Consider the following 288,358-nt stretch of genomic DNA (forward strand, 5'->3'; position numbering starts at 1 on the left):
GCAAACATGCCTAAATTGAGTGTAGCAATGTTTGCACATGGGACCGGTGTAGTTGTAGATATTGATATCTGGCATAAATGCATTGGTCATGTTAATGTACAGCGACTTAAATCAATGCAGGCCCAAAATATTATTGCAGGATTGCCTAAATTCAAGGTTGCAGAAATGCATAAGGTATGTGAAGCCTGCCAGTTTGGAAAACAGGCAAGGAAACCATTTCCTAGACATGTTCAAGAGAGTAAGAAGCCATTGTAATTAATCCACTTTGATGTGTGGACTACTAAAATTGCATCTCTTGGAGACTGTCATTATTTTGTCACTTTTATTGATGACTATAGCAGAAAAGTTTGGGTGTATTTTATGAAAAAGAAAAGTGAAGTTTTCGGGCATTTCAAAACTCTTAAAGCTATGGTTGAAAAAGGAAACATGCTTGCAAATAAAATGCCTAAGGTCAGATGGAGGGGGAGAGTACCTCTCAAATGAGTTTGCAAGGTTCCTGCAGGAGCATGGCATAAAGCAGCAATATTCATGCAGTCATACCCCACAGCAAAATGGAATTGCAGAAAGGAAAAATATGCATATTGGAGAGGTATCTCGTGCCATGCTCAATGAAAAAGACCTGCTAGATTTTTATTGGGCTGAGGCAGTTGCTACAGCAGTCTACATAATGAACAGGACTCCCACTACAACAATACATGGGATGACTCCAGAGGAGAGGTATACTGGTAGGAAACCAGATATTTCTCATTTGAAATTTTTTGATTGCATTGCCTATGTTCATGTGCCAGATGAGTTGAGATCCAAGTTGGATCCAAAAGCTGAGAAGTGAATCTTTATTGATTACTCTTTGCAGCAAAAAGGGTATAGATGCTATAACCCTTCTACTCGTAAGTTTACAGTGATCAGAGATGTTGTTTTTGATGAGATGAGTAGCTGGTATAAACCAGTAAATGTGATTGATAATGTAGATGCACAAAATGGTAATGCTGCACAGAATTCACAGCAGCAGTCACAAGATATTAGTGGGCCTAGAGCGTCCTCTAGCAGTGGTTCACATTCTTCGCCATGGACAGGCAGATTGAGATTAGGAGAATCTTCTCAAAACAATGCAGATAGTGGTATGCAGGTATCACGAAAAGGAAAAGAGAAGGTAGATCAGCCCATGTTTGATGTGAATGCAGGTCACTCTTATGTAGATGGTGAATCCAATGGCTAAGAACAGAGCATTGATGATGAGTTGGGTATTCCTTCTATTGTTACACCTGGAGTAAGGAAGACCGGGGATGTTTTGAGAGCACCTGGGAGTGAGCCTACTTTGCGTAGGTCTATCAGAGCTAGGTATCCTGTGGATAGGCTGAAATATGATGGATTTGCAGCCATTCACTATGCATATATGGTCAAAGTGATACAGAACCAGAACCCACTTCTTTTGAGCAAGCCATGGGAAAAGAAAAATGGAAGAAAGCCATGGATGAAGAAATGGATGCCTTGGAAGCAAATGCTACATGGGAGTTGGTACCTTTGCCTAAAGATAAGAATGCAATTGGCTGTAAGTGGGTTTATAAGGTGAAGCACAACGCAGATGGTTCTGTGAATAGATACAAGGCAAGATTAGTAGTCAAGGGATGTGCACAAACATATGGCATTGACTATGAAGAAACATTCAGTCCGGTTGCAAGGATGGCAACCGTAAGAGCAGTCATTGCTATGGCTGCATCAAAGGGATGGTCTTTACATCAGATGGATGTAAAGAATGCCTTCTTGCATGGTGATTTGCAAGAAGAGGTCTATATGGAGCAGCCACTGGGTTATGTGCATGCTGTTCATCCTGAGTTTGTTTGCAGGTTGAAGAAAGCCTTGTATGGCTTGAAGCAAGTACCTAGAGCATGGTCTGACAAGATAGGACAATATTTTGTCACTATTGGCTTTCAGATTTCCAAGGCAGATTTCTCACTTTATGTGAGAAAAACAGAGAAATGTATTATGCTGCTTGTCATTTATGTTGATGATTTGATTATCACAGGTGATAGTGATGAAGATATCCTTCATGTGAAAATGCTATTGAAGCAAAAGTTTGAGATGAAGGATTTGGGAGAGCTGCGTTATTTCTTGGGCATTGAGGTGATTAGATCACCTAGTGGGATATGGCTCTTGTAGAGGCAGTATGGATTGGACATGCTGTCAAAATATGGGATGACAGGCTGTAAGCCTATTTCAGTTCCTTTGGAGCAGAATGTGAAGTTGAGCGCAGATGCAGGTGAGCTTCTGGAAGACCCTACTATGTACAGACGCATAGTAGGAAGTTTGATTTATATGACTATTACCAGGCCAGATTTGAGCTATGCTGTTGGATTGGTAAGTCAGTTTATGCAGGCTCCAAGGAAACCGCATTTGGATGCGGCTAGACGCATACTCAGGTATGTGAAGTCCACATTGCAGTATGGACTATTTTATGAGACTGGTGTTCAAATACAGTTGCATGGATACACTGATGCTGATTGGGCTGGTAGTATTTGTTGAGATATCGAGCTCCACTCGTGATACGCCAGGGTGACCGTTGTGTATTTATGTCACCGACTTGTCAGTTGCAGACGCGGTTGATACACCGCCCATGAATAATAGCTACATGACAGCTATCCTTATCTACTCTAGTTCGTGGCTCAGTTAGTATGCCACCTTAGTTAGTTGAGTTTGGTTTGAGACCCATATATAGGGTTCTTCTATTTCTTTGTATGAAACTTCTTTTGGCTTACACAACTAAGAAGAGGAAAACTGTTTTCAGCCTCCATCTTTGTGTGTATTCCCCCATTGTGCAAGCAAGAAAGCTACAAGTGAGACTCCTTCCTTCTCTCCCACAATCTTGACATGGTATCAGAGCCTTGATCGTGGTAAGGAGCTCAAGAAAGCAAGCCAAGATCGCGGTGTTCTGGTAAGAGGAGCAGTGTTGCTTTCATTTTCTGTTTTGGGAGCAGATCTCTGCAGGTAGCACAGCCGGAAAGTGCAGGAGTGCATTGTCCCAGGTTGAGACGCCCTTCGCGATGAAGCAAGAGGGCAGTATATGTTGCGGGAAACGGCTTTAGCCCTTGGCGACCTTGTTTTTTTGATTTGAGGCCATTTCGGGGCCTGTTTTGGAGGCGAAAGTTTTCTACACGCACTCAGGAAAAGGCTCAGTTTTATGCTGTGCAGCCACTGTTCTACAGATCAGTGAAAAGTTACTGTAGAAATTGCATCATATGCTTGTGCGTAGAGACATTGGGAGGTTCAAAATCATCCTTGGTTCCTGTTTATGCAAAATCGTCAGTAGGAAGTGACTGTGTGGTCAAATACCACTTTCGCCAGTTTTGCAGATTTGCCCTTGTGAGGGTGAAGCTGTGTTCTTTGCAGTGACAGAACTTTTTGCAGTGTTCTGTAATGGCGTTTGATTCTCTCTCACAGATTGTCACTGAAAAGCTTGACAAGAACAACTTCCAAGCATGGAAGTTTAGAATGACGAATTTCTTTATGGGAAAAGGATATTGGGAATTTGTTGCAGGAAATGAAGAAGAACCAGTTCTTCCTGATGTTCCCAATCAACAGCAAATGCAGGCATTCAAAGCATGGCATGAGAGAGCCAGGAAAGTTATGTACTGGCTATCTATCAGTATTTCAGACTCTATGATTGTGCATATTCAGGATGCAAGTACGCCAAAGGAGGCATGGGATACTTTGTCAAAAATGTATAGCACAAATACGCAAGCCAGGAAAATGCAGCTCAAGCAAGAGTTGCATAATGTGCAAAGAGAAAGTATAGCATCAATGACTACCACATGAAGGTGAAGAAGATTGCAGATGCACTTGCTTCCATTGGGTCGCCAGTGGAAGATGATGATTTAGTTTTTGTGACCTTGAATGGTCTAGGAAAGGATTATGCGCAGTTTCGGACATCCATTTCAGTTCGTGAAAGATTTCCTGATTTCGAGGAGTTGATTGCTCTTCTAATTTCTGAGGAGTAGAGAAATGGTGGTGCATCTTCTTCAGGAGGAACTTCAAAAGAAACTGTCTTCTACTCAAATGCTGGAAGAGGTAGAGGCAGAGGTAGAGGAGGCCGATTTGGAGGCCGTGGTAGAAATCAGAATATGCAGCAAACTCAAGAAAACCAGTCCTATGGAGGAGGACGTGGTAACTCTAGAGGCAGGGGGAGCCAAAGAGGTCGTGGTGGATGGCAGAGAGGCCAAAATGCAAACAGTAATGTTGAATGCTACTATTGTGGTAAAATGGGTCATATGGCTAAAGACTGCTATAAAAAGCAGAATGACATCATGAATGGAAAACTGCAACAAGGGAATTATGCATCTTCTAGTAGACAGGGTGATGACAGAAATGAGCATTTGTTTATGGTGCAGCACATGAATAATTCTATGACAAGTGCAGAAGAAAGCAACGATGTATGGTATGTTGACTCAGGTGCATCAAACCACATGACAGGTCATGCAGAATGGATGGAGGATGCAAGGAAAATGAAAAAACCAGGATTTGTGGAGACTGGTGATGATACTGCACATCCTATTGTGCAGATTGAAAAAATTCCTTTGTCTATGCAGGATGGGAAAAAGAAATACCTGTCCGATGTATTTCATGTCCGAAATATCACTAAGAATCTGGTTTCTGTTGGTCAAATGGTTGAGCAGGGCTTGCAGGTCAGATTTAATCCTCATGGATGCTTGTTGAGGATATGAAAAATAAAGGTCGCTTGATAGCAAAAGGAAAGAAGAAGGGCAGAATGTTTACATTGGATGCAGACACGCCTAAATTGAGTGCAACAATGTTTGCACATGGGACCGGTATAGTTGTAGATATTGATATCTGGCATAAACGCATTGGTCATGTTAATGTACAACGACTTAAATCAATGCAGACCCAAAACATTGTTGCAGGATTGCCCAAATTCAAGGTTGCAGAAATGCATAAGGTATGTGAAGCCTGTCAGTTTGAAAAACAGGCAAGGAAACCATTTCCTAGACATGTTCAAGAGAGTGAGAAGCCATTGGAATTAATCCACTCTGATGTGTGGACTACTAAAGCTGCATCTCTTGGAGGCTGTCATTATTTTGTCACTTTTATTGATGACTATAGCAGAAAAGTTTGGGTGTATTTTATGAAAAAGAAAAGTGAAGTTTTTGGGCATTTCAAAACCCTTAAAGCTATGGTTGAAAAAGAAACAGGCCTGTAAATAAAATGCCTAAGGTCAGATGGAGGGGGAGAGTACCTCTCAAATGAGTTTGCAAGGTTCCTGCAGGAGCATGGCATAAAGCAGCAATATTCATGCAGTCATACCCCACAACAAAATGGAATTGCAGAAAGGAAAAATAGGCATATTGGAGAGGTATCTCGTGCCATGCTCAATGAAAAAGACTTACCAGATTTTTATTGGGTTGAAGCAGTTGCTACAGCAGTCTACATAATGAACAGGACTCCCACTGCAGCAATACATAGAATGACTCCAGAGGAGAGGTATACTGGTAGGAAACCAGATATTTCTCATTTGAAAATTTTTGGTTGCATTGCCTATGTACATGTGCCAGATGAGTTGAGATCCAAGTTGGATCCAAAAGCTGAGAAGTGCATCTTTATTGGTTACTTTCTGCAGCAAAAAGGGTATAGATGCTATAACCCTTCTACTCGTAAGTTTACAGTGAGCAGAGATGTTGTTTTTGATGAGATGAGTAGCTGGTATAAACTAGTAAATGTGATTGATGATGTAGATGCATAAAATGGTAATGCTGCACAGAATTCACAGCAGCAGTCACAAAATATTAGTGGACCTGGAGCGTCCTCTAGCAGCGGTTCACATTCTTTGCCATGGACAGGCAGATTGAGATCAGGAGGATCTTCTCAAAGTAATGCAGATAGTGGTATGCAGGTATCACGAAAAGGAAAAGAGAAGGTTGATCAGCCCATGTTTGATGTGAATGCAGGTCACTCTTATGTGGATGGTGAATCCAGTGGCTCAGAACAGAGCATTGATGATGAGTTGGGTATTCTTTCTATTGTTACACCTAGAGTAAGGAAGACCAGGGATGTTTTGAGAGCACCTGGGAGTGAACCTACGTTGCGCAGGTCTACGAGAGCTAGGTATCCTGTGGATAGGCTGAAATATGATGGATTTACAGCCATTCACTATGCATATATGGTCAAAGTGATACATGAACCAGAACCCACTTCTTTTGAGCAAGCCATGGGAAAAGAAAAATGGGAGAAAGCCATGGATGAAGAAATGGATGCCTTGGAAGCAAATGCTACATGGGAATTGGTACCTTTGTCTAAAGGTAAGAATGCAATTGGCTGTAAGTGGGTTTATAAGGTGAAGCACAATGCAAATGGTTCTGTGAACAGATACAAGGCAAGATTAGTAGTCAAGGGGTATGCACAAACATATGGCATTGACTATGAAGAAACATTCAGTCCGGTTGCAAGGATGGCAACCGTAAGAGCAGTCATTGCTATGGCTGCATCAAAGGGATGGTCTTTACATCAGATGGATGTAAAGAATGCCTTCTTGCATGGTGATTTGCAAGAAGAGGTCTATATGGAGCAGCCACTGGGTTATGTGCATGCTGTTCATCCTGAGTTTGTTTGCAGGTTGAAGAAAGCCTTGTATGGCTTGAAGCAAGCACCTAGAGCATGGTCTGACAAGATAGGACAGTATCTTGTCACTATTGGCTTTCAAATTTCCAAGGCAGATTTCTCACTTTATGTGAGAAAAACAGAGAAAGGTATTATGCTACTTGTCATTTATGTTGATGATTTGATTATGACAGGTGACAGTGATGAAGATATCCTTCATGTGAAAATGCTATTGAAGCAGAAGTTTGAGATGAAGGATTTGGGAGAGCTGCGTTATTTCTTGGGCATTGAGGTGATTAGATCACCAAGTGGGATACAGCTCTTGCAGAGGCAATATGGATTGGACATGCTGTCCAAATATGGGATGACAGGCTGTAAGCCTATTTCAGTTCCTTTGGAGCAGAATGTGAAGCTGAGCACAGATGCAGGTGGGCTTCTAGAAGACCCTACTATGTACAGACGCATAGTAGGAAGTTTGATTTATATGACTATTACCAGGCCAGATTTGAGCTATGCTGTTGGATTGGTAAGTCAGTTTATGCAGGCTCCAAGGAAACCGCATTTGGATGCGGCTAGACGCATACTCAGGTATGTGAAGTCCACATTGCAGTATGGACTATTTTATGAGACTGGGGTTCAGATACAGTTACATGGATACACTGATGCTGATTGGGCTGGTAGTATTTCTGATAGACGATCTACTAGTGGATATGTGTTCTCTTTCGGGAGTGCTGCAGTCACTTGGAGCAGCAAGAAACAACCTACAGTTGCCTTGTCGAGCACAGAGGCTGAGTACAGGGGTGCAGCAATGGCTGCATGTGAGGTAGCTTGGTTGCATAAGCTACTTTATGATATGCATCAGTCTACAGATGGGCCAGTTGTCATTTATTGTGACAACATGAGTAGTATACACTTGGCAAATAACCCAGTCTATCATGCTAGAACAAAGCACATTGAGGTGCACTATCACTATGTGCGAGAGAGGGTTTTACTAGGTCTTATTGATCTAGTTTATGTCAGCACAGAGGATCAGGTAGCTGACATATTCACGAAGGCATTGGGCGCAGAGAAGCTGCACAAGTTCAGAGACCTGCTTGGTGTGCAGGAATTGGGATTGAGCTCGAGGGGGAGTGTTGAGATATCGAGCTCCACTCGTGATATGCTAGGGTGACCGTTGTGTATTTATGTCACCGACTTGTCAGTTGCAGACGCGGTTGGTACACCGTCCATGAATAATAGCTACATGACAGCTATCCTTATCTACTCTAGTTCGTGGCTCAGTTAGTATGCCACCTTAGTTAGTTGAGTTTGGTTTGAGACCCATATATAGGGTTCTTCTATTTCTTTGTATGAGACTTCTTTTGGCTTACACAACTAAGAAGAGGAAAACTGTTTTCAGCCTCCACCTTTGTGTGTATTCCCCCATTGTGCAAGCAAGAAAGCTACAAGTGAGACTCCTTCCTTCTCTCCCACAATCTTGACAGTATTTCTGATAGACGATCTACCAATGGATATGTGTTCTCTTTTGGGAGTGCTGCAGTCACTTGGAGCAGCAAGAAACAGCCTACAGTTGCCTTCTCGAGCACAGAGGCTGAGTACAGGGGCGTAGCAATGGCTGCATGTGAGGTAGATTGGTTGCATAAGCTACTTTATGATATGCATCAGCCTATAGATGGACCAATTGTCATTTATTGTGACAACATGAGTAGTATACACTTGGCAAATAACCCAGTCTATCATGCTAGAACAAAGCACATTGAGGTGCATTATCACTATGTGCGGGAGAGGGTTTTACTAGGTCTTATTGATCTAGTTTATGTCAGCACAGAGGATCAGGTAGCTGACATATTTATGAAGGCATTGGGCACAGAGAAGCTACGCAAGTTCAGAGACCTGTTTGCTGTGCACGAATTGGGATTGAGCTCGAGGGGGAGTGTTGAGATATCGAGCTCCACTCGTGATATGCCAGGGTGACCGTTGTGCATTTATGTCACCGACTTGTTAGCTATAGATGCGGTTGGTACACCACCCATGAATAATAGCTAGATGACAGCTATCCTTATCTACTCTAGTTCGTGGCTCAGTTAGTATGCCACCTTAGTTAGTTGAGTTTGGTTTGAGACCCATATATAGGGTTCTTCTATTTCTTTGTATGAGAGTTCTTTTTGGCTTATACAACTAAGAAGAGGAAAATTGTTTTCAGCCTCCACTTGTGTGTGTATTCCCCCATTGTGCAAGTAAGAAAGCTACAAGTGAAACTCCTTCCTTCTCTCCCACAATCTTGACACCCATTATCATCACCGTTACTTTAATTTTTATTCTTTTAGTGAAAGATGAATAAAGGGAAGGCCGGTCACACATTGTGACTATTGGAGTTCCCACATTGTGAGTCTCTCTCTCTTTTGCTCTTGCTCTCCCATACAAGCTTTAATCCTTCTCGCATTTCATACGGATCCATTTATATACAAAGAAAAGATACTCTAGTGGCCCATGCCTTGCTTGTTGTGCAAAATTAGTCTACTTTGAGATGCTCTACTAGGCCGAGCACTTTACGCCCTTCATGGATTGTGTTATGGTGAGAGATGTAGGTGAGCCTCTCTCTTATGATGAGGCCATGCACAAAGATGAAAGGCACTCATGGAATAGGGCTATATAGTTGAAGTTTGAGTCCTTACAAACTAACCATACGTGAAATTTGCATTCACTGATTTTTGAGGCATTACACTAGCTTGTTCGCATTGGATTCTACACGATTTGACACATGATTCTTTGGAGCCCCGAGAGGAACACCAAAGAAAAGGGAATTCTCTTGCAAGAAAATCTATCTTGTAACATCAACAAGCTTGTTTATCATGTTTTATATGATCACAATGAAGAAAAGAACACCAGACACAACAAATCTTCATGCAGCATCATGTAGATCTCCCACGGTTTTAATAGAATCAACCATATTCTTCAACATCCTCATAAAATCCATCAATGGAACAAAGAAAGCAAAGAAGTACACCATCCTTGAATGGAAATACATCACATAGTATTCATCTTCAATATCTTCATAGTCTTCTCTCTCAATTTCTCATATACAATCACTCTGTTTGAGTAGAATTGGCTATCTCTGACTCTCTCTCTCTCACTCCATCAATAATACATCATATCCTCACTACAATCTCTCAAAATCACTCTCAATAATCACTCTTAGGTCGTGGATACCCCTCCCAAGAGGTATGTCTGATATGAAAGGTCACCAGAGCCACTACAGTGTCTCTTCACAGCTCACTATTGTCACTTCACTCTAGTCTTCACTTGAGTCTTCAGCAGCTACTTCTTCCACTTCTTTCAGCTCTTTTGCACTTGTATTCACCTCTTTCCAAGGCTAGAAAACTTTCCCCAAAGTCACACATACATTCCACAGAACACTTACAGAAGCATACAGAACAGTCTACAGAACAGTACCAGAACAGCTACAGTACAGAACAGAACAGAACAGAAGCAGAAGCTCTACAGAAGACCTACAGAAGGTTACAGAAGGTCATCAAAACTTCATAACTCACTCTCAACCCATTTCAAACTCTCACAAACCATTCACTAAGCTTTCACAATATCTCATTCTTCATCAATCAATACTCCATCCCTCCTTACAGAAGACAATCAGAACAAAACAGAGCAAAACAGAGCAAAACAGAAGGTATACAGAACCATTCAGAACCTATCAGAATATCACAGAACCACCAACAAACATCATGATCTTCCAAAAAACAATCATTATCATTCAAAACACTCTCAATCCACTTCCAAATCAACCAATCATCCCATAAAATCAACCATTCAGCTCTCAAAAACAACAAAAATCAGCCAAAAAACAAGTCATTTCAACACTCAACATTCTTCTTAAGGCTTTTAACATTTTGCAAATATTCATTATGGATTTTTTTTTTGTAAAAGATATGGAGAGGTTTGTTATTTACTACACAATTTGTAACTCCATTGCAAAAATAGGAGGCCAATAGAAAATCCAACTACAAACAACCCTTTAGGATTTTTGATAACAATAATGGATTCTCAAAGTGTGTAAACAAACCTCTCTTGCAACTTGGTCTAGTTCAAACAAGTTTGAGATAGATATAAAGTGAAAATGGGATAGCTTAAACTATTTTAGATACTATAATGTGGACAAAATGAGCACAAACTAGTTGAAAGTTGTGAATGGGGATTAATTAAAACATAATTCAAGTGTGAAATAGGAGTTTTGGGAGAGTTAAATCTAACCTTACAAAGAAGATTATAAGAAGTCAAGGAAAAGAGAGAAAGAATATGTGAGATCGAGGTGTCATTTTGAACTAGCAATGATCACATAACCCTTTTTATGTACATCAACTAATTGATCTTCTTGTGGATGTCTTGTGATAATAGATGCAACTCATTTGTGGGCTCTAATGGTAGCATAATATCTCTCTCTATCTACTCTTTTTCTTTACACCTCTCTCTCTCTCTCTCTCTCTCTCTCTCTCTCTCTTTGTGACTCAAAGTAGGCCCTTAGCTATAGAAAGCAGACTCTAAGCTTCTAACAAAAGCAAGCACTTAGCTTGTGTCCTGAAGCTATCCCCTTGTTTCTTCCAAAGCAGCCCCTTTAAGTAGAGGGTTTAAGAAACCCCTTTTCTTGGCAATGGCCACCAAGAAAACCCAACTGATTTGGGCTAGAAACTAGCCCTCAAATGACTATAACCTTCTAATTATTTCACAATGAATGCCTTCAAAATTATCACAATATGACAAGAAAATGAGGGAGGCATACCTCAATACCTTCTTGACTCCACATCCTTGCAAGCTTCAATCCTGAGGCTTGAACTTGTTGAGCAACATCTCCTAATCTTGAGCTCCTTCACCTCATGTGTAGCAATGGACACCTCTCTACCTCATAGCCTCAAGAAAAGAGGCTCTGATACCATGTTATAAAACATGATTTAAGCAAGAAGATGAGATGAGCTATGGGGAAAGAAAAAGAACACGTAGAGAAACATGATGACATAAAAGAGACTTGATTGATTTTGCTTAGCAAGTGGATTGCTTTATAGTCTTTTAATTATGCCACTCTTTCTCTCTTTGCTTATGGGATACAACCCTTGTTGTTGGGGGTAAAAGCACATGTGCCTAGCCGCTTGTGTATTACTACACTCACAATACCCACACCTGCACAATGTAGGCGATGGGTGCCCATCACTGTCACTTCATTGTTTATTCTTTTAGTGACATTTGAATAAAGGGAAGACTGGTCAAACATTGTGACTATTGGAGTTCCCACATCTTGAGCCTCTCTCTCTTGCTCTCTTGCTCAATCCGCCACCATAGCTCACACCTCTCTTACTTCTGCTTGCTCGTGCTTCCACTTGGACTTCTTCCTTCAACTGGTATCATAACCTTCTTCTCCATAAACTCGAGCTCAATTTGGCATTGCTTTAGCTTGTTAACCCTAGTGCAATAAAGGCAAAATATTAAAACGAAGGAAGAAAAAGAAAAATTTAAAATACAGAGCAAAGCGAAAAAAAGCAGCTCGAAACCAGAAAGGGCCAAAAGAGCAGACACATTAAAAGCCCAAGGCGAGTGTAAAAATAGAAGATGCACATTTTAAAATGCAAAGGCATCCCTAACTCTTTGTAAAAAAGCATCAGGCTCCCTCATGTGCAATTTGTACCAGAGTAGATAGGCATGGGTTAAGGGAATAGGAAAAGAGGGCCTAGGCTAAAATGGCCGGTCATGTAAAAAAAGGGGTGGGTGCCCAAAAGGGATTAGGGTATGTATAAAAGCCAAAGAATAAATGGAGAAGCTCATTCTTGTGTGTGCCAAAAGTAGTTCTCCTCTTCTATTCTTCTTCTTCTTCTTGCTTGCTTGAGCTTATGCTTGAGAGAGGGAGTGCGAGGGAGTGAGTGTGTAAGGGTGAGGGACCGTAGTGGAGAAGCTCTCCATCTTCTCCTATCTTCTTCTTCTTCTTCTTCTCTTCTCTTGTTTCGTGTGTATGGTAATGGATCTTGGAGCTTGGAGCTTGAGGATCGAGCTTGCTTGAAGCTTGCACTTGGATCGTAGAGCTACCAAAGTGCTTGAGGGAGGAGGCAACTCGATATTGGCATGGAGGTATGTTTACCACAGCACAGAGGAGTGGGAAATGGAAAAAAGAGAGAAAAAAGGAAAAGGCGCCTTAACTGGCAACTAGACCTCGGAAAAAATTAAATGCACGGGCACGATCCTCAAGAAGTCTTAGAGTCGCCCAAGGAGAGTAAAAGAATAAAAAGCGACCATTAAGTGCGAAAACACTTCCAAAACCTTGTAAGAGAGGGCCAGGCTCACTCCTGTGCAAATTGTATGCATTAGTTGGGGATAGGATAGACTAGAACGGTGGGAAATGAGAAAATGGGTCTAGGCTAATGGCCGGCCATGTAAAAAAGGGGGATGACCGCCCATGAAAAATAGGGCATGTATATAAAGTTGAAAAGTGAATGGGAAGCTCATTCTTGTGTGTGGCCAAAGCTTTTTCTTCTTCTTCTCTTGTTTCTTGCCTTCTTGCTTGTGCTTGAGAGAGGGATTGAGAGAGTGTGAGGGAGTGATTGTGTGAGAGTGAGGGATCTTGGAGAAGAAGCTCTCCATCTTCTCTCTTCATCTTCTCCTCCTCTCCTCTCTTCTCTTGTCTCGCGCGTGGCTATGGAGGATGAAGCTCATGGGAGAGGGATTGAGGTTGCTTGAGCTTGCCTCAAGGATTGTGGAGCTACCGGCATGCAAGAGAGAGGAGGGTACTCGATCGAGCATCAAGGTAAGCTCACTACACCCGTAAGGTAGGCATTGCGCGTCGGCTATGTGAGAGGTAGCCATGGCCGCTCGGTTCGAAACACTTGAGCAATAAGTGGTCCGTAGGTCTCGGGGTAGAGCTTGAAGCTCCCCTCCATTTTGGTTCCATTGCCGGGACCGACGGAATTGAGCCTTGAGCGCCGTACGCATCAGATCGAGCATGGAAGTAGGATTTGTAGCCTGAACCAGTGCTCGAGATAACTAGGAGATTTAGGAGGGTTTAATCCGTGAAATAAGTAAGTATTTGGGTTTGTTGGAAGCATTAGATTAGGACTACTGTTTTGCATATTGGCTGCACTAGATTAAGGTTAGATTAGGGTAAGAAAAGAGAAAACAGAGGTTTTGGCCTGTTGGAAACAGGAAAACAGGGGACCAAATTCAAGTTTCTGGGTGAAACAGGGATAGGGAACTGGCTGTAAGGTTTTGCAGTGCTGGGAAAGGACCTTAAGAGGCTTGGGAGGTCGGGACAAACCTCATTTCTTTAGTTAGCCTTATGAGAGAGAGAGAGAGAGAGAGAGAGAGAGAGAGAGAGAGAGAGAGAGAGAGAGAGAGAGAGAGAGAGAGAGAGAGAGCTTCTGGTTCACAGGACGAGGAAACGCTACCCCGATTCTAGGCGCCATCGATTCGTGTTGCTCCAGGTGAGTCCGGTGTTTTCCAATAGTGCTCTAATATCAGATATGGGAAGTTTGTGGTGATTGAGTGCAACAGGCATTAAGAAGGATTCAAACACGCCGGAATCGCGCCCGCTGCCGACGCAATTGGACTGACTCGCAGTGGTCCGATTCCCAAAATCGGACCACCCGAGTCTTGGAGCCGGACCTTCCGATTCCCAGAATTGGACCGTCTGACTGAGAGAGTCGGACCAGACCGGTCCGATTTCAAGAATCGGACCAACCCGATCGGACGTGCCACATGGCACTCGGATTGCCCATTATAATCGGACCATTGTAGTTGGACCATTAGAGCCGGACTTGGACCACGGACCACTTCGAAAGTAGGACCACCCTCCTGGTCTGATTCCTAGAATCGGACCACCAGGGTCGGACGAGTCCCAGAATTAGATCAACCCCGTCCGACTGTTAGAGTCGGACCAGATCGGTCCGATTGCAAGAATCGGACCGTGCGACTCCCAGAGTCGGACCAGCTCTGTCCGATTCCCAGAATCGGACCATCTTGCCAGAAGAAAAAGATAAGAATCTTTTGCTGGCCTTGCCATAGACCTGACCCCAGGACGCAAACCTGAACACCCCCAAGACCCAGTTTGACCATTAGAACCTCAGAGACTAATCGAACTTAGGGTGCGAAAAGACCGTAGAATAGCCGGGAACCGAGTTGAGAACTCAAATTAGGCTGGGAACGTGGGTAGAAACAAGGTGGAGTTTGCATTAAACGCTTTCTGCATCGGCACTTCACTCTTGTGCTCCACTAAATCTGCACAGCAAGAAAAGAGAAAAGCTTGTTTTCGCACCAAGTACCACGAAAGCACTAAGCACAACGTGTGAGTAAGGATCGTAGCTGCTTTTGAATAACAAGGAACACACCAGGATATCTAATAACATTAAGGAACCCACCAGTAGGAGAAGACCCCAGGACTTAGACAGGTGCCTCAGTGCCCTACTAGGAGTACCTGGAGAAGACACGAAGACATGGGAAGCAACAAGATAGAGGAGTGGAAGCTGCCGGAGCTGATTGGATTCATTGACAACCTCGTGGAGCTGGAAGCAGAAACAATGTCAGGATCAAGAGGTGAACAAGGGGAAGACCAATTAGACTTAGGAGAATTTCCAACCTCGGTCCAGGAAACGACTACGATCTACTCACCAGGACCGTGATCCAAGGTAGATCTGTAGAGAAAGTGGTAGCTAACCTGGAAGAAGAGAGAAGAGCTATCAAGAGAGTGCTGGAAGGCATAATTGCCTACAACCATGAGCAAAGGGCTAGAAGGCTGCAGCAAGACATGGATATGTACGAGGCTAGACGAGTACTAGACCTAGTTGGGGCAGCCAAGTCCGGACCGAACGTAGAGAGGGAACGGGCAGCAGAGGCTGGCATGACGTTGAGTGAACTGGTGGCAAAGAGACTCATGGACAATACATCCGTGGAACAGAGTGCTACTGCCCTAGCCACCACGCTACTGTCAGGATTGGGAGTCACGCAAGGGGCTAAAGGGCAGGCTAGAATCCCCATAGTAGCAAAACAACTAGCTCGATATGAACCTAGCAGTGACCCATACAGGTTCATGGAGCAGTTCGAGCAAGTATGTGAGGCGAACGGTCTTACTGACCCTGCACAATGAACTAGTTTGGATGACATAGAACGTACAAACTTCGCTCGCCTTAAGGGCCTCTTCATCAAGAGGTTTTCAGAGGCGGGGTATTCAGATACCCTCATTGTTAGGTTGATGAATATCAGTCAAAGGGAGAAGGAGGACTTTAGGGATTACGTCACTCAGGTGTGCAGCCTCTAAAGAGAATCCCTACCAATGAGCGACCTACCGAGAGAGCAGTGTCTACAGTGTTCATGAACGGGATTCGGAGTGAGGAGCTCTACAAGGCTTTGGCCAGTAACTCCACCTTACAACAAGACGTGCTAGCTCGAGTCTTCGAGGAGGCAATACGCGTAGATGATCAACTCAGGGAACGTAGCATGAGGATTACCAACCGAGATAGTGCAAGCCAGAGGGACCCTAAGAGATCAACCACCTTGGGGAAAAAAGCAACTGCTAGCGTGCAGGATAAGGGAAAGAGTGTAGACCACGACCAAGGGATGGCAGAGATGAGAATGGAGATTGCACGGTTGCAAGAGCTCGTTAGAAAGACTGTAAGATTGCACGTATAATGTGTGTACTGCGGCGACAATCACCTCCCAGTTGAGTGCCAAGATCCTAGATCTCGGCCGTGCTCAAATTGCGGTAGATTCGGGCATGATGCAGCGCATTGTAGAATGCCAAGGAGATTCCCATACACGCAGCAGTACAACCCTCCATACTTAGGTAATAGGCCACCTAATTTCTTTGGCAGGGGAGCCCAGTTAGCTCTTCCAGCACCAACTGACTCAAGACCTACCGTGCCTAGGCTGGAGATGAACCCAACTGGTATACCCAGGCCACCAGGGCCTTTTGTGACTCACCCACCTAGCGATGCTTCTGTTCACTTTGTGGAGGAGCCTAATGAGGAAGAGACATATGTCAATCCGTACATATCCTACAACGAGGAGGGAAACCCAGTCCTGATGGACTATCGGCCAGTGCCGATGATGGCTTTAGGAAGAGGACGAGGCAGAGGCTTTGGAGGGCCCAGCCAGGATCCAATCACATGCTGGACTTCCAGCCACCCAGGCCACATTTCATCACGCTGCCCAGAGTGAGAACAAGCTAACAAAGACAAAGCGGATCTCCGATGCACAGAGTGTGGAATCACACATCTGTTTCCTGACTGTCCTAGGCAGAAGCCATCAATGAGCACTGCCAATATGCCATCGGTGCCTTTGGGGATCTTTGGAGTGGAAACTTTTGGTAGTGAGGATATGCCCATCCCACTACATGCTATGATGCGAGCTCAAACGAAACAAGCAGGCATCTCCTTGCCAGGGCCAAGTAACCTTGATGCAACCTCAATGGGGAAGAAAAGCCAGAGGAGACAGAAAAAGAGAACCGATGCGAAGATAACCCTTAAAACCGAGGAAACGACTACGCTGGTAACGGGAAAGAAGGTCACAGACGCAGAGGCAGAGACCTCGGCTCCTAAGACAACAGAGCTAGGGAGTGCCAAGGTAGGGAAATATCCCCACCCCAAACGGCAACTCGAGGCTATAGCCAAGGTCAAGGAGTGGGTCAAGGATGCCCAAAAGCAACTCGAGGATGCTGAACCTATATTGAAAGACCCTATGGACGACTTCTCCAGTGTTAGCACACCAGTCTCACCCTCAAAACCACAGGCTGGGAGCATACTTGCACCACTAGGAGCAACTCAGCAGCAAGGCCGGGGGGAAACTTACTAGGACAGACATAACGCATGGCCTAGAACTGCTAGCCTCAGAGGAAGACAAGGGTCTAGTGGCCTCCTCACAACCTTGCTGTCCACTCTAGTAACTCTAAGCTTGGAGGATCTGCTTAGGCAAAATCACTCCTTGTGGCAGGAGTTAAAAGACTCAATCGAGGGACACGCAGGACTTGCGGGTGCTGATCCGCAAGATCATGATGCAGTTACATGGATCCCAAGTCTAACTCTACACTTAGATCCAAAGTCTTTGCACATCAATGCTTTTTGGGAAGGCACTGAAATGCACGCAGTTTTGCCCGTCCTAGCCTTAGGAGACATGACTCGAAAAGGACTTGTAGACACAGGCGCCAGTGTTAGTGTGCTAAACCATGCAGTCCTAGAGGCATGGGGAAACCCTCCTGTGGAGACCGCTAGGCTCAATATCACTCTAGCAAATGGAATGAGGGTAAGACCATTTCGAGTCTTAAAGAATTGGTCAGTAAAGATTGCCGGTGTGCAATTTTCGGTAAATTTAAATTGTCATGAAGGGAGTGGATTACGACATACTATTAGGCCGACCTTGGATGAGGAATGCACGAGTCATAGAGGACTGGGGCAATGGATTGATTTTCCTAGGGAACATAACTAGTGCAGTGAGGGTAGAGATGGACACCTGGACGATGACACCTGTTGACCTAGCTGCCATCTCGGCTATGCTAAAAGGCGATACTCAAACGACCAAGCCCTATGGATCGCTCACTATATATATTCCTTGCCTTGAGGATGAGAGGGATTGGATGCACGTTTTGGCAACCATTGACCTACCATTCTCGGATGAGGAAGGACCACATCAGCAGGCTGCTAAAGCTGCAACCATGCCAATTGAGGAGCCAATAGTGCCGCTTTGCATGATGGCAGGAAGCTCACTCAACCCGGGCAAACCGACCTCGTCCCGCATCCCCAACAACAAATTAGAGCTTCAGGAAATCGTAGAGTATCTAAACAATAAATTGGATGGCAATTTGGCTACTAACTTAAAACCTCTATGTGACCTTTTAGCTAAACCAGAATGGAAATGGACCAAGGTCCACGACCTGAACTTGCTATATAACTGGGCTTTAGTTACTGACGACAAGGAGATTGAAGAGGGAAGCTTAGGGGATGACGAGCAGTCAGAAGGACAGGACCCGGATGATGAGGAGTATGAGGACTGTCACTCTACGGGAGAAGAGAGTGAAGAAGAGATAGACACAATAGAGTATGACACGGAGGGAAAAGCGATAGAACAAATCAGGGTAGACTTGAGGCCTAGGAAAGAAGGGATCAGTCGGAATGAAAAAGGAGTCATGCTAATGGAGTGTGACAGATCCTGGCTAGAATGCATAGGAGCCGTGGATTACGAGCAAGCCGGAGTAGCACAACCATGGGTAATCCCAGTGCTCAAGACAGATGCACCTATGGAACTACGACCCCCTGGGGAAACACCTTCCTCAAGTGAGGAATGCGAGTTTAACTCAGAGTCGGAAGTTAGCAATGAAAGTGATCCTGAGATACCGCAACCCTCTAAGGTCAAACGCACCAAGGGAGACTTGCCAGTCCACCTGAGGCACAGGAGGCTAAAAGAGGAGGCCAAGAAGCAAGCGAGGGACTCAGAAGCGAAAAAGCAGAGGAAACCACAGGATCTGCCCAAACGATTTACAAAATTTAAAAAGGGTGACCGAGTGGTGATTCTGTTAGGTGCAAAAAGACAAGGTCAGACTAGTGAACCGATCGAGGGACCTGCCAAAGTCAAAGAGGTTAACTTGGCTGGGAAAGGTGAAAAACCAAGACCGGTGTTCATTGTAGATGACTTGGTGGAGGATGAAGAGACCAAACTCGTTGCGCTCCTGCAAGAGTACATTGACGTATTTGCCTCGAACTTAAGGGAGTCGACCCTAGGGTCTTGACTCATAACATCCCAATGGTCCCAGATGCAGTGCCAACGAAACAACGACCTTACCCCATGAATCCCAAGCACGCCCATGCAGTGAAAGAGGAGATCGATAAACTCATGAGGGCAGGTTTCATATATGAGATCGAGCACACGGACTGGGTATCACCTATCGTGATTGTCATGAAAAAAAATGGAAAAATCCGAGCGTGCGTGAACTACAAAAAAGTGAATGCTGCTACGAAAAGGGATAACTATCCTTTACCTTACACCGAGCACATGCTTGAGAGGGTAGCAAGAAAGGAAGCCTACAGTTTTTTGGATGGTTTCTCGGGCTACAATAAAGTGCAAGTGCATCCCGACGACAGGCACAAGACTGCCTTTGCCACGGAATGGGGCGTGTTCGCCTACATTGTCATGCCTTTTGGGCTAATGAATGCACTTGCAACTTTCCAATGCCTAATGTGCACTATCTTTAAGGATATGCTTAGGCGCGAACTGAAAGTGTTCATAGACGACCTATGTTTACACTCTAGTTGGGCCGAACACTTGGAGAAATTGAGAGCTGTCTTTGAAAGGTGTAGGCTATACCACCTCTTGTTGAACCCCTTAAAGTGCCAGTTGGTAAAACACAGATGCATCTTAGGGCACGTAGTGTCAAGGAACGACATTGCTACTAACTTTTCCAAAGTCAGAGTCATTGTTGACCTACTGCCACCCGATAACTACAAGGGAGTTCAGTGCTTCTTGGGACACACTGGATATTATCGACGATTTGTGCTAAATTACGCACTAATAGCTAGACCATTGTACAAGCTATTGATAGTGTTTGAGTGGACGGAGGAATGCCAATGCGCATATGAGGAGTTGAAAAAGGCTCTTACGACTGCACCAATCTTGCGAGCCCCAGACTGGAACGTAACGTTTCATGTGCACATAGATGCCTCTAAGTTCGCTATTGGAGCCGTGCTATGCCAGCCTGGTGAGCATAACTTGGATTACCTGGTGAGTTTTGCCAGCAGGCAGCTCACAGAGACCAAGATGAACTATTCCACGATAGAAAGGGAGGGGTTGGCCATGGTATTTGTGGTAAAGAAATTTAGGCATTACCTGTTGGCCACTCCCTTTGTCTTCTTTGTTGACTATCAAGCCTTGCTGTATCTCGTGAACAAGCCTTGCGCTACGGGGCGCATAGCTAGATGGTTACTCCTCTTACTGAAGTTTGACATCTCTGTGGTTGTACGCAAAGGAAAGCAGCACTACATGGCTGACCACATGTCCCGCATAACCACAGGAGAAGCCGCTGGGCAAGGCATGCCTGACGATTTGCCGGATGCCCATCTCTTTAACCTGTGTAGTGAACGAGAATTATTTAAAGCTGATCTGACACCGTATTGGGCCGATGACATAGTGCAAGTGCTAGAAAATGGACTACCAGAGTGACCCATTGAGAAGGCCAGGCTGAAAAGACTTATCTTGAAAATTCAGCCATACCAACTGTTGGCCAACTCTACAGGTTGGGACAAGACGGTTTATTGCGCAGATGCATATGTGAGCACGAGATGCACGACGCATTGAACGAAGCACATGGCGGAATCGCTGGAGGACACTTTAGCGGGGACACAACAACTCGAAAGGTGCTACAATCCCAGCTATGGTGGCCCACCCTCTTCCGCGATGCAGCTAAATTTGTAAAGCACTGCGATGAGTGCCAAAGGACCAAAGTGCCTATGCAAAAGGACAAGATGGAGTTGACCCCTGTCATAGCCCGACAACCCTTTGAAAAATGGGGCATCGATTTTATTGGACCTATCAGTCCTGCAGCACAATATTCCCAAGCTCGATACATCATAATGGTGACCGACTATCTAACGAAATGGGCAGAGGCACAAGCCACGAGGAAGAATGATGCTAGGACCACTGCAAAGTTCTTGTGGGAGCAGGTCATTTCACGGTTTGGCTGTCCAATCGAACTTGTAAGTGAACAGGGCACACACTTCATTAATGAAGTGATTGCCCACTTGCTCTCTACCTTCCTAATAATTCATCGGAAGTCCTCTCCCTATTACCCTCAGGCTAATGGCCAAGCCAAATCCACAAATAAAATCCTAGTCAACGTGCTTACAAAAGTCGTGTCTACTTCAAGAAGTGACTGGGACAATAAGCTAATGGCGGCCTTGTGGGCTTATCGCACAGCTTATAAAACGGCTATAGGACAGATGCCCTTTAGGCTGACGTACGGAACTGAAGCCATTTTACCCTTAGAATTCTTCATCCCTAGCTTGAGGCTAGCAGTCCAAGAGCGATGGGAGGGAAGAGAGGCTTGGACCAACTGTTTGGTGGAGCTAGAGCGCTTAACGGAGACCCGACTCCTCGCCACTCACTCTTTGATTTGTGAAAAGGCTCGACGAAAGATGTGATTTGACAAGCATGTCAAGCAGCGAGACTTCGAACAAGGGGACCTTGTTCTGCTATACTCGGTAAAAGGACATAAGCAGAAGATGAAGTTTCGGGGGCTAGGGCCTTTCAGAGTACGCATGATTGGTAGGACCGAGAATGTTGAGTTGGAGACACTTGACGGTGAAGGAATATGCTTTTTTAACAGCAACCGCATTAAGAAGTACTATCCTCCTTCCCATCCATTACATGAGCCACCCATGCCAGAACTCCCACTGAACGTCTGCATGGCTATTGTAACTGACCTTACGGATCAGGACGAAGAAGCAGTGGCACCGGCGTACCTACGAATCACAGTCGTAGCAGGAGCGGTGTATTCTTTCGAAGCCTTGATTGATGAAGGTGCCGACTACAATATCTTGACGCATGACCATTGGACATGCATTGGTCAATCGAAACTATAGCCCACTAACTCTAAACTCACCCCATTTGGGGGTACCGCTTATTCACTCCTAGGGAAGTGCAAGGTGGTAGTTTCCATCGAGTCTGAAAGTTTACCAGCCTTCTTCCATGTGTTATCTGACACTAAAGGAGCCGGTAATGTATCACTATTGGGTCGCACTTTCAAGAAGCAAACAAACTGTAATGTGGATTACAACCTAAACTGCATACATCTTGCTATCGGCAATGTGCATATCGTGACGACCTTCAGCAAGGGCTGTCTTAATTCCCCCACCTTTACAAAGCCACCGGTAGAAACCCCTACGACCATGCTTCAGCCCGAATCTGAACAGAAGGAAACTACGGCCTCGTGCCGGGCTCTCGACCCCAGGCCCAAACCCACCAAGAGCGCTCACAAGGCCAAAGAGTCCAAGTTTCTATGGGTGCAAAAATGGCAAAAACCACATCTGGGTAGACCACCCAAGTATGATCCTAAACGTCAAAATTATCAACCGTCCCGACCTAAGAAGCAGTCTAGGTGCTATCGCTGTAGACACACACCCACGCTGTGCTGGATTCCCAAAGATCTCTTGCGGGAACAAGGATACTACGAGGGCAATCCCTAGATTTGGGTGCCTAAAAATGGCCAGCTAAGAAGCTCATCTACAAGCAATCTCACCCTAATGAGAGAGGCTTGCACAAGTGGTGCCCAGAACATAGTCAGCAGGCCATGGCCAGCTGTGGCTAGCAAGTCTCAGCTCATCTATCGACCAAAGCAAATGCCACAGGTCTTAAACCTACCTAATCCAGAGAACTTAAAAATCACTATGACTGCCCACTCAGAACCTAGCACAACCCCCATGCCTCAGGAACTTCCTACAGCACCTCAACGTGCTTCAGAGTGCAAGGCCCAACCCGTGACACCGATGAGGGAGTCACCACTATCCAGTCCAGTTGCACCACCCCCAGTAGCGGGTCTTAAACCTTCATATGCGATACGACCTTTCCTCTCCTTGGCTAAGGAGCTTGCCGCAACTTCTGGGGATGACTTAATAACCTGCATTAAAATGTTAGACGAAACTTTCACTACATTTGCTAGAAGTTATGAGAGGCTAGATCTAGGCCTTCTTGACAAAACGCTTGCTTCAGATGTTCGTGCATTACTATGCATTGGGAGGAATACGAACTTATGACCACTAAATTCCCCAAAATAGCTGCCGAACTGATAGCAAACAACGAAATCTCAAAAGATCAAGCTGCCCTCAGAAGACTTATCACTTCGTATCGTAAGCCTTCTCGTTCTGCTCCTGAACAGGAGTTGCAAGAGCTCACGCAGATGGCAAGCTCACCTTCCACGTTCTTGCAGCAGTGGTTTACGCTAAGGATCCAATGGGAGAAAAAAGGTTGTCGAATAATGACCAATGTTGAGCAACGCAGGGCAGTTAAAACCATTGAATATGACCCCACTTATGTGGCAGGGTCTTGGCCATCACCCCTAATCAGCGGTTGGACAACCATGTGCTCGCCCAGCCCTACATTGACGAATTCCTCACCGTAGAGGAATTACATGTGGCCAGTCGCCTCAATACTGGAGATCTCTTCCACGATGTCTTGACCTACATTTCCCAAGTCTCCATCCAACCATCTACTCTTGATTGTCATGCCCAACTCGAATACAATCCAAGCTTCTATGATTGGTTATTGGCCAGGTAAATCAACCCACGTGAAACAACGCTTACCTCGTCCTCCCTGTGCTAATCCTAGGAAGGATTCCTTGAAAGATCCCCGACGGAAGGGGGAGAAATGTGAGCAAGAGCAGAGCAAAAATGAAAGTTATGTGATCTAGCTAGCAGATTGTTATAATTAAGTAAGTTTCTATGGAAGAATACTACAAAGGAAAATAATAGCAATGGTCAAGCCTCTAAGCAAGTATACCCATTTTGGGCACATACATTTTTTTTCTCAAACTGAGTTTTGATTAGAAATAAGCCGATTGTTAGGCATTAATGTTGGCATGGTGTGTTGACAGGTCACTACCATGGCAGGACAAGACAAAGGGAGCAAACTCCCATTCTCCGAAGAAGAGATGACCAAATTCGGCATCAGCATCGAGACGCGCGGATTCAGTTAGTTCACTTTCAAGCACACACTGAATCTGGACAAGGCCATCCTGGAGGAACCCGCGATCAAAGACTTGGTGGACAGATGCCACCTCCACAAGTATTTGGAACAGCTAGCAGAAAAAACGAAGGAAGCCCAAAACAATGAAAGCTGCCTTAGACAAAGGCTGGAGGACGAGGAGCAGAGCCTGGTGGTGGAACAAAGAAACCTAAAGCTACTGATGCAGCAATACAGTGATCTACAACAAAGGGTTGCCCAAGTGGAAATGCTCTACCAAGGGGTTTAGGAAGGCGAAGCCATTGTTCCACAAGAATATGCCACGGAGCCCCAGTCGTGGCGGGAGATAGAAGAACAGAACAGGTTAATAAGCAAAATCGAATTCCTGAAGAGTGAAGGGCCAGGAGTCTCAGCAGGCTGAAGCAAAACGGCTACAGGATGAAGTGCAAAAATTACAAGTTGCGCTGGAGACCTCCCAGGAAGATGTAGAAGCCCTCATGGCCATGGCCTTCAATCAAAAAAGGCTATTCCTCGGCTGAACTCCAAAGCCAAGAGCAGCTGGTGCAGGAAAAATCAAAAATCCTGGACGAGGTGCACCACAGGCTCAGCATTGTCGATCAAGCAGGAGGGATTGCTGAAGAACAGCTAGCTCAGAAATTAAGAGAAAGAAACCAGTTATGGTTTTTATCAAATGAGCAGCAATAGGTAGTAACCACCCTGGCGAGCCAACTGGAGGAACAAAGGAAAAGGATGGAGGAGAGAGACATGGAGTGGGAAAGGAAAAACTTTGACATGGTAAGGGACTTAACCGAACGCCTGGCGGTGGCAGAATGTGAAAGAATGCTTGCCGAAGCTAGGGTTGAGGCTGCAGAAATAACCACTAAGATCCAGCAGCAGGCCTTCCTCAACACTGTGCTCCACGTGACGCAAGCTGAGGGCGATGATCCAGTGGAAAAGGTAAAAAGAAAGTTGAAGCTAACCACCCGAGCTCTAAGATACGGTCTTCAAGAGTGGGAGCTTCCAACAAGTACAGGAATCACCAAAGAGCAACAATTCTACTACCTACGCTGTACGGGCCTTTCCACTGCTGAGCTCAAGGAGTTAGGTTTTTAGGAGCAGGAGCAGCCACCACCACCACCACCAGTCATTCCCCCTGTGGTTGAGCGAAATGTCGAAGAGGGTCTGGATTTCGAGCAAGATGATGACAAAGAGTGCAAAGGATGCCGAGTCCGCCTCAACCCGAGATCCCACAGGAGGAACCTCAGATGCCGATCTACCCGAACATATAGTTGCAGCAAGGAGAAGGAGACAAGAGTTAGCTGAGGAGGCCCAACGCCGAGCATGCACACTTCCACGACAACTCCCTAAGGAGCCAATGCCACTGAGGAATGATACACATCCTATAGACTGGCCCCAGGAGTTGGTCATCTGGCATCAGCGAGAGTTACATAAGAGGCCGTTCGAGCTTTCATTTTCTTTCCCACACTCTCTGGACCGGGCCCTGCCTCTAGGAGTCGTAGCCAAGATCAAAGATCTGGCTAACGAGCTTGCAAACAGATGGATGGAAGAAAGAAGCATGATAATGACTAGGTGGAGACAAGAGCCACAAGAGTACTGGGAAGACAAGGTCAATCTGGTTCCCAAAACCGTCCAAGGCTATGAAGCACAGCCAAAATGGCGAAGGAGGATTTGGGACACCAATTTTGATGCATGGATCGCATTTTGTAGTTCACTCCCCGAAGAGCGTAACGATCCCATATACATGCCCTACCCCCGTAGGCATGGAGTGGACTATGATAGAGATTTACATGGGGATTTTGACTTCCCGAAAATATATAATGTAAATGCTAGGAGTCCTGAGGAGTGCTTAGTGTTTAGGGTAGAAGACATACTTCCCTCGATAAATCGTTTTCTTGTAGACTTTTCTTCCTGCCCTGATCCAGCATTTTTGACCACTTGTAATTACCTCCGGCTTATCAAATTCCTGCTACTCCAAAAACCTGCAGTAGAGGAAGCCCATCTCCCCCCACTCTTTTTTGATATTAACCTAGGAATAGATAGTAGAGCCATGACTAGGTTGATGATGCACGCTACTCTCCTCCCTGCCTTTTGTCTAGAGCTCTTAGAAAATATGAGTGACATCCGCTTTGCAAGGTGTAATCACCCCTTCTTGTCCACCACTCCTCTGAGAGCTAAAGCCGGTATTAAAGAGTACCTACAAAGTCGCGCATTCTTATCACAATGCCTGCGACCGCCCCGTGACTAAATCAGTGCCATATACCTTGCCAAATGTACTCTCTCCCATTCTAAAAAAAAAAAGCTGAAAGACGAATTCACTACTAAACAGGTTGACAGGGAGGACACTTCACATGTGCTTGTAGTCTTCCTTCACTATTATTGTGCACCACACTCACTGCATCTAGAGTCCTCTCTAGCCCCTCCCCCACTTCACACTTAGGGCACATCAAGGGCAGGACTTTTAGACCTGTTACCCTAAGTTTTGCACCGCACCTCCAACACCGCATGAATTGGGTCCTCAAGTGTGGGACATTACCAAGGGCTTGCCCAAGGTTAGACCCATCTCCCAGTTCCACTGGCACGGGCACCATGCACTACATAGTGAGACAGACACACCCTCTAGGAAGTGCACAACTTTTCTGGCAGGTTATGTTCGTGCTTCAAGAACTGGCTGCTTGGTTGAAGAAGATCATCTACTACATCCCCCAATGACAAGGAATTTTTCCGTGAGTCGGATATGACTCCATTACTGCAACTTCAGGAGCTTCGCTGCGAAGGTTTAAATGGCTCAACAGATTTCATGTTGCCAATCATCTGCCTACTGATGGGGCTGCCATGACTGAACCAAATCAAGCAGAAGGAAAACCCAGTGATGGATCTGCCATTGGCATAGATCTTGGAACCTCATCGTCCAATGATCCATGCCCAACGCCTCAAGATCTACGGATCGCTTATTGATTCCACAAGCCTGAAGACCTTCAACTCAAACCTGAAGACCCTCTACTCAAAAACAAGGATTTTCAGCCAAGGCCACGGTTTTTCAAGGCAAACAACGTTCGGGGGGTTTCTCCAGAACAAATCCCTCCAATACCATCCTCCTAAGGGATTGCTTATTGCTTCAAGCGTTTCGGATACTCAAAAGACGATCGGCTACATAAAGGGCGCCATAACAGTGTGAAGGATGCCGAGTATCTTCATGGAGCCTAAAGCACGCCGGAATCTCTCCTGGTCATCGTCATCAAACTCCATTACCTCTCATTCACAAGCATTAGTGTCATCTACCCACTAATTCCACCTAGCAATAGCATCATCTATCCCACTACTTCCCACCACAGTGCCATGGGACTGCCACTTGGCTAGGAGGAGGGTAATGTTTACCGCAACACAGAGGAGTGGGAAATGGAAAAAAGAGAAAAAAAAGGAAAAGGCGCCTTAACTGGCAACTAGACCCTGGAAAAAATTAAATGCACGGGCACGATCCTCAAGAAGTCTTAGAGTCGCCCAAGGAGAGTAAAAGAATAAAAATCGACCATTAAGTGCGAAAACACTTCCAAAACCTTGTAAGAGAGCGCCAGGCTCACTCCTGTGCAAATTGTATGCATTAGTTGGGGATAGGATAGACTAGAACGGTGGGAAATGAGAAAATGGGTCTAGGCTAATGGCCGGCCATGTAAAAAAGGGGGATGACCGCCCATGAAAAATAGGGCATGTATATAAAGTTGAAAAGTGAATGGGAAGCTCATTCTTGTGTGTGGCCAAAGCTTCTTCTTCTTCTTCTCTTGTTTCTTGCCTTCTTGCTTGTGCTTGAGAGAGGGATTGAGAGAGTGTGAGGGAGTGATTGTGTGAGAGTGAGGGATCTTGGAGAAGAAGCTCTCCATCTTCTCTCTTCATCTTCTCCTCCTCTCCTCTTTTCTCTTGTCTCGCGCGTGGCTATGGAGGATGAAGCTCATGGGAGAGGGATTGAGGTTGCTTGAGCTTTCTTCAAGGATCATGGAGCTACCGGCATGCAAGAGAGAGGAGGGTACTCGATCGAGCATCAAGGTAAGCTCACTACACCCGTAAGGTAGGCATTGCACGTCGGCTATGTGAGAGGTAGCCATGGCGCCTCGGTTTGAAACACTTGAGCAATAAGTGGTCCGTAGGTCTCGGGGTAGAGTTTGAAGGTCCCCTCCAAGGTAAGCTCACTACACTCATAGATGTGAGAGCACACATGGCTATGTGAGAGGTAGCCATTGCACTTGTCTTGAAATGCTTGAAGCAATAAGCGGTCCATGGGTCTTGGCAGTTGAGTGAAAGCTCCCACATTTTAATTCCATTGTCAAGAATGATAGACTCAATCTTTGAGTGTTGGCATGCTTCAAATCGAGTGACAAACTAGGATTTCAAATCCAAAATGGCACTTGGTTTTAGGTAGAAAGCAAGGGATTTGGAGGCCATTCGATCTCTTTGCAGATTAGTTTAGGTGTAGGAATATTTTTGTATAGTGGTTAGAATTGGAGTTGTATTTGGTATCTGATTTGAGACACTAATGTTTGGGAAATCAGGGGAAGAAAGGAATTAGATTTTGTATAACTAGGAAGAAAAAAACAGAGTAAGCGGAGAAAGAGAGAATAGAAAAGGTGGAACAAGGAGGAGAGTAAGCTTATTTTCTTTCAAGGAGATTGAAGGCATTGTGCAAATTGTGGAAGATTCGGGCATGACGCCATGCATATTGGTTACCAAGACGGTTGCCCTACCAGCAACCTTATGCACAACCATACTATACAGGGGTAGACAACCATATTCTGGAAGGGGAGCCACTTTGTCCCTCCTTGCACCCAACGATTCAAAGCCAGTCACGTTGAGGACAGATATCAACCCTGTAGGGATCCCTAGACCTCCTACACCTATCGTCACCCACATCCATCGATGATGCATCTTGTGGAGGAACCCCTAGAGGAAGATTCTTATTTGAAACCTTATGTCTCTTACAACAACGAGGGATATCCACTATTAATGGACTATAGACCCATGTCGGTCATGGATTTAGGCAGAGGAAGAGGTAGAGGCCTAGGAGGAACTCAGAACAACCAGGGACTCATAGCATATTGGACGTGTGGTCGTCCAGGGAAGACCTCATCTCACTACCCTAAAAAGGAGCAAGCAAATAGAGAGAAGGATGATTTGAGGTGCCTAGAATGTGGAGTCACACATCTATTCGTTGCTGATTTCCCTTAAGCGGAAGCCCTCCACTCGCTTGACAATTGTACCATCTGTGCCTTTTGAGCTCGTTTGTGTTGAGTAGTGTAGAAACATAAATTCCACATATTCAGATAGTTCCTCAGCAGTGTGGCCAGGTTAGAGAGACTTCTGGAATAAACTAGAACTAGAAGTAGATGGATTTTACAAATCTGCTAGTATTGGACAATAGATGTGTTGCATTTCCTATAACAAATCATTTGCATATTCTTCTTTGGTAAAATCAAGATCTTCATAATAATAAAGAACTTTATTCGGAGCTAGAGGAGTTCTTGTAGATCCTAATGTTCCTTCTCCTGTGGATATAATCATTTTTAATTTGCCTTTAGAATAAGTAGAAATTTGGTGAACATTTAAAGTACTTGAAGAGGGAGATGCAAAGTGAGAGGTCCATCCTTTTTGCAACCTGTGGGAGCTTTCACTCAACCGCCAAGACCCACGGACCGCTTATTGTTTCAAGCGTTCCAAGCCAAGCACTAATGGCTACCTCTCACATAACCGACGTGCCATCCATATCTACGGGTGTAGTGAGCTTACCTCCGTGCCGTTCGAGTTACCTTCTCTCCCGTGCACTCCGGTAGCTCCATGATCTAAGTGCAAGCTTCAAGCAAGCTCCAACCTCAAGCTCCAAGCTCCAAGCTCCATTGCCGCAAGCAAGACAAGAGAAGAGAAGAGAAGAGAAGAAGAGAGGAGAAGATGGAGAGCTTCTCCTCCTCGGTCCCTCACCCTCACACACTCACTCCCTCACACTCTCACACTCCCTCTCTCAAGCACAAGCTCAAGCAAGCAAGAAGAAGAAGAAGAAGAAGAAGAAGAGAGCTACTTTTGGCTACACACAAGAATGAGCTTCTCATTCACTTTTCAACTTTATATACAAAACCCTAAATCCCTTTTGGGCGGTCATCCCCTTTTCCCCTTTTTACATGGTCGGCCGTAGCCTAGGCCCTTTTTCCCATTGTCATTCCATCTTCCTAGCTTCCTTTCCACCGCCCGTCTACATTTACAAATTGCACGGGTGAGAGCCCGACGCTCCTTGGATTAACCATGATGCGCTTGCGCTCTTTTACAAAATTTTTGACTTGCGCTTTTCCTTGTGCGCATTTCTCCCTTATTGAGGACTCTTCTCCTTGTGCGTCTTTGTCTTCGTTTCTTTTTGCCTTGGCCTTTGTCTTTGTCTTCTGCTTTAGCTTTTCCGGATTTTCCACCTTTGTTCATTTGAGGGTTAACATTACCCCCTCCTAGACGAGTGCCAGTCCCATGGCACTCACCGTCGTAGGTAGCAGGCTATAACATGCACCGAAGATGTGGGTGACAAGGACGCCTGTGGTTTCCATGGAGGAGTGTTGGTGGTGGTGTGGAAGAAGGTCCTGGGGGCCTGTTGGTGGCCAAGGTGGCTGGTGGAAGGTTGTTGGAGTTGGTGGTAGGGCTATTCTATGTGGGGATTTCATTGATGGCCAACACAAGTGTTGGTTTGTTGGGGATTCTGCACATGACGATTGTTTGCGGGCTTGTCGGATGGTAAGGGATAAGCATTCAGAGTTGGGTGTTGATGAAGAGCGAACGACACTTTCGTTGGAGTCTTCAACACCTGCAATTGAAAAACCTCTCATGTGGTCTCTTCCTAAGGGTAGTGCTAGTCTTCTCTATTGTGCACAAGACATAGTGCAATTAGTTTGGGAGACAGGTCGAACTCTAAGCAAGCTGAGAGTATTGTCCTGCACTTGAGGACCCAAACTATGTGTATACTTCGGTGCAGGTATTATGTGAGTGCTTGTGCATACTTAGATATTACTTAGTTAGAAGACTATCGGCCTGGTTCCTTATATAGCAATGGGCTAGTGAAGCAAGGGGCTAAGTTGATGGAAAATTTTGTCGATGAAGACGAGGAGTACACTTGAAGATTGCTTGAGACATCATTAAGGGCTTGTCAAGGCCATGTAGCATAATTGAGCTCCTTGATGTCTAGCTCTTGGTAGCTAGTGACTACTTATTGTGCTTGAAAAGTATGGTGTACTTTTCCATTGTCTTTCATGCTTTGCTTACCACTGTTGATTGTAATGGCATTGAGATGGAGTGCAAAAGAAATGGCAAGTGGTTCAGGGTGACAGGTCTAACCATAGGCGAGGCGAGCTCCCTAGGTATGTCCTGCCCTTGATGTGCCCTGAACAATCGTGGGGGATGTACAAAGGGCTAGGGAATTAGGGACGAAGCCAGCCGACCAAGGTCACTGGACGTACCTAATTTGAGGACCCCTAGGTGTGGTGCTGTGATCGTGTGCATTTTTTTTCCTTTTTCTTTTTCTTTTTCCTTTTCTTTCTTTCTTTCTTTCTTTTGTTTTTCTTTTTTTTCTTTTTTTTTGTGGGAAAAGTGAATACAATCAATGCCATACATTGAGGCTGTTAGCCTTTCATTTGGATTGAGAAATGTTGGGATTCAAAGGCTATGAAAAATTGATATTACAGAGATGATTGTGTCACCAACCTTGATGCTAGAGGAACTGTTGTTGAGATGAAGAGATACACTTGAGATTTTGCAAACCTCTTTTATAACATGTGAGACATCGAACAATTGAGGTAGCACTTGGAGTGAGCTATGCATGGACAAGGGCAGAGCATCTTGCGAATTGAATCCTGGATGATGAAGAGACGTTCGCCCTTGTTGAGAGCATGGCGCCTGCCCGAACATAGAGTTTGGCCAAGAAGGAGGAGGTAATCGATGATTATGCTTTGTCCATGCTTAGTTGCAATATATGCTTTTTCTGCAGAGGTGTCCTTGGGTTCTCATCGAGTGGCGTTTCCGTCATGGCTTTTGTTTCTTAGTATTCCTGTTACTTCCTCCATAATGGTTCTTTGTGGGGTTGGTGGTCTTGTGGTGACTTGGATATTAAACGCTTCTAGACATTGACCTGTGTCATTCTGCATCAACTTGTCACTTCGTGAGAGTACATGCTCACTTGCGTTAAGTACATCGGACCAATGCAATCATGTTAAGACATAATTTTTCAGAATGCTATGATGTCTATTGGGATGCCTATTTCATTGCTTGTTAAGGTCACATACATTAACGAGAGGTAACGTGAATGTGTACAAGTGGGGATCTTGCCCCTTTACTCATCAAAAAACAAAATGTTCTGGCATGCTGACTTGTCAAGCTACTTGTACATCATAGGGGTTTAGTCGATAGGTACGAGGCGGGGTGAGTTCGGTTGGCTAGGCGACCGGGGTGGTGCTAGTGCAGGGCTCCCGTGAGGCTGGGCAGGGAACATGTCGACCGGGACATGAATGGTGTAGTCCCGGGCCGCTACCGTTTCCAGAATGTCTTTAAACAATTCATTAAATTCTGCCCTATCCCTGGCCGCCTTGTCACTTCGTGAGCACCTGGTGCCCGAGCATGCGTTGGGGGTCTGTGCAACTGGCGTTGCCACATTTTGTGTGCCTCCCTGAGCGTCTGCTCCCCTGGCCCGTGGATTCTTTGGACTTCGTCCGGGGCGGTGTTGCTTGGGGCCGTGTTTCTTGGCGTACCTTTTAAGAGTGGGCAACGTAGCGCACCGGCGGAGAGGCGTGTGCTGCATGTTCCCGTCGGCTGCGAAGAGCGTCCTTGCAAGCTAGCTGCCCTTTGTTTTCCATGCTTTCCTCGCAGGGGGACCTGTAAGATGAGAATCAAGGATTAGGATTTGTTACATGATAAGACCATTCATATGTAAGGGATTATAATGCAGGTTATCAAGCGCATAGGACGAGAAGGGGTGAGGTGGGACATGCAGTGCTATTGTAGAGGGATGGCCCCCGTGATGTATATTTAGCCTCTTGCCATTAGCGGATCTTGGTTCATGCCGAGTTACGTCGGCTGGCGGTCATGGATTTAGGCAAGGCTTCTCCTCGGAAGGATAGACGAGAAAGGGAAGAAGGTGTATAGAGAAGGGACTACACCCTGTCTACACCATCAGAGTTGTTGGTCAAGTCTTCCTCTGGCGGTCATGTGGGTTGCATGCCCTTCACTTGGAGGTGGGGATGGTCACATGAATTTTAATGCGTGATGAGAGGAGGACTTGAGGAGCTTAGCCCATCAGACCCAACTCTTCTCCCTGTGCTTGACTATCATTACTTGTGTGTGTTGATATTGTTTATACACGGTGACACAAAAATTAGTGTTTATTTATATACATATTTATGAATCCATGTCACTTCACGAGGATAAGAACCAATTGTAGAACTCGGGGTTGTACCAGAGCGTGGCATACGCATCTAGTATTCGTGGCAGCTTACTTAATACCGATAAATATTTTGCCACATCGAGTAGCATGGAACCTTGTTCGAGTCTACTGGCTATATGTAACTCCTCCTTAGTGAGAACCTTATCAAACAGAGCGTTCTCTTGGCTAGTTCCAGCTAAGTCCATACCCCGAATGGCAGTCAGCACTCGAAGGGAAGTTGGTGCCACATAGGTTGGGTCTCTTTGAGACCGCCATTTGGCCAATCACTCCTCTGAGGATCTGAGCCCCTAGTTCGGCCATTACAACGCGGCTTTCGCACCAACGCTGCTCAAATTGACTCTGGCCTGCAGACAGTCGCTTTAGTTGCTCTATGTCTACGAGATTTGATTGGCAGAGCACTTCATTGAACGTGACGGTTAAGCGCAGTTCGTCAGCCTCCTCGTCAGAGATGAGTCGCCTGCGTTCATGTAAGAGCTTGTTATAGTGCTCATCAAGATGTTCTTGCTCTTCCCAGGATAGAGGAAAGGGCAAGTAATCTCCAAGCTGCTCCTTGGGAATTGTGCCCATGTCCGCAAGGATGTAGACACATGCAACCACTTTGAGCTTAGCATCCAACTCAGTTAAGCACTCTCTGACACTTGTATGTTCAACGAGGGCTTGCTCGGTTGCTATCTCATGCAAATTTCTAAGAGTTTCCTTAGGCTTTAGCATGGCTGGGGGCTCAGGCCTAGATGAGCAAGATTGGTCAATGCTAGGATTTCTTATGCTCTTGGGGTTCTCACGTTTCTCCTGAGGTTTTGCTGCTATTTTGTCATGGTTCTTCTCGGATGTGACTGGTATGACCTTGTCACCCTGTTGTGACAGCGTTGTATCCACTCTTAATTGATCAATGTAAGTTCTATTGTTAGTGGATAGAGTGTTGCAAGCAACTGTTGATGGCAACTGTTGCTTTGGTTTTTTAGAGCACACGGATGTGTCTGAGGGTTCACCGCCATTAGAAGAGACATCAATGGGTTCATTGGTGGATGGACTTGATGCTTTATTCCCCAGCTCTCCCTCACTCTTGGTCTCAATGCTCTTGGGGTCCACCACCACCTGTAGCTGCTATTGTTTTCGATGTTTTCTCCTCTTTTTCTTTGTCAATGAAGGTGCATCTCTCAACGACTCAGGACCCTGGACTAGGTCAACCGTTGATGTGCTTGGTTGGGCCTCATAATTCTCTTTCTCTAGTGTGTCCTTACGGGACATGGTCGTGGCCTGCTGAATAGCCTTGCTAGGTTGTGAGAGCACAACTACCTCCCTTTTTGGAGAGTCTAGTCCTTCAGCCAACTCCCTTGTGTGTAACTCCTCTAGCCTAGGGTTTAGGCACTTTGAAAGTGCTGGAGTTGTTGAGAAAGTTGGTTGTGACACCTCCTCCACAGGTAGACTACTAAGGACACGTTCTGCAAAGGGCATTGTCACGGCCAAGGGCTGTGATTGCTGTGATCCCTGAGTGGAAGTAGTAGCGGCTAGTCTAGTGGGCTGGCTACTCTTAGTGGATTGTGGTGTGAGGTCCCTGGGGCGATCGAAAGTGGTCGTGTCTTTTGTTGCCCTTTGAGCATTCATTTGTATAGATCCAGCATGAGTTGATTTAGTTGCATTAGGTTGCACAGGCATATCCTTGGGCCGAGAGCTACGGCTAGTGTCATGTCCTACCTCTTGGACATTTGGGAGCTTTGATGGAGATAGAGATTGGAATTGAGCAGTCGCCCTTGACAATAGCTGTAGTGCTTCTTGTGTCTGTTTGGGAAAAGAGGATGTAGGAGATCTAGGACTCTTAGGTGGACTTAGCACTGGATGAATGATTTGCTCGAGACTATTAGACGATTGTGCCATTTGCTTTGTTGAGCGATCAGCCTTGCCTTGAGCAATGTTGCGCCTATGATGCTTGTTCTCCCCTTGGGAAATCAAAGGCTCTTTAGGTACTAATGGCTTTTGTGCACGCTCAATGGCTACATATGACATCTGCTTATTAAGCATGCTAGGCTGTGGCTCTTTCTTTTGAACACTCATGTCTGGTTTCTTGCCTCGAGACCTAGAGTTTCTCTTAGATTTCCTCCTGTGCTTCATTGCTTTTGATGCACTCTGGCCTTCAGCTCTGATGGAGGCGGTTTAGCAAAGGATTTTGGTACCCAAATCCATCGGTTACCCATGTAGTACCCTTGAGCACGTAGCAACGCTTTGGATATCCATTGTAAGTCCAAAGCCCGTCCTTGGCATTGTCTCTTGACCTTCTTGGTTTAGGCATGGCCTCACTCACTGGCTCTTGTTGTTCGACCTGTGCTTGTATTAACTCTTCCAACAAGTCCTTGCTCTCGTCAGCAAGCTTGACTGTTATGTTAGCACCTTGCTTGCCTTTCCCTTGAGGTTTGATGAGGTCACCCTTGCTAAAGGTTGTGACTATCCTCACACTCGGTAGTGTCAGGTGTATCCTATGTGCTACATAGTCGGCCTCACACTTGGTCGCCCTTTTGAAGGGTCTTCCTAGGAGGGTTTCCTTCCCGCAGCTAGCACTATTTGGAGGAACATGAAATAGGATAGGCAAGCTTTCTGTTTCAATTGTTGCAAGGAATTTGCACTTCCCTATGAGTGCTTGTGGGTGTCCCCCATAAGGGCTAAGAGTTGCACTAGTCGGTGTGAGCTTTGGTTGGCCTAGGAGGGTCCATGATTCATAGGTCAAGATGTTAAAATCTGCTCCTTCATCAATCAGAGCATCGATAGTATGCTCTCTTTTCGCGGTGAGTTTGACCCTAAGATAGGCAGGTGGTACTATGTCTTCATCTTTCGGGTCCTCGCTTGTAAATTTAAGCCTTCTGACAGATGCCCTTGAGTCCCCAACTGTACGACCAGATGTGGGTTCTCCACTGGTGCCTTGGATCGTCAGTGTAGTGCTATTCAAGGAGCATCTATCGTCAGGACTGTCATATCTAGTCATTCTCGCTATTGTAGCTTGATGTTGTTGCTTTCCGCTTTGACTAGTTGCAGTCCGAATGCAACACATATGTGTTTCAACAACAGTTGTCAAGTACAGCTTCTCAATCCCAATCTCTATCTCCATTTGAGCTTCCAAATGTCCAAGATGCAAGACATGACACCACCCTTAGCTCTCGGTCTAAGGATATGCCTATGCAATCCACTGTGACTAGCTCCATCGATCTGCATAAGTGATGTATTTTAAGAGCATCGGACTCTCACCCTTGCAAATTGTAAAGGTAGATGGGCGGTAGGAAGGAAGCTAGGATGATAGGAGGACAATGGAAAAAAGGGCTTGGTCATGTAAAAAAGGGGATAAGGGCATAATCGACCAAAAGGGATTTGGGGTTTTATATATAAAGTTGAAAAGTGAATGAGAAGCTCATTCTTATGTGTGGCCAAAAGTAGCTCTCTCTCTTCTTATTCTTTTTCTTCTTCTTGTTGCTTGCTTGAGCTTGTGCTTGAGAGAGGGAGTGTGAGAGTGTGAGGGAGTGAGTGTGTGAGGGTGAGGGACCATGGTGGAGAAGCTCTCCATCTTCTCCTCTCTTCTTTTCTTTTCTTTTCTTTTCTTTTCTCTCAAGCCTACACTACCTTCTAAAACAAGAAAGGTAATTGGATTCCATGAATTTGTTGGCCAATTATTGGCCTCACCAAAAGACCATAAATAATTTCTTAAGAGAGCTCCTAACTTAGTCCAATGAAAGCAACAAAAGGCAATACCATAGCAACAAAACCAAGAAGAATGGTATTGAGAAAAACCACTCTCTACACGACAATCCATAAGTAAATCCCATCTTCTTTTTTATCATGGCTCTCATCTTTTGAAAAAACAAATTGAAACACTACTTCATAGAGATTTCAACTCGATAGAAAATCCCAAAATTAACATAAAACTTTCCCTTTCTCAATCTTTGTGAAATCCAGTTGAGATATTCAATCAAGACTATCATTCCAAGAGAGAATAAAATTCACATGGGATTAGAAAACTTGGGGCCTAAAAAAGCTATGTATTCACCATATGTCTGTAACTAATTTGTCGTCACGATTCGCATGGTGAGAGGACTTACTCAAGCTATTGCATTGCACATACAATACACATAAGGAAAAGCTCACTCACCAATATACAAAGAGAGATGGAGGCCATAACATTTTCTTGCTAGTTTCTTCTTCTTCTTTCACAAAATTTTTAATGTACACAAAGTATAGATAAGATACAACACAAAGGGAAGTGGTCAAACACTATATAACAAACTATACTAATCGACTAGTGCTATAATTATGCCACATGTAGATAGGTGTAATAGACCAAATAAAATCAGTGATAAGTTAATGAGTCATAATAATCATTAATGTGCTAAGTGTAGAGTGTGGACGCATCAGTGTGGATACATCTAACTAGGTGGTCCATCATTAATGTTTGCACATGTTGAGCTTCCGATATCAACACTTCCTCTTAAGCTCAACTATCTCTAGAACTTTAAGTAAGCTTCGAAACTTTCAAAGCTTCTCTCCACCCATATGCCTTCGTGAATATGTTAGCTATGTGATTCTCTGTATTGATATATACCAAGTTGATCTCACTTGCAAGTATCTTCTCTCTCACAAAGTGGTAATGCACTTCAATGTGTGTTTTCATCGCATGAAACATAAGATTCCTAGCCAATTGTATGCTACTCATGTTTTCACAACGAATGGCAATTGGACCATCTACCTGCACATCCAAATCACCCAATGACTTCTACAGTCATACCATATCACATGCTACTATGGAAACATATTTGTATCTAGCCTCTGTACTAAATATAGCATTTATAGGTTACTTTTTTTTGCTTCAAGTAACTACTGCGCTACCAAGGGAAAATATGAATCCATTGGTAGATCTTCTATTAGACATGCTACCAACCCAATCTACATCTATGTATTCAAACACCTAGAAATCTTTATCTACCTCATCAGAAAATCCATAATGTAAAGTGAACTTCATGTACCTTAATATGTGTCTAACTATATCCAAATGAGACTTTCTATGGATTTGTATAATTTGACTTACAAGACTAACAACATAGCTCAAGTTTGGCTTTGTCATAGTCACATAAATCAAACTCCCTACTATCCTCCTGAACATAGTAGGGTCTTTTATCTTAATCCCAACACCAACACTCAACTTCACATCCTCCTCCAATGGTATTGAAAGAGACTTACACGCTATCATACTATACATGGACAATATATCCAAGCCATACTACATTTGGGATAGCCATATACCATCATTACATTTGAATACCTCAATACCAAGAAAATACCTCAACTTACCTAAATCCTTCATCTTAAACTTCTTTTTTAAAGGTCATTGACTTCAGTAATTCCACTCTCACTGCCACTTGTAATAATTAAGTTATTCACATTTATCACTATAATGGCCAAACCTACATCTCCCTTTCTCATATAAAGTAAATAATCAACATCAGAAACATAAAAGCCAATGTTGACAAGATACTTTATGATCTTGTTAGACTTTACTTTAGGTGCTTACTTTCCATACAATACCTTTAATCTGCATACATATATGGAATGCTCTAAATACTTATAATCTGCTGGCTACTCCATATACACCTCTTCATGCAATTCACACTGTAAGAAGGCATTCTTTACATCCATTTTCTGCAAACTCCAACCTTTGGTTACTGCCAAAGCAATCGCACATGTAACAGTTGCTACCTTAGCAACTAGATTGAATTGTCTTTTTATAATCTATGCCATATGTTTAAGCATAGCTTTTTGCAACTAACCTAGCCTTATACCTACTAACAGAATCATCTGCATTATGCTTAATTTTGTAGACCCACTTATAGCCAATAGCTATGTTGCCCTTAGGCAATGATACTAGATCCCAAGTCTTATTGGAATGCAACCATCTCCTTGCTTATTGCTGCATCCCAATGAGCATGACCAACAAGATCCTTAAAATAATTAGGCTCAATAACCTCAACCACCTTTACCATATAAGCATAATGCTGAGTTGTGTAACCTTCAAAACCAAATCTTTTAATAAGATATCAAACCTTGCTAGACTTAGGTATCATTGGATCACTCATTTGAGTTTTTATATTACCATGTGCTCTTTGTATACCTGATGTCTTCACTGAAGAAATACCAAGCTTATCATCCAAACTCTTTGAACCACTAGAATTTGCATCAAACTCGAAATGACTACTAGAAGCATCATTACCCATCTACTGATACTTTTTTTTTTCTTTGCCTTTATCTACAACACTAGTAGATGCACTTGAAGATGTGGGATTGCTCCTTAGTCTTCAAGACCAAGGGCTAACTATAGATCTAGTATCAAATGATGTTTCTGGTCCACTAAGGCTTTGTGATTCTTTTTGTGGTGGGATATACTTGTTAGTAAATTGTCTCTTTACCTTATGAGACCTCAAGAAATTACTAGCCTTATTCGTATCTCTCTATCTCACCTTGAGCACTCAACTTTCAATTCTATTTCTATTTCAATAAATAGCCTTGAAAGTCTTGAAGTGCTCAAACATATCTTGCTTTTTTATCAAGAAATACTGTTGCAACTTTTTGAACAATCATCAATAAATATAACAAAACATTTACTTGTTGAGATGTTTGCAATCACACCTACTTCAGTCTCTTTGGATGGGGCAGTGAGACGGCTCAGGACAAGAATCCCATAAGCACAATAGGAGGATGTGCTGCCTAGAATTTCCTATAAAGCATTGTACTTGCTTCCTTTTTTCAAAGTAATGATAGTACTCTTTTCTTTCCAGTAAAGTGTCTGTATCATTGTCCACACACAAGATTGTGTTTGAGTCCAAGTGTCAATCTTGGAACCTAATTCACTTGTGTGTTAGAGTTGGTCTTGTCTTTGTTTGTTTATGTCTTCATGAGTTTGGTCTTCATCTTTCAACCTCCATAGCTTCCGCATTGCTATGTCTTAGATCCATGTTTCAACATGGTATCAGAGCCCAGTCGGACATAGCCTAACTTAGCTCAGCTCATCTTCACTTCTGGTCAGCTCATGACTTCACTTCCAGCTCCATTCTCACTCTACCTTCAATGAAGCTTCAATGGCTGCCATAGCCAGACATGACCCTGCTCGCTTGGAGTACTTGGATCTCTCTCTAGAAGCCATATCTTAACTTGCTTTCTTCTAGGGATTTGTTCCTTTGCTCAGGATACTTCATTGTATCACATTACAGTACGACATTACTGATCTATATATCGAGCATTTCGAAAATTTGACATCATTGTTAGGATATGTGCCTTGTCATGGTTATAGATTCGATGCAGCCAGCACACACCGAGATCTGCCCTGTGGTCTTAGGGAAATTGAAGCCTACCTTGTAAGCTTACTCCCCACCAAACCATTCACGCTATAGCTGCATATACGAGCTGCACTCGATAAAAAACCAGTCGAGTCAAAACCCTAATTATAGAGACTCCATAGCCTATTGAGCTAAAGCTCAAGTATTTCTTCATTTTCTCTCTCCTACCACTTAAACCAGGCCAAGCCCACTCTGATTAGAAGTCCCAACATCAAATCAAGGAGGGGAAGATTTGGATTTGGAAGATCTTGAAGGATTTTGCAAATTTGAAAGACTCAAGGAAGAAGATACAGACATATTGTCCATTGATACTCATCTAGTGCTCTTAGCACTTGTGTCTTGTGACACAACCAATTTTTTTGCTGCTCAAAATCTAAGATTTTTGGAGCTGATTTGCTACTGCTCTAGCCATCCAACATGGGAAAAGACTCTTTGACAGCTCGCTTTAAAGAGTCGGGTTTCATACGTGGCAAACCCGCATCAAGCTCATCCTAATGAAGAAGGGCTTTTGGGCCATCACCAATGGACAAGAGAAGAAGCCCCATGATGCTACCCTATTAGCTACCTGGCAGGAAGTTAATGACAAAACATCCATCATGTGGATGCTTGTTACACGTCCTATGATACTTGGGACAAATTGGATACTTTGTTTGGTGCACAAATCAAAGTTGTCTAAGTATGGTTTATTGATTGAAATTTTTCGACTTAATATGAAGTCTCATACATCCCTGGCATCCCATCTGAATTATATGAAAAGTCTCCTAACCGAGCTTGCAAGAATAAATTTGAAAATTGATAAATATATTTATATTGGTATCTTGCTAAAATGTTTGCATCTTGATTTTTACAATGTTTCAACCACTTTAATCAGCATGCCAAACCCTAAATTGCTTGGCATTAAAGCTTCTTTGCTAGAGGAGGAAAAGAAGATAAAGTCAAAGGAAGAATCAAGCATCTCTAAAGATGAACAAATGTTGTATGTTGGCAATAGGTACAAGGGCAAGAAAGAGCAGGTGATATGTGACTTCTGCAAAAGGATCGAGCACACGAAGAAATTCTATCATGCGAGGAAGAGGTCTCAAAAGGCCTATCTTGCTGCTATTAAAGAAGAAGACCATGGAACAAAGGAAGAAGAAGAAGAAGACCACCACAAGAAGGACAAGCCTCATCAGTCCTATTTCTACTCTGATAGACTTTTTTAGCCTTGTATTGCCTAGCTCTAAATGCTTCTGACATAAGCTTGTAAACGCCTTATGTAGCCTTGTATTGCAGCCTCTGTACACTTTGTGAGGCCCCTGTTACAGCCTCTGGATGTCCGTCATGTTTGTGGTACCCACACTTAGCCTTTTCTGCGACAGCCTCTGGTGTTTACCATGTGTGGTATGCCCACACTTTGTAGGTGGTGCTTACTAAAGCCTCTACACACTTTGTACTTCTAGTTGTGATTGAGGAGGGGTGTTAAGATGTTTGCAATCACACCTACTTCAGTCTCTTTGGATGGAGCAGTGGGGGCTCAGGACAAGAATCCCATAAGCACAATAGGAGGATGTACTGCCTAGAATTTCCTATAAAGCATTATACTTGCTTCCTTTTTTCAAAGTAATGATAGTACTCTTTTCTTTCCAGTAAAATATATGTGTCATTGTCCACACACAAGATTGTGTTTATGAGTCCAAGTGTCAATCTTGGAACCTAATTCACTTGTGTGATAGAGTTGGTCTTGGCTTTGTTTGTCTATATCTTTATGAGTTTAGTCTTCATCTTTCAACCTCCATAGCTTTCGCATTGCCATGTCCTAGATCCATGTTTCAACATTACTACCACCAACAAATTTATTTGTGTAGGCCCCCAAATATCTATGTATACAACAACAGGTATATTTGTACTCACATCTCTATCATATAAAAAAGGTTGTCTTATCTGCTTACCAAATTGACATGTCTCACATACTTTATGAAATTCTAAAACTATAAAAGCAAGTAATCTTGTCGCTAACCCTTTGGATTGCATTAAATTCAACCTTTGTACATTTACATATCTAATATATTTGTGTTATATTTCAATATCTACAATCACTCCTTTGACTTTAGTATACATAATATTTATAGCAAGAATTTCAATATCTAAAGTAAACATATCACAAACTTTACTTTTTTTTAATGAGAGTAAGATGTATCTATCATTGAAATATTTCACAAAATATAGCCTTTTGTATTAAATCAAGCCTCCATCTCTTACTCTACTATTTAATCAACATATATTATATTTTTTGTGATGGATGAAATATGTAATACATTTGACTAACTATATGATCATCGTGCAAGAATAAGAAAACTTTTTTAATCTGTGAAATTAAATGCTATCAATCATCACCCATCTACATACAATCTAGATTTTGTAAATCGTGTCTCTTGAAACTATTTAGTAGGGCTAGTCATATGATTAGATGCACTTGAATCAATATATTATATCTCATCATGCATCTCATTTCCTATAACAACATTGATTATATGCTATATAATAAGCATATGCTCATTTTTATCTTCATTTTGTCATAAAGACGATGTATAGTTTCCTTGTTGCAACTTATCGTTGTGGATATCATCCTTCTTAGTATAACATTGAATTGTAATATAACTTGTTTTGCCACAATAATAACAAATAATACTAGAATTTCTAAAACCTCTATTTTGTTATCCACCTCTTTGTCTAGAGCTTCTCTTGACTCTAAAGTTACCATGGTTTCCTAAAACATGCATATAACCAAACTGTTGATTTAATATATTTTACTAGTTATCACTAGCACGTTCCATATAACCTCTTGAAGAGGATATACCATATCTTCTTTCTGAATTGAAATATAATGCTTGGACTTGTTTATCACCTTTTTCTAATGATTCATCTTACATGTTGATCTCTTCAGTAATCATGAAAGAGACCAACTAATCAAAATATAAAAATGACTTATATATACATACAAAAGTAATAAATACTTTTTAAGCCTTCTCATTATTAGGGCCATCTAAAGTAAATAAAATAAAATCATCATCATCAAACATTGCATCAATAGCTACTAAGATATCTGTACTGCTTTTTATATTCAAAATATACTAATTTACAGACATCTTTCCTTTCTTTAAGGTATTCAACTCTTGCTTGAGTTGAATATTATATGCCTTTGAATTTATTGAGAACATATTCTCAAAGATTATCCGAGCTATATGTAAAGTTTTTACATTTCTAAAATACTCCAACGTAGTATTATCAATGACTATAGATAGCCAATAAATTATATTTTTATCTTTTGCATTTCATTCTTTTCACGCTTATACTTACACACTAGAAGAAGCTTACTCAACAATGCAAAGAAAGTTGGAGACCAAAACATTTTCTTGGTGGTTTTTTTTTTCTTTCACATACTTTTCCATGTACACAAAGTATAGATCAAATACAACATAAAGAAAAGTGGCCTACTAAATCAAACAATGAATAATGGACTATACTAATCGACTTGTATTATAACTATGCTAGCTATAAATAGATGTAACATATCAAATATAATAATGATAAGTTAGTGGCTATGCAAAAGTGATAATGACCACTGACGAACTGAGTAAAGACGTGCAGACCCATCTAACCAAGCGGTCAATCATCAATGTTTGTGTGTTGAGCTTGCCATCTTAATATAATTGTGAACCATTAGGAAGTATTGGAGGATTAATGCATCACCTTCTTATGGCATGCAACAATGGTGTGGAAGCAAGGGCAATAGTAAAGGTGCAATTGGATGCGCCAACCTTACTCTTCTTGCTATCAGATAACTAGCTATCAATAGAAATCATTTAAGATGCATTACCACAACGAGCTCTTACCCTTTGACAAAACACCAAGACTTTTGAAGCATTGCCAAGGTGAATTCCCAGCACACCCTATCACAAGCCTTTTCAAGATCCAAACTTAAAAGAAAAAGTCTTCTTTAGCAAAGAGAGAGTATAGTTGATCCCCAAAACCATGTTTAGAGTTGCATTATGTATATGTCTCCTATGAACAAATCAATAATGAATCAATCTAGTACTGACATACTTAATTCTCCTTGCCATACCCATTCTTCTGTTGGTGACAATCGGCATCGTCAATGGACACTCAATAGCCTCCTCACAATTGGCTTGGTATGAGCTTTTCTATACCTACCTTGATTAGCCACCTTAGTGAGAATACTACAGCTCCAAACTATTTGAGCATGTTACACAAATCATTGGCACAAGTATCCCATATAAGCTAAAAAGAAACCCACAGGAAAGCCATTAGTACCTAAGGTTCTTGTCTTCTTCATGGATTTAACAACACAATAAAGCTCATCAACTGTGAAAGGGGGGCTGAGGGATAGAGCAACATCTGGGCCAATTCGACCCTGCATGTTATCAAGAAAATTCCCCACTCTGGAGGACCGGTTATTATCACCATCAAAGGGGCTACTTACAGTAGCAGATAGATGTTTCTTGAAGATCGCAGAAATGTCTTCATCATCGAAGTACATCCTCAATCATCATAGGAGATTCCTTGAGTGAATATAAGGAGGAAGTTGGAACCTCCTCAAATCAGAGGGGCATCAACTTTCAGTTAGTATCTTAGTATCTGCAATTCTATCGAGTTCTTGATTCCTAGCACAACCGCAACATTTTGCAAGAGACAAATAACATCATTAGGTGTGCAAAGAAGAGCAGCAACAAGATTGTCTCTACACTGTTGAGCTGAATCAATCTGCCGTCGTCCCAAAGGTAGCTTGATTTCTCCCATAGTTTTTGCACTATTTCATGACTTGCTGCAAATTGTCACTCAAGACATTCCACGCATCTCTTTCACATTCAATCGTATTACCAGCCCCTGTGAGCGATCTCCGGGACCTGATGCAAAATGGCGGCTTCACTTGACGCTCGGGACTCAAGCCAGAGCCACCTATCTGCCTGCATACATATGACGTTCAGAGCATAGATGGCAAACCAATCGAGTCGCTCAGCACTCTCACAGTACTCCAGATTCCGGCAGCAGTGCCATCACCGTCCTTAGCAATGGGCACCAGTCTCTTTCCTTGACCAAAAGCACAACCCCATTTTTGCCCTTGGAACAGGAATCCCGAAAGCAGGTAAACTGATTTCAATGGTATGATTAACACCTAACTTTGTCTCTTGAATGCTTGCTATGTAAAGCTTATTCCTCTTGATCAGGGCACACAGCTCGGCTGGCCTCTCCTTGGAGCACAATGAGCATTCCAAGTACAGAAATTCTCCTGGAGACCACCTCCATTTTTCCCATTCTACTAGGAGTCTGCAATATCAACCAGAGAAGCATAAATGCTAGTGAGTGATAGCATGCCCCTTGCCATCTTCTTAATGGATACTTTGCTGTCCTTTGCTTTGCCATCCTGAGTGCGGCTCGTGCCTTGATTCTCCCTGCCAAACCTTCAGTTATCATCCTTACCACTTGTTTAATTGGAGCCAATAGTACTCTGCTATTATTGACAATGGATTCTGCTCCTTTGCCCTTCTCTGCACTGCTTTGACCAGTTTGACCTTTCTTATCATCAGCCACCTCCGTCTTGTGAGGTGCATCCTTAACATTCTTAGATTGCATGTCTCGGCAGTGTTTTGACTTCCTTTCTGAGTATTACCTCCGTCAGCCATCTTGCCTTTCTCAGCCTGGTTGGATCAATAACCTCGCTTTTCTGAACTCTTCTGACTGCACAATCTGGCAAAGTAGCCTGATTGGTGGAATAAATAACAAATGTCAGTGAAGTTGGAGAAGCGCACCTCACAAACAAGATCGAGCCCTCTCTAATCATGGACCTCCAGCACCTAGAGGGCTCAACCCTCCTATCTCGAAGCATTAGAAGAGGGGGGAGGAACATATAAAACTTTCCCAAGCGTAGCTATGATGGCAGGACTCAGCTCATGGTGTGCACACTCCGGAAACAGACCCAAACGGGGCATTTAGATGGCACAACATCTCCAGAGGAGAAGGTAGCAGACCATGGAAAACTATGTAATAGGTTCCCCCCTAAAACCAACAGCGCATGATCTAATCTGGTCCCTCTCAGCCTGGGAGCCGACCAGCACCCAGTAGAAACCTTTGCCTACAAGCCTAAAATAAACCAAGACACTGTGCGCTTGATTAAGTATCTGGAAACCACTTGGAATACTCATCATCTGTAGGGACCGGGCCCATAAAGTAGAGGTATAGGCCTGAAGGAGCGAAGACATGATACCTCTGACAGATAGCTTCCATTGGAAGCTGCATTCCCACCTTGTGAGCCTTCTTAGGGGCCAGTGGAGAATTTTCCATTTAGCACTGCTGATCTCGAACATATCAGATGTGAAAGCTTGGACAACAGACTGCAAGTCTGGGACTTTTGCCTCCACCTGCAAAGCGTACCAATCAACATCCATCTCTCCATCAGTTCCTACCTTCTGCACTTTGGGGCATGGAGGACCCTCCTATAGCCAGCATCCTCTACAGTCCACTTGGCCTGCATGCAGGCCGGAGAAGGTACAGATGTGACTTACTGTGAGTCTTTCCCGCTCAGCTGGACACCTAGCTCAGCTCAGTTTTCTCACCAGTAACTCTCCAAAAATCTAGCTGATATATCTTTGTTGGAGCTACTGAAATAGATGCGTAACAAAATTATCCCATTTCTTAGATATCTTCATCAAAATAACTACTCAAACCAGGGTGTTTTCGTACATTTAGTAGGATACGTTCATTGCACGAATGTGTATGGTATGGAACGTACACAAAAATTTTAAGAATAAAGTACGTTGTTTTGTGTGTTCATTAAAAAAATACATATAAAACTCCATATAAAATCAGCCTACACATATAAAATGTGCAACTTAAGACTTAAGGATAGATCATGAAGGGGCATAGGCATTGTGGAGAAGAATGAGGAGAAAGGAGGAGAGGGAGAGGAAGAGGGATTTGGGAAAAGGAGAGGATGTAATATGTATGAATGAAACTTAAAGGTGAAAGAGAGAGAGAGGGATAATAGAGAGGGAGAGGGAGAGGGAGAGGAGAGGAAGAGAAGGTGAGAAAGGGATAGGGAGAGGGAGAGAAAGAGGAAGAGGGGGAGAGGAAGAGGAAGAGGAAAAGGGACAGGGACAGGGATAGGAGGAAAAGAAGGTGAGGGAAAGGGAGAGGAAGAGGGTAAGGGTAAGGGAGAGGGAGAGTACGGTGATTGAAGAAGACAATGACTTGAAAGTTGAGCTGAAGAGAGGGAGATTGATGAAGATGCAGGCTGATTTGTGTGGTGAGATGGGGGAGGGGGACTGCCCTTTTATTAGGGCTGAGGTGAGGGAGAAGAGAAGGGAAAGGAGTATGAAAGAGGGAGGAGTGTGAAACAAGAGAAGTTTCAATGTGTAACAAGCCAAAAAAAAGGGCAATGTTTCAAAAAAATGTGCCAGTGGACATTTTAAATGGTCATTTTTCTTGGTACAGCAAACTGTACGGTACCGTATGAAACAAACATACGGTATGGTACCATACAAAACATAAAGTACGCGCATAGAATCCAACCCTGACTCAAACACTTCAGAGTATTTTCATCAAACAAAAAGAATCGTTCAGATGTTCTCTCAAAAATTGCCTAGCAAAAGCCAACGACGCATGACTAATTGGAACCGAGGATTTGATTCCTGAAAAATCACAGGTCCTTTGTTGTTAAATTTTTTTAGCATAATCAGAAAGGTGGTGGAAGATGCAAAGGTTAGAATTCTACATTCACTTTGGACACAAAACTGACCTTCTGTCTCTTAAGAACAGATTTGGCATTAACATTTTAACCAACCTACTGCTGCTTGGTGCTGTGTAGAGAATGAATACATGCCATTCCCAATTAAAAATTTCAGAAACCAAATGAGAGGATTTATGGACATTCAATAAAATCATTAAAAAATAACAATGAATTATGATTGGGAAGCAATTCCTTCCCAACAAAGACAATGATGAACATTAATACCAGTAATGACTGGTTTGAATAGAAGCCCGCAGCTTAACCAATGGTAATAACAGCCTTCAACACTGCCAAAAAGGATACTGCCATGCAATTGATACAAATGTGAGAGAACCTTGCCTGTCTTGCTCATCCGCAATCAATCTTTGACTGCCTCATATTGAGAGGTGAACGGGATGTATCTTGCTGGCCACGTGTCATTAGAGTAATTCGACTAGCCTTCCTTCTCTCTTCAAAGTCATCATAAGCTCAGGGTCCTCTTGCTCTAGCTAATGCCCTTTCATATAGCTCATAATACTGATCTGCAGAGGTATTCCAACTAAAATCCATCTGCATGACTTTTCTAACAAGTTCGATCCACCACTCTGATCTCTCCACATAGTATCTCAATGCACGATCAAGGGCAGAGTTCAAGCCCTGAAAATCAGCACCATCAATTAGGCTATTTCGGAGGCAAAAATTGAAATTGGGTGCTCACCCTTAAATTACTTGAAGGCTGCAACACCAGGCTAACAATAGACCCTAACAGGAACCTACTTTCTCATATACGCCTGCACAGATGCACCAGACTGTCTGCACACACCCACCCACACCACACATCTACACATCATATATGGGCAGTTTCAGAATTAGGCAGCTGCAGGTGCACATACACTAATTACAGAGGTAAAGAAGAGTAATAGTGGTACACAGTACCTGGATATGCCATGGCAACCATACATACAAGTAAGACACAAGCATAAAACTGCAGAAAGAGAGGACATTCACATATCGCTGACCTCCTCAGTAGGAACCAAAAACGTAAATCCATTTCTTCTCTGGAGTGGTATTGTTTCGTCATCCACATCGAACACACTATAATGCACATGCACATTGTTAGCAAGTTGTTCACATGATGTAGTGAACTCTTGACCATGAAAAGAAAAGTTAAAAGCACATCAGTGACAGGATTTCAAGGGTACCTATCATTTAATCCACCTGTCCTCCTTGCAACTGGAATAGCACCATATCTCATTGCAATCATCTAATTGCAATTTCCAGGTGCAGTCTTTAGTATTGGACGAAAATTGTAAAGCGCTAAGAGATAAGAAAACCTTGATTCTTGTTTAACTTGTGGTGCAAAAAATTGAAACCAAAGCAAAGATCAAAAAAGCCTTAGATAGTTACTATCCTACTACAGACCACCTTCTACTAAAGAATTCAGTTCAAATAGTAAGCGGTAACCTGGTGATGAGGCACTTACTTGTGTCAACCCACAAGGTTCAAAGATAGAAGGTATGATAAAAATGTCTGCACCAGCATAGATGGAATGCGAAAGTGACTCATCATATTTCAATATCAGTCGGATGTGTGGATGGTGATGAAACTGATTTGAGAGATTTTCAAACTCTCTCTGCCACACACAACACTCAGTGAGTGGATTACTTGGAAAAGCTTTCCTAAGCAAATTTTTCTAACGTAGTTTAAGATGTTTTGGTGCCAATGTTCTGAAACTGTGCAGATCTCTCTATGTTGGATTCAAACAGACCTGAGTTGCAGGAACTGCAGTTTAAGAGTAGTTTATTATATATCAAAGGGGGCCCATAACTGGTCGGACCTGTTGTTTATTTTGTTTGGATCTACAATGGTAGATTTTTGAAGTCTTTTCATGCAGGACCTATCTTATATAATCCATTGTACATTTTTAAATCCTTTCATCCATGACCTATCCTTACAAAACAAGCTAATGTGTCATATGTAAACAAGGCCTGAGAAAAGACAAGCATATCTACACCAAACTTAAACTATTGAAAGCAACATAGTGCCAACTCTAGAAAACCGACCATATTTTTTGGCAAAAAGGTTTACTAGCATCCCTTAACATGAGAATTGTGCAAAATAATGAGGTAACCAACTACTGATGCACTGCAGTTGGCAGCTCAGCAGGCTGTACAAAAGAAATCACGGCCTTAAGGCAAGACACCTTCGATCCATTAAACTAAAACTTTTCAAGTGTAAGCAGGAAAGTGTGTATGCACCGTAACATAAGCTTCATAGGGTAAGATAACACAGAGACCTCTCATTATATTTTTTCCCAATTCTTGAATTCATCTATATTACGCAAGGAACTTCAAACGTGTATAAATTACTCATGTATACATGCATGAAACTTCTGCTCTAAGTAACAGGGAATGCTTCAGAAGGAAATCAGGTTGGCTGATTGTTAAAAATGTCCGCTCAGCATGTAATCTGCCTGCCAGCAGTCAAAAAATCCAATGTCCATATTGAAAGAGTCAACAAAAATGAACATACCAGTAGAATAGGTAGCAACGACATAAAGCAATGCAGACGAAGGAAGGACAACCCTATCCGACTGATCCTCCTGATCCAAAGGACCAAAAAACTATTTCAAACAAGCTGCACCATCTTTGTAGAGTCAAAACATATTCCTGTCAGAGCCTATGCCACATCTATGTGGTGCAACAGTACATTTTATGTACTTTTGCCTACTCTATAGCCTCCTATGCATTAGTGTTATTGATGATCTGATGTATGCAACTAAAAGATATTTTGGTAGCGGCTACCTTGGTGCAACAAGAATTTGTATAAAAGGTTAATAAATGACAACAAATGCAACCAAAGTGCCTCCACTCTTGAACCTAGTGTCAGGTGCAATGTGTGTGTGTATGTGTGAAGGAGAGAGAGAAAGATATATTAACCTCTACAAAGGGCCAATGTTGCCTGGAAAAAAACCAAAATAAATCTTTGTTCCTCGGTCAATCTTGCAATGATAGCTCTGATCTCACTATGGTATGTCCCTCAGTCACTGTTGACCAGGTGGTCAAGGTTGCTGTGCTCAGCCAAGTGCAATGGCCTTGTCTCCTGTGATTCTGCAGCATGGGGTAGGTGCAGTCTAGTGGGGTGAATCTGTATATGCTGAATTAGTATTTCATGTGGGGCCCCTAGAACTCCAATTGGAAAAGCCCTAGACATCCATGGTCCTACACTAAACATCTGCATATGTAGTGCTCCTCGGTAGAGGTGAGCTCACACTCAACCGCCAAGGCCCACGGACCGCTTATTGTTTCAAGTGTTTCAAGCGAAAACCTATGGCTATCTCTTACCTAGCCGCCATGCCTTCGATCCTACCAAGGTGTAGTGAGCTTACCTTGATGCCCCAATGAGTAGCCTCCTCCCTCCAACACTCCGGTAGCTCCACGATTCGTGATGTAAGCTCAAGCATCCTCAAGCCTCTTCCTCCAAGCTCCATCATCCATAGCCACGCGTGAGACGAGAGAAGAGAAGAGATGATAGAGAGCTTCACCTCCAAGATCCCTCATCCTCACACACTCACTCCCTCACTCACACTCCCTCTCTCAAGTTCTCACAAATAAGCAAACAGAAGAGAATGAGAGAAGAAGAGTACACTTTGCCACACACCAAAGAATGAGCTATTCATTCACTTTTCAACTTTATATACAAAACCCTAAATCCCTTTTGGGCGGTCATCCCCTTATCCCCTTTTTGCATGGCCGGCCTTCTTTCCCATTGTCCTCCTATCTTCTTCCTAGCTTCCTTTCTACCACCCATCTACCTTTACAATTTGCACGGGAAGGAGTTTGGCACTCTTTTACAAAAAGTTTTAGGGGCACCTTACATTTAAGAATGAGCTTCTGCCTTTGACTTAGCTTGCGCTTTTCCACTTTTTCGCTTTCTTTTTGTGCTGAGGTTAACATTACCCCCTTCCTAGTTTAGTGCTAGTCCCATGGCATTGATGGGTAGTAGTTGGAAGGTGGGATGGGTGTATCCAGATGGCTTTTTTGAGTTTATATACAAGCTCTTGCGGGGGATGGTGTTGGAAGGACCGGCCTTGAAATCGAAGATATAGTTGGTACGCATCCTTCCCTAATGCTGAGCTGGAGTGAATCTGTCCCTTGAATATGGTGTTGGATGGATCTCCCTCTTGTTGGCTGAGGTTGCAACGACACGAGCGGAACCTGGCTTTTCCCCATTCCCTTTAAGTTGCCTTATCTCTTCACCTATGTTTGTTCAGAGTTCACCATTTGCACAGGAGGAAGCTTGTATTCCTTATAAAATAAATTACATTGCGCCTCGCGCTTTCCTTGTGAGGGCCTTTGGAGGTTCTCCTTCATTCTTGAGAGAGCCTTGCTAGAATATTCGGTGCTTACCGTCATCCTTGAGAGAGCATCCTTCATCCTTGACAGGGCCTCCCTCATCCTTGAGAGGACCTCGTCACAGTGGATGGAGCTCCCTCTTTTTCTGAGCTTGCTTTGTCCTACGTTGTTTCAAATGAGCTTCTTTATTCACTTTTTGACTGGGGCTGCCTTGGTCTGTATCTGCTATGCTTCGTTTGCATGGTGACATGTCGTGTAAGATTACCCCTCTCCTAGATGGGTGCTAGTTCTAGGACACTTGCGGTTTGGAGCTGATGAAGGTTCGTTGATTTAAAAGGGCGGTCATGTGAGTTGATGATGATGGAGTCTTGAGGCTATTGGTCTTGGGAAGAAGCTGATCAATTGGTTAAGGTGGAGGAGGCCAGGAGCACATTGCGTGGATGATGGGGTCTCCGACGTTAAGGGTTGGAGCCTTGTTTGTACCTGAAAAGAAAAGAAGGTGCACTACCTCGGGTTGTGTCTGGTTTGAACCACAAGCAAGCCTGGGTGTTGTTCCCCACTTGAGAACCCAATTTGTGCATAAGGGAGGTGCGGTGCGTGTAGCTTGGGGTGACAAGTCTAACCATAGGCGAGTGTTACCTCCCTAGATATGTCCTTCTCTTGATGTGCCCTAAGCATGAAGCGGGGAATCAAAATGAGGCTAGGGGGTTAGAGACGGAGCAGGCCGACTGAAGCCACTGGACGCACCTAACTTGAGAACCCCTAGGTACAGTGACTGTGGCCTATGTGGTGCAAATTGCTGTTTGTTGTGATTTCTTCGCTTCTTATCTTTACTTTTTTTTTTTCTTTCTTTCTTTCTCTTTTGCATTTATTTATTATTATTATTATTATTATTATTATTCTTGATTACATAGGCAGGACGAGAGCTAAGCTTTGTTGTCTGAGTGGGGTGGAGAAGGGGACCTAAGAGACTTATTTAGGAATTGCCAACTCTGCAAGTACCCTTTGAGGTTCAGGCGGACTTGCAGAGTGGTGGTAGAGAGAAATGGATGATTGCAATGCATAAAGTGGCTATCATTCATATCTTCTAGAAGCGATAAACAAAACGAAGGGAGAAAAGCAGCACGCATTATCAGTCTAGCCATGGCGCAACTGTCTATGGAGTTGGGATCAAAGTAAAGGGGTGGAAGGTTGTGTTCTTGTGGAGTGGGATTTTGCCTAAGTAGTATTTTAAGTAGCCTAAGGTAATTACAGGTAGTAATGAATGCAGGGTCGGGGCATGAGGAGAATTCATCTACAAAACGGACTATAGAGTCACTCAAATTTTCTTGGGTGAAGATAAGGGCCTCCTTCGGCGTAGTACAATTCGCATTGTAGATCATGGGAAAGTCGTACCGGCCGTGGACATTGTGGTCAAAATCCACTCCCATTCTTCGGGGGTATGGCATGAATGTAGGGTTGTTGTGTTCGAATGGGAGGGTGTTGCAGAAAGCCACCCAAGTGTCCATGTTTATATCACAGAGGCGCCTTATCCATGTAGACTGGCACTCATACCTCGGCACTAATCTCAGGATCTCAAAAAACCTTGTCTTGCCAAAATTCTGCATCCTCTGTGCCCCAGAGGGGGGGTTCTGTTCTCTCTTCGCCAGCCATTTTTCCCCGAGCCTGCTTTCGATATTGATTACTTCTTCCACCACCTTGATTGGTAAAACCCTAGCAAACTAGTGAGGAACTGAAAGTTCAAGTCGAAGGGGTTTTTAGAAGTCTCCTGTTGTTCCCAGATCACCAAATCAGCGTGGAAGCTCGCTGGGCAAGTATCCTAGCTCAGTGGAATAGGCGTGGGTGGCACTTGTATTGGTTTGGCATTCAACCTTCTCCTTGCTTCCTCCACCATCTGTTTTCTTTTTTCCTTAAGCGCGGCCCTTCTTTCTCCAGATTGTTGGCCGTGGTGGGAAAGGAGGCTGTGGGGCTATCTCTTCTTCATGGGGCCCCATCTCAAAGCTTGGGCCAATCTCATCTTCTTTGTAGGCTTCCTGTTGGACTCCTTCCGCAAACCCAATTGCATCTATTTCCTATGGGGTTAGACCTGCCAACAATAGGTTTCTCCGTTGCTCTTCCAAGGTTAGGTTGACTTCCACAAGTTGCGGCAGCATCTGCAGGCTGCTCTCAAGGCCTTGTGTGCAATCTGCAGCATTTTCTTTATGGTTTCAATGGCCTTCCTTTCCTCTGCCTAGGTGATGACGAGTAGTGCATTGAGGAAGGTACGTTGCTGGGTTTCGAAGCCCACTTGGGCAGCCTCTGCTTGGCTTTCAGCTAGTACCTTATCTTTTTCAGCCTGAGCCACACGGCGCGTCAAGGCTTTGACTCGTCTTTCATTATGCGCTGCCCATTCATCCGCCCTTTTTGTCATCTCCTTGAGGCTTTCCCCCTGCCTCTGGGCTAGTACTGTTAGCCTCTATTCTTGATCTTCCATTTCTCTTTTCATTCTTTGCTGCTCTTCCTGTTACCAGGACTACCTCTTGTGTCAATTTCTCCACTTTTTTTTCGTATCTACGTATTCTTTCCTCCCTCGATGTCTCTAGTTCCTCTGTGGCTTTAGTGATCTTTTTCATTTTGGCTTGCAAATCCTCATAGAGCTCTACGATCTCTTTGTTGTGTCTTCACAGGCGCTTTATGGCTTCAGTTTCTTGGTCCAATCTTGCCCACCATTTGGCTTCCACTTCGTCTTTAGCTTGGAGTTGTTCTTTGAGCTCACCGATCTCCCTTTGGGCCATGGCTATTTGACGGGCTTTCTCCAGCTGAAATGTAGCCATGGTCTCCTTTTCTGCTTCTAGCTGTGCCACTGCGATTTTTTTCTCTTCCTTGGCTTTCTCTAGTTGAGAGAGATGCTCCTTGACATATTCATCGTACTCCGCAAGCAGCCCCTCTGTTGCGGGGATGGAGGTTGTGAAGGTTGTCACCTTTTGCCTCATCAAGTCTTGTCCCTCTCCAGCGTCAATTCAATCTGCACCCAACGAGTTTCTTCTCCCTCTCGCACGGTTACGATGCCGTGGTTCCTATGAAATGTTCGTAAGAATTCTGCACAATGGATGTAATCCACCCTTTGGCTCGCTGCTTCCATGTATTTCTGCAGATCGCATTGCTCAATAATCTGCCTCACCGCCCGTTCTTCGATGGCTACATCCTCTAGGTTGAAGATATGTCGGAATTTAAATTAATTGAAAGCCCTCGCCTCCACCGAGAGACCGTATTTCACTTGTTCTTCTTCCGCGAGAAAGGCAAATTGCCAGTCTTTTCTTGGCCTACCATGATGGTTGCCTATCATGAAGCCATATTTGCCATTAGTACTTTTCAAAAGAATCACTCGCAAAAGGAAAGACTTCATGCTTACTGACTTGAGATGCTTAAGGACATTAGTAGACTTTTCCTTCAAGAAATCCCTTCATTCTAAGATTTCATGACATTTTTTCTCAATTTACAAATTTTTTTTCCATCTATTTTGGCCATTGACCGAGGCTTTTTAGTTTTCTTTGCGTTTTATTCACATTACCTGTTTGATTTTACCTTTTGATTTCACCTTACCCCCTCCCCCCTTGAGGATGAGAAGGATCCTTCCTAGGATTAGAGGTTAACGGGTTAAGGGCGTTCAGCACCTGTGCACGGTGCTTCACTTCTGCATGAGCCAAGCATAGAAGTTTGGATTATATTCCATTTTAGCGTAGTGGTCCATGTCGATAGGGCGAATGCCTACGTGAGTGATGTAGGTAAGGATGTCCGTTAGGAAGTCACCGGAGCCAATTCGGCTAGCAATGTGTAACTCCTCCTCAGTTAGAATATGATCTAAAGACAGATGGGTTAGGAGGTGCTATTCTAGGGGTCTATTACGCATTGTTGTCAAGACTCTATAGAAGGTTGGAGCTACATAAGTGGGGTTATACTACGAGGTTTTGATAGCTCATCTCTATTCAGCATTAGTCATGATTTGACAGCCCTCAAATTCCCATTGAAATCGGAGAGCGTACCGTTTCCTCAAGAAAGAAGAGTCGTTGTCAACGAGCCACTTCAATTCTTTGATTCCTTGGTCAATGGCGTATGCAATGCGCTTGCCATATGACGTGATGAGGCATCGTTTCCGTGCTTGGTCACAGGAAATCTCGGTGGTGATTAACTCCTCAGCTGCTTTGGTAGCCTTAACGAATACAAATTCAGATTCTTCCCATAAGCAAGGTAGCGTACGCACCTCCGTTGCAAAAGGCTCTTCCAAAAGGTCCAAGTCCAAGCGATCATAGCTTTTAGCAAGCAACCGGAAAGTGGCATCTAAGTGTCTAAGGCAAGAAACCAAGTCATTCCCTTGTTCTCAGCAAAGTCTGTGGTGGCCAAGGTTAGAATTGATCTCCGCTCATAAGAGGGTCTAAGGCTTGCAGGTGGCTGGGGCTTGATTGAACTAGAGAGTTCAGCAGTTGATTGTTGCAGCTCTGGTTGCTTCTACGGTTGTGGCTTGGCCTCTTGTTCAATAGGCTGAGCTGCAGCTGCTAAGGGTGCTTCTGAGGTTTGAAGGGCACTAGTAGGTCAAGCTGAGACAGTTTGTTAGTAGCAAGGGTTGCGGTTTAGGCCTATGGATTGTTTTAGATTCTGCGGGGCTGGGCTTTAGAGGTTCTATGGATTTAGCAGCTTGAGTCTCTTGTGGCTTGAGTGCCTGATCTATCCTGATGTTGTGTGGTCAAGCTTGAGGGCGGTGTTTGAGTAGTGCCTTTGGCCATTTTGGCTTTAGGTACCTAGATCTAGGTGTTACCCTCATAGTAGCCTTGCCCTTGCAATCAGGTCTTGGGAACCCATTGCGGCTTGACCATACGTCGATGTCTATGGTTTCGTCTTGGCCTCCTAGGTTTTGAGTGTGGGTTCTTAGCCTTGCAGGCCCAAGGATGTGTGCTCCTAGGGGGCAGGCTTTGATGTTTAGGTGTCCATTGAAGCCTTGGTTCCAGGGTTCTTAGTTTTGGCTTCAGGGGTTTGCAGGTCTTTAGGTTTGGCAGGTGGTGACGAGTCACGACCCCCCTCCTTAGACTTGACGGTGGGTTTCTCTACCGGTGGCTTTGCGGTCTTTGAAGGAGTCGTGCAAACCTTGCTGAAAGCGGTGACTATACGTATGTTGCCTATGGCGAGGTGAATACACTAGGACTCGTAGTTGACATTGCAATGAGCTTGCTTTTCAAATGTGCATCTTAACAGCAATTCCGTACCTGCATCTTTGGTGTTTGGCAACACATAAAATATTATTCCTATGCTTTCAAACTCGATAGAGACTGTAGCCTTGCACTTTCCCAAGAGTGCATATGATCGGCTCCCATATGGGCTGAGTTTGGTGTTGGTAGGCTGCAATTGCGGTCTGCCAATGTGGGTTCAATGATCACGAGTTAAGACATTAAAGTCAGCTCCCTCATCGATCAATACATTGAAAGTGTGTGTTTACTTGGCAGTGACCGTTATGCTTAGGTAGGCTGGTTCTACTCATCCTCATTATCAAACTCTGTGATATTGGCCACTCACACCTTGACAAGGGGTTCTAGCATTGGCGGCTCATGCAATGGGTGTGAGAGAGGGTAGTACTTCTTTATGCGGCTGCCATTGAAGAGACCTTTTTTTTTTGCAAGTAAAATGTGGCTAATTATATTACTCAAAAATATTGATTACAACGGGGTGCTCATGCTTGACAGACTAGCTGGAGTTAATGCGAAGTCGCAAGTAAATCATGTATACAAGCCTCTCTGTTGGAGAGCACGGGTAGCGGAAGCGTGAAGATTTGCAGCAGAGGAAGTGAACAGGTGAGTGAGAGTGAGAGTAAGAGTGTCGAGCAGATTTGGTGTACCAACAATGTGTTGGTACACAAAGAATAAAATGTATTTATACTTAGGGCCTGTAAGGGTGCATTCACATGTACAACATAACAATACATGTGTAAAATACACGAAGGTGAATAAAGGACCTTTACATCCCAACAACCTCCCACTTAAAGGTCCGGAGTGAACCTTTAACCAACTCCCACTAGTCGTATGCAATGCTCATGCTGAGCCTTGCCTAGAATTTTAGTGAGAACATCTGCAGGGTTGTCCTGTGTTTTGATCTTGGTCAATGTGATTAGACCATCCTCCAAAATCTGTCTAATAAAGTGATATCACACATCAATATGCTTTGTGCGTGAATGATACATGGCATTTTTAGCCAGATACACAGCACTCTGGCTATCACATCCCAACACTGGAGTACTCATAGACATGCCGAGATCCTCTGCGAGTCTGCTCAACCAAATAGCTTCCTTAGAATCTTCAGTAGAGCTGATATGTATTCAGCTTCAGTAGTACTCATTGCGACGATGTTCTGCAACCTGGAGCACCAAGAGACAGCCCCTCCAGTAACTGTAAAGACATACCCGCTAGTGGATCTGCGAGTGTCTAAGTCACCTGCCATATCTGCATCACAATAACCCTGCAGATTAAGTGCACCCTGCCCATAGCAAATACACTTTCTTTGTGTACCCTTCAGATATCTAAGAATACTCTTGATAGCCTCCCAATGTGGTTTGTTAGGATTTGACATAAACCTGCTGACAACTCCCACTGCATGAGCAATGTCTGGACGAGTAGCCACCATAGCATACATAAGAGAGCCACAAGCTGATGCATAAGGGACTCCCTTCATAGCATTGGCTTCCATGTCATCTTTTGGGCTGTTGGCTTTACTAAGCTTAAGGTATGGAGGTAAGGGTACTCCGAGAGGCTTAGCTTCAGCCATGTTAAATCTGTCCAGTACATTTTCAATGTACTTTTCTTGAGATAAGAACAGCAATTTCTGCGTTCTATCCCTACGAATTCTCATGCCCAATATATGCTCTGCATTCCTCAAATCTTTCATGGAAAAAGCTGATTTCAGCTGATCTTTGAGAGCATCCAAGCTCTTTCTCTTCCCAGCTAACAACATATCATCCACATATAAAACAAGTATGATAGGGCTGCCATCTGTATCCTTTTTCATATACAAACAATGATCTGCATGGCTGCGTGTAAACCCATGAGAGAGCATAAAAGTGTCAAACTTTTTGTACCACTGCCGTGGTGCTTGTTTCAGCCCATATAAGCTGCGTTTTAGTTTACACACCAACTGCTCTTTTCCAGGAACTACAAAACCCTCGGGCTGTTTCATGTAGATCTCCTCATCAATGTCACCATGCAGAAAAGCTGTTTTCACATCCATTTGGTACAGCTCTAAATCCAATACAGCAGTGAGAGCAAAAAGCACACGTAGTGTGGTCATCTTCGCGACAGGTGAGAAGACCTCCTGGAAGTCAATCCCTTCCTTCTGTGCATATCCTTTGGCAACCAATCTTGCCTTGTACTTGGGTTTCCCATCAACTGTCTTTACTTTGTAAACCCATTTGTTTGGAAGAGGCTTTCTTCCTTTGGGCAACGACACAAGATCCCAAGTATCATTAGCATACAGAGATTTAATCTCTTCCTGCATAGCTAGCTCCCACTTATTGCTGAATTTGCATGACTTAGCCTCTTTATATGTCAGAGGCTCACCCTCATCAGTAAGCATCACATAATGCAAAGAGGGGTCATACCTATGTGGCTGCCTTCTTGGGCGTGTAGACCTGTGTACCCAATGATCTACATTCTCAGGAATCGGATCTACATCTGGAGGCATGTTATTTTCAGCATTTATTGGCTGCTGTAAGCCATTTTCAGCATGCTGTTCATGCTGTACAACACCTTCATTTTCATTTCCAGCACCTGCAATTTCATAATCAGCAAGTCTATTTTGCTGTCCATGACCTCCCTGTGCTTCTATTTGTTGTCCATCATCATCTGGCTCAAAGATAACCGGCTGATCATCAGTTTCAGCCTGTGGTACAGCACCATGAGGCTCATCATTTGAAGTAATAGGTGGCTGCAAATTCTGAAATTTGACCTTTTTCATGTCTTCATCAGAGGCTAAAGTACCTTTCAGCAACTTTGCCTCATTAAACACAACATTACGGCTGCGAACAATTTTCTTGGACTGAGGTAGCCACACTCTATAGCCAAACTCACCCTCATCACCATAGCCCATGAAAATGCCTTTGGTGGATTTCGGGTCAAGTTTATTCCTCAGTTCATTTCTAACATGCACAAAAGCATCACAGCCAAATATTCGTAAATGGTCATATGAGGCCGGTTTGCCAGACCAAACCTCCTCAGGAATGCCATTATTTAGGGACCTGTTTGAAGAGCGGTTGCAAATGTGAACCACGGTTTTAAGTGCCTCTCCCCAAAATTCATGAGGGAGATTAGCAGTGGACAACATGCACCGCACTCTCTCACATAGAGTCCGATTATATCTTTCAGCCACACCATTTGAAGAAGGGCTGTAAGCTCCCTTTTGATCCCATGCAAGTCACAAAATGACTTAAATTCATTAGACGTGAACTCACCCCCATTATCAGTTCTCAAGCATTTCAACTTTCTACTTGTCTGAGTGGTCACGAATGCATGAAAAGTTTTAAAAACAGCAAACACTTCACTTTTCTTTTTCCACAAATAAACCCAAATCTTCCTGGAATAATCATCAATAAAAGAGGCACAGTATGCAACACCACCCAACGATTTCAAAGGCATGCTACATACATCAGAATGCACTAACGGGAGACACTAGAGTAAAAGGGATTTTTCATTTGCTTTCCAAACTGACAGTCATTACAAAAATCAAGTTTAGAGCATTTTCCATCAACCCTCTTCAAAGAGGTAAGAACATCAAGTCCTTTCTGGCTCATATGGCCTAATCTCTTATGCCATAACTCCAAATGACAGCCAATTTCAGCAACTGCAAGAAACTTGCCATTCAAGGCTTTACAGTGCAGACTATACAGAGTGCCCTTCTTCGTTCCTTTAGCAATCAGCATGGAACCCCTTTTTAATTTCCACAAACCACCACCAAACAGTGTGGTGTAACCATGCAAGTCAAGCTGTCCAACAGATAGTAAACTCTTCTTGATGCTAGGCACATATCTGACATCTTTCAACACAAGTTCCTGCCCATTATCCAAAGACAAGTGTATGGTGCCAATCCCATCAATGCTGCAAGCATGATTATTTCCAAGGTAAACCTTGCCATAACAGCCTGCATCAAAAGTAGCAAAACACTCCAAGCATGGAGTCACATGGAAAGAGGCACCAGAGTCTACAATCCAAGTCTGAGTGACACAATCATCAACTGACAAAAGTGCATCAATCACATCAGCCTTGGTGATCTGCATATCCTGCATGTGACATACAAGGGCATCATAATCCACAGCACATAATACATCAGCCTCTGCATCTGAGAGCTCCTCTATGACAACACTAGAGGCCACATTGGCCTTTTCCTTGCCTTTACCTGCCTCAGATGCATCTGCCTTTTCCTCTTTCTTCTTTTTGTCTCCTGCATTCTTCTTTCTCTCTTGTTCCTTCTTGTAATACCTGCAATCAGGCTTCTTGTGGCCCTTCCGACCACACCGATAGCATGTAACATCACTCTTTTCTTTTCCTTTGCTCTTGCTCCTGCTTCTCTATCCAGCATTTGCATTTTTCTTTTCAGCCCTGCCTCTAACATTATAAGCTGAGTTGCTGCCTTATCCACTAGACTTACGTCTAATTTCTTCATTCAAGATCGAACCTCTCACACCATCATATGTGAGATTGGGGTTATTACTGAGAGAAACAACCAAGGTCTCCCAATGTCATGATCAAAAAGATCGCCCTCAACTTATCATCAAAATCCAAACTTGCATCCTTGAGCTGATTTAAAATGCCAGTAAATGCACTCAAGTGCTCAGCTACAGGCTTCGACTCATCCAGCCGCATATTCACCAACTTACACATTAAATGCACCTGATTAATAGGTGTGGTGATCTCATAGGTAGTCTTCAACTTCTCCCATATTGCATGACCAGTGTCTAAACCCTTAATGTCTGTCAAAATGTCATCAGTGACACCCATCTTTATATAAGCCACAGCCCTTTTATTGACTTTGGCCCAATCCGCCTCAGACATTTGTGCGTCCATTTGCAAAGCATCCTCACAATCCTTTAGGAATAGTATGCCCTGCATACGATCTTTCCAAAGATCAAAGCCCTGACCATCAAATCGCTTGATTTCCATCAAACTTTTAATGTCAGAACTGGAAGAAGTTGCAGCCATTTTTCACAAGTACAAGTGTAAAAACACTGAACTGCAAGAGCACAAGCTAAATCAGCAAATACACTGCTGTTCTTGCATAACCAGCAATAATCCTTTGCTGTTTTGACATAAACCAGCCACTGCACAGGCAAATAATGCAGAAATTTATCAAATTCTGCACAGAATTCCAAATTTCCAGGTCCAAATGTGCAGAAATGTCAGCCAAACTGACTCAACTGAGCAAAATTACATCAATACATGAAAAGCCCCAATTTTCCTTGGTCCAATGCCAAGAAATTTTACTCGGATGAGCAAAATTCCAACAAATTTTGAAAAATCCCCAAATTAATTGAGGTCAATGCGCACAATGTCTGCAATTTCTGACACAGATGTCACTGTCAAGCATAAACAACATCAAATCTGGGAAAAGGCCCAAATTTCCAGGTTCAAATTTGACCAAATCCGAGAACTGTGCTTGCGCCCGCGAACTCCCGTCAGTGGCAAAAGGGTTGCTTGCAGTAAACCTTAGAAAAATGTAAAAAATTTCTGGAAGAAAAATGTGTCGAACTGCAGCCGTTGACTATCGCACTGCCCGTCAGATGCCACGCAGCCTTGCGTGAGTTGTCGCCTGCTCTAAAACGTGACGAAACTGCATCGCGTGACCTGTGCAGCCTGCGCCTGGTGCCACACAGCCTGTTCGTGACCTGCGTTGACCTGTGCAGCCTGCGCCTGGCTGCTCGTGACCTGTTCGACTGCCTGCCTGGTCAAAAATTGACCTGTCGCCTGTCTATCAGGCTGTCGCTGCACAAAACGTGACCCGCAACACTGTCGCCTGACTGTCCAGCACATACACGTGCTTGGAAACAGTGACGACCTGACCTGTATGAGTGACGACTTACTGATTTCTTGCGAGCGAAGAGCTGGTGATGTCACGCGGACTTCGAGGAGCGCGAGCACCTTAACCTCAGCTTTGATATCAGTTGTTGGAGAGCGCGGGTAGCAGAAGCGTGAAGATTTGCAGCAGAGAAAGTGAACAGGTGAGCGAGAGTGAGAGTAAGAGTGTTGAACAGATTTGGGTGTACCAACAATGTGTTGGTACACAAAGAATAAAATGTATTTATACTTAGGGCCCGTAAGGGTGCATTCACATGTACAACATAACAATACACGTGTAAAATACACGGAGGTGAATAAAGGACCTTTACATCCCAACACTCTCAAGGTGGTTTGGGGGGGATGGGGACAAGAAGCCATGGAAGGGGGATGTATCGCCATCTGGGGTTGCCTGCTTGCATCATGAAGAACAAGTCCTGGTCTCCCGACGTGTGTAGGACGAGGAAACGGAGCTCTTGACGAGCTCGAACTCGCCTTGCACCTAGTCCCACTGGTCTCGGAGGTAGTGGATGATGGAGGTCCAGAGCTCTGCCAAAGTTGCTTGTTCTGAAAGGCTCTACCTGCCAAAAACCTCCTGGCACCGCACCTTCCAAATGTGCCATCCAGTAAGACTCCCTACGATATCCCATACCTCTGAGTGGTCTGCTGTGGGCTCCAGTACCTAGCGGCTAGGCAAAGCCTCCAAACTGACCACTGCGCAAGACCCAGCTCAATGATGAAAATCGTGTCCTGTATCTCGGCCTAGTACAAAAGGTGACGGCCTTGGTTGATTGCCTACGAGCAGAAAGCTCCCCACGAGATACATCCAAGGCTGGGTGCCAGATGGCAGAGAATGCGGCCTGTTCCTCTTCACACAAGCTATGCCACCTCGCACGACCAAAGGCAGTGCTTTGGAATTTCTAGAAGTTGCTGTGTGCAGTGTTTATACCCTCCATCCTGCTGCATCTGGGCTAGCCAACTCCCCACCACTAGACCTCCATGTGCCAAAAGCCATAACAAATACAATATCCTCCTCGGCCTCCAACTGTCCCATAGGCGGCGCCAAAAAGTCCGACCGAAGGCATCCATGATGATGTGCTCTGTCCAATATCTGCTACGGGAAGACGCCCAACCTATGTCCTCCTGCATCGGTATATGTCTGCCAATCCCGCTATATACTCCAAGAACCTCGGTGGCTTCTTGGCGACCATAGTGGCCGGCCATAGCCATTTTCCAAGGTCCCACTCCAGCTCATCAAGTGGCCTACTCTCCCATATCCAGAGGCGCCACTCTCGGAACTCCTTCGAGAACACATAAGGGTCCAGACGCAAGGTCTTCCCCTGAAGACCAACCACATGAATCCTCCTCCACAGAAGGATAAAGATCTCCTCATCCTATTGCCCTTTGTCACAAGGACCAAACACCTCCCCTCTTATACGGTGAAGAAAGTCCCATGGGGGGTGCCGCCCACTTTACCTATCACCTGTAGGGGGATATCTGTTGGTGGAAATCTAGCGGCCCATACCTCGCCAGGCTCTACCAGCTCTCGTATCGGGGGGTCAAACCACTCTTGAGGTATCGCTGCGTCAATCTCCCTTCTCCTCAGCTCAATTCCTCTTTAATAACTTGATGCCTCTTGCAACACCTCCATCTTGTACACCTCCCACCATGTCCTAATGGTACGAGCATGGTCGGCAGCCCACTAGATGTGGGGACACTCACCAATTTGTATCCCGTCCTGGTCTCTCACCTGGGGGTTCCAGATCACTGGCTGGCCGTCTATCTCCTCCTCGTAACTTGGGGGGCTCTGAATTAGGGCCTTACGGAGGCCCTTCCACACACGAAGTAGGCTGCGGAGGAAGGAACATCTGGGGGAACGAGATCTGGGCCGTCATGAAGATCCATCTCAAGGACGGCCTCTAGTCACCACCAAGCCTCGGTTTGTACTCCTGGGGAGGTCCTCCTGCAGTAGGACCTTCCAAGTTTGTCATCCCGGTGTGAGCCCACGGACTGCACTCTTGGAGGCGCTCTTGCAGTAGAATCTTCCAAGTTTTCCCTCTTGGTGTGAGCCCACGGACTACTAGCTTGCCCAAAAGGGAAAGGCTCTGGAACTCTGAGTCTATGATCCCAAGTCCTCCCTCAGGCCAATGCCAGATGATGGTTGCCCATGCCACCTTGGTCGAGAATCCCTGGAACCGTCTGACCCGTCCCAAAGAAAATTCCACACTAGGCACCAAGGCTAAACTACACAAGACAAGGAAAAGCACCAATACAAGGCGATGTACCAAGCCGTCACTAGGAGGACCTAGCTGACCACCAAGGCTCTCGGCCCACTTAGGAAAGGTGGGCAGCACTCCAGTAGGTTAGCTTCTGCTTGATAGAGTCGAGGACTCGAAGAAACTGCAGGGTAGGAGTGATGTCGAGTCCCACCTGGAACCCTAGGTATCGGACGGTTTGCCCTCTGCTCACCCATCTGAATCCCAAGTGGACGCCCCACTACATACTAGAGTCCGGGTCCGTAAGGAAACCGGAAACCAACCGACTTTCGCCAGTTGATTTTCGCTCCCGCTGCAATGCAGAATACCTCTAGTGCTAGTCTCACTCTCTCCAGCATCAGCTCATCGTCCTCTATATAAAGTACGGTATCATCTACATACTTTGAATCTAACAGCTCAGTCTCCTCTCTCACCGGAAGTCAAAAGGCCACGTAGCCCGCTCACACGTGACCTGAGGAACTAAGACATCACCTCTCCAAAGAGTAGGAACAGATACGGGGCCAGAGAATAGCACTGCCGGACCAATCTCTCCAGCCGAAACTCCTCCCCCCTCTTACCACCTATGAGAACTCTGCTGGTAGCCGATCTGTAAAGTGCAGAGACCCCATGGATCCATGCCTAGGGGAAGCCCAACCTCACCATGGTGCCCTCCAAGAAGTCCTAGTCAACCCTGTCATAGGCTTTCTCAAAGTCCAGGAGAAGTACAGTCAATCCCTGACCACTGTGCTGGGTCCATTCAGTCGCCTCAAAGAAGGTGAAGACATTGTCTAGGATGCTCCTATCCTAGACAAAACCTGTCTATGTGTCATGAATGATGTCTGGAAGCACGGGACGGAGTCACCTACCGATCATCTTGGCTAGTGCCTTATAGGCCATTGGCAACAGAGTGATAGAAGCAAAACATTGGAGCACACAGTATGGTTTTCTGTTGCTGTATAACAGCCTGAAACATGAAAAAGAAGGACAAAAAGTGAAATTTTGGGTTAAATGTTTGTAAGGGGAGCAAGACTAAGGTGAATGCAGGCCTGGGCAGGATAATAAGAGGCCAGGAGTGGCAGGAGAGACCTCAGTTTGCATTTCAGGGATTCAGGGAGTTGGAGAGAGGGAGAGCTTCATTGCATGGACCTCCTTCCATCTTGCCATCAAGGAGTTTTTTGCCCACTATAGGTACTTCCACACCTTCTCCTACATGAGTAGCTAGGATATGGAGATATTCGACTAGTAGAAAGGCCTCGATCATCCAGCGTGACGAATTTTGTGTAAGTCTAGTGAAAAACGCATTGTGTTCGGTCCGTCCGAGTGACGGCGATTCTGGGCCGAGTCCCAAAATCGGCCCTCGGCCCACCTAACTCGGACCACTTGACCACTCGGTCCACTTGACTCGGCCCTCGGCTGTTTGGCGACTCGGGCCACTTGACTCGGATACTCATCGCTCGGCCCGTTCGAGTCGACCATTCGGACCAATTTTGCACTCGGTCCACCTGACTCGGCCCTTGGCCGTGCGGCCCAAACCCATTTGAATGAACCACTCGGCCCTCGGCCCCTGACGACTCAACCCACCTGATTCGGCCTTCGGACAGCTTCACTCGAACCGTCCGAGTTTGACACTCGGACCAATTGCATTCGGCCCTCCGCCATTCGAACGGGCTGAATCGAGACATTTGGCCCCTGCAATTCGGACCTGCTAGGCCGAATTTGGATTTTTTCAAATTTTTAACCTATAGACTCTGACCCAAAGACCATATAGAGTCTAAACCACATCATAGATCTACCACTGGCCTAAAATCTAGAGCAAGTAGTTCAAAACTTGGCTACGAATGGCCCTTCAAATCGTGCATGGTGTTTAGCATAATGGCCCTGCGGGCCGGGGGGGGACTGCCCCCCCCCCCCCCCCCCTGGTGGATCCCCGCAAAGGGGGCTCTACCCCCTCTGCATCTCCCCCTAGTAGGTTGGAGAGAGAACACGCACCGCGACAGGTCCCCTAAATTAGATCCTAGTGTAGTAATGGCTCTACATAAGCATAAATTCTCACTTGCAAAATAGCAACCAAAAGCCCATACCTGAACAAAGACAAGCAAAGATCCTAGAATCTCAATGGGCCAATCTAGCAAACAAGGGCAAAAAGGCCACACCACAAAAGCATGTATATGTTGCATTGAGAGTGCATCTAGTCAAAGCAGAACGGAACAACGTCAAGTTACAACTAGAAGGATGACTAGAAATGACAGTCCTAACGATAGATGCACCTTGAATGACACTGCACAGACGACCCAAGACATCAGTAGAGAATCCACATCTGGTGGTGCAGTTGAGGACTCAAGGGCATGTATTAGAAAGCTTAAATTTATAAGCCAAGACTCGGATGATGAAGACATAGTACCGCTTGCTTATCTTAGGGTCAAACTCATCGCAAAAAGAGAGCATGTATTGATGCTCTCATTGATGAAGGAGTTGATTTTAATATCTTGACCTATGAAGCATGGACCCTGTTAGGCCAACCAGAGCTCACACCGACTAATGCAACTCTTAATCCTTACGGGGGATACCCACAAGCACTTATAGGGAAGTGCAAAATCCTCGTAACTATTGAAACTTCATGTTCCTCCAAATAGTGCTAATTGTGGAAAGGAAACCCTTCTAGGACGACCCTTCAAAAGGGCGACAAAGTGTGAGGCCGACTATATAGCACAGAAGATACACTTGACACTACCAGGTGTGAGGATAATTACAACCTTTAGTAAGGGTGACCTCATCAAACCTCAAGGGAAGGACAAAGAACATTTTGACATACCAAGCAAGTCTAGTGATGAGAGCAAGGACTTGTTGAAAAAGTTGATACAAGCGCATGTTGAACAGAGAGAACTAGCGAGCAAGGCCATGCTTGAAACAAGAAGGTCAGGAGACAATGCCAAGGACAGGCTTTGGACTTACAAATATCGTAGAAGACCACAAAAGAAGCCCAAGCCTTATAGAGGAAGGTATCAATGGAGAGCCAACACAACGCCGCGATCGATATCCAAAGCATTGCTACGTGTTCAAGAGTATTACACAAGTAACCAATGGATTTGGTTACCAAAACCCCTTGCTAAGCCTCCTCTATCAGTTGAAGCTCAGATTATATTAAAAGCAAAGAAGCACAAGAGAAAAGCTAAATGAAAATCCAAGTCTCAAGGCAAGAAACCAAACATGACTATTCGAATCGTTGATCCTTAGCCTAGTGTGCTTAACAAGCGGACATCAGATGTAACAGTTGGGTGTGTACAAAAGCCACTAGTGCCCAAGGAGCCTTTGATTTCCCAAGAGGATAATGAGTATCATAGGCGCAACATTGCTCATGGTAAGGTTGATTGCTCAACAAAGCAAATGGCAAAATCATCTAACAACCACGAGCAAATCTTCCAGCCAGTGCCAAGTCCACCTAGGAGTCCCAAATCTTCTACATCCTCTTTCCCTAAATGGACACAGGAATCACAACAGCAGTCGTTAAGTGCAGTTGCTCAATCCCAATCTTTATCTCCATCTAAGTTTCCAAATGTCTAAGAGGTGGGGCATGACACCACCCTTAGCTCTCAGCCGAAGGATATGCTTGTGCAATCCACTGTGACTAGCTCAATTGATACTCGATCTGCACAAGTGAATGCTCAAAGGGCAACAAAAGACACGACCACTTCTGATCTGCCTAAGGACTTGGCACTACAATCCACCAACAATAGCCCATCAACTGAACTAGCGGCTACCAGTTCCAATCAAGAATCGGAGGAGGAGCTAAACAAAGGAGAATTGACTAAGGAGCTAGACTCTCCAAGAGGAGCAGCAGTCGTACCGTCACAAGCTCATGAGGCTGTTCAACAAGCCGCAGCTATGTCCCATGAGGACACACTAGAGAAAGAGGATGGTGATACCCAACCAAGCACATCAACGACTGACCTAGTTCAGGGTCAAGAGTCTTCAAGGGATACACCTTAATTTCTTAAGAAAATAAAAGAGGAGAAAACAACGAAAACAACAATGGCAGTTGCAAGTGGCAACAGACGCCAAGAAGATCGAGACCAAGAGCGCTGAAAAGCGGAGGAATAAAACATCAAGTCCATCCATCAATGAACCCATTGTCATCTCTCCTAGCAGCGGTGAAACCTCAGATGCATCCATGTGTTCTGAGAAGTCAAAGCAACCATTACTATCAATGGTTGCTTGCAACCCTCAATCCACCAACAACAGAACTCGCATTGACCAACCAAGAGTGAATGCAACACTATCACAATAGGCTGACAAAACTATACCAGTCACATCCTAGGAGAACCATGACACAATAGCAGCAAAGTCTCAGGAAAAACATGAAAACCCCAAGGATATAGGCAATCCTAGCATTGACCAATCTTGCTCACCTAGGCCCGACTCCCTAGCTATGCTAAAGCCTAGAGAAACTTCTAGAACCTTGCATGAGATAGCAACCGAGCAAGCCTTCATAGAACATAGAAGTGTCACAGAGTGCTTGACTGAGTTGGACGCTAAACTTAAATTATTCGCGCACGTCTACATCCTTGCAGACACGTGTATATTCCCTAGGGAGCAACTTGAAGAATACTTGCCAGGTCCTTTGCCCTGGGAAGAGCAAGAATATCTTAACGATCGCAATGACACGCTCCTACATAAGCGCATGCAATTCATCTCTGACGAGGAGGCCAACGAACTACGCCTAACTATAACATTCAACGAAGTGCTTTGCCAACCAAATCTCTTAGTGATAGAGCAACTAAAGCAACAACTAGAGGGTCGAAGTCAATTTGAAAAATGTTGGTTTGAAAACTGCGTTACAATGGCCAAACTAGGAGCCCAGATTATGACAGTCTCAGAGGAGTGATTGGCCAAAGGGCGGTCTCAAATAGACCCAACCTATGTGGCACCGACTTCCCTTCGAGTATTGACTGCCATTCGGGGTACAGACTTAGCCGAAAACTAGCCACGAAAACTCTCTGGTTGATAAGATTCTCACTAAGGAGGAGCTACATGTTGAGTAGGCTCAGACAAGGCACCATGCTACTCGATGTCGCAAAATAATTGTTGTTATTGAATAAGCTGCCACGAGTGCTAGATGCGTGTGCCACACTCCAAAACAATCCCGAGTTCTACAATTGGTTCTTATCCTCACGAAGTGACATGGGTTCATAAATATGTACATAAATAAACAATGAGTTTTGTAACACTGTACAGATAATACCAACATACACAAGCAATGGTAGTCAAGTCCAGGGAAAAAAGTTTGGGTTTGGTAGGCTGAGCCCCTAGGGTCCTCCCCTCACCACACGTCTAGAAGTTGTGTGACCATTCTCGCCTCCGGGTGGAGGGCATGCAACCCTCATGAATGCCATGGGAAGCCCTGACCAACACCTCTGAGGATGTACACGGGGCACCGTCCCTCTACAGCAAACACTGCATACCTCACCTCACCCCTTCTCGTCATATGCGCTTATTAATCCATTGTTTAATCCCTTTCATGCGAACGATTCTATCATGCCTCAGGGCCTAACCCTTGATTCACATTTTGCAAGTTCCCCCACAGTAGCCATCATGGAGCACATAATGCAGCTGGCCTGTAGGAAAGCTCTTCATTGTCGGAGAGAGCATACGGCACAAGCTCCTCCACCAGAACGCTACATGACTACCCTAAAGAGGTATGCACCAAGACAAGGCCCAAAATGACACTGCCGAGGACGCAGACCAAAAACTCCCTAGGCCAGGAAGAGAAAGACACAAGGGAACGCCTGGGGGATAGTGACCCCTGCCGTGCAGGCCCTCCCTAGACACTCGAGCACCAGGTGCTCGAAAGAAAAAAATACAACTAGAAACAAGAAGGAATTTGTCGAGTTATTCCAGAGCATTCTTGATTCCGTGGCGGCCAAGGACTCCACCATTTGGGTCCAAGCCGATGTCTTCCCTGTGCAGCTTGATAGGAGCCCACTGCTAGCACCGCCCCAATCACATGATCATCTGAACTCACCCTGCCTCATACAAATAGAATAGTCTCTATGTTGTATAAGCTACTTACCAAATGCCATCTTGCCATAACTTTTTGTCTTTAAGTGGTTAAAGGGGTAGGCTCCTTGACTGTACAAACTTTCCTTACCTACTACTAATACATGTCATGTCTTTAACAAGCACCGGTGATATGCATCGCAGTCAACACCATAGGATTTAGATAAAGTAATGTCTTTTTGCGTTGCATCTATTCATTAAAGTTGACGGATGTGACTTGCATATACTCTCACGAAGTGTCAAGTAGATGCAAAACGACACATGTCTTTGTACGAAGGTGTTCAATATCCAAGTTACCTCTAGACCACTAATCTCACAAAGAGCCATGACGGAAGTCTCACTGCCGGAAGAGAAAAGCACCCTTGCAGAACACCCACACTGCATTTGAGCACCGCCCAAAGCATAGTCATTGGCTACTCTCTCTTTCTGGGTCGGACTCTACCTAGCAACGAGACTAGTAACACAATCATCGTTGTAATATCCATTTTCACGGCCTTTGACTCTCTATATTTCCCAATCCAAATGAAAGGCTGATGGCCTCAACATATTGCAATGGTTTATTTTCAACAAAAAAAAAAGTAGAAAAAGAAAAAAGAAAAAGAGAAAACAAAAAGAAAGGACAATAAAAGAAAAGAAAGAAAGAAACAACGAAAGAAAAAGAAAAAAGCACTCACAATCACAGCACAACACCTAAGGGTCCTCAAATTAGGTGCGTCCAATGACCTTGGTCGGTTGGCTCCGTTCCTAGTCCCCTAGCCCTTTTCACATCTCCCACAATTGTTCAAGGCACATCAAGGGCACGACACACCTATGGTTAGACCTGTCACCCTGACCCACTTGTACGATTCCTTTTTTTGCACTCCACTTCAGTACCATTGCAATCGATCGTGGTAAGCAATGCACGAACAGCCATGGAAAGAACACCGTACTCGTCGGGCAAGACAAGTAGCTATCAGCTACCAAAAGTTAAGATGTCAATGAGTTCAATTATGCTACATTGTGTTGTCACAACGCAAATGATGTCTCATGGACCTTCATGTGTACTTCTCCTCAACATTGACAACTTTGCTTTATCCACACGTTGCTACGGGACACCAGACCAACAGTCTTCTACTACCTACGTAATATCTAAGTATCTACGTGCACTTACATAATATCTGCACCACAATCTCTATACAGTTTGGGTCCTCAAGTGCAGGACATTACTCTCGGCTCGCCTAGAGTTCATCGACCTATCTCCCAAACTAATCAAACTATGTCCTATGCACGATAAGAAGACTAGCACTAACCCCTAGAGAGCGACTATATGAGAGGTTTTCAATTGCAGGTATTGACTCCAACGAAAGTACCATCAGCTCTTCATCAACACTCAACTCTGAACTCTTGTCCGTTCTCATTATGCAAGCCTACCAATGAATTGTCATGTGCAAAATCCCCAGCACATCCACACCTGTGCCAACCCATAAGTGTAACTCCCAACAACAACCAACCCTATCAACTACATCAACAATCCTATCACCAACCAATCAGGCCTACAAAGTGCCACCAACCAACTTCATCCGTACCACCACTAAAATTCCTCCAAGGCCAACCACAACAATCTCCTCCACCCACGTCTTCAGTGCATGCCAAAGCCTGCTACCTACAACGGTGAGTGCCATGGGACTGGCACTCGTCTAGGAGAGGGGTAATGTTAGCCCTCAAATGAACAAGCTGGAAAATCCGGAAAATCTAAAGCAGAGGACAAGGCTAAGGCAAAAGTGGAACGGAAGACAAAGGCGCGCCAAGAAAAATATGGAAACACAAGAAGTGCAGAAAATTCCTAAATAAAGAAAAAATACACACAAGAAAAAGCGCAAGTCAATACTTTTGTAAAAGAGCGCAAGGCGCATCATAATTTAATTTAAGAGCGCCGGGCTCTCACCCGTGCAATTTGTAAAGGTAGATGGGCAGTAGGAAGGAAGCTAGGAAGACAATGGAAAAGGACCTAGGCCATGTAAAAAACGGGGATAAGGGGATGACCACCCAAAAGGGATTTAGGGTTTTTTATATAAAGTTGAAAAGTGGATGAGAAGGTCATTCTTGTGTGTGGCCAAAAGTAATTCTCTTCTTCTTCTTCTTCTCTTTGTTCTTGCTTGTTGGAGCTTGTGCTTGAGAGAGGGAGTGTGAGAGTGTGAGGGAGTGAGTGTATGTGAGAGTGAGGGAGCTTGGATGAGAAGCTCTCCATCTTCTCCTCTCTTCTTCTATTCTCTTCTCTTATCTTGTCTTGCTCGCGGCGATGGAGCTTGGAGCGTAGAGCCAGAGGATGGAGCTTAGTTGAAGCTTGCACTTGGATCGTGGAGCTACTGGAGTGCTCAGAAGAGGAGGTAACTCGATTGGGCATGGAGGTAAGCTCACTACACCCGCAGAGATGGATAGCGCGCCCGCTATATAAGAGGTAGCCATTAGTGCTCGGCTTGGAACGCTTGAAGCAATAAGTCGTCCGTGGGTCTTGGCGGTTGATCGCCACCACATAATCAATTACCAAAAGAAGCAAAAGAGCAATGTCCAAGCTAGACCAAATTGGAAATCTGAAATTTTCCAAAAATTACAGCAAATAATTTGCTACAATTAGGACACTTAGGTGCACTCTATCAAAACTGTCTCTAATGCACACAGTCTAAGGTGCATTCAGTGTTCAGCAACATTGTATTAGCAAAACCCCCAAAATTTCTTGGCCCAAATTTTTCTAAAGCAATATATCAGTGACCGAAACTGCAGTACATGTGCCAATGTCCTCAAAAAACACAAAAGCCCCAAAATTTCTGATAAATTTGCTAATAAATTTGCATCAACCGTGTTTGGGACACGTATTCACAGTTCTGTGTCTTCCTAGGCTGAAGCCCCTTTGTCCAAAAATGAATTTCGGAATAAAAATGGTTTTTTTTTTTTAAAAAACCTCTGAATGTGCCAAACAAGCTCGTGGCCCAGGCGTAGATTTAGTCGTAAGCGCAGGATCAAAATGGTAATAGGCTGCATGTCAAGGACCTGACGGGAGCTTCCTTAGATGCAGGCGTCTAGCATAGCACTAGTGAGCTGGCGGGTACAGGCTAATTGGGTGGCGCAGCCGTCGTCACAGGCGGGCGTGGCGGCTGCACGCGCTATAGAAGAGACTGGAGCACTGGACGCAGACAACGCAGGAGGCTGAAGACTGGCATGGCAAGCACTGCAACAGGTAGGCGGACGGCTTGTACCTGGCGGGCAGACGGGATACTGACGAGCTGCAGGGGTAGTGGCAGGCGACCCAGGGCACAGAGTACTGGATGTCGTAGGGTAGAGGCGGATTTGTTGCCAGGAGGCGAGCATGGCCAAAGGCGGCGTGGCCAAAAGCAACGTGGCCAGAGGCGGCACAACCACGACAGGGGCGACGCAAGTAGGGAGGCTGGGGCAGAGGCAGCCTGGTGGGCAATCTCCCAAGCAGACTGGCGAGATGCAGGGTAGTGGCGGTGCTGTGCTTCTTATTGCCACAGGTGATAGACCTGCTGGGCAGTGGCGGTTGCTTCCTGGTTGGCGGTTGTTGAGCAGAGCTGAACCTGAGCAAAGACTCCCGAAGGCTGAGCGGAGCTGAGCTGAACAGAGGCCTCAACTCTAATACCAAATGTGAGATAGAGACAGGATCGAAGCTCAACACAGAATGCAATAGAGAGTGTGAAAGTGAAGCACGACACCCAATGCAATAAACTGAAAGAGTGTAGACTGAAAGTACAAGGCACAACCCTTAACCTTAGGGTTGTAGGGGGTGTTCACACCCGAACTCGATAAGTGCTTGTAAGTGTGTGACATAAGCACATTGGAAATCAGACAATAAGTCTGGGGGAAAAAACCTCTCATACCGAGAGTAAAAAGTGCCCCAATGTTCTACTGATCACCGACACTCCTATGTGAGCGTAGGCGTAAGTGAGGCGTCAGTGAAATACCCAATAGGTGTTTGGCACGTGAGAAGGCGATCCACCCTACTATGGAGCAGGCTTTAGAAAAGTGGAGGAGAGTGGGAGTTTTGTGTTTTCTTCCCCTTAATTTTTCTTTTTTAGGTGGTGGGTTTTTGGGGGGTGGGGGATTTGGATTTGTATGTGAAGACACTTTCACTGGGGGGAAGGCTGCCACTGCAGAGAAACACATTGATGGGGGATACATTTGATGCGCCCACTCTGCACTGGGTTTGTTGGGGACTGGGCTGACCCCTATCTCAGTAACATTGAACACTAGTGAAGCCATCTTGTCCATCAATGAGTGTGCATGTGATTGATGAACATCCCCCTGCTGAGTGGCATTCACCCCAAAGTGTGCACTTTGAGGCCTAGTATCTAAAAGCATGGCAGTTGAGGCACTGTCCAAGCTATCCTGTTGCTCATTGTAAGTGATTTTTCCGTCCTCAATCTCTAGAACTTTAGGCAATGTAAAATAGGGGCAGCATCGGTAGTAGATAGGGAGGGAGGCAACAAGAAAGATAGTAGGCAAGCAGCAGTAAGCAGTAGTCGACAGCAGGGGAGCAAGGAGAGGCAATGGCAGTAAGCAAGATGGCAGCAAGTAGGGAGGTGGCAAGGCAAGAGCGCGGCAAGTGGGGCGGCGGCGAGAGGACATGCTAGTGGGTAGGCAGGATGATGGGCAGAGGACAAGGCTGGAGGGTGGCAAGGAAGCAGGTGGCAACAAACAGGGGAGGGGATCCTCTACAGCACCAACTGTAGGAGTGCAGTCAGTCTACGATGATAGAGGTGATGGGACACTCACTCATTACACCCTTTATTGAGCAGAAGAAATTTTGCACATTCCAAGCACAAGATGGGTAGAACTGCCCAAGGCAGGATGGCCTCTCTAAGGCATTCTTCCTTATCTTCTAGGAGGAGGTGAAGGATGCCCTGTTTCAGATTTCCAAGAGATCTTCAGCTCTGGACAAATGCCAAGTAGCTTGTTTGTTGGTCTTGTTTGTCTCCTCCCCAGAAGGGGGGAATAGAGCTCACCTAATGATCCCATCACCTTGTTGTTAGCGGCCTATAAGTTACTACAAAGATGACCGATGCTAGACTTCACCCCCTCCTTTAGGACATCATTCATGACCCCTGGACAGGTTTCGCCCATGATTGGAGCATCCTCGGTAACATCTTCACCTTCTTTCAGACTACAAAGTGGGCTCGTCGCTCAACACAGTGGGCCTTGTAATGGTGCTCTTGGATTTCAAGAAAGGATACAATAGGGTTGATTAGGACTTCCTCAAGGGAACCATAACATGGTTAGGCTTTCCTCAGCAATGGATCAATTGGGTCTCAGCAGTATATAAGTGGGCCAGCACAAGAGTGATCAGAGGTGAGGGAAAAGAGTTCAGTATGGAGTGCTCAGTCAGGCAGGGCTGCCCTCTAGCTCCTTACCCCTTCTTGCACTTCGTGGAGACTGCTGGCCTACTTCCTTTGCACGAGAGTCAGCAGGCTTAGAGGCCTAAGGCTATCACTGCAAACAAATGCAGAGTTGTTGAACTCAATGTATATAACTGATATGGCCTTGTATATTGAGGATGGTGAGTTTATGGTGGAGAGAGTGAGACTGGCACTGGAGGCATTTGCACAGCAACAGGTAAAAAAATCAATTGGAAACAGTCAATTGGTTTTCTAACAAGTCATACCTCCAACATTCATAGGGAAGCCCACTTGAGTTTCAGATGGGTAATGCAAAGGTAGACAGTCAAATATCTTGGATTGTAGGTGGGACTTAGGAAGAGACAATATGTATCGTCATTATATGACACTAAGCTTGTAGACATAGGTTTGAGAATTCCATAGACCTATCTAACAGGGTGTATCACTTAACACAAATTCAAATTATAGTATATGAGTTTGGCGTACTCTAGCATGATTACTGTTTTGCACAACAGTGGAGCTGTACAATAAGCATTGTAATCATTCAACTTAGCAATAAAGTGAGTGTATATCAAGAGTAGATTAAGCCACTAAGCTTGGAGACATAGAATAGTACTTCTCCCTTGTTATTTGGTCTTGATTCATTCTGTATGATTGGTTACACTTAACCGGATGTCAAGAATGCTCTGTTGAATGAGGACTTGACCAGAAGAGAAACACATCCAGCAATCTCTCGAACACGTGGATCCGTAGTATCCCAGGTCTGCACACTCAAAAGAGATCTCTTCATGGACTAGGACAAGGTCCTAGATCACGGTGCAAGAAGATCAAAAAATTCATCCAGGCTGAAGGATTCAAAAGCAACAAAGAACATTAAATTTCAGGCATCCACAACCTGTTGAATCAACAGTCCATGGAGGTGCTCAGAGCAATTCTAGTGGCTCATGAGATCCCCAGGACAAAAAAAGCTATGGGGCTTGAAGATATGTGAAGTATCAATAAGCAGCTTGTACATTCATATAGATATAGTATGGCTTAACTTCTTGTTTTCTTCTTTCCTGTCTGTCTCGCTGAAGTGGTCTCTCAACATTGAGACTCTTAAAACCTAACTATGACCTTTCGCCATAGAAAATCAGTCCCTTCATAGCTTTGAGTCTCATCAAGTAGGAAGCCAATAAAAGTGACTAGTATTTCCACGCTTGAAAGGATACTTAACAGTTAGCCCATAAAATCCCCCAACAGTTAAGGCATCACAATGAGATGGTTATACAAGAGAGAAGACTGAAGTTGTGAGGTACTTTGCTGAAAACATGTATCAAGAAAGATTATTGTACCAACCACAATGTGAAAGCAAGCAGTGATACACATTGGCCAGTGGTGTAGTGATTCACCTGAATATGAGGTATTGGACTAGAGCCAAGAAGTATAAACTGACCCCCTTGCTCTAGGGTATGGAATATGGCATGACGAATCAAGTGCACACCTTTCTGTGGAACCAATCGAGTAATGCAACCTACCTGGAACAATCCAGTGTTAGAGAAATGTCCAGACATAGCATAATGATGTTGTGTGAAGTGCAAAGATCTGTATGTTAACAATGAAATTTAGGTCTAAATGCATGAATCTAAAGAATTTAGCTGAGACTGATAAATAATAAGGGCATAGATAGCAATGTAGAAGAAACAATTTTAAGAATTCACAGCACCTCAGACTGAGGCTAGTAAAACTTATGAGCACCTCAAATAATAACACAAACCAAAGACACAAAAACTAGCATACACTCTCCCTTCTTGGATTACATGCATTTTACTTTATACAAAAACCAAAGAAACAATCCTGATAAGTTTATAAGAAGCTATCATTATGCAAGGACTCCAGAGGAAACATTTAGGTTGTTCTATCAAAAGAGACCCCAGTTGAGTAAAGTCAAATTTGGAGACAGCTACCTTTGGGATAGTTTGTAAGGCACTCCCCTCCCACTCTTAGGCAATTGGCTAATTCTTACTATCCTTGTTGACACCTCGAACATTGTAAAGGCCACACTCATGGGGAAAGGTATCATCAAGGTTAGGCTTACCTCCTATTGGAAGCTGTGAAAGAGTTAGATCCAAAACTCCCTTATAGTCTTTGGGACCAGGGTTGTCTACATGGTGCCCCAATATTGTGGTGTCACAATTTCAAGTTTCTGTCTTGCCATAGGTTTCCTTAGTACCCAAGCATCCTATAACAAGCCTTTTGTTTATCAATTGTTACGGAAGACATATTAGCTCAATGATTCCAAATTAATTTGATGTTCATGTACTTTGAACGTCAATTTGTATTATTTAAGAGTTTTTCAAAATATAATTAAATGTTCATTTTTTTATTTAAGGGTGGTCAATGGCTAGAACGCCTTCCTTTTCAATAGCCTCTACTTTTCACTTTTGAGCACCCAAGCCCCACACCTATATCTTGGAGGTCTCTCTCTTCATTTGGAATAAGCTCTCATGCTGAAATTTCAGCCACATGCTTTGTATTCTCCTATCTAACTCTCATCCAAGAAGTGCTTTCTACTTAGTTAGATCTAATCCAAGCACTAAAGAAGAAAATCAACTTGTTGCCCAAGCTTGCAACAATTAGGGTTTTTTATAATTGCAACAAATCAACCCTTTTGTATATGGTTTAGGCACTCCGTGTCCATGGTTTGTTTAAATAAATTAATGTAAAGGGAAAGGGACCAGTTTCCCTCTCAATGTGGTATCGACTCCTCTCTCTCTCTCGCTCTATGTATGTATGCGACCGATCGAGTGAGGGCCTCTACCACAATCGGTATAGCTGCTAGCTCGGCTCTGATGATCTCATGTGGCACTGAGGCCTTACATCTAAACATCCTTGATATCATGGACACTAGGGGTTTCTCCATCGACCTCCATCCGTAAGTGCGCCCTGATCTGCTATGGTGGTCAAGACTGGGCTCCCATATCTATACTTCATAAAGTAGTATGGATGTGACCAGTGTATCGAAGAGCCATAGCTTAGAGCGGGGTTCTTGGAATTGCACCTATGAGCACATCCTCTCCGAACCACCTAGTGCTGTGTATCCACGAGTTAGTCTAGTGTCTGCTGCCTCGCATAGAAAAGGTGGGCCCTGTGAATAAGACTCCCAAGCATAGTTGTCAGGTAAGAAAAGTACAGTACGGTACGGTACGATAAAATACGGTACTAAATGGTACCTTGAGATTTTATAAGGTACGGTACGATATTAGTACGAAAAAAAAATAACTTCATTATTTTCAATTATAGATGATAGAATAGATGTTTAAAGTCTAAATAGCAATGCTATTGGAGTATATAAGATGAATACTTGAGGGTAACACGCCAAAACCTCTCTCGCATATGCCGCACGCGCAACATGCACTACAACTTACAAGTACATACATAGGAGTGGATACATCATATATGAATGATCATACAAATAAAGGGCATGTATGCTTGAGAGAGAGAGAGAGAGAGAGAGAGAGAGAGAGAGAGAGAGAAATGAACGGAGGCGGGCGATGGCGACGATTGTGACCTGCGCCAACTATCCTTCGACCTGACAGCGATATCCCGTTCGCCCCCCCTGCGGATTGCCTCCACCCGTCACTTCAGTTCCGCCCTTGCAGCGTACAAGGGCCACGCGACTTCAGACGAAGCAAGAGAGAGGTAGCGCCTGAAACGATCCCTGCTTGTCTACATCAGCGACACAAAAAGACTGCCGTTCTGCTGCGAACCCAGACCTAACCTGCCTCGTTAGGGTTGCGCCCTGCCCTATACGTCATATACGCAGAGTCCTCTCTGCCCTGCCCGTCACATCGAATCCTGCCTTTGCTTACCTGTGAATACCCTCCTGACCTGCCAGGCTTACTGGCGTACAACCTTCCTTCCTGCATCGCCCTGCTCTGTGTGTTTGAGAGAGAGAGAGAGAGAGAGAGAGAGAGAGAGAGAGAGAGAGAGAGAGAGAGAGAGAGCGTTGCTCTTGGCTGTGCCCCCTGACAGAGAGAGAAGACAGCAGTATGGCTGGCATGGATATGGATTTTCTAGACCGGACGGTGGCAGCCCTTGGCCCTAATTCTGATACAGAGGAGCCGGAGGATATAATGCCGTGCACGGAGGAGATGCCTTCGGGTTCTGAACTGCCGCCTGCGGGCAAACGCTCCAAGCATACTTCTGACGAGCCAATGGGTCCTCAGGAACGTTCCTATGCGCAGGTTGCCTCTGATCCTAAGGATTCGCAGGAGATTGACTGGGAGCATTTGTTGGACTTTGCCAATACTCTGCTTGGCGATTATGTCCAGCATAATAATGAAACTTTTTCTGACGCGGGAACTGATGACGTGCTGGAAGCCACGGTGGACCCGAAATCAGTCTTGCGGTCTTTTTCGGTGTTTTATGACCGTGCCGTTATACTTTTCTTCACTGGCAAGATCCCAGTGCTTTCACATATTCGCCAGTGGATGCACCATTTATTGCAAGGGAAGTGTGTTGAGGAGATCTTCCTTGGACCTCGCGGCTTTTATGAGGTGCTGTTGAAATCGGAAACACATCGAGCTGAGCTCCTGTCCAAGTTGCCATTATTCTTTGATCGCCGCTTGGTCCATGTTGTACCATGGCGCCCTATGGGAGACTTCTAGCGTCTGCTTCAACGAGAATGCCCGGTGTGGGTGGAAGTGGAAAATTGTCCGGCGGTCTATTGGCCATTGTTGAAGGATGCGATGGCAGTTGTGGGAACAGTGCTGGTTCCCCCAAGCCTCAGGGCTATGAATCGAAACCGTTTATGCATGTTATGGGACACGGCCAGGAAAAGGCCTGCGTGGTTTCGCCTCAATTGTTCTGGCATGCATCCTTTGCATTTTCGCTTGAAATGGGGCAACTTTGCAGGACACTGCTTTTCATGTGGTAAATTGGGGCATTTTATGGCCGAATGCCCCGAAAGACAACCGTCTTCCGAGGATGCGCATGTTGTGCTGCCTAAGGATGACATGGTGCTTGATGCCCCGGCACAGGAGGCCCTTCAGCCACCTTATGTCGTGGATAAAGGCAAACAACAGGTCCTGGGTTTGGATTCCCGTAGCACTGATTGGATTGAGGCACGTCAAAAAAAAGGTAAAAAGTTGGATGCAGGCCTGGCGGATCCTGGGCCTAATGCTTGACAGGATTCCGTGCGCACGTATATGCGCAGGAAAGAAATGTTCACTTCACAGCATGCTGCGCGTACTATGGCCCCGTCTGCCCCCCGTAATCAGTCTACAAGGAAAGTCTATACAGACGGTCCCAAGGGCCCACCTGCTAAGCTAGCGTTTGATACCAAAGGTAATGTGATTACACCCTGGGATCGGCGTTATCCCTGCCCCACTCCCAAGGCAGTGGATTTTCCTTCTACCTCTAAAGCAGGTCGCCAGAATTCGTTTGCAGTATTGGCTGATTTTCTGGATGAGGGTGTCCTTGATGCTCTCGCGGAAAAGGTGAAATCGAGGCAACAAGCGCTCATTCCTGACTTCCTTTTTTTGAAGATATATGAAGATAGCCACGTGGAATGTGCGAGGCATTTGCTCTCGCCATAAGCAACATGCCATGTGGACTGTCTTGCATGAGAACCAATGGGATGTATTGTGTGCAGTTGAGCACAAAAGTCACGGTGAAGCAGGAAAAGTTGTGGATTGTCATGGATTCCGTCTGTTTTATGCAAGGACACATGCTACGCACTATTCGGGCGTGCTGATGATTGTCCATGAGAAATACCAGCCTGTTCTTGTTAAAAATGATGTATAGGGCCGTTTTCTGGTAATCGAAGTCTTATTTGAAGGAGAGATTTTATGGTTGCTGGGTCTCTATGCTCCGAATGATCCCGCATCCCGACAGGATCTTTGGTCGACTTTGCAGGGCTCGATGTCACTTGGCCGAAGGGGGTTTTTTATGGGAGATTTCAATATGTGTGTTGACTCTTCTCAGTCCACTTCAGGGCATTCGGTAATGGATGCGCCGGAAAGCCGAGTGTGGAATTCCTTTGCTTTGCGCGTACTTAAGCAAGATCTTTGGTCGTGGCTTCACCCTTCTTTTTCAGGGTTTACTTTTCATTCCGCACAATATGCAACTACTTGGTCGTGGTTGGACCGAATGTATATCATGCAGGGGGATGATTTTCTTCCCGAGATGCTGGAAATGAAGGTCTTGCAGCAATATGCATTGTCGGACCATTTCCCTCTCCATCTTGAGATGCGTGCACAACCTATTGCACCTTTTATGCAGTTGCTGGATAGGCTCCCTTTACGTTTCAACTCCTTTTATTTGAAGCATCCAATTTTTCAGGGCTATATGCAGCAATTGATTGAGAGGTTCTTATTGGTCTTCGCCTCTGAGGGCTTGGCTTCCTTTGCACGGCTGCTCTCTAATGTGCAGCAGGTTGCTCGGCAGTATGGGATCCATCATGCCTCTCTTTGTCGGCGACGTCAACATGCAGCAGAGGACTTACTGGCTTTGGTCCGTTCGTTGCTCGTGGATACCCCAGATGATGATTTTCTGTTGTCGTTTGGCCCATCTTATTCAAGTGTTTCAGTTGAAATCTTATCAGCAGGCCAAGCTGCATAACTTGACTGACACATTGCAAGATAGTGCCTGTCAGTCTCATAAGTTCTTTCGCGCCTTGCATGCTTCTCTTGCTCACGAAAATATGACTAGACTCCAGGATTTGGAAGGTCGCATGGTCACTGATCCGCAGACCATTATCAATATGTGCAGAAATTATTTTATGGAACTTCTTGGTTCTTCTCCCTCGCCTTCTAGCCAGGTTACGCATGCCCGCTCGGTCTTCTATCATCTGGTCCGCCAGCAGGTTCCACTTGATATGCAAGCCACTTTGGAGGCGGATATTTGCGAGGAGGAAGTTATGGATGTTTTGTTACACCTGCCTAAGGATAAAAGTCCTGGTTGGGATGGTCTCACTAATGAATTCTTTGAGAACTCGGCCACGTAGCTGGTGAAGCCATTGGCGGTTATGTTTCAGCAGGTTTGGGAAACAGGGGTCATGCCTTCCTCATCGAAAGAAGGCCTTATCAAACTGATTCCAAAGGTCCCTTCGCCGTCAATGCTGCAACACTGGAGACCAATTTCTTTGATGGGCTCGATGTATAAAATCTTCTCCAAAATGCTGGCGAATCGGCTTCACAAGCACCTTCCAGCTATTGTGCATCCTCTCCAATATGGTTTCATTAAGGGCCGCAACATTCTGCATAATATCTTAAATGTGCAAATGGCTATTGACTATGCGCGGCACTCCAGTCAGGAAGTGGTATTGATTCAATTGGACTTGGAAAAGGCTTTTGACTATGTGGACTGGTCTTTCATTGCAGATCTCATGTCTGCTATGGGTTTTGGTACTCGGATGTCCCGATTGATCTACACCATTAGTGCTGCGGCTTCTTCAAGAGTTATGCTCAATGGTGGGGTTACAGAGCCATTTGTCCTTGCACGCTCGGTCAAACAGGGTTGCCCTTTGAGTCCTCTCTTCTTTGCCCTGGCGACTCACCCGATCCTTTCAATGTTATCCTCAATGGCGGCTTCTGCTCAGCTGGCAGGATTGTCTCTTCCTTTGGGGCAGCACTTCATTAGCCAATCTTTGGCTGATGACACCTTTATGATTTTGCGGGCGGACAGGGACAACATTCGAAAGGCATTAGATGTTTGGATGCTCTTTGGTCAGGCCTCTGGTCTTCGCATCAATGCCTTTAAATCAGCCATACTCAGTTGCACGGAGCCTGATTTACAGTCATTAGGCTGGCAGGGCCAGGTGGTTTCCCGTGGCTCCATTGTCAGGCATCTTGGATACCCATTGGGGGTGGATGTACAGCCAAAGGAACTACTGGAGTGGATCTCACAAAAACTGGCGGTGAAGTTTATGTATTGGAAGTCGCAAGCGTGGCCATTCCATGTCCACCTCAAAGTGGCTCAGACAATTATGCTACCAATGCTAACGTATTTCTTGCCATTGCTGCCGTGGACGCCTACTACTTTGAAGGCTCTCACTCATCCCATTCGTTTCATGCTATGGAAGAAGGATTCACTGCAGGCAAGTATTTCGTGGATTTCATGGTCACATACATGTACCCCTAAACGCATGGGTGGTGGAGCTATTTTGGATGCAGAAACTCATATACTGGCTCTTCGTTGGTCTCTTTTTCGTGCCATGTGTGTGGATCATCACCCGTGGACCATTATAGCCCGTTATTTTCTTGAGGACAGCGGGCTACGCCATGGTAATACACGACTTTGGGCCTCCTGGTGGCATGTCCTTAATACTGACTCTCGATTTTCCAGTTCCTCTTCCTCTCTGTTACTGCACTTGGTCGGCTCTTGGAAAGTGGTGCTCCAAAAGGCCCGTTGGCATCCAGTGGGGGACCGCTTGGAGACTAACTCCTTTCAGCTGGAATTGTTGGCAGTATCGAGATTACTTTCATGGGAAGACAAACATTAGCTCAGACCGAGATTTAACCGCATGGCCCGTTTAGGTGTGACTTCGATTGCGGATGCTACTCTTGCCACTCGCAATGTCCTCGCATCGTTTCGGACTGCTAGGAGACTTTTCAGGATCCCGCGCGGATACCGTGGTTTATGGGAACAGCTTTTGTCGGAGCTTCAGGGTAGGCAACCCTTTCCTGCCCTGGCTGTGGATCGTCCTTGGCAGGACTGGGACCTTGCAGGCCGGTTGAGTCTGGAAAAGGCCTCTACTAATCAGGTGTATCATCTTCTCATTCAAGATCACCAATGGCTGGGTGTGGAAGCTAATACTGTTTGGGGACTGCCGAAATCGCAGTCATGGTGGCAGGCAACGGTGATGGAGGGCTGGCTGAATAGGGCACCTTTCAAAAGCAAGGTCTTTCTTTGGCGGGTAATGATTGGTGGTCTTCCTCTTGCCTCGGCCCTTTCCAAGCGTAGAATCTCGAATGGCAATTGTTTCTTCTGTACCACTACTGCGGAATCGGCCTGACATCGATTTCTTTCTTGCTCGCTGAATATCTAGTCACTCTTGTCGCAAATCTGGCGCGCAGTGGTGGGGTCCTCACTAACTCCTTTCGATTGGGTTTTTGTGCGCCCAAAGTACCCCACACCGCCACAGTTACATATGAAGATCTTATTTCACTTTTTCAGATACTGGGGATGCTGGCACATTTGGACCACTCGCAATGCTTTTCTCTTTGATTCGGCCTCTAATGTACCGAGACATATTGCCAGGCTTAAAGGGCTCTTGCATTGGCAGATAGATCTCATCCGGCACTCCGACTTGCTCCCTCGGGAGGATTTGCTTCCCTGGCATATGGCAATTGCCTCTGGGTCGTTGCCATGATTGGTGTAACCTTTTTCGTGCATTAGTACGGGGATTTCCCACACGTTGGCCTAGGGCCCTCGTGTCTCTTGTAATCATGTAATCATGTAATCTTGTACCTTTTTTTCGTAATTAATACAATTACCTTTTACGGAAAAAAAAAGAGAGAGATGAAATGACATGAGATGCTTTATTAACGTCTACAAGAGGCCAAAATGACCTGTGAGACCAACAATTACCAAACAAACCACCAAAGGTTTTGGTAAAAGATTTATGAATTTTGTTATGGTTTTGTTTGGCATTGCTAAGGCTAAAGTAGCTACCGATGGTACATTCACTAATTCGTGTACTCTCAGAAGGTACATTAGGCCAAGCTATCCTCTGGCCTAGTTTTATTAGCAATATGTACTAATGCTTTGGGTTGGGTGGTGCAAAATGAGCTGTGAACAAAGGTAAAATCAATAGGATTAAGCTACTTGATGCTTCTCAAATGGTGCTGAATTTATTTATTGATGACACTAACATATTGTGAAAAATGATAGGACATCAATTAGAAACGTTTGGAACTGCTTGAATACCTTATATATGGCCTTCGGCTCTAGGATAAATCATAGCAAAACATATATGAGGAGTCTAATCAAGCTTCCACCCCCTTTCTTGGTTGATCGATCAAGGCTACAAAATCACCACCACCACAACAACAACAACAGTTAATAACCCAAACCATCACCAACAACAACAACCACGCACACAAAAAAACCAAAAAAAAAACCTTGTTTTTTGGTACGAATTCGTACGGTACGGTACGGTACGAACCGTATAGTATGAACCAGTTCGTACTACGTATGAGTGCAACTATGCTCCCAAGTATGTATAAGAATCCACATACTCCAACTCCTTAGATCCATATGTGAATTTAGGTACTAATCTCCTGACCCATTGTGGTGTAGTATAAAATACCATCACCTTGGTTTTACCAAGGTTCACTGAAAGCCCATAGTCCAAAGTATAGGCACCATTGGCCCTTGAGTCCTCTAGGCAGCTTGCCAGAGAGGGTGATACTTCATGTTGGTATGCACAGATGTCGGCCTAGTTTGAGCTGCATGGCTTTAGCATGGACAAGTTACCCCCTTTCCAGTACTCCCTTGAAGATGCACCATCTCTTGATCTGAGCAGGTTAGAGATCTCCAAGATCATCAAGATGGATCTTACCCAGTTGGATATCAGGCGAACATGGTTGATGCCAGGGCAAGAGCTAGGGACAAAGATGGCTTTCTACCGCAAGCATTTTCTTCATACTACAGATGATGGATTTATTGTTCGCCCGAGATACATGGACACCCACCTTTCCCATGGGATCAGATGTACTATTGGCCAATTGCGCACCTCCTCACATCAGCTAGAGTTTGAGACTGGCAGATATAGATCCATCCCACCAGAGGAGCGCATATGCCACATATGCCAATTAGAGCCAAAGACAGAGGAGCATTATATCTGCCGCTGCCCAGCGTATTTTGAGGTCCATGGTCATTTCCACTGTCTCTTTAGAGACGGATTTGGATCACTATCCAGAGTCATGGATTTTACCGATCAGCGATGCCTTGACCTCTTTCTTCTATAGATACAACGGCTTAGTGACATGTGCCTCAAGAGTACAACTGCTCCAGGACATCGAGGCCCTTCACAGAGACAGCTCACAGACTTCTTTGCAAAGGAGACTCAAAAGACTTCAATACAGTTACAACCACAGTCCACACGAGAGCCTCTCTCACTGCCAAAGTCCACACACAGACAAGGAGTACTGATTGGTCGAGCCGTTCAGCTTAGCCGACCCAGACGTCCTAGGTCTCGACACAGACACCGACAACACCTTCATAGACGGATACATGGGATTAGAGCTAGGTCCTCCTACCCACGTGAGATTGTATCATTTGGAGCTCATTGTTACTAGATGGAGCTCTATGTTTTACACATAGCCATAGTTAGTTTCCTTTCTTATTTTGCTTTGTGCTACATACATATTTTGCCCAAACAGTTGTACCATCATACACATGATTGTAACTCATGGTCGCATAGGTCATTTTGGCGTTTTGTAGATGCTAATATATCATTTCATTTCATTTCATTCTCTCTCTCTCTTTTTTTTCGTAAATTCTATCTTTTTTTTTCGTAAATTCTCTCTTGCTTATGGCGAGAGCAAATGCCTCGCACATTCCACGTGGCTAGCTTCATATATCTTCAAAAAAGGAAGTCAGGAACGAGGCGCCTGTTGCCTCGATTTCACCTTTTCCGCAAGAGCATCCAAGATGCCCTCATCCAGAAAATCAGCCAGTACTGCAAACGAATTCGGGCGACCTGCTTTAGAGGTAGAAGGGAAATCCACTGGCTTGGGAGTGGGGCGGGGATAACGCCGATCCCAGGGCGTAATCACATTACCTTTGGTATCAAACGCCAGCTTAGCAGGAGCGCCTTTGGGGCCGTCGGTATAGGCTTTCCTTGGCGACTGATTACGGGGGGCAGACGGGGCCGTGGTACGCGCAGCCTGCTGCGCGGTGACCATTTCTTTTCTGCGCGTATACGTGCGCACGGAATCCTGGGCAGCAATAGGCCCAGGATCCGCCAGGCCTGCATCCAACTTTTTACCTTTTTTTGGACGTGCCTCAATCCAGTCAGTGCGACGGGAATCCAAACCCAGGACCTGTTGTTTGCCTTTATCCATGACATGAGGTGATTGAAGGGCTTCCTGGGGCGGGGCATCAAGCACCATGTCATCCTTGGGCAGCACCACCTGCGCATCCTCCGAAGACGGTTGCCTGTCAGGGCATTCAGCCATGAAATGCCCCAGTTTACCACATGAGAAGCAGTGTCCCGCAAAGTTGCCCCATTTCAAGCGAAAATGCAAAGGATGCATGCCTGAACAATTAAGGCGAAGCCACGCGGGCCTTTTCCTGGCCGTGTCCCATAACATGCATAAACGGTTGCGGTTCATTGCCCTGAGGCTTGGGGGAACCAGCACTGTTCCCACAACCGCCATCGCATCCTTCAACATTGGCCAATAGACCGCCGGACAATTTTCCACCTCCACCCACACCGGGCATTCTCGTTGAAGCAGACGCTGGAAGTCGGCCATGGGGCGCCATGGTACCACATGGACCAAGCGGCGATGAAAGAATAGTGGCAACTTGGACAGGAGCTCAGCTCGATGCGTTTCCGATTTCAACAACACCTCATAAAAGCCGCGAGGACCAAGGAAGATCTCCTCAACACACTCCCCTTGCAATAAATGGTGCATCCACTGGCGAATATGCGACAGCACTGGGATCCTGCCAGTGAAGAAAAGTATAACTGCACGATCATAAAATACCGAGAAGGATCGCAAGACTGATTTGGGGTCCACCGTGGCTTCCAGCACATCATCCGTTCCCGCTTCAGAAAAAGATTCATTATTATGCTGGACATAATCGCCAAGCAGAGTATTGGCGAAGTCTAGCAAATGCTCCCAGTCAATTTCCTGCGAATCCACAGGATCAGAGGCCACTTGCGCATAGGAACGTTCCTGAGGACCCATTGGCTCATCAGAAGTATGTTTGGAGCGTTTGCCAGCAGGCGGCAGTTCAGCACCCGGCAATTCAGAACCCGGAGGCAGCTCCTCCGTGCAGGGCACCATATCCTCTGGCTCTTCTGCATCGGAATCAGGGCCAAGGGCTGCCACCGTCCGGTCGAGAAAATCCATATCCAGGCCAGCCATACTGTTGTCTTCTCGCTCCCGCTCTCTCTCTCTCTCTCTCTCTCTCTCTCTCTCTCTCTCGTTCTTTTCTGTACAGCGGCGCTGTCCAAGGGCGGATTCCACAAGCACAGGCGATGAAACTTGAACTTTACCTGACAGCCTCAGTCGTGGCCTGTCCCAAGAACGCGTGTGGCAGGGCGGAACCCCAACAGAGCAGGGGCCTGAGGGTGGAACAGAGGGCTGGCAACTGACGGCAGAGTGGGATAGTCGAGGGCGCAGGGCAGGGGCCTCGCCCGCAGAAACCCTAACACGCAGGGCGAACGGACGAAACGCAGGGCAGGCGGGCGATAGCAGGGCGAAGGACGACCTACAGCCAGGTGAAGGGCTCAGCCGCAGGCGACGGGCCTGCAGGCGACGACGGCGTCAGAGGAGGCGACGGGCTTGGCGGGCACGGGCGTCGACGGCGGATTCTGCGCCTCCACAGGAGGACGCTCGCAGGCAGGCAGCGACGATGCAGGCGAGTTAGGGCTTCGTCTGAGGGCGCAGGGGCAGGACGCTAACGGCCGCCATCTCCACGCTCAGACCATCTCGCGACCTCTCTCCTGCTCCTTCCTCTCTCTCTCTCTCTCTCTCTCTCTCTCTCTCTCTCTCTCTCTCTCTCTCTCTCTCTCTCTCTCTCTACTTTGTACTCACTCTCTCTCAGTGTGTGAACCACAACATTGCGTGTCTCGATCCTCACGCACTCTGCTCACAATTACAAGGCCTAGATACTCTCTCTCTCTCTCTCTCTCTCTCTCTCTCTCTCTCTCTCTTTTTTCGTAAAAGGTAATTATATTAATTACGAAAAAAAATACAAGATTACAGGATTACAAGATACATGATGACACAAAGCCAACATGTGAAGAGGTTTTCTCTTTCTCTCTCTCTCTCTTTTTTCTGATTACAAGATACACGAGGGCCCTAGGCCAACGTGTGGGGAAGCCCCGTAGTAATGCACTGAAAAGGATACACCAATCATGGCAACGACCCAGAGGCAATTGCCATATGCCACGGATGCAAGTCCTCCCGAGGGAGCAAGTCGGAGTGTCGGATGATATCTAACTGCCAATGCAAGAGCCCTTTAAGCCTGGCAATATGTCGGGGTACATTAGAGGCCGAATCAAAGAGAAAAGCATTGCGTGTGGTCCAAATGTGCCAGCATCCCCAATATCTGAAAAAGTGAAATAAGATCTTCTCATGCAACTGTGGCGGTGCGGGATACTTCGGGCGCACAAAAACCCAGTCGAAAGGAGTTAGCAAGGGCCCCACCACCGCGCGCCAAATGTGCGACAAGAGCGACCAGATATTCTTGGCGAGCGGGCAAGAGAGAAAACGATGTCGGGCCGATTCCGGCGGTGTGGTACAAAAGAAACAATTGCCATTCGAGATGCGACGCTTGGCAAGGGCCGAGGTCAGAGGAAGTCCACCAATCATCACCCGCCAAAGAAAAACCTTGCATTTGAAAGGTGTCTTATTTAGCCAGCCCTCCATCAGCGTTTTCTGCCACCATGACCGCGATTTCCGCAGTCCCCAAACAGTATTAGCTTTCTCTCCCAGCCATTGGTGATCTTGAACAAGAAGATGATACACCTGATTAGTAGAGGCCTTTTCCAGACTCAGGCGGCCTGCAAGGTCCCAGTCCTGCCAAGGGCGATCCACAGTCAAGGCCGGAAAGGGTTGCCGACCCTGAAGCTCCGACGAAAGCTGCTCCCATAAAGCACGGTATCCACGCGGGATCTTGAAGAGTCGCCGAGCAGTCCGAAATGATAGGAGGACATTGCGAGTGGTAAGGGTGGCATCCGCAACCGACGTCACACCTAAACGGGCCATGCGATTAAATCTTGGTCTGAGTTGATGTTTATCTTCCCATGAAAGGAGTCTCGATACTGCCAACAATTCCAGCTGAAAGGAGTTAGTCTGCAAGCGGTCCCCTACTGGGTGCCAACGGGCCTTTTGGAGCACCGCTTTCCAAGAGCCGACCAAGTGCAGTAACAAAGAGGAAGAGGGACAGGAAATACGAGAGTCGGCATTAAGGACATGCCACCAGGAGGCCCGAAGCCGTGTGTTGCCATGGCGGAGCCCACTGTCCTCAAGAAAATAACGGGCTATGATGGTCCATGGGTGATGGTCCACACACATGGCACGGAAAAGGGACCAACGAAGAGCTAACATATCAGTGTGTGCATCCAAAATAGCTCCTCCACCCATGCGCTTAGGGGTACATGCGTGTGACCAGGAAATCCAGGAAATGCCGGCCTGCAGTGAGTCCTTCTTCCACAGGATGAAACGGATGGGATGAGTGAGGGCCTTCAAAGTAGTAGGTGTCCATGGCAACAAAGGCAGGAAATATGTTAGCATTGGAAGCATGATTGTCTGGGCCACTTTGAGGCGGACATGGAATGGCCACGCTTGCGACTTCCAATACATAAACTTCGCGGCCAGTTTGTGTGAAATCCACTCCAGTAGGTCTTTTGGCCGTACATCCACCCCCAACGGGTATCCAAGGTGCCTGACAATGGAGCCACGGGAAACCACCTGGCCTTGCCAGCCTAAGGACTGTAGATCAGGCTCCGTACAACTGAGAATGGCTGACTTAAGGGCATTGATGCGAAGCCCAGAGGCCTGACCAAAGAGTGTCCAAACATCTAATGCCCTGCGAATGTTGTCCCTGTCCGCCTGCAAAATCATAAAGGTGTCATCAGCCAAAGATTGGCTAACGAAATGCTGACCCAACGGAAGAGACAGGCCGGCTAGCTGAGCAGATGCTGCCATGGAGGATAACATTGAAAGGACCGGGTGAGTGGCCAGGGCGAAGAAGAGAGGGCTCAGAGGACAACCCTGTCTGACCGAACGTGCAAGGGCAAATGGCTCTGTAACTCCACCATTAAGCATAACTCTGGAAGAAGCCTCAGCACTAATGGTGTAGATCAATCGGGACACGCGGGTACCAAAGCCCATAGCCGACATGAGGTCTGCAATGAAAGACAAGTCCACATAATCAAACGCCTTTTCCAGGTCCAATTGGATCAATACCACTTCCTGACCGGAGTGCCGCGCATAGTCAATAGCCATTTGCACATTTAAGATATTATGCAGAATGTTGCGGCCCTTAATGAAACCATATTGGAGAGGATGCACAATAGCTGGAAGGTGCTTGTGAAGCCGATTCGCCAGCACTTTGGAGTAGATTTTATACATGGAGCCCATCAAAGAGATTGGTCTCCAGTGTTGCAACTTTGACGGCGAAGGGACCTTTGGAATTAGCTTGATAAGGCCTTCTTTTCATGAGGAGGGCATGACCCCCGTTTCCCATACTTGCTGAAACATGGCCACCAATGGCTTCACCAACTGCGTGGCCGAGGTCTGAAAGAATTCATTAGTGAGACCATCCCAGCCAGGACTTTTATCATTCGACAGGCGCAACAAAACGTCCATAACCTCGTCCTCGCAAATATCCGTCTCCAAAGCGGCTTGCATATCAACTGGAACCTGCTGGCGGACCAGATGATAGAAGACCGAGCGGGCATGCGTAACCTGGCTAGAGGGCGAGGAAGAGGAACCAAGAAGTTCCATAAAATAGTTTCTGCACATAGTGACAATGGTCTGCGGATCCGTGACCATGCGACCTTCCGAATCCTGGAGTCTGGTCATATTTTCGCGGGCCGGAGACGCATGCAAGGCGCAAAAGAACTTATGAGACTGGCAGGCGCTATCTTGCATTGTGTCCGTCAAGTTGTGCAGCTTAGCCTGTTGATAAGACTTCAACTGAAACACTTGAATAAGATGGGCCAACCGCCTCTCCAGAGACAGCAGAAAATCATCATCAGGGGAATCCAGGAGCAAGGAACGGACCAAAGCCAGTAAGTCTTCTGCTGCATGTCGACGACGGCGGCAAAGCGAGGCATGATGGATCCCATACTAGCGAGCAACTCGCTGCACATTAGAGAGCAGCCGTGCAAATGAAGGCAAGCCCTCAGAGGCAAAGTCCAATAAGAACCTCTCAATCAGCTGCTGCATATAGCCCTGGAAAATTGAATGCTTCAAATAAGAGGAGTTGAAACGTAAAGGGAGCCTCTCCAGGAATTGCACAAAAGGGGCAATAGAGTGTGCCCGCATCTCAAGCTGGAGGGGGAAATGGTCCGACAACGCATATTGCCGCAAGACCTTCATTTCCAACATCTCGGGAAGAAAATCATCGCTCTGCATGATATACATTCTGTCCAGTCGCGACCAGGTAGTTGCATATTGTGCAGAATGAAAAGTAAACCTTGGAAAAGAAGGGTGAAGCCACGACCAAAGATCTTGCTTGAGCACATGCAAAGCAAAGGAACTCCACACCTGGCTTTCCGGCGTATCCATTACCGAATGCCCTGAAGTGGACTGAGAAGAGTCAACACACATATTGAAATCTCCCATCAAGAACCCCCTTCGGCCGAGTGACATGGAGCCCTGCAAAGTGGACCAAAGATCCCGTCGGGATGCGGGATCATTCGGAGCATAGAGGCCCAACAGCCATAAAATCTCTCCTTCAAATAGGACTTCGATCACCAGAAAACGGCCCTGCACATCATTTTTAACAAGGACAGGCTGATATTTCTCATGGACAATCATCAGCATGCCCGAATAGTGCGTAGCATGGGTCCCTGCATAAAAGAGACGGAATCCATGACAATCTATCACTTTCCCTGCTTCACCGTGACTTTTGTGCTCAACTGCACACAATACATCCCATTGGTTCTCGTGCAAGACGGTCCACATGGCATGTTGCTTATGGCGAGAGCAAATGCCTCGCACATTCCACGTGGCTATCTTCATGTATCCTCAAAGAAGGAAGTCAGGAACGAGGCGCCTGCTGCCTCGATTTCACCTTTTCCGCAAGAGCATCCAGGACACCCTCATCCAGAAAATCAGCCAATACTGCGAAAGAATTCTGGCGACCTGCTTTGGAGGTAGAAGGGAAATCCACTGCCTTGGGAGAGGGGCGGGGATAACGCCGATCCCAGGGTGTAATAACATTTCCTTTGGCATCGAACGCCAGCTTGGCAGGTGGGCCTCTGGGGCCGTCGGTATAGGCTCTCCTTGGAGACTGATTGCGGGGGCCCGACGGGGCCGTAGGACGCGCAGCCTGCTGTGGAGTGGCCATTTCTTTCCGGCGCGTATACGTGCGCACGGAATCCTGGGAGGCGGAAGGCCCAGGATCCGCCAGGCCTGCATCCAACTTTTTACCTTTTTTAGGACGTGCCTCAATCCAGTCAGTGCGACGGGAATCCATACTCGGGACCTGTTGTTTGCCTTTATCCATGACCTGAGGAGACTGAAAGGCTTCCGGGGGCGTGGCATCAAGCACCATGTCGTCCTTGGGCAGCACAACCTGCGAATCCTCCGAAGACGTTTGCTTTTCAGGGCATTCGGCCATGAAATGCCCCAGTTTACCACATGAAAAGCAGTGGCCCGCAAAGTTGCCCCATTTTAAGCGAAAATACAAAGGATGCATGCCCGAGCAATTGAGGCGAAGCCACGCGGGCCTTTTCCTGGCCGTGTCACAAAGCATACATAAACGGTTGCGGTTCATCGCCCTGAGGCTTGGGGGAACCAGCACTGTTCCCACCACTGCCATCGCATCCTTCAACATGGGCCAATAGACCGCCGGACAGTTTTCCACCTCCACCCACACCGGGCATTCGCGTTGAAGCAGACGCTGGAAGTCGGCCATGGGGCGCCATGGCACCACATGGACCAAGCGGCGATCAAAGAATAGCGTCAACTTGGACAGGAGCTCAGCTCGATGCGTTTCTGATTTCAGCAGGACCTCATAAAACCCGCGAGGTCCAAGGAAGATCTCCTCAACAGACTCCCCTTGCAATAGATGGTGCAACCACTGGCGAATGTGCGAAAGCACTGGGATCCTGCCAGTGAAGAAAAGTATAACTGCACGGTCATAGAACACCGAGAAGGATCGCAAGACTGATTTGGGGTCCACCGTGGCTTCCAGCACATCATCCGTTCCCGCAACAGAAAAAGATTCGGTATTATGCTGGACATAATCACCAAGCAGAGTATTGGCGAAGTCCAGCAAGTGCTCCCAGTCAATTTCCTGCGAATCCACAGGATCAGAGGCCACTTGCGCATAGGAGCGTTCCGGAGGACTCATTGGCTCATCAGGCGTATGCTTGGAGCGTTTGCCGGCAGGCGGCTGTTCAGAACTCGGCGGTAACTCCTCCGTGCAGGGCACCATATCTTCCGGCTCCTCTGCATCGGAATCAGGGCCAAGGGCTGCCACCGTCCGGTCAAGAAAATCCAAATCCAGGCCAGCCATACTGCTGTCTTCACACGCGTCCTGGCAGAGGACGAGCTAGGTTAGGTGAGGTCGATCCTGCGGAGGGACGTATTGCTGGTCCCCAGCTTCGCGCAGGATCCAGTCAAGCCTGCGCTGCCCTGGAGGAAGAGGCCAGGCGGCGCGCAGGGCAGGAAGGCGAAGAAATCACAGGGCAGGGCGGCGCAGCACGCAGGTGGGTGAAAGACGAACGGCGCGCAAGGGGACGACGAAGGTAGCGACAGGCGAGAGGGCAGGGCGGCGCGCAGGGCGGCGCCAAGCCCGCAGGTCAGAGGGGCGACGGCAGGAGGGCCAGACGGGCGCAGGAGGGCAGACGGGCGCACGCAGGGCCAGACGGGCGCAGGTTCGCAGGCGCAGGGTAAGACGAACTGGCAGGGCCCAGAAGGAAGCGGAGGGCGGGACGGGCAGGTCAGACGACCTTCGGCAGGTCGTCAGACACAGGCGGCGCCAGCGCAGACCAACTCCCCGCCATCGCGATCAGCTTCAGCGTCTCTCTCGCTCGAGATTGCCTCTCTCTCTCTCTCTCTCTCTCTCTCTCTCTCTCTCTCTCTCTCTCTCCGTAATAGATGTTATATTTATAAAGTACTAAACGACAAAAGAGTTATAAAAGTCATGGCAAAGACGCAGAGGAAATTGCCATATGCCAGGGAAGTAAGTCCTCCCGAGGGAGTAAGTCGGAGTGCCGAATGAGATCTATCTGCCAATGCAAGAGACCTTTAAGCCTAGCAATATGTCCCTGAACATTAGAGGCTGAATCAAAAAGAAAAGCATTCCGAATGGTCCAATTGTGCCAACAGCCCCAGTATCTGAGAAAGTGAAACAAGATCTTCATATGCGACTGTGCCGGTGTGGGGTATTTGGGCCGCACAAAAACCCAATCAAAAGGGCATAGCGGGAAACCAACCACTGTTCGCCAAACCGCTGACAAGAGTGACCAGATTTTCTTAGCGAGAGGGCAAGAAATAAATCGATGACGGGCCGATTCCACACTAGTGGTGCAAAAGAAACAATTGCCATTGGAGATTCGACGCTTGGAAAGGGCTGAAGCAAGAGGAAGACCACCAATCATCACCCTCCAAAGAAAGACCTTGCATTTGCGTGAAAGGTGTCTTGTTCAACTAGCCCTCCATCACAGTTACCTTCCACCATGACTGAGATTTACGCAATCCCCATACAGTATTAGCTTTAGTAACAAGCCATTGATGATCTTTAATCAGAAGATGATACACCTGGTTAGCTGAGGCCTTTTCCAAATTCAGCCAGCCTGCAAGGTCCCAGTCCTGCCAGGGACGATCCGAAGCAAGGGCAGGAAAGGGTTGTCTGCTCTGGAGCACCATCAAAAGCTGTCCCCATAAATCACGGTATCCACGAGAGACACTGAAAAGCCTCCTGGCTGTACGAAACGATATCAACACATTGCGACTGGCAAGGGTGGCATCTGCAACTGAAGTCAAGCCCAAACGTGCCATGCGGTTAAATTTTGGTTCTCTCTCTCTCTCTCTCTCTCTCTTTTTTCGTAAAAGGTAATTGTATTAATTACAAAGAAGGTACAAGTTTTCATGATTACAAGATACACAATGGCTCTACCCCATCGTGTGTAAAGAGGACACTATCTCTTTACAAGAACCAGATGACCTAAGAGTTACAAAGTCATGGCAAAGACGCAGAGGAAATTGCCATATGCCAGGGATGTAAGTCCTCCCGAGAGAGCATGTCAGAGTGCCGGAGAAGATCTATCTGCCAGTACAAGAGACCCTTAAGCCTAGCAATATGCCGCTGAACATTATAGGCGGAATCAAAAAGAAAAGCATTCCGAATGGTCCAGTTATGCCAACAGCCCCAATATCGAAGAAAGTGAAACAAGATCTTCATATGTGGCTGTTCGGTGCGGGATATTTGGGCCGTGCAAAAACCCAATCAAACGGGCGTAGCGAGAAACCAACCACCGCTCGCCAAACGGCTGACAAGAATGACCAGATTTTCTGAGCGAGGGGGCAAGACATAAAACGATGACGGGCGGATTCCACAGTGGTGGTGCAAAAGAAACAGTTGCCGTTGGAGATTCAACGCTTGGAAAGAGCTGAAGCAAGCGGAAGACCACCAATCATCACCCTCCAAAGAAAGACCTTATATTTGAAGGGTGTCTTGTTCAACCAGCCCTCCATCACAGTTACCCTCCACCATGACCGGGATTTATGCAATCCCCATAGAGTATTAGCTTTAGTAACCAACCATTGATGATCTTTAATCAAAAGATGATACACCTGGTTAGCTGAAGCCTTTTCTAAATTCAGCCGGCCTGCAAAGTCCCAGTCCTGCCAGCGACGATCCGTAGCAAGGCCAGGAAAGGGCTGTCTGCTCTGGAGCACCATCAAAAGTTGTTCCCATAAATACCTGTATCCACGAGGGATCCTGAAAAGCCTCCTGGCTGTACGAAACGATATCAACACATTGCAACTGGCAAGGGTGGCATCCGCGACTGAAGTTAAGCACAAACGTGCCATGCGGTTAAATTTTGGTCGAAGCTCATGTTTACCTTCCCACGAAAGCAACCGCGAGACTGCCAACAATTCCAATTGAAAAGAATTAGTAGCCAAGCGATCCTCTGCTGGATGCCACTGAGCCTTTCGGAGGACCAGTCTCCAGGAACATACCAAATGGGCAAGCAGAGATGAAGAAGGACTGGAGAACGGAGAATCGGCATTAAGAACATGCCACCAAGAACTCCGGATTTGGGTATTACCATGCAAAAGCCCGTGATCCTCTAGAAAATAACGGGCTATAACGACCCACGGATGATGATCCGAGCACATGGCGCGGAAAAGAGACCAACAAAGTGCCAACATATGAGTTTGGGCATCTAAAATAGCCCCTCCACCCATGCGTTTGGGGGTGCACGCATGCGACCAAGAAATCCAGGAAATGCCTGCATGTAGGGAATCCTTCTTCCATAACATGAAACGAATAGACTGAGTAAGAGCATTCAGTGTAGTAGTAGTCCAGGGCAGTTCTGTGAAATCCACTGTAGTAGCTACTTTGGGGGAACATCAACACCCAAAGGGTACCCAAGTTGCCTAACAATGGAGCCACGGGGAATAACCATACCCTGCCAGTCCAATGACTGCAAATCCGACTCTGTGCAGCTGAGAATGGCTGATTTCAAAGCATTGATGCGAAGACCGGAAGCCTGACTAAAGAGAGCCCAAACATCTAATGCTTTGCGAAGGTTATCCTTGTCCGCACGCAGAATCATAAAGCTGTTATCAGCCAAGGATTGACTAATGAAGTGCTGTCCAGAAGGAAGCGACAATCCAGCCAACTAAGTAGAAGCTGCCATATGAGATAACATCGAAAGAACTGGATGAGTCGCAAGGGCAAAGAAGAGAGGACTCAAAGAGCACCCCTATCTGACAGAGCGAGCAAGGACAAATGGCTCGGTAACGCCTCCATTCAGCATGACTCGCGAAGACGCCGCAGCACTGATGGTGTAAATCAGACGAGACATCCGAGCACCAAAGCCCATAGTAGACATAAGTTCTGCAATGAAAGACCAGTCCAGATAATCAAAAGCCTTTTCCAGGTCCAATTGAATTAGTATGACCTCCTGGTTAGAATGTCTTGCATAATCAATCGCCAGTTGCGCATTTAATACATTGTGCAGAATGTTTCGGCCCTTAATGAAACCATATTGGAGAGGATTCACAATGGCAGGAAGATGCTTATGGAGCCGATTCGCCATTACTTTGGAAAAGATTTTATACATAGAACCCATCAAAGAAATTGGGCGCCAATGTTTCAACATAGACGGCGAAGGAACTTTTGGAAGCAGTTTAATAAGTCCTTTCCATGAGGAAGGCATGATCCCCGTTTTCCACACCTGCTGAAACAGAGCCGTCAATGGTTTCGCCAGTTGGGTAGCAAAAACCTCAAAGAACTCATGGGTGAGACCATCCCATCCAGGACTTTTATCCTTGGGCAAGTGTAACAAAACATCCATAACCTCCACCTCACATATATCTGTCTCCATAGTAGCTTGCATGTCCTGCGGAACCTGATTACGGACCAGATCATAAAAAACTGAACGGGCATGAGTAATTTGGCCTGAAGGTGGAGAAGTGGAACCAAGAAGGTCGATGAAATAATTCCTACACATATTTACAATAGTCTGCGGATCAAGCACCATTTGACCTTTTGCATCCTCGAGTCGAGTCATATTCTCTCGAGCAGGAGAGGCATGGAGAGCTCGAAAGAACTTATGAGTCTGACAAGCACTATCTTGCAAAGTCTCCATCAGATGTTGCAATTTGGCCTGCTGATAAGATTTCAACTGAAACTCTTTAATAAGATCAGCCACACGCATTGCCAGTGACAGCTGAAATTCATCATCTGGAGTGTCCACCAGCAGTAAACGAACCAAAGCCAACAGGTCCTCCGCTGCTTGTCGACGCCCGCGACAAAGAGAGGCATGATGGATCCCATACTGCCGAGCAACCCACTGCACATTAGAGAGCAATCGTTCAAACGAAGCAGTGCCCTGAGAGAAGAAGTGCAATAAGAATCTATCAATCAATTGTTGCATATAGCCCTGAAAGATTGCATGCTTCAAATAAGACGAGTTGAAACGCAAAGAAAGTCTCTCCAGAAATTGCTTAAAAGGTGCAATGGATTGTGCAAGCAGCTCAAGCTGTAGAGGGAAATGGTCCGACAAGGCATATTGCTGCAACACTTTCATTTCGAGCATCTCAGGAAGGAAATCATCATTCTGCATGATGTATATGCGGTCCAACCGCGACCATGTTGTTGCATACTGGGCAGAATAGTAAGTAAACCCTATAGAAGAAGGGTGTAGCCAAGACCAGAGATCTTGCTTAAGAACGGCAAGAGCCAACTCATGCCACATACGACTTTCTGGCGCGTCCATTACCGAATGCTCCGATGTGGACTGCGAAGAATCGACACACATATTGAAATCCCCCATCAAAAAACCCCGTCTGCCAAGTGACAAGGAAGTCTGCAAAGTATGCCAAAGCTCCCGGCAAGATAAAGGATCATTCGGAGCATAGAGACCAAGTAACCATAAGATCTCTCCTTCGAATAAAATTTCAATTACCACAAAGCGGCCATGTACATCATTTTTAATAAGAGCAGGCTGATATTTTTCATGTACAATCATGAGCACACCAGAATAATGCATGACATGTCCCTGCATAGAACAAACGAAAGCCATGGCAATCCACAACTTTTCCTACTTCACCGTGACTCTTGTCCTCAACAGCACACAAGACATCCCACTGATTCTCATGCAAGACAGTCCACATGGCATATTGCTTGTGGTGAGAATAAATTCCTCGCACATTCCACGTGGCTATTTTCATGTATATTCAAAAGAAAATCAGGTACGAGGCACATCTCTCTCTCTCTCTCTCTCTCTCTCTCTCTCTCTCTCTCTCTCTCTCTCTCTCTCTCCCCTAATTTTCATGGTGATAATTGATCGAACTGGTTAAGTTCAAAGTATTGTCAATCTCATGTTTTTTTCCCGCTCTTACATTGATATCAGAGCAAGGACTTCTTCTTTGCAAGAGCTTTTCTAGGTGACAATCTTTGGGCCCAACTTTCTCACCGTGTCAAGAGGCGAAGAGGAGAATTTTTCGTCAACAATCGGAAGGTTCCCGATACTTCGTATTTGTATGCTTCTCTGATTATGAGAAGATACAAAGATAGGAGTTGGAAGCTGATCCAAAAATTCAAGCTTTGATGAAGAGAAGGCCTAAAGTACGGGCTGAAGCGAAGGTCTTTGAAGATTTTCTTAATGAAAAGACTCTTGAGACAAATGGTATTACTACTACGAAGGTCTATCTCAGCATAAAAGATTTCAATAATTTTAATGCATTTAAGTCTATGAAAGGTAACACATCACCTATCTTTCAAGGATCCACCCAAGCGGTGACTTCAAAGTCTCATCATATACAAGCCGCTTCCTCTTGTCCCAAGAATCCCTCCATGGAGAAGGGCAAGGAGAAAGTCAGAGAACCAACTATTTCCATGGTAGCTAAACCTCCAAAGATGTTTTTAGCAAAGGAAAACGATACTAAAAGAGACTTCAAGCCTGGAGAGAAGAGAGTCAAGTTTGACATTTTCTATGGTAAGAGAGATTCTCAGAAAGCTATGTCTTTTACTAGATAGTTTGATATTGCTTGTGGTGGTGAAAATTATATAGAAAAATAAGAAACTAGAATGATTAAAAGGCATCTTAAGGATGCCACTTTGAATCAGTGGCTTAAAGTTGTTCAAGAGGGAAAGAAGCCCCAAGTCTTGGAAAGCGTTTAAGGAGATGTTCAAGAAGAAGTTTTTGCCTTAATCCTTTGAAGCCGATGTGCAACAAGAATGGCAAAGAGGTCAATGGGGCAAAAGGGGAGCTCAATGAAACCCTGGAATATGCTAAAATAAGCAAGGAAGCAAGTGAGAAACAATACATATCACTTCAAGCTAAGGACGTGGTTGCCATGAAACCTGTGAACTGTAGGTATCTCCACAAGCTGAGGGTTGAGCTCCTCGAAATACCAGAATAATGACTCTGATACCAATTGAGGGTTCAGCTTCTCAAAATGCCAGTGTAATGGCTCTGATACCAATTGAAGGGAGTGAGCCCACAGTAGAAGCATACGAGCGAAAGCAAGAGCTATGGTGGAAGGAGCCTACAAGGCCTTCAACAAAATTACAATTGGGAATAGATTTTCCATTCCAAGAAATAAAATAATATCTTGGATAGATTGGATGGATCTATGTAGAATGGTCAGAATTGACTAGAGTTCATGAAGTTTAAAGTTTTCCTTAGGATTATGCTCGTATTACAAGAGATTCATTGAATGGTTTGCAATGATTGCTAGATCATTGCATGATTTAACCAAGAAAGTAGTGGCATTCTGGTGGACCAAACTAGAGAAGAAAGCTTTTGAAGCACTAAAGTTCTATATCAGCAAAGGATCTGTTTTTATTATACCTAATTTTTCGAAATCTTTCTTTGTGGAATGTGATACTTCAAGAGTCTGCACTGATGCAGCCTTACACCAAGAAGAACATGCAGTTGCTTATCCAAGCAGAAGGTTGCAAAATGTACAAAAAAATGCTACTATCTATGAAAAGGAGTTAATGGCCATCATTCAAGCTTAATGGAAGAATATCATGAGGCTCCTTACATGGCTCATCATGGTATTTTGGCCACAACCAAGGTACTTGAAATGTATTTCTTTTGTTCAAGTCTTCGATGAGACATTGAACAATTTATCAAAGAATGTCTTATGTGTCAAAAGATGAAGTTCGATCACTGAAAGCCTATAGGGCTTTTGCAACCCTTACCAATTCTGAGTTAGCCTTAGGAAAGCATTGCTATGGTTTTTATTTTTGGCTTGCCAAAATGAGCAAAGGGCAATGATAACATATGGACTATTATTGATAGGTTTAGCAAACAAGCTCATTTCATTCTAGTTAAGAAGACTATCAAGTCTCAACATATTACTAGAATATTTACTCAACAAATCTTTAGGTATCATGGGTTTTTGCAAATAAAATGTGGCTGATTATATTATTCAAAAAAACTGATTACAACAGAGTGCTCATGCTCAACAAACTAGCTGGAGCTGATGCAAAGTCACCAATACATCATATATACAAGCCTCTCAAGGCGGTCTGGGGGGGATGGGGGCAAGAAGCCATGGCCGGGGGGGGGGGGGGATACATTGCCAACTAGGGCTGCCTGCCTGCATCACAAAGAACAGACCCTAGCCGCCCCAAGTACGCATGCCAATTGGGGCCTTCTTTTCCAGATGATCCAAGGATTGACAAATCAGGCCAATTGGGGCCATAATCAGAAAGTTTGGGCTTACCTGGCCCAAGTTCTTTTAAGGGGAGGTGCGCCATCACAGCGCACCTCGCGCAACCACATTCATACTGGATTGACAGATCTGGCCACTCGGGGCCATCAAACTAAGGGCGCCTCTTCATGGGCCCTTGCATTCATGGCGTGGCACACTCCCAGCTGAGTTACGCGCCTCGCCTCTTCAGTCCACTGACAGTTTCTGCACACTCATACTGTCAGGACCTTCAGTTATTTCAAGTGAACACAACTTGTTTTAACTTGGTTATTCTCCATTCTGTGATTGTAAATCTTGTCAGCAGATGGTTGAATTGATGTGTTTCCAATATTATTTTCTCTTCCTAGTCAGCCAGGTTGGGATCATTCCACAATTGTAAATTGAGTCAGTGGATGATCATTCTTTGAGTCAACAAGACCATGTCTCCACACCTGTAATTGAGTCAGTGGGCATGGCACCTAGTGGGAAGACACTGGTCGGCTTGATATTGAGTCGACAAAGACCCCCAAGTTTGTGGTCATAGGTTAGGTCTAGCGGGCAGACACTGGCTGTCTTGATAGTGAGACATGTTTAGACCCCCGAACTTTTGAGTCTCAACACACCGCTCTGCGTGCAAGTCTATTCATTTGCACACTGAACACGAGGGCGTCGTTCTTTTAAGGAGAGGTGTGTATGAGGGTAGTACTCCTCCCTCACCCACATGATGGCGTCGTGGTATGCAAGTTGATAGCGTCCACCCTCTGTCTGTGATTTTCTCGTCCCTCTAGCCTTCTTGGCTTCTTGTAATTATTCTCGTGCCTCTGTTGCACTTCATAATATACATATCGAGTTACCTCATTTCCGTGTCGTGTTACCTTGCCCGTTACGTGTTACCTGCGGTTTTCCGTGACGCGTTCCGTGTCGCGTTCCGTGTTACCTCCAAAAACGCTTCCGCATTGCTGTGGGGCTACCGAATAGAGGGTGATCCCTCATGAGGCAGGCTCCATAGGGTGGGTGTTGCCTACCCAAAGACGGCATCGAGAGGTCGTCGTCACACTACGGAGCTCCTAACGAGCCCTGGACTCGCCTTGCACCTAATCCCATCGGCCGCGGAGCGAGTGGATGATGGAGGTCCAAAGCTTTGCTAAGGTCGCATGTGCTAAAAGTCTCTCTCCACCGAAAGCCTCCTAACACCGCGCCTTCCATATATGCCATCCAGTAAGACTCCCTATGATCTCCCATACCTCCGAGCGGTCTGCTGTACGCTCCAGTACCTGGTGGGTGGGTAGACCCTCTAGATTGACCACTGCGCACGACCCTGCCTCGATCATGAATATCGTGTCCTGCATCCCGGCCTTATACAAAAGGTGACGGCCCTGGCTGACTACCTGCCAACAGAAGGCTCCCCATGAGATACACCCAAGGTTGGGTGCTATACGGCAAAGGATGCGGCATGCTCCTCTCCACACGAGCTGCGCCTCCTCACATGACCAAAGGCAGTGCTTTGGGGTTTCCAAAGGCTGTTGTGAGCAACGCTTACAACCTCCCTCCTCCTGCATCTGGGCAAGCCAACTTCCCACCGCCAAGCCTCCATGTGCCACTAGCCATAAAAGTACGACACCTTCCTCGGCCTCCAGCTATCCCATAGGCGGCCCTAGAAGGTCCGTCGGAAGGGCTCCATGATACTGTGCTCCGCCTAGTGCCTGCTCCGTAATGGAGCCCAATCCATATCCTCCCGCATCAGTACATGTCTACCAATCCTGGCAATGTACTCTAGGAACCTTGGTGGCTTCTTCGCGACCGCACAGGCCGGCCATAGCCACTCTCCTGGATCCCACTCTAGCTCATCAAGTAGTCTGCCCTCCCAGATCCAAAGGTGCCACTCCTTGAGCTCCTTTCAGAAAACATAGGGGTCAAGACGCCATATCTTCACCTTAAGGCATACCACACGAATCCTCCTCCACAAAAGGGTGGCAATCCCCTCATCTTGCTGCCCTCTGTCCAAGGCCAAACGTCCCCCCCCTCCTGAACGGCGAAGAAAGTCCCCTGCAGGGCGCCACCCACTCTACCTACCACCTGAAGGGGGATGCCTGCTAGTGAAAACCTGGCTGCCCATACCTCCTCGTGCTCTATCTCGGCTCTCGTATCGGGGGAGCAAGCCACTCCAATGGTATTGCTACGTCTATCTCTCTTCTCCTCAACTCCACTCCTCTCTAGAAAAATGATACTCGCTGCAACAGCTTCTCGTCCACCATCCTGTACACCTCCCGCCATGTCGTGATGGTATAAGCCAGGCCGGCCTTCCACTCATCCCACTGGATGTGGGGGCGCTCACCAATCTGTACCCCTTCCCGATCTTTGACCTGGGGATTCCACATCATCGGCTGATGGTCTATTTCCTCCTGGCAGCCTGAGGGGCTCTGGATTAGGACGTTGCGGAGGCCCTGCCACACGTGGAGTAAGCTGCGAAGGAAAGGTGATCAAGGGAGATGGGGGGGTGATCTGGGCTGACGTGAAGATCCATCTCAGGGACGGCCTCCACTCACTGCAAAGCCTCGGTCTACAATCCTAAAGGCCCTCCTGCAATAAGACCTTCCAAGTCTACTCGCCTAGTGTGAGACCGCGCACAACTAGCTTACCCAAGAGGGCCATACTCTGATACTTTGGGTCTATGATCCCAAGCCCTCCCTCTGACCTATGTCGTATGATGGTCGCCTACACCACCTTGGCCCTCGATCCCCTGGAACCATTAGACCCTGACCAAAGGAAATTCCGCACTAGGCGGCGAAGCTGCACTACGCACGATGAGGAGAAGCATCAACACGAGGCGATATACTAGGCCGTCGCTAGGAGAACCTCGTTGACCACCAAGGTTCGTCCGACTAGTGAGAGGCGCACCGTGCTCCAGTAGGTCAGTTTCCTCCGAATAGAATCCAGGGCAAGAAGAAACTGTTGGGCAGGAGTGATATCGAGTTCCACCTGAAACCCTTGGTATTGAACGCCCTCTGCTCACCCATCTAAATCCCAGGCGCATGCCCCACTCCGTGTTGGAGTCCGGGTCTGTGAGCAAACCAGCTGACTTTCACCAATTAATTTTCGCTCCCGCAGCAAAGTAGAACACATCAAGAGCCAGCATCAACTCATCGTCCTCTATGTAGAGGGTTGTATCATCTGCGTACTCTGAATCTAACAACTCAGTCTCCTCTCTCACTGGAAGTCGGCGGCCGTGTAATCCGCTCACACGTGACTTGAGGAAGTGAGACATCGCCTCTTCGAAAAGTAGGAACATGTATGGGGCCAAGGGGCAACCCTGTCGAACCGATCTCTCCAGCTGAAACTCCTCCCCTCGCCTTCCTCCTATGAGGACCTTACTGGTGGCCGATCTGTACAGGCCGAAGACCCCACGAATCCAAGCCTAGGGGAATCCCAACCTCACCATGGTGCCCGCTAGGAAATCCCAGTCCATCCTGCCATAAGCTTTCTCGAAATCCAAGAGTAGTGATGCCAGTCTTTGCCCACTGTGCTGAGCCCACTCTGTCGCCTCAAAAAAGGTAAATACATTGTCTAGGATGCTCCTATCCTGGACAAAGCCTGTCTGTGTGTCATGGATGATATCTGGAAGCACGGGGCGTAGTCGCCTACCAATCATCTTTGCCAGTGCCTTATAGGCCACTGACAATAAGGTGATCGGTCTCCACTGGGAGAGCCCCAACCGGTCTCCCCCTTTGGGGAGAAGACTAATAAGCCCTGCCGAGAGACTTCCTGGCATCTGTCCTGAAGTGAAAATCTCCTAGAAAGCCATCAGTAGGGGGTCCTTCACCACTTTCCAGTAGGTAGTGAAGAAGGCCTTAGAGAGGCCATCCTCCCCCGGGCATTTCTGCCCATCCTGTGTATGGAAAACCTCCTCTAGTTCCATCTCTGTGAAGGGAGCTAGGAGGGAGCGTCCCATCTCCTCTATGATGAGGGATGGGATGTGATCCCATACCTGCTGTCTACATATTTGTCCTCTAGCTGAAGCTATCTCCTGCTGGAAAAGGCACGTGTAATAGTCGGTGGCAATCTCCATCACCTCCTCTGGGCTAGAACGAGTTCTCCCATACTGATCTCGAAGACTGCGTATCTGCTCTCCTGCGGTGCAGGGCTGGTGCGCCTGGAAGAACTCCTGCACATCATGTCCCCCTTTCGCGCCCAGAATGCTACTGAGATGCGGAAAGAGAACTCTGAGCGCCTCTCCTCTAGGCGAGCAATGGCTGCTCGCACGCGCAGCTCCAATGCGTGGAGGGTGGAATCCCCTAGTGTGTCCTGCAACAATCTCTGCATGGCTGCAAGGTCCTGTCGGAGTGCTCTCTCCTCCTCCCAACATTGCTGCCTGGCCTGTATGGCTGCCTCTTCACAAATTCTACTCGACTCGGCTAGGACCTCTGCAACCTCCTCTGATATCCGGTCCCTCCTGACCCACTCTCCGTTCCAAATCTGCTCTATCTGTCTTGTCACCTCCTCCCTTCTACAGATGAGTCAAGGATCCGACAGGATCGTGTGTCTAGGGCGGATGCTGGGGGGTCAAATGTCAGGAGAACCGGGCAATGTGTTGCCAACTGCTCAATCTGGCCTCCATCAGAGCCTCCCCACTCTCCCACATAAAACCTGTCCAACCGCTCCAACAAGACTCCACCTAGCCGCCTGTATCCCCAAGAGAAGTCCAACAACCTCTCCCTCTTATGGAAGGCAGGGTCTTTCCAGGCATCACATGCTCTGACTGCAAGCAAAAAGACCTCCCATGCCTCCTGCTCCTCCCCAGCCATGCCTGGTAGTTTCTGCCTCCACCCTCCTAGTCCTCCTAGGCTTCCAGGTTGTCCAACAATCCAGGAGTCTACCTCTGGGAGTCCATCGGCGATCTCCACCCAGAACCTGTTGCGTGCCCTAACCTCCGTAGGGGCATAGACATTGAGGACCCCAATACACGAGTCCCCAATATCTAATCTAATCCATAGAACCCTTCCTGCCACTATTGTCCTATGGTCTCATATACAGGCGGTGAGACTCCGGCCAATAGAGGTGCATACGCCTCACCTCCTGCCGTGGGCACCTATGGCGTGCTCCCAGTAAGTGTGCGAGCTGCCCGGAAGTACCTTTCCAACTCACATTCCAAGATGCAAGGTGTAGGCTCATGGGGAAACCTGTGACTGACCGGACACTGTTCGGTGTGGAGAGTACTGATGAGGAGGAGAAACTATGGGGCATACAAGTACGCTTTGCCGCAGATCTAGACGGTGAACTCCAATCCCCCATGGTGGCCCTCGGTCGGACCATAGGGGTGATAGATGCTCCAGGTGGTACTATCAATGCATCTATCAGCCATGCTGAGAGTTGTGACTCTATACACTGGTAGAAGCGGGCCGCCAGTGCCAGGGGCCACTCGATCACATCACATGGAGGTCTCCACTGTGGAGGGGCTCGAAAGATAATGCTCAAGTGTGGGACCTCGGCACCAGCCCACCAGTTAATGTCCATCATGCAGCCAAGCCACTGCTATGCAAACAATGCTAGTCCTTCTTCCATCCACTAGGAGATGTGGTTCTTCACCCAACTCTTCAAACCCTCCTCTGTCTATGTCGTCGTCCAATCCCCTAAGTGAGACGACTGAAAGAAGAAAGCGTAGTTTGGTCCATCCGCTGGTGCTAGTAGATGGACCTTGCCCCTCCTGGACTTACGAACCACGAAGATCCCCACCTCTAGAGGTAGTGGGACCTCTCCGCGCTCCGCGATTCTCAGGTATGACCATGGGCCACTGCGGAACAACTCCTTTGGCAACAGTTATGCTTGCCTCGGAAAAGTGTGACGGGCGGCAGGGGCAGATCAGCTGGTGGCTGTGTGTCGGAGAGGGAGAATTGCTGATGCGAGACGGATGTGGGCGTGAGTGGCTCATCACCTCCTATGGTAGGAGGGAGGGTGGGTCTGGGGGGATCACATGAACCAGAGGCAAGCTCAGGGGGGGTGCGCGATAGGGGAGGTGGTGGGGGGAAAGAAGACCGAGGGAAGGTGGGGGCGTCAGAGGTGCGTGGCGGGTGTGGGGGGGAAACTAGTGGCCCTGATAGGGAGGGGCCTGAGCCTGGGTCAGTGGAGCGAGCATGGGAGGTGGGGAGAGGGGGGAAGGGGGAGGGGGGGGGGGGGGGGGGGGGGGGGAAGGGGAGGGGGCTGTGGGATCTCAGGTGGGGTAGCCTCTAGCACGGGTGGTGGATGTAGGGGGATGCGGTCCTGCCGGGTGGGGCGAGCAAGGGGGGGCTGTGGAGTGCTCTGTTGAGGGGGCATCACTCGCCCTCTTGCTCCCTGCTGTCGAGGCTGCATTGGAGGAGCTGGCTACGGCCCCCCTTGCCGTCTCGCTCTCTGTGGTCTCTGGACCCGTGTGAAGGCATCAGCATCTACCTGCGAGCCTGTTAGCGAAGCCGCCTTGGCTCCGAAGCACGTACAGTCTGCTGCCTGATGCCCAAAGTTATGGTAGCGCAGGCACTACCCTGGTTGCCCGGTCGCAGTGACCTACTGCCTAAAGGAGTGGCCTCCTGCCTCAATCTCCAAGAACTTGGGTATACTCTTTGTGTCTTTTACGGCCACTCATAACTTGCGGACTCCTGCAACTATCATTGCATCCGCAAAGGAGGCAGGAAGAACTGTGCCGAAGAGCTGTCCAAAGTCCTCCACTAATTGACGGTACTCTACCACTAGTCCAGGGAAAAAGTAGAGTGACTAGGTGTCTCAGAAGTCTGCTGTGAAGCTAAAATAATTCCACTGTGAAGCCGTTGTACCAGGCAACCATGTGAATGACCCCCTTTGTGGAGGCATAGGGCGAGCTCTCCACTAACTCACGAGCTGCATCCGCAGAGGTGAGACGAACCATGAATATCCCTCGGCCCATGAGAACTGTCTCCACGATCTGCGCTATGCCAATACGCACCGTAGAGTGAAGTCAATCTCGAAGCTGGGCCCTGGATGGAGTGTCCTGTTACCTAACCGAAAATCGTTGTTTCTTTAAGCTCCAGCTCTGTGGTACGAACGGCCAAGAGCAACGCGCAAGGTATTTGACTGGGGGGCACTCGCAGAATGCACCGGCGTCTGACTAGGGATTTCCATTCCGCGACCCTGTTGAGGACCTACCGATCCCGCTACTGTGCTGCCAAAAGAGAGAAGATGTTGCTACAAGTGGAGGGAGCAATGGTATGGATGGAAAGGTCGATGGTGGGGGGAGGCGGGGCGATTACACTCTTCAGGCTGCTACGCAATAAGTCCTGGTGGCCAGTCGGGCAAGGGGAGGGAGGAAGGGAGGGTAGTGTGTTAGAGTAAGGGGGGGCTGGCGGAGTAGGAGGGAAGCTGACGAGCGCTGGCGCGAGAGGGGTAGGTGCAGCGCGCCTGCTGTGAAGCAGCGCGGGCGGAAGAAGAGAGACAACTGAAAGGCGGGAGAAGGGGGCGGATGCTGCGAAAGGCGGGGGGAGCTCTAGGTGAGCGCGATGGAGGGGGGCAGAGGGGACGCTGGCGGACGAGGGGGGAGCTTACGAGAGCTAGCGGGAAGCAGTGGGCGCAACGCGCCTGCTGTAAAGCAGCGTGGGGCGGCGGAAGAGGGACGGCTGGGTGGTGGGAGGAGGAGGGGCGAATGCTGAGGAAGGCGAGGGGAGAACCTGAGTGAGAGCAATGGAAGCGCTGGGTAGGCGCGATGGCAGTGGAAGCGTGACATGGAGGCAGCGTTCGTGACGTGACGGGCAGGAGCTGTTGATAGAAATGTCATACTCTCATTAAGTATCATGGGTTACCACAATCCATTGTGGGTTATAGAGATCCAAAACCACTAGTCTATTTTGACAAGCTCTTTTTGAGAATTTAGGTACAAAGCTTACTTTTTCTTTTTTCTATTATCCTCAAACAGATGGCCAAAGTGAGATAGTCAATCTCATAATATTGGATAGGTTGAAGTGCTATTGCCATGAGGCCAAGCAACAATGAAAAAAGTATTTACCTTTGGTAGAATATGTCTATAACAATATAGTTCATACTTCTACAAGTAAAGCACCATTTGAGATCATATATGAAAAACCACTCTTACTACCTATTCTCTAAAACAGAGGAGATATTTCATGTTGATGAGTTCGTGCATAATATGGATACAACTTTTATCCAAGTTAGACAAGCTATCCAAAGATCTCAAGAAAAACAAAAGAAAGAAATAGGTAAGCATAGAAGGCACTTGATTTTACAAAAAGGACATTGGGTGTGGCTGAAATTTGGCAAAGCTCATCTAAGAAGCTCTAACAAGTCTTCATCCTAAGTCACTAAGCTTGCAGCAAGAAACTATGGGCCATTTCAAGTCACTGAAAAGATTAATGATTTTTGTTATAGATTACAACTTCCAGAGCATTCAAGAATTCACAATGCTTTTCATATCTATCTTTTGAAGCCTTATGAAGGGCCTCCACCATTGGAGCTTCTAATAGAGGATCCACCTGAAGTAGATAAACATCAAGAGATACTTCAACCCAAAGAAAATAGTCATTTATATGATTAGGAAACGAGAAAGAAACATTTCTAGAAAATTCCTTCTGAAATTTAAAAACTACTCTCATTTTCTAAATGAATGCCAGAATAGTATTTTAAAGACTATCTAGAAATACTTGCAAGTTATAAAGAAGATATAGGATTAGAAATACTTCAAGCAACGTCTTGAGAACAAAACAAATTTCAAGAGAAAGGGATGTAACAAACCTTATGTATATCAATTGTTGCAAAGATATATTGGCTCAATGATTTCAAATTAATTGGATGCTCATGTACTTTGAAATGTGATTTTCATTATTTAAGTCTTTCAAAATATAATTAAATATTCATCTTTCTATTCAAGGGTGGTCAATGGCCAAAACGCCTTATAATTATACTTGGGTCGTCATTGATGAGATGCCCGGGAGAAATTAAAAGTTTAGTCAAGTGGTTAGATTGACAAGAAAGCTTAGATGACTAAAACTTTTAAATTCAGATAGTCACATTGACTAGAAATCCATATAATCAGTGGTTTTAGAAAGTAAAACCAAATGCTCATGATCAAAGAAATAAAACATAAAATGGTGAATTTATATAATAAAACTCTACAGAAGCTAAATTTGCCAACTCCTAAAATTTAGGAGGTTACAATTCTTGAAAGTTGCTCAAATGAAAATTCTATTCATGTCAAAGACTCCAGAATTTCTCAAGAAACAATTTTGTCTTCAACAACTATCTCAAATTCTTAACCATTTGAGAGATTTTCAGAGTAGAAAGTTTGGAAGCTTCTTCTCTAAAAAAGTGACAGTGGCATCTAGAATAGAACATGTGTTATTTTGAAAACACAATTGTCCCTATACTTGTCATTTTCAGCAAACACTTATCACTAGTAGCCTCTACTTTTCACTTTTGAGCACCCAAGCCCCACATGTATATATTGGAGGTATCTCTCTTCATTTGGAATAAGCTCTCATGTTGAAATTTCACCCCACATGCTTTGTACTCTCATCTCTCTCTCTCATCCAAGAAGCACTTTCTACTTAGTTTGATCTAATCCAAGTACTAAAGAATAAAATTAGCTTGTTGCTCAGAGTTTGAAGAAATTAGAGTTTCAAAACCCTAATTTTCAGAATTGCAGCAAATCAATCCTTTTGTATATGGTTTAGGGTTTCAAAACCCTAATTTTCAGAATTGCAGCAAATCAGCCCTTTTGTGTATGGTTTAGGCACTCAATGCCTGTGTTTTGTTTCAATAAATTCCTATAAAGAGGGAGATGCTGGTTTCCCTCTCAACGTGGTGTGGACTTCAGAGAGTAGTTACAGACTACTTCAATGTAGCTTAAGCCCCAGCCGCGACCACCCCAAAGACTACATCTCCTACTAACAGGCATTGCCGAGATACAGCATCAAGAGGCATCACAATTGACTCAGCTACAACACTACGCAGAGCACGATGCCCTAGAGTACCTACTCGACAACATAGGTGTGCCCATATGCGCCACATTCGCATCACAATTGCTCATTACAGAGGCAGATTGGCGCAATGACTTTGTCAGAGATAGCTTTCAGAGTCTTGGTGGATTCCATAGACTGAGGGGGAGATACTCTACACTCTTGATCTTTTTAAACTTAGTTTTTTCCAACTCTTTTAGTTTCCATACTTCTCATTCCAATATACCATGTAAACTTACACATAAATTTTATCTCTTCTTATCTGATGAGAGATGATGATACCAGTTGTATTGGTTATGGTCTCATAGGCTACCCTGGCCTTTTAGAGACGTTAATAGATCTCTCTCTCTTTCTCTTTCTCTTCTAATTTTCATAGTGATAATTAATCGAGTTGAAACATTCTCCTGGGATCCACGATCTACACATGAGATGTGACACAACCCATATCAGCTGCAAAGAAAAACTGAATTGATATCAAACTCACCATAGAGCCAAACAAGTCCACCCTTGAGTTTGGGAGCTAGCAACAAATTGGGTCACAACAATATCCCAAGAGCTCACATCCCTCCTCTCCCCCCCCCCCCCCGGGGAAAAAAAGGCCACCTAGATTGTCATTAAATGCAATCTTTATACAGCTCTATTTCTCCAATAAAGCATCAAATCTGCTCTCTCTCAAGTCTCACACTCATCTTCACATTTTGAAACAACTCCTCTCTCATTCTCTCTATCACACCTATTCTCTCACTTTCTCATCATTCTATCTAAACGATAATTCTCTCTCATTACCATGGCCTCTCACGACGTGCCTTACTTTGATTAACCAGTTGTGAGCGAACCCCATTGCATCGAGGATGTCCATCCAACTTGTCTTAATCCTAAACATGAGCACAAGTGTTGTCCCAAAGGTTCTTCTTCCCTCAAGTTGGATGCAAATTTGACACTTGTGTAAGCTTTGAAGACCCAACTAAAAGAAATGCATTGGCAACTTTAGAAACTATGTACTCCCCATTTTTTATTTGTGCCCACAACCACGCAGGCTTTGCCTCTGCAATTCCAACCTAATCCCTTCAAAGGGAAGAAGAAATGTGACAAGACAAATATGGATTTATGGCTTGCCAAATGGATAGCTTACTTCGGTCCATGCCAATTCAATGGTGTACAGCATATCGAAAAGATATAGATCATGTTACATAAATAATGACTCCTTAATTTTCCTAAAGTTGTTCACCCTATAGGTGTCTTTATGGGCATCAATAGAAAGGTCTTGGCACGTATACTACTTTTCCACACATTATAATTTGAAAACAATCACATTAACATTATTCTCAATGAAAAAAGCATAACATCATTAAATCCTTCAAATCTGGGCAGGTCAACATTGTGGGCTCCACATGGAAAGCTCTTTGTATGATATATCATATGGCACATCATAGAACATGACAGACCATATATCATACCATACTCTATATCATTACACACCTAGGTTGAGGGTTTCTGATTCACAATATGGTTTGGGTTTCTAAGTATTGCACAACATGTATAATAAACCCTAAATTCAAACACAGTAAACCCTAATGTGTTCACAGGGTTCACAAATCATCCTTTAATTGTGCAATAAAATTAGGAGGTTGCAAAAAGCACACATTTCCACTTTCACCCAGACATTTGTGTTGACGAGCTTGGGCAGCCAATGGACAGGACTCATCTTCATCTACAAGGGGCTTCCCTCAGCATGTCCGACTCCTACCATTGGTTGTTGACTACTTCCTTGATTGCATTACTACAGACTCTGCCTTCGATAACATGTCTAGATACATCCCCTCTACATCCAGATGCACTAGAGATTGTTCACATGTAACAAAACTAAATTGGAGTTTCCTAGTGCCCTAAATCCCTCCCTAAGGTACAACTTAGGCTGAATGCCAAGTCAACGAAGCATGAAAGATATAGTGGTTATCCTTGTGAGATCATGACATTGCCCAAACATGTGTGTGTGTAAATCAGTCCTACATGTACTAACCTTGTACATTTCCTTTAGATTATTGGTACCCTTTCATTCCCTTTTCTTGGGTCCATTCTCAACAGCTAGGGTATTGGACACAAGTACCTCATATATACTATAAAGAACGATACCATGTATTATATATGACATGACAAGATATATTCCAGGTTTAGGCTCTTTGCTAAGGATGATTTTTAACGTTGATGAAGATCATCTTGTTGATTTCAAAATCCTCCGTAAATTTTCTTTTTGTTCTTGTGGTTGTTGTGGTGTGCATTCATTGCAATACTCAATTGTTAATGTAGTTCTCACTTGTAAGTGGTGTCCATATGAAAGGCACTTGAATGTATAATAGGAGATAAACCCTTGCTCTTGACATCTTGATGAATGGGAATTGTCCTCACATAGACAAATGAAGCTCTTTTTGTTGATGTCGTCCTCAAGAGCCCAAACTTGTGACAATCTCTCATGTTGAGAGCTTGTAGAGCATCTGACTTGCTTGACGAGATTGAGATTATTTGACCTTGTGGAGTGGTTAAGAGTGTGGCAAAGAATTCAATGTCCAAGAATGGCCTCATAGTGAGGTCCCGAGTGACTTACTAGGCCAAAAAGTAGAGCACCTAAAAGACAAAAAACCAAACAATGGCTATGGCAGTGAACTGTCACAGCATTGTGCTTCAGAAAACAGCTGAAGAACATGGCATTTCATGCACCCTCTTAACCAGAGTTAGGGCACCTCTTGGGCTACCAAAGCCCCTATGAAATTGAGATAATAGTCCACTTTGAAAGTTACAGCAGCTGCTGATTTACAGCAGAGTTCAGTTTCTGCAGAAATTGCAGTTTGAAGACTGAGTGTGGCCCCTCAGCACGTAATGGGACAATGCTAGGTACAAGATGGTGCCCTAACCTGAGGAGGGTTTTTATTTTTTTCTTGCCTGAGTAATGGTGTTGCATATGTGGAAGAATTTGAGTAAATAAACAGATGTAGAAATAGTGCATTTAGAAAGACAGATGGACATGAGAAAACATATAGTGCAGATCACCATGCTAGTCAATCTTTATATTATTACGGATAGGTCAAAAAACAAGCAATATTTGACTATCAGTGCTATCGTGTTGTTTGGCAGATGGAAACAAGAGAGAAAATCACAGGTATCCCCTATGCATTTCTTGCAATAGTATACTCTGAGGACTTACCCCCATTACACCCTGCAGCAGAGATAGCGGAGAGGACACATGATCGGGTATATACTAGGAGGCAGCAGAGGCAGGCATGGGCTGTACAGCCATGCCGGTCCGAGAGGTTGAGACAGTCCATAAGGATACTCTCATGGAATGTACGAGGCTTCGGAGGTCGCCACTTTAGGCAGGGCCAGAGCCTCATGCGACAGGATCTGCACAGAGCTCTAGTAGTAGGATCAATTGATTTTCTTATGTTACAGAAGCACCATCTTTCCGCAGACAGGATATCCCGATGTTGCGGGAAGCTATTGCCAGGTCAGAGTCACACTTACTAGGCAGCAGCTGTAGGTGCTACCGAGGTACAGGCTGGAGTATGTATATGCGTTGGGGAGCAGTGGACTCAGTCGGTACAGGGCTGGGGTATTCTGATTTCAGGGAGAGCCATGTGGGTCTCGGTGAGAGTGGAGGAGGCACTCATTGGTTTGTTGGCCATTTACGCCCCGAATGGCCAACAAGACAGGAGACAGTTTTGGACCACCCTCAATCCAGTCTCTACCACAAGTTGATCACTGGGTGGTAGGGGGTGACTTTAACATGGTGGAGGCTCTTGAGGACAGGAGAGGCAGATGCACAGAAATCATTAGGGGAGAAGAGCAGGCTGCTTGGGAGGAATTCTTATTCCAGATTAGAGGCCAAGACCCATGGTTCACAGCAGAGTTTGGCAGGACCACAGGATCACTTCAGTTCTCTAGGAGAGACAGGGCGATAGGAGCCACGACTTTATCCAGGATTGATCGATTTTATGTGGATGACTGGGCCTGCGACAGAGGCAGACTTACAGGCATCATACTTGGCACGACCCTCTCGGACCACTCACCGATTCAGATACTTCTTCTTGAGAGAGTAGGTGGACCCCATTCCAGTGTCAGGATTCCAAAGCACTTGTTTTATGAGGATGATCTTAGAGAAACAGTTACACAGTGTTGGAGATCTAGACCCTTCTCAGCTGGACGGGCAGCTAGTGACTTGGATGAGAGCCTACAGGAGATTAGTTCCCTCTTCAGAGAGGAGGCCACAAGGAGGAGGCACAGCCTTCTAGAGAAGGAAAGAGCTGCTAGGGCATCATTGGTTGCCTTACAGAGGGAGAAGGAGAGACGGCCAGGATGCAAATGGATAGTTGAGAGGATGCATACCGCCAGGGCACAGATTGATTCCATGAAGGAAGCTAGATCAGAGTACATATTTTGTGCGACAGCCTCTTTTTGGACTCAGTTTGGGGACAAGGTTAATAGGGATTTTTTCCGCACCACAGGGCCTAAAAGGGCCAAAACACTCTAGACAGGGTGTTCGGAGACTCAGGAGAGCTGATGGATCCATTGCACAGGGCCCTCTAGAGGCGAGACAGGTGGCCGTACAATACTATACATCCCTACTAGGATCCACCACTAGACCCCCTGGATATGAGAGAGGTAGTTTGGCAGAGCACGCAGAGGGTGGTTATAAACAGGATGAGCAGAAATCTGATAGCCCATTTTACAGAGGAGTTGGAGGAGGCACTTCGGGCACTACCCTCAGGCAAGTGTCCAAGGGAAGATGGACTAGATAAATCCTTCTTTGTGAGCTACTGGGATCTTATCAAAAAAGGCCTTCACTCGGCCTTTCAGGAGATTATGGCATCAAGGACTATGCCCAGAGAGACTCTCTGAGGGGCTGATTCATCTTATCCCGAAAGGAAGTGGAGATAGATTGGAGATCACACAGTGGAGACCGATCACCTTGCTTGGAACTGCCTATAAGATCCTCACAAAGGCGATTAGTCTCAGTCTGGCACCATTGACGTCAGATATTATACACCCCACTCAGATAGGATTTGTCCGAGAGTGCAGCATCTTGGACAACATCTTCACCTTCTGGAAGACCATAGCTTTGGCTAGATCCAGGAGGCAAGACCTTATTGTGCTCCTTCTCGACTTTGAGAAGGCATATGATCGCGTGGATTGGGAGTTCCTAGAGGGCACAATGCTGAGGATGGGCTTTCCAGAGCAGTGGGTCAAGGGTGTAGCGGCTCTCTACTCTTCAGCACATAGCCAGGTCATGATTGGAGGGGCAAGAGGAGATAGATTCAGCATCCATAGATCAGTTAGACAGGGATGTCCACTTGCTCTGTTCTTGTTTCTATTTGTAGCACAGGCCATGAGCTCCTTCTTGAGAGACAGATCTACAGGTATCAGAGGCATCAGGCTACCCATCCTTGAATTTGAGGAGCTTCTTGATGTGGAGTTTGCTGATGATACAACAATTTACTTGGATGGGAACGAGGGCAACTTTAGAGCCTTTGTAACAGCCATGGAGACATTTTGCAGAGCATCAGGAGCACTAATTAATTAGCACAAATCCTTTGGATTTTGGATATGCGACACTAGACAGCCAGAGTGGCAACCACATGAGGATTTCACATGGGTTCCCCACGGGACCGATGTGAGATATCTCGGATGCCATGTGGGGATTGACATTACCTCAGAGCAGTAGCTGGCACCCCTCCTTTTAAGCATCAGATAGAAGCTTTTGTATTGGAGCTCGGCGAGACTCTTGTTGGCAAGAAGAGTAGCGGTTGCCAACCAAGTTCTTCTTGCGACCATGTGGTACATCACTTCGTGTTGGGCATTCTCTAGGTCGTGTATTGGCCAAGTGAAATGCCTCATCAAGAACTTCATTTGGTCAGGAGCATATGGGAGTCCAGCCAGAGCAAAGGTGGCTTGGGATGTCATCATACAGCCTACATCCAGAGGAGGATTGGGGATCATAGACCCAGATAGTCAGAGCAAAGCCTTATTGGTCAAGCTCATTGTTAGGGGTCTCCTTCTAGGAGAGGAGCCCAAGAAGAAGCTTCTAATGGGGAGGCTAGAGGACTTGACACCTATACATGGAGGAGCATGGCAGCCCAGCATTCACTAGATATTTTAGGAGATCAGCACCAAAGATTTAGAGAGGAGCTTCGAGGTCAGATTTGCAGCTGCCATTATTAGAGCTTGGAGATCTGTATCTCCAGGGCTCCACCAGCTCCCCCCAACTACTATTGAAAAGAAGAGGAGACATCCTCTTCTCTTTAATCATTATTTGAGATCAGAGTCAAGCCACACCATTGGGCAGCGGACACACTTATCATGGGGGCGATTCTCTTTACAAGTTGCTACATCAATGGGGGAGTGGTTTGCATTTCAAGAGTTACCACATGAGACCCAAAGGCAGAGATTACATGGTCTTAGGGAAGCCAGGGCTATGATTGAGGCTGTGACGGAAGGGGTTCCACCAGATTGGCAAACTGAAACAGCTTCCTCTCAGACTTGGATTGGTCATTTCTCTAGAGGGGATATCCTTCTAGCAGTCATTGCATCTAGCAAGGACACGACATTCACTTTCATAGTTGAGGAGGATGGCTGCCTCCAGTAACAGGACCTTGACCTTACAGCACTCAGTGGTGGCTGGTCCAGGTAAAGAATCGGAGTAGTGGCTCACTTTCAAAGAAAATGGCGCATAGACCCAGACCCAACCACTTGTCTTATAGATGGATGGAGATATTGGGCATACTAGAGGAGGCCTCTACAGAGACTTCAATGGGATCCAGGAGAGTGGGTGTGGAGGGATCCCTTCCTTGATAGGCCATCCGGCATCCCCTTCTTTGGCTACACTACTAGATTGGGACAGAGGATACAGATGAGCAAGATTAGAGCACAGCCTGCAGCCATCCCTCATTGACATAGAGACGGAGTCTCAGATGAGTTCCTATACGACTTTTGGAGGTGACTACATCACAGCTTCAGGCCCAGGAAGATATCTCTCTTTCTATGGCTTCTAGCCCATAGGAGTTTAGCAGTGGGCACTTGGCTTGGATATGGCAGGGACCCAATGGCTTACACCCGATGTGGTGAGCCAGAGGAGACACAGAGACATTGCCTCTGGGACTATCCTAAAGCCCAAGAGATTTGGAGGAGAGCTCTTAGGATAGTATTCCATGGTACAACAGAGTCCATGGTAGCGACTTGGGGGGCTGCAGCTTGGGTCACAAATAGAGGTCCAGCTTGCGGCTATGAGGACACTCAGGGGAGCTTTTCTTTTCTCATCATTGGACAGCATCTGAGCAGGATCCCTACCCCAAACTACTCACAGACACAGTGGACTCAGGGACATTGTCACAGATGGGAGCTGATTTCCAGCATTATAGCTTGGTACATATGGACTGTGAGACGTAGCCAGGTCATTGATCTTCAGGATATACCCACTGGGGAGTCTTTATCAAGGATTTGGACAGAGATAGTCCATACTCTCCGTGGGAGATGGGAGAGCTTGCAGGGCAGCTCTGAGAGGATGAGGAAGAAAAGAGAGGCTTTCCTAAGGATTTGGGATTCAGACACCATCTTTCACACTATCCCTCAAATGGTCTGGCACTTTAGCCCACCAGATTGGTTGTTTACACAACCATTGTATCTTTGATGTAGTTAGTTACTCTTCACAGAGTTTCTTGTACTTTGTATTTACCTTAGGGGGACTTTCTCCGAGGTGTTATTAATAGAGTTCTCTTTTCTTGGATATATATATATATTTTTTATTTATTTATTTATTTTTTTTTTTAAATGTGACACCAAGGAAAAGAATAGGTCTATTTATTGAACACAACATTGACCTTCAAAATGCAACAGAATTGGAAGTCAAATTCTTACAATGGGCTTTTTAGCATCTGCGCCAACTGAAGAAAGTAACAACCTGGCTCTGAGAGCTGCTTTATTGTAATCCCTGCCACTGATTTCTTCTGCACTATACTGATGGCTGATAAGAAGGTCAGAAGCTGGATTCCAAATTTCATTATCTATCCCATTGAGTATTCCAAAAAACTTGTGTGCATGAGCCATGAGTGCTATATGCAGACCCTTACCCCCCTGCAATTTCAAGGTTCTAGTTATGTTGCATATGCCTGCTTGATTACACAGAAACTCAACTTCAAAAGACATTCAAAACACTTGTCATACCTCTGGACCTTGTACTTCTTGAGCATATGTTGGAGATACTGTTGTCACAATGTTTGAAAAAATAATGCCTCCCTATTAACAAGAGTTAGGCCAAATAAACACAAAAAACTCTTTGCTTTGTACAATAATGACCTTATGAATGAAATCTGGCTTTGATTGATTCACACCTTCAACAAATTTATCCGATTATGTAAAAAGTCATCCTGCATTCTGTCAGGTCTATGCAAACGTTGCGGATCAAGTCCACAACTAGCCAGGGCACCAGGATTTTCTGTGCCTTGATACTCAAAATTGTGGCAGGTGAATGCTATCCTGGCTGAGTCTAATCCTTGAGGTACATACAGATCCCAATACATAGGAGCCTGAGCCATACCAAGCATACCATCAGTAAATCCTGATGTTACAAATTTGAAAGGGTCAATCCAGCATTTAACTTCTTCTTTCCAAATAAATGTGATTCAGACATACAAGTACTCGCAAACAGCAGTCACTGTGTCTTGCAAGCAGTCACATATAACTATCTAGCCACGTGTTAACCTGCATGAGCATGTCATGCATACTTCCAATCCCGCCAAATACCCATACACAAGCATGCAATAGGGGTAGTGTTCAGAGAAAAACTCAGAACCTCTTAATTAAAACCATACACGAAACAATGAATTTGTGCAATAAAAAACAATCGGTCAATAAAAGAACTGCGGACTAATACATAATGAGTTTCTGCCTATCAGTTTGACTTTAAAAATTTTATGGCAACTTTAACGACAACCTGCATAATTCCAACTCCAAAGTTTCTATGTTTTCTGGCGGTAGCTCCTAATTTTGCAATAATTACTGACTAGCCACTAGGTGTGAAGTTTGCAGGACACTAGTTGAGATGCCTCCCCATTGCCTACAGTAGTATCTTGCAGCTCAAGATATCTGGCTTTGCATGTCTGGATCTATCTTTCTAAGTACTGCATATGTTCCCCAGTACAGGCGTGGTTTGTGATTTATGCCACCATGCCCTAGAAATCCAGTGATCCATCAAGGCAGTCCTGGACCAATTAGTGCAGTCGTGCCACATATACTGCTGCAGGAGAGAATGTGCCAGGACAGAGCTGATAAAACCTAGTTCACAATGGACCTGCCAAAGATAGGCAAGGAGCACACTACTAAAAATGGATTGCCAATCTATGCTGGACTACAAGTTTGGGAGAAAACTAACTAACAAACAGCAATGATCTTGGCCAGCTATTGCAGTGTTATAAACACCTCCAAGGCAAGCCTAGGCCTCTCCAGCATCACAACACCATCCACCACATATAAAGCTGTATCATCTTCATATTTCAAGTCCACAAGCTTTGCCTCATTCCTCACCAGAAGTCTCAGGCCTCTTTCTTGTGGCCCAACTGCAGAGGAGATAAAACATACAACTCTACAAAGATCAAGACCAATGATGACCCTACTACAGCCAGATCCATAGAGTGCTGACAACCACTAATCTGGTGCACAAAAGTCTAGACAATCCAAAGAAACACCACCCCCCCCCCCCAAAACAAGAAGTCCTAGTTAAACCTACCAAAGGCCTTTCTGAAGTCAACAGCAAGACTACTGTACCATGTCTATGCTGTAATGCTCCTTGGCTACAGAAAAACATCTGCCGGGGAAAAAATGCACATAGAATTTATGGATTTGCCTAAACTAGCAGCATAAAAATGTTGTAAAATGACAAATTATCAGGGCTATCCATTTACCTTTAGAGGCCGATCAAGAATGGATAATGACTTTTCCTTATGGCATCATAGTAGGCCTTAAAATTCAAAACAAGTCATTATCTCTACAGCATATAGTAGGCCTTAAGATTCAGAACGGATCCTTATTCTATAAGGCAATAGGTTGCAATCTGATTTGATGACAAGGATGGCCTGAAAAGCATTTTGGTGTGTGTTCTTATCTCAGGGGAGGAAAAGGTACTTTCAAAGCATCCCATCTGGTGTCATGAATGTTGTCTAGGAGCAAACGATAGAGCTTGCTATTGATCATCCTTGTCAGGGCCTTACAAGACACTGTCAGTAATGTGATGGGCACAAGAAGACAAATTAGCCCTACCTCTCACTATGCTAAAGATCTTCTCAAAGGTTCTAAGATGGGTACCTTCACCTCCTCCAAAGGTGGTGAAAGAAGAAGGATCTAACAAGCATATGTTTACCAGGGCATTTTGCACCTCTTGATCCAGGAAAGCTTGAAACAACTTGTGCAGTGAAGGGACAATGAAGACAATGGCTGGCCTCCCTTATAAACTGGAGAGGGAATGCACTTGCACAGCTCATAAAAGCCTGTGATAGGAAATTGTGGCTAGTTCCATCAACTCATGATGCAAATTCCTCACTCTCTGATTGTAATACCTGAGAAAGTAGATGTCATACCTTGGGACATAAAGGTGATGAACCTAAGGGAACTCCATACATTCCTGTCTACTTTCCAAGCCCAAAAGGCTATCAAAGCTGAAGAAAAGAACTCCATCCATGTATCTGCAATGCTAGCAAGGGCTGATGTAGCATAGAGCTCCTATGCTTGGAGTGTGGTCACCTAGTGTCACCTAAAGCAACCTCTTGATGGAGGTCTCGAGTGAGATCCTTGCAAAGTCCTCTCTCCTCCCAACATTGCTCAAGGCCTCTAGCACACCTAAACAGCTCCTCATTAAATTGTCATCACCTCAGCTAGCCAGCTCTTGATGGAGGTCTCACGTGAGATCCTTGCAAGGTCCTCTCTCCTCCTAGCATTGCTATTGAAGTCCAAGACAAGAACTCCATCCACGTATCCACAATGCTAGCAAGGGGGATGATATAGCATGGAGCTCCTAAACTCAGACAGTGTGGTAACCTAGTGTCACCTAAAGCAACCTCTTGATGGAGGTCTCGAGTGAGATCCTTAAAAGTACTCTCTCCTCCCAGCATTGCTCTCAAGGTCTCTAGCACACCTACTCAACTCCTCATTTACCTCATTGTTGAGACTGCAGATCCAAGGTTGAAGGCCGTGGCATCCAGGGCAATGTGATCTAACTACCCTAGTGTATGACCATACCAAGAACCCCTTAGAACCAATCGAGGTGCTCTGTGAAGCTATTGTCCATATGCCTATAGCACCAACACCCCTACTACAAGAAGGGTCTCTCCATGCATCTAATCCCCCTTTGCAATGTCCTAGAAGTTTGCACCTATGCTCTACTAGTCCTAAAACATTTCATAGATGGTTGAAGTATATCCTCCAATAACCCAAGACAACACCTGTAGCAACCTATCACAATTAGAATCTCTATTGAGCTACCACAAACTTGCTCCCTAAATTCACTGCTTTCTTTTGTTGCTTCCACTTAAAGGGAATTTACTCTATCTTCTTCCACTAATTTGAGTCAAGCCACCAACACTTTCTAACCCTTTGTTCTATTCACTCTGTGCCTCCAATTGAAGATGGGCTGCTAGGTGATTTCACAAACATATATAAGTCTGGTCACTAGAAAAATTGCCCATATTCTCTCCCATCTCCCACGCAATGTATGGACAATCTCTATCCAAATCCTAGAAAGGGTCTCTACAAAAGATGTGAAGAAATACTCATCTACAAATAACAAACACAAGCATATGACAAAGCACAGACTGATAAAGAACACACTTAAGGTTAGGGAAACTCAGAGACAATGAACACTGAAGATAAATCCATATCTCTAGGACCAAGCTAGAGAGTATTAGAGATAGAGTGTGTTGTACTCTTAATAGATCCTGAAACACAGCACACAGCCTCTGAAGATGTCTCACAGTAGCAAATGCTGCTCTATGAAGGCTGGAATTATGGCAAATCGGGCAGACAGTGAGAAAACAGTCCAGAATAGCCAAGCAACAGCTGCTGCAGTAGAACACAGCTGCTATGATGATGTGGCAGACTATACAACCACACTGAGCAGTAAACACAGGTGTGGATGATGACATGGCAGACTGTACGACCAGGTTGAGCAGTAAACGCAGGTGTGTATGACACATCAGCAGCTAGCTGAGAACAGTCGCCAGCAAGTGTAGAGGGCTTGACAGCAGGCACCAAATGAAGAAGAGTAGCACACAGCAGCTCAAACTGAGATGTCCTCCACGAATGGGGTGTGGACAGCAAGACAAGAGCCAGCAATCTCCAAACTAGGATTGGGGCTGAATGGTGGGCAGGGTGTCTACTTATAGAAATGTGGATGCTTCCAAAATAGGGTTTGGCTTATGGAGACAAATAGTCTCTCGAAATGTGCATCATTAAATGAAAGTTTGGTAACAATTGAGTTCTGGAGCTGTAATTAAGAGTTAATCAGTTTATAATACATTTTTAGCTCAACACCCCCTCCTAGTCCCAAAACTAGAACCAAGAAGGCATTGTCAAGATAGCTCAAACCCATTTTCACCCCAAGGCGTCCCACCCCAAAGGGTGCTCATCGACTTCCTAGTGACCTACCAAGACTATAGAGGCAAGGTTATCCTACCAAGGGAGCCCAAAGGGTCACCCCAGATAGGCCAAGGCTTCAAACAAAGGGTGCTTGCTGACTGCGCAATGGCCTACCAGGACCTTTATCTTCTTCTTCCTCCCACCCTACCTTTATAGGTTTGTCACATTGGTGCTATGGCTTCTCCAAAGACAGAAGCATGGACCACTAGATGCTCCTATTGTGGCAAGACTAGTCACTCCACTGGCAACTATCATCATCGACCTTTGCTCCCTATTCCATTAGAGAGTATGTGTTCACCTCCCAACACTCCTTGTACCACCTTGCCATTCTGGACAATAGAGATCGTTTTGCATTGGCTATCAGAGTTTTATGCTCAAGACAATAAGACGCATATGATGTGCACTAAGCCCTTGCAAGCAAAAAGAGCTCTAAGACCTCATGAGGTGATAAGCCTTCCTAGAGACCTCCGCAATGTGCTATAGACGTTTCTCCCACCTACTTTTGGGTCCATTGGCTTCCACGGCTTGCAACTCTATAGTTTGCTTGACCGAGAGCCAAAAGCTATTGGATACCGCCTTTTCAGTAGTCTCCTCTGTCTAGAGATAAAGGTTGTTCAACTCCTCTAGCTCCATAGTCCGCTCCACCAAGAGATAGAGGTTGTTGCCCTCCCATGGCTCCATATGAGTTGCACATTTCCCGGATTCCCTCGTATGGCTCCATATACACAACCTACAGTATGGTATTAAGAGATTATCTGTGATTACCCTACCTCCCATCCTCTTTGGGTTTCAGAATGCCACCTTTAGGCACTTTCTGGCCTCTATTCCCTTGCAACCTCAAATACCTTCTACAACACCAACAGCAAACCTTTCTTCGTAATCAAACACTCCCGAGGCCATGATCCATGGGTTTCTAGATTTCCTCCCTGCCAAATGGAGGCTTCATACAGGGACCCTATTTCTTCGTCTCCAAAGGGGATCTGCTACCTCCAGTTTCAGAGATCGCTACTTATTATATACTCCACATACCTTGTCCAAAAGCCTTTCATTCTTCATCTCCCCTTGGACGGGATGGTCAACATCAAGCTGCACTCTCACCTATTAATACCTAGGATCTACAAGTTCTACCTAGGTTGGAGCCTTCGATGTTTTATTCATGAGTTGGTGGCTGTGCCTTCACATTCTTACCAGCATGGAGACACCGGGCTAGTGGCTTCTCTCCTGAAATTGAGTTTTAAGCATCATCAGCACACCCCTTCCTTCCAAGTGTCCTTTTATGTGGAATAATTGGATTACAGGTGGAAAATGTCTCTCTCACTCCTCCTAGGGCACCTTTCTGGGCATAAGCGGATGTTGAGATTCCAAAGTGATTAAGTTCATTGTATTCCATTAATTCCTATTTTGGTTTCAACTTTCCATTTGCAACCCCAAAAAGGCTTTATTTGTTTCATTTATTAGTGTCAGGGCACCACCCTAGAGCAATCAATGACTCATATGCCTATAAGTAGAGCATCGATATTCATCCATCTTCACTCTCCACTTACTCTCTCATTCAATCTTCATCATTCCCCAATCACAACTTCAACCTCAACCCTCTATCACTGTTGACCACACCCCTACCTTGGTGGGATATCTCAGTTCGTGGTACTATCCTACCTTTGTGGGATATCTCAAATCGTGATGCCTTTACTAGTTGGTGATTTCATTCTTAAGGTCTTCTTCACGTCGCCATCAACTCCAAACACTCCAAATCATTGTGTTTTGACAAGCAGTCAGCCAGGGCCCTCACCTTTTGTATGAGGCCGGGATGCAAGACACAATATTCATTATCGAGACAGGGTCGTGCGCAGTGGTCCGTTTGGAGGCTCTACCCATCCGCCAGGTACTGGAGCCCACAGCGAACCGCTCGAAGGTATGGGAGATCATAGGGAGTCTTACGGGATAGCATATCTGGAAGGCGCGGTGTCAGGAGGCTTTCGGCGGAGAGAGACTTTCAGCACATGTGACCTTAGCAGAGCTCCGGACCTCCATCATCCACTCCCTCTGCGGCCAATGGGATCAGGTGCAAGGCGAGTCCAAGGCTCGTCAAGAGCTCCAATGTCACTTCATGCGCACTTGGGGCGGCCACGGTCTGTTTTTCATGATGCAGGCAGGCAGCCCCGTTTGGCGATACACTCCCCCCCCCTCCCCCCCAATGGCTTCTTGCCCCCATCCCCCCTAGACCGCCTTGAGAGGCTTGTATACATGATGTATTGGTGACTTTGCATCAGCTCCAACTAGTCTGTTGAGCTTGAGCACTCCATTGTAATCAGTTTTTTTGAGTAATATAATCAGCCACATTTTACTTGCCAAAAAAAAAAAATACAGCAGACAGCCTTTGAGGATGATTGGCACCAGCAAACGCAGCTCTGTGAAAACTGTATCAATGTAAGATGGGGCAAACAGTCCGGAACAGCCAGGTGACAACTGCTGCAGCAAACGCAGCTGCTATGATAATGTGGCAAACTGTACGACCAGGCTGAGCAACAAACGCAGGTGTGGATGATTGGCATCAGCCACTGGGGGCAACAGATATGTGTCAAACACAGGCTGGAAGAGGGAGGCGGATATGGGGCAGGAGGGGTGAGGTGGTGTGTGGGCAAGGAGAAGAAGGGAGAGAAATGCACATGGATTTTTTCCCCTTTCTTGTTCCCTTTTTTTTTTCTTTGGCGGGGGAGGGGCCGCTGTCAGAGCAGGGGGAGGAGCGACATCCACTAGTTAGCCACACTACCAAGGAGCAATATAAGTAGCTCCATTGCTTATTGCCATTAAGAGTTATCAACAGTAACATTCGTCATAGCGAACTGAACCCTGAGGATCACTCTCCCCAATAGCAAAGCATGGGCAATGTGTAAGGAGTTGATGAGGAAAACTGCCTGAAGCAACTCCTCCATCGCTTGTACTAAACAAAGTTGTTTCTCTGACAAAACAACGCGCAAGGTAGAAGATTTGGAGCAACGGTGGGTTGCACCACATCACACCAATGGTTTCCATTGCACACGCATAAGATGGACCACAACAAGAAAGACCCTACCAAAAGCTTGGAGAAGAGTGCTATCAGGGGAGTGGCAAGGAATAGACTAAGGAACAGAGAGGCTAAAGAGGTCATGGGAGCATGGAAAAGACAAAAGAGGTGGGAAGGATGAGGACAGAAATTATGGTTGGCAGGAGAAGGCAACCATGCTGCTGTATTAAATAGCCGTGCTGCAAAGAGAGGGGAGAGAGGCGGATATGGGGCAGCAGGGGTGAGGTGGTGTGTGGGCAAGGAGAAGAAGGGAGAGAAATGCACATGGATTTTTTCCCCTTTCTTGTTCTTTTCTTTTTTGTTCTTTTGAGTGGTCTGGGCAGGGGGCCAGCGGCGGCGCTGGCTGTTGGGGTTTGGGTTTGTTTGTGGATGGGTGTGGTTTTGAAAGAACAAGCTGTCAGAGCAGGGGGAGGAGCGACATCCACTTACCTCGATGCAATCCTGTGAATGCAAGTGCTTGCTAGCATACAACTCAAAAGTTCTGAGCTCTAAATTGAAGCAAAAAACCATATGGGAAACTTGGCACTGGGGATGTGGATAGGGTTTCCATTATTTGGAAATTCATCTCATAAGCAAAAGAGCAAGAGTATCATGCATTACAATGTGTTCAGTGCATAAAATCAAGATGCAAGATGGAACTTTCTGCATATAAAGTAGTGATCAGCATAGGCCAATAGAGGATTAACAATTGCAACACCCACATACAAACATGGCAATAAATTACAAACTAAAACAAATGAAAAGATACAGACAACTGCTGCTGTGTGCCAATCATGGCAGTGAATGATGTCGGGTTTCTTGCTCGATTGTAAGATAAACTCAAGGGCTGCCCGGCTAAAGTACGTAAACCTCCTGAAATCATCATTTTCCCCATAAACTTGACCTCTCCAGAAAAAATTTGCAGGATGGTGTGGTTCAATAAAGTAAACAGGTAGTCCTGATCAAATTAAAAGTGGAGAAGATACTTAGCTAACACTCACTCTGAAAAAGATCAACATAGAATAGAAAAAAAGAGAGCACTACAGTGACTTACCTTCAACTGTCCCCACCCAGACCTTATTTTTGAATGTGTGTCCATCAAAATGGGAGTTCAAGTCCATGTTCAATACCTGTTTCATGCAGATGATTGAATTGTCTCCTAAAGGTGGCCATGGAACACACACGTGTGAAGAATGCTGATTCTCAGGCTCAGGAAACCAAGATAAAGAAGAGTCATGATGCTACCTTGAGATTGCTCATTTGGCTGTAATCCATACAATCATACTTCGGAAGTATAACCTCTACAAGATGCCCCCTCCTTTGAAATGATTTGCCTAAGCCAGTTACAACATCCCCTAGACCACCTACCTTCATTGCAAAAAATAAAACATCATATTTCAGCCTGCTCTGATTGAAGTGTAGAGAAGTTAAGAATATATTAAAAAACAGAGATCTTAAGTTCCCATTGAGCTCTGAAAACTTTAGGAGTACACAGAAAAACAAAATCTTAGAGCTAAAATGTATCAAATCACCAGTGGCAAGTTAAACACATTACATCTGGCACCAAATTCTTTTGTAAACACATTTATCTGATTGCAGAGTCATGCGCTAACACAGAGGCTAACTGTGTTAAGCATATGCAAGCAGAAGATATCATTCTGCATATCCTGATCTTTGGGTGCTTTAGTATGCAGATTGGAGCTTGTACTGGAGAGGCGTGAGAGCAAAGCCCTATATGTGTACTTTGCAGGTTGGCAACCATGGCTGTCTCTCAGATGTGGTTGCTTGGGATCATGGGATGGCTTGTGGTGTGCAGCTGGGGAATCTCTTATCTGTGAGCAAGAAGAGGCAGAACAAGGAAGAAGAGAAGATACAGTCCCCATTTGTCATGTGCAGTTAGGGAACGAACCTCTGATCTGTAACAAAGAAGAGGCAGAAGGAGACAATAAGAGAACAAAAGCTAGACATGTGCATCCTAATTTTCCTATGTAGGAAGTGCTCAAAAGCTCCTTGTGAAACAGTTACCCCTGCTCCTTCCCAACACCACTTTAAACCATTTGACATCAAATATAATCATGGAGAAGATATGATAATCTACTGAAATAACACTTCGTAGGTTGCCAAAATACTCCATCTCATCCACTACAATATTTGGATCTATAGCCCGCCATTGACTTTCTTACTCAAACTTCTCCATGACACCACAATCAATCATTGAGTGCAATTTGTCAATGCGCTCCACTCAGAAATATCACCCATGAAACCACGCATTGTAGACTTTTTACTATACATTGAAACACCTACATTAGCCACATATAGTTGCTAGATACAGCTGTATCTCCTTGAGAACTCCCACTCCTTCCTAGTGACTTCCTCTCCTTAGCATGAAGCTGTTGTCAAGGCATCATGCAACCACCTTATAGTCAAAATATGCAGCAACTCCTCCATGCCCTTAGGATATCGAACAAGCCACATGTACTATGCTGAAATTCTAATTGCACTATCTCTTGTTGCCGTCTGGGAAGCCTGTATCTACTCAGCAACTTCTCCATGGATACATGGTGCAACATACAAAAACGATTCACCTTCTCCTCCATGGTTTGAGCCATTAACTCTCCATGTTTGGGTTCAATGAACCAAGAGATGCTAGCCCTAAGCAATGCAATAAGCCTTTTATATAGAGAGACAATTAGAGTAATGAAGTTCCTATTACTAGCACATATCAGTTCAATGTGCCAAAGTTTGAGAAGCATAAAATGTTGTGCATTCATGGAATCACCCCTGCAACCAGGACAATGGCCTACATCCAATGATGATGCTTGTGCCTGATGCTGGAGAGGTCTTACCAGTTTATAATTTACCGAAGTGTCTAGCTCTGATACAAGAGAAATGAAAATTGAAAGTTCTGCTATTCACAATTATTATGATACTTGATAACAATGATGAGTTGTTTTTCGCTTCTGCAACTCGTATAGCTTGGGTTACAACTGACAAGCTGTTGCATATGCCGCCATACCTCCTGACACACTGCTTCTCTGGCTCCCAACCAACTGCCTTCACACTGGTCACAGGTGCCACTTCTGCCCCCTGCCCACTGCACACATGCTATTCACTGGCACCTTTTTCCCTTCCGCCTCTGTTCTTCGCCTTCCCCCAAATGCCCACAGGCTGCACACGGGCACTGTACCTATCCACCATACCCTGTGCTGCACCGCCTTTACTTCCAGCCATTTCCCCTGCTTGTATCAAGCACTGCCCCCACCTATTCCTTCACAAGTGCTGCCCACACCTGTTCCCTCACAGGTGCTGCCCACAGGAGCCTCCCCCCGACACCTGTCCCACATGTTCTGTTCTAGCCCATCCTTCCCACTGGCTCCACACCATCTCCCCCCCCCACCCCCCTTCCAGCTGTCAAGGGCTTATTACTAGCTGCTCTCTCCCTCCACAACAGCTTCCACCCCAAATGAACAACAGCAAGCTCCGAAGGACCTTAGTGATGACTCACAATGGAAACCTCTAGTCCGACAGCAAAGAACTCTACAAGTGCCCCCAAATCAAACACCTTGCATGTTATTTCTCACTGAGGCACAACTCCTGACCATTCGCACTACACAAAAGGAACTGAAGGAAATAGTGATCTTTGGACAGGTCATAGGACGCTCTCCATCCAGAGCACAACTTTGCACCTCATGGGTAGCAAAGGTGGCATTGATGGGGCAAGGCGTCTTCATGGTGCAACGCACCTCCATGGATGCCACATAGGAGCTAGTTGATAGCTCTTCGCTCATCTCCGTGAAGAGCATCACCTACCTAGTCTCATGGTATAGTGTCTTCATAATCGCCCCTGCCAATCTTCCGCCTTGCCTATCCTATTCGACATCCCGCCCTGCCCTGCCCGTCGCCTGTCTCGTCCCGCCCTGCCCTGCCCGCCGCCCCCACCCTGTACATCGCCCCGCCCTGGCTGCCGCCCCATCCTGTACGTCACCCTTGCCGCCGCCCCGCCCTGTACGTCGCCCCGCCTTGGCCACCATCCTGCCCGTCGTCCCCCCCCCCCCCCCCCCCCCCCAAGCTAGCCTCTGCTACACATCCCCCCTCCCCCCCGGCGCGCTTCCCCCATCTGCAACCTGGGCCCTGTCCGGAACAAACACAGCAGGATTCCCCTCCCTCGCCATCGATTCCCCCACCCTCCAGTTGCTCCCTCCATCTGCAGCAAACCCCCCCCCCCCCCCCCAGGTAGCACCGCGATGTGACTGCTTGTCCTCTCAGTAGGGACGCGCAATGGAAACCCCTGGTCAGACGCCGGCACACTCAGCGAGTGCCCCCCAATCAAACACCTTGCGCGTAGTCCTCTCTAAGGAACAGCTCCTAGCCGTCCGAGCTAAGGAGCTGGAGCTAATGGAAATAGCGATTTATGGTCAAGTAGTAGGACATTCCCCAGCCAAGGCCCAGCTTCGGGACTGGCTATACTCCACGCTGCGCATCGGGATAGCGCAGATCAAGGAGGCGGTCCTATTGAGTCAGGGGATCTTCATGGTCCGGCTCAGCTCGGCGAACACCGCTCGCAAGTTACTCGCCAACTCACCATATGCGCCCACGAGGGGGGTCATACACATGGTCCCTTGGTACAGGGGCTTCACTGTGGAGGCATTTGCACTCCACAAGAGGTTTCTTCGGCACCCGATCACGCTTCTTTTCCCCGGCCTGGCGATTGAGTATCGCCAGTTGGTGGAAGACATTGGAAGGCTTTTCGGCACTATCCTTCCCGCGTCCTTCGCGGATGCAGTGACAGCTGCAGGAGTCCCAAAGGTACGGGTGGCAATGAAAGAGGTCAAGAATATCCCACAGTTCCTAGAGATCGAGGCGGGCGGGCACTTCTTTAGGCAGCAGGTCATTGTGACGGGGCAGCCAGGGCAGCGCCTACACTGCCACGACTTTGGGCATCAGGCAGCAGGTTGCATGCGTTTCAGAGCCAAGGTGGCTCCGTCGATAGGCCCAGAGGTGGACACTGATGGCTTCACACGGGTTCGAAGACGACAGAGAGGGAGACGGCAGAGGGGGCGCTGGTTCAGAGACGGCAGAGCACTCCTCAGCCCCCTCTTATGAAGTGAGTGATGCGCTGCGGAGATGCAATGTCCGGCGATGAAATGTCAGGTAACGAGCAAAACACGTGAGCAACAGCAGAGAGTGAGAGCGAGAGATGCAAGATGTTCTTGGGTACAATTGGAGTGTGTACCACTTTAGGTTTTTAGATAGATATATATGAAAGTACAAGTGTGCTAAGGGTGCGTTCACACCCGTGCACATATAAAAGGCACGATGGCCCTTTATTCCCAACAACCTCCCACCTAAAGGCAATGTGCCTTAAGAGGAGAAAAGAATCAACTAAGTCTAAGTATGTACAAAGCTGAAATACATATATCTATCCAATTCCCATCATCTGTCGGCAATGAGCAAACCGCTCTGCTGGAAGACCCTTCGTGAGAAGATCTGCAGGATTATCATCTGTATGCACTTTGACAAGCTCAATGCTCTTGCTGTCAAGTACATCTCTGATGAAGTGATACTTCACCTGTATGTGCTTCGTCTTTGCATGAAAGACGGGATTCCGTGCTAGCATGATAGCACTCTGACTATCACAATGAAGAACGGGTAACTCTGTAATGCCAAGATCTCCCACCAGACGTGAAAGCCATAAAGCCTCCTTGCATGCCTCAGTAGCAGCCACATACTCTGCCTCTGTAGTAGACAATGCAACACACTTCTGTAGCCTGGAGATCCAAGAGACTGCTCCTCCTGTGAAGGTAAACACATACCCAGAAGTGGACTTTCTACAGTCCGCATGACCAGCATAGTCTGCATCTGTAAAGCCAACGACAGATGCTTTCTGCTTTCCAAAGCAAATGCACAAATCACTTGTGCCTTTGAGGTATCTCATAATACCTTTCACTGCTTTCCAATGCTTTTTGCCAGGGTTTGCCATATATCTGCTAACCACTCCCACTGCAAAGGCAATGTCAGGACGTGTAGCAACCATAGCATACATCAAGCTGCCAACAGTTGAAGCATATGGAATCTTGGCCATTTCAACCTTCTCATCATCAGATGTAGGGTTGTCCTCTGCACTGAGTTTCACATATGGAGGCAATGGAACACCAATTGGTTTCCCCCCCTCCATATTGAAACGTTGCAAAACCTTAGAGACATACTCCTGTTGAGATAGAAAGAGTAATCCTTTGGACCTATCTCTGAGTATTCGCATGCCAAGAATGTGATTTGCATCACCAAGATCCTTCATGTCAAAGCTGCCATGAAGACTTTGCTTCAACGAATCCAAGGCATGAGTATCCCTGCCAACAATCAGCATGTCATCAACATACAGAACCAAGATAATTAGGCTGCCATCTGCGGCCTTCTTGGTGTACAAGCAGTGATCCACTTGACTTCTTTGAAAACTTTGAGACTGCATAAATGTATCAAACTTATGATACCATTCTCTTGGTCCTTGCTTCAGCCCATACAAACTCCGTTTGAGCTTACATACCATCTTCTCTTTGCCTTTAGCCACAAACCCTTCAGGCTGCTGCATATATATGTCTTCATGCAGATCACCATGTAAAAATGCAGTCTTTACATCCATCTGTATGAGCTCCATATCTTCAGCTGCAACCAAGCCCAAAATGGTTCTCAATGTAGTCATTTTGACTACAGGAGAGAAGATCTCATCAAAATCAACTCCATGTTTCTGCTTGTACCCCTTAGCAACCAATCTGGCTTTGTACTTTGGCGAGGAACCAGAAGTGACCTTCATCTTATAAACCCATTTGCATGGAAGCGTTTTCTGCCCTTTAGGCAACTGCACCAAGTCCCAAGTGCCATTTTTCTCAAGAGATTCCATCTCTGACAGCATGGCTTTATACCATTTCTTGCTGTCCTGTCTGTCCATTGCTTCCTTGAAGCATGACGGCTCACCACAGTCAGTGATCATGATATAATCAGCCACATTATTTGCACCAGGAATGAATCTGTCGGGCTGTCTAGTAGCCCTAGACGATCTCCTAACCCAATGATCATTGTTTGCTGGCTGTTCAGCCTGCATATTATCATTTACAGCTTGCTGTCCTGGCATTTCAGCCTGCAAATCAACATTAACAGCTTGCTGTCCTGGCTGTTCCTGCACATTTAGTGGCTCATCATTATGGGCAATGGCTGGCTGATCATTTCCAGCATCATTTTCTGCATTCGCAGGTTCATTTACAGCAGGTATTTGCTGCTGTACAGCGGGCACATTTTACTGTCCAAAAGGTACTTCTTCCCGGAATACAACCCTACGAACCTCCTCAGTCTTTTCGGGCTGTTTATGCATGCGACCTTCCCGGAAGATAACATCATTGCTGCGCACTGTTTTCCTTTTCACGGGATCCCACAATCTATACCCCATTTCACCCTCGTCACCATATCCTAGGAATATGCATTTACAGGACTTTGGCTCAAGTTTGCTGCGGTCTTCCTTACGAATGTGCACAAAAGCCTCGCAGCCAAACACTCGTAAATGAGCATAAGAAGGTGGCTTGCCCGACCACGCTTCCTGAGGGACTCCCCCCCCCAAAGACCTGTTTGGTGACCGATTGATCAAGTGAACGACTGTCATAACAGCCTCTGCCCAAAAACCATGGGGTAATGCAGCATGAGACAGCATAGTACGGACTTTATCCTGTATAGTCCTGTTCATACGCTCTGCAACTCCATTCTGGGGTGGATTATGAGGGGCAGTGAGCTCCCTTTTTATCCCTTTGCTGTCACAAAATGCCTGAAAGGCCTTGGACACATATTCCCCACCATTGTCAGAGCGAAGACACTTAAGTGTCTTATCAGTCTGATTTTCAACCAATGCCAAGAAGTTTTTAAACTTGTGAAGTACTTCATCCTTGCTACGAATGGGGTAAACCCATACCTTCCGTTTTGCATCATCGACAAAGGTGACAAAGTACTTCTTCCCCCCCAAAGACAATCCTGGCATCTGCATACATCTGAATGTACTAACTCTAGAGGTGAAGATTTCAAAGAAAGAGATTTCTTATGAGATGTCTGCGCATGCTTACCATAGACACAATGATCACAATGCTCAAAATCAGCATAACGGAGACAAGGCAAGTAACCCAAACGAGAAAGAACTTTCATTCCTGTTTGACTCATGTGTCCTAACCGGCCATGCCACAAAGAAACACTTGGCTGCTCGGTTACTGTGACAACATGGTCACGCACACTAGATACATGAAGAGGATACAGAGTATCACTCTTTGAACCCCTGGCAATGACTCTAGATCCTGTACTGATCTTCCATTTTCCATCGCCAAATGTGGTATGATAACCATCATCATCTAGCTGCCCAGTACTGATTAAGCTCTTCTTGAGCTCAGGTACATGACGAACATTCTGAAGAGTAAAGACAGAACCATGCTGAAACTGAAGCTGCACACTGCCAATACCTGCAATATCACATGCTGAGTTGTCCCCGAGATGGACAACACCATGTTGACCGCCTGTATAATCGGAAAACCAATCTCTGTAAGGGGTGACATGAAAGGAGGCACCCGAATCTAAAATCCAGGTATGCATGTCATCAGCCGAATCGGCAACCAATGCATGGGCATCAAAACATGAAGACACGAAGAGTACATCGTTCCCACTGTCACTGTCCTGAGTGACTACATTCACCTCTTCGATCTTGACGCTGCTCTTCTTGGGCTAGCTCTCTTTCTTCTCTTCCTTGCTGTCCTCTGTCTTCTTGCCTTTCCCTTTCTCTTTCTTCCACTTGTAACAGTCACGTTTGAAGTGACCTTTCTTGCCACAGTGGTGGCATTCCACATTCTTGCCGCGAGACATGCTGCGACCCTTGCCATCAGATTTTCCCTTCTGCTGTGATCTGCCCCTGGTATGCAAGGCACTAGACGACTTACTTGATGCATTATTTTGCCTATTCATCTCATCCATAAGCAAAGAGCTTTCCACGTCAGAATACATAAGCATAGCATTCGAGTTACTCAAGGCAGTCCTGAATGTATCCCAACTCTCTGGTAGAGTGCAAAGCAGAAAGGTAGCTTTAAACTCGTCATCAATGACAAACTTCAAAGCAACCAGCTGGCTGAAAATTGAGTTGAATTCACTCAGATGATTTGACATAGCAGTTCCTTCTTTCATCCGCAAATCCATAAGCTTTTTTAGCCAATACACCTTACTAGCTGCACTCTTCTAAGCATACAATTCCTCCAGTCTAGTCCAAATGGCATAGGCAGTGTCCAAACCCTCTATGTTAAACAGCAGAGCATCAGAGACAAATAGCTCAATGGTCGAGCGTGCAAGCTCGTTCAACTCATCCCAGTCATCTTGTTCCACATCTGCGGGCTTTACCCCTTTGGCCTTGATCGGCTTAGCCTGCTTCTTCTGCAACAGGATATTGTAGCATTGCTTTTGCCACACTGCAAAATTATGTGCACCCTCAAGTTTCTTGATGTGCATAAGATGGCTGCTATCGCTGCTGCCAGCCATGATTTTCAGTCCAAAATATGACCACAAATTCAGCAAATGCAGGCCCAAACTGTCAAACAAGTGACCAAGGTACAAACAAGTACCAACCAGCAATAAGTACCAGTTAAAAGCAGAAATTTCAGATCTGCAAATCAATTTTCAGAAGCACCAAATGTTGTGCTACAGCACTCCACAACTGATGACAGCTGTTCCAAGGACAAATACATCACATTACATGAGAAGTCCCAAATTTTAGCTGCAATTTCTGCTGTACATGCACCCACGGGCATAAAATTTGACCCGCACGGTCAAAAGCCCCAAGGTTTTGTGCTCAAAACATCAACCATACATCTGCACTGTCTCTGACATGCATAGAGTAGACCAATTTTGCCAAAATGAAGCAATTTCAGCAAAACCCCCAAATTTTTCAAGTGTCGAGCGTCCAAATTGCATGAAATTAAACCCGCATGTACATAAAATGACCAATTTGCGCACAAATTTTGCTCAAACAGCAAAAGCCCCAAATTGCACGGGGTCCAATGTGCATCAATGTCAAGAAATTGGGTCAATTTCAGCCCAATTTTAACATGTACATGAAAAGCCCCAAATTTCGGAGGCAAAATGTCACAAATTCCTGCAATTTCTGAGACAGAATCTCACTGTGTGTCTTGCTCGTGTCAAATCCGGACAAATCCCCAAATTTGTGGCTCAAATCTGCCCAAAACACAGAACTGTGCTTACACGCGCGAACTCCCGTCAGTGGGCAAAGGGGGCAGCTTGCAGTAAACCTTTGAAAATTAAAAAATTTTGCAAGAGAAATTTGACGAAAACTGTCCCGTAACGTGACGACTGCTGCGTTTTGACCTGCCGCCAGCGTTTTGACCTGCCGCCAACTGCACGTGGCCTGGAAAGTCACGAACTGACCTGGCGTGACCTGTGTGACCAGCGCCTGTGCAAAACACGTCACTTCTGACCTGCGCCTGACCTGCACGCCTGACTGCACACTGTCCAAGAACAGTGACGAGCTGACCAGAAAATGACTGACTGACCTGCGCGCAACCTGGGAAATGTCGCCTGGCTGAAAAACGTGACCTGTGAACTGTGAGAAGCACGAACACCTTAACCGAAGCTCTGCATGGACTGCGAGAAGCGCAAACACCTTAGCCGAAGCTCTGATACCAGTTTGAAGTGAGTGATGCGCTGCAGAGATGCAATGTCCGGCGATGAAATGTCAGGTAAAGAGCAAAACACGTGAGCAACAGCAGAGAGTGAGAGCGAGAGATGCAAGATGTTCTTGGGTACAATTGGAGTGTGTACCACTTTAGGTTTTTAGATAGATATATATGAAAGTACAAGTGTGCTAAGGGTGCATTCACACCCGTGCACATATAAAAGGCACGATGGCCCTTTATTCCCAACATCTTACCCCCCCCCCCCCACCTGGCAGGACCACATCCCCCACATCCACCACCCGCGCCACAGAATACCTCTCCTGAGTCCCCGCAGCCCCCACACCCACCTCCCCCCACATCCCAGGCCCCCCCCCTCCCACTGACCCTGGCCCACAGCCCCCCACTCCCAGGACCACTAGCCCCCCCCCAACACCCGCAATGTACTTCTATCTACCCCACCATCCCTCGATCCGGTGGTGCTAGTAGATGGACCTTGCCCCTTCTTGACTTACGAACCACAACTTGATGCATTTAGTCTAGGGCTGAAAGCCCTATTTTTCCCCTTGGAATAGAGCGTATTTTTGTATATCTGCCTTCTTCCAAGGAAGGATCTATATGAGCTGGTTTGCTTGATTTCTTTAGGCCAAGAGGGCTAGTTGCTTTAAGAGTTTTAATGTTTGTTTTTTCGGCCAAAAGGGCCAGACAATGTTGTAGTGTCATGTTTGATTCCTTTAGGCCAAGAGGGCCAGTTAGTTAGTAGTACAATGTGCTATTTCTTGGAATGTGAATAGCCTCCACTACAATGGGGCACGTGGTTCCAGGAAATTGATTGTTCGGCAGGAGTTACAGTCTACCCTTGTCGGACGGATCGACATCTTACTTCTACAGGAGCATAAGCTCACCCCCACCACCCAAGCCCAACAGGTAGGGAAGGTACTCCCAGGCAGCTCGCACACTTACTGGAAGCACGCCATAGGTGCCCACGGTAGGAGTGGAGGCGTATACACCTCTATTGGTCCGAGTCTTACCGCTTGTGTTCGAGACCACGGGACGATAGTGACAAGGAGGGTGCTATGGATTAGATTGGATATTGGGGACTCGTGCCTTGGAGTCCTTAATATCTATGCCCCTACGGAGGTTAGGCCATGTAGCAGGTTCTGGGTGGAGATCGCGGAAGGACTCCCAGAGGTGGACTCCTGGATTGTTGGAGGAGACTTCAACAACGTGGAGGCTTTGGAAGACCAGCAGGGCAGAGGGAGAAACTACCCGGGCATGGCCGAGGAGGAGTAAGAGGCATGGGAGGTGTTTCTACTAGCGGTAGGAGCACGCGATGCGATTCCTGGAGAGACCCTGCCTTCCACAGAAGGGAGAGGTCGCTGGACTTCTCTTGGGGGTACAGGCGGCTAGATGGAGTCCTGCTTGAGCGGTTGGACAGGTTTTATGTGGGAGAGTGGGGTGGCTCTCCGGGAGGCCAGATTGGGCTGCTGGCGGGCACCACGTTGATCATTGCCCGGTTCTCCTGACACTAGATCCCCCAGCATCTGCCCTAGACTCACGATCTTGTCGGATCCCTGACTCGATCTACAAGAGGGAGGAGGTGACGAGATAGATAGAGCAGATTTTGACCAGAGTGGGGCAGGAGGGGCCAAATTGCAGAGGAGGTTGCAGAGGCCCTAGCTGAGTCGAACAGGATTTGCCAAGAGGCAGCCATATAGGCCAGGCAACAGAGCTGGGAGGAGGAGAGAGCACTCCGGTGGGATCTTGCAACCACGCAGAGATTATTACAGGTGACACCAGGGGATCCCACTCTCCACGCACAGAAGGTGTGTGCGCGAGCAGCCATTACTGGCCTAGAGGACAGGCGCTCTGAGTTCTCTTCCCGCACCTCAGCAACTTTTTAGACACGGAAGGGGGACACGATGTGCAGGGAGTTTTTTCAGGTGCACCAACCTCGCAACTCTGGAGATCAGATACACAACCTCCGAGATCAGTATGGGAGGACCAATTCTAGCCCAGACGAGGTGATGGAGATTGCTACCGATTACTATAGTCGCCTCTTCCAGCAGTAGACAGCCTCAGCTAGAGCACAGCGATGTAGACAACAGGTCTAGGATAGTATCCCATCCCTCGTCACAAAGGAGATGGGATGCTCCCTCCTAGCCCCCTTCACAGAGAAGGAACTAGAGGAGGCTTTCCATACACAGGACGGGCAGAAATGCCCGAGAGAGGATGGCCTCTCTAAGGCTTTCTTCGCTACCTTCTGGGAAGCGGTGAAGGACCCCCTACTGTTGGACTTTCAGGAGATCTTCACCTCAGGACAGATGCCACGGAGTCTATCGGCAGGTCTTATCAGTCTTCTCCCCAAAGGGGGAGACCAGTTGGAGCTTTCCCAGTGGAGACCGATCACCTTACTGTCAGTGGCCTATAAGACACTGGCAAAGATGATAGGTAGGCGACTACGCCCCTTGCTTCCGGACATTATCCACGACACGCAGACAGACTTTGTCCAGGATAGGAGTATCCTAGACAATGTAGTCACCTTCTTTGAGGCGACAGAGTGGGCCCAGCACAGTGGGTAGAGACTGGTCGTACTACTCTTGGATTTTGAGAAAGCCTATGACAGGGTGGACTGGGATTTCCTAGAGGGCACCATGGTAAGGTTGGGTTTCCCCCAGGCTTGTATTTCCGGGGTCTCCGCACTTTACAGATCGGCCACGAGCAGGGTTCTCATAGGAGGGAGACGAGGGGAGGAGTTTTGGCTAGAGAGATCAGTCCGACAGGGCTGCCCCCTGGCTCCGTACCTGTTCCTTCTCTTTGCAAAGGCGATGTCTCACTTCCTCAGATCACGTGTGAGCGGTTTACGCGGTCTCCGACTTCCACTAAGAGAGGAAACTGAGCTGTTAGACTCAGAGTATGCAGATGACACAGCGCCCTACATAGAGGACGACGAATTGATGTTGAAGAGAGTGAGGTTGGCTCTTGAGGTCTTTTGCACTGCAGCGGGAGCAAAAATCAATTGGCGAAAGTCGGTTGGTTTCCTCACAGACCCGGACTCTAGCACGGAGTGGGGCGTCCACCTGGGATTTAGATGGGTGAGCAGAGGACAAACCGTCCGGTACCTAGGGTTCCAGGTGGGACTCGACATCACTCTCGCCCAACAGTTTCTTCTAGTCCTCGATTCTATTCGGAGGAAGCTGACCTACTCGAGCACGGCTCGTCTCTCACTAGCTGGCCAAGCCCTGGTTGTTAACCAGGTCCTCTTAGTGACAGCCTGGTACATCGCCTCGTGTTGGTGCTGCTCCTCCTCCTGCGTACTACAACTTCGCCGCCTAGTGTGAAACTTCCTTTGGTCCGGGTCAAACGGCTCCAAGGATTCCAGGGCCAAGGTGGCATGGGCGACCATTATACGACATCGGTCAGAGGGAGGGCTTGGGATCATAGACCCAGAGTATCAGAGTATGGCCCTCCTAGGCAAGCTAGTTGTCCACGGCCTCACACCGTGAGGGCAGACCTGGAAGATCCTATTGCAGGAGGGTCTTCAGGACTGTAGACCGAGGCTTGGCGGTGAGTGAAGGCCGTCCCTGAGATGGATCTTCACGACAGCCCAGATCACCCCCCCCCCAAGATCAACCTTCCTACGCAGCTTGCTCCGCATGTGGCAGAGCCTCCGCAAGGCCCTTATCCAGAGCCCCCCAGGCTGTCAGGAGGAGATAGACCGTCAGCCGATGATTTGGAACCCCCAAGTCAGGGACCGGAAAGGGGCACAGATCGGCGAGCGCCCCCACATCCAGTGGGCTGGTTGGGAGGCTGGCCCGGCTCGTACGATCAGGACATGGCAGGAGGTGTATAGGATGGCGAACGAGGAGGTGCTGAAGCAAGCATCAGGCTGTCAGCGAGGAGTGGAGCTGAGGAGAAGAGAGATAGACACAACGATACCTCAGGAGTGGCTTGCTCCCCCAATCCGAGAACCGATAGAGCCCGGGGAGATATGGACCACCAGGTTTTCACCAACAGGCATCCCCTTACAGGTGGCAGGAAGAGTGGGTGGCGCTCCACCTAGGATCTTTTTCACAGTGCAGGAGGGGGGCCGTCCGGCTCTTGATGACAGAGGGCAGCAGGACGAGGGGATAGCTGTCCTTTCATGAAAGAGGATCCGGGTGGTTGGCCTTCAGGGGAAGATATGGCGGCTGAACCCTTTGGTCTTTTGGCAGGAGCTCAAGGAGTGGCACCTCTGGATCTGGGAAGGAAGGCCACTTGATGAGCTGGAGTGGGATCCGGGAGAGTGGCTTTGGCCGGCCACTGTGGTCGCCAAGAAGGCACTGAGGTTCCTAGAGTACACCGCCAGGATTGGCAGACACGTACTGATGCAGGAGGACATGGATTGGGTGCTGTCACGTAGCAGGCACTGGGCGGAGCACAGCATCATGGAGCCATTCCAACGGGCCTTCTGGTGCAGCCTATGGGACAGCTGGAGGCCGAGGAGGGTATCGTATTTTTTGTGGCTGGTGGCACATGGAGGCTTGGCGGTGGGAAGGTGGCTTGCCCAGATGCAGAAAAAGGGAGTTTGTAAGTGCTGCACACAGCAGTCGATGGAAACCCCAAAGCATTGCCTTTGGTCGTGTGAGGCTGCACAGCTCGTGTGGAGAGGAGTATGCCACATCTTGCGCCGAATAGCACCCAGCCTTGGTTGTATCTCTTGGAGTACTTTCTGTTGGCAGGCGATCAGCCAGGGCCGCCACCTTCTGTATGAGGCCGAGATGCAGGACACGATATTCATGATCGAGGCAAGGTCGTACGCAGTGGTGGGTTTAGAGGCTCTACTCATCCGCCAGGTACTAGAGCCCACAGCAGACCGCTCTGAGGTATGGGAAATCATAGGGAGTCTCACTAGTTGGCATATCTGGAAGGCACAGTGTCAGGTAGCTTTCGGCGGAGAGAGACCTTCAATACAGGCGACCCTAGCGGAGCTCTGGACCTCCATCATCCACTCCCTTCGAGGCCGATGGGATCAGGTGCAGGGCGAGTCCAAGGCTCGTCAAAAGCTCTGTGGTCATTTCATGCGCACTTGGGGTGGCCAGGACCTGTTCTTCGTGATGCAAGCAAGCAGCCCCAGATGGCGATACACCCCCCCCCCCCCCTGGCTTCTTGCCCCTATCCCCCCCAGACCGCCTTGAGAGGCTTGTATATATGATGTATCTGTGACTCTCACCAGCTTCAGCTTGGTCTGTTGAGCATGAGCACTTCTTTGTATTCAGGTTTTTTTCTGGAGTAATATAATTAGCCACATTTTATTTGCAAAAAAAAAAATAGTTTCTTCATAATCGGGAGCTTCGGGCTTCATAACAAATTCCCTCAAAACCTAGTCACCGTTCTCTTCCCCAGACTAGCAAAAGAGTACCATCAGTTGGTAGAGGATTTTTGGTGCCGCTTTGGCACCATCGTCTCTCCCTCATTCGTTGATGCAGTGATGTGCACAAGGTTCTAGAAAGCATGGGTAGAAATGGAAGACAAGAAAATCCCTAAGTTTTTGGAGATTGAGGTATGAAGGCAAACCTTCAGATAGCTGATCATTGTGACTAGGCAGCCTGGTTAGTGCCTTCCCTCCCATGGCTTTGGGCAACACGCCTCCAAGAGCACACACTTCAGGACCAAAGCTATGAAACAAGCAGCCACGCATGCAGAAGATGATGGTGTTATGAGTCCAGTAGCACAGGAGCAAGAGGCAGGCAGCGCCTCACAAGGCACGTAGCCACAAGACCCTCAATCAAGGGGGCAGGTAGTCAAACTAGTGCCCCCCGCCAAAGAAGGCTCCCCTCCCCCCCTTCCACAGCCGTAACACCCCAACACCGCCCCCCAACACCCAGCGCAACCCACCCCACCCCTCCTTCAAAAACAGTCCCCCCCCAAAAAAAAACCCACCCCCCGACTCAATACACTGCCCTCCTCTCCCACTCCTCCCCTCCTCCCTCCCCCCAAGTTAGCACACCACCCACCCCCCAACCACAAGCTTCTTCTCAACACTCCACTCCTCCCTTGACTTCCACACATCTACCTACCCCCTACCTGCTCCTCCTCCCCACCTCAAACTCTTCCCAATGAGAGTGACAAGCCTCACAGCTAGTACCTTCCCCCCCAGCAACACCTCCAACTCCTCTACCCCAGCACACTGCAATTTCTCCCATCATGCTCAACTTCTCCCACAAGTTTTTTTTTGCAATGGCCCTTGGACCTACATGAGAGTTGCGGATCAACCAAAGTGTGCACTTCCTTTGAAGGTGGAAATCTTCATTATCCACAAGTCGTAGGGTGGCAAGGCACGTTTCCTAGCTCCATTGGATGGGACGAACTACACCTTCTGTCTCTAGACTTCCCACTTTGGCAATTGGACAAAGATATATGTGGAGGAGGTCCTAAGGCACTAAGTGTCTGAGCATGTCTCTAAGTGGCTTGGCAAGACTGGGCTAGAGTTATGGCTGGCACAATGGCCAAGGTGCAAGATGGACATTAACTCAAGGCAAAAGTCTGAAATCCCACACCTTAGTATTGTCCTCTATGCATTGCCACAATGGATACTATCAATGGATGTGATCAAGTGGCCATTCACCCAAGCTTCCCGATACTACCACACCTTTGAGGTGCACCTTTTAGCCTAGCTTTTGAAGGCCTTTGTAGTGGTTCAAGGAGCTAGAAACACATTAGCTTCTTTAAAACAGCCCCAAAAGCTAGGGTTCACACAGTTCACCTTCTGTTGAGCTAAAAACACATTAGCTTCTTTAAAACAGCCCCAAAACACATTTAAATAATAAATTAAACCTCTTTATTTTAAAAAAATGTGTTCCTAGAGAGTGTTTGTGTCTCATAAGCACAAACCCTAATGGAAGGATCCAAACTTTCTATAAATAGGCAAACTGCCCTCCATCCAACCTCAATCTTGTTTTTGCAACCTGCAAGTGCTAGAGCTTTGTTGTCCACACCCCATTTCAGAGGATATCTTGGCCAAAGCTGTCCATCATTGCTTCTACCATCGCGCACCTACTTTCAAGCCTTCAATCGCAAGTTTTAACTGTTTGCAGCCCTCTTTCCACTCCAAGCCATCAAGGCGATTGCTGCTCAACATCCAAAAGTTCGCATTTTGCCTCCTGTTGTTGTCACCTATAGTTGGCAACCATCCAAAACCTTGCGTTTTGATCACTCTATTGCCAGCTAGCATAGTTTTTTCCTCATTGTATTGCGTTTTGCTGATTGGGACCATTGACAATTGCCATGTCATCATCACGCTGCTGCATTTGCAATTTCTAACCAATCTACTACCCATCTGACACTAATCCTGGCATCCTACTACAGCATTTACTGCTGTTTATTGTATGATTGTGTAGTGTTCTTCTATGTGGTAGAGCATTTATTTACATGGTATCAGAGCAAGGTACTCACTAAAGAAACCTAGGCTCTTGATCAGAAAGCTCTTCTCAAAAGCAAGAACTACAGAAGGAAAGATGACTTCGAATACTTCCAAATCCACTCAATTCCCAAAGGAGCCTATGCCAAGAACTGAGCAAGAGTGGCATCCATTGCCAACTCCGCAAGGTTCTAACATAGCAAAAGATCCTTCTAACTACGTTGGAGACATGTGTCATTATCCTATCATAGATGAGGAGCTGTAGCTAATCATGGCTCACACAGCCAAGAAGTCTAAAGAGCTTAGAAGACAAGCCTTTTGACAAAACCTGCTCAAAGAAGGTATAATTGATTCTTTCTCATCAAACGTTGCACATAAATCTGAAGATATTGCAGGGCCATCAAGAATTCCATCAAGAATGGGCCTCCTTAGAGAAGGAGATCCAAAGTATGTCCCTTACTTTTAGACTATCCCTACTACTCCCACGTAAGGTACACAAGTTTCTACTTTTGTTATTTCTTCTTCTTTTACTTCACCACCTTTGCAGCATTATGGTAAAGACCAAGATAAAGCAAGAGTGCCATATGTTGATCAAAGTAAAAGTCCCATTAAAGATCCATTCATGTATGTTAATACAAAAAGGGGTGACTATAAGAAAAAGATTGGTAACCTTTTTCTTCTATTCCTTATTTGAATTTTGCTTCTCAAAGTCAAATGAGTATGGTGTTTCTTCTTCTATGCATTTTGCATCATCATCATCATTACAAACTCCATCTTTTAACCAGAATCAATTTAATCCATCTTCATCATCATTCATACTACAATTTCAAAATACGCCCATCCCACCCACTTCTTGCGTTGCATCACCTTTACCATTGATACCGTTCACATTTCCATTTCAAACACCACCTATTATCTTTGGGGGAGGCTCAACCTCCACCTTACACACCTTTGGGGGCCTCTCGGCATGGAGTCCCTACCCCTACTTATCCAAGCGTCGACCAATTAATACCACAATTTGCCTCCATGGCAATTCCTAGTGGGCTATCTGGTTATGCTATTGTGTCTCAACCAACAATTTGCAAAGTTTAAAAGTCCCCATGCTTGCTCCACCCTTTTCTATTCAATTTATAAGTAACCCCTTTACATGGGACTCTTCTATATGTAAAAAATGTGTAAAAATGGTATTTTTAAAATCCCTTATGTTGAATTCACATGATGCATACATATATTTATGATTGAACTCCCCAAGGAGGCTAAGACACAAAGTAGGTGTGAGTGCTTAAGAGGAAACGAGAGAAACATGAGGAATCTTGAGAGATAACAAGATACATTGTCATTGAGGAGGTGCTAAGCTACAAATGCATCAACTCAAAAGGGATTTTAAATGTAGCTTCAAGCTTACCCACATTTAGTATCTAAGCTCTTGGTAGAGCCTAAAGTGAGTTGAAAAAAGAATCTCCCTTAATATTGACAAAGTATGTGAAATTTTGTTACAATTTAATAGAAAGGTGGTACTATTGGTATTCTTAATGGGTAGACCATCAAAGACCTATGGATCCCTCTGTGAATTTTTCTACCTACCTACCCTATCCCCCTCCTTATCCTTCCTATCCTCCTTACACTTAGACACATAGTCCATTTTGAGCAGCAAATGATCTCACAGCCCATTGACATAGAAGGAAACTCCCAGTCATCCTTAAAATCTGGGTGACAAAATGTACCAAAGAAAAACCAATATTGCCAACATTGTCAGAGGGCTGGCCATGTTGACAACAAGTGTCGATTTTTAAAAAAAGGCATGCAACAAAAATAGAAGACAAAGAATCCCACCCCTCGATCAAAAATAGAAGACTAAGAAGCCCGCCCCTCGATCGAGCAACCCCAGCAAGGGAGGCAAGGTGGTAGCAACCAAACTCAAGGACAATGGTGAGACTAGACTCACACTGCCACTAGTCAACCATCATAGCAAGTATTGTTCTTAACTCTAGAGGGCATGTCTGACTAGTTTGCTGGACATGAGGCTCATCTTGTTTCCATGGAGACATCAGAACTTCAACCTTAGTCCACATTCACGAATTAGCTCCAGACAGGGCAATCGTAGAGGCCCACTCCACCCGACCAAGCACATTTTCTCTCGTTTCGATCATGGATAGTGGAGCCACCATCATATGATCCCCACACGGGAGCCTACGAACAATATGCGCCTTTGGTACTATCGCTTTGGACACCTTGGGTATGACTTGCTCTATGAGCTGTCATGCCATCAAATGGTTGAGGGCCTTCCACGTCTAAAATTAGCCAAGGATGTCTGTCCAACTTATCAAGTAGAGAAGCAAAACCACACTCCATTTCCTCAACAAACCGCACATGGAGTTGAGGCACCTGTTAGATTGATACTCAAGCCCAATAGTTCATCCTTGTACTAGATTTTGTCACTGAGTTGGACCTATTGGAGCATGGTCCATCTCTCCCTTGCAGGCAAAGCCCTAGTGGTTAACCAGGTACCTTTGATGTGGCAACCTAGTGCGTTGCTTCCTACTAGTGCTTTTCCTCAACATGTGTGGCCTAGTGCAGATGGGTCTAGGGATTCCCATGCCAAAGTGGCTCGGGAGACTATCATGTATCATCGCTCTGAGGGGAGACTAGGGATCATTGATCAAAGTATCAGAGCCTAGCCTTGTTGGGCAAGCTTGTGGTCCGAGGGCTCACCCCAATTGGACAGACATGAGAAGTCCTTCTCCAAGAGGGCTTCCAAGAGTGGAACTGCAGCTAGGTGGGAAGTGGAGACCATCCTAGAGGTGGATCTTCACTACAGCACAGATCGCACCACCAAGATCCTATTTCCTTTACAGCCTGCTACTAATTCAGTAGGACATGGGTAAGGCTCTCATAGAAAGGTCCACAGCTTGCCAAGATGAGATTGACTAACAGCCCACTGTCCAGAATCCTCAAGTTAGAGACCATGACAGGTTACAACTAGAAGAGTACCCTCAAGCCTTGCATCCAGTAGGCAATGTCAAGCAGGCTGCAACTAACAGGATAGGGAAGGTGTTTTTGACTAATGAACAGGTGGCAAGTGCATCTAGCTGACGAACGGCTGTGTGAGCTGGCTTTCAGACTTGCATGTCTGCAGCCCTGGTCTACCTGCCTTTCAAAAAACAACTGCTAGATAGGCAGCGAACAGGCTGCTCAAGATGTCAGCCTTCACGCAGAGGATTGCATAATCAGGAAGAGAACTTGAGCAGGCAGAAGCAATCAGTTCAGTGGACATCCAAAGGGCAGCACATGCATGAGGAGCAGCAGATGCCAAGTTCAAGACTCAATGGCAGTTGAGATGGTGGCAGCAGCAGCCAAAAAGAGGTATGGCTCTGATACCACTATTAGGTTAGGATTCAGCAGCATGCACACACATACACACACACACAGTGAACAAGTGAATAGCAAGAGAAAAGAGAGTGATGGAAGGTCGCATCCACTATGCAAGAATGATAATGAAAGTACAATCCCTAAGGTACTAAAGTACCACACCCACCGATGTGTGTTCACTTGGGGAAAAAACTCTTCTCCAACTAGTTATGCTGTAACCTCTCTAACTCGGTGAATGGATGATAATGGTTTTGGGAGGGTTGCTTATAGCCCATGAAGGTGGTATCTCAACTTGACCAACATACCATATTATTAACCTTCATTAGTTGGCCGCGTAGATCACATCAGTCCTGAAAACCACCTATGATGGGGTCCCATCTCCTCTCCACCTATGCCCAGTCTAGTACCCACATGGGCTGTGCTGATCACATGAGTTCTGACAACTAACTCAGATGACCATCATGGCGGCAAACACATACACAGTGACCGTGTCATGTTCACCCATCATTGACTGTCTTTATGGCAGACCATAGAGGAATCGAATTGGTGGCCACATGGGACCTTTCCCTGATCATACCAGTCACAACCTGACAGCCACTGTTTTGATCCAAATGACCCTTCTTGGGACATATGAGACGTGAAGGGCTTTTGAAAGACTTGCTTGGCCACATAAAGGAGTAACAATAGTCCACATGTCCATCATCAGGCCTGACCCTTTTTTCAAAGGAAAAAACAGAGCAAGGGCAAAAAAAGAAACAAAAAAGGAAGAGAATGGGAAAAGGTGGAGGGGGTAAGGAAGCAGGCCCCAGGTGCGTGTTTGGGATTCAGAATGAGCAATGGATTGTAAGCTGCAAATCCAAGGGGAGGAAGTTAGAAAGTTGCAGGCTTGCAAAGTTGGGAGGTAGCAGTAGGGAATGCTGAGGCAATGGAGAGCTGCAAGGAGTGTGTACAGCATACCACAATTAAAAGCAGGAAGCTCAGGCTTCCAAGAAAGTACCCAGAAAATAATGGTTCACTTCACTGAAGATTGCCATGTTTTACTATCTGTGGCATATGCCTAAAAGTGTCTGTGTTTCTTTACTCCACTAAAGAGGCATGTATCACTTGCTTTTGAATTCAATGTCTAGTTATTTTGATTAAACAATGGATCATGACTCTTTTTCAAAGGAACCAAGATCTAAATCTACCCCCAATTCTCTTTTTGGAAAGCTCCATGAAAAGACAACTGCTGTTACAGGATTGCAGCTCTAAGATTTTGATTCCAAAAGGTTGTCTAAAGTATAATGGTATTTAGACGTTTCCAGACAGAACACCATCATATAGAGTTACCTTGGCAACTGGTGCCATCTCTGCAGCAATATGTACAATATGCATTCCTGGTCTGCAAGCCAATAAAAGTTATCAATACACATATTTAGCCAATACTTCCTTAGTAGTATTATTTTATGGAGTGAAATGAATTTATACACTTGCCAAAGAGCATCTTATCACAACTTGCCAACAAACATCTACCTTTTATTTGACTTTAAAAGATGCAACAAGGCAGAAATAATAGAATCGTCTGGTGCTCCCCGCACGGAAACAAAGACTTCCTTTATACTGCGATCTCTTTGCCATGCCATCTCTCGTAATGCTGTTGCATCACCAGGAAGGAGCTTCTTTTCCAACAACCAACCATCAATAGAAAGAAGTATTTGGCTCCAAAACTCCCATGGCATATCATCAACTGCATTGCTGGCATCCTTTTCTAACTTCAGCTGTTCAAGGCTTGCCTTGAAAGACTCCACTTCTGCCTGATAAAGTTCCAGCTGGGATGTAATCTCAGCATCTGAATCAACAAGCCTCTGCTCAAGCATCTTAATCTGCTCCCGCAGAACTCTGTTCTCTGCCTGAGCCTGTTCAAGGAGATTATTCTCAGCTTCAACTCTTGACAAAGCAGCCTGCAAGTCACCAGCCTTTATCTGCAACACATTGTCTTCCACTGTGTTCAGCATTATGGTGCCTAGACTTGGTATGTCTGTCTCAAACTTTCCCAGCTTTTCAAGTATGGTCTGTTTTTCTGTTTTCAACCTTGCCAACTCCTGTAAGCTTGTATCTGCTGCAGCTAACTTGGTCTCAAGATCAGAGACAAGATTTTCCAAAGACTTCTTGTCTGTTAGTAACTGCTCAACTAGTGCATTTTGGTTTGCAGCATGAGCTAGCTCTGATTGCAGCATCCTCAGCTCATCTTGAAGTGCCTGATTTTCTGTGCGAAGCTGCTCTAAGTTTGCCTCCACTTCATCCATGTGTTCCATTTTCACCTGTAGGCTCTTGGCATGTTCTGAGAGTCTATCATATTGTGCAGTTTGTTGAGAAATCTGTGCCTGTACATCAGAGTTTTCAGATATCTTGGCCTTTAAAACCTCTATTTCTTCTTCAAGCAGTTTGAGTTTTATTTTCTCTTGCGATGCAAGTTTCAACTTTGCCTCAGCTTCTGCTAGCTGCACCTCCAATATATTGATTTGTCCTAGTTGTCTTTCAGTTTCACGTCGCATTTGTTCTAGCTGCTCCAAATTTTGCATACGGACTTCATTGAGCATCAAGATATCTAAACGAAGAACACAAGACCTCTTAAGACAACGGACTACACCAAAAGCAACAAGACTGGTTCCAGGTTCAAGAGGATGTGCCTATCATATTTGTGTAGGGAAAGCAAACACAATTACAAAAATGCCCTGATCCATAACTAGAATCAAACATATGTTTAGCTGCCAATTTATCTCATCAAGTTTTTGTTTTATTCACTGTTAAGAACTAGCTGTGAAAAATGTCAACGAAATACTACCTGAATGTTAGTTCATCAGATCTGAACGCCTTTAGAATAGCAAGAGAAGTGTGAAAACAAGTAAGAAACTATCACACATGCTCTTTTAAGAACTCGTTTATATTTCTTCCATGTATAAAGAAAGCAGTCCCTGTTCTGAGTGAACCTCTTTCCATTTACTGGACAATTAGCAAGTGAAAAGAAATTGTCCCTCCAGTTCATTCATCTATTCCAGATGAAAACAGACATTGAGTTAGTGATGCAGTGACTAAAGGAAGCAACAGTGATTGCAAAACCCTGTAGCATGAAAAACCTTGTGATTTTGCAACCATTCCTTATAATCCAAAGAGCCTGCTAGCACATAGTGAGCCGTTTCTGTATCACAAATTCCAGTTCTACGAAGTCCAGCAACCAGTTATACAAATAAGCTATGCAGAATTTTTCTGGTAGTGAAACAATTCCATAGTGGATAAATGCCTGTAATTTTCCGCAATGCATGGTAAGCTAAAAGCTAAACTATCCTCAAAATTGTGCTTTAAATTCTGATTTACATTTCAAAAGAGAAAGAAAAGACAATTAGCCCGCAACAGAGTTGAGAAACCAAACTCCAAAACACCACACTGACCTGGAACAGCCAGGGCACTTCAAATTGTTCCTATTTAGAGAAATACAAAGCAACAACTGGCCTAGCAACATGATATCCAATGTTTGAAAAACCACCTAGACTCCACCACTCTGCAAGGTGGGCTACCCACAATCTCAACCCTACAACAAGATAGCGGTCCCCAACCAATTTTGCTTTAATGAGAATGCTAGAGAAAAATGTGGATAAGGATGACGTAAATGCAATGGAGTCTTATCAAAGGCAATTGAAAGAATCAAAACTGCTACTATATGTCCATATGGTTCTTTTATATGAGGCCACTCATCTTGGGAATGATAAATGCACTATGGATATTCCTTCAAAGAATGCTTCATCATCTATGAATGATACTTTTCATGAGGTGCTTGGTATGAGTATTGATTATGTAGCTTCCAAAGAATGCACAAGAAATATTACAAGATATGAGGGCTGAAAGTAATATAAATCAACACAGGGAAATCTTTGGTTTGTGTGCACACTTGAGCTGAGTAAAAGCCTCAATGAACTTATTGAAGATGCAACATTAGTGAGCTTTGGGAAATTTGGCAGAATTCAGGTGAGGGAATTCCTCTAGCACTCAAGCAAGCTTGCACTTAGTAAAACCCGCACATGCATGTCTGCAGTGAAGCATGCCTAAGAGCTATTTTTGCTTGCCTTAGAAGGAGCTCTATAAAGTAGCAAGGTTTATGCATTAGAGATTGTATGTGGATTTGACATTTTTTCACATTACCAATGGGTCTACAGTGTCAAAAAAAAATGACAAAGAGACCAGAGAGACAGTAGGGTTTGCGGGGAGAAACACAAAGTGTGTATGGCAAACACTCAGAGAGAAGAGAAAACTCACAAACACAAGAACACAATGATGATACACTGAATCATGCTATGAGAAGAAAAGCTGATACAGTGGAGCCGAAGCTCAAAAGATAATTGCATTGTCCTGTCTAAATCATGCAACAGCACCTATGGGAATCTGCATAGTAAAGGGAGAGAAACACAATCCTCCGAGCAATGGGCTATCGAAATAATCACTGGAAGGTGAGGGACAGTTGTTGAGGGAGCGAACCGCAGTCCTCTGATGCCGTCGGAGATGTGGAAGATGATCACCAACTATCGAGGGAGCGAACCGCAGTCCTCTAATGCCGAGGAGATGGCCTAGGCAGCAAAACAGAAATCCTAGAGTGTGTCAGAGCTAAACGCAGGGAGAGCAGCCCAAATGTTGATGCTAGGGGATAGATGATGACACCAGATAAAGAAACAGCCATCAAGAGGATAAACACAGCCTGTGAAGTTCTATCAACCCAAAAACGCAAGTATCTAGGACTGCAAAAACTGACACTAGATGTGGGTTGATGCCAAGCAAGAAGCTGCTAACACCAAGCTAGGGAAGGTGATGCCAGATTGAAGGAGGTCTCCGAGCTGCCAAATGCAAATCTAGTGAAGCTTGAAGGAAATGGATAAGGTCGCCAGTTATGGAGGGCTAACGCCAAGGTAGGAGTGTTGTCGCCAACAACTGTAGAGAAGATATGCCACTTCAAGAGGAAGGTGAAAAAAGGCCACAAACTACAATGTCCTTCAATAGGGGTGTGGGCACCAACGGCCTGAGGAGAGGAGTGTATTAGAGTGATGGAAGAAGAGGGGTGAAGAATGACTCAAGTGGTATAGAATGAATGAAGTGGCTGGCTAATAGGCTTACATTTGATTATCGGAAGCAAGGGGGCTGCATAAGCTCGGGGTTTGCTTGAGCCCAAGAGCAATGGAGCTGCTTGTGGAAAAAGCATAGGCCCTACTGGAAAAAAATAGTAAGGGGCTTTGTCCACAATGAACACAAAAGAGAAACAAATTAGTTATGTGAGCTATTGGAGAGCTTTACACACTACATCTTGTTGAGAAGGACAAGAAAAGCTGAATGTTCAATTTACAGCATTCCAAGACATCCTGAATACCAAAAAACTTCATAAAGGCAGCAGCCTATTCACGAGATGTAACTTCTTGAAGGTTAAAACCTTAATTAAAGGCTAAGCTACCCCCTTAACCCAACCCTTTTCACATTGACACAAAGGAAACCGGTTCCACTGATGTATGTTCACACTAGAGGGAATCGAAGTGGATATTTCAGAAGTTGTTTTCACACTTAGATTGGGATAAATTGGTTTAGTTTGAACCAATTCACACTATTATGTGTTCACACTACAGAAGATTGAACTAGCTTGGTTTAAAGGGGAAATTTTCTTAGAAAAATTCCAAGAAATTTACTATGGTTTGAGCTTGTTTGGGACTTTATTCTCAACACAAAAAAGTGCAGAAAAATAACAAGGAAACTTGTCAATTTTAGACCCGTATTTTGATGCTTTTTGGGCCGTATGGGCATTATTTGAGCCCTATTTTCACTGTTTCTTTTTCTTGACAGCTGATGTTTGACATATGGGCATGACGTATGGGTATATGTAACAACAATTAAACACATGTATGATAGCCATAGCAATTGAACTCAATTTATGTGTATTTTCTTGTTTGAATGCTTTTTCATCTCGGTTTTGAGCAGTTGATGCTCAAACTTGTTCACACGCTTGAATAGTAACCTGGCACATTACATACTAATGGTTTTTTTGAAATTGCATTTTTCAATGTTGGAAACTACACATTACTCAAATTGTGGGTGACAAATTGACTAAGAACAACTACAGTGTATGGTTCTACCACATGGAGAATTTTTTTATGGGGAGAGGTCTATAGGAGCTCATTACAAGAGAAGATACATGCTGAGATCTTCCTGATGAGCCCACAGAGGAACAGAAAAGGATGTACAAGGATTGGACAGGTAAAAACATGAAGGTCCACTAGATATCTATATGCATCTCAAAGACATTGATTCTGCACATTAAAAAGGCTAGTACACACAAAGATACTAGGAAAATCATTGAGAAAATGTATGGCACTTGCACGGAGGCAAAAAAGATACAACTAAAGCAAGGATTTCATGGTGCATGGTGTGGAAATAGAAGCATTAGTGACTATGTGGTAGAAATAAAATAGGTTGTAGAGGAACTTGCTTCAATAAATGTGTCAATTATTGATGATTTGGTATCGGTTACTTTGAACCGGACTTGGACCTGCATATAAGTCCCTTGACACCTCCATTTTTGTGAGAGGAGGCTCTATGCCTAACTTTGAAGAGTTGATTGCTTTGCTGCTTATGAAAGAGATTAAATTGGGCCTCAACACATCTAGCAGTGGAAAGAGTGCAAGTCAAGATAGTGTATTTTAACATCAAAGAGGTCGTAGTAGCTCATCTAAACCTAGAGGATCATCATATGGCCATGGAGATAGCTTTACATGTGATCGTAGCACCTTTGGACATGGTGATTTTATACTTAGAGGTAGGGAAAGATCCTCCTCTAGAGATAGAGGATGTTCAAGTCCATAAAGAGATAGGGCATGTCAATACTATGGGCAATTTGGTCACTTTGAGAGGGAGTGCTTTCATAAGTAGAATGCTATGTCTATGGGTCAAGGAGCTTTTGAAAAGTCTTTTAAGTTTAACGCCATGGCAAAAAAGTAATTTTGAAGTTATTACTTGAGAGATCATGGGATCAAAAGACAAGTTACATGCAGATATACACCACAACAAGATGGTGTTGCAAAAAGAAATAACAGGATCATTGCAGAAATAGCAAGGGCTATGATATTGGGCTAAGGCAATATATATTGCGATCCATATCATGAACAAGTCATCTATAGCTTTGACTCATCATATGTATCCGTATGAGAAGATGTAAGAAAAACACCTACAGTTGCATACCTTAGGGTGTTTAGTTGTGCATATTATGTTCATGTCCCTAATGATTTGAGGAAAAAGTGTTGAGAATAAAGGGCCACCGTGCCTTTTATGCATGCTTGGGTGTCAACATACCCTTAGCACTTGTACTTTAGTACTTTACATATAACTATCACAAAAACCTAAAAAGAGCTACACTCTTTGTACCCACATATCGTGCATCTCACTCTCTATTGCTACTACTCACCCCTTCTCTCTCTCTCTCTCTCTCTCTCTCTCTCTCTCTCTCTCTCTCTAGAGGACAAATATCTCATTGATGGAAAGCTTGCTTTTTCTACTTTTACTTTCAAATCATCAACATGTTTTCTTTCTATAGGACAATTTCACTTTTTAATATTATAGACATGTTTATCATCTTTTCTTATTCCAGATGAAAAACACGCCATCATTATATGTATTGCTTTGGTCTCACATTGGCCTTTTAGAGACATTAATATTCTCTCTTTTTCGTAAACTCTCTCTCTCTCTCTCTCTTTTTTCGTAAAAGGTAATTGTATTAATTACGAAAAAAAATACAAGATTACTTGATTACAAGATACATGACGACAATCTAAGCCATCATGTGAAGAGGTTCTAAGTACTACAAGTTACAAGGTCATGGCAAAGAGACGGAGGAAATTGCCATATGCCAGGGACGTAAGTCCTCTCTAGAGAGCAAATCAGAGTGCTGGAGAAGATCTAACTGCCAATACAAGAGGCCCTTAAGCCTCGCAATATGCCGCTGAACATTATAGGCGGAGTCAAAAAGAAAAGCATTCCGAATGGTCCAGTTATGCCAACAGCCCCAATATCGAAGAAAGTGATACATGAGCTTCATATGTGGCTGTGCCGGAGTGGGGTATTTGGGCTGCCCAAAAACCCAATCAAAGGGGCGCAGGGTGAAACCAACCACCCCTTGCCAGACAGCCGACAAAAACAACCAGACTTTCTTAGCGATGGGGCAAGAAATAAATCGGTGGCGGGCGGATTCCACAGTAGTGGTGCAAAAGAAATAGTTGCCATTGGAGATTCGTCGCTTGGAAAGAGCTGAAGCAAGCGGAAGACCACCAATCATCACTCTCCAAAGAAAGACTTTATATTTGAAGGGTGTCTTGTTCAACCAGCCCTCCATCACAGTTGCCCTCCACCATGACCTGGATTTACGCAATCCCCATAAAGCATTCGCTTTAGTAATTAGCCATTGATGATCTTTAATCAGAAGATGATACACTTGGTTAACAGAAGCTTTGCTTAAATTCAGCCGGCCTTGCAGGTCCCAATCCTGCCAAGGATGATCCGAAGCAAGGGCAGGAAAGGGTTGTCTGCTCTGGAGCACCCTCAACAGCTGTTCCCATAAAGTTTATATCCACGAGGGATCCTGAAAAGCCGCCTAGCTATACGAAACGATATAAGCACATTGCGACTGGCAAGGGTGGCATCCGCAACTGAAGACAAGCCCAAACGTGCCATCCGGTTGAATTGTGGTCTGAGCTCATGTTTACCTTCCCATGAAAGTAAACGCAAGACTGCCAGCAATTCCAATTGAAAAGAGTTAGTAGCCAAGCGATCCTCCGCTGGATGCCACTGAGCCTTCTGGAGGACCAGTTTCCAGGAACATACCAAATGAGTAAGTAGCGATGAAGAAGAACTGGAGAACCGCGAATCAGCATTAAGAACATGCCACCAAGAACTCTGGATTCGGGTATTGCCATGCAGAAGCCCATGGTCTTCAAGGAAATAACGGGCTATATCGACCCATGGATGATGATCCGAGCACATGGCGCGGAAAAGAGACCAACGGAGTGCCTGCGTGTGAGTTTGGGCATCTAAAATAGCTCCGCCACCCATGCGTTTGGGGGTGCACGCATGCGACCAAGAGATCCAGGAAATACCTGCATGCAATGAGTCCTTCTTCCATAGCATGAAACGAATAGACTGGGTAAGAGCATTCAGAGTCGTAGTAGTCCAGGGCAACAAGGGCAAGAAATATGTGAGCATTGGCAACATAATTGTCTGAGCTACTTTGAGGCGAACATGGAAGGGCCAGGCCTGAGACTTCCAGTACATAAACTTAGCCACCATTTTCTGAGAAATCCACTGCAGAAGCTGCTTTGGGGGAACATCAACACCCAAAGGGTACCCAAGATGCCTGACAATGGAGCCACGAGGAACAACCAGGCCCTACCAGTCCAAGGACTGCAAATCCGACTCCGTGCAGCTTAGAATGGCTGATTTGAGCGCATTGATACGAAGGCCGGACGCCTGACCAAAGAGACCCCAAACATCCAATGCTTTTCGAAGGTTATCTTTGTCCGCACGCAAAATCATTAAGCTATCATCTGCCAGGGATTGGCTAATGAAGTGTTGTCCTGTAGGAAGCGACAGTGCGGCCAACTGAGAAGAGGCTGCCATATGAGATAGCATCGAAAGAACTGGATGTGTCGCAAGGGCAAAGAATAGAGGGCTCAAAGGGCACCCCTGTCTGACAGAGCGGGCAAGGATAAATGGCTCAGTAACACCTCCGTTCAGCATGACTCGCGAAGACGCCGCAGCGCTAATGGTGTAGATTAGACGAGACATCCGAGCACCAAAGCCCATAGCAGACATAAGTTCAGCAAGGAAAGACCAGTCCAGATAGTCAAAAGCCTTTTCCAGGTCCAGTTGAATCAGTACTACCTCCTGATGAGAATGCCTTGCATAATCAATTGCCAGTTGAGCATTCAATACATTGTGCAAAATATTTCGGCCCTTAATGAAACCATACTGGAGAGGGTGCACAATGGCAGGGAGATGCTTATGGAGCCGATTCGCCATTACTTTGGAAAAGATTTTGTACATTGAACCCATCAAAGAAATTGGGCGCCACTGTGTCAACTTAGATGGCGAAGGAACTTTTGGAAGCAGTTTAATAAGTCATTCTTTCCATGAGGAAGGCATGATCCCCGTTTCCCACACCTGCTGAAACAAAGCCTGCAATGGTTTCGTCAATTGGGTAGCAAAAGCCTCAAAGAACTCATTGGTGAGACCATCCCAACCAGGACTTTTATCCTTGGGCAAGTGTAACAAGACGTCCATAACCTCTGCCTCACAAATATTTGACTCCATAGTAGCTTCCATGTCCTGCGGAAGCTGGTTGCGGACCAGGTCATAAAAAACCGAACGGGCCTGAGTAATTTGGGCTGAAGGTGGAGAAGTGGAACCGAGAAGGTCGCGGAAATAATTCCTGCACATATGCACAATAGTCTGCGGATCCAGGATAAGGTGGCCTTCTGCATCCTCGAGTCTGGTCATATTCTCTCGAGCAGGAGAGGCGTGGAGAGCTCGAAAGAACTTATGGGTCTGACAGGCACTATCTTGCAACGTCTCCGTCAGATGTTGCAATTTGGCCTGCTGATATGATTTCAACTGGAACTCTTTAATAAGATCAGCCACCCGCATGGCCAGTGCGAGCAGAAATGCATCATCCGGAGTGTCCACCAGCAGAGAGCGAACCAAAACCAACAGGTCCTCCGCTGCCTGTCGACGGCGCCGACAAAGAGAGGCATGATAGATCCCATACTGCCGAGCAACCCGCTGCACATTAGAGAGCAATCGTTCAAATGACGCAGTGCCCTGAGAAGGGAAGTCTAGGAAGAATCTGTCAATCAATTGCTGCATATAGCCCTGAAAGATGGCATGCTTCAAGTAAGACGAGTTGAAACGCAAAGGGAGTCTCTCCAGAAATTGCTTGAAAGGTGCAATGGGTTGTGCAAGCAACTCAAGCTGCAGAGGGAAATGGTCCGACAAGGCATATTGCTGCAACACTTTTATTTCGAGCATCTCGGGAAGAAAATCATCAATCTGCATGATATAAATACGGTCCAACCGCGACCATGTTGTTGCATACTGGGCAGAATAGAAAGTAAACCCTGTAGAAGACGGGTGTAGCCAGGACCAGAGATCTTGCTTAAGAACAGCAAGAGCCAACTCATGCCACATACGACTTTCCGGCGCATCCATTACCGAATGCTCCGATGTGGACTGGGAAGAATCAACACACATATTGAAATCCCCCATGAAGAAGCCCCGTCTGCCAAGTGACAAGGAGGTCTGCAAAGTCTACCAAAGCTCCCGACGTGATAACGAATCATTCGGAGCATAGAGGCCAAGTAACCATAAGATTTCCCCTTCGAATAAAATTTCAATCACCAAAAAGCGGCCATGAACATCATTTTTAATAAGAACAGGCTGATATTTGTCATGTACAATCATGAGCACACCCGAATAATGCATGGCCTGTGTCCCTGCATAGAACAAGCGAAAGCCATGGCAATCCACAACTTTTCCGGCTTCACCATGACTCTAGTGCTCAACAGCGCACAGGACATCCCACTGATTCTCATACAATACAGTCCACATGGCATGTTGCTTGTGTCGAGAACAAATTCCTCGTACATTCCACGTGGCTATTTTCATGTGTATTCAAGACAAAATCAGGTACAAGGCACAGCTTGCCTCGATTTGACTTTGTCGGCGAGAATGTCCAGGACTCCCTTGTCCAAGAAATCTGCCAACACCGCAAAAGAGTTCTGAGGACCAGATTTGGAAGTAGACGGCATATCTGCTTACTTGGGGGTGGAACGGGGATAACGACGATCCCACGGGGTAATGACGTTGCCTCTGGTATCAAAAGCCAGCTTAGTAGGTGGACCTTTTGGACGATCCGAATACATTTTCCTGGCGGGCTGAGGACGGGGGGCAGAGGAAACCATAGCAGGAGCAGGGCGCTCGGAAGACAACATTTCCTTCCTGCGCATATATGTACGCATGGAATCTTGTGAAGTAGCAGGCACAGTATTCTCCATGCCAGCAACAACCCTGTTGCCTTTTTTCGCACGTACTTCAACCTAGTCAATGGCACGGGAATCTAGACCCGAAACCTGTTGTTTACCTTTGGCCAAAACTTGAGGCGGATGAATAGTATCCAGCGATGGAGCATCACACACCATATCTTCCATGGGTGGCACAACATGGCCAACATCTGAAGTGTGTTGCTGCTCCGGGCATTCGGCCATAAAATGCCCCAACTGTCCACAGGAAAAGCAATGTCCTGCAAAATTGCCCCATTTCAAACGAAAGTGTAACGGATGCATGCCAGAGCAATTGAGGCGTAACCAAGCCGGCCTTTTCCTTGCAGTGTCCCATAACATACACAAGCGGTTGCGATTCACAGCCCTGAGACTGGGAGGGACCAGAACAGTGCCCACAGCGGCCATAGCATCCTTCAATAGTGGCCAATAAACAGCTGGACAATTTTCCACTTCTACCCACACAGGGCATTCACGTTGCAGCAGACGCTGAAAATCTGCCATTGGGTGCCATGGAACCACATGAACCAACCGGCGATCAAAAAACAAAGACAGTTTAGACAGGAGAGCAGCACGGTGCATCTCAGATTTCAATAGGACCTCAAAAAAACCTCTGGACCCAACAAAAATCTCTTCAACACATTCCCCTTGCAGCAAACTGTGCAGCCACTGGCGAATACGGGAAAGCAGCAGGATTCAACCAGTGAAGAAGACTATCACAGCGCGATCATAAAACACCGAAAAGAATCGTAGGACAGTTTTTGGATCCACGGTGGCTACCAAAACATCGTCAGGTGCAGAGTCAGAAAAGACTTCCTGATTATGTTGAACATAATCGCCAAGCAGAGTGTTGGCAAATTCCAGCAAATGCTCCCAGTCAACATCCTGAGAGTCCACAGAATCCGAAGCAACCTGAGCATAGGAACGATCCTGATGAACACCTATCTCTTCCGAAGTATGCTTGGTACGTTTACCCGCAAGCTGGATGTCAGGACCAGGGGGCATCTCTTGGGTGCACGGAACCATATCCTCAGGTTCCTCAGCATCAGAATCCGGGCCAAGTGCTGCCACCGTTTGGTCTATGAAATCCAGATCCAAACCAGCCATCGTGTATCACAATCCCCTGCAGGAGGGTGGAGCACAGGGCGCGCAGGCGATGACAGAAGGGACAATCGGAGTCGCAGTGCAGGGGCCAGGCGGCAGCCGAAACCCTAACGCGCAGGGCGAAAGGACGAAGCGCAGGCGAAACGCAGGCGCAGAGCTTCAGAGACCAGCGATAGTGCAGGCGACGGGGCAGGCGACGAGGCAGGCTCTGGGGCACGCAACGTGACAGGCGAGGGACGTCAGTAGCAGACGACGGGCTGGCGAGGGACGTCAGGAGCCGGCGGGAGGACAAAAGGGCAGGCGACGTGCAGGCGACGTGCACACGGGACTGCAGATGAGACGACGTGCAAATAGTGCAGGCGACGGGCAGGCGACGTGCAGGCGGGACTGCAGACGGGCAGGCGACGGGCAGACGAGGCGTCAGGAGCAGGCGACGAACAGGCGACGGGCTCTCTCTTTCTCTCACTCGCGCGCGGTGTGCACCGTCGAACCTGGGTGGAGGCACTGCCCTAGACGAACAGGAGGTGCAGGGAAGATCGCGGCAGCAGGAAACGCGTCGTCACGAGCAGAGTCGACATTCTCTCTCTCTCTCTCTCAGAATCTCTCTCTCAGAATCTCTCTCTCTCTCTCTCTCTCTCTCTCTCTCTCTCTCTCTCTCTCTCTCTCTCTGTGTAAAGGGTTATTATATCATATCATTCTCTCTCTCTCTCTCTCTCTCTCTCTCTCTCTCTCTCTCTCTCTCTCTCTCTCTCTCTCTCTCTCTCTCTCTCTCTCTCTCTCTCTCTCTCTCTCTCTCTCTCTCTCTCTCTCTCTCTCTCTCTCTCCACTATTGCCATTGCCATTGTTGAACATCGAATCCTCACTGCACGTAGGCTACTACAAACTGGTATCACAGCTCGAGGCCATCCCGAGACATTGCAAGCAATCAGTCAGTCAAATCATGGGATTGTCCAACAGTCAAGTGCAAGCAGCCAACAGCCGCCATCAGGCAATTAGGCGACACGCATAGAAACAAGTAACTCCTTGCTCCATATTCTATGATTTTCACAAGTGAGGTACATTTGATTTTCTTTGTGTTTCTTGGAAGTCCTCAATGATAAGGGTTGCCTCATATCAAAGAACATTGTTGTCAATGATAGTTAGTGTTTGTGTAGTAAAGTGAAATCTAGTATCCTTCACATTTGACTCCACCAATAAATATTCATCCCAATATCCCACAATAAATTCATCATAGTCTTCAAGGTTTTGTAATATAATGACTAGGAAATAATCTTCCGTAATATTAAAAAGGGATTGAGTCAATGTCATTGAGAAGAAATTGGAACATCATCACTCATCTTTCTCCTTTATTGCTTGCACATCAAGCAAACCCCCTTTGTGTTCTCCCTTCTCAAAGCATCAATATCCAATCAAGAAGTTTTCTCACTCTCAGTGGGGAAAAATCTACCTCTTGATGATCATCATCAGTTGGATTCAATAGAGTGTTACATATCTTGTGTATCCTCTTTGGGTTCTTTCCCTTCATCTTCTAACAACAAACATATAGTACGCAAACTAGTTTATGAAAATAATGGATGAGATGGAATTTTTAGTTTGTACATAGGGAAAAAAAATTTAAGGCTTCTTTATATTTATTGGAATGACATCCTCCCTAGAGAGGACTTGGTTTTTTGGCACATGGCAATTTCTTCTATTGCTTTGCCGTTACTTTTCTAGCTCACCTAAATGCCGCCGTCAAAAGTTAAGAAAGACTAGCTAACCAAGCGAGGGTTTTGCTTGGGCCCTCCTAGCTATAGCATTGCAAAAAATTTGCTATCACTACAAAATCTTTGGCATCATAAACCAAGGGAGCTGCCATGAAGTTCTTGGGTATGAATGTAGCTTGTGGACTATTGCTTAAGGGCTTGAAAATATGACTAAATATGAAACTTTCTACATTTGAAATAGCAAAGAACCAACAAACCATAAAACCCTTGCCTAAATGTCAATGCAGCCATAAAATCAAGTCAATCAGATGAAATGCAACTGCCGAACTAACTAATGTGCCACCCAACTAATAGCCCACTAAAGTTTCTTATTTTACCATAGAAGACAATCCTAAGGGCTCTCCTTCACAAATCCTAGTCCCTAGCACAATCCAACAAGTAACTCCAAGAGAACATCCTAGAAGTGGGACCACTTATGCCTCAAAAAAAAATTTCTCCGGGTGTTTGCTCTCACTTTCAAAGGTTGTCGGGTCTTATGAGCTCATTTTCCGGGTCAAATGTCACTTGCAATTATATTTTCAACAATAATCCACACAGCTAGGACTCGTCTCATCTTTTGTCTATTCATGTGTGAGATGTGTCAATTAGAAATAAGCTCACAAGGCCTAAAGAACCCTTAAATAAGTCAACTTGCCTACATGTCATGTTTCCAAAAACAATATTTTTTAGAACAAGTTACTTGTTGATTGCATGGGTTTAGAGTTGGGATTCAGGACTTTGGAGGCTATGAGAATTATTGCCCAAGCATAGAGTAGGGGAGAATGTTATATTGAAATCTTGTTTGGATGGCAAGAGAGAATATAGTAGGGAAGTATGGATCAATGTTTATGGGAAGGGAAATGCCTGAAAAGCTCACCTAACTAGACATGTCCAAAAGCTCACCTGAAAAAGCTTGCCAAGCATCTGATTGAATTGTGTATGCTTTTTGCAAGATAAACACTAAAGCAAATTTAGGACATGCTATTCTCGTCGTCTTTAAAATGAGCAAAAGAATTTGATTTCACACGACTCTTCAATTCTCATCTATTACAATAGATGCTCCATGACTGAGAAAAGACACTTGCCGAAGGACCAAATAATGTCTAAGCTCTTGTCTCAAAACTTACTTCTTTCAGCATCTTTGACTTTGTGCATCAGTTCCTCAACTATATCAATGAAGCTTTCTTGATCAGTGCCTCCTCCCTGCAAGCAAAAAGGATAACATTAAGATTAATTGCATCAACCATGATTGCTGAATGTAAGAAGTAAAACCAGTGGTGGTATTCTGTGAAGGGTTGCATGACAGATTATTATAGCAAAAAGCAAGTGCCAAGGATATCTCATCACCATGCACTCAGTACAAGACATTGGTCAATAGATTGCCTAGTTCTCATTCTGGTGCAAAACAAAAATATATACTCTGTATAGAAATTTCTCCACTAGACTGTTTAAAGTTCCAAATTTAATCTCTAACAAGAATAGCTAGAATCTGTGACAGGACACAGCAGAAAGGAAAGTGAACATGGAATGAACATAGGAGACAAGAAACGTAGTAGCATGAAGGAACAAAACTGACAGAAGACTGCAGCAGTCAGCCCCTAGGAAATTATGAGGGCTGGCACAAAAGATTATAAACTAACCAACTAACAGTGGAGGAGGCATGCAGCCTATAAATAGGCAAAAGTGCTGCAGCTGGTCAGACCAGTAAAAAATGCCTACAATGGCAACTACAATGCACTAAAATGTTGCCTATCTTGGAACGGGGGAAAGAGGCTGCCTAAACTAAAATGCAAGTGTGGTCCCCAACCTAAAATATGCAGGACAAATGCAATGAAGGACGCTATCAAAGCTCCAAATGTCCTTGTCCAACTCACACTGAGGCTCACGTGCAAGATACGACCATATAGGACATACATGACTACTAACACAATCTTCTTCAACAAGCAACAGCACAACAACTTGTCTTCAAAATCTCTACCTCAAATGACTCAATCGTCTCATCAGCTAGGACTCCAACTCAAACGCAAGTGTAATGATTTAGCACTCAAATCAAACATAATTCAATGCACCTAAATAGAACAGCTCACCCTTGACTCTAATTGAAAACTCTATACATAGAAGCATGGCGCATGAGACACTTGATCACTTTATTGTGCTGCTAGTTTGCACATATGGAATGAGAGGAGACTTCGAGCACATTCCATCAAGCATATTGTCATGCATCAGTTCTGATTTCTTGATTATCATGTTATCAGGTTCTTTTGCTTCCCTTGTTTTGCACTAACATGGTATCAAATATTAAGATACGTTGTTCTCACTAACATGGTATCAAATATTAATATATGTTGTTCTCACTACCATCTTTCTTGAGTGACTCGTTAAGAATGACTCACAATTATCGAAATTGTGCACATCAGACCTAGGGTTGTACTAAGGTTCACATTTAGTAGACCCTTGTACTTTGCTAGGTTGTGCCTCATTAGAAGCACATGTCAAATATCCACAAAGATTTGACACGTACAATATTAGCACACCAAAAGCATATCTCCCAAGTGCTTGATGCATGGAAGGAGGTGATTTGGGCCATGTATGGATAGAATATGATGATCATCGAGTGTTAATCCACATGACAATGTGTGACCTATGGGAGCCTAAAGATGTCAGTACAGAATTGCAAAAGATCTTACAATTTGATCTAGAATATGTGAGGACACAAGCATAGGTAGAGACATCACGATGTATACTAAGACACGTGAGTGCATTTAAAGTTCGCTACCAAAGGTCCATGGATATAGGTGGGAGTCTGTGAACTGCATGGTTTTTTCCATAAGTTTCCATACAGCATATGCATACGGGTACAGAAGTATGATCGGTGTATGATTCAGTCCTAGGGGCTGCGTGAGAGTGCGCAAAAGAAGAGGAATACGTACACGGAGAGAAGAGAGGAGAAAAGACAGCAGGAAGAGAAGAGATATCTGCATTAAATCTGAAATGAATGTTGAATACAAAGGCAGACTGACCAATCTTTGCACAAAACCCAAAGCATCAATGAGGGCACCGAATCATGCTGGAAAATGGTGACAGCATAGCGGATGGTGATGGAGATAGTGACACTGACAGAGTGTGCAGCTAGCAGTCCTCGAGGAAGACAAAGAAGAATGCTGCAATCTGAAACCACCTGCAGAAGACAGAAGAGAGTGATCGGCCTTAGCCAAAGAGTGGCTAATAAATAGTCAAATAATGCTGAAACTGACCGACTAGGAGCTGGCTGACTACTGCCAGCTAGCCAACTGCATTTAATGCAGTGACTGCCATCTAGGCAGCGAAAATGATGGCATGCCAGCTGCTAGGCAAAATCACAGCAATCTGGAGCTGCTGGACAAAGTCGGACGAGGCTAATCAAGGGATAGGCTGCACATAAAACTGAATGACAAACACAGTCAGCACTCTTTTGTCTCTGTCAGACTCAAACAAAGCTCACAACTAGGAGATGACGGATTGACAAAATAAAACGGACGCTAATACCCTCTCTCTGTTCCTGGGAGTGTTTGAAGACCCAACAACCTCATGTGATGAAGCATAGAAGCCTTGGGCAAAGACTTTGTGAAGAGATCCGTTGCATTGTCCTCTAAGGGACAATAGGAAACCACTAGCTCGAAATCCACAATCCACTCCCAGACATAATGATACTAAACCTCTATGTGCTTCATGCAAGCATGAAACACAAGATTCTTTGCCAAAGCTAAGGCACTCCGGTTATCCACGCACAACTATGTGGGTCCTATCTGAGGAAAGCCAATCTCTACCAATATCCAACGGAGCCAAAATGCCTCCATAGTTGTAGAACAAAGTGCTCGATACTCTACATCCGTAGAGGGTAAGGCAATGGTAGGTTGCTTCTTATTGCTCCATGAGACAACCCTTGATTCAAGGGAGAAAGCATAACTATAGTGGATCATCTAGACTCCACATCACCTACCCAATCTGAGTCACTCCATCCAGCAACAATGGCCCTCTGCCCTCTCTCCATATACGATCCAATAGGATCGAGTCCCCTGTAAGCAGCACAACACGCGCAAAGTAGCTCGCCAATGAGCCTAAGTAGGAATCTTCTTGAAAGAAGACAACAATGCTACCACAAAAGAGATGTCTTGCCTAGTACGATAAGCTAAATCAAGTAATTAACAAGGCTCTTGTAATAGGTAGCATCTGGTAGGGGTTCTCCGGTTGCCACAAGCTTGGATTGGGGGTCATTGGGGTAAGAAATAGGCTGACACTCAGCCATACCAAACTCTAAAGGAAGCTCAGAAATGTACCTGTGCTAGGAGATGAAGATGCCCTGTGCCATCTAATAGATCTCCAAACCAAGGAAGAAGTGAAAGATCCCTAGGTTCGTCATGTCAAACTCCTGCCACAAGATCTCACAACTCCAATCAACCTCCAGTGAGTCACTCCCTATGATAATCAAGTCATCCATATACGAGATGACTAAAACACACCTATCACCCACAACCTTGTAATAAACACTCCCTATGATAATCAAGTCATCCATATACAAGATGATAATAACACACTTATCACCCACAACCTTGTAATAAAGATTGGGATCATGATCTGATCGATAGAACCCACTTTGTAAGAAGAATCGTTCAATCTGCTAGTACCAAGCCCAAGAAGCCTGTTCCATGCCATAGAGGGCCTTCCACAATCTATAGACATGATCCTCTTTCCCCTGCACAAGAAACCAAGAGGCTATGAAACATAAATCTCCTCCTTTAGAATGCCATTCAAAAAGATTGACTTGACATCCATCTAAAAGACAAGCCAACAATGATGGGCTGCAAGAGCCACAAATACAGACATCCGAGCTATAGGTTCGAAAGTCTCTATATAATCCAAGCTTGCTAGCTATACAAATCCCTTGGCAACAAGCCTAGCTTTGTGCTTGTCCAAGGATCCATCAGCCAGGTGCTTGGTCTTAAAGATCCACTTCATACCAATTACTTGTTGGCAGTCATATGTGCCTTGTGTAGTCATCTCCTACCTGTGACCCTCAATCTGAGTTAGATGAGGAGATTAGGAGCTCTTACATTATATTTGTCAGTCATTTTATGTGTTTTAGACACTTTAGATGGACGGCACATTAGTGCATTTCTTTTTGTGCACTTTTGGCTATATTTAGGGGTTTGACTACATTTAGGGTTTTCCCTCTTTTTCGCCTATATATAGGTGGCTTGCCCTCCCACTCTCATTATCTATCATTAATCCTTCGTGATCAGTCAGCCCTCTTCATTCTCTCATCCACCTACTCTACCATCTAGCATCCACATTGACACAGAGCTGCGTGTCGGGGCTGATTATTGCAGCTTTGTACCTTCAATCATTGCAGTCACATTGTTCTTTTTTTTTTCGTAAAAGGTAATTATATTAATTACGAAAAAAATACAAGGTTACTTGATTACAAGAGACATGATGACAATCTAAGCCATCATGAGAAGAGGTTCTAAGTACTACAAGTTACAAGGTCAAGGCAACGGTGCGGAGGAAATTGCCATATGCCAGGGACGTAAGTCCTCCCTAGAGAGCAAATCAGAATGCTGGAGAAGATCTAGCTGCCAATACAAGAGGCCCTTAAGCCTCACAATATGTCGCTGAACATTACAGGTGGAGTCAAAAAGAAAAGCATTCCGAATGGTCCAGTTATGCCAACAGCCCCAATATCGAAGAAAGTGATACATGAGCTTCATATGGGGCTGTGCCGGAGTGTGGTATTTGGGCTGGCCAAAAACCCAATCAAAGGGACGCAGGGGGAGACCAACCACTCCTTGCCAAACAGCCGATAAAAATAACCAAACTTTCTTAGCAATGGGGCAAGAAATAAATCGGTGGCGGGCGGATTCCACAGTTGTGGTGCAAAAGAAACAGTTGCCATTGGAGATTCGTCGCTTGGAAAGAGCTGAAGCAAGCGGAAGACCACCAATCATCACTCTCCAAAGAAAGACTTTATATTTGAAGGGTGTCTTGTTCAACCAGCCCTCCATCACAGTTGCCCTCCACCATGACCGGGATTTACGCAGTCCCCATAAAGCATTCGCTGTAGTAGTTAGCCATTGATGATCTTTAATCAGAAGATGGTACACTTGGTTAGCAGAAGCTGTGCTTAAATGGAGCCGGCCTTGTAGGTCCCAATCCTGCCAGGGATGATCCGAAGCAAGGGCAGGAAAGGGTTGTCTGCACTGGAGCTCCCTCAAAAGTTGTTCCCATAAAGGCCTATATCCACGAGGGATCCTGAAAAGCCTCCTAGCTGTACGAAATGATATAAGCACATTGCGACTGGCAAGGGTGGCATCCGCAACTGAAGACAAGCCCAAACGTGCCATCCGGTTAAATTGGGGTCTAAGCTCATGTTTACCTTCCCATGAAAGTAAACGCGAGACTGCCAGCAATTCCAATTGAAAAGAGTTAGTAGCTAAGCGATCCTCCGCTGGATGCCACTGAGCCTTCTGGAGGACCACTTTCCAGGAACATACCAAATGAGTAAGGAGTGATGAAGACGAACTGGAGAACCGCGAATCAGCATTAAGAACATGCCACCAAGAACTCCGGATTTGGGTATTACCATGCAAAAGCCCATGGGCCTCAAGGAAATAACGGGCTATATCCACCCAGGGATGATGATCCGAGCACATTGTTCTTTCTCTCACCTATGTTCTCCCTTTGTCTCCTCCTCTTCTCTATGTTCACTTTCCTCTTTCCATTCTGCACTCTAACATGGTATCAGAGCCACGTGTGGGAGCCGAAGATCTTGCAGAGGAGTAACCAGTCATCTTCATCTACATTTTGCAAGCAGCCCAAGTGTCCAGCACCAATTTCAAGCAAGTGACAGCTCCTAACAGCTGACCGGTTCTTTCTAGGTACAAGCAGCCCATTTCCAGGTGCAGGCGGCTCAATTCCAGGTGGTTAGTCACATATACCCCCTACATTTGACAGCTATGAGTCTCTTCTTGAGCTGCGTGGCATCACAGCAGCCTGGGCAGCCTGTTTTCAGGCAACCAAATCCACATTTTGTGCAGGTCTTGCTCCTGTTTGCTGCACCTGGGCAACCTCTAGAGACTTGGATGCTATTCAGTTCCTTCCTGTCTACGTTTATTCGAGCAGATCCACATTTCGTGCAGCCTCAGGTTCATACCCTGCCTGCATTTTGCAGACACGCTCTTCTTCCTGAGATTTGGGCGGTCTCCACCTTGCTGGGCAGCCTTCTACAGGCTGGGCGACCTGTTCACCAGGTGATCACACCCTCCTATTTGCTATGTTTCATGTGCGGGAGGGTTCGACAGGCCCATGTCCTCTGTGGCAGCTGCTTTCCCCTACGGCAGACCTGCATTTTCAGCAGGATTCTCCAGATCAGCTCTATTCCAACCTGCATTTTGCATTTGGGCTGTTTCCTCTCTGCTAGGTGGCCTCTATAAGGCAGACAGATTTACTCGTTGCTGTGTTTTCTACTCGACAAACTCTCTCACCAAGTGGCATCTTTCTTGGATGGGCGACAAGTCTTGAACCTGTTTTGACTACATTTATTGCAGGCATATCTGCGTTTTGCAGATCTGCCCCTTCTGCTCAGCATCAAGTCATCTCTCACACCTCAAATACTTCTTGTCTACCTTGCTCTCTAATCAGCATATCGATGGACCCCGTACAAGTGGAGGGCATCCCATTTGCAGAAGCTTCTTTGTTTTCTTGCAAGTATTTCTTGAAGGACAAATATGGCCAACATGTATGCTATGGGGGATCGTGTGGTTCGAGATCATTCAGACCGACCACCATCCTATCACTCAATCCTGTTATATTCTTCTAGGGTTTCTAGCTCCGATTGGCATCGATGGCATCTCTTGAGCAGGTGCCAATCCTATCCTCTCTCTCTGCATACGACAAGCTAGCTAGGACGAACTATCCTCTATGGTCATGTGGCATGGAGTGTCTCCTCAACAACTATAACCTTTGGGATTTTGTTACAATCCCTATATCCCGACCTACCATGTATCCTCATGATGGTGTGACCATGGATTCGGCAGCTTTATGGGATTGGTTGAATGCTAGAGCCCGCTCTTCTCTCCTTTTGAGTTGTACAGATTTTGTGCTCGTGCATATTAGACATATCCGCTTGAGTTGATGCCACGATAGCTTTCTATTGCAAATTCCCCTATGATGAGGGGTCACATCCACAAGATGGAGGAGCTTCGAGATAAGCTTTCGTTCCTTGGTACAGACATTTCTTCGGAGGACCTAGCTTTGACTCTCACATCTTCCATCACCAACATATGATGTGTTCTACACTAGTCTTCTCACTTCTCATAGCTAGGAGACTCTCACTTGGGAGGAACTGGTCCCATTGGTGCTTAAGCAGGATGCATGCCACAGTGAGCCAGTTTCTTGCAGAGCCCATGCACATGGCTTATACAGCTTTATCTACAAGCATAGAACAAGCCAAGCAAAAGAAATGGAAGAGGAAAAAGTTGGAATCATCTTCTAGCTCTAATATAGCTTTTGTGGGGAAGCATAGAGGATATCCCACATGTCTTTATTGTGGAAAGACCTCGCACCCGAGGCAAAGTGTTGGAGGATATACCCTCACCTTCGTCTAGGAGTGAAGGATGGATCTACACTAGAGCCTTCGTCACCCGCTATTCCTACCAAGTCCATGTTTCTACACATTTATTAGGTGGAGGAGCCTTCATCTTCTGAGCAGCCTTCGCTCCTTGACAGTGGTGCCTCGAGTCCCATGACTCCCCGAAGTGATTTGTTACAGGATCTCCATCTATTTGAGGGTATCCTCACTGTTGGTGACATCGCTTCGCGCCAGTGTTCTACTGCGGATCACCGACACTCCTCTGTGAGCATAGACGCGAGAAAAACCCAACAAACCCCCCTTGAGTGAAAAGTGATTAGCATACAAAGATCATCCACCAAAGGAGATCAAATTTGAAGCATTGAGAAATGCTTCAAATTTGCCATCAGGAAGAGCTTGGGTGGAGATGTCTGCCACATTACTGATGGTAGGACAGTAGACAAGGCTGATATCTCCTACATGTAGCCTCTCTTTGACAAAGTGATAGTGGATCTCTATGTGTTTTGTGCGTGCATGAAACAATGGGTTTAGTGCCACTGCAATGGCCCTTTGACTATCAATAAACAAAGAAGTAGGCTCCATAACAAATACATCAAGATCAGCCAACAAACATCTGTCATACACATTCAACTGTAGTAGTGAAAGTTGCCTTGTATTCAACTTCACAAGACGTCGTGGCAACATTGGATTGATTCTTGCTAAGTCAAGAAATGAAAGATGAGCCAAGAAAGAAACAGCTTCCACTTGTAGAGTAATGTAAATCAAAATCACCAGCCCAATCCAATTCACTATAAGCATGTAATTGCAACAATCCCCCCTTGGCATAAAGCAATCCAAGAGTCCTAGTACCCTGCAAGTAACAAAAAACACACTTCACAGCTTGCCAATGTGACATGCATGGGCTATGCATATATCTACTAAGGGTTGAAACTACAAACTAAATATGTGGCCTTGTGTTGCATAAATAAGTGAGGCATCCAATTGCTGGAGCATATGTATGAATGTCAAATAGATCATTGTTATCATGCAAAGACAACTTGAGTTCAATCTCCATCGGTGTGCTACCTGGCTTGCAATCCTAGAAGCCAAATTTCTCAAGGAGTTTACCAATATATCTGGACTATGACATTCCAATGTCTCTAGCATCATGAATAAACTGAATGCCCAAATAGTAATGCAAAGGCCCCAATCTAGCATTTCAAAAGTTTGCTGCAAATTTTTCTTGAATGCTAAAATCTGAGCAACATGTGTCCCTGTGAGCAGAAGATCATCTACATAAAGACAAATGACCAGCAAGGATTTCCCCTCTTTCCATACGTAAAGAGTAGACTCCAATCGGCTATTAATGAACCCTTGGCTGAGTAAAAAGGCATCAATTTTTGCAGCTTGTGGAGCTTACTTCAAACCATACAAAGCCATTTTCAGCTTACATACCAAGTGTTTGGATCCTTCAACTACAAAGCCAATGGGATGCTATACATACACTTCTTCCTGAAATTTCCCAAAAATGCAGTTTTAATATCAAGCTCATGCACAATCCAACCATTATGGGCAGCCAAAGCAACCATACACTGAACGGTTGTCAATGGGACGTAGGAGCAAATGTCTTCTCATAATCAATGGCCCTTCTTTTGTGCGAAGCCTTTTGCCACAAGCCTGGCTTTGTACTTATCAATGGATCCATCAGCTTTTATTTTCAGTTTATAGACCCATTTAGTATAAATGGCTTTCTTTCCAATAGGCAATGTCACTAAATCCCATGTTTGATTCTTCAAAATAGAATCAAATTCAGCTTGCATTGCTGTCATCCAATGCACACTCTATTGTGCATCCTCAAAACAATCAGGCTCCTCATCATCAAGTGTGTGTGCTGCCATAATAAACTCCATTGTATTAGCATGATCATGGAGACATGCTTGTCTTCTAGTACGACCAACTAGAGGAGCATCCAAATGACTATCTTTTATAGTCTACAAGTACCATCTAGGCATTTGCCTAACCTCCTGGTTATGTACGTGCTCCTAATGAACCTCAAATTCAACATCTTGCTGAATATTCAGGTCAGCCATAGGCTGAATTTCTGCATTGCTTAATGGAGCAATTGGCTAAACATTTTGTTCATTTACTACGGCTCTAGTTGTATCACCAAAAGAAATACACAGCAACCCTTCAAACGCATCATTTGCAGTCTGAAACCAACAAGAGATAATTCTGATTTTTCATCAAATATGACATCCCTACTGACAAAGACTTTCTTGAAAACAGGATCATACAGTCTGTACCCTTTGCTCTCACTGCTATACCCCACAAAAATGCACTTGATAGCCTTGTTGTCCAACTTTCTCAATACTTTGGGAATATGAGCATATGCAAGACACCCAAAAGTAGGAAAGTGACCAATCGAAGGTTTCCAGTTGTTCCAAGCCTCAAAAGGCGCGACATTTTTCAATGCCTTGGTAGGGCACCTATTCAAAACGCGACAAGCACACATAACTACTTCCATCCAAAAACCATGTGGCAGATTCTTAGCTTTCAACATACATCTGGCCATCTCCATAAGTGACCGATTCTTCCTTTCTGCAATCATAGTCGTCTCCGTACATCGTACGGTATTGATCGTACCGTATGTATCCGTACGGATTCATACGATAAAACAGGGCCACTCTTGTCGCCACGTTTGCACGTCCTCCAACATTCTATTGCACTTTAATCTAGCGCGTTCCGCCTACGTGGCACTTTTTGGGGGGGTGGAAAGCCTTGGATACCTCATCTCACCCCCTTTTCCAACTATGCACTCTCCCCCCCCGCCCTCCTTGGATTCCATCCAGCTGGCAGCCCTCTTTGACTGTTCATCCCTCTTTGACTGTTTGACCCTTCTCTCATCTACAAAAGATACTCCTCTCCTCCATGCTTCCACACCAATTCAGCAAGCATTTATCATTCTCATCTTCCTCTCTTGGATCTTGAATTTGACTTGTGATTTGTCATTCTCATCTCCCGTCCCCTCTTTCCCACACCCTATCAAAGCATTTGCCATTCTCAAATCTCATTTCCCATCCCCTCTATTCCACACCCTATCAAAGCATTTGCCATTCTCATCTCCCATCCCCTCCCTCTCACTCTTGCTCTTTCAACTTTACCCCAACCCTCCGGCCTCTCCCTCTCTTTCAACTTTTAACTTTCAAGAGTCGAGACTCATGCATCTTAGGATGAACACCCCAGGAGCAGTTCCACACCGCACTGGGAGTACCTCTAGATTGTATCTAGTCCAGATATCATTTTGTACCTACTCAATTTAGTTCAACATAGCATAAATGTTAGCTTCACTGGGACTTTTGAAATCTCCCAGACATTTGTATGCAACATTTTGGTCTCATAGGCCAACTTGGCCTATTGTAGACGTTAATATAACTTTCTTTCTTTCTTTCTTTCTCTCTCTCTCATGGACAACAAAGGAGACGAGACTGTTTATGTTACATGTGATGCATCATGCTTTTGCATATGGTTTTCCCCAAGAATGGCAAGAGAATTGGATACAACCGTTGTATAAGGAAGGAGATTGCAATTTTCTCATAAACTACCACACAATTATGGTCAATTCAGCCATGGCAAAGCTATTCAGCACTATCCTGGAAATGCAATTGAGTAAATGGGTAGAAAGTAATAACAAACGAGCTTATGGACAAGCAGGTTTTCGCCCTGGTCATAACACCATAGACCATTTGGTTACTTTACATATACTTATGGATGAGAGTCGGCTTGAGGGTGTTAAGAAGACTGCTAGGGTTTGCACTGAGGACACACAGAGTGTACGACCACGACAGAAACACAAAGACACAGACACAGACACAAAGGGCAAAACTTAAACCCTAAACGCAAAACTCAAAACTCAAACCCTAAACGCGAAACTCAAAACTCAAACACAAAAACTCAAACACAAACAGAAGAAGGGAGAGAGAGAACACAACTCTGAAGTGAATGAATGCTGTAAATGAATGTAAGAGTATACAGTGTGCTGAAGGGCAGAGCAATGTCGGAGTGTGACGTCCACCGAAGACGGATCCCAAGTCTGTGACCACCAGTCGGAGTGTAGGAGTGCTGAATAGTGAATGGCAGCAGACCGGTCACCAAAAGGCTGGAAACTGGTAAACGCAGCAGTGTACCACCAATCGGGGGCTGGAAACTGTGCACAGTCTGCTGTAAACAGCAGGCTGAAACAGTGTCTGAGAGTGTCAGGGCCTGCAATGCTAAAAATGCAAGCTGGCTGACCCTGGAGATGATGGACACCAGGCTGAACAATAGTCTGGGACAGTTTGGAGCAGTCGCCAGCAGCTGAGAGCTGTCGCCTACAGCAATGGACAGGCTGAAGATGATGTGGCTGCAATCGATGATGGCTGGACAGCAGATGGAGGCAGGCTGCAGGCTGGAAATTGGGCGCCAACAGCAGCAAAGGGTGTGTGGGCTGGTGTAACCTGCAAAACAAGGATGATTGCTGAATGGGGGCAACCTGTCTATTTATAGATGTGGAAGGGCGCCCAAAAAATTAGGGTTTCCACTAAACATTCTCGAACCGCTCCCCGTTTTAGGGTTTCCACTGAACTCTCTCGAACCGCTCCCCGTTTTAGGGTTTTACTCTAAAAGAGCATTTTTAGTGTGTTTTGGGGCTGTTTAAGAGGCTAATCAGCAAGTAATGCATATTTTAGCTCAACTGAGGGAGCAACCTTGTATTGTTGTTTTGTGGATTTTAAGAAGGCTTTTGACACCGTACCAAGGATTGTCTAATGGCAACAGAAGCAAGAATTAGGGATCCCAAATGATCTATGCATGGGAATTTATAGGATATATCAACGAGTGGTGTGCCGCCTCAAAGGTCGCAACGGGTTGTCACAAGTATTTGAGAGTAATATGGGAGTCAAACAAGGTTGCCCTCTCTCCCCTACGTTATTTGGTTTATGCATTGATAAGCTAGAGGAAATACTTCTCACGGCTATGAATGAAGAGGAAGCCAAAAGCCCGCATATTGGTATGTTTGCCATCTTGCTCCTGCTTTATGCAGATGATGTGGTTTTCTTTACATATACTGGGGAATGTATGCAACAGTTCATGGGGATTCTTGAACGGTTTTGTCAAGATAGTGGTTTAACTGTGAATGTATCAAAAACAAAGCTAATGGTTGTGCACACCAAGCAATCAAAGACCCCACCAAGAGTACATTATGCGGGACAGTCTATAGAGGTAGTATCTACTTTCAAATACTTGGGGATTGAGATATCTGCAGACCACAAATGGCATACATGTGCGGCGGTTAGCGGCAGGGAAAAGCAATTATTATCACTTTGAAAATGACTGCAGCCGTACAGATTCTAAATGCTGAAAAATACGTTGTATGATTTTTTATGCATATGTTCTACAGACGGTATTATATGAAGTGGAAGTGTGGGGGGGGAGCATCTCCTCATCTGCATGGAACGACATTGAGAAGCTGTAAAAAGCTTTTATTCGTAAACACTTGGGCATCAAAAGCACCACACCATATGTACTTATGCTTTTGGAAACTGGCCATCGGCCAATTGAGGTACATACTATGATCCGAGTACTGAGATATGCCACTCGAGTACGTCAAATGGATGATAGTAGGCTCCCCAAACGGGCATGGGATGCTAGCACACGCCTACAGAAAACGTGGAAAAGTAAAGTGCTTTCAACAGGATGGGTGCTCGATATGCGAAAATGGTTTAAAGGGTGGGGAGTGGATAGATATCTAGATATGGCATCCGAAGATATATCCATGGACACATTTCAATCAGACCTCTTACGAGCGTATCAAGCAAAACATCAAAGCAAGGGAGTAAATGGCAAACTTGCTTATTACAGTATACATATCTATCCTTCATGTTGGGAATCCTACATGCAGGAAGGGGCACACACACGGCCATACATAGCCAACCCACTCTTAGTGGTATTTAGACGGCGTATTGCATGACTTCGAACTCGATCACACACTTTATTGATCGAGACAAGTGCATGGAGTGGACAGGCAAGAGAGACGAGGTTATGCAAGCTGTGTGGACTACAAGTGTAGAATCAGAGGAGCACATGATTATGACATGCCCAGCATATGCACACATATAGGCTGACTTTGATATCCCTTTACAGGGGCCACTTCACCAGTTTCTGACCGCTACTCCTATATCGAAGTTAGGGGCTCTCATCACCCACATGTTACGCTTTTGGGAGAACCACGCTGCATAGATTGTTCTTTCACCGTAGCTACCCTTTCCTACCATGGGGAAGGAGAATCATTGTATATTTGGAAAGGTCCCATGGGTCATATTTGGCCTTCCATGGACAATAATAAAAAAATACTCTACTCTCTTTTCCCTGAGCCTCTTCATCCGTCATCGGCACCATGACTCATGAGAAGCACGAGGCCTTCAATTTGCACGTGATCCATGTGGAGAGAAACACAAAGAAGTCAAACTCCCACCATTGGACATGCAAGTATTGCGGGAAGCACTATACAAGTGGTGCCACTCGGCTTCTCCAACATCTTTCCAAGACGGGGGGGCAAGTTGCTCCATGCAAGGAGATCCCTCAAAACGTCATGGAGGAGATTCTCTACAAGATGAGAGGGGGATCCACAGGAGAAGGAAGTGGCTTATAGGCATCAACTCCTATGCCTACAAACAAGGAAGCATCGAATGTGGGCGTATCTTCAACCGATGCGGGAGAGGCCTCTACCATTGGTGGTAGTACTCTACATCCGCATCCAGCTCCGGTAAAAGACAAAGAGTGGAGGCTCATGCGATGCTAGAGAGACAACCCTCTCTCTCTCAAGCTTCCAATCATTGTTTGGACTTGCTCATGGAGGACATTGGGAAGCTCAAGTGGGTAAAGAGGGTGGTCCATAAAGCTACATCAGTTGTCACCTTCTTCACGATAAAGGGAAAGGTGCTTACGATATATCATGAGCATAGCACATTGGAGTTGAAAAAGCCTTCTTCAACTCACTTTGCTTACATGTAGTTATTGCTGGAGCGCCTTTATGAGGTGTGGTCGCTAGACAGTGGTGTCTACTCTATGAAATGAGTGGGATGAGCATAAGACAGAGAAGGCCAAAGCCATACAGCGCTTGTGCCTTAATGAGCAGTTTTGGCAAAAAGTCCATGCCATTGTCATTGTCGTGACTCCCTTTTATAGGGTGTTACGTATAAGTGATTACGAGGGGTCCACCATGGGTCTTCTCGTTCACTTCTTTAGAGCGGCATTGATGGAGGCACGTGCTTGTATAATTATCACAAAGGCACAGTGTGCACATGTTTTAGAGATAGCAAAGAGGTGATGGGCATGGATGCATAAGCCCATCCATGGTTTTGCCGCATTGGCATATCCGGCCTACAAGTCGCCAACGGTTATGGATGATAGAGTTCCATTCGGACCAACTTGCTTATTTGACTCGTGTGGTCCCTGTGGATGACTCATGTGGTCCCTGTGGATGACCACAATGTCATACTTGAGGGGCTAGGATACTATGCAAATCAGAGAGGGCATATGGCTTTTGCTTCTCCCACTTGTTGGAGGAGAGAGTCACTTGTGAAGCCTTTATTTTGGTGGTAAAACTTTGGATACGCATTGGAGACCGTTCAGCCCTTAGCCATGAGGATCCTTGCCCAGGATTGCTCTTCAAGTGCATGTGAGAGAAATTGAAGTGCCTATTCTCTCATTCACACAAAGATTCGCAATCGGTCGTACTAACTTACGCATGATGAGGACTATAATGAGCATGGGTAGTCCAAAGCAGGTAAAGTTTAAACACTTAACCATAAAATTTAAAATTTGTTGTTTTAAACTTTGAACTTTGAAGTTTATACTTTACAATTTAGACTTTAGCATTTACAATCTTACGTGCATTGTGTAGGTGAACGTTGATACATTAAGTTGACAGGCGACACTCTTCCGAGTGTACATCAAAAGGTGGACGAGGAGAAGGAGATGATTTTTGCAAAGCTCTATAGAGAGCTTATAGCAGCAAATACTCATGACACTCGCAATCAACGTGCTCATGGGTAAGAAGTTCGAGTAGGTGGTAGCAGAGGCATGATCATTCGACGCCCTCCAACATCGAGGAGGGGTGGTTAGAGTGGCTTGCAAACATATGTAAGGCAAGGCTCTAGTAGCTCACATCCTGTGCCTCATGATGGCATCCCCCCCCCTTACCTACACAGCTGCCACCTAGGGAGCCATCATTTAATGATGATGGTAACCTCATCACTGAGGATGAGTATGAGTGTGTCTCATCATCCAATGCCGAGAAGTCATCTTCAAACTCTCTTGATGAGCACTCATATGGTTCTGATGATGATGATGATGATAGTGATGCCTCATCATAGATTCATTGGTCTCTCTCTTTTTTGTATCTATTATCATTGTATCCACATGCATGATACTACTATGACACACTAGAGTCTAGACTGTAGTTGTATCGCATGTTTTGCGCAGCCCATGCAACTGCGATAGTCACCCTCATGTATTCATCTTATTTTGTAATGAAATAGTTATTTCCACTTTAAACATGTATTCTATCATTTAATGATTTATGATTTTTTCAAAAATCATGTTAAATTATTTTTTTCATACTAATATCGTAGCGTACCTTATAAAATCATAAGGTACCATTTAGTATCATATTTTATCATACCATACCGTATCGTACCTTTCATACCTGACAACTAATTCTGTAACCCCGTTCTGCTATGGAGTATGTACAGTAGTATACTGATGGGCAATGCCTTTCTACTTCAAAAACTTATTCAAACAAAAAAAACATGTATTCCCTCCCTCGGTTTGAACGGAGAGTCTTAACTTGATAGTCAAATTGATTTTCCACAAATGCAATAAAAGCCAAAAATGCATCATACACCTCTGACTTTTTCACCAATGAATAGACCCAACAAAAGCAAGTAAAGTCATCATTGAAGATGACAAAATAATAACATCCACCCAATGACTTCGTCTACATAGGTCCACACATCCAAATGCACGATCTATAACCTAGCTATTGCTTTAAAAGCAACATCACGAGGAAAAGAGAATCGATGCATTTTTCCCATAATAAATCTTCACAAATATGCTCACGAGGTCTCTCCAAGAGAAACAAACCATCTAACATCTAAGTACGCTACATAAGCATCAAACTGGCATAGTTAAAATGCCAAATGCGAGTATGCCATAACTCTACCTGTGACATAGCAAGAGTAATAGTAGATGCCAAATAGACTAACTAATCGATCAAATAAGCATCTAACTCATAGAGTCCATAACATAATGTGCTAGTAAGTACCAAAGTCAAGAATTCTTTATCTCTAACCATGCATTTGCCATCATTAAATGTGACCTGCATACCACACTTTGCTAAAGAAGAAATGGACAACAAATTCTTCTTTATCTGTGGCACATATAATGCATCCTACAAACGAAGAGTAGAGCCATCAATGGCTTTCAAGACAATCTCCCCAACACCTCTAACAAAGTAAGATGCATTGTTGGCACATTGCACAGATTTGCCAACAAGAGCTGCAGTAACAAAGGTAAACAAATCCCTGCGAAATGTCATGTGCTTAGAAGCACCACTATCAAAGAACCAAGTGCTAGCATTCTCTATAGAGTTGAATGCTCTATCTACCCAAGAAGAATCATAACTGCAAGTGTAAAAACACTAGTCATGGTCCACAACAAAAGACGCGGACTCTGTAGCAATAGAAGGTGTATCAAATACAAATATCCCTAACTCCTTGGCAATACGCTTATTGCACTTTGTGATGTAGTGACATGGCTTTTTACAATAATGGCACTTGCCCTTCTTGACTTGCGTGCCCCCCTCCTTATTGCTTTGTGAAGTACCTAAACTTCTAGAACTCTGCTAAGCATTCCTAGATTGACTGCCCTTGCCCCCCTTCAGTCTCACCATAAAAGCATGTTAAGAAGCTACAACATCCACCCCATTGTTCTTTCTTGTTTGCTCTACTTCTAGGAGCTAACTAACCAACCGAAGAAAGATAAGTGGCTGCAAAGAAATTCTCATGGTGAGATTCAAGGCCATGTGAAAGGCCAAATAAGAGGGTAGCAAGAAATTCAAAGTAGTAGAGATCATTTGTGCATCAGAATAATACTTATCTACATCCATTAACTACTGACGCAAGTCCTGAATTTTGTTAAGATGATCCTGTTGTTAGCAGATTAGTCAATTCATGGCTAAGTCTGTGGATGTGGTATAGCACGCTGGGCACTAGAGATATTTTAGGCATTTTATTTGTCAGTATTTATTGTGATTTGGCATTATTTGCAGCCAGTCGGTCAGCATTTAATGTTGACCGACAAGTCATATTTTATGGCATTTATTTGGCCTATATATTCTTAGGCTCTCTCCTCCACATTCATCACCTAACAGTTCTTCGGGGGGGGAGGGAGCATGTGCCAGTGCCTCCACACCCGGTGACTCACATTGCTTCCATAATGTCTCATGTCTTGGTATATGGATTCCATTTCTCGAGCATACATCTGAATTCTCATCTGTATTGTGTTCTCTCTTTCTTTTCTTTTGTCTTGTGTTCAGCAGCTTATTTCAGCACATGTTTATACTTCGATTGCTGCACCACTTTCTGACACCTGTATGGCATCACCTTCATCCATCTTCACATTCTCAAACTCCTTTTTCAAGAAAAAAATGTGTGTCTCATTTTTTCTAGCAAACATCAACTCAAGTGTGAGCTATGCTACTTGTGAAGAAGTAGTAGACCATATATATGGGATTATAGACCATTGAACTGGCAATGCAATCAGTGACAATGCTTAGGCATCCTGAGTGTCCCAAGTCTTCAATGCAACTGTTCTTTGGGGAAGTGGCTAAGTTGGAGCTGGCCTTTGACCACATCCTCCTTGGGGAGGAGTTGCAAGAGCTACAACTCTAGGACGGACTTCTTCAACACTAACATACTTCCAAAGATTCTTAGCAATCAGCACATTCTTCATCATGAAGGACCATAGAGAATAGTTGTTGCCATCCAATCTATCCTCTTTGGATGCATAGGTGAATACATCACTCTGTCCTTAATTGGCCATGATAAATGTCACTGATTCAAAAAGCACGAAAGCAAGAACCAAAGCTAGAACAACCTGGAAATCTGCAAATTTCCAAAATTACAGCATACACCGAGTTGTAATTAGCAAAACTCTGGCTCACTCAATCACAACTGTCCAATGTGCTGAAATTCCCACAAATTTCAGTGAATATCGCGTTGTTGAATGCACAAACAGTGCTCAGCAACACGAAAAACACAAAAGCCCCAAAATTTAGCTGTCCAAGATGCACAATTTCAGTCTTTTTCAGACTGAATCTTCAATACATGTGCCAATGTTTGCTAAACATCCAAAAGCCCCAAATTTTCTAACCCAAATCCCAAGAAATTTCTGCAATGTGTGTGCCCAAAGGCACTTCCAGGAGCAGAAATGCACTCCTCAAGCAAAAGCCCCTTGCTGTAGCTCGGATTTCTAAATAAAAAATAATTAAATAAATGTACCTGTTACCTTCAAAATGTATGCCAAGGTCAAGCCAGGAGGATGCCTAAACTGGCCAGAAGGTGGTGGCATCCTGGTGGAGCTGTGCAGAGCTCAAGCAAAAGTTGGCTAGATGAGTTCTAGGACCTAGCGGAGCTGGTGGCAGGTCTGGTCGCTGTGCTGGCAGGGCAGCAACAAGGTGGCATAGCAAAAAACAGCCCAAGACAAGCCTACTGAAGGAGGAAGAGCTTGAGGCGGCGGCAATAGGCTGGCAATGGTGCTAGCTGCTACACTAGCAGCGCTAGGACCAAGCGGGGCTGGCACAGGTTGGCGCACCTGGCAGCGCAGAAGGACCACAAGCAACAAGCGAGCAAGCCTACACGGTGGTGGACCTATGGCTAACGGCAGCTGCAAGTAGCAAACTGTTGTGCTACGCCCTAGATGAGCAAAAGCTAGAGGGAGTTGAAGACGAAGAAGGGGTGCCAATAGGTAACCGAGAAGGAAGGGGTGGAGCTGATGGTTGGGGGGGGATCAATCAATGACAAAGAAGCACCTACACATGAATCACCATCAATGGGATCATCAAAGGCTGAAGCCTTATCAAAGTTTGTAGACTATTTGATTTGAGGCGATTGATACGATTTAGTCGTTTCTTCTCAAAGTGACATAGATCTAGAATCAATTGTAGAGCATACAATCACCCTTCCCAAAGCCCATCTTGTGGAGATTGTACTCTACAAACTACCTCCAGAGTTTGACAATGTTGCCAACACCGTATGGGCTCAGACATCAACAACTCATCAATTTTGACCATATGAACTCAATGCTACTTGAGCATGAGACTACTTTGAATTTGCAAGGGAGGTCACCATCTCGTTCTGGTGGCAAATCTTCAAATGCTTTTCCTATTTCAGAGAGGGGTGACGAGCCGAAGAAGAAAAGTCAATGCCAACTTTGTGGTAATAAGAGACATCTCTGAAATGATTACAAGAAACGAGCAGCATTGCAAAAGAAGAAGGATAAGGACTCCTTCAACAAGTCATCATCCTCCCTGACTCCAGGCCATGCTGGCCTCTGCAACTTTCCAACCCTAGTGGTGCTCTCATCACTAACAACTCTCCAATGCCAAGGCGGGGGCGAGAGAGGGTGGAGGTCACAATGCATCCAAGCCTCATCCATATGCAAATGTGGGAGACCCTGAGTGTGGCTTTCCACACATATCAACTAAGTTTGGCATATTCAAATCCTCGAGCTAGTCTACTTTTCAGGATCATGATAGGATGTTTATCAGAGAGTGATCTTTGTTCCTAGTCTATTCTCACATGAGGGGACACTTGAGTGGTCTGGCCAAAGGCGAGGGATCCATAGTCATGATCAATGCTTTCCAAGAGTTGGTTTGTGATAGGCATTGAGATTCAGCTATTTCTACTCACAAAGGTCAGGGATTGGTACAATTGACATTGACAACAGTGTCTTTCCAAGGCACCTTGGTGGTGGCTTGATCACCCACTACTTTAGCATCCACGGTCTCTTTGTGATGTACAAAGGAGGCTATGTCCAATGTGAAAATAGCCATTAAAACTGGGATAGCATTGTTATGTCTCAGTTACACGCTGTAGCAGCCAATTGCAGTATGCAGCATCTGTATCATCCTAACATAGTATACCCTTTGTTTTGAGAGGCATACTCCCCTAGTCTGCGTTCTTGTACAGTTATTCTTTACACAAATGCCTTCTCTCATCATTCAAGCAGAAGCTACCAGAGATTTCCAATTGCACATAGTCAACAAAATAGTGACTAAGAACTTCCAGTATATATATATTAGATCTTGCACCACTTGGTCATTGGATTGCGAAAAAACGTTGGAATATCTAGAAAACATAGGCAACCAAAGCTTGGGTCAGACACGGAATTATGTTAGCCGCTATATTCAGAATGTAAAACATGAAACTGCTCCTCACCCTACCATCCAAACAACTACTGAATGCAAAAAGGTAGACTGATTGGGATACCACAGATAGAGACGTCAAGGCAGCCCCAGAGTCAACGTCCTGCAACTTTTGATCATCATCCTTGACCGATGCATTTTCTGCTAAATGTGAACTCATAATTGCTACCTTCTCATCCGTGTTACCAATGCTTGCACTCTTGACATCCTCGGGAAGATTGCTTTTTTCTATCTCTGCGGCACCTTGTTCAGATGCTTCTTTGCCAACTTCTATAGATGCATTCTCAGGATCCAGGGGAGACAAATGCTTCCCTGCTGCTTTCTTTTCAGGAGTCTTCTTTTGATAAGCTCTGCCAGAGAAAAACAGGCCGCTTTATTTGGGCAGCAACAACTGTCAATTTATGTTTCATGATATGCTTTACGTGAACAAGTTTAACTTCATTATACAACAACAATTGGAACTGTTGCGTCCAGAATCAATGTGGCTGGATTTGCACACCAGCTCATCAGCCCATTCAACGGTGATATGTGATACAGTTTCCTACAACAGCACTATTGATGAAGAAACACGGTTGTAACTTGCATTCCTGGTGCAAAATTTGATAGAGTCTCCTTCAACAGCATTATTGATGAAGAAACAGGTTTGTACCTTGCATTCCTGGAGCGCATTTTGCATGTTGGTACGATGTGGCATGTGTTACACTGACCACCCATCAAAGGCTGGGGATCTCTAGTTTTGAAGAAAATGCAGTAAAATGAACGCTGCTCTACAAGCCCTGCAGCTGGTCGCAAAGCTGACAGATTCATGGGAGCATTGGAGACAGCTCCCATGGCAGCCATTGTGCACTAGACTGCTCTTCGGAAACACTACTAGAGCTGCAAGGTGCAAGCTGTGAGCCCCATGTGAGCCTTTGCAGAAACCGGAGGGACGCTCCCATGGCAACACATAGCAACTCGGCGTGTGCAACTGCAAGAAGAACAACAATGACATCTGCACCCACCCATCCGTTATCAGAGGGTGGTCCTCTGTCCAAATTGGAGAAGAAAGCTGACACTGCCGAACTCAATTTTACAGTCCAAACTGCCTAGTGCAGCATCGCCATGTTTTGTGATTACTAGTCTGAAGAACTGAAGAAATCTGGCAGAGAAGAGCTTCGCTGTTCGATGCCCATTGCTTCCTAGTGAGAGAATTCTGTTAGACGATCACCACTCATGCTCTGTCTGTCTGTCTGTCTGTCTCCTTCAAGCCCAACTGGAGAGAAGAGTTCTCTGTTCAATTCAATTCCAACTCTGCCATTAGATTCCTTGGGCTTCTGTATGAGTAGCTGCGTAAGGTTTTTTTTTAACGAGCCCTCGAGAGAGACTGAGAAAGGGCCTTTGGCTGACGCATGTGGATCGGAGCGTATGCCACGTGTCAGAGGTTAAAGCCGTTCTGAGCAGCATAAACTGCACCTTATCTTTGCACTTTTAGGTGTCTTTGCGCTCCTTGCAAATCACAAGTGCTCACATGTCTCAATTTGTAGTGCAAATTTCTCGGTTGAAAATGAGAATCTTTACTATTAGTTAAGGGGAGGTGGGGGCGGGTGCCACATGGCAGCCCCCAACCTCCCCACAAAGAAACGCAGGGGCGGGTGCCACGCGTCCAGCACCCGCCCTCGCCGCGAAAATCCCGCCCACCCGCCGGGGCGAGTCTAGACACGGAGCGCCCAGTTCCTAATTAAGATTCAAGATAAAGATTTGGTTGGTTTAGTTATAACTCTTGTAAATTTTCTAGAGAAATCTCATTTGTTTAACTTGATTGCCCTAACATATAAAGGCTCAGAAATAAGCTTTTTTCAAGGACTCTTTAGAGTTGTTCACTCAAACAACGATAACTAAGAGAAATCTCTCTCTCTCTCTCTCTCTCCAACAAGTAAGCTATGAGATGAGTGAGTTCTGATAAGCCACTCTTGGGGCAAAATCCTTGTCTTTAGGATGGTCCATAGCAAGTCCCTATGCACCAAAACTTGGCCAATGGAACCTTTTCAAATTTACCCTACTCACCACAAGGGCTGACTCTTACTAGCCTATTGTTTATGAAGGTTTGTCAACATTGCCAATAACAACATGTTGTTTTAAAGGCATGTGTACACTTTAGAACAATGAATGGATTACATCTATGCAATTTTTTGACAAGTGAACAAGCAAGTCATGCTTGGTTTTTCGTTTGTTTGATGGATTCAGATCAAATTTGCATGTTTCGTGCAACTTTAACATGCACTTTGTGCATGCTTGTTAGTAATTTAAGTTAGTCAAGATGTGTCATAACATGTCGATAGCTTATCGAAGTTGAGAATTTACAATAAGCAAAGAAGGGCATGCGATGTGTTATAATGTGTCATTGGTGGTTGAACTTGAGAATTTGTACTTAGCAAAGAATGGTATAAGTTTATAAAGGTTTACTTTGTAGCTCTCAATTGAAGGGTTGATGGCCATGATTATTTAACATTTGAACCATTTCAAGATAAGCCTTAAATCAAAGGGAATAAGTAATACGCAAACCATAAATTAGAAGAACCAACTCACCTTCTCCATCATATATAATAGGGGTATTGCAACATTACATCACAACTTCATGGTGCTTCAATCTAAGGGTTCTTAGTTGAGCTGGCATGGGATGGGGATAGACACACTTCCACCATTTGACTACAATCTCAATAGCCCTCTCACCTCAAGTTGCATTGTCTAGAGTGAACCACATGATCAAGTCTAGTGTACCACACGCAATCAAAAGTTTAATGAAAAAGGAGAGCTTCCCTAACCAAAAGTAGAAACCCTTAGCCATAATGTATATGAGTAAAAGTGAATAGGAAGCTCATACTTGTATGTGCAATTTTTGAGTTCCTACTCTCCTGGATTCCTATCTATTGTCTTATGGAAACCATTGCTTAAGAATGTGGAGGAGAGAGCGAGAGTGTGAGTTGAATTACCAAGTGAGAGCGAAGCCTATATCTAAAATTTCTCTCTCTGCCTTTTATTTTAGTTTATTTTCTCTCATCTCCTTGTTCTCTCTCTCTCTCTCTCCCTCCTCTTTTCTTCTCTCCCTGCTTTTCTTCTCTCTCCCCCCTTTCTTCTCCCCTCTCTTTTCCTTCTCTCTCCCTCTCCTCTTTTTTTCTTTTTATTATTATTCTTCTCTCTCTCTTTTCATTCTCTCTTTAATTTTTTTCTCTCTTTCAAATCTTATCTTTTCTCTCTCTATGTTTATATTAAACATTACATAATTGACTATACTAATCAATTAGCACTGTAACTATGCTAGTTGTAGGTAGATATAATAAACCAAATATAACAAGTGATAAGTCACTGGCCAAATGAAGATCATAATGACCACCAATGTGTTAAGTGTAGACGTGTGGACCCATCTAACTAAGCAGTCCATCATCATCAATGTCCACATGGGTTGAGCTTGCTATCTTAACAATGTTGCCCAAGGTTCATTTTGACATAGTTGGTTCACATTTGGTATTTTATGTTATTCATTTTTGCCTAACATATCCTTATGATTGATAGGCATTACTCAATATGTAGTATGCAACTAAGTATTAGCTAGATAGAACAACATCCTATTTGAAAAACTGAAAATAGACTTTAGAATATCGTAACTTAGAATTGCATATACTAGATTTGTTACGTAGTAATTGTTTACTTGTATCTATGATCTCAATATTTCCATAGATATTATTTCCTCTATTAATCTTATATAATAAGATTTAAGAACCCCAACTTAGTACCAAGTAAGAGTGTGTGTGCACGCACACGAGCACACGTGCATGTGCCCATATGGGATAAAGTAACTTTAGTATTTTGTATAAAACTTGGACTAGTTAAGTTTAGATTCTAATTGACCTTTTAACTTTAGGACTTAAATAACACATAATAACTCAAGATAGGAGATTCTATTGTCTATGCACTTTCGAAGTCTACACAAATTATACATACTTGAACATATCTATTAGTATACTTAGAAACCTTATTAACATTCAAATATGTGATTTGTGATGAGTCGCACCTCTATTATTATTCAAATATGTGGCTTACAATGAGTCACATCTCTCACAGATCGGTCTTTATTGAAAGTGTATGGAAAATTTATACTTGTAGCTCTTTAAAAGTCTTATTGATTATTTTATCTTTTTCAAATGTTTTATATCATTAAAAATTCAATCATTTCAACTTGTTAGGATTGTTTCAAAAGTCAGTCTCTTATAGAGAGTTTATTGGTCTTAAGCCATATCCTTTGATCTCTTTCAATCCTCAACAATGCTTAGCTTGACAATTGCAATAAGGACAATTGCTTTCTCACCCTAATGTGCTATTACAATAAATTATATTGGGTGATTATTTTATTACTTTTATTAGGGAGATTTCATTCCTTAGTCTCTTCAAATTCAAACCCTAATTACTTTCCTAATTTCCCAATAGTAATTTACTCTAAGGAGTTTGCATTTAGCAATTTGTAAGTAGCATTAAGTCTTTATAAAGGCAATGCATTGTAAGCATTAGTGCAAAATAGTAATTTGCAGTTAGTTTTATCCTCTCTACAAATTTGGCTAGCATCACTCTCCTTGCTTTTTAAATTATTCTTGATTATGCTAGCATATTTATTGAATGATCTATTGTCCTAGTTGTGGAATGTAGATTGTCAGCATTGTATGAATTGGATACATTGATCTTTTAGCACTCTTTGTAACCATCGCTTATTGGTTGAAAAGTAAAACATTGGCTTTTTCTAGAAACCATTTGTTTTTTTATAAAACCTAATCTTGATTCTATACAATTACTTTGTGCTATTGTGTTTGCTCTTTTTCGGAGCTATGCTACGGATTATGTATAAATATTGTAATATTTGAGCATGTGTTTTTCATAATCGAATCAAGATATTTGATCATTTTTCTTTACAATAGTTGAGGTCAATAGATAGTGTTTCAAACCTAGAGATGTGTTATAAAAAAGTATATATGTGTGTGTTGTTGGCATATTTAAAAGTGATAAATATGGATCTTATTTATGTAGGACATTAACTTATTTTTCACAATACAATTTCAAGCTCCATTAGTATTAATTGAATTAGCTAGATCATTAATCTTCTTTGATGTTAATGTGTTTGGCTAGACCTGTAATGTGTATGATATTAGTGTAATAGGTTAAGATACGCTTTTAATTCTTAGAGATTAAGATAAGCTTTTGCATTATGGAAAGTGTTGTTATTTTTCTTTAAATGGGTTAATTCTTAGAGATTAAGATAAGCTTTTGCTTTATGGAAAGCTTTGTTATTTTTCTTTATATGGGTTGTTTTGGAAAAGCTTTACTTTTTTCAATGTATGGCTTACCTTGGAAAGAGAGGAAAAGCAAGAGGATTGCACATATAATTCGTGATCTTGGCAAAAGTTGATTGTTTCTCACTCATTAGAATCCAAAGCTTCAAGAAGTGTTTTGGGGGTTTTGGCATGTTGCAAATGTGATGGTGATAGCAAAATATCTCAATTCTACAAGCAACAATTTAGCAATAGTCTCAACAACCTTTAGGGCCTAATGTACATTATCTTTTACTTTTGTTGCATATTTCCCTTATAGATAAAACGTCATGCATGGCTATGTAACAAAATAATTCATGATTCCATAACCATGAATGGTAAACCATGGCTTTTATAATTGGGGAGGGTGGATATCATGTATTTCTCTTTATTCTTTCCTAATTTCTTAACTAGCATAAATTTTAAAATGTTCTATAAGGTTGCATATTGTTAAGTTTCATGATGCTAGGTTTGCCAAGTGTTCCACTTTGCAACATGTTGCCCTCTAGATAAATAAACTAACTATTATGAATACAAATAATGTGAATGTCAAAATCTATCTATAGATCCCTATAGATCAAATTGGTGTCTCCAAGGCATGCCTAGTACAAAATCATTGGATTGAATATGTATAACAAGAATATTTCCCTTTTCCAGTTATTGACCAATATAAAATTGTACTCCACAAACCTCTTTAGTACCAGTATATCTCATGACTAAGAATACAACTTTAAGTTTGTGGAAGGCGCGATATGTAAGTACAATTTCTTACCTAACCTTTTGAAAATGAAACGTTTTGTTGTGACACCATTGGATAGAACAACCATTTCTTATTGATACCTTAGGATTTATATTTAAAAGGCATGTATAGAAAATGTACCTTAATTGTCATTGGTAGTATTCAATTGCTTACATTTGAGTGATTCTTCATTAAAATATACTACATAATCAAGATTATCTTAAAAGTTGTTGGCCCCGAAGTAGTTGACTTTTATAGTGAGTTTTTTCCAAATACTACTAGTGGGGCACTAGTGGGCATTAGGTCTAGGTTGATTGTTACAAACAATAGTGGAGTTTTTAAAGGAATCATTAAATACTAAAGAATCTACATGCTTAGCTTTGCTTGGCTTTGTGGATATTAAGATCTTCAAAAGGAAGAAGAAGAGAGAATATCAGAGAGAGAATTATAGAGAGGCAAGATAAATTTTGAAAAAGAGAGAGAATTTAAAAAAGAAAAAGAGGAGAGTGATAAGAAAAGGAGGGAGAGAAGAAAAAGAGAGAGAGAGAAATATGAACACAGAGAGAATTATAGAGAGAGAAAAGATGAAATTTAAAAGAGAGAGAGAGAAAAGAAAAGAAAATTAAAGAGAGAGAGAGAGAGAGAAGAAGAAGAAGAACAGCAACAACAACAATAACAATAGCAACAACAAGAAAGTGAGTGAGAGAGGGGGGAACAGAGAGAGAAATAATTATTAAGAGAGAAAATATCAAATTTAAATGAGAGAGAATTAAAAAAGGAAAGAGAGAGAGAGAGAGAGAGAGAGAGAGAGAGAGAAGAGGGGGGAGAGAGAGAGAAAGAGAAAAAGAGAAGAGAGAGAAGAAAAAGAAGAGAGAATTATAGAGAAAAAAGATAAACTTTAAAAGATAAAGAGAAAATAAAGAAATTTAAAGAGAGAATGAAGAGAGAGTGAGAGGAAGAGAAAAAAAGCAGAGGAGAGAGAAGAAAAAGAGAAGAGAGGGGGGAGAAAAAATTGGGGAGAGAGAGAGAGAGAGAGAGAGAGAGAGAGTTTTGATTTTAAAAGGGGGAGAGAGAGACGAGAGAGGATTTAAAAAGGGGGGAGATAAAAAATAAAAATAAAAAAAATAATTATATCTTTCTTTTAGTTAGATTAAACTTTTTACTTAAACTTTCCTCTCTTTTTTATTTTTAATTTAATAATTTTATTTTTTTGATTTAATTAAACATTTTAAAACCTTTTTTAATTTGAAAAATTTTGACATAGTTTTTCTCATACATTGAGAGAGAGAGAGAGAGAGAGAGAGAGAGGAAATATAAAATTAAAAGAGAGAGAATAAAAAAAGAAAAACAGAGGAGAGAGAAGGAAAAGAGAAGAGAGAGGAGAGAAGAAAAGGAGAGAGAGTGTGTGTGGGGAGAAGAAAAGGAGGGAAAGAAGAAGAAGAGAGAGAATATGGACACAAAGAGAGAGAATTATAGAGAGAAGAAAGATAAAATTTAAAAGAGAGAAAAGAAAATCACGACCAGGTAATGAGACTGAGAATATGTAACTGCGATTTGAGTATGGAGAACCCAAGAAAAAGAGCTTATACCGCATTATCGACAACAAGAAAACATCTTGTCTTTCATCTCCTTTTTGTGTTCTTGTTGAGTGAGCTTCCTCATGTGTAGTATGTGTGTTCAATGCAGTAGCTCAAGCAAATTTCTCCATTATGCCATTTGTGACATGGTATCAAAGCAATACCATTGAGAGAGGTTGGTTTTAAAGGTTGAAGTGAAGGATAAGGAGTAAGAATTCAAGCAAGCAAGCAATCGGTAATAAGCTCTTCCATTCTCTTTCTTTCCCTTGGATAGTGCTTATGGAGGCACCAAAAGTAAGGCAAAGAAAAAGTCTCAGATTGCTATGAGATTTGGTGAGAAAATAGAGTAGTGTATATTCTGCAAATTAGTTCTATAGGGATTTTCTTCCTATATCTTTGGCCATTTCGGGCCCTGTTTTGGCTTGCTAGGATTGTGGATAGTAGTTTCAGGGCATACTATTATTTTGGTTGTGTCAGTCGTTCTCTAGTGCGTAGGTTACAGATTTCAAATTTGTAAGTTCTAAGGTGTTTGTCAAGAAGTAAATACAATGTTTATCTACAAACACATTGCAAATCGTATGCATTGTTGAGCAGTCGTTGAAAAAGGCTAATTGGTTTATTGTTGTGCACATCTTATGAAGGGTTGTAAAATTTTTGCTTGCTTTTTGATACTTAGTTGTATCATAATGACTAAGAACAATGAAAATCCAATTATTGAGAATCTAAACAAGAACAACTACCCATCATGGAAGTTCCATGTGGCAAACTTCCTTATCAAAAAAGGCCTCTTTGATTTTGTTTCAAGTAAAGAAAAGAAACCAGAGCTAAGTGATCCTCCAATTGTAAAAGAATTAACGATGTGGAAAGAATGAAATGCAAAAGACAAAAAGGTAATGTATTAGCTATATACAATAATTGATAACACTGTATTGGGGTATATAAAATGCAAAAAGTTCACATGTAGCTTGGACAACCTTTGAGAATATGTTTTCGGTAAATACAAAGGTATTGAATATTCAACTCAAGCAAGAGTTGAATACTTCGAAGAAAGGAAAGATGTCTATAAATGAGTATGTTTTGAAGGTGAGAAGCATTGGAGATGCCTTATCAGCTATTGATACAATGCCTAATGATAATGATTTGGTTTCATCTACTTTGGGTGGCTTAAATAATGAGAAGGCTTGGAAATCCTTTGTGACTTCTATGCATGGATGGAAGCTGTTTTTAGATTTTGATGAGTTGGTCTCTCTCATGATCATTGAAGAGGTTAATATATAGGGTAAATCATGTGAAAGAAGTGGAAAATAGGTCAAAATATTTCAAGTTTAGGATGGGGATGTAGTAGATCCTCTTCAAGAGGCTATGGTATGGGACGTGCTAGTGGTAATGAGCAAAACAAGTTAATCAATAGTTTAGTGACATGTAGATTTTGCGAGGTTGTGGTGATTCTAGAGGCAAGGGGAGCTCTATAGGAAGAAGTGGATGGCACAATTCCACTATTGTCTACCATTACTGTGGAAGAACATGTCATATTGCAACCCATTATTCTGATAAAATGGATGACATTTACAGTGGAAGTTGTAGCAAGGAAACTATGCATTCTCTTCGAGACAAAATGATGACAAAAATAAGTGTTTGTTTCTCATGCAACATATGATGAATGTAGTTACAGGAAAGGGAACATGCAATGATGTATGGTATGTTGATTCAAGTGCATCTAATCAATCAAATGACTAGCTATGCTAAATGGCTTAGAGAGATGTACAATTTACAAAATCTAGGTTATGTGGAGATAGGTGCTGATTTATGTCACTCGATTTCATATATTAGAAAAGTTCCATTATCCTTGCATGATGATCAAAGAAAGCTTTTGTTGAATGTTTTTCACGTACCATCCATCACAGAGAATTTTCTATCTGTTGGAGAGCCAAGGCTACAAGTTAGATTTAATACAAAGGGCTATTTTATTGAAGATTTCGACAATAAGTGCAAGTTGGTTGCAAAAGGAAGTAGAGTTGGCCACATGTTTACTTTGGATGCCGGAATCCCTGCTATAAATGCTGCTATGTATATTAAAGGCAAAGGTGTGATTGTAGACATTGAAATGTAGCACAAATACATTAGACATGCAAAATCTCCAAATGTTGAAATTAATGCAATCGAAAGGGTTGGTTATAGGTTTGTCTATATTCAAAGTTATAGAAAGCATGTTAGTTTGGGAAGCATGTAAGGCAACCATTTTTGTATGATAGAAATGTAATCAAGAATATACTTGATGTGATACATACAATTGTTTGAAGGCCTATCCAGAATGTATCTCTTGGTGGTAGTAAGTATTTTGTTACACTTGTTGATGATTGCTCTAGAAAACTTAAGGTATATTTCATGAAGGAAAAAAGTGAAGTTTTTGAGCACTTCGAAACTTTCAAGACTATTATTGAAATAGAAACATGCTTGAAAGTTAAGTGCTTGAGGTCACATGGAGAGGGAGAATACCCTTCTAATGAGTTCAATGACTTTTTGAGGTCTCATGGGATAAAATAATCATTTATATCTCACAAAAAAAGGGATTGCAAAAAGGCAAAAGAGGCATATTGCAAAAGTTGCATGGGCATTGATGTTTGAGAAAAATATACCCAAGTATTTTGGTTTGAGGTTGTTCATACTGCTGTCTACATTATGAATAGGTCTTGGATAGCTATAGTTTATTGTATGACTCTTGAAAAATGTTTAGAAACTTGATATATCACTCTTGAAAGTATGTGATTGTACTGCATATTTTCATGTGCCTAATGAGTTAAGGAAGAAATTGGACCTAAAGACCAAAAAATATATTTTCATTGGATATTCTAATGAGTAGAAAGGATATCATTGTTATAACCCCGTTCATGGTGAGTTTCGGGTAAGCATGGGTATTACTTTTTATGAGATGAACCATTGATACGCATTTAGTGGAGATGTACCGGATGATGTTGATGATCATGATAGTTATGTGCACACAGAAAAACAAAAATCACAAACTCTTAGTGAACTAGAGATATCATCTGGTAGTGGATCTATAGTTAGTCTGGGGGTAGACAAAGGAGTTGCCCCACATCTTCAAGTGCATCTACTAGTATTGTAATAAAGAAAAGAAGAAAGTATCAAATGGTAATAATGTATCCACTAGTCATGTAGTTCTTGATGAAGACTCTAGTGGGTCGAAGAGTTTGGATGATGAGCTTGGTATTCCTTCAGTAATGACACTAGGTGTATAAAGAGCACATGGTAATGTAAAGACTCCATTGAGTGATCTAGTTGTACGCATGTCTAGTAGAGTGAGATATCCTTTGGAAGATTTAGTTTTGAGGGTTCTGCATCTCACCATTATGCTTATATAGTAAAGGTAGTCGAGAATGTTGAGCCCACTTGTTTTGAGGTTGTTCACAATGTTCATTGGGATGTAGCAACAATGGATGATGAGATGGCTGCATTAGAGACCAATAGGACTAGGGATTTAGTATGATTTTCCAAAGGCAAGAAAGCTCTTGATTGTAAGTGGGTCTATAAAATAAAACATAATACAAATGGTTTTATTAGTAGATATAAGGCCATGCTTTGCAAAAGACTATGGCATAGATTATGACGAGACATTTAACCAAATTGCTAGGATATCAACTATTAGATATGTATTTGCTTTGGGAATAGCCAAAGGTTAGATCTTACAACAAATGGATGTGAATAATGGCTTCTTGCATGGTGATTTGCAAGAAAATGTGTATATGGAGTAGCTAGCAAGTTATAAGGACACAAAGCATCCCACATATGTGTGCAAGTTAAAGAAGGTGCACTATAGGCTGAAACAAGCACCTAGAGCATGGTTTGACTAGGAGAGTATCTTATCAATGTTGGCTTTTATGTCTTTAATATAGGCCACTCACTTATGTGAAGAAGGGTGATGTAGGTTTGGTTGTCATAGTCATTTGTGTGGATGACTTGATTATTATAGGTGATAGTGATAGTGGGATTGCTAATGTCAAAGGCCTTTTGTAGCAAAAGTTTGAGATGAAGGATTTGGGTGAGCTAAGGTACTTCCTTGGTATTGAGGTGATCAAATGTGCTAGTGGTATATGGTTGTCCCAAAAGCAGAATGGCTTAGATAAGTTATCCAAGTATGGTATGATAATATGTAAGCCTCTTTCAGCATTGGAGTAATATGTAAAGTTGAGTACTGATGTTGGAGATGAGATAGAAGACCCCACTATGTTTCGAAATATAGTAGGGAGTTTGATCTATATGTGATGTTGGACTTGTGAGTCAATTTATATAGATACATAGGAAGCCTTGTTTGGATACAATGAGACACATATTAAGGTACGTGAAGTTCACCTTGAATTATGGACTTCTTTAGGAGGCAAGTAAAGATGTGCATATGTTTGGATACACAAATGTAGATTAGGCTAGTAGCAAGTCCGATAGAAGATCTATGAGTAGATTCATGTTTTCCCTTGGTGGTACAATAATTACTTGGAGTAGTAAAAATCCAGTACTATAGAGGTTGAGTATAAAGGTGTTGCTATGGCAACATGTGAGATAGTATGGATGTAGAGCTATTAGGTAATTTATATATATAGAGAGATGGTCAAGTTGTCATTCACTATGGCAACAATAGCAATATATAGTCAGCTATAGGAACCTAGTGTTCCATGCTAGGACAAAATACATTGAGGTGCACTACCACTTTGTGAGAGAGAAGGTACTTGCAAGAGAATCAACATGGTATATACCAACACACATGATCAGGTAGATAACATTTTGTCAAAGGCATTGGGTGTAGAGAAGATTCAAAGATTTTGAAGCTTACTTGGAGTTGCGGAGATGTAGTTGGAGCTTGAGAGGGAGTGTTGAGATGGCAAGCTCAACATGTGTAGACATTAATGATGGACCGCTTGGTTAGAAGGATCAGCACGTCTACACTTAGCACATCGGTGGTCATTATGATCCTCACATGGCCACTTACTTATCACTTATAATATTTGGTTTGTTACACTTACAACTGGCATAATCATATAGCCAATTGATAAGTATTGTTAGATATACACAATTTGACTTAGTAGATAACTTTTCTTTGTATTATATCTTATCTATACTTTGTGTACATTGTATTGTGTGAGAAAGAAAGAAGAAAAACTAGCAAGAAAATATTTTGGTCTCCATCTCTCTTCTCGTGTTCTTGAGTTAGCTTCCTCTTGTGTGTATTGTGTGCGTTTTGATGCAATAGCTCAAGCAAGTCCCCCAACCACGTGATTCATGACAAACACTAAATAAAGACAAACTAAGCAAGCAAATCTTTAGAGCTCAAGTAATTTAATGTGTGGTTTTCAAAAATCTCATAAAGTTTCTAATTTAGTATATTATATTAATCAAGCTTGGTCCGGTTTAAAGCCGTATTTGCTTTTGGAAAGTCTTAGGTATGATTAATGCCCCATTCTTATAAGATGCCACCAATGATCCATGGTGATCAAAATTGTAAAACCCTATTATAAGGAGAAGCCATGCATAATCTTGCTAGGTCATGAAGCCATGTACAATCCATGTTGCTCAAAATTGTAAGGTGCTACTATAAGGGGAAGCCATATAATACAAGTTGGATGGGTCATGACTTATATATCAAATGAGCTCTATGTGATCGAATGGTAAACAAGCAACCTATGTGGTTCTAGCCTATAGGATACATGTTGTAGTTAAGCTAGCTTGAGGCACATTTGTTGGGTCATGACTTGCATGTCAAATGAGGCCATGTGGTTAGATGGGGACTTTGTGGTTGTAGCCTATAGGTACATAGAGTAGTTAAGCCAACCCAGGCACATTGCATTAAGTTGTGGGGTCTAGGAGTTCTCATGACCTCTATTTTGAATCCTAGGGGCCATGGGATGGATGGGGGTTCCAAGGGGGTGGGTTCAAGGGCAACAACTAAGAGAATACCCTTTGATCGAATAATGAAGGTTAATAATTTGGTATATTTGTTAGATACGCTAGCCTTCTAACTACACCTTCACAAGCTATAAAAAGGAGTCCTTCTTACAATCATGATGATTGATTTTTCCAATTAGAGTCCATCTAGCAACCTTTAAGGTCTCCACTTGGAATTTGTCTATGGAATCACATGGGTGGATAGAACCATTATTGTATGAGTTTATTTGTAAATAAAAGGATCTTAGTTCTACCATAATTTAATGTAAAGTCTTTAATAGTTACCCACATTTTGTTCACTTCACCATGTAATTTTACATCGACAATATAGGTTCAACAAGGCATTAATTAGGTATGTTGTAAGATACCCCTCATTGAAACGTTAGAAGGGCCCTTTTTTAGTAGTAGTCGATTGAATCTTCTAGTTCCATGAGCAACATCTCTAGTCCCCCTTTCTAGAATTGTAGACTTAGTCAAACATGTGAGCTTAGAGTTGTGATGCACCTTTCTTTCATATGAAACCATCCATTTCCAAATATTAAATAAACAACGTGAAGCTAGCCTATGATATGATGGTTTTGAGGCATATGGATTTTGTTGCCAAGTGGAGCCATGTTTTCCATGTCTCCATTGGGGCTTAATCCACAATGTTGCTTGTATTTAGAGCAGTGGTGATAGTGTAGGTGGGATGGGTAGTGGTAGCTTGAGTGGTATTTTGGGGTTGTGAGATTACCAGTCTAATAATTTCATCGGTGTTAGAGAGTAGACTCCTCACTCAAGTAGAGTTCTAGCTAGCTCCTTCTAATGCTCCTCTTGCTTTGACAGAAGTGGGGTTGCTATGCATTGTGAGTGTTATCAATTGAGTATGAAGAGTAGTTGTTATGCTAGGGACGTTCAAGGTGTCTTTTTTATAGCTTTTGGAGGGAGGTATTTCTATGCCTATTAAAGAGGAGGGTATGCATTTCCTTTAAATGTGATAGTATAATTGCTAAGGCAAAATGAAAAGGCAAATATTTGATAAGCTTTATTAGCACCTCAATACAAAGGAAAGCTCCAAGGCTATGATGAATGCCTTTTTGAGTTTGTGTTGAATGTTGTGCTTTACTGAGTTGAACCTATATATGCTCTTAATTGGTAACGCAAAGAGATCATTGATGACATTGATTTGCACAGTGCTATTTGCATTACTAATACCTTGGTTTAACATGCTTGCATCGTGCACACTAACTTGTTCAGGATTAGAAACAATTACACATTAAAAAATAGTAAGACCTTGACATAACATGTTTGCATCCTGCACCAACACGTTTAAGATTAGGAAATAATATAATATGAAAAATGGCAACACGATGTGGTATGCTTGCATCCTCACCAAGATGATTAGATTTAGGAATTAATAGATCTTAGAAAATAGAAGTGTTTTGGTGTAGTATGCTCACATCCTCACCAAAGTGGTTAGATTTAGGAAATAATAGATCTTAGAAAATAGAAGTGTTGTGGTGTAGTATGCTCCCATCATATACTAATGCGCTTAGGCTAGAGATATCTTGAAATAAGGACTCAAGATTGTGCATATATAGTACACGTAGCCTACAAAATTTAGTATCCATCATTGATGATGTGGTCACCCACATATATTAGTCAATTACTAAAGTACACAACAAGTATTGAAATGGTTGTTGTAGTACAACCTATGACCTATGCACATTAGAATAGTTGCAATATATTATCAGTTTGAGATAACAAATTTAACCATGAAAAAGATGCCAAATTTTTGATAGTTAATCTTACATGATTATCTTTAAAAAATAAAACAAATGGTTAAAAGTTAAAATTGTTTTAATAGTAACATTTGATCTTTTTAGAGCCATAAGAATAATTGCAAACATGTGAAAAGAGTACTTTAAAGGTCCACTGCCAATAATCATACTTATAAGGATTAGTACAGCATGTAGATAACCAAGGATGTGAAGAAATGGCTAGTTGACATAATTTCATGTGGATCACCCATGATTGTACTTGAAAAACATTCTTGAATGAGATTCGATGGATGTTGGGAACCTTATAAGAGAGAATGTCCTTGAAGACATATAATCTTCTATTTGAGCTACAAAAGAGAAGCTATAGTTAGTAGTAGAAATTTGGAAGATATTTAAAGACAATGGTCCCATCTCTCATACATATGAAGAGTATGTGAGATGGAGATGTAAGGAGAATGGAGATTACACAAAGATGGGGAGAGCTATGATGCTATGTTTTTGGTGCCTCCAATAGATGTTTTATGAGTAACACCTTATTGCCTTGTCTCATGAAAAGAATAAATAACAAGTGTAGAGTTAGGGTTAGTGAGTAAGATGAGTGGCTGCGAACACATTGGTATTCATCCTCCCAACAACCTCCTACTCAAAGGCCTCTGGGCCTTTCAGTAGGGGGAGACAAAAGAATAAGAGAATATGTGAGGAGGTATAGACACGTGAGTTACCCTCACCCAATGCCCATCAACTCCCTGCAATCTACAAACTTTTTGGGGGGCAAGCTCTTGGTGAGAAAGTTTGCAAGGTTATCACCAATATGAACCTTAACAAGCCCAACTAACTTGTCATCAAGCACTTGAGAAAAAATAAAATGATACCTCACTTTGATGTGCTTGGTTTTCACATGAAACATAGGATTCTTTGCCAACATGATGGCACTCTGACTATCACTAGGCAACAATGGCATGTCTTCGCTAGTACCCAATTGTCCCGCTAGATGAGTAAGATATATAGCTCATTTGCATGCATTTGTGGTGGCTAGAACATATACTAGAGTTGCAAGGAGAATGGAGATTGCCCGCCCCCCCCCCCCCCCCCCCCCCCCCCCCCAACACACACACACACACACAATGTTTGCCCCCAATAGCACTACTGTGAGAGACATCTTATTGTCTTATCACTCCAAGAATAAAGAATGAGTGTGTGTATATATAGTTAGGGTTGGTGAGTAAGATAGGTAGCTAGCCACATTCGCTTTGACTCTAACAACCTTACACTTAAAGGCCAATGTGGCTTTAAGAGAGACAAAAGAATAAGAGAATGTGTGAGGTATATCACATGTGAGTTACTCTCATCCAATTCCCATCAACTCTCTACAATGTGTAAAATTTTTGGAGGGTACACTCTTGGTTAGAGAGTCCATAAGGTTATCATCAATATGAGCTTTGATAATCCCAATTTTCTTATCCTCAAGCACTAGACAAATAGAGTGATTCCTCACTTCTATGTGTTTGGGTTTTGCATGAAACACAAGATTCTTTGCTAACATAATGGTACTCTAACTATCACTATGCAAGAATGGCATGTCTTCATTGAGGCCCAAGTCTCTCACTAGATGAGTAGGACATATGACTTCTTTTCATGCCTCTATGGTTGCACTATATTGAGCTTCAATGGTAGGTAATGCCACATATTTTTGCAAGCAAGACATCCATGAGATTGTATCGCCATACAAGGTAAAAACATATCTTGCGGTTGACTTTTTATTGTCAATGTACCTTGCATAGTTTGCATCAATGTATCTAAGTATACCACTACTACTTCTCCAAAAACATATGTACACATATCTTGTACCACTCAAGTACCTCAAGGATACTAGTGGTTTTTCAAAAGGTGTCCCATGAAGTAGACAAGGAGCACAATAAAAGAAGCGCCTTAATGTTGAGTGGTGAAACGATTGTATTTTTAGCTTCTTTTTGTTGATCTTTTGATGGTTTTTGATTGACTCAGGGTGTGTTGACTGAACTTGGATGACTTTAGAAGTGTTTGGGGATAGTTTAAGTATGTTCAGGAGAGTCATGCTGGTTTTTGGTTGAGACATGATGTTCTAATAGGTTCTATGATGAGTCTGTTTGGTTTTATTATGGTCTGTTTTGCCTCTATTTTGATCTATTTTCTTTCTATTGGTGAGGTTGAGATGGTGAATAAGTCTTTTGAGGATTGATTGAGAGTGTGTTGAATGGTTTGAAGTGGTTTTGGTTGAAGCTGTATGGTTTTTATGCTTTTTATTGACCCTGTGCTGAGCTTCTGTAGAGCCTCCATCTATGTTCTGTTTGCTTTGTGAATGTTCAATGGGATGGATGTTTATCTTGGGAATATTTCGTAATCATGGAAGAGGAAGAAGGCAAGCTCAAAATAGCTTTAAAAAAAGGAAGAAGTAGTTGAAGAAGACTTGAAGTAAAGACTACAGTGACATTAGTGAGCTCTCAAGGGACATTGTAGTGAGGCTTTGGTGACTTTTCATATTAGACATACCTCTTGGAAGGGGTATCCATGACCAAGAGATAATTAATAAGGATTATTGATTATAATTCCATTGTATTATTGAGAGAGGATATGTGTGAGAGAAATCAAGTATGAGAGATAGTCATTTCTATGCTAAAAAACATTGTTTCTATATGAGAGATTAAGACAAGACTATGAAGACATTGAAGATAAATACTATGTGATGAAATTCCATTCAAAGTGGAGTATTATTTTGTGTTTTTGTGGTTATTTGATGGATTATAAGAAGAATATGAAAATTTTGATTGATTTTGTTAAAGATAAAGCCATGTGAGATTCTTTCTATGATGCTGCGTGAAGATTTGTTGTGCTTGGTATTCCTTTTCCTGTTGTGGTTATATAAAGGATGAAAACAAGCTTGTTGATGAATATAAGATAGATTTTATTGCAATAAGATCACTTTTTTCTTAGTTTTCTCTCAAGAGCTCCATATTTTTGGTGCATATCCAATGAAAATTGCCATTAAGAAGCACCAATAGAGGCTGAAAATGGAAGAAGTGGCATTGTTGAAGAGGAAGAAAAGCAATGGAAGATTGGAGAATCTCTGCAACACTATTGAAGAATTGGAAATATTCATTGCCAAAGCCACTTTCTACAAGAAGTGCATCCCTCAATGACGGAAGCATGTCACTATCTTGATGCAGGCTTTATGTGATAGAGATCGAGTCCGCTGTCTTCTAAAGCTATAGAAAATTTTATCACAATAGCCAATTATTTTTCACAAAATTGAAAAGTGAAATAGAAATAGAGAGAATGGCCATCCATGGGAGATTTGGCCTTTATTGAAAATTTTCCAGAAATCATCGTGGGAGATTGTGAAAAGCTTCAAGAGTCATGGTTAGTTAAAGTTCACAAGAATAAGAAGGAAAAGAGTTGGAATTTATTCATGGATGCTCAACAACAAAATACATGGGATGCTTGGTGCAGCGACAACTTTCTATTTGTCCAATTAGCAACCCACTAGTGGAAGCTCGTAGACAGAGTGTTCTTCACAACCTATGTTATTGAAACCTTCCGAAGTTGGTATTATCAAGACAATGGCACTATGGTTATCCTAAGAAGAATGAGTTTTGATACCTTCAGAATTGAATAACTTTCCCTCTATAGTGGAATGAAAGTTGAATTTAGAGATGTTGAGAAAAAGGAAGTATAAGAAATGTTGGCAATAGAGTCCCTAGGGACTTAAGCCCTTTTGATTTCATTCGGTTGAGTATAGACAAACTGGGTGAAGCTAACTCCCTCTAATGAATAACTTAATCAAGAGGCAAGCACTAGAATGAGTCTAGAGGTATGTGAGAAGAGAGAAAGCAAAAATCAAAGCCAAGAAAAAACTAGTAGCATAACATAAGCCTCCTTTGATGCCCTTGTGGCAATGTTTACAGAAGTTCCCATGGTGACTCAAGCTCCCCTTCCTAGCTAGATCTGTGACGGATGATTTTTGATGCCGAGAAGTGCTTAAAAATAGCCAAAAATTTTGAACTTCAGGCAAAAATAGACTTCGTCGAAGGCGGCAGTTGCAATCAGTATGATTTTAAGCGGCAATGCCCAAAAGCGCTTAAAAGATCCACTAGACAACAGTTGGTGGATTTTCATAAATTTTTGGCATATCAGATGAGACCGTAGGAGATGCCGGATAGTGGAGGACTTCAAGACGGATGCCCAAGATTTTTCGAACTGCGAATCAAATACCGAACGAGGAAGAGGGGATGCCCGGGAGGCCAAGACCCAAAAGGGTAAGTGGGAATATACTTTAGAGAGCCCAAAGGGTATGCCTTTTGGGGGACTCCCTCCCCAACTAAAAAATGAATTTCGTGGGGGAGGGGGGGCCGTGAGCAGAAAGAAGGCGCCATGGCCATGATTGATGGAGCCTAAAAGCAACCCCCCAACTGATTGGATGCCTTGTTTGCACTCTATCTTCGCTCCTCATCACTTGTCTCTGATCCTCGAATGGTTGCTCAGTTGTGGAGATGCAAATTTAGTCTTTCTCTCTCCTCTTTCTCTCTCCTGCATAGAGGCACTTCATGTGGCAAGAATCAAGAAGAGAATTGGGAGATGGGTGCTTGTTCGGGAGGCACTAGATTGTTCCAAGAGGATGAGGAGGCTGAAGATCTATGCTGAAATCCATGGCTGGTTAGTCGATACACAGTCCCAATTAAATATTCAAAAAACCTAAAATATGCAAAAAGGTGGTATGCTCTATTTTATGAAAGAATTTTGCTTGTTTTTGATCGTTCATGGTCTAAATGGTGTGCACATGAGCTGAAATTTTATTTGAATGTTCCTTGCATTATGTTTGAGCATTGTTATGTAGAACCTGTATTGATTTACAACAATGATAAATTTTCAAAATTCGAAAAAACACAAATTTTGATGAAAATTGATAGTTTCCTTGATTTTGAGTAGGGAAAATGAATGGACATGGGGTCAAATAAGGAAAAATATTGAGTTTCAGTTCCAATGATTAGTCATTTAAAAAAAAAAGAAAATACATATTTTATATTAAAAAATAAATAGGAAAATAGAGAAAAATTAAAAAAAAGGGTTTCTTGCGTTCGAAACAAATGGAAAAATGAGATCTATGTATGTGAATGTCTGACGGGGCTGAAGCATGAGGTTAAGCCTCAGTTTGTCCCTTGTCCTCTGTGTTAAAGTGCGTATTTATTGCTTTTACATACAAAAAATGACATAAAAGAGCCTCTACACTATGCAACGAAGCAAAATTTAAACGGTGAGGGGGAGGATGATGTTATACAACAATTTAAATGCTGAAATAATACAAAGTCTGATTGTTCTCTTTATGCATAGCATTTAGGATGAGGTTTATTTGGAAATAATGGATCTAGCAGCACGAGGTTCGCCTTGGAAATAATACGAAGCATTGCGTATTAGCGGAAATTCATTAAAATGATTGTTTTTGCATGACACATAGGGTGATTTCAAACCATAACTACTTGTGCACAATAAGGCATCCACCATTGCATGAATCATACATATGGTATCTATTCTTAGCATGCATAACAATTGGTTGAATTATAGATGACCCATGCTGGAGAGAGTAAGGCACCCAAGCTGTAGGTCTAGACGGTGGATCCAAGGGGACAAGTAAGTGAGGCCTGGTACATTCTTGGAATGATATAATATTGGTACCATGTGCGGAGTCTGTTTCGTATGTGTTATATGTGTTAGCGACACATCGAGGGGCTAATCCCCAAGGTGTAGGAGGGTCGCAGTGGGGCCGCGGCAATCAGCCGAGGGGTATCTCCTATGTTGTTCTACGTGGTGAATTACACCAAAATGTGTAGGGTTTCCCTCTGAGGAGTCTGAGAAGGTTAAGGGTTGGACTACAAACACGATACAAATGCAAAATGTATGTATGATGATAGGGCAATGTGTCCTATAGACGCTCCAGCCATCTTCATCAAACTCCTCATTCTTTTCATTGACTTCACATCCCTTGATAGGTACATCATCAAGAAATGGAAGAGTAAGTTGTGGAATAAAGTGGCCGTGAGGCCCTGGGGTTGTCTTGTGCATGTTAGAGGTCCGGCTAGTGCTATAGCCACAAGTGCCGGCCCATTTTAGGTCCCATCAATCCATCTTGGAAATATAGATGATAGGCTAGCGAATGTAGTCCCATTGTCTATCTTTAGGGAAAAGTACAATGAAGACCCTGATCTTCATGTAGCTGAGTTTATGATAGCATGTATAGCCAACAGTGCTAGAACCCTGCCATTTTCAAAGGCATTGGTTGGCAATATTCCCTGCCATTTTCAAAGGCATGGTGTTTCAATGGTATGAGAGACAAGCAATAGGAACTTTTGGCACATGGGATGAAGGTTTTGAAGAGTAGAGGTGAGAGGAGTTCATGAACTTAAGTCACAGTCCTTTGGTGAAGGGTGGAAGCATATATCTTTAGAATGGAATCCATACTGAAGAGATTGAGTAACCATCACTTGAATGAAGGCATCTAGAAGGGAGTTTTTATTAGAGGCCTACAATAAGAAGCTCATAAGTTTATGGAGCTAAGAAGACCAATCAACCTGCAAGCTACAGTGGAAGGTATGAGATTGTATGATAAAGTTGAGGCAAGGCTATCAATGACCTCAGAAGAGGAGTCTTATCTCCTCCCATGCCAGGAATGGTATACCCACCAAATGTAGTCCTAGGGACTATTCCCTATCCCTAACTTCAGATGCAAACAGTGGTCACAAACATCAGTACCTAAAATGATGATTCAACTACAACAACAGTGGCCTCAAACAATTCTCCCAATGACGACTCAACAATAATAGTGAAACCTACCAAATTGGAACCAACAACAACCACCAGTCTCAACGGGAGCTCTGAAATCATAATCAGAATAGAGAACCCTGTGGATCAACCCAATCAATTTATGTAGTGATTATAGAGGCTTCCCAAAAACCTACTGCAACCACTCTAAGAGGAGAAATTTTGAAGGACTATTTGTCCAATTCACTCTCACAAGCATCAAGAAAGAGCTGATGGATGTGACTACAAAACAACTATAGACACTAAACCTGAATACCATAAACATATCTAGCCCTGCAGGAGGTGGAAGAGATGTGATGTGATCAAATACATGGTGTAGAAAGTGCCACAGGCAAGACATTTAGCACTAAATGTACCCGAAAACCAACTATCCCTGGAGCCTTCTATTCATAATGTTTAAGGAAGAACCATACAGAAGATATATGCTCTTTGAAGGAGATGCATGAGCGAAGGAAGAAAGATGAGGAAGAAAGATTCAACTTGTTGGAATCCAAGATGACTACCTAGGATATAGGACCAAAGCCTAGATAGTTTGGTCCTAATTTTGGTCCAAGGAGGTTTCTCTCTCCAAGTTACAAAGGATGATAGTCTAGTGGTGGCCACCACCACCAAAGGACGATAGTCTAGTGGTGGCCACCACCACAGATGGGACATATCTCACCAAATTGTCAAAACCCTAGAAGGTCCACGGACTACAAATCCTTATGCAATCAATGCAAAGGAGAAGGCCACACTACAAAAGACTATCCCAGTCCAGCTCCTGTGAAAGCCAATACCACATAACCATTAGAAGACCCAACTTGAACTTGCCTCCAATTTGGTGGAATTGGAAGTTGATGCAATAACGTGTGCCAAGAAAAGAGAACCCAGAGTTCCAAAAGAGGACATTCCTTCTATCAAAATGGTAAAGCCCAATCTTCCAAAAGAGAAAGAAAACAATACATGATAGAACGGCGATACAATCTAGAGCAGTCCAGTACCTAAAGACAGTTATAGAGATAGGACTAGCGGTCCAAGAGATAGAGGATGTAGAAGTACCCCCAGTGATAGAAGTGTAGATGTTGCTACTTCTAGAGGAAAAATGAAAGATAGAAGTGGGTATTGTCCCATTCCCTAGCTGATTGGAGAAGCTCTTGGATCCTATCAAAGAGTATAACTTGGTCAAAGACCTAAACACCTTCAAACCAAACCTAAAATTTCGATAATTGTTGATATTTTCTCCCAGTTTTTGAAAGAAATTTAAAAGTATACTGACAAGAAGACGTGACCTAAGGATTGCTCCTATAGTTACCACCAAGTCTAATAAAGTCCCAAAGCTTGTGAAAGAAGTGGATGTGGCTAATGCTTTCTTGGATCCTCGTAACCTAGAGATTGGTGTTTGGATTGAAGGATGTTTTACAACAGATGCATTGATTGATGGAAACTCATCAGTGAACATAATGATGGATGTGACAATGAAGGATCTAGGGTTACAAGGTATGCACCCTACACAATGGTTTATTAGACTCACAGACTAGAGTTGAATTAAGCCTTTTGGACATTCTCCCATATGTAAAGACAACTCTCATCACATGATGAGACTATTGGCCGACCTATTTGGTGGTAAAACCAAATTTTTATGGAACCTCATACCCTTTGCTTTTGGGAAGACCATGGCTTTTTGAAGTAAGAGCACAAACAGATTGGTTCAAGGGAACCCTAACCCTAGGTAGAGGACCCAACAAGGTGGTAGTCAAATTGTATGGCTCGCAAAAAGATAATGGATCCACTTCCATCAAAGTCTTAATAGAAGTTACAAATGGCACATCAGTAGACAAAAAAGCTGTCAAATAGATCTTTCCTAAGAAAACAGAGGCCCAGGATCTGACAGTAAGCACTATAAGACAACTCCCGAAAGAAGCTAAGTCCTTGTTGATGGGGTGAGTACATGTCGCTTGAATTAGGAATGGCTTCTAAAATCACCTCTGACAGTGAGATAAAGGCATGAATATATTGTTCTCCTTGTTACATGGCCATAATAGAGCGAGAGACAAAAGTAGAGGATACAAAACAGAGAGTTGATTTTTCTCATGTAGAGCCCCTACCAAAGGTAGCAATAGATTCTACAAAAAATGAAGATGAAATTCAAGATGAAGACAATGAAAGTGACATGGAAGAAGCTATACAACTAGAGGAGAATATTAATGAGGATGAAGTTCTAGAAGCGGTTGATGTTGAAAGTTCTATGTTATTAGACAAAATGACTCTAGTAACCTTTGGATTAGTTAAAGTATCGCATCATATGAAAACCCCCCATAAGAAATGGATTAAGCAAAATAAGCCCTCCTTTAGCAGTGGCTCTTGTCACCCTAATTTACCCTTCTCAAGAAAGGACAATGACAATGCACCTTGCCAACAACCCCACCAATCTTATAGCCCAAATGGAACTCATATGGTTCATGTTGTATGAGGTTCTTGGAGGCATCCTCAAAAGATGAGTCCTTGAGTTAAGAGATAAGTAACCCTTCCATAAAATCTGAAATAGCCATGATAATATTTTAGCATCCTAAAGAGTCAACCAAACCTCAATGGAAAGAAGAAGTCGCTTCCAGTGTGGAGTGTCAGACGAGGAGGCCACTCCCTTGAAAGAGTTGGATCTATACTCGGATCTATACCCAGAAGCAATCCATGGGACCTTCATCCGCGAATGTCACCTAAAGGTGGTTATCAGTCTTCTAGAAGAGGAGCTGCCGGTCTTGTATGACCTACTGAAGGAGATATTGGATGTGTTTGCATGATCGTATAAAGGTCTAAAGGGGATTGATCCCATGGTGTGTCAACATCACATTGACCTAAAGCCTGATGCTAGACCTATGAGACAAAGACAGAGGTATATGAATCCAAATTACTCAGCCTTGGTGAAAGCCAAATTGTTGAAGCTCCTTGAAGAGTTTATTTATCCAATGGCCAATAGTAAATGGGTTTTGCCCATTGTAGGAGTACCCAAGAAGAATGAAAAGTTGCGAATATGTGTGGACTCTTCAAAAGCTGAATTCCAAGACAAAGAATGATCATTTTTCTATCTCTTTCATAGATCAACTATTAGAAACAATGGCTAAACATGAGCTCTATTCCCTCTTGGATGGATTCAGTAGTGGGTACAATTAAGTCTAGATAGCAAAAGAAGATTAATTGAAAACAACCTTCACAATAGAATGGAGAACATATGCTTACAGAGTGATATCATTTGGGCTCTATAATTCTCATGCTTACCTTTCAAAGAGTGACAATGGCCGCATTCCAAAATTATTTGCAAGATTTCATTGAGGTATACATGGATGACTTCTATGCCTATAGCCTAATCCATGATCACTGGGGACAACTAGAGCAATGCTTTGACAGATGTTGAGAGTATGGGATTTCTCTCAACCTCAAAAAATGTATCTTCGGTCTCTTCAGGAGTTTTTTTGGGCCACATTGTCTCTGGACAAGGGGTAACAATAGACCTTGCCAGCAACTTTTTAACAGTGCTAACAAAACTCAAACAGTTGAGGGGATTCCTTGGCCATGTGGCTATTACAGATAGTTCATTGCACACTTTGCAATGAAGGAAAACCCCTTTCATAAGCTCCTGAGGAAAGATGCAGAGTTTACGTGGATGGTTGATTGTGATAAAGCATTCAATACTTTGAGGAAGTGTCTAGTTGAAGCACCTATCCTACAACCTCCTGATTGGATGAAGGAATTCCATGTGCACACTGATGCATCTGTCAAAGATTTAGGTGTTGTCTTGAGTCAAAAAGGCTCCTCAAAGTTAAACCAACCTATCTACTACACAAGTCAAAAAGTAATTGATCGAGAAAGAAACTATATAGTGATGGAGTTATAATGCCTCGCAATGATGTTTGCCTTGGAGAGATTCTGACACTACTTGGTTGTTAATGCATTTCAAATTTTATGTGGAACATAAGGCACTATCCTTCATCATCATCAATAAGGCAGATGTGAAAGGCCGAATGATGAGGTGGCTCCTTTTATTAACTTTGAAGTGGTTACAAAACCTTGTCACTCCCATGTCCCGGGTAATCATTTGTTACAAACCTCCCAAAGCAACAAAGAGCAGTGGGATAAAAAGCGGAGCTGCTGAAGCTTCTGGAAGCTGAGTTCATCTATCCCGTGGCAAATAGTGAATGGGTTTCACCCATCGTGGTTGTACCCAAGAAAAATGGCAAGCTTCGAATATGTGTGGATTTCCGCAAGTTGAATTCCAAGACGAAGAAGGATCACTTTCCTATCCCTTTCACAGACCAACTGTTGGACACAGTGGCAGGACATGAGCTTTATTCCCTTCTAGATGGATTCAGTGGATACAACCAAGTCCAAATCGCAGAAGAGGACCAATCCAAAACAACCTTCACCACAGAATGGGGGACCTACGCTTACCGAGTGATGCCATTTGGACTCTGCAATGCCCCTGCTACTTTCCAGCGAGTCATGATGGCCGCATTTCAAAATCATCTGCACGATTTCATTGAGGTATATTTGGATGACTTCTGTGTCTATAGTTTGATCCATGAACACTGGGAACACCTAGAACAATGCTTTGACCAATGCCGGGAGTATGGGATTTCCCTCAACCCCGACAAATGCATCTTTGGGGTCTCTTCCGGAGTTCTGTTGGGCCACATTGTCTCTGCACAAGGGATATCAATAGACCCTGCAAAGATTGAAAATATCGCAGCTCTGACAGCACCCACCAACCTCAAACAGTTGAGGGGATTCTTAGGCCATGTGGGTTACTACATAAGGTTCATAGCTCATTTTGCAACAAAGGCAACCTCCTTGCACAAGCTTCTAAGGAAAGATGCAGAGTTTACTTGGACGGAAGAATGTGACAAAGCCTTTCATACTCTGAAGCAGTGTCTGATTGAGGCACCCATTCTGCAACAGGAATGTTTGGACGAAATTCGTAGGATGGCTCTCCAGTGCATGGAAGCCACGCAAGCTCGACGTAAGGCTTACCATGATAGCTTCATCAAGCACAAGGAGTTCAAAGAAGGTGATTTGGTCCTAGCCTATGATTCACGATTTGGCAAGTTTCCTGGCAAGCTCCAACAACGGTGGATGGGCCCCTATAAGGTACTTGCCGTCAACCCTAATGGCTCTGTCCAAGTGCAGACCATTGATGCCTCTGATGATCCCTTTCTGATCAATGGATATCGCCTGAAGAAGTACTTCCCTCCTTGGGGATCTTGACAATCACGGTCACTTGATCCTTTCCTTCGTTGGCGTGGAATTGTACTTCTTATGATGCTACTTCTGATAGCCGTTCTTCAACCACTCCTGATGAGGTGGACGCAACCCTCTGTCCCCTCAACTCCATCTTCCAGCCTTGATCTCTTATCCTCTATTTTCCACCAGCGACAATGGTGAGGTTGGTTCTGACAAATGGTCTTTCTACCATTCCCTTGCTCAATTCGAAGAGAAAAAAAAAGAAAAAAATATACATATCGGTCATGGGAGAAAAGAACTTAGGTCCTTGTCATGCTGACCTATTATTCGAGAATAGTTGGAAACGCCCTCGGAAATAGGGGAAAACAAGAAAAAAAAACAAAGAACAAAAAACAAGAAAAAAATTCTGTTATGAGAGACAAGGAAGAAATTCCCTGTCATAGCAGGCCTCGTTCTAAGAAAAGGTGGTAAACACCCTTGGGCGAGAAGCTGGCTGCGGAAAAGGTGGCAACACCCAGCAGTCCAGAAAGTGGATTCATTAATTGATATCCCCAGGATCCAATTCTGAAGCTACCTTCCTTGGTACGCTGTGTCCTGGGTCTTTCTGCAGAGTGTCTACCTATCCTCTCGTAGCCGACATGTCCTATCTAACACAACGTTCGATTTGATGGCTACCTCCCTGGGTACGCCTCTTCAACAACTGACGACGCGATCTTCATCGACAAACAATCAAGCGACGTGAGCTTTCATCCTAACCGGATGGGGAAGTGAGTATGGTTGCCCTCTATAATTATCAACAGAGAGTGAGACAAAGGGTGGGGCGAGAGACCAGTCTTTTCCCTTCAAATCAAATGAGAGGTGAGAAGTGTGAATGCATTGTTGCACGCACGGGATGGGCCTCTCAATGCATAAAGCACGATTTGTTCTTGTGCACTGCACTATAAGGCTCCCTGGCCTTCCTTCTCGCACCGTATGCCGGCACAGGGAGGGATGCACCGTTGCACCATCAAATGCGCACAAGGCATATAATCTTTGCACAAGTGACCGTGAGGATTACATCAACAGGTTTCAGGAAAAGGCTGCCCTTCTGTATTTATCACCAGAGCGTGAGACAGAGGGTGGGATGAGTGTGACTGGATTTTCTTCAATCAATTACCGAGAGGTGAGATTGAGGGACGTTACGACACTTGGAGTCAGGTATGTTCCCGTTTCCTTATGCACCCACGGGATGGGTCTCTATTGTCATCACAGGACACGTCACCCTGTTCTGTACACTGCGTTGTAAGGCTCCCTTACCTTCCTCCTTGCACTTATGCCAGACGGGTTGGACGCACTAATGCACCATCAACTGTGCACCCTGGCATACTCCTTCTGCACCATTCCCCTGTTGATTTCTAAACTGGGTATGAGATATGGGTTTCAATCCTTATTCCTCGAGTGATATTAGTCATGGGGCGAGTGACTGTTCTTTCATTCCATATGAGTGACTGTGAGTTGAGTGCAATATCCCTCATCATCGATAAATTTCATGCGATTCTTTCTATCAGCTACCTCCCTAGGTGCTGCCACATGGTCCCTGCCATGATGGATGTGTGCTGAGAAGATGCCTTGGTACCTCCAGAAGCCGACAACAACACAGGACGTGCCATCGACACTCAACCTTGCTTCTTGACAAAATGGGCCAAGTTTTTCTAACCCTCCAACTTTGGTTTCTCCGTGACGGTTATGTTTTAAGTGTGGGGAAGTTAGTGGATGGTCTGTGGCGTGGTCCTAGGTCTCTGTTGCTCGGTTAACCCTATCCGTTCAGGTCTTAAGTGTGGGGACGCGTCCCTGCGCGTCTATATTGCATACCCTTCTGCATATGCCTTAACCTGCTCATGCATGTATGCCATGACTTGTTGTTACCCTGATGGGGTCCCTTCCCACCCATTTGTTCATTTTCCACCCACCCTTGGAGCTGTTCCCTTGCAGTTTTCCTTCATTCCCTGCTTTTGAGGTCCTGCCATGTGAATGCACCCTACGTTCACCGAAGTCCAAATCCAACCTTATAGTCCTGTTCCTCCCTTTGAACTGACCATTTTTCCTTTTTACCTACCCTTGTTCTGGTGCACGGTTTTCGAGTTATTAATTTTTGAAGCATTTTGCACAAATTAGCCGGTTTTCCATGTGAACGCGCTTTGCTTGCTTCAGAACCATGATCTGATGTCATAGTCCTAACAACCACTTTTTCTCTGACATTTTTCCTTTTTACTCTGAGTCCTTTAGATACACGGTTTGTCCAATATTAATTTTCCGGTTTTTTACGATTTTTTCGTGCGTCTTTGTGACATTTTTCCATGTGAACCTGCCCTGTTTGCATCGGAATTCCAATTTGATTTGACAACTATGTCCCCTGTGTCTTCCCCCACCTTTTCTCTTTTTCCTCCACCCTCTTTTACCTTCTGGATTTATTATTATTAATTTTTTTAATGAGTTTTCGGGTGTATTTTTGGTATTTTTTGCATGTGAACCCCTCCTACGTCCACCAGAACTGCGGTTTAACGTGACAACCCTGTGCCACCCCTTCCTGCGGCGATTTTTCCTTCTTACTGCATATCATTCCGGTGCACGGTTCGTCCGATATTAATTTCCGATCCCGTTTTTGGGTTTGTTTTTTGGGTTTTTCCTACGTGAATGCATCTTATCTCCGTCAGAACTATGTTTTGATGTGATAGGATTGTCGAACACGTCTTTTTGCATAGTTTTCCTTTTTTCTGCACCTCATTCCGATGCCTGGATCTCCCGATATTAATTTTTAATTACGTTTTTTGGTTCGTTTTTTGTGTTTTTTGCACGTGACCGCCCTTTAGCCCTCTCGGAACCTCCGTCACATATTTTCTTTGTTTTCCTCCTGTCGTCCTTCCCACTTTTTGTTTTTACGCTATTTCGTTTTGACGTCCGGATTGGGAGTTATTAATTTTTCTTTATTTTTATGAGTATTTACGCGCTCCGTCCCGCGCATGAACGCGCCTTTTTCGCTTTTACGCGTCTTAAGGCGCCCCGGTCGTGTCCGCGTGCTCCGTTCCTGCATCCAGGCGCCCTTTCCCTCCTGTCACTGCAAATTTTTTTCGTCTCACCTTTCCTTTTTTTTAATTCATTAATTAATACATTCATTCATTTATTTTTTTAATTAAAACCCAAAAAAAAACACACCCCTCCCCCCAACGGACACCCTCTTCTCTCTCTCTCTCTTCTTCTTCCTCTTCTCTCTCTCTCTCTCTCTCTCTCTCTCTCTCTTCTTTCTCCCCTCTCTCTCTCTCTCTCTCTCTCTCTCTCTCTCTCCTTCTTCCTCTCCCCTCTTTCTCTCTCCCCTCCTTCTCCCACGCCTGCAATCCTCCCCGCCTGCCTCTCCTTCCCTGCAATCCCCTCCTTCTCCCACGCCTGCAATCCCCCTGCCTCCTCCCCGCCTGCCTCTCCTTCCCTGCAATCCCCTCCTTCTCCCACGCCTGCAATCCCCCCGCCTCCTCCCCGCCTGCCTCTCCTTCCCTGCAATCCCCTCCTTCTCCCACGCCTGCAATCCCCCCGCCTCCTCCCCGCCTGCCTCTCCTTCCCTACAATCCCCTCCTCCCACGCCTGCAATCCCCCCGCCTCCTCCCCGACTGCCTCTCCTTCCCTTTCCCTTTCATCTCCCGTCTTTCGCCCACCGCCGTCTTCCAGCCGCCGCGAAGCCGCCCGCCACTGACACCGCCGATTGCCACCGCCGCCGTCTCCAGAGCAACCAGATGCCGCCGCTGTGGCGTCCTCCCCGCCGACGCGCCCTGTCCTGCCTCCCTGCCGCGACGCCGGTCGTCTGCGCCGAACCCTGGCCGCCTGCTCCGTTTTCGCCTTCCACGTCGCAGACGAAGCCGCCGCTGCCGACTTCTCCCGCCCGACGCCACCGTCGCTCGACGTAGTCATCGCCGCTGAAGCGCCACCGCCACCGCCGCCGGCCGCGCCGCCACCCCCTTCTCCTCCCTCCTCCTAACTAACCATTTGACATATTGTGGGATCAATCCCTTTTAGGTCTTTGTAAGACCATGCAAACACGTCCAAATTCTCTTTCAACAAGTTGTACAAGGTTGACAACTCCTCTTCTGGGAGGCTGCTACCCACCTTCAAGTGGCATTCAGTGCCATCTGCATCCATAAAGGTTAACTGCCTTTCACCTTCTACTTCACGGATGAAGGTCCCACGGACTGCTTCTGGATACAGATCCGACTCCTTCAAGGGAGTGGTGTCCTCTTCTGATGTCCCACTAGAACCAACTTCTTCTTTTGGTGGAGACTTAGGTTGCTCCTTAAGATGTTCAAATGGGATTAGAGCTGTTTCGGGTTTGGTTTCAAAATTAATTACCTCTTGGCTTGAAGACTCCTCTTCTGAAGATGACACATCCAAGAACGTCACATAACAGGGACCCTCTGATGCCTGTTGGGTTTGTGGGACTGGTGCTCGTTGGCACGGTGCATCATCATCATCTTTCTTTGGCAAGGATGGGTGAGGGCGGCATGAGCCACTGCTGTGACAGACGGCTTGTTCTTCTTAACCCACGTCTTATAAGAATTTTGCATATAAGAAGATCCATTTACCAGACCAAATGGTACCATCGCCATTCTGTCCCATAGCATGAGTTCGTCTGCTTTTGATGCTTCTGAAACTTCTTCTCCAAATATATCCTCTGCAGGTGGGATAGATTCTTCTGGCTCACTTTCATAACCTTCTTCGTCCATATCATATCCATCCTCTTCTGTCTCTGTCTCTGCTTCTGTCTCTGCTTCTGCTTCTGTCTCTGCGTCTGCTTCTGTCTCTGCTTCTGTCTCTGTAGGAGCTCTGTAACAGAAGAACAGATTCTCTGTTTCCTCTTCTGCCTCTGTCTCTGCTTCTGCTATGGCCATGTAACAGGGAGAGCAGCACATCCATGCTTCTATCTCACTGTCAGAAGTGATTTCAGAAGTCATTCCTGGTTCAGGCAGGAAGTATTCACCCATTGATAATGGCTTTGCATCTTTTGGAAGTCGGCTTACAGTATCCACTGTTAAGGAACGTGCCATTGTTTTCTTGGGAAGGATCTGTTTGACAGCATCTTCGTCTGTTGATGTTCCATCCGTAGCCTCATTAGGGGAATCAGAAGATAATTCCAAGGAGGTGGATCCGTGTCCTTTTTGAGAACCATACAGTTTCAGCACCACTTTGTTGGGTCCTCTACCCAAGGTCAAGGTTCCTTTGAACCAATCCGTCCTTGCTCGGGCTTCAAAAAGCCATGGTCTGCCCAGAACAGAGGGTAGGATGTACCATAAGAATTTGACTTCACCACCAAATAGGTTAGCCAATAATCTTTTCCAGCCACTATAGTCTTCACATATGGGAGAATGCCCAAAGGCTTGATTCTACTCTGATCCGCCAGTCTGATGAGCCATTGGGTGGGTTGCACACCTTGTAGGCCTAGATCCTTCATTGTCACATCCGTCATAATGTTTACTGATGAGCCTCCATCAATCAGTGCATTTGCAATGAAGCAGCCTTCTATCCACGCGCCAGTCTCTGGAGTACCCAGATCTAGAAAGGCGTTAGCTACGTCCACTTCTTTGACAGGCTCTGGAGCTTTGTTGGACTTTGTCACTGTTGAGGGAGCAATCCTTAAACCACATCTTCTTGTCAATATACTTTTGAACATTTTCCGGCAACTGGGAGACAATATCAATAATTGTTGGAATGTGAGATTTGGTCTAAAGGTATCTAGATCTCTGACCAGATCGTATTCCTTAATAGGATCCACTGGCTTCTCTAACCGGTTAGGGAATGGGGCAACACCCATTTTCATTTTTCCTCTTTCTTTCAACAAAGGCATCATAGGAACTTCTTCTGCCACTTGTGGCACTTCCTCCTCTTCTATCTCCTGGACCTCTGGTCCTGTCTCTGTAACTGTCTCTGTAACTCTCTGTGGCACTGTAGTACTCTGTACGGCACTGTCAAGCTCTGTTCTGTTCTGTTCTTTTGGTGGAAGATTGAACTTCACTGTTCTGGCAGGGGGATTATTTTCTTTCTGGATAGGTGGTTCCTTCTTCTTTGCATGTGTGATGGCAGCAACTTCCAATTCCACTAAATTGGAGGTAGGCTCTTGGGCCTTGGCCGGACTATCTGTAGCACTGTTTTTCACTGGGGCTGGGCTTGGACAATCTTTTGCAGTGTGGCCTTCTCCTTTGCATCGACTGCATAAGGCCTTGTAATCCATTGACCTTCTGGGATTTGGACAATTTGGTGAGATGTGTCCCTTTTCTCTACATCTATAACACTCCACTTCTGATCTCTGACCACCGCCAGACTGTCTTCCTCTGTAACTTTGAGAAGGAAATCTTCTGGGTTCGAAATTAGGGCCAAACTCTCTGGGCTTGGGTCCAATATCCTGTGTTGTCATTTTGGATTCCAGCAAGTTGAATCTTGCGTCTTCTTCCTTCCTTCTCCTATCATGCATCTCTTTCAGAGAGTAGATGTCCTCTGTATGGTTCTTTCGCAAACAGTAGGAACAGAAGGCTCCAGGAATGGTTGGTTTTCGTGTGTATTCAGTGGCTAAATGGCCTGCTTGATGACACTTACCACACCAAGTATTTGACCACATCACATCTCTTCCTGCTCCTGCAACGTTGGATATGCTAGCGGTATTCACTTTTAGCGTCTGTAGCTGCTTTGTAATCACATCCATCAACTCCTTTTTGATGTTTGCAACCGAGTTGGATAAGTAGTCCTTCAAGCTTTCTCCTCCTGAGGCACTAGCAGGAGGGTTTTGAGGAGTCTCTGTAATCACTGCATAAACAAATTGGGCTGGTGCAGAGGGATCTCTGCTCTGATTCTGATTCAGAGCTCCTGTTTGAACTGTTGGCTGTTGGCTCCAGTTGGTAGGGTTCCACTGTTGCTACTGATTTGGCATGGAGGAAATTGGTTGGGACCATTGTTGTTGTGATTGAACCATCATTTGAGGCATGGATTGTGGCCACTGTGGATTTGGTGCACTGTACTGTGATACCGGGGGCATCTGTTGGTAGGGATAGGGAACAGTCCCTGGGACTGCATTTGGTGGGTACATCATTCCTGGCATAAGAGGAGGTAGGACTCCTCTTCATGTATTCATTGCTAATCTAGCTTCCACTTCATCATACAGTCATGCACCTTCTGTTGCAGCTTGCAGCGTGACTGGTCTTTGCAGCTCTACAAACTTACGGACTTCTGGTTGTAATCCTCTGAGAAACACCCCCTTCTGAATGCCATCATCTAGATTATGGTTAATCCATCTCTTCAGGATGGATTCCATTCGTGAGACATAAGCTTCTACTCTTTCTCCAGAGGACTGACTTAGGTTCATAAATTCCTCTCACATCCGCTCTTCAAGACCTTCACGCCTGAATTTAGTGAGGAAGGCCAACTTCAGGTCGTCCCATGTGCCAAAAGTTCCTGCTGCTTGTCTCTCATACCACTGGAACGCCGCGCCCTTGAAAGTGGCGGGAAATATTGCCAACCAATGCTCAAGGGTTCTGGCATTATTAGCCACACACGCTACCATAAACTCTGCTACATGAAGATCGGGGTCTTCATTGTACTCTCCCTTAAAAACTGGCAATGGGACTACATTCACTGGCCTGTCATCAATATTTCCAGGGCGGATTTGGCTTGGAAGTGGACCTCCAGCAGGAGGAGGAAGGGCTTGATGTGCCATTGGGACTTCTGTAAAGAGTTCCGCAAGGGCGTCAAAGGCGGCTTCTGCTGCGAGCTCGTTCTCGGCCTTGATTTTTGCTTTCTCTCTTCTCACGTACCTCTGGACTCGTTCTAACGCTTGCCTCTTTATTGCATCATTCATCAGGGGGTTGGCTCCACTATGTTGTTAGTGCTCCACAGAGGGTTAACAGAAGGCTTCAGTCTCTGGAGGACTCTCTTGCCAACATTTCTTCTACTTCTTTCTTTTCAACGTCCCTGAAATCTGCTTTCATTCCACTGCATAGAGGAAGGTATTCGGTTCTGAAGGTGTCAAAATGCATACGTCTGAGCATTGTGGTGGTGCCATCATCATAGTAATACCAGCTTCTGATGGTTTCAACAGTATATGTTGTGAAAAATACTCTGTCTACCAACTTCCAGTGGGTTGCTAATTGAACAAACAGAAGATTATCAGTACACCAAGCATCCCATATATCTTGCTGTTGAGCATCCACGAATAAATTCCAACTCTTTTCCTTCTTGTCTTTGTGAACCTCTACAGACCAAGACTCCTGAAGCTTCTTCACAATCTCCCACTTGATGATGTCTGGAAACTTTTCAATGAATGCCAAATCTTCCATGGATGGTCATTCTCTTTGTTTCTGCTCTTCAGTTTGTTCCCAAACAGTTTGCCACCAAGATGCAAGTTTCTGCTGCTTCAACAGAAAGAGGAAACTGTCCGCCACATAGAGCATGCATCATGATGATGATGTGTTTTCGCCATTGTGGGATGAACTTCTTGTGGAAAGTGGCTTTAATTATGAGAAATTCCAACTCTTCAGTGGAAGAATGAACTTTACAAACATCCATTGAATTCTTCTCCTCTTGGCAATGCCAATTCCTTCATTTTCAGCCTCTTCTGGTGCTTGTTGATGGCAAGTTTCCCCGGCTGCGCACCAAAAACATGGAGTCCCAAGAGGAACACCAAGGAAAAGGGAATTCTCTTGCAAGAAAATCTATCTTGTAACACCAACAAGCTTGTTTATCATGTTTCATATGATCACAATGAATAAAAGAACACCAGGCACAACAAATCTTCATACAACATCATGTAGATCTCCCACGGATTTGATAGAATCAACCATATTGTTCAACATCTTCACAAAATACATCAATAGAACAAAGAAAGCAAAGGAATACACCATCTTTGAATGGAAATACATCACATAGTATTCATCTTCAATATCTTCATAGTCTTCTCTCTCAATCTCTCATATACAATCACTCTGTTTGAGTAGAATTGGCTATCTCTGACTCTCTCTCGCTCTCTCCATCAATAATACATCATATCCTCACTACAATCTCTCAAAAAATCACTCTCAATAATCCTTCTTAGGTCGTGGATACCCCTCCCAAGAGGTATGTCTGATATGAAGAGTCACCAGAGCCACTACAGTGTCCTTTCATAGCTCACTACTGTCACTTCACTCTAGTCTTCACTTGAGTCTTCAACAGCTACTTCTTTCACTTCTTTCAGCTCTTTTGCACTTGTATTCACCTCTTTCCAAGGCTAGAAAACTTTTCCAAGCTACACTCTCATCCATCAAAACACATACAGAAGCATACAGAACAGTCACAGAACAGTACCAGAATAGCTACAGTACAGAACATAACAGAACAGAAACAGAGGCTCTACAGAAGACCTACAGAAGGTTACAGAAGGTCATCAAAATCACATAACTCATTCTCAAACCATTCCAAACTCTCACAAACCATTCAATAAACTTTCACAATATCTCAATCTTCATCAATCAATACTCCATCCCTCCTTACAGAAGACAATCAGAACAAAACAGACCAAAACAGAGCAAAACAGAAGGTATACAGAACCAATCAGAACCTATCAGAACATCACAGAACCACCAATAAATCATCATGAACTTCCAAAACACAATCAATATCATCCAAAACACTTGTCAAACCACTTCTAAACCAATCAATCATCTCATAAAATCAACCATTCAGCTCTCAAAAACAACAAAAATCAGCCAAAAAACAAGTCATTTCAACACTCAACATCCTGCCATGCTCTATATTTGTATTTTTTACATGGTATTAGAGCTCTCCTCTAGCTTCATTTCACTCTTATCTAGCTATTAGTCAAGCTCAAGTCTAGAACCCCATCTCCTACCCCTTCTTCTCACTGTTCTGCTTGGTAGCCATAGCCAGAACAAGACCTACAACACTTTGAGCACTTGTATCTCTCTCTACAAGCATTATCTCTTCACGCTTTCTTCTAGAGTTCCTTCCCTCAACTCCCCGCGCTCCTTTCTGGCATGTCACAAGACATTGTGCACCCCACCACTTAGCATTGCAGGAATTGCAACACCTTCCAGGGCTGCGTCAGAGCCCCCACAACCCTCAACATTGCCAAGTGCTTCAGAGCACTACTGAAGACCCCCCAACCCCTAGGAATAGCGAGCGAAAAATGCAGCGCATTTTTAGGGGGCTGGGTTGATCTCTTCCTAGCATTTTCAATTTCTTCCCCGGCTTTCCAACACTGTTGGCAACCTTCCCGATCATTGTTGGACTCTCCGACATTAGTTCTTGGCTCCCGGCGATCGATTTGAGTGCTTCCACCTTCAGTCATTGCTGTATACACAGTTCCAGGACTATCAAAACAGGGCAGCACTTGACATTTACTGTTTGATGCTTCTTAGCATTGCCCGTTTGATGCCTATTGATGCCCGGTGATGCCCGGATGGTATGGGATGCTATGTCTATGCATTGGGACTGATTTGGAGCAGACTTGGGCATCGATTGAGCTTCATTTGACAATACATATGTTTTTGTAATACAGTGGACTGAAGCTCATTTACTTGGTGTATGCATTGGTTCTTGGATCCGGGGTTCTTATCAGAGATTTGAATGATCATACATATTTGGAGATTGTCAAATGCTTCCTTTTTTGGTTCCGGAATGCTTTTGAGCTTGGATTAGGCTCCGACTTGGTTATCATTCATTGGCATTTGGCTTCAGTTGGCATGCTTTGGATTGGTTTATACCTATTGTCACTGCTTGACATTTAGGCTTCTTGTACTTATGCTTTGGTCAAATATGGATGCCACTTGGTTTGCCCATGCTTGACAGTCACTTGGAGCTTCGTCTTTAGATGTATTTGAGCATTTTGGACCTATTGGGCATTACATTTGGTTGTCAATTATATGCTATTTGAATGTTTTCAGGCTTATGCTTTATGGGTCTAAGATAGCTTGGGATTTATGCTCTGGATGTACCCTATTGGGATTTGGCATGTCTGATGCTATGTACTCCATGTATTAGAGTGTTTCTTGCTCTATTTGCATCTGCTTTACTTCCAGTGGGAGCCTCTTGGTATATTCGGATGTACACAGAGTCTTACTTACACTTGAGCTTGAGCTTATGGGACAGTTACATGCATTTGCTCTCTTGAGAGCTTTATGTCCGTAGTTAGTCTGTAGTGGGTTGATTTGATACGCCTATTGGGGGAGGCACCTATCTTTGTCATAGGTTTGTCAGTTTTGTGAAAGGTGAGAAGGATCGAAGCTTGCACTCAAGAGCTATGGCGGGAGAGCAAGAGCCAGAAAGAGAGAGGCAAGAAATTGGAACTCCAACAGTCACAATGTGTGACCGAGCCTTCCTTTATTCAAACTATCACTAAAAGAATAAAGAATAAAGTGACGGTGATGGGTGCCCGCCTGCAGTGTGCAGTGGCGGTGACTGTTAGTGTAGTAATACACGGGCGGCTAGGTGGAGGCGCCTTTACCCCCAACAACCTCCCAGTTAAAGGCAAATCTGCCATAGTGAGGAGTGAAAAGAAAAAGAAAAAAGACAGTACAACATGTACACATGTACAACAGGATGAGGAAAGACGTCATCTCATCCCATGCCCATCAACCTCCTGAGGAAGGCAAAGCGCTCTGTAGAGAGGCTTTTCGTGAGCAGATCTGTAGGATTTTGGTTAGTCGAGATCTTGACAAGATCAATAGACTTGTCCTCAATGACCCCACGTATGAAGTGGTACCTCACCTCAATGTGTTTCGTCTTCGCATGGAAGACCGGATTCTTGGCGAACTGAATAGCACTCATAGAATCCGAATGCAGTGTAGGGATAGCATCAATACCAAGGTTAGCAACCAAACGACCCAACAAAATGGCCTCCTTGCAAGCCTTAGTGGCTGCAACATACTCGGCCTCTGTGTAGTAGAAAGGGCCGTGCATTTCTATACCCTGGACATCCAAGAAACAGCACCTCCAGCATATGTGAATACATAGCTGGAACTGGACTTCCTACTATCTACATGTTCTGCATAATCAGAGTCAGTGTACCCCATGATTCCTGTATCCTGGCTGCCATAGCATATGCACATATCTGCAATGCCTTTCAGGTACCTCATGATACCCTTCACGGCATCCCAATGCTTCTTGCCAGGTGTAGCCATATAGCGTGCCACAACACCAACTGCAAAGGCAATATCTGGATGAGTGGCTATCATGGCAAACATAAGACTGCCCACTGCGGATGCATAGGGAATCTTGGCCATCTCGGCTCTCTGCTCATTTGTCTATGGACAATCAGCCTGTGATACCTTTACATAAGAAGGCAATGGACATCCAATAGGCTTTACGTCCTGCATGCGGAAGCGCTCAAGGACTTTATGAATGTACTCCCTTTGTGACAAGTAGAGGAGTCACTGATACCTATCGCATCTAATGCGCATACCAAGTATGTGAGCGGCCTGTCCCAGATCTTTAATCTCAAAGCTCTTCTTGAACTCAGCCTTAAGAGCATCTAGCTCATCATGAGCTTTCCCTGCTATCAGCATATTATCCACATAGAGTACCAAAATCAATAAAGAACTATCACGAGCTTTCTTCGTGTAAAGACACGGATCCATAGCACTCCTGCTATAGCCTTGTGACTGCATAAAGGCATCAAACTTATGATACCACTCCCTAGGTGCCTGTTTCAAGCCATAAAGGCTTTTCTTCAATTTGCACACTAGGTGCTCCTTGCCAGGTTCTGCAAAGCCCTTAGGCTGCTCCATATAAATCTCATCATGCAAGTCCCCATGTAAGAAAGCCGTCTTGACATCCATTTGGTATAAATCCAAGTCCAGTTGAGTAACCAAAGCCAAGACTAAGCGCAAGGTGGTCATCTTAACCACATGAGAAAAGACCTCATCAAAGTCCACACCATGCTCTTGCTTAAAACCCTTTGCTACCAATCTAGCCTTGTATGCCGGCTTGGGGTGTCCAGGGGTACTTTTCAGCTTGTACACCCACTTGCATGGCAAAGCTTTCTTGCCCTTAGGAAAGGAAACCAAATCTCAAGTCTCATTCTTATGCAAGGAGTCTATCTCAGACTGCATAGCCCTCTCCCAGGAGTGACTGTCACCCCTGCGCATAGCCTCATCATAAGTGAAAGGCTCTCCTGCATTTGTAACCAAGACAATGCATCGAGGGTTGAAATCTATTAGGTGGACGTCTGTCTCTAGTAGACCGTCTCTGCTGCCTACCCATTTGCTTGGCCAACACCCTAACCATGAGCATCTGTTGTAGCTATAGGCTGTCCAACTGGCTGTGCGGGAGCTCTCGTCTCCTCCTGAAATATGACCCTGCAGATCTCAACAACTCTCTCAGGCTGCCTATGCATCTTGTCTTCATGGAAGACTACATCATGACTGCGGATGACTTTCCACGCCTACAGATCCCAGAGACGGTAACCCATCTTGCCTGCATCCCCATAACCAAGGAAAATGCATTTGACACTCTTAGGATCCAGCTTACTTCTCTTGTCCCTGGGCACATGGCAAAATGCCTCACATCCAAAGACACGGAGATGCGCATAAGAGGGAGGTTTTCTAGTCCATACCTATCGGCAACCTGGAAATCCAAATCACTAGAAGGTGATCTGTTTATGATATTCACAGCTGTACGAACTGCCTCAGCCCAAAAGCTCTATGGTAGGCCTGCGTGGCTAAGCATACTATGTGTAACATTCTGGGGGGGTGTAGGGGGCGGTCAACTGACGCTTAATACCCGTCTCATCACATAACTGCTCAAAAGCACGTGAGACATACTCGCCCCCATTACATGTCCTTAGGCATTTTAGCCTATACCCAGATTGGTTCTCAACCAATGTAAGCCATCTCTGAAACACAGCCAAGACATCGGATTTCAACTTAATGGGATAAGCCCAAACTTTCTGTGAAAAATCGTCTATGAAAGCAACAAAATACTTGGCACCACCCATAGAATGACAAGGCATGGGCCCACAGACATCCGAATGTACCAATGCCAAGGGCTCACTCATGCGTGGCCTACCAAACTTTTTATGCGTAGACCTAGTCTGCCTACCATAAAGACAATGCTCACATGAATCAAAACATGCATAATCAAGGGGCGGTAAGTACTGCAAACCAGAAAGCATTTTCATTCCCTTCAAAGACATATGGCCCAAACGGGCATGCCAAAGAGATACATGTGGCATAGAACCCACAGACAAAACATGATCAAGGGGATACAATCAAGGGATAGAGGCTGCCAGCCTTGGCACCTCTCGCAATCACAAGTCTGCCACAAGTGATCTTCCATGCAGAGTCTCCTAAACATACATGATATCTTGCATCATCAAGTTGTCCAACTGACATGAGACTACGTGTCAAAGCAGGTACATGACGTACATCCTGCATAACAAAACTGCTGCCAGAAGGAAACTACAGCCTAACATCACCAATGCCCACAATATCAAGAGAGCTGTCATCACCCAAGCGCACAGAACCCGAAACAATACGGTATGAATGAAACCACTCTCGCACATGAAAGGACGCACCTGAGTCCAAGAGCCAATACTGTGAATACATAGAGTGTATCTTTGTCATCTGCGAAGCACTAAAAGAAGCTGCAAGGATATAATCATCATCATCAACATCCTTAGGCTGCATAACATTGATCTCTTCAATTTTAACACTGGACTTTGCAGACACTATGTTGCGATCAGAAGACTTATCCTACACTTTGTCTTTCCCCTTATCTTTGCGCCTTTTATTGCGCAATTCATGGCATTGTGGTCTAATATGGCCCTTTTTCCCACAATGGTGACAAGTAACATTTGCATTCCTGCCATGGGATTTGCTACATGACTTCCCACGAGACTTGGACCGAGATTTTTGAGAATCCCATCCATGGCCACTGCCACTGCCACTACCACTGCCATGCTTTCCATATCCATCATTCCTGCCTCTAATTGTCATAGCATGCGACACACGAGAGGCATCCAAATTCTTACGGTTAACCTCTTCCTGTCGAAGAGCACTCTCAACATCAGATAATTTCAAGGTAGCAGTAGAGGCACATAATGCAGTGCGGAATACATCCCATGACTCATTAAGAGTACCAAGCAAGAAAAGAGGAGTGACATCCTCTGCAAAAGTGATGTCCTTCGAAGTCAAGTTCTTGAGTATAGCATGGAACTGGCTCAAGTGAGCAGACATGGTCACATTCTCCTTCATGCGCAGATCCATAAGCTGCTTCAGCTAATACATTTGACTCGCTTGAATTTTTTTGTCATAGAGATTCTTGATTTTATTCCACAACTCTAAGCCCAGGAGACCGAGACGTAGTTACAGAGATCAAAGCATGATCAAGCCAAGATGGGTTCCTAAAGCCCTCTTGCACGTGCAAGGATACTATGAGGGGAATGCCTGGCTATGGATCCCTAAGGCTAGAGTGGCCCACGCCATCACTCAAATGCTACCCTCTTGTTTAATCAACCCGAGCCCCGTGGAACCTTGGAACCAGAAGCCACAGTGTTTCACAAGCATGCCTCGTACCAGCTCACCCATGTATGAGCTCCAAAGAGTTGAGCAAGACTATTGGCCCAGACCCCAAACAACGTTACCCCCTTCAACCCCTACTAATGATGATAAGACTTGCCAAACCCAATCTGAGTGTAGCAGCCCATCCGTAGCAGCCACTACTCCCACGCTTATCCACGAGACTCAACCACCGCGTCATGGGCAACTACCACCATCTGCCACCACGCTTACTAGCCCCATCAAACCCCAGCCACCTGCGGGCCTTAAACCATCTTACAAGAGAGAAATCATTCTTAACTCTAGTCACAAACCTAGCCGAAGACAGAGGGATGATGTTATTGCTTGTCTTAGATGCTTGGATGCCACATTCATGTCACTGGCTCTAAGTTATGACCGCTTGGACTCGGGCCTACTGCAAGAGCCCTGATGGAAGTTCGCATGATGCCTTGTTCGTGGGAAACATTTGAATTCGCCTTTGTCAAAACACCCCACTCAGCTATCAAGTTGCTATGCGCTGAGATATCAAGAGACCAAGCCATCAAACAATGCCTCATTACATATTATGACAAGCATGTGACTTTCTCCATCACTGACAAAGAAGTCGAGGAGTTGAAAGCATTAGTTGATACCGACTCCCCATTTTTACAAAACTGATACACTATGCGGTTGCAGTGGGAACTCGAAGGATGCCAAATCATAACTAACGTTGAGCAGCGCTGCACAATCAAGACGTCGGAGTACGACCCAACCTACATCGCACCCACCTCATATAGAGTGTTAACCACTCTTTGTGGCTAACCCATGGAAGAGCACATCAAGGGACACCCATATCTTGATCACCTCTTGACCAAGGAGGAGCTCCACATCGCTAGCCGCGTCGATTCCAGTGATTTCCTAATCGATGTCCTCACTTACATCACATACGTAAGTACCCGACCCTTCGCTCTGGACCCCAAGGCTCAGTTGCAATACAACCCAGAATTCTATACTTGGCTCATGCGCAAATAAGCCTTATACCCGAACATTGAATGCCCTGGATCTCCTAACCTTCTATCCTAGGAAGGATTCTTGTCAATCTGGAAGGGGAGAGGGTATGAGGGTAGCGTGAAGGTGAATCAAATTAAAACCAATCAAGATCAAGTAAACGCAATAAATACCTAAGAAACGGGTGACGTAGGAGGGATGTCACAAACTAAGTCTGAAGAAGAGAATTTGTATTGGAGTTTAATGTTGTTCTTCAACAAACATAAAATCTTTCTTTTCAGCAAATTCTTGTATGTATAATAATTATAGCACTAATGGAAAGTATGGTTCATGACAGGAACAAGAGATGTTGCAACAAGACTGGGCCCACCGACTCCCCTTCACAGAAGAAGAGAGAGCACAGTATGGCATCAGCCTAGAAAATCGAGCTTACAGTCAGCTAAAATTCTGCAGTATTCACAACCTTGAGAAGATGGTGGCCAAGGAGCAGGCCGCAAGGAGGATAGTGGAACAATGCCACCTCCACAAGTACCTAGAGAAGTTTGCATAGGAACCTGACCACAGAAAGTGTGTGGAGTTCTTGAGAATGTACAACCCCAACCAAGAGTGCGGAATGGTGACGATGGAAAGTGGGGACAATGCCTGGCAAGTGCAGGTACCGCTAACCCAAGCCTTGGTGGAGAAAGCACTAGGACTGGAACCTAGGGTGGAGAAAAAACGTAAAAGGGATGTGTATGCCCTGCTGAAGATGAATAGGGAAGAAGTCTTGACAAATAATGGCATCAGCTTACAAGACATCCTCGATGCTAAGATTCGCCTACAGGCAAAGTTGGTGCATGCCCTTTTCTCCAGCCAATGCTACAATTCCCTTATGCATCGGATCAATGTACCTGTGCTAGAGAATGTGGCAGCCCACACCTTGGACGAGGTGGATTGGAATGGCTATGTGCACAAAACAATAGACCAAGCGGCCAAAGCACTAGCTTTGGGCAACAAACAGGTAGGTGGAGAATTCCCCTCATCTAAGAATACGGAGATGAAGAAACCCTCCTCGAAAGCCTCCTTCATCGGGTATGGAAGCATACTAACGGCCATCATCTAGGAGGCTGTGAAAGAGGCCCAACAGGGAAGCAAAGGAGCATATGAGACCCCAGACAGGTCACTGGCCCATCAAGAAAAGGAGAAATCGAGCGAATGGATAGAAACTGAGACAGAGAAGGAGGAGCAAGAGGCTCAATCCAAACGAAGAAAAACAAAGAAGTTTACTGGGAAGGCAACTTAGAGGAAGAAATAGAAGGCGGGTAGGAAAAAGGAAGAAGAAGATCTGGAAAGAGCAAAAAAGGAATCCCTGAGAGAGGCGACAGAGTAGAAAAAGAAGGAGAAGGAAGAAGCTGAAAGGTTGGCCAAGGAGGCAAGGAAAATAGAAGAAGAGAGAGAAAAAAGAGCTAGGGAAGAGGAGGCCAAGTTGAGAAGACAAGAGGAAGAAGACATGGCCAAAGCAATTTGCCGATTGATAGAACAACATAGCCGACTCGATGGCCTAAGGACCTTAAGTCCGCCTAGGGAAGATAGACCCAGCTCAAGCGCACAAGTACCTGAAGCCATGCTGTCCACAGTCATCGAGGGTAAGGGTAACATCCCCCTTCCATCCCATCCTAACCCCCTTGGTACCCGACAACGAAGCCACTACTGCCATCCCCAGCATCCCGGCCAGCACTGACATGGACAACTTTGTGGCGTGGATGCAATACTTTATCAATAAGGAACTAGCACAAGGAAGGAGCGGGAGGCCACATCCCCACTGGACACAAAAGGCCAACTACGGATGCCGAATACATGCAAGAGCCAAAATGCCAAAAAATGGAAGCCTCAACCACCCCAATCCCCACCACCATGACGTTGCACGCAAATCATGATGAATACGTCAATGAACTACTCTTGCAATTAGAAAGGGAAAGGGAGGAAAGGAGGATCGCGGTGGCCGAGCTGGAGGCAGAAAGGGAAGTGGTAACGGTCTTCCAGCTCAAAAAAACAAAGCAAATGGCTGCGCAACAAAAGGAAATTCTCGACCTGAAGAGGGAACTGAAAAACAAGGAAGAAAAGGAGCAAAGCTGGCAGCGACAGTTCATAGATGAAAATCAAGAGCTCGAGAAGATGCAAAAATAATATGACTTACTAATCATGCAATACGAGGATTTAGCAGCTAAGATAGGGCGAATCAAGCAGGGCATGAAGGAGTTTACTACAGGGGAGGAAGCGAGGAAACAAGAAGAGGAGCACCACCACCAAGAAATGGAAATAATGACTAAAAGGCTGAGCCTCGAAAGAGAAGAACAGGAGCGAATGGGCAGAGAGTTGGAAGATCAGCAAACAACGGAGGCACACAGCCTTGGTACAAAGACAGGGAGAAGGCATGGAAGAGATGAAGAAAAGGGCTGAAGTGTGGGCAGGCTAGAATGATCAAACAACCCTTCACCTTCAACTTCCTCACCCCCAATGCCCAGCGCAGAGTTCTTTCCACCAAAATAGTGGATGAGGTGATCAATGTCAGAAGTCGCCTAAGCCAACAGTGGCTGCAAGAAAGAGAGAAGAATCCCACCCTCTAGGGCACCGAGGATGCGGAATACTGGTAGAATAAATTTTTTGAAGTACCTCAGTCCGTGCCCAGATACGAGTGTCAACCACTGTGGCGAAGGTGTATATGTGACGACAACGTCTTCGCATGGATAGCCTTCTATAATACTCTCTTCAAAGAGGAATGACCCTGCCTACATGGCATACCCTCGACAAATAGGAGTAGACTTCGATACAAATGCCCACGGCCATTACGACTTCCCTGTAATTTACAATCCATGTACCACCACTTTAGCCCAGGCCCTCATCTTCACCTCCAATAGCTTAGATGCCACCATGATACGCTTTATCATCAATTTCTCCTTCTGTCCAAATCCCGCCTTCATCACCACTTGTAACTATCTTAGGCTCCTAAAAATCCTACTTAGGCAAGACCCACCCCACCCAGGTCGAACATGGCCTTCCCCTGCTCTTTTTTGACCCTTATGCAATTGATAGGTACGCGATGACCCACCTCATGATGCGGGCCAGCCTCCTCCCTTATTTTTGCATTGTTGTTCTTGAAGACATGAGCAATAGCCGGTTCACTCGCTGCAGCCATCCTTTCCTCTCCACCACTCTCCTCCAGGTTCATTTGAACCTTAAGAATTTCCTGCATGGTCGGAGATTTTTGAGCCACTCCATTAAATCTCCTTCACCACCCCCCTGAGGACGAGGACTAACAAGTCCCTACAACTAAACCCAATCTTTAAATTTTATTTTTTTTAAATGCATCTGCACACCAGTCCCAGCACACTGCTCACAATCCCTCCACCTAGGGGTCCTTAAGTTAGGAACATCCGGTGATCACGGTCGGCCGGCCCCGCTCCTAACCCCCTAGCCCTTTTTTGCCCCCACTTCACGCCTAGGGCACATCAAGGGCAGGACACACCTAGGGAGGTAACACTCGCCTATGGTTAGACCTGTCACCCTATGCTACACTCACCACACCCCTACTACACGAACGGGGTCCTCACATGTGGGATATCACCCAGGCCTACCTGTGGTTGGACCCAGCTCCGCGTTCCATTAGCATGCGCACATGGCACCCCACAATAAAGAAGACACTCCACTTAGGTAAGAGCATCGCACTTTATCCTCACAACCACTACAAGATGTGCCAAACCATCAACTTCGGAGGCCCCATCACCCACTTGACAGTATTGTCCATGCTCCCACGGCAGCCCAACCCGCCTATGGCCCTACCATCGCCTGATCAACAACTTGCCAACCGCCTGCCCTTCCCCAACAAACAGCTCGATGTTCCATGGGACTAGCACCCATCTCGGAGGGGGGTAATGTTAACCTCAAATCAGAATGGCAGAAAAATAAAGGAAAAAATCCAAAAAGAACATAAAGAGAACAAAGGCGTAGAGGCGGCCTCGAAAGCTAAACTGAGACAAAGCGCTCTGTAGTGAGGCTGTTCGTGAGCAAGTCTGCAGGATTCTGCTCAGTCAGAATTTTGAGAAGGTCAACAGACCTATCCTCAACGACCTCACGAATGAAGTGATACCTCACCTCAATATGTTTCGTCTTCACATGGAAGACCGAATTCTTGGCCAACTGAATGGCACTCATAGAATTCGAATGCAGTGTAGGCATAGCATCTGTCATACCAAGGTCTGCAATCAAACGGCCTAACCAGATAGCCTCCTTGCAAGCCTCTATGGCTGCAATATACTTGGCCTCTATAGTAGAAAGGGCCATACACTTCTGCACCCTAGACATCCAAGAGATAGCCCCTCCAGCATAAGTGAACACATAGCCAGAAGTAGACTTCCTACTATCTTCATGTCTTGCATAATCAGAGTCAATGTATCCCATGACTCATTTATCATGGCTGCCATAGCAAATACACATATCTGTTGTGCCCTTCAAGTACCTCATGATACCCTTCACGACATCCCAATGTTTCTTGCCAAGTGTAGCCATATAACGTGCCACAACCCCAACTACAAAACCAATATCTGGATGGGTGACTATCATGGCATACATAAGACTGCCTATGGCTGATGCATAGGGAATCTTGGTCATCTCGGCTCTCTGCTCATCTATCTGGAGACAATCGGTTTGTGAAACCTTCACATGAAAAGGTAATGGACAGCCAATAGGCTTAACACCCTGCATGCGGAAGTGCTCAAGGACATTATGAATGTACTCCCTCTATGATAGATAGAGTAGTCACTGAGATCTATCACACATAATGCACATACCAAGTATATGAGAGGCCTATCCCAGATCTTTCATCTCAAAGCTCTTCTTGAGCTAAGCCTTAAGAGCATCTTGCTCTTTCCCTGCTAGAAGCATATCATCCACATAGAGTACCAAAATCAATAAAGAACCATCACGGGCTTTCTTCGTGTACAAGCATGGATCCATAGCACTGCGGCTATAGCCGTGTGACTGCATGAAGGCATCAAACTTATGGTACCATTCCCTAGGTTCCTGTTTCAAGCCATATAGACTCTTCTTGAGCTTGCACACTAGGTGTTCCCTGATAAAGTCTGCAAAGCCCTTAGGCTGCTCCATGTAAATCTCATCATGCAAGTCCCCATGTAAAAAAGCTGTCTTGACATCCATCTAGTACAAGTCCAGGTCAAGCTGTTGTGCAACCAAGGCCAAGACTAAAAGTAGGGTGATCATCTTGACCATAGGAGAAAAGACTTCATCAAGTCAACACCATGCTCCTGCTTAAAACCCTTAGCAACCAATCGAGCCTTGTATGCCGGCTTGGGGTGTCCAAGGGTACTTTTCAGCTTGTACACCCAATTGCATGGCAAAGCCTTCTTACCCTGAGGCAAGGTAACCAAATCCCAAGTCTGATTCTTATGCAATGAGTCAAGCTCAAACTGCATAGCCCTCTCCTAAGAGTGACAATCACCTCTATGCATAGCCTCATCAATAGTGAGAGGCTCTCGTGCATCTGTAACCAGTACGTAATCCATACAGGGTGCAAAATGGTCAGGACGTCATCTATCTCTAGTAGAATGCCTCAACCTAGGCTCTACTGCCTAACCGACATCCTGTCTAACATTAGCATGTCTAACATCTAGGCCATGAGCATCAAGTGATATTGCACGCTGTCTAGCTAGCCGTGGAGTGGGCTGAATGGGAGCAAGTGGCTCCCCCTGAAAGATAACTCTACATATCTCAACCACTTTCTCAGGCTGCATATGCATTTTGTCCTCATGAAAGATCACATCGTGGCTATGGATCACTTTCCACACCTACGGATTTCATAGACGGTAACCCATCTCTCCTACATCTCCATAGCCAATGAAAATACATTTGACACTTTTAGGATCCATCTTATTTCATTTGTCCTTTGGCACATGGAAAAATGCCTCACATCCAAAGACATGCAAATGATCATAAGAGGGGGCCTTTCCTGCCTAGACCTCCTCTGCAACCTGAAAGTCAATGCCACCACTAAGCGACCTGTTAATGAGATGCACTGCAGTAGTAACTGCCTCAACCCAAAAGTGTTGCGATAAGCCAGCCTGTCTAAGCATGGTACGGACCCTTTCCTGAATGGTCCTATCCATGCATTCAGCCATACCATTCTGGGGTGGGAAGGGGGGGTCAATTGATGCTTAATACCCTGCTTATCACAAAACTACTCAAAAGCACGTGATACATACTCACCCCCATTATCTGACCTTAGGCATTTTAGCCTTTTCCTTGACTAGTTCTTTGCTAATGCAAGCCAATGGTGAAATGTGTCTAAGACATCGGATTTTCTCTTTATGGGATAAGCCCAAACCTTACCTGAGTAATCATCTATGAAAGTAACAAAGTACTTTGCCCCATGGAGTGATTGACAGTGCATGGGCCCACATACATCTAAGTGCACAAGAGCCAAGGGCTCACCCATGCGTTTCTTATCAGAATTTTTATGTGTATTTCTAGTCTACCTGCCATACAAACAATGATCACAAGAATCAAAATGCGAAGAGTCAAAAGACGAAAGATACTGCAAAGCACGAAGCATTTTCATTCCTTTAAGGACATATGCCCCAAACAAGCATGTCAGAGGGATACATGAGGGATAGAATCCACAGAGAAAACATGATCCAAGGTAGCTCCGATACACTATTAACCTCTTCTATCTTCACACTGGACTTTGCAGGTACAATACTGCGCTTAGAAGACTTTTCCTGCACTTTCTCTTTTCCCTTTTCCTTGAGCTTATCATCACGCATCTTATGGCACTGCGGCCTAATATGTCCTGCTTTTCCATAATAATGACAGATAAGATCAGACTTCCATCCACGAGACTTACTGCAACCACATGACTTGGACCTGGACTTCTGAGAGTCCCTGCCCTTATGATCATTATCATGCTTGCCATGTTTGCCACCTCTAAAGGTCAATGCATGTGAAGACCGGGAAGCATCATTGTTTCTCTTGTTGATTTTCTCACTCAATAAAGCACTCTTAACATCTTTGATTTTCAGTCCATCAAGCTTGTTTCTGCATATGGCAGTACGGAAGACATCCCATGATTCAGGCAAGATGCCAAGCAGAAACAATGGGTGCAAGTTGTCTTTGAACTCAATACCCTACGACAATAGATTCCTCATGATAGCATGAAACTGACAGAAATGAGATGATTAGGATGTCCCCTCCTTCATGTGAAGGTCCATTAACTACTTTAGTTAATACATATGTGACGCAGGACTCTACTGTGCATAAAGCTCCTGAATCTTCTCCCATAAATCCCATGCACTCTGATTCTCATCTTCAACAACATTAGGATGGACCTCTTCTGAGAGTGATAAAATAATGGTAAACTTGCATAGCTCATCAACTTCCATCCAAACATCATCATCCATATCGTGAGCTTTAACACCTTGAAATACAAGGGTTTAATCTGCAATTTCTGCACCAAAACTTGCCATAGCTGGGACTTCCAATACCCATAGTTGGTACCATCCAACTTGGCAATGTTAAAGAGAGCTATGTCTTTCAGATGACCAAACATACTGTCCCAAATCAAAGCAAAAAGAAAAAATTACAGGTTGTTGTAACTAGTAGAAACTTCACTAAAATCACTGCTAAAACTGTCTGAAAGAGTGGATATCACCAAGAGAAGCACCTGTCCACCAAATATGACCAAGATAACATCAAATAGTAAGCATTACCCTAATAGAAGTACTCAAAATTTGTAGATTTCAACTTGCTGGAATAAATGACAACAATATGTAAAACTGTCCCAAAGTGAAGCAATCACTGATACATATGTCATTGCAACTGCCACATAGCAAGATACATCCAACAGTGAGTGTCAAGGGGCAAGAAGGTACCAAGAACTGTCAAACCAATAACCTGACATGCAAGAGATATCCCATAGGTCTAGAAGTCATGCATCTAATGGGTCTTGGGGTAAGAGAAGAGACCAAGCACAAGCACAATTGATGGAGCAAGATGCTCAATGCATAACCATTCAAGATGCATACAAAATGTTGGGGGTAAAGGCGCCTCCGTCTAGTCGCCCGTGTATTACTACACTGACAGTCACCACCACTGCACACTGTAGGTGGCGGGCGCCCGTCACCGTCACTTTATTCTTTATTCTTTTAGTGACAGTTTGAATAAAGGAAGGCTCGGTCACACATTGTGACTGTTGGAATTTCCATTTCTTGCCTCTCTCTTTCTTGCTCTTGCTCTCCCGCCATAGCTCTCGAGTACAAACTTCGATCCTTCTCACCTTTCAACTGGTATCAAGGCTTGGCTTCCTGACTCTTGAACTTGGTTCATGGCATTCTCAGCTTCCCATTGACTCCCCACTCGCATTGGGTCTCCTTCCCGGCAGCCATATCTGACTCCTTCGAGCTCCCGTCACGCCCCAGCTTCCCAAGTACCTTCCCGGCCCCTTTGGGCACCCTCAAGGCATTCGCACAGAGGTATTTCTTCACTCTTTACAGGGTTTACCTCAGTTTTCAGCCCTCTTGAAATAGGGCAACCATTACACTCCCAGCTCTCATTTCATATGTGGGCTGCTCTCCCCTTTGATGGAGCTTGTTTGAGGCCTTCCTTGGCTTTAACCGGACCCCTCTGAAGCTTGGCCACCATTTTTTACAGCCCCAAGACCAACATTTATAGTTGGCACAATCACATAGCCCTCCCATATGTGTCTTTAGCATTGACAGTCACAACAGCAGCTCTCCCCTTCCATTGGCACTTGGAAAGGTTCCATTTCGGGCATATGAACATGCTTTGATGCTTGGTTTTGATGGTTGATGTATTGGCATAGCATTTGGACCGATTTAACACTATTTTGGGACTGTCATAACAGTCCATAGGCAGTTTATGACAGTATTACACTGACATTTGATGCTACAGCTTGTTTGGCATTGTCATTTGATGCTCGGTTGGTCCCATTTGATGCCCGGATGTTAGGGGAATGTATGCCTATTGTTTGGCAACCATTTGGAGCTAATTTTGGGGCTGAAATTCTCAGTTTTGAATAGTAAATCACTACTATACACAGTTGGACTGAAGTCATTTTACTCATGTATGCTTATACCTATGCTTTTCAGGCTATGTTTCGGGTATATATGGTGATGTATTGACACTTGGGGCTCGACATAGAGCTTGGTTTTGATTCGGGATCGTTGGTTGAGCTTGAGCTCGCTTTGCAAAGCATTTGGATGCTCCGTCTTGGATGTACTTATGGCATGTATGTTGCTTATGTCTGACCGGTCTTAACATGCTTAGCCTATGCCATTACTACATGTTAGTTACATTGTTTGGAGCCTATTGCTATTGGAACTCAGTCTTGGCTTGACCTTGAATTCCTGGAGCTTACTTGAGCTATTTATTGGCTTGCCAAAGTTGTATCTTGGGATGTACTTGATGTCTTACATGCTTATGGATGCTACATACGGATGCTCTACCGCCTACATGTCTGGGATGTACCATTGATGCTCGATCTTGGACACTTGCCCACTGGTGCTTGTACATGCTTTGTTCGAGCTTTGTTGCTTGATATTTACGGCTTTTGTGCCAGTGGGAGCGTCTTTGGATGCTTGACAGCCATTGAGCAGGCGGTCTATGCTCTTTGAGCTTTTGAGACTATTTGGGATCTTTTACCCTTCAAGATGATGCATGGTTCATATGTCTTGGTTCCTCTAATGCTTATGAGTTGACTCTTTGCTTTGGGTCCCTCTCTTTGTGAGCTGACATCTACTTGTGTCAAGTCTTGGTAGTGGTAGGAACACTTTGCCCCATTGACTGGGGGGTGTGCCTACTCACTGGCAGATGTTTGTATGACATGTTTGGGCATTGGATTCATGCTTATCGACTGTCATATGCCTATGTTATGCCCGCATGATGCCGACTTTGGTCTTGGCAGTATCTAATTGACTTGGGATCTGATTTTGGCACTGTTAGCTCTCATTTACTAAAATTTGTAATCTATTATAGTAAGCATCTATGTATGGACTGTCATGGATTTTTCATGCTGAAATATTCTAAAATGATGTACTTTCACTAGTACTTGGTGGGCAATAGCTTTGATTACACTTTTCTCGCCATTTTCTCTCAATTTTGGTGATTTTTTGGTCATTTTTTGCAATAAACAGCAAGCTATTTTGAACTGTCTACAGTCTTCCAGCCTGCATTATGGCAAGTTCGTCCACTAAACATGCTATTTTCAATATCACTAAGCTCGATGGTACGAATTACTCTTATTGGAAGAGCCAGATTTGGTAGGTGTTGGTGTAGAAATCGCTGATCAAACCTTTGAGGTTGAGCGGGCATCCGCCTGCAACTATGCCAGATGAGGAATGGCTTGAGCTTGATGAGTTATGCAAGGGCCTTAGCTTTTGTAGTTGTGAGCGGTGGCCCATGAGGCTTGGTGCATGGTGGCTGAGCCATACCCCCCTTCGTAGACTTGGCTGCGAGCATTTCTACCGGTGGCCTTGTGGGTTTTAACAGAATCGCGTAACCCTTGACGAAGGTTGTATCAATATGGATGTTGCCTATGGCGAGGTGGATGCATTGCGACTCATAATCGACATTGCAGCGAGTTTGATTCTTGAAGGTTCGCCCTAGCAGTGACTCTGTGCCTGCATTTTTAGCGTTTGGAAACACTTAAAAGATCATTGGTACAGTCTCAGACTCGATAGCAGCAGCGGTCCGGCAAGGAGTGCATATGAGCGGCCCCCATATGGGTTTAATCGGGCATTAGTGGGCTGTAGTGGTGGTTTACCAAGTTGGGTCCAATAATCATGAGTTAAGACATTAAAGTCTGCTCCCTCGTTGATCAAGGCATTGAAAGCGCATGTTTGCTTGGCAATGACCATGATGTGGAGGAATGCAGGTTCTATGGCTTCCTCATCCTCATCACCAATTTTCGTAATTGTGGCAACTCGTACCGTGACAGGGGGTTCCAACATTGGTGGCTCATGCAGCGGATGCGCGGGAGGGTAGTGCTTCTTAATGCGATTGCCATTAAAGAAGCCGATGGCTTCATCGTCTAGAGTCTCGAGCTCAACATTGCCGGTTCGGCTGATTGCATGAACCTTGAAAGGCCCAAGACCTCTAAACTTCATTTTTTGCTTGTGTCCTTTGACTGAGTACAGGAGCACTAAGTTGCTCTGTTCAAAGTCGCACTGTTTGACATGCTTGTCAAATTAGCTCTTACATCATGCCTTCTCGCATATGAGTGCACGAGTGGCCAGAAGGCGTGTTTTCGTGAGGCGTCCAATCTCTACCAGGCATTGCATCCATGTCTCCTTCCCTTCCCATCGTTCTTGAAGTGCTATTCTCAAGCTAGGGACGAAGAACTCTACTAGTAGAATTGCCTCAGTCCCATAGGTTAACCTAAAGGGGATCTGGCCGATAGCTGTTTTATAAGCTATATGGTAAGCCCATAAGGCTGCCATCAACTTGTTATCCTAGTTGCTACGTGAAGCAGAGACTACTTTGGTCAAGACATTTACGAGGATCTTATTTGTGGATTTTGCCTGTCCGTTTGCCTAAGGGTAGTATGGAGAGGATTTTCGATGGATGATAAGAAAGGTGGATAGAAGATACGCTATCACTTCATTGATGAAGTGCATGCCATGGTCATTGACTAGTTCGATGGGGCAGCCAAACCGTGAGATCACCTGTTCTGATAAGAACTTGGCAGTCGTTCTAGTGTCATTTTTCATGTCGCTCTCGCTTCCACCCATTGCGTTAGGTAGTCCGTGGCCACAATGATATATTTGACATGCGAATACTGTGCCGTAGGACTAATGGGTCCTACAAAGTTGATTCCTCACTTTTTGAAGGGTTGTCGTGTAATGATTGGGGTTAACTCCATTTGATCCTTGTGAATCAGTACCTTTGTCCCGTTGACACTCGTCACAATGCTTAACGAATCGTGCTGCATCGGGAAAAAGTGTGGGCCACCATAGTTGAGACTGTAGCACCTTGCGGGCTATCGTGTCTCTGCTAAAGTGTCCTCCAACAATTTCGCTATGCACCTTTGTGAGCACATCGTCCATCTCATGCTCGCATATGCATCTACACAGTAACTCGTCTTGCCCTAACCCATATAGTTGGCCTGCTATCAGCTCATAGGGTTGGATTTTGAGGATGAGTTGCCTAAGTGGGGCCGTTTCTATTGGCCGCTTAGGCAGTCCATGCTGCAATACGTGGATGATGTCATCTGCCTACTAGTATGGTGTTAGATCAGCCTTGAATAAATCTCTTTCGCTGGAAAGGTTGAACATATGGGCATCTGGCAATTCATCGGCAATGCCTTGTCCAGCGGCCTCTCCTGTGGGAATGCGTGACATGTGGTCAGCCATGTAGCACTGCTTTTCCTTCCGTACCACCATGGAGAAGTCGAATTCTAAAAGCATAAGGAGCCATCAAGATATGCGTCCTGTAGTACAGGGTTTGTTCATTAGATATAACAAGGCTTGATGGTCCACGAAGAAAGTAAAAGGCGTAGCCAAAAGATAATGCCAAAACTTCTTTACAGCAAATACCATGGCTAAGCCTTCTCTCTCAGTCGTCGAGTAGTTCATTTCGGTCTCAGTGAGTTATCTGCTAGAAAAGCTCACTGGATAGTCAAGGTTGTGTTCGCCAAGTTGGCACAACACTTCCCCCACGGTGAATTTCGAAGCATCAATATGTACGTGGAAGGTGATGGTCCAATCTGGGGCTCGTAAGATCAGTGAAGTAGTCATAGCCTTTTTTAATTCCTCGTATGCTCGTTGACATGATTCAATCCATTCGAAAATGATCAATAGCTTGTACAAAGGTCAATCAATGCATAGTTCAGCACAAACTGTCTCGATAGTACCCCCTATGGCCTAGGAAGCATTGAACTCCCTTATAGTTGATTGGGGGCAGAAGATCAATAATAACCCTGACTTTCGAGAAGTCAATGGCAATGCCGTTCTTCGACACCACATGCCCTAGGTTGCACCCATGTTTCACCCAGAACTGGCACTTTAACGGGTTTAGAGAGAGATGATATAGGTGACACCGCTCTAAAAACTGCTCGAAGTTTGCCTAAGTGTTCTTGCCAGGTTGAGTGAACACACAATTCGTCCACGAAGACCTTAAATTCCTTGCGAATCATGTCTTTAAATATGGTGTACATGAGGCGTTGAAAGGTGGCTGGGGCATTAGTCAACCCGAAGGGCATGGCTATGTAAGCAAAGACGCCCCATTCTGTGGTGAAGGCAGTCTTATGCCTGTCGACAGGATGCACTTGCACCTGATTGTATCCAGAGAAGCCGTCGATGAAACTGTAGGCCTCTTTGCCCACCACTCTTTCGAGCATGTGCTCGATGTATGGCAATGGGTAATTGTCTCCCTTAGTGGTAGTGTTCACCTTCTTGTAATTGACGCACACTCTAATCTTTCCATTCTTCTCCATTACTATGACTATGGGCGACATCCAGTCCATGCGCTCGATTTTGTAGATGAATCCTGCTTTCATAAGCTTGTCAATCTCTTCTTTGACTGCATGAGTGTATTTTGGATTCATCGAGTATGGTCGCTGCTTGACCGGTGTTGCGTCTGGTGTCATGGGCATGTTATGGGTCATTACACTTGGATCCACCCCCTTAAGCTCTTCCAGGGACACCACACAAACACGTCTACATACTCTTGCAAGAGAGCAACAAGACTTGTCTCCTCTTCCTCAGTCAAGTCATCGGCAATTAAGACCAGTCGGGTGCCTCCTCTTCCTGTGTGCTAGGTTCACCTCCTTGACCTTGGCTGGTCCCTCGATGGGTTCACTCGTTTTCCCTTGGCATTTGGCACCCAATAGGATTACTACCCTGTAACCCTTCTTGAACTTTGTAAATCTCCTCGAGAGATCCTGCAACTTTCTTTGCTCCTCCGTTTGTGTGTCCCTAGGCTGTTTTGCCCTATCTTCCTTCAACCGTCTGCACCTCAGGTGGATGGGTAGGTCCCCCTTGGTGCATCTGGTCTTGGATGGTCGAGGTATCTTCGGGTCGCTATCTGAGCTCACTTCCGACTTGGAATCGAACTCACCGTTTTTGCTAGAAGAGGTGGTTTCTCCTGGCGGTCGCAGCTCAGAGGGTGACTCTATTCTAAGCACTGGTGTCATACTTGGTTGGGTTAGGCGTGCTCGTTCGAAATCTATGGCTCCTGTGTGTTCCAACCATGCATGGTCACATTCCATGCACATGACCCCTCGCTCCATCCTAAAGGCACCCTTTTTCTGTGGCTTGGAGTCCGCTCGTATCTGTTCTATTTCTCGTCCCTCAGTGTCATATACCACCGTGTCTATTTCACCCTTACTTTCATCACTGAAGGAATAACAGTGTTTGTACTCCTCCGTGGAATCATTTTCGTCGGACTGCTCATCGTCCGCTAGGTTTTGCCACAACTCTTGCCTTTGGTCAGAGACAAGGGCCCAATTGTACATGAGGTTTAAGTCATGCACCTTGGTCCATTGCCACCTAGGTCCATCTAGCAGATCTTGGAGTGGCTTGAAGTTTGCCGCTAGATTGCCAGCTAGCATGCCAATCAAATACTCCAGAATCTCTTGGAGTTCCTTCTTGTTAATTGGCACTTGGAATGTGATAGGCTTAGGTTGCCCACAAAGGCTTCCTGCCATCATGCAGGTTGGTGTGGAGGGTGTGCTTGTTGTCCTGCTAATTGTCCGGATGGCTTGTTCGTATGCCTCATGATCTAAGCATGGCACGTCGATCGTAGTAAGGACATGCATCCAATCTCACTCATCCTCTGGGCATGGGATATACTTGGTCAAGGGTCCATAGAGCTTCTTGACCTGAGCATTACCTTTAAGCATCGTGGAGATAGCATTCAAGTCGACTGGTGAGGTTTTCCACGTGTCCATCTCTACCCTCACAGCTTTCGTCCTATTGCCCAGGAAGATTAAGCCATTACCCCAATCCTCAGTGACTATGGAATTGTGCATCCAGGGTCAGCCTAATAGGATGTCGTAGTCCACTCCCTTCATGACTATAAAGTCGACACATCTGATGTTTATCGGCCAGTTTTTAAGTACCTCGAATGGTTTCACTTTCATACAGTTTGCTAGTGTGACATTGAATGTAATATCTCCGCACAATAAAAGTTAGTTGGTTGGTTCGTAAGTTAGTTAGTCAATTAATAAGTTAGTAAGATTACTAACTAAAGACTAACTAAGGTAAAAACTAACTAACATTAATTATTGATAATTTTTATTTAATTTAAAGTATTTTATTTAGGAAAATCAAGAGTCGTAAATTCGATATTTTTCTCTAATTGGCAAAGACCGTAGCTACCCTTCACGTAAATTACAACGTGAACGAGATGAGTTATATTAATCACTAAGTTCATGTGTATAGTTTGGAAGGTCCAAAAACATTAGATTTTGGGCAAAGCTAGTATATTTTAGATATTTTAGATATTATCCTTAAAAAAAAAAACGATATGGAACTAGATGTCATTTAAAAGAAAAGTAAGTGATATTTTAGTTCGTTTGAAGATTTTATAAAAAGAAAAATAAAGAAAAGTGACTGGCGAAATCGCGCGCGCCGCAATCGCAGTTTACAGGCAGTAGACAGCACTTCGAACAGAGAAAAGAAGAAGGAGTGAACTAAGAGCTTTCTAACCAAGTGTCTTGGAAGTGTCTTGGGGTTTTACCCCCCTTTCGAAGCCAATGGAACCATCAGATTTATGATTTGAGCATCAGATCACTGATCTTTCCAAGATCCCCCTCCACAAAGAGCTCCACTCCTCAACCACAAGCCCTCTTCTCTAATTCACTATAAATATGAGGCATGGGAGAGGCATAAGAAAGCATAAGGAGACCCCGAGAGGTTGCGAGAGAGAGGTAGAGAGGAGAATACTCCCCCAAGAGATTGTGAGGAAGAGCTTGAAAGAGAGCTTGAGAGAGAGAGAGAGAGAGAAGAGTCACCCCGAGAGGCTGCAAGGAAGAGAATTAGCTCAATTCCCTCTATCTCGATCCTCGACTTAACCATCTTCTCTTACGATCTCCCATCTTGAATCTATTCCACCTTCTTAATCTTTTGAGTCTACTTGCGGACGATGGCTTCCAAGCGAAGAATGTCACGTGCGGATGACAATCTTGCAACTAGCAACAAGGCTTCGGACAAAGGCATCACCGTCAATCCAACTGCGGTTCCGGTCGTAAGTAATGTATTTTCAAATTCATAGATGCTTGCTTTGGTTCTCGTATGAGATACATTAGGCCCCATACTATTGCACGAGAATAGGTCATGGGAAAGGATAAATTTCATCTCGCCTACTCGGAAGATGGAGTTTGTGAAGTGCATATATCAAGGGAAGATAATTGCACCTAGTCACATATGACTTATTTGCTAGTAGAGCAATTACAAGGAAGAATTAGTCAAGCGTTATGAATAGCATAGTCGTCAAAAGAACGACATTAAAAGATTGTGCATACAAGTGCTAGATTAAAGTATAGTCAAGGGTTATAAATAGCATAATTACTCAAAGAATATGACATTGAGAATCATGAATAGAAAGTACTAGTTGAAAGTTAGATACTTCAAAGGTACTTAGCCTAAGAGCCCGAATATTAAGAAAAACTAGATTCTAGCTCAATGCATGGTCTATTGGAGTCTAATTACTTGAGATCATCTCGCACTTATCTTATTAAGTATTTACACGTTATGCCTATAACATGTTTGATATATGAGGATAATTTTCTAATTGCCTCATGACTTGACTAAGAGCTAGTACAAGAAATTAATCATAAGGGTTAAAACTAGGATGTCTTGAGATCCATTGGATAACGATGACTTTTGCCAATCCAAATCCAGGGTTGGGATTACCAATCAAGGTAAGTGACCTATAGAACTTACATCATGAATAGTGTTTGAACCCTTAACATATGTGCCCTAGCCGAAGGAAGGAAGTGTTAAGAACATTTTTGCATGGTATTGCTCTTAGATCCCAAGGGGAAGAGCAAATATACGATGGAAATGTTATATCATCTATTCTTGCATTGTTTTGGAAAGAATGCAATTGGTTTTATTGATTGATCGAGCAACATCCTAAATGTTTTTACATTCAATTGTTTGTTAGTTATTGTTTGGATGATTATTCCAAGTGCTTGCGATTTATGGTAAATGCATGGCAAGGGTCTGTGATGACAAGTCGCCATGGGAATAAAGGAATGTCTTCTTAGAAAATGATATTAGGCTGAATGCCTTGTTTGTGCTTGATTCTTAAAGGATTTAATTAAGGAAGGATATATTGTACGGGTGGATCACCTCCATGGTCGCACCGCGTATTAACCCGAGAGGGCACTGCTCGATTCATGGGCCGAAGGTCAAGTGGTGAAAAGGCCAACCATGGGTATGATGTTTCGCTCCTAGACAGCTTGCGGGTCAGCTGGAGCTCTGGACACCCCTTGCTAGGTCTAGAATGGAGTTGAAGACCTCTGTGGCCCCCAACATCTTGGCATGTTGGGAGATCCTATTCTAGATAAAGGATTGAGTTTTGGTGCCATGTGAATTGGACCAGTTACTTCTGCAGGGCAGAAGGGATACTTCTGTTGGACAGAAGCGAAACATAATTTCTCCTGTATGGGCGGGAGACAAAGTTTAACTTGAAGATAAGTTAAGGAACTTGTTTGATCTTGTTTGTCAATAGATTGCTTTGCTTTGTTTTCGTGTCTGTACTATAATTTATGCGAACGAACCTTGTTCCCTAAAAGGCTTAATTAATGAAGCTGATTTTAAGTGTCACACATAAATGTGGTAGGACCTAATTAGAAAACTAAAGCTATTAAGGGAAGCGGGTGGGCGGAACCTCCGACGGGTCTATCCTATGGCAGGGTGGTCCCAGAGAACTGGGAGGCTTCTCACAAGTTTTTATCATCATTCGACCTTTAGGTATTGATACGTTAGAACCCGATTCATGCCGTTTTAGGGGACCGGAATGGGACTATGCCCTATGGGCAGAGAGGTTGAGCAACGCATCCCTCTCGTTTCCCATTCTCTTTGAACCAAGTGCGGCATAGATCTGCTTCGGGTTGGGTATCTCTGCGTAAAGTAGGATGTCCAATACCCGACTCTAGAATTCTAAGAGGAGACCTTGACAACTAGGAACCCAAATTTCAGGTTGATCCTAGTGGGTTCGGTCGTGAACTTTCCGTTGCGAGGCGGATTCGGGAAACCCTAGGCGACAAAACTCGGAATATTCCCTGTGAGTGCCGGGCAGCGACGCTTAGATTCGTTTCTCGATAGACTGCTAAAAGAGTGCCTGGAAAGCCGATGGGCGGGCACCTCTCATTGAACCTGGCGGTCTCCACAGGCGGGTTTCCCCACGTCTGAAGCACTATGTGACTCAATACATTAACCCCCGCTCCTGTGTCTACAATCCCATTTTGAGTTGTGTCGCCGAGGGCTAAGATAGGTAGGACCGCATGCGTCTTAGTGCCTTCCCAAAAAGCATTAACATGCAAGGACTTAGGCATAGAGTGCAGCATCAGGCTTGGTATTTGTATCTCTGCGTCATGGTCGTGTAGGTCTATGGCAGGTTGCTCTCGCCATCCTTCAACCCATTGCTTCAGGTCTTGCCATAGGGCGGAATGCGACCTAAGCAAGTCTCCCAGGCTCACATCACAGGGGTGGTTACTAGCATGGTAAGGAGGTCATTGACTGGTCATCTTTCTCCTATTTTGGATTGTCCTGGCCAATGGCCGTGATTGATTTGCTGGCTTGTAGCGTCGAGGCTTTGCCTAAGTGGTGCTGCTTGCGGCGCAGTTGCATCTCTTGCTTTCTCTCTTACCCATTTCTTCACTTTCTCGATAGCCTCTAGTTGGTGTTTAGGATGTGGGTACTCCCCTACCCTAGTACTTCCCTTTTCGGCCGTCTTAGGGGGGCTGAGGTTTCTGCCTCTACATCAGTAACCTTCTTTCTAGCGGGCAGAGTGGTGGCAGTCTCGGTTTTCAGCGTGATCTTAGCTTCGGGTTTCTTCTTTCTCCATCTACGGCTCTTCTTCCCGATAGAAGCTGCATCGAGGTTGCTCGGACTTGGCAACGATATGCTAGCCTGCTTTGTCTGTGCTCAGGTCATGACATGCAATGGGATAGGTGTGGCTTCCCCATTGAGATTCTCGATGCCGAACAGCCCCAATGGGACAGATGGCACATTGGTTGAACTTGAGGATGGTTTTCGCTTGGGACAGTCAATGAAGAGGTGAGTGATTCCACACTCTCGACATCTTAGGTCTGCCTTATCTCTATTTGGTTGCTTTCGTTCAGGACAACGTGATGAGACGTGCCTTGGATGACCGCAAGTCCAACATATGATTGGATCCTGTGTTTGCCCTCCTAGGCCTCTATCTCAGTCTCTTTCTAACACTATCACCGGCACTGGTCGATAGTCCATAAGGACTGCATTTCCCTTGTCATCGTGCGAGACATATGGGTATACGTAAGTCTCTTCCTCATTTGGCTCCTCCACAAAGTGGACTGGCCAGTTGTGGATGAGTCACGTAGGGACCAAGCGGTCTTCGTATACTTGTAGGATTTATGTCCATTCTAGGAACAGGTAGTTTAATGTCATTAGGCATAGGAAGGGCCAATGGAGCCACCCTTCCGAAGAATTTTTGGCGCTAGGTATGGCTGGCCATAGGGTTGTGAGTAAGGGAGTCTTCTTGGTAATCTACAATGCGCAACGTCGTGACCAAATCTACCACAATTAGCACAAGGTCGTGACGTAGGGTCTTGACACTCGGTCGGCAAGTGGCTTCCACCACAATACACGCATTGTACGTGCGGGTGCGTTGGTTGTCTCAACATATTTTGAAGTTTGGCTAGCTCCATTTTCACCTCAGTCAAGTCTTGGTTTGTCTCAAAGGCCTTCCCCTTGTCTTGGGCTGTTGGACCTAATCATTTGCTAGAGGCTGACGCTCTCTCCGAAATTTGCGAGTTGGTTTCTTTTGAATTTGAGCTCCTGGAGCTCCGCTCTTTCAGTTCGTCATCCACTCGAATGGCCTCTTCAAACACCCTAGCTATTGAGTCTCGCTGCAAGCTCGAATTACCTGCCAAGGCCTTATACAGCTCCTCGCTTCGTATTCCATTGATAAATACGGTGGACACCGCTCTCTCGGTAGGCCATTTGCACACGGGGATTCTCTTGAAGAGGCTCCTTACGTGGATGACATAGTCACGAATGTCCTCTGTCTCCTTCTGCTTGACATTCATCAGTCTCACTAGCAGATTGTCGAAGTATCCGGGCTCGGAGAACCTCTTGATGAAGAGGTCTTTGAGGCTGTTAAAATCTGCTCATTCTCCAGCATCTAGGCTCGTGTACCAAGTCCTACCCTTGTCGCCTTAACAAAGCCCAAATGCTTGAGAGCATTGAGTCAAGTCGGTGAGGTCGTTGGACTTGCAGACTTGCTTGAATTTCTCTACAAAGCTGTATGGGTCATCGTGGGGTTGGTACTTGTCGAGTTGCTTTGCAATGATTGGGATTCTAGACTGGCCCTTAGAGCCTTGGTTTGTTCCTAATCGTGTTAGTAATGATGTCGCTAGTGCTACAACACCCTGCTCTACTGCGATGTTATTGAGCAATCGCTTCATGAGAAGGTCACTCAATGTCAAGTCTCCTTCCAAGGCTCTCTCGTGATCGGTCCAATTCCCACCTGCCAGGTTCAGCACCCACTGTACCTCGCGCAATTCTGCATTCTGCCTTAAGCTCTAGCATGCTGGTCTTGGTTGTATTTCACTATGCCTTGTAGTGCCTTGTGGGCAATAAGGGTCGAAGGCAAAAAACGGAAATGATTTCTCCATCTTTTCCAATCATCAAACCAACAAAATAACCTAAAATACTTACTTGTTTCGAAGTTAAAAAAATTGACAATTCCTACCTACCTCAAGCTCCGGTTCGGGGATGAATCCCTTACTTCGATGCTTGATATGCGGCGCGCAAGGGCTCAAGCTTGAATCCGTTGGTCCTGGCAATGGAACCAAAATGTGGAAGCTTTTGCTCAACCGCCAAGACCCATGGACTGCTTATTGCTTCAAGCATTCCAAGCAAGCTCTCATGGCTATCTCTCACCTAGCTGACACATCGTCGATCCTCTTAGGGTGTAGTGAGCTTACCTTGATGGCGAAACGAGTTGCCTCCTCCCTCGCACAAGTCAGTAGCCCCACGATCCTAAATGCTAGTTCAAGAATCCTCAAGCCTCCTCCATCCCCAAGCTCCATTCTCCATAGCCACGTGCAAGGTAAGAGAAGGGAAGGGAGGAGAGAGGAAAAGAGAAGAAGAGATGGTGAAGAGCTTCACCCTCTTGATCCCTCACTTCCACACACTTACTCACTCCCTCACACTCTCACACTCCCTCCCTCAAGAGCATCCACACTAGCAAGAAGAAGAGAAGAAGAGAGGACTCTTGTTAGCCACACACCAAAGAATGAGCTTTCATTCACTTTTTGAACTTTATATATACAAATCCTAAAACCTCCATGGCTCCCATCCCTTGTTACATGATCGGCCATTGTGGCAAGGTCCCTTTTCCTAATTCCCTCTTCTTACTTCACGCCTATACCTGTCTATTCCTTTACAAGTGGCACAGGAGGGAGCCTAATGCCCTTTTACAAGAGTTTTTAGAGTTTTTGAGGTGCCTTTCCTTTAAAATTGCTCTTTTTGCCTTAGTTTAGTTTTCAAGGCTGTCTCTACGCCTTTTCTCTCTTTCTGTTCTTTTTGCGCATTTTCCTTTATTTTTTCGCCATTCCGATTTGAGGTTAATAGGGGGTCTAAGAGATTTACCAAGGAATGTTTGGCTTGGCATGGGGCCCTTTTCTCTTTTGATTGTACTTGTCATGGAGATGGAGGGGACTTGGTTCCTGCACTCGCTCTTTCTTACATTAATCTAATTTAGAGTCATGTTCTTCTTCGTGAACTAGCTCCAAGGGCTCCTGTTGAGTCAGTTGCATTTGCTATTTTGGCTCCCCAAGCCCCTAGCAAGGAGAGTTCCTGTGAGGTTTAGCTAGTTGAGATTAGCCGAGCACATTGCTTCTCTACTCCTAAGCTAGTGTTAGGCTTAGGTGTCATGGAATGGATGTTGAGATATCGAGCTCCACTCGTGATACGCCAGGGTGACCGTTGTGTATTTATGTCACCGACTTGTCAGTTGCAGATGCGGTTGGTACACCGCCCCTGAATAATAGCTACATGATAGCTATCCTTATCTACTCTAGTTCGTGGCTCAGTTAGTATGCCACCTTGGTTAGTTGAGTTTGGTTTGAGACCCATATCTAGGGTTCTTCTATTTCTTTGTACTAGAGTTCTTTTGGCTTACACAACTAAGAAGAGGAAAACTGTTTTTCAGCCTCCACCCTTGTGTGTATTCCCCCATTGTGCAAGCAAGAAAGCTACAAGTGAGACTCCTTCCTTCTCTCCCACAATCTTGACATGGTATCAGAGCCTTGTTCGTGGTAAGGAGCTCAAGAAAGCAAGCCAAGCTCGCGGTGGTCTGGTAAGAGGAGTAGTGTTGCTTTCATTTTCTGTTTTGGGAGCAGATCTCTACAGGTAGCACAGCCGGAAATTGCAGGAGTGCATTGTCTCAGGTTGAGACGCCCTTTGCGTTGAAGCAAGAGGGCAGTATATTCTGCGGGCAAGAGCTTTAGCTCTTGGCGATCCTGTTTTTTTGATTTGAGGCCATTTCGGGGCCTGTTTTGAAGGCAGAAGTTTTTTGCACGCACTCAGGAAAAGGCCCTGTTTTATGCTGTGCGACCACTGTTCTACAGGTCGGTGAAAAGTTACCACAGAGATTGCATCGTATGCTTGTGTGCAGAGACATTGGGAGTTACAGAATCATCCCTTTTGCCTGTTGATGCAAAATCGTCACTAGGAAGTGACTGTGTGGTCAAATACCACTTTCGCCAGTTTTGCAGATTTGCCCTTGTGAGGGTGAAGCTGTGTTTTTTGCAGTGACAGAATTTTTTGCAGTATTCTGTAATGGCGTCTGATTCTCTTTCACAGATTGTAACTGAAAAGCTTGACAAGAACAACTTCCAAGCATTGAAGTTTAGAATGACGAATTTCCTTATGGGAAAAGGATATTGGGAATTTGTTGCAGGAAATGAAGAAGAACCAGTTCTTCCTGATGTTCCCAATCAACAGCAAATGCAGGCATTCAAAGCATGGCATGAGAGAGCCAGGAAAGTTATGTACTGACTGTCTATCAGTATTTCAGACTCTATGATTGTGCATATTCAGGATGCAAGTACACCAAAGGAGGCATGGGATACTCTGTCAAAGATGTATAGCACAAATACGCAAGCCAGGAAAATGCAGCTCAAGCAAGAGTTGCACAATGTGCAAAGAGAAAATATGAGCATCAACGACTACCACATGAAGGTAAAGAAGATTGCAGATGCACTTGCTTCCATTGGGTCACCAGTGGAAGATGATGATTTAGTTTCTGTGACCTTGAATGGTCTAGGAAAGGATTATGCACAGTTTCGGACATCCATTTCAGTTCGTGAAAGATTTCCTGATTTTGAGGAGTTGATTGCTCTTCTAATTTCTGAGGAACAGAGAAATGGTGGTGCATCTTCTTCAGGAGGAACTTCAAAAGAAGCTGTCTTCTACTCAAATGCTGGAAGAGGTAGAGGCAGAGGTAGAGGAGGCCGATTTGGAGGCCATGGTAGAAATCAGAATATGCAGCAAACTCAAGAAAACCAGTCCTATGGAGGAGGACGTGGTAACTCTAGAGGCAGGGGGAGCCAAAGAGGTCGTGGTGGATGGCAAAGAGGTCAAAATGCAAACAGTAATGTTGAATGCTACTACTGTGGTAAAATGGGTCATATGGCTAAAGACTGCTATAAAAAGCAGAATGACATCATGAATGGAAAACTGCAACAAGGGAATTATGCATCTTCTAGCAGATAGGGTGATGACAGAAATGAGCATTTGTTCATGGTGCAGCACATGAACAATTCTGTGACAAGTGCAGAAGAAAGCAATGATGTATGGTATGTTGACTCAGGTGCATCAAACCACATGACAGGTCATGCAGAATGGATGGAGGATGCAAGGAAAATGGAAAAACCAGGATTTGTGGAGACTGGTGATGATACTGCACATCCTATTGTGCAGATTGGAAAAATTCCCTTGTCTATGCAGGATGGGAAAAAGAAATACCTGTCCGATGTATTTCATGTCCCGAATATCACCAAGAATCTGGTTTCTGTTGGTCAAATGGTTGAACAGGGCTTGCAGGTCAGATTTAATCCTCATGGATGCTTTGTTGAGGATATGAAAAATAAAGGTCGCTTGATAGCAAAAGGAAAGAAGAAGGGCAGAATGTTTACGTTGGATGCAGACATGTCTGAATTGAGTGCAGCAATGTTTGCACATGGGACCGGTGTAGTTGCAGATATTGATATCTGGCATAAACGCATTGGTCATGTTAATGTACAGCGACTTAAATCAATGCAGGCCCAAAATATTGTTGCAGGATTGCCCAAATTCAAGGTTGCAGAAATGCATAAGGTATGTGAAGCCTGTCAGTTTGGAAAACAGGCAAGGAAACCATTTCCTAGACATGTTCAAGAGAGTGAGAAGCCATTGGAATTAATCCACTCTGATGTGTGGACTACTAAAGCTGCATCTCTTGGAGGCTGTCATTATTTTGTCACTTTTATTGATGACTATAGCAGAAAAGTTTGGGTGTATTTTATGAAAAAGAAAAGTGAAGTTTTTGGGCATTTCAAAACTCTTAAAGCTATGGTTGAAAAAGAAACAGGCCTGCAGATAAAATGCCTAAGGTCAGATGGAGGGAGAGAGTACCTCTCAAATGAGTTTGCAAGGTTCCTGCAGGAGCATGGCATAAAGCAGCAATATTCATGCAGTTATACCCCACAACAAAATGGAATTGCAGAAAGAAAAAACAGACATATTGGAGAGGTGTCTCGTGCCATGCTCAATGAAAAAGACCTGCCAGATTTTTATTGGACTGAAGCAGTTGCTACAGCAGTCTACATAATGAACAGGACTCCCACTGCAGCAATACATGGAATGACTCCAGAGGAGAGGTATACTGGTAGGAAACCAGATATTTCTCATTTGAAAATTTTTGGTTGCATTGCCTATGTACATGTGCCAGATGAGTTGAGATCCAAGTTGGATCCAAAAGCTGAGAAGTGCATCTTTATTGGTTACTCTCTGCAGCAAAAAGGGTATAGATGCTATAACCCTTCTACTCGTAAGTTTACAGTGAGCAGAGATGTTGTTTTTGATGAGATGAGTAGCTGGTATAAACCAGTAAATGTGATTGATGATGTAGATGCACAAAATGGTAATGCTGCACAGAATTCACAACAGCAGTCACAAAATATTAGTGGACCTGGAGCGTCCTCTAGCAGTGGTTCACATTCTTCGCCATGGACAGGTAGATTGAGATCAAGAGAATCTTCTGAAGGCAGCGCAAATAGTGGTATGCAGGTATCACGAAAAGGAAAAGAGAAGGTAGATCAGCCCATGTTTGATGTGAATGCAGGTCACTCTTATGTGGATGGTGAATCCAGTGGCTCAGAACAGAGCATTGATGATGAGTTGGGTATTCCTTCTATTGTTACACCTGGAGTAAGGAAGACCAGGGATGTTTTGAGAGCACCTGGGAGTGAACCCACTTTGCGCAGGTCTACCAGAGTTAGGTATCCTGTGGATAGGCTGAAATATGATGGATTTACAGCCATTCACTATGCATATATGGTCAAGGTGATACAGGAACCAGAACCCACTTCTTTTGAGCAAGCCATGAGAAAAGAAAAATGGGAGAAAGCCATGGATGAAGAAATGGATGCCTTGGAAGCAAATGCTACATGGGAATTGGTACCTTTGCCTAAAGGTAAGAATGCAATTGGGTGTAAGTGGGTTTATAAGGTGAAGCACAATGCAGATGGTTCTGTGAACAGATACAAGGCAAGATTAGTAGTCAAGGGGTATGCACAAACATATGGCATTGACTATGAAGAAACATTCAGTCCGGTTGCAAGGATGGCGACCGTAAGAGCAGTCATTGCTATGGCTGCATCAAAGGGATGGTCTTTACATCAGATGGATGTAAAGAATGCCTTCTTGCATGGTGATTTGCAAGAAGAGGTCTATATGGAGCAGCCACCAGGTTATGTGCATGCTGTTCATCCTGAGTTTGTTTGCAGGTTGAAGAAAGCTTTGTATGGCTTGAAGCAAGCACCTAGAGCATGGTCTGACAAGATAGGACAGTATCTTGTCACTATTGGCTTTCAGATTTCCAAGGCAGATTTCTCACTTTATGTGAGAAAAACAGAGAAAGGTATTATGCTACTTGTCATTTATGTTGATGATTTGATTATGACAGGTGACAGTGATGAAGATATCCTTCATGTGAAAATGCTATTGAAGCAGAAGTTTGAGATGAAGGATTTGGGAGAGCTACGTTATTTCTTGGGCATTGAGGTGATTAGATCACCAAGTGGGATACTGCTCTTGCAGAGGCAGTATGGATTGGACATGCTGTCCAAATATGGGATGACAGGCTGTAAGCCTATTTCAGTTCCTTTGGAGCAGAATGTGAAGCTGAGCGCAGATGCAGGTGAGCTTCTGGAAGACCCTACTATGTACAGACGCATAGTAGGAAGTTTGATTTATATGACTATTACCAGGCCAGATTTGAGCTATGCTGTTGGATTGGTAAGTCAGTTTATGCAGGCTCCAAGGAAATCGCATTTGGATGCGGCTAGACGCATACTCAGGTATGTGAAGTCCACATTGCAGTATGGACTATTTTATGAGACTGGGGTTCAGATACAGTTGCATGGATACACTGATGCTGATTGGGCTGGTAGCATTTCTGATAGACGATCTACCAGTGGATATGTGTTCTCTTTTGGGAGTGCTGCAGTCACTTGGAGCAGCAAGAAACAGCCTACGGTTGCCTTGTCCAGCACAGAGGCTGAGTACAGGGGTGCAGCAATGGCTGCATGTGAGGTAGCTTGGTTGCATAAGCTACTTTATGATATGCATCAGCCTACAGATGGGCCAGTTGTCATTTATTATGACAACATGAGTAGTATACACTTGGCAAATAACCCAGTCTATCATGCTAGAACAAAGCACATTGAGGTGCATTATCACTATGTGCGAGAGAGGGTTTTACTAGGTCTTATTGATCTAGTTTATGTCAGCACAGAGGATCAGGTAGCTGACATATTCATGAAGGCATTGGGCGCAGAGAAGCTGCGCAAGTTCAGAGATCTGCTTGGTGTGCAGGAATTGGGATTGAGCTCGAGGGGGAGTGTTGAGATATCGAGCTCCACTCGTGATACGCCAGGGTGACCGTTGTGTATTTATGTCACCGACTTGTCAGTTGCAGATGCGGTTGGTACACCGCCCCTGAATAATAGCTACATGATAGCTATCCTTATCTACTCTAGTTCGTGGCTCAGTTAGTATGCCACCTTGGTTAGTTGAGTTTGGTTTGAGACCCATATCTAGGGTTCTTCTATTTCTTTGTACTAGAGTTCTTTTGGCTTACACAACTAAGAAGAGGAAAACTGTTTTTCAGCCTCCACCCTTGTGTGTATTCCCCCATTGTGCAAGCAAGAAAGCTACAAGTGAGACTCCTTCCTTCTCTCCCACAATCTTGACAATGGAGTCCATGTTGTAGCAATGTGCCAGTTTATAGGCTAAATCTTTGATTCCATCTTCATTAGAGTAATCTCCTCCTCCCTTTTGCCTTAGTTGTTCTTCCTCCTCTTTTGGCATTTGCTTGCACTCTTTTTCTAATCTCTTCGATTCCTCCTCCACCCTTTGCAGCTCTCTGTTTTCTTTGGAGGTGGATCAAGTTCTTCTTATGGGGATTTTGAGAGTGTGATCTTTCCTTTCCACTTGACTTGACAATTTTTTAGCCTTGCTGCTCATGGATTGTCCTCTCGCTCTCTTTCTATTGAGACGGTTGGTCATTCTCCTTTTCATTTTAGTAACTCTCTCCATGTTGTCCTACTGTTCCTTATGGACTTTGTCTCCCTCTTGTTCCCGGATTGGTGGCGGCGCACCCCCAGCATGTTATACACATCCCTCCTTGGGCATTTCTTAGTCTTGTTGTGCTGGCTAAACCCAAGGCCTTCTCCACCATTGTAGGGCTCAACTCCACCTCTACTTGGTGAGCTTCTTCTCCTCTTCTTGCTATCACCAAGCCACAGTTTCTTTTGACATCGAAGCTCCTCAAAAATTCCGCACACTTGATGTAATCTATAGCTTGCCCGAACTTCTCTACATACTTATGTAGACTGCACTGTTCCAAGAGTTGTTTTATGGCTGGCTCCTCCATGATGGTGTCTTCTAGGTTTAGGGTAAGCTTGAACATGAATTGGATGAAACCCCTCATTTCTACTATCAAGTTATACTTTGCTTGGTCTTTCATCGTGAATGGGAGCTTTCCACTTTAATCTTGCCCCGGATGTAGAGTTTGGCCAAGAAAGAGAGAGTAGCCAATGACTATGCTTTGGCCATGCTCAAATGCAAGGTGTGCTTTCTATAGGGGCAATTTTCTCTTCCAGCAAGTAGGGCTTCCATCATGGCTCTTTGTTCTTGATATTTCTATTGCTTTCTCCATAATGGCTCTTTGTGGGGTTGGTGGTCTTTTGGTGACTGGGACATTGAACACTTTTTACAGAGACATGTGTTGTCCTATATTCACTTGGCAACTTGTGAGAGTACATGCAAGTCATATGCTTCAATCATAATGGATAGGTGCAGCTCAAAAAGACATCACTTATCTAAACCCATAGTGTTGACTTTGATCCATATCACCTGCACTTGATTATCATTGCTTGTATGTGTGCTGGCTTTGCTTCTTTTGGTATTATCTATACATAATCACAAAACACATTGTTTATTTATATACACATTTATGAATCCACGTCACTTTGTGAGGATAAAAACCAATTGTAGAACTCAGGATTGTACTGGAGTGTGGCATACATATCTAGTAATCATGGTAGTCTACTTAGTAACAACAAATATTTTGCAACATCTAGCATGGTGCCTTGTGCGAGTCTACTGGGAACGGTAGTCAGTTTTCGAAAGGAAGTTGGTGCCACATAGGTCAAGTCTCTTTGAGACTGCGATTGGGAAAATTGCTCCTCTAACTATCATAATCTGGGCTCCAAGTTCGGCCATTGTAGCGCAGTTTTCAAACCAACATTTTTCAAATTGACTTCAAACGTCTAATTGTCGCATTATTTGCTCTATCTCTAAGAGATTTGGTTGGCAAAGCACTTCTTGAATGTCACAATTAAGCGTAGCTCGTTAGCTTCCTCGTTAGAGATGAGTTGCATGCATTCATGTAGGATCTTGTCATAGTGCCTGTTAAGATATACTTGCTCTTCCCAAGATAATGGATATGTCAAATATTCCTCGAGCTTCTCCCTAAGGAATGTGCCCATGTCCGCAAGGACATAGGCACGTGCGAATAATTTGACTTTAGCATCCAACTGAGTCAAGCACTCTGTGACATTTCTATGTTTGATGAGGGCTTCTTAGGTGCTATCTCATGCAAGGTTATGGGAATTTCCCTAGGCTTTAGCATAACTGGGGGCTTAGGCCTAGATGCGAAAGATTGGTCACTGCTAGGATTGCTATTTTTTTTGGGGTTTTCATTTTCTCATGAGGCTTTGCTGCTATTGTGTCATGGTTCTCCTCGAATGTGAATATTATAGTTTTATCAGCCTATTGTGACAATGTTGTATCCACTCTTGATTGGTCAATGTAAGTTCTATTGTCAGTGGATTGAGTGTTGCAAGCAACCATTGATGGTAATGGTTGCTTTGACTTATCAGAACACACAAATGTGTGTGAGGTTTCATCGCTGTTAGAAGATATGGCAGTCGGTTCATTCGTGGGTGGACTCAATGCTTTATTCCTCAGCTCTTCAGCACTCTTGATCTCAATCTTCTTGGTGTCTCAGCCACTTGCAACTATCATTGTTTTCGTTGTTTTCTCCTCTTTTTCTTGGGCAATGGAGGTGTATCCTTTAAATACTCAGGACCCTAAACTAGGTCAACCGTTGATGTGCTTGGTTGGGCCTCATAATTCTCTTTCTCTAGTGTGTCATCATGGGACATAGTTGTGGCCTGCTGAACAGCCTTTCTAGGTTGTGAGGGTACAACTGTCTCTCTTTTTGGATCTTATCAGAGCGGGTGTCGTGTTTAGAGCTATTTTTCTAATGCTCAGGAGGTTCAAGTGACTCTAGTGTAGAACTAAGAGATGGTTTAGGATTCCTGTCAGGTAGGCTTGGATGAAACCAATTGAAGAATTTAGGATTGCATTAATGGGAAGCATAGAGATCTAGGATTGTAGAGTCTTGAGTGAGGCAGAAGACATATGCGTTAACATCGTGTACCATGCTCCCTAGTCCTAGCTAGCCACATGTAGAAATTCTTCTAGAAGCAGTTTATCATACAAGGGATGTTTTTGGACAGTGGTGGCAGAAAGCTAGACCTCATGGATCGTTGCCAACACTCTTAATGAGGTTGGGATAACGTATGTGGGATCATATATTGATGTCCAAAGGCTTTCCTTTGCTCAGCAAGCGTCATTAGTTGATGGCCAATTTTGGCTACCAAACTTTGGTTGGAGTACCATTTCTGCACAAAGTTACATTGTCCTTTCCCTTTTTGTTTGATTGCTTAAAGCTTTTCCCTGTTTGTCTCACATTGAGTAGTATAGATTGAGGGTATCAAGTGCAATTCTCTAGCTATGGCTTTTGGGATGTCCTTTATGACTTCTTCAGCAGACATCTACATAGCGGGAGCAAGCTTGTTGTTGCGTGTCCTAAGTTAGGGGTTCGTCTATGAGCTTTGTGTACTCTGGTGTTGGCCTTTCGATATCCACATGGACGTATGCATGTGTGATGGCTGTCAGCTTCTAATCAAGCTTCATCATGCACTTCATCTCTAGTTCATTAGTCAGATGCACCATCTCCTTGGCCAAATCTTTGAGAGATTTCTCCTTAAGCCTAGGCTTTAGGTGTTTTGGAAGTACTAGAGGTGTTAAGGATGTTGGTTGTGACACCTCTTCTGCATGTGAATTGCTAAGGACATGTTCCGCAAGGGGCGTCATCATGACCAAAATCTATGTGACTGCTATGATTCCTGATTAGAAGTAGTAGTAGCTAGTTCAGTAGATTGGCTATTGTTGGTAGACTTTGGTGTCAAGTCCTTAGGTAGATTAGAAGTGGTCGTATCTTTTGTTTCCCTTTGTGCATTCACTTATGCAGATCAAGCATTAGTTGAGCTAGTCACGGTGGATTGCAGAGGCATATACTTAGGCTGAGAATTAGGGGTGGTATCATGTCCCGCATCTTGGACATTTGGAAGCTCAGATGGAGATAAAGATTGGGATTGAGCAGCTTCACTTGACGACTGTTGTTGTGCTTCCTATGTCTGTTTTTAGGAAAAGAGGGTGTAGGAGATTTGGGACACCTAGAGGTAGACTTGGCATTGGCTCGAAGATTTGCTCGTTGATGTTGGAGGATTCAACCATTTGCTTTGTTAAGAAATTAGCCTTATCATGAGCAACATTGTGCCTTTGGTATTCATTATCCTCTTGGAAAGTCAAAGGCTCCTTGGGCACTAGTGGCCTTTGTGCACATTTGACGGTTATATCTGATATCCGCTTGTTAAGCACGCTAGACTGAGGATCTACCTTTCGAATAGTCATGTTTGGTTTTTTGATTTCAATCATGGGGGGCTCAGTCACTTCAATATTGTTGACTCGAGACTTGGATTTTTGTTTAGATTTCCTCCTGTGCTTCCTCCTTTTGATACATCTTAAAGGTGGTTTAGTAGGGGGTTTTGGTACCCAAATCCATCGGTTATCTAACCTGTGATGTTGGAGTGTTTGTGGTCAAAAGTCTACTGTAGAGGTAAGCGACAGCAGGGTGAAGGGAGATTCAAGGAGAGGAGTAGATGGAAGAGAAGGGGTTGAAAGAAATAGAAGATGTAGAAGAATACTCATAGAGTTGAAGCCTATCAGTTTATTTTTGCATTATGAGAAGACAAATCTCTTATAGACAAAAACATACATAGAACAATACCTTCCTTTATGCTGCTCAGACCGCCAATCTGATGCTTCCATTGGCTCCGAAAGGGGGATAATATACCAGGACACCTACCCAGAATTGTACCAGATCACTCCTTCTTCATCTCCCACTTTGGAGTGTTGTTCACTACCTAAAAACAGTGATCGTGCATTGCGCGATTTTGCCAATCTTTCTTTTTACATAAAATCCTCTCAAAATGGCAGAAAGCTACCTACTTTCTTTTACATATCATCTTATTCCAAAAGTTGTTTAAAATTCTTGGATTTTTACAAGAGATAATATACAAAATATCAAAAATTAGCTAAACTTGTCCAGAAATCTAATATTTTTGAACCATCCACACTAGAACATTGACACTAATGTCTAAAATGGCATTGGCTCTCTAGATCAACAAGAAAGCTGCACTCGAGATTTTTTCACGATTTGCAGTGCCAGAAGAAGTATCTTTCACCATGTCAATGTCTTCATCTTCTACCTTTTCTTCTTCCATATTCTCATGTTCATGCTCAGTATCCAACTCCTTCAACTCATACGCTGAAGACTCCCTACATTTAAAGAGCTTGATACATTTTCTAGCCACTGGAATTATTAGAGCTGTCCCATCCATCTCATTTAATGCATAGGTAGCATTATTAAAAACAAACCTTACCACATATGGACCAAACCATCACTTTGCCATCTTTCGATTGGCACTATGCTGATTTTCCAAGTTGCTGTCATAAACCAGCACCCGGTCCCCTTCTTGTATTGCTCATGGTCGAAGTCTGTGTCACTTGTCAAACCTCTTCTTATTCTTGATCCTTGCAGTCTTCAGCTTTTTCATGGCTGTCTCAATGTCTTTAGGCCTTCTTTCTAACTATCTAATGAATAGGACTAGTAACTCTTCTCTATTCAAACCCTCTTCCCATGGTAGAACATTCTAAGTAGCAATTATCTCCTCAATAGGCATGATTGGCTATTGTCCATACATTAATTTAGCAGGCATATACCTTGTAATTGCACTATGAGTGGTCCTATCAGCCCACAAAGCAAAGGGTAACATTCTTGGCCACTCTTTCATCTTGCCCTTGCATGACTTTGCTAATGCCTCAATGATAGGCTGATGACCTCTTTCACTTTTGCCATTTTCTTCAAGATTATAGGTTGAAGTTAAAGCCAGCTTGATATCTAATCGTAAAAAGAAGTCACGAGCCTCATTTGCATCCAATTCTTCTCTATCTACAACCACTTTACCAACACAACCATACATGCAAAAGACATCTTCCAATAAGAACCTGCAAACTGCTCAAGTAGTCTTTGTACTAGGAGCTCGACCTTCCACTTGATTTGTCAAGTCTTCTCGTGCAAGCACAAGATATCTCATATTCCATGTAGGCATAGTAACCAAATCAACTACCCACTTGTAATGCATAAACAATGGATAGGTCAGGTGCAATCCATCTCTATGCTTTACCATGGAATACATGTTATCGACATTGCATGATTCCACATAATGCTCCTCATCTTTATGCACGCTTTGTCACTAATACTTCTCTTTGATATTGGCAAATGTGCCCCACACTCCTCTACATCCAGTCCATAAGCTTTCATGAAACTCTTGCATCACTTGTTGTTGAGAAGCCCTATCTCCCAATATACATACTGGAGCTCCTCTCTTTTCTTTGCATGCTTTCATAAATATCCATCTTTCAAGAAAAACCCATAAGCTTTTCTTTTAATCCTCTTGAATTTAGCTTTAGATGACTCAGCCTTCTTTGTCGCGAGGCTGAGATATTGGCCCAATCATCCTTATACAATTCTTCTAAAAATTGTGTTCTCACTAAAGCATAACACTGATGATGCTTTCTCTCTACTACCCATCTCTTCTTCATGGCTGTAAGTTCTTTTCTTGCTATTGAAATCCATGTTACAATAGTTGTACCTGTAATAACAACATACTCATTCCTTGCTGTCATAAAGTGATTTTCACCTATCACATCATCCTCTTTATCTTCCATTAGCTCCTCTTCATCTTCAAACCTTGCTCGTGAAAGCATGTCAACCACGGGGTTTTCTCTACCTGCAATATTCTGAAAATCAGGGTTAAGTGACTTTATATATGCAATCCACCATAACATGGCAATATTAGGAGTTGAGCAATTTACTATCATGTCCAATAGAGATAGATAATCAGTCTCTACCACTACATGAGCTCCCATAAAATACTCCCTATCACACTTAAGGGCTATCACTACACCCTAAAGCTCTCTTGACTTGAGAATACCACCATTGCCGTTCATTGAGGACCTTTGCTCCAAACCGAATGGCATACCTATTTCCATCAGCATCATCTTGACCCACTTCCCAACCAATGCCAATTGGGCTTGTATCCATGGTGAGAGTAATAGGCTGCCCATTCTCATAAATTGCTCTCTTTAGTGTTGGGGCTGAAATCAATAAGCTCTTTAACTTCTGAACTACCTTCATATGCTTTTTAGCCCACCAAAACTTTTGCCCTTTTCTCAAGAGCTGATATAAACTTTCAGCCACATGAGCAAAATGCGGAATCCATATCAAGTAAAAGACACGTGCACCCAAAAAACTTCTCACCTCAGATACATTCAAACATGTCTCCCGCATCCTGCTTATGGCATCAATCTTTACTGGTGAGGGCTTTCTCCCATATGGTCCACACATGTGCCCAATTAATACTTCCTTCACTCCAAAAATCAACTTTTCTCCTTTTACAGAGTCAAATGCACTTCTTCAAGACAGATCAAAATCCTATCACAATCAGCAATATGATCAGCCACAAATCTTCTACATCCATGCTCATTCAACTCTTCATTCTTCTCATAGATATCACATCCTTTGATCGGCAAATCATCAAGAAAGGGTAAGGTCAACTAAGAAATATACTCCCTCAAAATTTTATACATAGCATTCATCATATGCGCCACTGAATTGGTTGCTCCCTATGGAAGTGTACACATCCTAACCAATCCAAGTGGTGTCTTCATGATAGTGATATCCCAGCTTTCTAATGCAAGATGGAACTAATCATATCCTAAATAGAAATCTCAAATAGAGTAAATTGCCTTGCCTGCAAATGCTTCAAAAAATTCATCCACTATCGGGCCTGATCCAACATTCCTTATGGTGACCTTATTAACTGGTTGTAAATCCTGTGTAAACCTCAAAGAACCATTCTTCTTTGGAATAGTAAACAACCGATTCAAATATGGAGCTGAAGAGGGCTCCAAAATCCACATCTCAATCTTCTCGTTCAAAAGCTCCAGCAGCTTAGGTAAATATGCCTGACACACTAGAATAGGCTTTAAATTCCATGGCACATGAGGTATTGTAAAGATCACCATAGGTGCAACTATGGCCGGATAAACACATCCAATTTCATTTGGCTGAAATGCAAAGGCTTTCTCATGCCTTGCCAACATCTGCAAGAAATAAGCTCTTTTGGCATGTAAAAGAAAGCTTGTATTACCAATTTTCAGCTTTTGTAAAGTTTCAGCTGTAAATTTATATCCTACTCCATGTGGATCCCATAAACTAGGTTGTTGAGTCACTTTTTCAGCCAACCCATCACTTTCAGGTGGTAAAGGCAAAGCCACATGCTTAGCCTTCTTTGCAACTGTTTTGTACTTTGTATCCAGCCTTGTTCAGCCTTGTTTTGCAGCCCATAACATTCATACTTAGCAAACTCTTGAATGACTTCATAGATCTCTAAAGTGTGTACATAAATAACCTCTTTTTCTGCCCTGTTTTCAGCATTAGTTGCTGTAGAAATTTCAGCCATTGTATCAACATCAACCAGCCTTGAAGTACCTTCATTTGCAGTCATCAAACCATATGTCTTCAATTCTTTTTGAGCCCATCCTACATATTTCTTTTCAGCCCTACACATGGCTGAAATATTCTTATAATTGCCAAGACTAAATGTTGTCCATTTCTGCAATCCAGACACAAACACAGTTTGCCCCTTTCTTGGAGGCATAATTATCTTCCTAAAGGCACTGCCATAGCCTCTACTTCGGACTGAATGTTTCTTCATAGTCAATGCCATATGTTTGTGCATACCCCTTGACTACTAATCTTGCCTTGTATCTGTTCACAGAACCATCAGCATTGTGCTTCACCTTATAAACCCACTTACAGCCAATTGCATTCTTACCTTTAGGCAAAGGTACCAATTCCCATGTAGCATTTGCTTCCAAGGCATCCATTTCTTCATCCATGGCTTTCTCCCATTTTTCTTTTCCCATGGCTTGCTCAAAAGAAGTGGGTTCTGGTTCCTGTATCACCTTGACCATATATGCATAGTGAATGGCTGTAAATCCATCATATTTCAGCCTATCCACAGGATACATAGCTCTCGTAGACCTGCGCAAAGTAGGTTCACTCCCAAGTGCTCTCAAAACATCCTTGGTCTTCCTTACTCCAGGTGTAACAATAGAAGGAATACCCAACTCATCATCAATGCTTTGTTCTGAGCCACTGGATTCACCATCCACATAAGAGTGACCTGCATTCACATCAAACATGGGCTGATCAACCTTCTCTTTTCCTTTTTGTGATACCTGCATACCACTATCTGCATTACTTTGAGAAGATTCTCCTGATCTCAATCTGCCTGTCCATGGTGAAGAATGTGAACCACTACTAGAGGACGCTCCAGGTCCACTAATATTTTGTGACTGCTGCTGTGAATTTTGTGCAGCATTACCATTTTGTGCATCTATATCATCAATCACATTTACTGGTTTATACCAGCTACTCATCTCATCAAAAACAACATCTCTGCTCACTGTAAACTTACGAGTAGAAGGGTTATAGCATCTATACCCTTTTTGCTGCAGAGAGTAACCAATAAAGATGCACTTCTCAGCTTTTGGATCCAACTTGGATCTCAACTCATCTGGCACATGTACATAGGCAATGCAACAAAAAATTTTCAAATGAGAAATATCTGGTTTCCTACCAGTATACCTCTCCTCTGGAGTCATTCCATGTATTGCTGCAGTGGGAGTCCTGTTCATTATGTAGCCTGCTGTAGCAACTGCTTCAGCCCAATAAAAATCTGGCAAGTCTTTTTCATTGAGCATGGCACGAGATACCTCTCCAATATGCCTGTTTTTTCTTTCTGCAATTCCATTTTGTTGTGGGGTATGACTGCATGAATATTGCTGCTTTATGCCATGCTCCTGTTGGAACCTTGCAAACTCATTTGAGAGGTACTCTCCCCCTCCATCTGACCTTAGGCATTTTATCTGCAAGCCTGTTTCTTTTTCAACCATAGCTTTAAGAGTTTTGAAATGCCCAAAAACTTCACTTTTCTTTTTCATAAAATACACCCAAACTTTTCTGCTATAGTCATCAATAAAACTGACAAAATAATGACAGCCTCCAAGAGATGCAGCTCTAGTTGTCCACACATCAGAGTGGATTAATTCCAATGGCTTCTTACTCTCTTGAACATGTCTAGGAAATGGTTTCCTTGCCTGTTTTCCAAACTGACAGGCTTCACATACCTTATGCATTTCTGCAACCTTGAATTTCGGCAAACCTGCAATAATATTTTGGGCCTGCATTGATTTAAGTCGCTGTACATTAACATGACCAATGCGTTTATGCCAGATATCAATATCTGCAACTACACCGGTCCCATGTGCAAACATTGCTGCACTCAATTCAGACATGTCTGCATCCAATGTAAACATTCTGCCCTTCTTCTTTCCTTTTGCTATCAAGCGACCTTTATTTTTCATATTCTCAACAAAGCATCCATGAGGAGTAAATCTGACCTGCAAGCCCTGTTCAACCATTTGACCAACAGAAACCAGATTCTTGGTGATATTCGGGACATGAAATACATCGGACAGGTATTTCTTTTTCCCATCCTGCATAGACAAGGGAATTTTTCCAATCTGCACAATAGGATGTGCAGTATCATCACCAGTCTCCACAAATCCTGGTTTTTCCATTTTCCTTGCATCCTCCATCCATTCTGCATGACCTGTCATGTGGTTTGATGCACCTGAGTCAACATACCATACATCGTTGCTTTCTTCTGCACTTGTCACAGAATTGTTCATGTGCTGCACCATAAACAGAAGCTCATTTCTGTCATCACCTTGTCTACTAGAGGATGCATAATTTCCTTGTTGCAGTTTTTCATTCATGATGTCATTCTGCTTTTTATAGCAGTCTTTAGCCATATGACCCATTTTACCACAATAGTAGCATTCAACATTACTGTTTGCATTTTGGGCTCTTTGCCATCCACCATGACCTCTTTGGCTCCCCCTGCCTCTAGAGTTACCACGTCCTCCTCCATAGGACTGGTTTTCTTGAGTTTGCTGCATATTCTGATTTCTACCACGGCCTCCATATCGGCCTCCTCTACCTCTGCCTCTACCTCTTCCAGCATTTGAGTAGAAGACAGCTTCTTTTGAAGTTCCTCCTGAAGAAGATGCACCACCATTTCTTTGCTCCTCAGAAATTAGAAGAGCAATCAGCTCCTCAAAATCAGGAAATCTTTCACGAACTGAAATGGATGTCCGAAACTGTGCATAATCCTTTCCTAGACCATTCAAGGTCACAGAAACTAAATCATCATCTTCCACTGGTGACCCAATGGAAGCAAGTGCATCTGCAATCTTCTTCACTTTCATGTGGTAGTCGTTGATGCTCATATTTTCTCTTTGCACATTATGCAACTCTTGCTTGAGCTGCATTTTCCTGGCTTGCGTATTTATGCTATACATTGTTGACAAAGTATCCCATGCCTCCTTTGGCGTACTTGCATCCTGAATATGCACAATCATAGAGTCTGAAATACTGATAGACAGCCAGTACATAACTTTCCTGGCTCTCTCATGCCATGCTTTGAATGCCTGCATTTGCTGTTGACTGGGAACATCAGGAAGAAGTGGTTCTTCTTCATTTCCTGCAACAAATTCCCAATATCCTTTTCCCATAAGGAAATTCGTCATTCTAAACTTCCATGCTTGGAAGTTGTTCTTGTCAAGCTTTTCAGTTACAATCTGTGAAAGAGAATCAGACGCCATTACAGAACACTACAAAAAATTCTGTCACTGCAAAGAACACAGCTTCACCCTCACAAGGGCAAATCTGCAAAACTGGCGAAAGTGGTATTTGACCACACAGTCACTTCCTAGTGACGATTTTGCATAAACAGGAACCAAGGATGATTCTGTAACTCCCAATGTCTCTGCGCACAAGGATACGATGCAGTTTCTACAGTAACTTTTCACCGACCTGTAGAACAGTGGCTGCACAGCATAAAACTGGGCCTTTTCCTGAGTGCGTGCAGAAAACTTCCGCCTCCAAAAAAGGCCCCGAAATGGCCTCAAATCAAAAAAACAAGGTTGCCGAAAGCTAAAGCTCTATCCCGCAGCATATACTGCCCTCTTGCTTCACCGCGAAGGGCGTCTCAACCTGAGACAATGCACTCCTGCACTTTCCAGCTGTGCTACCTGCAGAGATCTGCTCCCAAAACAGAAAATGAAAGCAACACTGCTCCTCTTACCAGAACACCGCGAGCTTGGCTTGCTTTCTTGAGCTCCTTACCACGAACAAGGCTCTGATACCATGTCAAGATTGTGGGAGAGAAGGAAGGAGTCTCACTTGTAGCTTTCTTGCTTGCACAATGGGGGAATACACACAAGGGTGGAGGCTGAAAACAGTTTTCCTCTTCTTAGTTGTGGAAGCCAAAAGAACACTTATACAAAGAAATAGAAGAACCCTATATATATGGGTCTCAAACCAAACTCAACTAACTAAGGTGGCATACTAACCAAGCCACGAACTAGAGTAGATAAGGATAGCTATCATGTAGCTATTATTCATGGGCGGTGTACCAACCGCGTCTGCAACTGACACGTCGGTGACATAAATGCACAACGGTCACCCTGGCGTATCACGAGTGGAGCTCGATATCTCAACACCATCTAGCCAAGCGGTCCATCATCAATGTCCGCATGTGTTGAGCTTGCCATCTTAACACTCCCCCTTAAGCTCAACTCTATCTCTGCAACTCCAAGTAAGCTTTGAAAATAGATAAGATACAACATAAAGAAAAGGTGGCATACTAAGTCAAACAGTGCATAACCAACTACACTAATCGACTGGCGCTATGTCTTTGCTAGCTGTAGGTAGGTGTAACAAACTAAATATAATAAGTGATAAGTCAGTGGCCATGTGAGTATCATAATGACCACCAACATGCTAAGTGTAGATGTGCGGACCCATCTAGCCAAGCGGTCCATCATCAATGTCCGCATGTGTTGAGCTTGCCATCTTAACACTCCCCCTTAAGCTCAACTCTATCTCTGCAACTCCAAGTAAGCTTCGAAAATAGATAAGATACAACATAAAGAAAAGGTGGCCTACTAAGTCAAACAGTGCATAACCAACTACACTAATCGACTGGCGCTATGTCTTTGCTAGCTGTAGGTAGGTGTAACAAACTAAATATAATAAGTGATAAGTCAGTGGCCATGTGAGTATCATAATGACCACCAACGTGCTAAGTGTAGATGTGAGGACCCATCTAGCCAAGCGGTCCATCATCAATGTCCGCATGTGTTGAGCTTGCCATCTTAACACTCCCCCTTAAGCTCAACTCTATCTCTGCAACTCCAAGTAAGCTTCGAAACTTTCGAAGCTTCTCTGCAACCCAATGCCTTTGTTTGAAAATGTCAGCTATCTGATCCTGTGTGCTGACATATACCAAGTCAATCTCTCCTGCAAGTACCTTCTCTCTCACAAAGTGGTAGTGCACCTCAATGTGTTTTGTCCTAGCATGGAACATTGGATTCCTAGCTAGCTATATGCTGCTCATGTTGTCACAATTAATGACAATTGGACCATCTCCCTGCACATCCAAATCACCTAATAACTTTTGCAGCCATACCACCTCACATGCTGCCATAATAGCACCTCTATACTCAGCTATGTACTCGATAAAGCAACTGTAGGTTGCTTTTTGTTGCTCCATGTAACTGCTGCACTACCAAGGGAAAACATGAATCCACTCATAGATCTTCTGTCTGACATGCTACCAGCCCAATCTACATCTGTGTATCCAAAGACATGTACGTCCTTACTTGCCTTATAAAAAAGTCCATAATGTAAAGTGGACTTCACATACCTCAATATACATCTAACTGCATCCAAATGAGGCTTTCTAGGCATCTGCATAAACTGACTGACAAGGCCAATAGCATAGCTCAAGTCTGGCCTTGTGATAGTCATGTAAATCAAACTCCCTACTATCCTCCTGAACATAGTAGGGTCTTCTATCTCATCCTCAACATCAACACTCAACTTCACATTTTGTTCCAATGGTACTGAAAGAGGCTTACATGCTGTCATACCATACTTGGATAATATATCCAAGCCATACTGCCTTTGGGATAGCCATATACCATCATCACATCTGATCGCCTCAATACCAAGAAAGTATCTCAGCTCACCCAAATCTTTCATCTCAAACTTCTTCTTCAAGAAGTCCTTAACTTCAGCAATCCCATTGTCACTGTCACCTATAATAATCAAGTCATCCATATAGATGACTATGATGACCAACCCTACATCTCCCTTTCTTACATAAAGTGAGTGGTCAGATAAGAAATACAAAATCCAATATTGACAAGATACTCTCCAATCTTGTCAGACCATGCTCTAGGTGCTTGCTTTAGCCCATAGAGCGCCTTCTTTAACCTGCATACATATGTGGGATGCTCTAAATCCTCATGACCTGCTGGTTGCTCCATATACACTTCTTCTTGCAATTCACCATGCAAGAAGGCATTCTTAACATCCATTTGCTGCAAACTCCAATCTTTGGCTGCTGCCAAGGCAATCACACATCTAACAGTTGGCATCCTAGCAATTGGACTGAATGTCTCTTCATAATCTATGCCATATGTTTGAGCATAGCCTTTTGCAACCAGCCTAGCTTTATACCTGCTAACTGAACCATCTGCATTATGCTTGACTTTGTAAGCCCACTTACAGCCAATAGCTTTCTTACCCTTAGGTAAGGGTACCAAATCCCAAGTCTTATTGACTTCTAATGCAGCCATCTTCTCATCCATTGTTGCATCCCAATGAGCATGACCAACAATATCCTCAAAACAAGTGGGCTCAACATCCTCAACTAGTTTCACCATATAATCATAATGGTAAGCTGCATAACCTTAAAAACCAAATCTTTTAAGAGGGTATCTGACCCTGCTAGATCTGCATACCACCGGATCACTCAATGGAGCCTTTACATTACTATGAGCTCTCTATACACTTGGTATCTTAACTGAAGGAATACCAAGCTCATCATCCAAGCTGTCTGAACCACTAGAATCTCCATCCAATCCCAAATGACTGGTAGATGCATCATTACCATCCAACACTTTCTTCTTTCCTTTGTCCTTCCCTGCAACACTTATAGATCCACCTGAAGATGTGGGGCTACTCCTTAGTCTCGGAGACCAAGGGCTCATTGTAGGTGTAGCACCAGATGATGTTTCTTGTCCACTAAGACTCCGTGATTCTTGTTTATCTTTCTGCATATAGCTGTCCTGATTATTATCATAATCCAAAACATCACCAGCAGGTGTATACCAACTTCCCATCTCATCAAAGATAACATCCCTACTCACTCTGAACTCACCTGTGAGACAGGGTTACAACAGCGATACCCTTTCTGCTCTAAAGAGTATCCAATAAAAATAGATTTCTCTGCCTTTGGATCAAGCTTCTTCCCTAGCTCATCTGGCATATGAACGTATGCAACACAGCCAAATACCTTCAAGTGCGATACATCAGGCTTCTTGCTAGTAAAGCATTCTTCAGGATTCATCCCATGAACTGCAGCTGCGGGAGTTCTGTTCATAATGTAAACAACAGTATGGACAGCCTCAGACCAAAAATGTTTGGGCATATTCTTTTCAGCCATTAATGTCCATGCAACTTCCGCAATATGCTTGTTTTTTCTTTCTGCAATACCATTTTGCTGTGGGGTATACCTGCAAGCAAATTGCCTCTTTATGCCATGAGTCCTCAAGAAGCCACTGAACTCATTAGAGAGGTACTCTCCCCCTCCATTTGATCTGAAGCACTTCACTTTTAAGCCTATTTCTGTTTCAACAGCTGCTTTAAAAGATTTGAAGTGTTCAAACACATCACTCTTTTCCTTCATGAAGTATACCCATAGCTTCCTTGAACAATCATCGATAAATGTGACAAAGTATTTGCTGCCACCAACAGATACATTCTGTGTACGCCCCCAAACATCTGTATGCACTACATCAAGTATATTTCTGCTCACTTCTTTATCATGCGAGAAGGGTTGTCTCGCCTGCTTACCAAACTGGCATGCTTCACAGACTTTATGCAATTCTGCAGCTCTAAAAGAAGGCAACCCTGTAACCAATCCTCTGGATTGCATTAATTTCAGCCTTTGCACATTTGCATGCCCAATACGTTTATGCCATATTTCAATATCTGCAACTATTCCTTTTCCTTTAGCATACAAGCAGCATCCATTGCAGGAATTCCAGCATCTAAAGTGAACATTCGGCCAACTCTACTTCCTTTTGCGACCAACCTGCACTTATCATTAAAATCTTCTACAAAACAACCTTTTGCATTGAATCGGACCTGCAACCCCTACTCTACCATTTGACCAATAGATACTAGATTCTTTGTAATTGATGGCACATGTAATATATATGTCAGACTCTTTGTCTGGCCATCATAAAAGGATAAGGGAACCTTTCCAATGTATGAAATTGGGTGGCATGAATCATCACCCGTCTGCACATAACCTGGGTTTTGTAAGTCTTGCATCTCTCCAAACCATTCAACATGACTGGTCATATGATTAGATGCACCTGAATCGACATACCATACATCATCATGTGTCCCCTTTCCTGTAACTGCATTCATCATATGCTGCATAACAAAAAAATACTCATTTTTGTCTTCATTTTGTTGTGAAGATGATGCATAGTTTCCTTGCTGCGATTTACCATTGCGAATATCATCCTTCTTTGCACAACAATGGGCTGCAATATGGCTTGTTTTGCCACAATAATGGCAAACAATAGCAGAATTTCCAGAACCTCTATTCTTCCATCCACCTCTTCCTCTAGAGCTCCCCCTGCCTCTAAAGTTTCCTCTGCCTCCAAAAACTTGCATTTCACCAAAGTGTTGATTGAACCTGTTTTGCTGGTTATTGCCAGCACATCCCATACCACGGCCTCTCGAAGAGGATCTACCACGTCCCCTTCCTGAACTTGAGTAAAATGCTTGGACCTGTTCACCAGTTCTTTCAGACGAATCACCCTGCATATTGATCTCTTCAGTAATCATGAGAGAGATGAGCTCATCAAAATCTGGAAATGGCCTCTATACATATACTGAAGTAACAAATGATTTCCATGCCTTCTCATTGTTAAGGCCACTCAGAGTGGATGAAACCAAATCATCATCATCCGGCATCACATCAATCGCTGCTAAAGCATCTGCAATGCTCCTCACCTTCAACACATACTCATTGATAGACATTTTCCCTTTCTTCAAGGCATTCAACTCTTGCTTGAGTTGAATATTTCGTGCCTTTGTATTTACTGAAAACATGCTCTCAAAAATTGTCCAAGCTGCATGTGAAGTTTTTGCATTCTTGATATGTCCCAGCATAGTATTATCAATGACTGCAGATAGCCAGTACATCATCTTTTTATCTTTCGCATTCCACTCTTTCCATGCTTTTAATTCATCTGGAGTCGGCGGGATACCTTTAGGGGAGCTTCAAGCTCTACCCCGAGACCTACAGACCACTTATTGCTCAAGTGTTTCGAACCGAGTAGCCATGGCTACCTCTCACATAGCCAACGTGCAATGCCTACCTTACGGGTGTAGTGAGCTTACCTTGATGCTCGATCGAGTACCCTCCTCTCTCTTGCACACCGGTAGCTCCACGATCCTTGAGGCAAGCTCAAGCAACCTCAATCCCTCTCCCATGAGCTTCATCCTCCATAGCCACGCGAGAGACAAGAGAAGAGAAGAGAGGAGGAGAAGATGAAGAGAGAAGATGGAGAGCTTCTTCTCCAAGATCCCTCACTCTCACACAACCACTCCCTCACTCCTTCACACTCTCTCAATCCCTCTCTCACGCACAAGCAAGAAGGCAAGAAACAAGAGAAGAAGAAGAAGAAGCTTTTGCCACACACAAGAATGAGCTTCTCATTCACTTTTCAACTTTATATACATGCCCTAATTTCCATGGGCAGTCATCCCCCTTTTTTACATGGCCAGCTATTAGCCTAGGCCCCTTTTCTCATTGTCCGTCTATCTTCCTAGCTTCCTTTCCACCGCCTATCTACATTTACAAATTGCACGGGTGAGAGCCCGGCGCTCTTTTACAAGATTTCAGGGTGCGCCTTTTTATTTTAAAATGCGCCTTTCCCCTTTTGCATTTGCCTTGGACTTTTAAGGTTGCCCTTGAGCTTTTGGTCTTTTTTCCTCTTCTTTCTTCAGTCGGGCTACCTTTGTTTCGCCTTTGCCCTGCGTCTTTTCCGCTTTCTTTTGCTTTCTTCATGTTGGGGTTAACATTACCCCCCTCCTAGACGAGTGCTAGTCCCATGGCAGTGTGGTGGGAAGTAGTGGGATAGATGATGCTAATGCTAGGTGTAACTGGTGGGTAGATGACGCTGAGGCTTGTGAATGAAAGGTGATGGAGTTTGATGACGATGACCACGAGAGATTCCGGCATGCTTTAGTCTTCCTGACGATTCTCGGCATCTTTCTCACTATTCTGGCGCCCCTATGTGTTGAGAATCAGCAATCACACTCAACAAAACAGCCTCTTTGTATGGAGCTTCAGGATCAAGGATATGCAGGCTAACTTATCCCATATGCACAATGGTGCCTACTGCAGTTTCCTACATTCCTATAAAGCATTGTATTTGCTTCCTTTTCTAAATGCAATGATAGTACTCTTTTCTTTTCAGTGAAGTATCAATGTCATTGTCCACATACACAAGATTGTGTTTATGAGTCCAAGTCTCAATCTTGGAACCTAATTCACTTGTGTAATAAACAGTGTCTTTTCCATCATGAGTCCACACTTCTCCTTCCATCCTCCATAGCTTCCGTCTTTGCGGGAAGGACCTGAGAAGATTGAAGAACGACCGAACGATCCCGAACAAGAAGAATCAAGCTCAACATCAACACTGACATAGTGTGTTTTCACACTGTCATTAACTGTGTTTCTTGACACACTGCATTCTGCTCTTCTATTGATAAAATCTCAGGATTCTGGTGTTGATTTGCTGCTGATCTTGCAAACCTCAACATGGGAAAAGACTCTCCAAATGCTCGACTCAAAGGAGTCGGGTTTCACACCTGGCAAACCCGCATCAAGCTCATCTTGATGAAAAAGGGTCTCTGGGCCATCACAAATGGCAAAGAGAAGAAACCTCGGGACGCGGACCTTGCAACTACTTGGCAAAAGAATGATGACAGAGCCCAGGCCATTATCAAACTGGAGCTAGACGACAGTTATACCCACCATGTGGATAACTGTGAGACCTCACAGGATACATGGAAAAGACTTGACACCCTATTCGGTGCACAATCTAAATCATCAAAGTATGGTCTCCTGATTGAGTTCTTCAGGCTTGAAATGAAGTCCAGCACATCACTTGCCACACATCTCAATTACATGGAAGAACTCCTAACCCAACTTGCAAGAATCAACATTAAAATGGATGAAGATGTTTGCATCGGTGTTCTACTTAAGAGTTTGCCTCCTGAATATAATAATGTATCAACAACTTTAATCAACATGCCAAATCCTGAACTTGTTGATATCCAGGCATCACTGTTAGAAGAGGAAAAGAAACTTAAAAGCAAAGAAGAGCCCAGCACTTCAAAGGATGAACAAATGTTATATGTAAACAACAGATACAAAGGTAAAAAGGAACCGCTCTTCTGTGACTTCTGCAAAAGGACCGGACACATCGAGAAGTTCTGCCACGCAAGAAAGAGCTCCCAAAAGGCCTATCTTGTAGCTGTGAAAGAAGAAGAAGACCATGGACTAAAAGATGAAGAAGAAGATGAAGATGAAGACCACCAGGATCGGAAGGACAAGACTCATCAGTCCTTCTACTCTCATAATTCTGATAGACTGTTTTAAAAGCCTTGTACTTCCTTGCCCTAATGCTTCCTGCCATAAGCTTTGTAAACTCCTTATGTAACTTGGCATTACAGTCCCTGTATACTTTGTGAGGCCCCTGTTACAGCCTCTGGATGTCCATCATGTTTTGGTGCCCACACTTAGCCTTTTCTGCGACAGCCTCTGGTGTCTACCATGTTTTTGATGTGCCCACACTTTGCAGGTGGTTCTCATTACAGCCTCTACACACTTTGTGCCTTTCTAGTTGTGATTGAGGAGGGGTGTTGAGAATCAACAATCACACTCAACAAAACAGCCTCTTTGTATGGAGCTTCAGGATCAAGGATATGCAGGCTAACTTATCCCATATGCACAATGGTGCCTACTGCAGTTTCCTACTTTCCTATAAAGCATTGTACTTGCTTCCTTTTCTAAATGCAATGATAGTACTCTTTTCTTTTCACTGAAGTGTCAATGTCATTGTCCACATACACAAGATTGTGTTTATGAGTCCAAGTCTCAATCTTGGAACCTAATTCACTTGTGTAACAAACAGTGTCTTTTCCATCATGAGTCCACACTTCTCCTTCCATCCTCCATAGCTTCCGTCTTTGCCATGCTCTAGATCCTGCATTTCTCACACTATGGAGCCGGTCGTCTTTTGAGTATCCAAAACGCTTGAAACAATAAGCAATCCCTTAGGAGGATGGTATTGGAGGGATTTATTCTGGAGAAACCCCCCGAATGCTGTTTCCTTGAAGAGCTGTGGCCTGGGCTGAAAACCCTTGTCTGGGAGGAGAGGATCTTCAGTTTTGAGTTGAAAGTCTTCAGGCTTGTGGCGCTAATAAGCGATCTGTAGATCTTGAGGTGGTGGGCATGGATCATTGGACGGTGAGGTTCCAAGATCTATGCCAATGGCAGCCCATCACGGGGTTTTCCTTCGGCTTGATTTGGTTCAGTCATGGAGGCAGCCCCATCAGTAAGCGGATGATTGGCAACATGAAATCTATTGAGCCATTGAAACCTTCGCAGCGAAGCTCCTGAAGTTGCAGTAATGGGGTCTTGTCCGACTCCTGGAAAAATTCCTTGTCATTGGAGGATGTAGTAGATGATCTCCTTCGGCCAAGCCGCTCGTTCTTGAAACATGAACATAACCTGCAAGAAAAGTGGTGCACTTCCTAGGGGGTGGGTCTATCTCACTGTGTAGTACATGGTGCCCATGCCAGTGGAACTGGGAGATGGGTCTAACCTTGGGCAAGCCCTTGGTAATGTCCCACACTTGAGGACCCAGTTCGTATGGCTTCAGAGGTGTGGTGCAAGACTCAGGCTGACATGTCTGAAAGTCCTGCCCTTGATGTGCCCTAAGTGTGAAGTGGGGGAGGGGCTAGAGAGGACTCTAGATGCAGTGAGTATGGTGCACTATAATAGTGAATGAAGACTGCAAGCACTTTCTCTCTCTTTTTTTTTTTGAGAGAGAGTGTACATTGGGCAAGGTATGGGGCACCTATTTAGTCACAGGGCGGTCGTAGGCATTGTGATAAAAATGCGCAACTTTGTAGGTATTCCTTAATACCGGCTCTAGCTCTTAGAGGAGTGGTGGACAAAAAGGGGTGATTACACCTTTCAAAACGGGTGTCACTCATATTTTCTAATAGCTCTAAGCAGAAGGCAGGGAGAAGAGTAGCACGCATCATCAACCTCGTCATGGCTCTACTATCTATTCCTAGGTTAAGATAAAAAAAGAGTGGAGGGAGATGGGCTTCCTCTGCTGCAGGTTTCTGGAGTAGCAGGAATTTGAGAAGTCGGAGGTAATTACAAGTGGTTAAGAATGCTGGATCGGGGCATGAAGAGAAATCTACAAGAAAACTATTTATGGAGGGAAGTATATCTTCTACCCTAAATACTAAGCACTCCTCCGGGCTTCTAGCATTTACATTATAGATTTTCGGGAAGTCAAAATCCCCATGCAAATCTCTGTTGTAATCCACTCCATGCCTACGGGGGTAGGGCATGTAGATGGGATCATTACGCTCTTCGGGGAGGGAGCTACAAAATGCGGTCCAGGCGTCAAAATTGGTGTCCCAAATCCTCCTCCGCCATTTCGGCTGTGCCTAGTAACCTTGAACAGATTTGGGAACCAGACCGACCTTGTCTTCCCAGTATTCTCCTGGCTCTTGTCTCCACCTAGTCATTATCATGCTTCTTTCTTCCATCCATCTGTTTGCGAGTTCGTTAGCCAGATCTTTGATCTTGGCTACGACTCCTAAAGGTAGGGCCCGGTCCAGGGAGCGTGGAAAAGCGAATGAAAGCTCGAATGGCCTCTTATGTAGCTCTCTCTGGTGCCAGATGACCAACTCCTGGGGCCAATCTATAGCATGTGTATCATTTCTCAGTGGCATGGGCTCCTCAGGAAGTTGCCGTGGAAGTATGTGCGCTCGGCGTTGGGCCTCCTCTGCTAACTCTTGCCTCCTTCTCCTTGCTGCAATTATGTGTTCAGGTAGCTCGGCATCGGCAGGTTCCTCCTGTGGGATCTCGGCTTGGGGCAGACTCGGCATCCTTTGTGGCTCTTCGTCATCATCTTGCTCGAAGTCGCCCTCTTCGACATTTCGCTCTACCACAGGAGGAACGACTAGTGGTGGTGGCGGTGGCTGCTCCTGCTCCTGAAAACCCAACTCCTTGAGCTCCGCAGTGGAAAGGCCCGTACATCGCAGGTAGTAGAATTGTTGCTCTTTAGTTATTCCTGTACTTGTTGGAAGCTCCCGCTCTTGAAGACCGTATCTTAGCGCCCGGGTGCTTAGCTCCAGCTTTCTTTTTACCTGTTCTAGTGTATCATCGCCCTCAGCTTGCGTCACGTGGAGCACCGTGTTGAGAAAGGCCTGTCGCTGGGTCTTAGTGGTTATCTCTATAGCCTCAACCCTAGCTTCGGCTAGCATTCTTTCACATTTTGCCACCGCTAGGCGTTCTGTTAAGTCCCTTACCCTGTCAAAGTTTTTTCTTTCCCACTCCATGGCTCTCTCCTCCATCTTCTGCCTTTGTTCCTCTAGCTGGCCCACCAGGGTGGTTAACACCTGTTGCTGCTCATTTGATAAAAACCATAACTGGTTTCTTTCTCTTAGTTTCTAAGCGAGCTACTCTTCAGCGATCCCTCTTGCTTGATCAACAATGCTGAGCCTGTGGTGCGCTTCGGCCAGGATTTCTAATTTCTCTTGTACCAACTGTTCTTGGCTCTGGATTTCAGCGCTGAACAGCCTCTTCTGATTAAAGGTCATGGCCATGAGGGCTTCCACGTCTTCCTGGTAGGTCTCCAGCGCATCTTGTAATCTCTGCACTTCATCTTGTAGTCATTTTGCTTCAGCTGCTGAGACCCCCGGCCCTTCATTTTTCAGGGATTCGATTTCCCTTATTAGCATGTTCTGTTCTTCTTGCTCGTGCCATGACTAGGGCTCCGCGGCATGTTCTTATGGAACAGTGGCTTCGCCTTCCTGAACCTCCCGGTAGAGCTTTTCCAATTGAGCCACCCTTTGTTGGAGATCACTGTATTGCTGCATCAATAGTTTTCGGTTCCTTTGTTCCGCCACCAAGCTCTGCTCCTCATCCTCCAGCCTTTGCCTAAGGCGGCTTTCATTGGTTTGGGCTTCCTTCGTTTTCTCTTCTAGCTGGTCTTGCAAGGCCTTTATCTCTCTCCGTCTGTCAGCTTCCTGCCTTGAGACCTCTAGCCTGAGGGCCGATGATGTCTCCTTTTCTTTCTCTAGTTCTAGCAGGGCCACCTTCTTTTCTTCTTTTGCCTTGTCCAGTTGTGTCAGTAACTCGGCCACATATGTGTCATAGTCTGCGGCAGGTATGGGAGTATTGGGCGTGGTGGTCGATGTCTCCAGCCTTTGTCGCTTGGGGTCTTTCCGTGACTGCATCTTTGGCGGCGGGCCTTTTCAATCGAGTTTCAGGGACAATTTTGGCCACCTTGCTCATGAGCATCTACACCATGGTCATGAGCTGTGGCGCGTCGAGAGGAGGCGTGGGTTGTGCAGTAGTTGTGGTCGTAATTTCAGTTATTGTTGGCACAAAGGAGGGAGGGAGTGGATGTAGGAGGGACTTGCCCTTGCCTACGACCACCGGTGCTGCTTCCACACTTGCACTGGCTTCGGCTTTATGGCCAGGGCTTGCGGGTTCGAGTTCTCGGCCCCCATGGGTCTCTTCCACCGACCTTCGGGTAGCTTCCGCTAGTTCGGCCAGTTCCTTGAGTCGCTGCTCCTCGGCTTCTTCCTCTGCCCTCCTTTTCCTGTCCTCTTCCGCCTTCTTCGACTCCTCTCCTATTCTGGCAAGCTCCTCCTCCTCTTTCCTCCTCCTTTCTTCCTCGGCCCTTCGAGACTCTTTTTTAGCTTTTTTGATGTCAGCCCATTCTTCCTTACTTAATTTCTCATTCTTCTCCTTCTGTCTCCTATCACTTTTGCTTTGTTCTTCAGGTTTGCTCGCTCGTGGAGGCGGCACTTCCTGCTCTCCCTCGTCGCTTACTGTTCTTTCGCTTGATTCCCCTCCTTCGTGGTGAGTGAGCTTTGATGTGCCGCTTCCTCCTCCATGACGCCCTCATTCTTTATTGCTTCATCTATGATGGCTGTCAGGATGCCCCCGTATCTGATTGTAGCTGCTTTTGACGCAGGTTTCTTCCTTGCGGAGCGCGCGGTTGAGGCAGGGGATTCTCCTCCTGCTGGTGCTTCCGCCGAAGTGAGGAGGGCATCTGAACTTTGAATGGTCTTCTGTACGAATCCATTCCAGTCTATTTCTTCAGGGACTCCTGCTACTATGCTTTCCAATAGTGGAACCCCGATCCTGTTCATCAGCGCATTGTAACGTTGGCCCGAGAAGAGGGTATGGATCATCTTTTGCTTGTAATTTCACCACTGTGTCCAGGATGTTAGCCAAGCTGATTCCATCCACAGTATGCACTGCTTCTTTCTTGACCCCCAGCATGGTGTAAACATCTCGCCTCGGCCTTCTCTCTTTCTTTGGCACAAGCCCTAGGGCCTTTTCTATGATCGTTGCATTGAGGGGTACTTCGATTCTTCTTTCTTGCTCCCCCGTCCTTACTGTGACGGTGCCACAGTTCCTGCTTTTGTCGAAATTCCTTAGGAAATCCACACACATGCTGTAATCCACAGCCTGCCCCACCTTCTCCACGTACTTGTGGAGATGGCATCTGTCCACTAAGTCTTTGATCGCGGGTTCCTCCAGGATGGCCTCATCCAGATTCAGTGTGTGCTTGAAAGTGAAGTGACTGAATCCGCGCGTCTCGATGCCGATGCCGAATTTGGTCATTTCCTCTTCTAAGAATGGTAGTTTGCCTCCTTTGACCTATCCTGCCATGATGGTGACCTGTCAACACACCATGCCAACGTTAATGCCTAACAATCGGCTTATTTCTAATTAGAACTAAGTTTGAGAGAAAAATATATGGGCCCAAAATGGGTACACTTGCTTAGAGGCTTGACCATTGCTATTGTTTTATTCCGCAATATTCTTCCATAGAAACTTTCTTAATTATAACAATCTACTAGCTGGATAACATAACTTTTCATCTGTGCTCTGCTCTTGCTCACCTTGCTCCCCCTCCGTCAGGGATCTTTCAAAGAATCCTTCCTAGGATTAGCACAGGAAGGGCGAGGTAAGCACTGTTTCGCGTGGGTTGACTTACCTAGCCAATAGCAAATCATAGAAGCTTGGATTGTATTCGAGTTGGGCATGACAATCCAGAGTAGATGGTTGGATGGAGACTTGGGAAATGTAGGTCAAAGCGTCGTGGAAGAGATCTCCGGTACTGAGACGACTGGCAACATGTAATTCCTCTTTGGTGAGGAATTGGTCAATATAGGGGTGGGCAAGCACATGGTTGTCCAAATGCTGATTACGGGTGATGGCCAAGACCCTAAACGAGATAGGTGCCACATAAGTGGGGTCATATTTGATAGTTTTGATTGCCCTGCGTTGCTCAGCATTGGTCATTATGCGACAACCATTTTTCTCCCATTGGATCCTTAGCATAAACCACTGCTACAAGAATGTGGAAGGTGAGCTTGCCATCTGCTTGAGCTCTTGCAACTCCTGTTCAGGAGCAGAACGAGGAGGCTTACGATAAGAAGTGATAAGTCTTCTAAGTGCAGCTTGATCCTTTGAGATTTCATTGTTTTCTATCAGTTCGTCAGAAATTTTGGGAACTTTAGTGGTCATAAGTTTGTATTCCTCCCAAGTGCATGGTAATGCACGAACATCCAAAGCAAGCGTTTCGTCCAGAAGACCTAGGTCTAGCCTCTCGTAGCTTCTAGCAAATGTAGTGAAAGTTTCATCTAACATTTTAATGCAGGTTATTAAATCATCCCCAAAAGTTGCGGCAAGGTCCTTAGCCAAAGAGAGGAAAGGTCGTATTGCGTATGAAGGTTTAAGACCCTCTTGCGGGGATGGTGCAATTGGACTGGATAGTTGTGACTTCCTCATCGATGTCACGGGTTGGGCCTCGCATTGTGAAGCACTTTGAGATGCTGCAGGAAGCTCTAGAGGCATGGGGGTTGTACTAGGTTCGGAGTGAGAAGTCATAGTGGTTTGTAAGTTCTCAGGATTAGGTAGGTTTAAGGCCTGGGGCATTTGCTTTGGTCGATAGATGAGCTGAGGCTTGCCAGCCACCGCTGGCCCTGGCCTGCTAACTGCATTTTGGGCACCACGTGTGCAAGCCTCTCTCGTTAGGGTGAGATTGCTTGTAGATGAGCTTCTTAGCTAGCCATTTTTAGGCACCCAAATCCAGGGATTGCCCTCGTAGTATCCTTGTGCTCGCAAGAGGTCTTTGGGAATCCAGCGCGGCGTGGTTGTGCATCCACGGCGATAGCGCCTAGACTGCCTCTTGGATCGGGATGGTTGATAATTTGGACGTTTAGGATCATACTTGGGTGGTTTACCCGGATGTGGTTTTTGCCGTTTCGGCACCCATAGAAACTTGGACTCTTTGGCCTTGTGAGCGCTCTTGGTGGGCGTGGGTTTGGGGTTGAGAATTCGACACAAGGCCGTAGTTTCCGTCTGTTCAGACTCGGGCTGAAGCGTGGTCGTAGGGGTTTCTACCGGCGGCTTCGTAAAAGTGGGAGAGTTAAGACAGCCCTTGCTGAAAGTCGTCACCATGCGCACATTGCCGATAGCAAGATGTATGCGATTTAGGTTGTAATCCACATTACAGTTGGTTTGTTTCTTGAAAGTGCGACCTAATAGTGATACATTACCAGCTTCCTTAGTGTCAAGTAACACATGGAAGAAGGCTGGTAAACTTTCAGACTCGATGGAAACGACCACCTTGCACTTCTCTAGGAGTGGGTAAGCGGTACCCCCAAACGGGGTGAGTTTAGGATTAGTGGGTTGTAGTTGCAGTTGACCAATGCGTGTCCAATGGTCATGTGTTAGGATGTTGTAGTTAGCACCTTCATCAATCAAGGCTTCAAAAGAATACACCGCT

At 44.6% G+C, this 288,358-nt stretch overlaps 2 protein-coding genes and 1 pseudogene across 7 annotated transcripts; 1 reads left to right on the plus strand and 2 right to left on the minus strand.

Moving 5' to 3' along the window:
- Positions 1 to 48,994: 48,994 nt before the first annotated feature.
- SS4 (starch synthase 4) lies at positions 48,995 to 190,899 on the minus strand. Of its 6 annotated transcripts, none has more exons than XM_087687033.1 (17): positions 190,168 to 190,896; positions 189,583 to 189,868; positions 168,519 to 168,594; positions 153,948 to 155,022; positions 153,765 to 153,816; positions 132,219 to 132,341; positions 132,028 to 132,103; positions 131,747 to 131,931; positions 123,637 to 123,831; positions 123,470 to 123,541; positions 123,164 to 123,379; positions 79,401 to 79,526; positions 50,382 to 50,531; positions 50,101 to 50,162; positions 49,918 to 49,993; positions 49,676 to 49,711; positions 48,995 to 49,555 (listed from the first exon to the last, which is right to left on the minus strand). In XM_087687033.1, the coding sequence occupies exons 1-17, from the start codon at positions 190,356 to 190,358 to the stop codon at positions 49,388 to 49,390; spliced, it is 3,165 nt and encodes a 1,054-aa protein (XP_087543159.1). In that variant the 5' UTR covers positions 190,359 to 190,896; the 3' UTR covers positions 48,995 to 49,387. The 6 variants fall into 6 exon arrangements, with proteins under 6 accessions (XP_087543159.1, XP_087543158.1, XP_087543160.1 ...); XM_087687032.1 differs by having other exon boundaries at positions 49,676 to 49,738; XM_087687034.1 differs by lacking the exon at positions 49,676 to 49,711 and having other exon boundaries at positions 190,168 to 190,892.
- On the minus strand, positions 51,268 to 63,125 carry LOC148030683 (uncharacterized; annotated as a pseudogene).
- Positions 88,458 to 89,133, plus strand: LOC148030684 (uncharacterized). Its single transcript, XM_087687098.1, has one exon. The coding sequence runs from the start codon at positions 88,458 to 88,460 to the stop codon at positions 88,962 to 88,964; it is 507 nt and encodes a 168-aa protein (XP_087543224.1). The 3' UTR covers positions 88,965 to 89,133.
- Positions 190,900 to 288,358: the final 97,459 nt, after the last annotated feature.

This window comes from Lygodium microphyllum, chromosome 10 (assembly GCF_053477565.2).
Source record: "Lygodium microphyllum isolate KBCC chromosome 10, Lygodium_microphyllum_v1.1.10, whole genome shotgun sequence".
In the NCBI taxonomy this organism is placed as follows: Eukaryota; Viridiplantae; Streptophyta; class Polypodiopsida; order Schizaeales; family Lygodiaceae; genus Lygodium; species Lygodium microphyllum.

What these genes read in the sequence shown, in the direction of transcription:
- LOC148030684 (XM_087687098.1), top strand. Translation starts at nt 88,458, where the DNA reads ATGGACAAGTTACCCCCTTTCCAGTACTCCCTTGAAGATGCACCATCT.
- SS4 (XM_087687032.1), bottom strand. Translation starts at nt 190,358, where the DNA reads ATGGCTGCCATGGGAGCTGTCTCCAATGCTCCCATGAATCTGTCAGCT. An exon ending in CCTTGACGTCTCTATCTGTG is followed by an intron (nt 168,595 to 189,582) that starts GTATCCCAATCA and finishes TTTTGCTTGCAG; the next exon opens with GGAGGAGGCACTGATCAAGA. An exon ending in GTCCAATACCTCATATTCAG is followed by an intron (nt 50,532 to 79,400) that starts GTGAATCACTAC and finishes TGTGTGTGGCAG; the next exon opens with AGAGAGTTTGAAAATCTCTC.